The sequence below is a fragment of the Xenopus laevis genome, chromosome 6S, assembly GCF_017654675.1.
Source record: "Xenopus laevis strain J_2021 chromosome 6S, Xenopus_laevis_v10.1, whole genome shotgun sequence".
Classification (NCBI taxonomy): Eukaryota; Metazoa; Chordata; class Amphibia; order Anura; family Pipidae; genus Xenopus; species Xenopus laevis.
Window position 1 is genome coordinate 41,815,005 of NC_054382.1, and position 288,358 is coordinate 42,103,362.

General features: G+C 38.1%; 2 protein-coding genes across 2 annotated transcripts; one reads left to right on the top strand and one right to left on the bottom strand.

Annotated features, from left to right (window-relative positions):
• The first annotated feature begins 5,925 nt into the window (after nucleotides 1-5,925).
• Nucleotides 5,926-53,127, top strand: tgfbr2.S (transforming growth factor beta receptor 2 S homeolog). Its single transcript, XM_018269297.2, has 12 exons — nucleotides 5,926-6,345; nucleotides 32,518-32,641; nucleotides 34,197-34,393; nucleotides 36,914-36,964; nucleotides 38,958-39,117; nucleotides 39,712-39,896; nucleotides 40,664-40,820; nucleotides 43,367-43,557; nucleotides 46,560-47,374; nucleotides 47,797-47,938; nucleotides 48,722-48,849; nucleotides 50,596-53,127. The coding sequence occupies exons 1-12, from the start codon at nucleotides 6,231-6,233 to the stop codon at nucleotides 50,758-50,760; spliced, it is 2,430 nt and encodes an 809-aa protein (XP_018124786.1). The 5' UTR covers nucleotides 5,926-6,230; the 3' UTR covers nucleotides 50,761-53,127.
• A 13,423-nt stretch (nucleotides 53,128-66,550) lies between these two features.
• Nucleotides 66,551-206,888, bottom strand: gadl1.S (glutamate decarboxylase like 1 S homeolog). Its single transcript, XM_018269298.2, has 15 exons — nucleotides 206,642-206,888; nucleotides 181,210-181,382; nucleotides 176,727-176,853; nucleotides 163,559-163,649; nucleotides 160,183-160,289; nucleotides 158,270-158,385; nucleotides 156,592-156,671; nucleotides 152,013-152,067; nucleotides 147,002-147,118; nucleotides 145,721-145,785; nucleotides 145,549-145,630; nucleotides 109,218-109,417; nucleotides 103,445-103,496; nucleotides 100,875-100,964; nucleotides 66,551-67,034 (listed from the first exon to the last, which is right to left on the bottom strand). The coding sequence occupies exons 1-15, from the start codon at nucleotides 206,679-206,681 to the stop codon at nucleotides 66,861-66,863; spliced, it is 1,569 nt and encodes a 522-aa protein (XP_018124787.2). The 5' UTR covers nucleotides 206,682-206,888; the 3' UTR covers nucleotides 66,551-66,860.
• Nucleotides 206,889-288,358: the final 81,470 nt, after the last annotated feature.

The window sequence follows — 288,358 nt, forward strand, 5'->3', positions numbered from 1 at the left end:
CTAGTCAGCAGAAGGTTACTGACTATGATGAGTCACTATGTAGTGCCTCATAAATATATAGGAAAATGCTGCCCATCAGATGACTCGGCACAGAGGTTTTATTTAGTAATACTCTCCTATGGCAGGGCTGATTTTAAAATCCCATTAAAGGGGTTATTTACATTTGAGTTACATTTTATGGTGCAGGGAGTGATATTTTGAGGCAATTGGCAATTGTTTTTTTTTTATTATTTGTTTTTTTTTAGCTTTTTATTCTGCAGCTCTTAGGGCCGTAACACACAGGCTTTTTCCCCTGCATGTATTTAAACGCAGCTTTGTGCACAAATAAACCCATTCGTTCATTGATTCCATTATATTCTGCCTGGTTGTACTTCAGAGTTGTGTTTTACTCCATTTGCTTTTCAGCACATTTGTTTAAACGCAGCATGTTGCATTCTATTGCCCTTGCCACATGTTCAGCTATGGAACAGAGGTTTGTGTTTGGGGTGGAAAAAAAAGCACTTAGTAGCATAAAAGTAGAGAATTCCTATCATACTTACCGTAATTCTCTTTTCCTGGCCACTCTTCATATCAGGATTACAACTGGGAGCTCCTCTCATCCCCGCCCATACACTAGAATGTCCCTCCCTCCCAAAAATGTTAATACCACCTCTGGAGCCCACCTACCTCGTCAAATACCAAGCAACTGGCCTGATTGGGGTGGGGAATGCTGATATGGAGAGTGGCCAGGAAAAGAGAATTACAGTAAGTATGATAGGAATTCTCTACTTTCCTGGCCACTCCATATCAGCATTATAACTGGATATACCAAGCCATAAAATTCTCTCAGGGTGGGAAAAAACACCAGTAACACCAACGTGCTTCAAAAATAATTTACTGACAAGAAAAAGCAAGATGGGCTCCTGTTGCAAAAGCTTGGTTACTTGAAGAGGGAAGGTCCATCCGGTAATGTTTAATGAAGATTCAAACCAAAGCCCATGAGGCTACTTCACAGATCTGAGATGCCGGGACATCTGCCAAACCTGCCCAGGAAGAAGAGACTGTCCTCGGAAACTAGCTTGCCCTGTGCCTGGTAGGCTTTGGGGTTGCACAGGGTAATCCATCTGCTAATAGTTGAGAAGGCAGCCGCTTGCCCTTTTCTGCTTTCCGCTGGGAAAACAAACAGTCTGCCGGTTTTCTGAAGGAACTTGACACACCCAAGTAATGCTTTAGACAGTGCACCCAAGTAATGCTTTAGACACTGCACCAGATCATCCTTCTCTAAATCCTTTTGCTCTCGCATGTCCTCCAGAAAAATGGGAAGAGTTAGCTCTTTTCTTAAGTGAAAAGTTGAGACTACTTTCGGAAGGAAGGATCAGACTGGTTTTAAGACCAGTCTGTCATGAAGGAAAGAAATATGGTCCTGACTGCAGGAGAGGGCCTGCAGCTCCCCTACCCTGCACAATGAGGCTTTAGCCAGTATGAATAAGGTCTTGAGGGTAAGTAACCAGAAGGAAACTGACTCCCGGGGTTTAAATGTTGTCATGGATAAGGACCCCAGGACTAACGGAAGACTCCAGACAGGAGGTGTTTTAATCCCAGGAGGCCACATTTTGAGAGTCGCTTTAAAAAACCTCTGAACTGTTGGATCCGAAGACCAGGATGTTCCTGACATAGTTGAAATGGCAGAGGCATGAGCTTTTAAAGTCCTGTGCTGTAAACCCTTTTGAAGGGCAGATTGGAGGAAGCCTAGAATTTGCTGAAGAGCGATCACCTCCCCAGAAAAGCTATTTTGGGTGCACTAAAGCTGGAATCTTTCCTAGACCCTGTAATAGGTGGATGATGCGGAGGATTTTCTTGCCTTCAATAGGGTTTCAATAAAATCCTGTGTGAGGTCTAAACTTTCCAGTCTTTTGCACTCAACCTCCAGGCCTGAAGTGACAGAGCTGCTGAATTTGGGTAAAATATGGGACCCTGGTTCAAAAGATCCCTCCTCCCTCACTAACAGCTTCTGAATGTAACGGGTACCATGGCCTGTGTGGCCAGTTGGGTGCTATCACTTTCAACTCGATTCTGTCCTGGATGACCTTTTGAAGAGTTCTCAGGATGAGAGGAAATGGTGGAAAGGCATAGGCGAGCCTGAAGGGCTAATTCTGAAGCAGAATATCTGCCTCTTGGGCAAAATCTCCTTGAGAAAAAGACTGGAAGTTTTGCATTGAGATGGGACGCCATGAAATCGACTTCCGGAAGACCCCATTTCTCTACCAGAGCGTGGAAGACTTAATGACCACTCGTGACTTGACATGCAGTTGCGACTTAGAAAATCAGCTTCTAGATTGTTCTTCCCCAGAAGATGCTCTGCCGTCAGTAAGACCAGGTTGATCTCTGCCCATCACAGAATGGGCTGGACTTACTGAATTAGGGACTTGCTCCTGGTTACCCTTGTCTCTTGACATAGGCTACTGCTGTGGTGTTGTCTATCAGGAGTTTCAGATCCCTGGCTGGGGCCTGTCATGGAACGTGAAGCTAGGTTGATGATTGTCGCAATCTTCTGAGGAGGTAGAGATACCAAGTTTTCCCAGGTGTTCAACCAGGCTCCTAGATAAATCAGGGACTGGGATGGAGATAACTGACTCTGTATTCATCAGCCACCTGTGGAGATTATGAAGTCTAGAACTAGATCTCAATGTTTGAGCTGAGTTTCCCTGTCCCTTGCAGATAGAAGGATGTCCTCCGGATAATGCCAGATGGAAAATCCCTCTAGCCTGAGTGCCGCGACTATGGTGACTTAAATGTTTGAAAATACCCTAGTAGCGGTGGCTAGACTGAAAGGAAGGAATCGAAATTGAAAATGTCTTCCCCCAATGGCGAAGCGAAGGAAGCACTGATGTGAGGCTGCCACCGGGACATGTAAGTAGGCATCCCTTAAGTCGATGGAGAGAAGCCAATATCCTGGAGGGACTGTGGCAATAATTGAGAAGATGGACTCCATTTTGAACTGCTGTATGCTCAAGTAAAAAGCCTTTTCCTATTCGGCTTGTGGAACTGGGATGATTACGTTCTCTTCCACTAGCCAATGCAAATGGAAGAGACTTTCTAAGGACTTTCTCTTTCCCCCTTGCTGGGGTATGAAGAAATGACGAAATGATCTTCTGTTGGTATGGAGACAAATTCCAGAAGGTATCCCCTTCTTAAGAAATCTAGTACCCACTGATCCGAGATGGTGGGAAGCCATACCTCGTGAAAATTCGCCAACCTGGCTCCTACCTTCCCTATGGATAGATAGTCAGGAGGGTTTTTTGATGGACTGGGATGTCTTAGACCTGTCCCCTCTGAAGACTGCTTGTCCGTTTTCCAAGAAAAGGGCTTTAAACTCTCAGTCCCTGACCTGATCCAGATCTTCCTGAGCCATGAAAAATGGAGGATCTAAAATGAGAAGGCCTGTTGATAATTTTATTGCTATGACCACGTTATATGGAAGGCAAAACATCGAGATAAGGCTATTTCAATGGAATGAGGTTTATTGAGTTTAACAAAGAATTTTTAATGGTTTTGCCTTGGGAAAATGATTATGTTACACCGAAGTGTCCCACAAGCATTTTGCCAAAGACACTTCCCTTTTCACAAGCTTTTATAGATTAAAATGGGAGTACACATACATACGTTATATGACTTGAACCCTCCCAAAATGTTGGAAGAGGACTGAATGTTCTTAGCTACAGATATTGCCCTGAAAATAGTTTCCCGCTTACAACTGTCCCTCAGCCTTGCAGTTCTTTATCTGTTAAAAGCAGACACAGGGAGGGAACTCAGTAAATGAAGAAAGCACTTCTGTACAAAAGGGCCTCATCTACTATCTGCTGACACTCTGAATTCTGTCAGTAACTTACAAAGTGAACTCTCATCACTGGGTGTCATTAATAAGAGAAATAATAAATGGGGGAACATCACCCATCCCTTCACCTTTCCTGCCTTGGGCATTTGGTTATTGCTGAGTCAGAATGTTAGGGGCATTTGTTATTAGACTTTATTATTCTTACACTCTGACACATAACCATTTGTCCGTCATTGGAATAGGCTGTTCTCATATAAATGTGGTCATATAAAAAATATATTATCAGGCCTCTGCCTTTTCTTTTCTTCTTTTCCCCCCAGAGGCTTTAACAATAACATTATCCAATCTGGATCCAAAAAGGCACAAGCCTTCAAAGGGTAAGGTGTATAGGAAAAATCTGCTGCCCATGATTTGAGCCAGAGAGCTCGCTGAGCTGCCACCGATAGAGCCATGGATCTGGCCGCCAGTCTGGTAAGATCCACTGCTCCTTCTGAGATGAAACCAGTGGGCAGTTTCAGTTCCGCCAGACTAGAAGAAATTTCCTTCCTATCTACCCCTTCCAACAAGGCTCTATCAATTCCCTCAATACAAAAGGACATGGCTTTTGCCACTGAGACCAGGGCTACTGCCAGCTTACAAGCCACGCCTGCCACTAAGAATCTTTTCCTGAGATCCGAATATGCTCGTTTGTCCATTGGAGTTCAGGTGACAGGTAATCCTCTTCCGAGGAATTTCCGGCTGTCCCCCAGGCCTTCCCAGACTGGGAAGTTAACCCCTGACATTCTTCCGCATTTTCAGGGACCAATGTAGGAAGAGTAGAAGCTGAACTGCAAAAATCTCTCCAGCAGGATCTGCAAAAGTTTTTGCCTTCAAGCGGATGGCTAAAGCAACCCATGCATTTTGAGGGGCCTGAATTGGGAGCTTTTACTCTGCATTTCCTTAAAGATGCATCTTCAGGCAAGCTTTGGGGAAAAAGAGAAAATAGAAAAAAGCCTCTGATGAGAAAAGGAGAGAGAGACAAAAATGAAAAAACAGAAAAGTAAAGAAGGAGGGACCTACCTAGCTTGGAGGTCATAGGCACCTAAGGTTGAGGAATCCATAGAGAAGCATGTAGGAAGAGCCTTAAAGAATAGAGAAGGAAAGTGGTGATACAAGAGTCCTGTGCTGAGACAGGAACCATGTGCACAAAACCCTTTCCCCTAGACTGTAGGTAAGAGAAAAAAGGCTTGAACCCTGGGGAACGGAAGCATAGAGGACTAGTAACACAAATGCCACTGTTAAAAAACCTACAAAACCACACTTGCCCCCCCCCATGCACGTGTACTTTATAATAAATTACATTATCCTGCTATATATATATATATATATATATATATATATATATATATATATATAAATATATATATTGTTTTGTTCTTTTTTTTTTTAAAACTTATGGGCATAGATGCTACTTCTCAGGCAATCTTTTGTAGTCTGTTGGCTTGTAACTTATTAAATCCCCCTCCATTTTGTTAAAGGCACAGAGGGGAGGCAGGCTTTGGTACCTTGCTAAGTATTCCACGTCTCTTCAGTGAATAACAATATATAATACACAAAAGCCAAGAATATCTTGTAAATGATATCCTTATAAACGGTGAGTTCTGTTGTCATCAGTTATAAACGGTGAGTTCTGATGTCATTTCTGTCACATGACTCACTGAAACTTGTGTATTATAATAAATAAAGTACCCCTAGTTGCAAAATATGAGGATATTAGAAGTTACCTCGGAGTTCCATGACCTGTATAAAAACACTAGGCCGAATTATATGATCATGAAACTCCTCGGTAACTTATAATATCCTTATATTTTACAAGAGGGGGGATACTTTATTCACTATAGTATGTATATAACGGTTTGTTCCATTAGTGTACAAACTGCTTTATGAGGGTAAAGTTATCCTGTGACATAGCACAGTATAGTAGGCACATGGACTGTGGAGTTGACCTAAATATATGTGAGAATGTCTTATTCGTTGAAAACTATCGGCACAAAGACAGGAAAAGAAGCAACTACTGCCCCTTTTTACAACAGGATATTAGCAGCAGCAGCAGACGGAGGCGCAGGAAGAAGTACACTGACTGCTCAGGGCTGTAATGTGAGAGTACAGAGTGGGCTGGATTGTACCATGATTGACAGTGACTGGGTGAGGGCCCCGCACAGCTGTTTGCGAAGTTGAAGATTTCCTGTTTCCTCTGGAGTTGCTAAAGGGAAGGCACGGAGTTTGTGGGCAGCGAACGGTGCCTGTTGGAATGTGCCGAGTTTTATTCGCCGCTTTATAGCAGCCCGAGACCAGGGGAGGGGGAGGCTGCTCTCTGAAAACTTTCTTTGGCTGGATTAATTGAATCCTATGTGCTGAATCTACAGCGAGACTGTTTATGGGACCTGGATGTTATAACAGCGCTATGGGTCTGGGCGGCTGCTTGTGGCTCCTCATAGGGTTTTGGAGTTTGACAGGCAGCTCGGTTTCAATCAACTTTCCTATAGACCAGGGTGAGTTTGTACATCCTCAATATATTTCCCCCTCAGTTATCAGTAGTTTGTACGTCCTGATTCTATGTCCCCCTACTCACGGGTCTGGCTTGGTTCCCCCAGTTATTAGTCCTATAGACCCGGTTGAGTTTGTATGTCCTTTATATATTTCTCTCTAGTTATCAGTACAGACCTGTCTGAGTTTACACTGTGGCCCTCTTTATATTTTGTATTAATTAATATTTGCATATGATTTGTTTGTATATACCCTGCTTTCATATAGAACTGTGGACTCATTTTTAAATACTTGCTAGTAATAATAATAAGTTCTGTTTTTTCTACCTAGATATCAGTACAATATATTTTATGCTAAATACAGTTATAACTTGGTTTTGAAGTTGGGTTATCATTGTGTGTCTGTCTTTCTAGCACTGTGTGAATAAATGATGACGCTGAAGTGGATTTTATTTTGGTTAAAACAAAATCACTGGCAGATACAAAACATGCCCAATCTCAGTTTACTTTATAACAGAAATGCTAATGAAATGCCCCTAATAAATCTATTAATCTGAGGATATGAAAGTAAAATAAGTGCATTTAACAGGAGTGGTACCTATACGGTAGGGCTACTTGGTTAGCAAGGTCAATGTGATGGGGGTGCCTGTGTTTGCACCAAGAGGCACTGTGTTGGCCTGAGTGCAGACACATGGGTGGATTCCAATGCAGGAACGTGTGACTGTACTTTCTCTTGCCAAAATCCGCTCCATGTGTCTGAGGCCAGGCCAAAGCAGTGCCTCTAGGTGCAGACATAACAACCAGTGGAAGCCATGCGTGGCAGTAGCTTTAGGGCCCATACACACGGACATGGACTACAGGAATTAATGTAGCCACCTGCTAATGGCGCTTACATGCATTTGAACCAATCAGGAACCATGGGCTGTGTTTGTTCCTGTGGTCCCCAGTTGTGGAACGCATGAAAGATTAACTAAAGGGGGGGAGGGGTATAGGAACAACCACCAGTGTGTAAGGGTCCTAAGTCAGGTTTATTGGTGCTTTAAGTATCTTAATGATCATATTTTCAAAGGACTGTCCTTGTCCAGGCATAGTGATTTGTTTAGAAAAAGCACCCATTAGTAACGTGTCTTGACTGATTGCAAACTGGCACTTGAATGTTTTCTATAATTGAATGCCACAAAAATAGAAAAAAAGCAATGTAGTGATTTTTTTCCCTTGAATCTTTGTTTAAGATTTTATTAAGATGATGTCTTTTTCATCTGATACGTGTGGAAGAGCCCTGGGACAGCTGCCAGTGAGAATTAAAGCCTCTTTGATTAATAACTGTGAATGGTACAGCACGTTCCCTTGTGTGTGTGTGTGTATAAAATGGTGCTACGTAGGGTCTACTCATGCTGTTATGAGCAGTTCTCAAAGCTTGTTTTGTTGGCTCATGTGCAGAAACCGTTGTGGCTGCCAATAGATGTTTAACTCACTTTTGTAAGGATGGCAGCAACTCCCTGCTGAAAATGCCTCAGCGAGAGGGGGATGTAAAATGCTTACCTGGTGTCAAAGTAAACCTGGGCCTTGCCTTGTTATTTAGACCTCAGGGAAAACAGCATTGCAGACAGATAATTACCCATTTAGATGTCTTATAAGGATCTGGAGGAATCTGGCAAATGTTTAGAGAAACGTGGGTATGATATTTTGCATGACTTGACACCATGCACAATACATTTTTAGCCATGGCATGGCTGCTTTCCCCAGGTGTCTGTGCAGCAATCTGTCAAAATACTGAAGCATTTTATCAAGGGATTTGGCAGCTCAACCTCAGTCATTTAAACTGCAAAATGCAATGAAAGCAAAATATATGTTTTCACTTGCTTTTCAATTGATGTTATTATAGGGGTTGTTCACCTTTAAGTTAACTTTTAGCATGTTATGGAATGGCCAATTCTAAGGAAATTTTTTTTATATGAATTGCTTTATTCCAGCTTTCAAATAGGGGTCACTGGCCCATCTAAAAAACAAATGGTCTGTAAGGCTCAATTGTTACTGCTACTTTTTATTTCTCACCTTACTATTCAGGCCCTCTCCTATTCATATGTGGCTCCTAGCAACCAGATTGTTGCTGAAATTGCAAACTGAATAAAAAGCTAAATAACTAAAAACCACACATACAAAACGTCTCAGAATAGCACTCTCTTCATTGTGCTGAAAGTTAATATAAAGGTGAACAACTCCTTTAAAATCATATTTTTGCTTAAATATGAGTATACTCATACTATACGAGTATAGTATGAGTATTCTTTGTACTTTACAGTGACTATTTCTGTTTCCACTTTGGTATTAGACAGTGGCTCTGCCTTGCTTTATGGCAGACATTCAGTTGTATGCCAAGGACCAGAACCAAACAAATACAAGACACAAGGCAGGTTTAAGCCTTGTTTAGATTCTGAAGCTTGAAGCCCCTTCACATAAGTTTGGCATGTTTGAAATGTAGGTGAGAGTGCATATTCATGGGTTAAATGTAAGAGTTATAGCTACCATTGTGGCCAGAAGGTGGATACAGATAGCCACTGCATGACCACCAGGAGTCATGCACCGGCATACACCCAGGGGGTTATTTACTAATGTCCGAGTTTTTCTGGTTGGAGTTTTAAAGGGGAAAACAATTTTTTGTATAGAGAAAAATCCTTGAATTTTTGGAGATTTATTAAACACAGAGGTTGCTAAAAGTCTGAAAAAAATACTTCATCTCAAACCTGCCAAGGTCATGTAGAAGTCAATGACAGATTTACAATTGGAACATATCATGATCTGCACTGCGCTGTGATTGTTTGTCCTTGTTAAACTTGAACTCTAGCACTGAACATTGGGCACATAAAGTATATATGTGTGTGCACAGCTTTAATGTATTTTGACACATCACTCCAGAAAATGTTATTTTAATCATTAGAAGTAGGCTTAGCAACTTGATTTGGGTGCATTATGCCAAAGACAGGGGCTTCATGGATCAGCATGAATTTCCTCTAGTTGTGATTACTGACCTGCACTGGAGATGTGCTGGCCTGAGTATAATGTATGCTGCACTTTATGTAATAGATTCTCCACAGAGCTTAATACAGGTATGGGACCTGTTATCCTGAATGCTTGGGGCCTGGGGTTTTCTAGATAATGGATCTTTCTTTAATTTAGATCTTCATATCTTAAGTCTAAGAAAATCATGTAAACATTAAATAAACCCAAAGGCTGGTTTTGCTTCCAGTAAGGATTAATTATATCTTAGATCAAGTAGAAGGTACTGTTTTATAATTACAGAGAAAAAGGAAATCATTTTTTAAAAAAACTGGATTATTTGGATAAAGTGGAGTCTCTGGGAGACTGCCTTTCCATAATTTGGAGCTTTCTGGACAATGGATCTAGATAACCGATCCCACACCAGTAGTAAATGAATCATGTTCTGACGTCCTTGTGCTTCTACATAACAGTGGTGTGCTCAGTAAAGGTCAAAACTGGGAACCTCCTCAAAATCCAATAGAAATAAGATAGGCACAATTCCATAGATTTGTTTGTTGTGCCTAACAGCGCTTTCTGCTCTGCTAGACCTCGGCTGTACCAGCATAGAAATGAGTTTAATGTATAACAACCAGAATAGTTTTTTCAGTATTTGGTGATGAGTGGTTGGCATTTGAGAGTAGTGTTTGCATTAGCCAAAATCTGCTTGGTGCAGTTCTAGTGAAGATAAAGTTCTGCATACACAGCATCACTCTCACATTTTTACTTAGTTGGAAACATGGCAGGAGAGCACCAAGCCAACATTCGCACGATAACTTATACTAGGGTTGCCACCGCTTTGACCCGAACAGTTCGGTTTTTGGAAGGCCTGTTCAGGTGTCAACTTTCTGTTTGGTTTTCAGTCATATGAAACCCAAAGAATAATATGGCCAATACACGAAAAACATTTAAATACTAAGATACTCAACCCAACATGGCTTAGTTACTATCAAGTGCAGTAAATTTCTTATTATTACAGAAATAGCAAATCAATCAAAAATAAGATTTTAATTCTAAATTAGCATTGCTGCATTTCAGAGCTTTCTGGATAATTGATTTCTGTATAATAGATACATACCTGTAATTAAAGGATTGGGCTTACTCATCAAGCAGAATAGAGATAGCAGAATAGAGATAGGGTTGCCACCTATGTGGTTTTGAACTGTGCATCAACACTTTAAAAGATTGACAGTGTCATCTAAGTGATGCAATAGCCTCACCCTGGTGTCATAACTCCACCAACATCATTGTGCCCATGTCATCATGCCTGTTCCTACTTCACTGCCCCATCCCCAATGCTATCTGCCCCCCCCTGTCCGGGTTTAGCCATCAGCAAAGGTGGCAACCCTAATGTATTCATAGCCAGTCAAACATTGTTAGAACACGGCAGGTATTTGGTGAATGTTAAAGTTCCCGGTGGAGCCCTGGTTGGAGGAGAAATTGCCTATTCTCATAAAGTTATACAAATACTCTGAATGCTCACTTTCTTACAGTGACAACTCTCTGCATCTAACACTGGTATGGCAATCATACTGTAATAATGATCATGCTGTTATCATTTCTGAACGGGTCACTGCCTGTCCTAGGTGTAAGCATCTCGAAACTAAAACACATAAAAAAAATCATCCGGCTGCAGCTTGTATAGTGCATTTAAACAAGTAAAAATTCAGCAAAAATCCGTAGTATAACTATTCTTCCGTCTGTGAACATCATAAGTGGTGAACGTGGAAGCTAAAAAGGCAGATGTATGTATGTAGTATATATACCCCAGCAGTCCAAGAAAAGCATACAGTATTTTCTCTCTTCCTGCTTATCCTCTGCAATGGAATATTTACTTTGTGACAAAGAAGTGAAGAATGCCAGAGATTTTCTTCCCCCACCCTTTGAGAACAGCCCAGTCTAGCGTGCATACTTATGTTAAATGCTCTGCAGACATTTTATACCAAAAGATCGATGAATTTTTGCAGTATTTTTTTCATAACCTGTATGTAGACTTTATGCATTATTATGTTTTCTTCATTACAGTACCTGCTAAAAATGCAGTTGTACTGGTATTTTGCTCTCAAACTTTATTATTTTTAGGTTGAAAAGTAAAATGAACCTTTATAGTTCACAAGTTATAAAGCACCTGTTAAATATTCACTCACAAGCAGTTGCATAGTGATGTCATCTATGTCACTTGAAACAAATCTATTATACAAAAATAGAGTATCCATGTAGTAAAATATGTTGTCACCTTTGTTGTATGACTTGATAAATGACTTGATGTGGGCCTTGTGCCTTTACAATATATGGATTTGGAACTCTTTGGTAACTTCTAATAGTCTTTTTCGCTGTGGTCTCCTATACACCTACCTGTCCATCATCTCACTCTAATACCAAGGTTGTTAATATGACATTGGTCCTCCTATTGCTGCTATAGCGTAGAGGCTTTCTACTAGATTTTGGAATACTGTGCATCCATTCAGCATCAAGAGCCTTAGTGAGGTTGGGCACTGATGTTGGGAAGCAGGCCTATCTTGGAGTTAGGTATTCACTTGAGGGCATTATAGTGATGGAAAAAGGAGAGAAGTAGCCTTTCCCAAACTGTTGTCACAAAAAAGCCCTGAATTGTAAAGAATGCCATTGTACTCTTTAACCTTGCTATCAGTGGAACCCCACCAAACAACTGTTGGCAGTATGCATTCCGGCAGGTTACCTTTTTTTTACAATTTCCTAATACATCACATTAATTTTACAGCTATACAATTCTACTCAATTATAAACAATGTTTTCATGTTTTACAGTGGCCTGAACCTGAAAACTGGACACGTAGCAAGCCTAGCACTGTGCATGCCTGTCTTTCCAATGTTATATGCCTCTTTGTACTTAGATAAACTTTTCATTTACATAGCTGTATATACTTACATTTTCATATAGCTTATAGCATTTACATTTTCACATATACATTTCCACAGCTTTTGATTTGAGGAGTCACTAGACTTTTTTTTCTCTAATATATCCCCTTAAGACATTTATTTTCATTGTACTGTCGTTTCAGATCTCCTACAAGTATGCCTCACTCTGTCAGAAGTTGAAGTTACAAACCATTTTGCTATTTTGCTGCTGTGTATGGCTGAAATAGTTTCTTTAAACAAAAAATGAATGAAACTTTTAAAAAAACAGATCACTTGTTGTGGCATTATACTCTTCCCTCATGCATGAATATAAGGGAAGGATTGTTTGCTTTTAGTCTTCCATTGTCTCTGAACAGCTGATGTTCTGTGTTTTGAATCATGTTTTCTTAACTACTAAACTACCCATTTGAAAACTGTTTAATTGTACACTGGATAAGTTTTATTGTGTTTCCTTTAACTGCTTCAGTGTAGACCTCCTTTTAAATTCAACACAAGTGCAAAGTGATAAAATGGATGCAAGATTAAAGGGCACTTGTTGGGCAAAAATATTATCCCCAACTAAAGGTACAGGCTTATAGAGTTCACACTCTGGTTTGGGGGTAACAATAGTTTTTTTTAAAAAAATTGCCCCCAACCAGCGTTAGGACACTTGCACTGGGAGGGAGTTCCAGGTGCAAGCAGCCATGTCTACTACTACTAGTGGGCTGTGGTGTGAATATTACGGTTGTGGCTAGACCTGAAACTGAAATTCAATAACTCCTTCGTAAAAAAAACAAAGTGATAGCTACCTCAAAATATTTCCATTTAACACATATAACATTTAACATTGTGGTAGATATTGATATATTTATCATATGCCGATCTGCACATGCCGAACCTTCCTCTAACTGGGTGCTGGCATTTGTCTGTGTTAGAAAATTTGGGTAACAGCTGCCCCTGTAGGTTCCCAAATTGAAATGTTTTCCTCCTTCCACAGTACAGCACCAATATCAAATACAGGAACCCACTTCATGCGAAACCATTTTAGAAATGTGTAAGTGTAATGACAGGCGTGTGCCATTAGCATTCCTCGGTTCATCTTGCAGCAACTGCATACAACTGTCGCCAGCAAAAATCCACTCCTCCACAATAATCTCACTTCTGCTTAATGCAACTGCATTCTCACAGCTTTTCACTTTATCAGTTCTTCACTCAGCAAAATAGAGTGCATGCTAAACTGCTGCTGTGTATTTTACTCAATCATCAGACTATTTCAGAATAAGCCTACTTGCTAATTCCACTAACTAAATGTCATGTATTCTGTTCAAAGCCATTTGCTATTACTACCCTTTCCTATTTCTTCACCCTATATATTTTTATGCAAATGTCTTCAAGGATCCTTCTCCCCTTTTTAGTAAAGGCTGGCACTTTTTGTAATTAAAATGCCAAAAATCATTTGGTACAGGTATGGGATTCGTTATCCAGAAAGCTCCGCCTTATGGGAAGGCCATCTGCCATAGATTCCATTTTAATTAAATAATTACATTTTTAAAAAATATTTACTTAACTCTGTAATAATTAAACAGTACCATATACTTGATCCCAACTAAGATGTAATAAATCCTTACTCGATGCAAAACTGGGTTTGATTAATGTTTAAATGATATTTTACCCGATTTAAGGTATAGAGATGCAAATTATAAAAAGATCCCTTAACCAGAAAGTTCCAGGTCCCAAGCATTGTTGATAATAGGTTCCATACCTGTAAACCAGAAAAAGTTTTCTGGGGCTGGAAAACAGGCAGGGGTGGATGACGTCAGAGGCGGGGGCAAGACTGGTGACATTAGGGGCGGGACTGATGAAGTGCCGATCAACTATTGAATGATCACCATGTCATTATTTTCAAATTTCCTTATTTGGAAATCTGGACAGGTAGCAACCCTATGTGTAATGCCCTTTTAGATCAAAGAGTAACCCATAAATGCAAATTTTACACAATCGGATGTTTGGTTGATAAGTCCTAATTGACATCTGAGATCTGATTAAATGTTTGCCAAGAATTGAAGTGCTCTTTGCTATAGTACACTGACAGCAGAGAAAGGAAGGCAACAAGCGTGACATGCATAGCCTCAGGTCACATTATCCTTCACACAAAGCTGCAATTTATGTGCATTAACTCTTAAGGGCAAATTTATTATGTTGTGTAAAACTAAATTTGCTGAAAAAAAGGTTAAAAAGCTGTGTAAAAATAAATGGCTAGGGTGTGTAATTTTACACCATGCCAACGGCAGATTTGACTTCGTTATTTTAGATTGCTTCTGGCAGAAGTCACATAAGAAAAAACACGTAAAAATTGTACACTGTTTTTTAGACGGCAAATCATGGCTATATGTGGTGTATTATCCTGCCTTTTTTTCCACATACATGTATATGGTCATGGAACTCACGGTCATGGAACTCCTTGGTGATGTTTTATATCCTTATATTTTATAATAGGGTGTACATTATTCACTAAATAAATGCAGTAGATTTCTTACCTACTTTTCAGAATTCTCCCTTGCCCCATTCACAGATTCACCCTTAGAAGAGTAAACGTAAAAGTAAAGGTGACCATTTAGTGGATGACCCTTTAAGGTCTCTGACTGACAGTTGGGCGTTCCACAGATGGCCAAATGCTATTGCTTGGTCTGTTTGGGCTGACAGTTCCTGTAATTTCTTTATCTGCCTATGAAAAGGGGCATTAACAGGTTAAAGGTCATACATGTCAAGTTTAAGGTTTGAACATGCCTGCTAATGGTCTGGGTGTTGCTAAGAGCATAATAGACTGGAAATATATTTGACTGAATATTTTCAGCTGGTGTGTTATTGTTTTGGGAGAACAGTCAAATGCTGGAATGCCTAAGTCTTGACTGCAGCGGCCTTTGCTAGTAAAACATGGTTTTAGTGTTAATAAATAGCACCCAATGCATTTAATCATTAGAAACAGAACATCATTTTAGAGCCGACATAAAACCATTTGTATTGATTTAATTATATAAGGGCACAAATGTTCCCTTCTGCTGCACGTATAGCTTTTTCCTACTTTCCTCCTTTATTTTCTGGGTTAATATTTGCAACTTAACCTGTGTTCCAATTGTAAAGTTCCATGGGGCCCTGTGCAGGATTTTTCTAAACTGCATTGAGCAGCACCCATGGTTTTGTTTGATCAGATAAACATGGAATTGTGGCCACTACCACTATATGTGTGCACTCGAGGCTCACAGGGCACGCTGGCTTCTGAATTTACATCTCTGGTGTGGTTGGGCCAAAGCATGATTATTCTAAGCACTTCTGTGAGACTCCACACATCTTGTAGTCATATAGTTTAAAGTTGCACTGACCGATCTGTACATGTAAGGTGCCCTTTACTTCCATATATGGTTGCCACCTTCTCTGTAAAAATATACAGGCCTTCCTATATTTCTTTTCCAAAGAGAACCTCTGGCGAGAGACTTGCAATCACTGTTTTAAAGGAATTGTTTGGTATAAAAAATAAAAACTTGGTAAATATATAGGCTGTGCAAAATAAAAAAAAATTCTAATATAATTAGTTAACCAAAAATGTAATGTATAAAGATTGGATGGCTAACAAAATAGCCAGAACACTACTTCCTGCTTTGTAGCTCTCTTGGTTTCCACTGATTGGTTACCAGGCATTAACTAATCAGAGATTTGAGGGGGGGGGCACATGGGTTATAACTTTTGCTTCTGAATCTGACCTGCATGTTAAGCATCAATTGTAAACTCACTGAACAGTTATGCCCCATGTGGCCCCCCCTTCAAGTCACTGACGAGCAAGTCTGCTGAAAAGCAGGAAGTAGTGTTCTGTTCTATTCTGTTACACATCCAATCACTCCAGACTTTAAAGACTACATTTTTGGCTAACTATATTAGAAACATTTTTTATTTTGCACAGCCTGTTACCCAGTTTTTATTTTTACACTGAACTGTTCCTTTAAATCGTTTTACCATTGACAGGTTATAAGCTTAGCAATTTCTATTAACTATATGAGACAGTTGCTGACAGTGTGTTTCCTGTGGATAACCAAAGCATTATGTGTGTCATTGCTGCAAAGCAGAAGCCAGATACAGCTTTCTGCCCTGTGTTTGTGAATCTGGTTTCCCTTTCCTGTCTCTGTCACTGTCATAATATAATACCATCCTCCACTCAGAATCATGGTCAGACCGTGAGAAAGATCACTAAAAGGAACTTTACTGGAGACATTTATAGTATAGTAGGATATTGCTGATTTCCAGAAAGAAAAGATATATATATATACACATACACACACACACACACACACACACATGCACGTATATTATATATTTTTTTCTCATAGTTATTTGAAGTGCTGAAACTCAGAATTAGTTTTTCTATAATTGCATTGTTTTATTTCAGTAAAAAATTAATGGGGGACAGTTAAGCATACCGCTCAACATTTTGCAAACAAAAAGAGGGACAAAAAAATGTTGGGGGTCATTTAAAAACACTGGCCAAATTTGCACCTGGGCAGTAACCCATGGCAACCAATCAGATAATACCTCTCAACAGTCCCTCTTTGACAGCTCAACCTGCAGTCCCTCATTTATACTGGAAAGTCCCATTTCTCTCTGCACTGAACAACCAGAAAAAGAAACAAAGATAGATAAGATACATTTGTAACAATTCAAATGTAGAAAAGCAAATAAGTAATTGTAACAATATAAGGTAACAGGTCCCTTGGGAAAAGTTAGACTCATATCTTAAAGGGCAATTCACCTTCACCTTCATTGTCCCTCTTTTTATTTCCAAAATGTTGGGAGGTATGTCAGATGATTGATTTAATTGTTCAATCTCTAGCTGGATGAAAAAAAGCTAATCTGGTTGCAATGGGTTACTGCACAGGTTCAAATTTGCCCAGTGTTTATAAATGAGCCTCTTGGTGCGCTGATAAAAAATGAGTCATTTGCTCCATTAGCTCTTCAAAGTAGGCTTTTATTTAACATATACCACATAATGACTTGTAATAAGCAATATTGTCTTGCCTTTATAACACTTACATGATTGGATATAATATTGTGTGAGGTGTACAGCTATAAACGTATTGCTGAATGCATCCATAATAACCATTTGAGGGCAAAGTGTAAACAGAGCAGGCAGGATTGTGTTCTTGAATCATTTGGAGTTACAAGCTCTAAAGGATCTTTTACTGTGCTTTATTGCTTTTAAGAAACCATGTACCTTGATGCAAACTCAATCAACTTCATTGCACCAAGCTAAAATGGAAAATACTGTGTTCAGCTAGACTACTATTTCACTAGCGTCCATCTACAGTAACTTTCATAACTTCATTCTTTCTGACTATTTAGATTTATTTGATCTGTATTAAGGAAGGAGAAGGATTAGCAAAACCACTAAATTTACAGTATGTTTAGATACCCCTCAATGAATTCAAATGCTATTTTAAGAAACAAATTTACCAGCCAGAAGAAAAAAAGTAATTTAGGTCTGAGTTACCTGAAGGGGACAACGAACCGACTGCTACTGGAACCTTTGGATTTCGTCTGACCAACAATGCCTAGTATTCCGGATCCGGGGAACTTGCACAAAGAAACACCAACGAGTGGATCAGAATAACAAGTTCCGTTTATTGAAGGTCAAACATAGGCTTATATAGGTTATAAGTAAAGACGTCCCAATATAGTGACGTATCAGCATAGTTATTAGCATAGTATATGTCTGTAATAGGTATAGCATTCAGGATGGAGAAGATAGAAAAGAGACAAATATGTGCATGTGCGTTAGCTAAGATATTTTGTCTGAGGCAAGCTGATAATATTGTTTTTAGTACATGATGATACTTATGCAAGGTTGTCTAAGAAGAGACAGTACAGGGTCGTACAGAAAAACAAGTACAGAGGCCTACAAGGGTCGGCACGTAGGCATGTTAACCCTTCATTACCATGTTATCTTTTTCAGGACTACTTAGAGAAACCTGGGAAAGGTAAGAAAGTTGCAGCAGGGCTCTGCACTACTTTTTTCTGTGGACTGGTACAATTTTTATCCTAAAAGGAGCATTGTCTCAGGGAAAAACAAATACCTGTTGGAGGCATGCAGGGGGGTGTAATGTGTTGAGTCCCCTCAGTAGAGCCCTGCAGTGCCAGGTTACCCAGAAGTACTTGCTGACTACCCAAAAATCCCAGAAACGATGTTCTGGCTGTAATGGGTGGTCTTCAGTTACCCTGTGGAGGTTGTCGGGAGCTTTAAAAATTTAAAAAGCAAAAAGACATGAGCTCCCCAGCAATCTTGCAGATTTTTGATTTCATTTCAAGTTCCAGAGTCCGTCCCACCCCATAATACTGATGTCACTTCTGGTTTGCAGAGAAGTTCAGCAGTGTGCGGGGAGTTTGGGAAGGCACTTTTTTTGGGCAGGTAGGGAAAAACAATACGAGTGTCTGGGTCAGATCACAGATACGTGGGTCATGTGTGGATCTCAAAAAACTTGTGCAGAATGTGCAGTAAATATCCCTCAATGAATTCACCTTTCCTTATCTTTTAAAAGACACGTCCTGCTGTTTTTATATAGTCATGAAACTCCTTGCCAACTTTTATTATTGCAGAGATGTCCGCTACCCCCAGGTTATTAGGGTCATAATGATCCAGCCCTAGATTTTTTTATAAATTCCAATCCCTCTTTATTCTAAATGATATCATACAATAAGGTATTGAAAATGGTCTAATTGGATCCTAATCATACTAATAACATTATGTTAGTTTATATTTCTGTTACTATTTTATCTACCATTAAGGGTATGTTTTCCCATAATTCATATGACTTTTACTAGAACATTTCTCTGTTGAATATTATAAGAGTTGCCTCTCCATCTCGCTCTCACTGTAAATTAGAGACAAAAGCATGTTAGAACTAGAGCTAAATTATTTTGCTGCACTTTCATTATGATGTAATCTGTCATGCTGATGGGTGTTTTTTTCCCCTAAACCTCAACATTAATCAACTCATGTTCATGTTCAGTTAATTACAGTTTATTTACTTATATTCATGCAATGTTTACATACACTTCATAGAAACAATTTAAAACCACCATCAAATGATCGTAGGCTGCAGTAATGAAGTTGTATGCATCATACTTGTCAGCTTTTTAAAATGGAAGCCCAGGATGTTTAAAGCCATGCCTGTTATATGCCCATGAAAAACCCAGCTACACCCTTGATCGTCCCTAAACTTCTCTCTCTTCTAGTTTAAAGGGGTTTTTAACCTTTAAATTAAATTTTAGTGTGATGTAGAGAGTGAAAATCTGAGATAATTTGCAATTGGCTTTAATTGTTTTATTATTTTTGGTTTATTTAGTTAGTTTTTTTATTTGGCCCCTATCCAGCAATTTCAGCATTCTAGTTGCAACAGTTGGTCCAAATTGCCCTAGCAACCAAGCATTTATTTGAATAAAAGACCACAATATGAATAGGAAGGGAACACACTTACTGTAGGAGAGCACTCACCCAACAAACGAGCCACGGACCGATCAAACAGGCTGTGCTAACAACGTGGACATGCCTCCGGATAGAGCGTTGCAATTTGTATCCGTTTTTCAATAATTTGATAAATTTCAAAGCTTCCGACTATGACTAGTGCTCCGTGGATTTGAGACTTTATTGACACAATATGAATAGGAGAGGGCCTGAATAGAAAGCTGAGTAATAAAAAGTGAAGGCCAATTGAAAAGTTGCTTAGAATTAGCCTTTCTATAACATACTAAAAGTTAACTTAAAGGGCACCTGTTGCTAAAATATATAATCCCCAACCAAAAGTGTGGGCTAATAGAACCCACACTTTAGTTGGGGAAAACAGTAGGTCTTGTTTTTAAAAAAAATGCCCCCCACCAGTGCAAGGCCATCAACACCGGGAGGGAGCCATGTTGGGATACACACATGTTCATAATGAGCAACGCCACAACTTGGTCATTATGCACATGCGTGTGACAGATCAGATGTATGCCGTGAGATCTGACTGACTTGGCCCTTCGCACACTGTGCTCCCTCCCATTGTGAGTGTCATATCGCTGGCAGGGGGCAATTTTTTAAAATAAAAAACTACTGTTACCCCCACCTGGAGTGTGGACTCTATAAGTCCGTACCTTTGTTGGGGATAATATATTTTGGCAACAGGTGCCCTTTTAAGGCGAACCACCCCTGCAAATTCTATAACATATACTTTACTTAAAAGATGTGTCCCAAATATATTCTGAATTAAAGGCAAGCTGGAGTTACTACATTCATAGCTGATAGAATTTCAGAATTAGTTTAGAGGTTTGTGCTTGATTCTGTTAGATTTTAACATCTTTAATTAAAAAATGTTTATATAACATTTTTTAATAGCTTATAAATCACCCCCCCCCCTTCCCCAAACTGTAGCAGCAGTGCTTGACAATTCATAATGCCTTCGGTGGCTATCATGTGAAATTAAGAACAGTATAACAAAGTATAAACAAAGCAGGCAGAATTTTATACTTGAGGTGCTCAGTTGAGCAGCACCTCCCATCATGCTTTAAAGGAATTGTATAGTATAAAAATATAAACTGGGTATATGGATAGGCTGTGCAAAATAAAACATGTTTTCAATATAGTTAATTAATTATAGTTAATATATTAATTAGACAAATATATAATTTGTAAAGGCTGGAGTGACTGGATATTTAACATAATCGCCAGAACACTACTTCCTGCTTTGCTGCTCTCTTGGTTCCACTCACTGGTTACCCTGGTGACCACGCAGTAACAAATCAGGGACTTGAGGGAATGCCACATGGGCCATAACTGTTTCATTTTGAATCTGAGCTGAATTTAAAGGATCAATTGCAAACTCACTGAACAGTTATGTCCCATGTGGCCCCCTTCAAATCGCTGACTGACTCAGAGTTATAGCGCTGAAAAGCAGGAAGTAGTGTTCTGTTCTGTTATAAAAGACATCCAGTCACTTCAGCCTTTATAGATTAATTTTTTTGGCTAACTAACTGTATTAGAAAAATTTTTATTTTGCACAGCCTGTCTATTTAATTTACCCAGTTTATATTTTTACACTGAACTGTTCTTTTAACAGTGCTATGCTCCCTTTAAAACACTTCTTGGCTAACAAAGTAAGTGTAGGTACTGCTTCATTTATAATATAAATGATACGTTTTATATGCTTACTGCAGATAACCTTCATATGATAACCTCTGTGTTGCCTTCTGAAACACTGCTGTTTCAGCTTATATCACTGTTATGAGCTGTATCTTCATCTCAGCGTTCACCATATTGGAATTCTCCCCCAAGCATTTTTTGCATTGGGTTAATGGTGCACTGTTTATTGAGTCCTTTGTGCATCTTTAAAGAAGGCCAAGCGAGCCTTCATCTGGAACAAATGTGCATGGTCCTAGATGAGGGTGGTTGCTGATTTGTCTTTCATTTCCTTTCTTGGGGTTTACATGCCTCCCTAATGCCTTGTTAGCTTTTCAGGGAATGCTTCCATGGCACCTTCTGCTCAAGGGAACACTTGTGTGTCTCCCTCTACTCAAGTTTGTGCAACTCTAAGAGCTACATTTTAGGAGGGCAACACATTTGTAGATATCATTAGATACTAGTTAACAGGACATATATTTTTTCAAGGTCATAAGAATGTTTCAATAAATGTTTATGAAAATTGCAAAATACTTTTTCTCCAAGAATCTTTGTGGAGGCCCAGTGGGAGTATAGATCCCTTGGGGAAAAAACAGGAATCTTGTAAAAGCAATTAAATGATTAATTCTATGTTGCAACTTGTTTTAGTAACCTGTAAAATTTAGAGTGTTTATGTAGTTTAAAACGGCTCTTTTTATGGTGCTGTATGTTTTAGTGCCATGTAAAATAGCCTTAATGTGCCACATAAAGCAGCGATTATTTGTAAGAGAACAGTGTGTTTAGGTACAGTTTTGAAGCTCTTTATATCAGAGTTATACTGTACTAGGACCATTAATACATTCTTGGAGAGCATGCAACTAATAAAAATGTCTTTTGGTTTGCTTGTTTCATAAAATGTAGTTGTCAAAAACTCAAATATTTGAATTTGTAGTTCATATACTGTAACTGGGTCAAATATAATTTTCTAATCAGTGCAATAGTTAGTCATTGCTGTTTGGTTGTTGTAATGTTATGCAAATATGTATTTAAAAGACAAGAAAATGGCTTATTATCTGTCAGGTGGTAATGTGTTAAGCACCCCCCCCCCCCGGGTCAATAATTCTTTAAAGAAAAAAATGCATTGGCCAAGGGATTTCTCTGTAGAAAGATGTTTGGCAATTTCAGTGACAGGCAGATAGCAGATAAGTCTTTACTTACCCCTCTGTGCAGATTCTGTCCAGCGGAGTTCACAGGAGCCATCTTCAGCCTCTTCGGTAATCTTTGGGTCTTCTCCTGGCACTTCAGCAATTTACTTGAGTATCGGCACATGCGCAGTTGTCTCAAAAAAATTGCTCTAACCACGCATGCACCACGCGGCACTTACTTCCTGAAGATTACTGAAGAGAAGAAGATGGTGCCCGTGAACTCCGCTGGACAGAATCTGCACCAAGGAGTAAGTAAAGACTTAGGGGCATTTGCCCGGGGTAGCAGCTAGGCTGGGGGAAGGAGGGAGGGGGGTCTATGTAGGGTAGGGGAGTGGGGTTTTTTTAACTTTAGGGTTTGCTTCTCCTTTAAAGGCATACTGTCATGAGAAAACATGTTTTTTTTCAAAAGTCATCAGTTAGTAGTGCTGCAGACTTCTGCACTGCAATCAGTTTTTTGAAATGGCAAACTGATTTTTTATATTTCAATTTTGAAATCTGACAGGTATCCCCAGTCATGTGACTTGTGCTCTGATAAACTTCAGTCACTCTTTACTGCTGCACTGTAAGTTGGAGTGATACCACCCCCTCCCTCCCCCCACATCAGCCCATCAGTAGAACAATGGGAAGATAACAACTTCCTGGTAGATAATAGAACAGCACCCGGTAGTAAAAATCCATGTCCCACTGCAACTCCTTCAGTTACACTGAGAAGGAGAAACAATAGCCGCAGCACTGGCTCTTTCTGAAAGCACATGACCAGGCAAAATGGTTCTCAGTTGCATAGTCGCCATATCATTTAAATGGACTTCAACTAAGGTTTAACATTTATGCATAGTAGAACAAAAAAAAGGGAAATAGAATATAACAAACAGTCAGTACAGCATTTCCCCTACATACAATGGGGAAAAAAGTAGTAATATAGTAAAAGGAGGTGGACAAATATGACATTTCAGTTCTACATTTTACTTAAGGGAATTTCTTAATTTATTTAAATCATCCAGTACATACATTTGAATATGATACATTTCCATTACAGTACTTTAAAGTTTACCTGCGGCTGTTTACTAGCTTTCAATTTTGCTTATTTGCTGGTATTGAAATGAATTGAGAAAATTACATGCACTTTTCTGCACTTCAAGTGAAACAATTATCTTTCTCAACTTCAAGGGTGTGACATAACCTGAAGCTTCGTTTCTCTGTAGTTCATAATTTTTTGTATTAATTATATTTTAAATAAATATAAAAGCCTCTTATTAAAGTAATGTGTGTCAAGCTGATTGCCTGTACACGCAATTATTTAGGGAAATTAGCTATGGTAGTCAGGTTTAGCATAGGATCAGGAGCATAAAGATAGGGACACTGGGTCTTCAGGCAAGAACACAGGTTTATTTTGTCAAACTCTTCCCAACACAGGGTAATAGGAACACAGTTCATTAGCATATCAACAGCACACAATCACAACTTTTCCCCTCTCTGGAGTTCTCACCATACACGGTGGCTTCCAAACTCTGGAATTCTCACTAAGCCTGCTGACTCTCCCCTCCAGGGACACAAATTCATGCTATCTTACCTGCTTTCCTCTTCTCCTCTCAACAAAATGCCACTACCTGTACAACACACACATGAAATGTGCACTCCTCTCCCTTGTTGTAAGCTCTTCAGGGCCAAGACCTCATTACAACTGTGAATTGAAATTCCTAGCATGTATGCGTTTATTCTTGTGGAGAGCACTCTGTACACTTGTGGAGCAATATAAATACAGTGCATTCTCAAAAGAAGTTTTACTTTATAAGCTGAACCTAATTCCCATACTTTGAAGGTCTATGTTTGCAGAATCTAAAACATAATTTTGTATATATTTTGAATGCAAGTGTGTACTTCTGCAAGAGAACAGGAGTGTGGCTAGTAGGCACTTAAATTTACATTTTATGGAATGCTTAGGGGAAGGCAAGGACCAAGAACTCATAGTAACTGCTCACACTTCTCCTAAATTACATTGTGGAACACAGATTCAGTGAGCATCCATAGAACATGTGGCGTCTGTACTGTGCCCTCCTTCCTCCTCCTTGTTAGTGAATAGGAAACTGAACCACATAGACTGTAGTCTTGGAAAGAATATTTTAGGAAAATGCAAAAGAAGGAAATTTCATGTGATTAAACCGGATTACCGCAAGTAATATTTGCAACGTTATGGTACAGGCAAGGCATTTTCATTATCTTTGCTAGAGCAGATTTAATGCAGGTGACAAATCTTACAGAATGTCACTGCACTAAAGCTAGCCATAGACGCAAAGATCAGATCGTACGAATCCTCGATTTCGGACCCTGTGTGGAGAGTGCCGGCATTTTGGTCTGGTGAAGATCGGTCGTTTGGCCGATTGGACAGGGTAAAAGATTTCTGTAAGCCGCTGATGATATCTCTGCATGTATTGCCGATTGTACGATTTTCAGTTGGAGACTGTCACTAGCTTTGGTCGGACATAACTTTCATACGATTGCTGTCAGGGGCAGAACATCGGCTGATCCGTTTTGTACTTTATTTGATCGGAATGGTTAGTGGCAGTTCGGGAGATGGGAAAGTCCGATCGAACGATGATTCATACGATCTGATCTTTGGGTCTATGGCCAGCTTAAGTCAAGTCTTTTTCAAGTTAATATTGCCATGGCTTGGGATATGGAGTTTATTAATTATTAGCAACATCATGGTAACTCAGCAAGGTGACTTAAATGGCATGTAGTGTGTTTATCACCAAACATTAAACTGTGCCAAGATATTGTACTGTATACAGTATGGGAGCTATCATCTGGAAAAAAACATTATACAGAAAGCTTCAAAATACTGCAGTGCCTTTTCCTACATTTTAAACCAACAGTTATTCATTTTTGACTAATGGGGCCACATTAACAAATCAAAACAAGTGCTTGAACCCTAAGGGATATAAAATTGTGCCCCTTCAGACCCATTCCATATCTGCCAAGACTGGGAAAAATGAAAAGAGACAAAAAGATCTGCTGCACGCAGCACAATGACAATTTTTGACCAACCCTATTTTATGACCAGGCCCCCTAATTACCTTGTCCATTTTACAAAATTTGGCAGGTTATGGGAAGTCTGAACACAATTATGGGAGTTTTAGGGCCATGTTTTATGTGTATTAACAGTTTTGCTAATAAAGATGAAATGGCCCTTTAAGCTTTGAGTCATAGCTCCCCCAAAGAGACTTGCTTATCTTAAATAGTTACACTTGTATCTTTGCTTATCTTAAATTGTTAAAAATGTATCTAAGTGCCAAAAAGCCTCTAATTTAATTAAGTTTCAGAACCTTTGTATCTTTTTCTGGCGTCAGTGCAGGAGATCAAAGAGAAACTCTGGACTTTTTAATAAAAACCCAGGACTTCACGGCAGGCATCTTCTGGCTCTTCGGTAATCTTTGGAATAAGAGCGGCACTTCGGCAATTTCCGTGACTTTCTCCGCATGCGCAGTTGTCGTGAAATAGAAAATTGCTCCAACTGCGCATGTGCCGATACGGCACTTAAGTTGATTACCGAAGAGAAGAAGATGGCTGCCGTGAACTCCGCTGGACAGAATCTGCAATGAGGGGTAAGTAAAGAGTTAGGGGCATTTGCCCGGGGTAGCAGCTAGACCGTAGGTGGGTCTATGTAGGGTAGGGGGGTAGGGTTTTTCTTTTTACTTTACAGTTGAATTCTCCTTTAAGCACCAATAAAAGAATATATACATAAGCACAAATGTATTAAGACGCTGCTAAGAGAATATGCAACCTAGGGTTACATCTGTTTACTTTCAAGTGACATCATTTTTAGTTCTTTATACCTAATGTCCTAAATATGGCTTAAAGGACAAGGAAAGGCAAAAAAATAAAATCCCATTTTTACTTTCTTTAATGAAAAAGAACCCTATCTCCAATATACTTTAATTAAAAAATGTGTACAGTTTTTATAAGAAACCTGACTGTATGCAGTGAAATTCTCCCTTCATTTACTGCTGTGGATAGGAATTGTCAGACGGTCCCTAACTGCTGAGCAGGGAAACAATCATAATTATGAACAGCAGGGGGAGCAGCTTTGTTTATGACGATCCCTAAGCAGCCCAGACCACACTGAGCATGTGCAGTTAGTCTTAGTCTTGCAAAAATGTTTAACAAAGTTACAAGATGACAGCCCCCTGTGGCCAACTTTGAAAGCATAAATCATTTGTTTGACTAGGCTTGTGGTGCAGTAAGTTCATGTTTATGTTTAGTATACAAAATACAGCATTTCTAGCCTTATTCTATTTTAGACTTTCCTTGTCCTTTAAGCTAAGTAAGTAATGTTGGGTAACTAAGCTGCATACATTTTCATGTTTTGTTTTTGTTTTTTTTATTTTTTATTTTGAAATGTTTTTTAGAAGACTTAAAGGGGACATTTAATGAAAAGATTTAAATTTTAGCTCCATCTTCCCCATCATATCAATTATTTCTGATATACTCTAATTGAAGATAGTGTACCCTTTTTATATTTAAACCGTTTTTTAAAGCATTTACCTTACATTGAGGTTTTCTGCGAACAGGAGCACCAGGTTGGATTTGGGTATCAGTTATTATAATCACTGGGATGCCTAGGATTTTGGCTAATAATTATCATAACTTTTAAAAAAGACTTATTTATTGGAGGTCCATATAAATCAGCAGTTGTCTGTGTTTCAAATGACGGGTGGGAGTTTTCTCAGCCCAAACTGTCTATATTTAGAGCAGTATAATGCACTGGTACTTTTGAAAAAAAAATTATTACAGTATACTGGAAAAAGGCTTATTTTAAAATGTAAATCTGGATATAATTGTTCATAATTTCATGATATGTCTATAAATGATGCAAATTACAGAAAGACCCCAAGGTCCCAGTCGTATTGAAAATGTCTATATCTTCTTGTATAGCGTAGTAAGAAAACCTGTTGCAAAATCAGAAAGTAGGTGGTTTATAGTACAATCTTTAGGAGAAAAGAAATTGCTTTTGGCTGATTACTTACTCCAGGGGTCTCCAACCACCGTGCCGTGGACATACCTGAACTGGGCCGCCGAGTCCCCATTTGACGTTGTTTTTCATTTCATGTAGGCTTGAGAACACAGACCATTGAAACCCCAAATTTTGACTCCAGCTTTAATTTCAAACGTAAACATCCTCTTAGTGTATGTGGATTCCATCCATAGATTGCAACTATTGAGGGATTTATTATAGATGAGAGAATATCAGTGGCTTTCCCTGTAAAGTAGATCAGTTGCACCACAATGTCTATTAGATGCTGGCATATGGAGAGTTAATAGCTTGGCCGTCTTGATATGTACTGCATTGCTTTGTCTTGGAGCTGATATACTGTCAGGCACAGATCTGTGTGGTTCCAGTGCTGGTATTTCTATGATACCACCTGTACCATCACATACAGTATGGGGCCCATTTACTAAGGGTCGAAGTGAATTTTCTAATTCAAAAACTTAAATAATTTCGAAGTTATTTTTGTGGATACTTCGACCATCGAATTGGCCAAAATTAGATTCAAATTGAAAATACTTAACAAATTTGACCATTCGAAAATCGAAGTACTGTCTCTTTAAAAAACTTCGAATTTGACACTTCGCCACCGTAAAACTGCCGAATTGCTATTCAGCCTATGGGGGACCTCCTATAACCTTTCTGAGTGTTTGGCTAAGTTTTGAGTAGTCAAAGTATTTTTTTGTAAAATCCTTCGAACCGATTTAATCAATCGATCAAGCGATTTTTACTTCAATCAAAAACGCCCGTTTTCGATCGAAAAAATACTTTAATTATTGTATATAAAAAAGTATAAAATTCGATCGTCTAATTTAGAAGTTTTTTAACTTTGATATTCGACCCCTAGTAAATGTGCCCCTATGTGTAAATAAAATGATACTACAGACTGAAGGTGCAAGGTACAAGGCTTGGGGGCAGATTTATCAAGGGTCGAATTTCGACCATCGAATTGAAATACTTCGAATTCGAACTTTTTTCATCGAATTTGGGTATTCTGCGGTCGAAGTAAAATCGTTCGATCGCACGATTAAATCCTTCGAATCGACCGATTTTATTGTACGATCAAACGATTTTATCGTACGATCAAACGATTTTACTGTTACTCTTTTTTTAAAGAGACAGTGCTTTGATTATCGAATGGTCGAATATTCAAACCATTTTACATCGAATCAAAGTAAATTCAAAGTCGTAGTATCCTATTCGATGGTCGAAGTATCCAAAAAATTACTTTGGATTTCAAATTTTTTTACTTGAAAATCCCCTCGAATTCACTTCGACCCTTGATAAATCTGCCCCTTGGTGTCTCCTAACAACATTAAAAAACTATTTGTGGTAGAAGTATTCAAAGTGATTTATTGTGACATATGTATTGTGACCCGCGAGATGGCTGCCGTAAACTCCAATGCCTGAATCTGCTCTGAGGGGTAAGTAGAAAGTTAGGGACATTTCTCCGGGGAGGCAGTTAGGCTGGGGGAGGAGGGAGAGGGGGTCTATACGATACAGTTCATTTTTAAAGGATTCATCTCTGTAGTCAAAATGCTAGATGAATCTGTTTGTTCCAAAAAAAATGAGTACTTCTCTCAGTGTGTAGGCGAGTTTCAACAACTTGGAAAGATTCTTTGGAATGTGATGGACCAAGCCCTAAGACACTTCACTTCAACAGTATTTAATTCATCGGGCTGACATACAGAGCTGCTCCCAGTACAGCATGGCCTATACAAAGAATACCTTGTGTTTTAGTTGGAAACTTTTTTTGTGGTTCCTTCGTATGAGTGCAGATAGACTAAATATATTATATTTACTGTCCCGCTCTCTTCTGTTAATGTTTTGTTTTGACCAAATGCTATTTGGTGGAAAAAACTGATGTTATGGGGTTGTAGCGCTTTCCAAAGCATACCTCTGTAATAGACAGTTCTTCTCTATTTCCCAGTAGATAAAAGCTAACAACAAAAAGCAAAATTTTCAGTCTGCTTATTGACCAAATTGATTTTCAGATCTGTACCAACCCCTGACAACAAGTCATATTCCTGTATTTTCCATGCATGGGAAACATCATGATGTTGATGGATGATGATTTTAGCGAATAATCGAAATAATAAGAAAATAATGGCAGCTTTTAAACATTTTCAGATGTTCAGAAATGATATGTAAATGCAATTTCATTTGAAAGAGATGCTGTTTTCTCCCTTTATGCACTGCTAGTTGCTAGTAAATCTTGAAACAATGTAAAAGTCGGCTCTCCTCAGCCAAGAGTCACATGTTTGTTAATCAGCTGGCTTCTGCTTCATTGTTCCAATAGTCAGAACCACCAGTGCAGAGTATAGCAAGACAAACAGACAGATACTGTTAAAAACATTTACAAATACAGGTATGGAACTTTTTATCCAGAATGCTCAGGACCTGGGTTTTCCTGAATAAGGATTACTTATATCTTAGTTGGGATCGAGTACAAGGTACTGTTTTATTATTACAGAGAAGAAGGAAATCGTTTTTAAAAATCTGGATTATTTGTTTATAATGGAGCCTATGGGTGACTGCTTTTCTGTAATTCAGAGCTGTCTGTATAAGGGGTTTCTGGATAACAGATCCCATACCTGTACCTTTAATATCACTGAAAACGTGTTATGAATGTATATAGGAAAGTCGCTTACATTTACATTTAATTAGTCAAAAAAATGTTTTCGATTTGGAACAGAGGGGCGAAGTGAAAATTCGAATTTAAAAAATTTGAATTTCGATTTCATATTTGTGTACTTCGACTAGGGAATAGTCCAAATTCGATTCAAATTTGAAAAAAACTAAAAAAAATTGAATTTCGAAATTTATCATGCGAATATGTGACTTTGACCATTCACCATCTAAAACCTGCCGAATTGCTGTTTTAGCCTATGGGGGACCTCCTAGACTTTGGAGTCAATTGGTGAAATCAATGTTTTTTGGGGAAAAACTTAGAATCAAATTCGATTGAATGCGCTATTTCTTCTATTCGCACGATTCAAATTAGAAAAAGGGACCCTTTCAATTGAAAAACTGACCTATTCAGCCAAAAAAAACTTTGATTCATTTCGGTTGGTCTTTTTGAATTTCGAAGTTTTTCAAATTCGAAAGTCGACCCTTGATAAATCTGCACCTTAAAGTGTAAATCAAATAAAAACTCAGAACTTAAATTGTCCTTACTATCCAGAAACATAATGTATGTATAATACCCCAAAGAGTCTGGACTCCTTGCTGTCTTCACTGTCACCCTATTGGATTGCAGATGAGTGTCCTATCCATGTTTCTGAGAAGCATAACTAATTTAAGGTGTGCTCCAATACAACAGTATATTTTCTGTGATTTGCTTAGCTATATAGAATGTTTAAAGTTGGTATGGAAAGTGTTAAAACCAAGTGTATTACTTTTCTGACAAATGTATATGTGAGTGAGTTATAGCTATTTCCATATCTTGCCGATGCTCTTATCTGCAGGAGTAGAACACTTTGGGGGGGCTTTAATTACAGTCGCAAAGAGAAAAGCAATTTGCACCAATTAGAATAAAAATCCACATCTTGCAATGTAATATCGTTCCTTAAACTGTTATTGAATCGCGAATTTTAATTGTGCACTCTTAAGAAGTGCTTGAAGGTGTCGTAATCATTTGGAACAGTAAGAAGTTTTATTACATTTACTGTGCATTGGCGCAAACTATAAAATTCAAAAACGGTTTTTCCACTGTCGGATGTGGTCTCTAAACAGTTTCCGGGTTCGCAAAAGCTATATTCAATTCGCAGAAAGCAAAATTTGTTCGCACAAAAGCATAACTTTTCGCATTGCAAATAGATTTTTCGTTACCGACGTTTATTACATTCCCCCGTTTGTAAAACAATTTAAAGGGGGATGTATAAGATGTAGAGCTGTTATACAGCCTCCACACCACTGATCCAAAAAACATGCATTATATGTAGCATTTTAGTTCAAATGTTCAAATTTAGCACAAATCTAACAGGTTCTATTGTGCGCATAAACATTCAGCAATCATGAATGCAGCCTAATAAGTTATCAAATTATTTAATGGATACAAGCAAAAATGTATATTAGAACTGGGGCAATGCTCTTGTGTTTACAGGAAATTATACCATGCTTATTTTTCTATAAATTATAAATGTATAGGATTAGTTTAAGCAGCTCGAGGAGCTTAATGTATTTTGGTTTTTATTATTTAATGTCACACAACATAAAATCTGATGCACTGAAATTATAGAACCAAGGTAATAGTGTTAGATTCTATGTATGTATTATATGTATATCTGTTATCCGGAAACCCGGTATCCAGAAAGTTCCAAATTATGAAAAGGGTGTCTCCCATAGACTTCATTTTTATCCAAATAATCAAAAGTTTTAATGATTTCCCTTTTCTCTGTTATAACAAAACAATTTCTAGTACTTGATCCAAACTATGATATACTTCACCCTTATTGAAATCAGAACCAGCCCATTGGGTTTAATTAATGTTTTCATGATTTTCTAGTAGATTTAAGGTGTTAAGATCCAGATTACAGAAAGACCCATTATCATGAAAGCCCCAGATCCTAAGCATTCTACATAATAGGTCCCATGCATGCATTACATTTGTATACCTTACCTAGAGTTTTATAAGTTTGGACATTTGGACCTACATAATCTCCAAAAGTAACACTGTAATAAAATTTTTTACGTTTTAAATGATAGTGCAGCTAAATTTACTAGGTCCCACCACAAGATCAATAGATAGAAGATGCAGTAATCAGCTGTGAAAATCTCATTAATACTGCAGTTCTTTGGTGATGAGACTCTACACTCAAACAAATAATTTTTCTTTGTTTACAGATTCTTTTCGTTTGTGCAAGTTTTGTGATAAGATGCCGACGAACTGCAGTGATAGAGGCCGATGCAGGATCAACTGTGATGTGACCACTTTTTGTGATCCAGAAGATGCTTGTGTAGCAATATGGTAAATAGAAAAAATAAATTATAAATTTATTAAAGTCCAAATGCCAAAAACTCAAAAAATTCGAGTTTGTTTTACTATAAAATCAGAATTTAAGTGAAAAAAAAAAAACTTACATTTTTTTGGATTTATTATACCCCGAGGATGGAATAAGTCAGAATCTGAAAATCTGGCATCTCAGACCTGCCGAGGTTGTATATAAGTCAATGGGAAAAGTCCCAAAGATATCCTGATGTGCGCTGGGTTTCACGCAATAATCTGAAGATTTTGTGGTTTTCTGGCAAAATATGAAATAATATTGCGTTTTGGGCAGAAAAAAACAAAAATTCATACATTTCAAATTTTCGTACGATTCTCTTGATTTCAAGTTTTTACCCACACTGGAATTTTTTGGGAAAATGCATTGATATATAAGGGGAAATAACCAGTGCGGATCACGTGTGTTCGTGCATTAGCACTAGAATTTAGTTTTTTTCCGCAACCTGCCCGAAAAAGGGAGGTTGTGACAGGAAGATTAGAGCAGGGAGCTGGTCTGGGCCCAGTCTGACCATGCTTCCCATACAAACGCATAACATTTTGTTACCTTTTGGAATATTACTGGACAATTGCTTGCTTCCAGTAAGGGAGAGGGTGACGTCACATGGGTAGGGAATAGGTGGATTGGGGATGGAAAAGTGCAGTTCAGGGAAGGGTCTAGGACAGGGGTCCCCAAACTTTTTTACCCTTGAGGCACAATTAAATTTAAAAAAAAAGATGTAGAGCAACAAAAACATCCACAAAGTTCCTGGGGTGCCAAATATGGGCTGTGATTGGCTATTGTGGACTGGCCTACAGGAGGCTCTGTTTGGCTGTAAACATAGTTTTTATGCAACTAAAACTTGCCTCCAAGCCAGAAATTCAAATGTAAGCACTTGCTTTGGGGCCACTGGGAGCAACATCCAAGGGATTGGTGAGCAACATGTCTGTATGTGGTGATAGAAGATGGCTTAAATGACTGGTTTGGGTATCAACGCATTTCAGTGAGGGTTGGGATGCACAGGGGATTTATCATCAAGTTCAATGTCTGTAAATTTGTAATACCGACTCTGACCATAGCTAGTGATATTATTAGGATCCAATTAACCTGCCTGTGTTTTTGGAGTTTGGGGGTACAGAAGGAAGCACACATAAGCATGGTGAGAACATATAAACTACTTTCAAACAGATCCCTGGCAAAACTAGAAGTAAAACCTAGGATGCCAGTAATGAAAGGCAGCAGTTATTTGGGCATTCGGGCTCCTCTTCATTACTCTTGGACTGTCCTGAACTACTTAGTTGTCTCTGTCATTTCAGTAAATATAATACCCAATTACATTGTTTTTACATTTTAAGGCATTTCATGAAATAGACCAAACAGCAGTCTTTGTAATTATTGATTTAAAGAAATATGGCAACGGGTAAGTAGGTAGAATCCTTTTCACACTGTAACTTCACAAGCTTAGGGTACAGCATTGACTTACATTCACCACTAATATTTCTTAAGTCAGAAAACAAAGTAATAATCTTGCTTTGTGTGTAGGAGGATGAAAAACCAGAATGCAACTATAGAAACTATGTGCCACAGCCTTACAAAGGATCTCTTTGGCCACAAGCTGGAAATCCATAGCGGGAAGAAATGTGTTATGCAGAGAAAAAAGTCTCCTGGGGAAACTCTGTACATTTGTGCATGTTTGGAAGAGGAGTGCAATGAAGAATTATTCTTCAAAGATGACAAAGGTATGCAAAGTATCTGCATTATATCTGTTTAAACCCAGCATTTTTGTGCCCTTACATAAAGCTAATGCACATCCATTTGACAAGTGGACATGGTAGTTGTCGTTTAAAGGAGAGGTAACCCCAAATATTGCATAATAAAAGTAAATGTAAATCTGATCAGCTTTCTCATATACATTGTAATATTTAAAGTGATACTGATACAAAAAAAATGTATTTTCAAAATATTAATCTACATTAAAAGTTATCTATAGGTCACGTTGATCGTTTTTCATTGATCGGTCTCCTTATAACTTGGATTTTCACTCTACTGGCAACTTGCAACAGAAGCATAAGGGAAAAAAGGGTTGTTTTTGGACAACTAATAAGCGTATCATCATCATCATTTATTTATATAGCGCTGTCAAGATACGCAGTGCTTAAGCGTATCCGATTATGTATTTTCCTTGCTTTAAACCTATGCAAGAATTAGTTATTGAATGTACTGTCGTTGAGGGTTAACCTATCTCAATAAAGTATAGCGTTACTTACTAATAAAAACATAAAAGATTTCTGCTATTCTGGAGCACACAACTTCCTTAGGCTGCCATAGAATGTTCCAGGACCTTGTACAGTTGTGGCTGTCCCCACTGATTTCTTGAGCTATTCCAATTAGTCCGATATATAGGACCTGTGTTTTTATACAGGTCGTGGAACTCCGAGGTAACTTCTAATATCCTCATGTTTTACAACTGGGGGTACTTTATTTATTATAATACACAAGTTTCAGTGAGTCATGTGACAGAAATGACATCAGAACTCACCTTTTATAAGGATATAATTTACAAGATATTCATAGCTTTTGTGTATTATAGATGGATATTATTTATATGAATAACAAGGATATGAACTCTTTTTCAATATTTCAAAGTTCAGAACGCATACTGTGTCCCCAAAAATATACAATCAGCAAAGCTTCACAAATACAAGTCCTAGCACTGCCTTCTTTTGCTTGCCCTGCCCCTGGTACTGAATTGAACACGTCATCCATAGATTTGATGCTAAGAATGCCAGGAATGAACCCTGCATATCAGATTTTCCTGACTTGTTTATTCCTCATCTGCATGTTAAAGTCCATCAATAATATCCTCCTTTCCTCTGAGTCTGAAATTCTCTTTCATTGGACACTTGACAAACTGTTTATTACCTAGGCTGTTTTGCAGACTATATCAAAGATTTGCAGCAGCAGTCTTAAACTGTAGTTTAGTTAAGCGGCGTATGTTGCTCTGAGCCTTGTATCACTTCTTTCAGTTGTTTACTGACTGTAATGCTGTCTGCCCGCTAATAGGAAATGTGAGACTAATATCAAATGTCACCAAAGATGCTACGGTAACACATTCAACTCATTAGTATACGTTTTGAACGTGCTGACATTTAATTTCCCTGCATTTATGGTTTGTTGAACGTCTGAGAAGATCGTCACATGAAACATTTACTGCTTGGTGAAATAGATATCCTGCCCTGTGCTATGCTTGAATTGCTTTGGGGAACTCTTAAATCAGTACAAGTACGCATCATTTCACTCTCAGCATGTACCTCCTCAAATAATTTTTATACAGACTTGGCCTTCATAAAATAGAAATAACAGTAACTGTCCCCTTTGAGGCTTAGTTTAAAAATAAGTCATATGCCAAACTCCCTCTCCAAGGTAAACTCATACGCTAGTGGCTGACGGACTGTTACCGGTGGAAAATTCTATCTCCAAAAGTGCCAATGGTACTTTTTTTTTTCTTTGCAAAGCTGCCTTAATAATAGAACAGGTATATGACCTGTTATCCAGAATGCTCGGGACCTGGGGGTTTTCGGATAACGGATCTTTCTGTAATTTAGCTCTTTATACCTTAAGTCTACTAGAAACATTAAATAAACTCAATAGGCTGGTTCTGTTTCCAATAAGGATTAATCATATCTTAGTTTGGATCAAGAACAGTGTACTGTTTTATTATTAAAGAGAAAAAGGAAATCATTTTAAACATTTGGATTATTTGGATAAAATGGAGTCTATGGGAGACAGCCTTTCAGAAATTCTGAGCTTTCTGGATAATGGGTTTCCAGATAAAGGATCCCATACCTGTATTAGCATTATTTTAAAATAATATTACAATTTTACATGAATAAAGAAACTAGAAAATATAAAGATCCTACCTGGCCCTGTTTACTTTTGGGCTGTAGAATTGCATTAAGTTGCACCCAGGGGCGTTCAGCAAATATACTGTATTTTTAACACTTACCCTACATGTAGAATAAAACTGGTGTTGGGCATGAAGTCAAGGTGCATTCAAATGAAGCATACCTTGAAACGTAATTGGTCTTGTCTGTGTACCCTTATGTTTAAACTATTCAGTGTTTGATACATTTTTGTCTTAATTCCTGCACAAATTCAAGATTTAAGATGAAAACATCTGTTTAACGATCAGACTTTACTTGTTGTATGCAGTCATATGTGTGCAATTCCTACACTAATACCCCTGTATCTCTTTCTAGATACAAATATGAATGATACTGACCAAAGAGCTCTACCCAGATCACCAAATGGTAAGTCATTAAAGGAACATTATGCTCAACAATTATGGATTTTAAAAATTTGGTTATGGGATTTATTATCAGGAAACCACAAAGATAAACAACCTCTTAAACTACATATTAATATTTGACTGATTTGCTTTTTTAAGGGTACACACACAAGAGAAGGTATAGCCTGTTACACCTAGGGCATTATTTACTAAAATTCGAAAATGTCATTATTTTAGTAAAACCACTTTGACAAAACTCCCATCCACGCTTTTAATAAATAAATAAACCCGTAAAAATCTGGTGCGGGAAAAAAATGGAATCACAAGATTTTATTGGATTTGACGCCCGAAAACTCCGACTTTTACGGATTATCACCCAAAAACCACGATTTTTTTCGGATTCTCGTGCTAAACGCAGTGCAGAGCATGATATCTTCCAATTGTTAAAAGGGTCATCTGTCATTGGGGCAAATTCACTAACCTGCGGAGTTGCGGTAGCGCAGCCTTTGCCGCATTTTGCCTGGCGACTTTTCACCAGGCCGCGTCTAATTCAAAAAAATCCGAAGTTGCGCTCAGGAGGCGAAAGGTAGTGAAGATGCGCTAGCGTTAATTTGTTAGGGTAAGCAAAGTTGCGCTAGCGAAGGCTAATTTGCATACGGCGTCAAATTTAAATTTGAATGGACGTGTATGCTGCAGCACATACAGAACACTGCACAAGCCCAGGGAAACTTGTGCCCACAGTATATGTAAGGTGCCATATGTTAACAAATTTTGGGGGGAAGGTGGGCACCCTAAAAAAATTGTTCGCTCTTTTTCAGCCTATCACCCAAAAAACGGCAATTTCCACATTTTGACTTAGAAAATTTTCAACTAAACTCTGGCGAAGGAGGTAACGTTCACAAAAAAAAATCTTAGTAAATTTCCGTAGTTTCGCCCCCTTCGCCAGAGTGCAACTTCACCTTCGTTAGGGTGCGAAGTTGCACTAGGCTATCCACCTCGCTGGCTAATTTTCGCCAGGGTCACTGATAGTAAATTTGGGAAGTGGCAAAATGACGTCACACTGGCGAATTTTCGCCATCGTTAGCCACTTCGCATTTTAGTCAATTTGCCCCATTGAATTCTACATGACCTCAGCAGTTTTGAGACGGAGTACTTTTTAATTCAGACTTTTAGCAGCCTCTGTGTTTAATAAATCACTAAAAAATGTTGTTTTTTTTCCCCACGAAAAATTGTGTTTTTCCCTTTAAAATTCATACCAGAAAAAATCTGACTTTAGTAAATAACCTTACTTAATAGCCTTATGGTATATGCCAGGGGTGTCCAAACTTTTTGAGGGCCAGATTTGGTGAGGTGAAAATGTGTGGGGGCCGACCATTTAGCCCAAAATTCTTTGAACCATTAACACCATTTAACTCATTTAAACAAGGAATCTCGTAGTCGTAGCAGTAATATTTGGGCACATTATTGAAATGACCTGCCACTTGGTCTATACTGCTGCCTGTGTGCTGAAGGTGTTAGTAATAGACACGTACTGGATTGTAGTGAAGCGCCTCTCTTACATACGTCTTTAGGGCTGAAGGTGCAATAGAAGTAGTGATGTGTCAGTACAGTAAACTAAAGAAGTATGGGAGAGCGGTGCGTCACTATGTCCCAGTACGTGTCTATTGCTAACACCTTTACTGCTACGACAATGCGATACCTGATGACACTGTGCTGGGGGGACACATTATTATTCATTTCATGATGGAGGCTAAGGGCCAGTGTAAATTTGATAAAGGGCCGCAATTGGCCCTCGGACCGCATTTTGGACATGCCTGGTATATACAATGAATATATAAAGTCAAGATGCACTCAAATGTAGTGTACATTTAAAGCTAAATCTGTTTGTAAGTGCTCTTATCTCTGTACCCTCATATTTAAACTTTTCAAATGTTTTCTAATTTTTTTTATTTATTCCATTCTTTCATTTTTCATTTTTTAATTAATTAATTCAGCTCAACTCTGCTTTTTTGTAGATGGCAAATATCCAGTTAAAAGTGGAGTCTATAAAAATGCACCTGTTTTATGCAAGTCATGTGAAATGAGAACAACAGCATGCGAAAAAGAAGGCTGGTGCAACAGCTCATGCGAAACTACCAAAAAGTGTGAATATGGAGATGTTTGTGTAGCTATATGGTATGAAAATTGTTCTTGATTCAATGTCATACAAAAGAGAATTTTTTACTATTACATTTTCTAAATCCCTGAATTAAAAACTGGAATAATTAATGTGTTGTTACACCCTGCAAATTTTTAAAAAACGCCAGCAGTTTTTCTGTAAATGACTTTTTTTTGAATGCAAGAAATTGTTACTGACAGTAATGTTGAGTATGTAGTTTCATCTTAACGATCGTTGGCCAGAAGTGATGTGCGGGCCGACCCGAAACCCACGGGACCCGTGGGTCGGGCGGGTTCGGACCGACTCCTGCACAAAATCTCTGTGTTGCTGCGGCTCGAGCGACCTAGTACTGCCGGCTTCATTGCTGTTGCCATCATTATTGGATTTGTACAAATATGACACTTTTTTACCAGTTGAGGCCAAATTGTAGGCTATGGTTCTGTGTGTTGTATCTTGTTGCATAACAGAAAGTGCATAAATCTGATTAGAATGCAAGCTCCTTTAGGTCAGTGACTGAGTTAATTTCACAATAGAGTTGCAAGGATTTTAGGTTACTTGCTAAACAAAATGGATTAATATGTTGCTAATTTGGGCATTTCCTTTCTCCTCAGGAGAAATAACAACAACATCTTTACAGAAGAATCATTATGCCATAACCCATCCCAGACACTGCACGGGCATACTCTGGATGATCATGGCTCTTCAAACTGTATTATGAAATCAAAGGAGACGAATGGCGAAGCATTGTTCATGTGCTCTTGTAATGCCAATGAATGCAATAGTAAATTCTTCAGAGGTAACTAGCTCTGTATGCGTTGTTGAGTTTGACCATAAATTAGACACTTATCATATCTGAGTAAAATAGTTTTCAGTTTTTCCCATAGGTTTTAAAAAATGCATTATTTTTGGCCATAGCTTATTATAGGTTGTACTTATAGGTTGTACCATCTGAGATCTGGTAAAAAAAAAAAAAGTCATAGAAAAATGTTTCACAAGTTTATAGTAAATATTTTAGGGAATATAATAATATTTTGTATTTGGGATTATTTTTATTTGAGTGTTTTTATATCTATAAGTCTATATATATATATAGCAACAGACAGCAAAAATCCGCAAAGACCAACAAAGGCACTCAGACAAAAAATTAAAATACATGTTATTTATTAAACTGGACCAGAGTATAAATCTTGTTGTACATTGTTGTGCTCAGGGTACAACTCAATATTGTGCACAATTGTTTTCCCTCACAGTAAGCTGGTTCCTGGTCAAAATCCTGTAGAAATGAATTAAGAGCACACTGTAAAATAATAAGTACAATATGTAACATATAGTTTTGCAAGACCCTTAATAACATAGAATGGAATGGCACTCTAGGATGTGTAGAGTTAGTGGAAGATAGCAAGATGAACTAGTAACCTGTAATCGGCAACATGAGGCTACAATTGTTGAAACTGGAAACATTCTGACTGTACTGTAGTTCTAGATTGCATTCCCCTACAGCTTTGTAGTGTTTTCAAAAACAATTATGTTGCATTTCTCTAATAATAAACCTGTATCCTACAGGCCCGAATACTAAAACGCCTACCAAATGGAAACTAAATGCAGTGTGCATGTTTTGTGACGTGTTAGAGACAACGTGTGAAAAGAAAGACAACTGTACCAGTGTCTGCATAAAGAACTCCATTTGTGCTAATAAAGGAGAAATATGCGTAGCTATATGGTATGTCTCCTTATCCTTTACTAGAAATGTAGGTCATCTCTGGGAACATGTACTGAGCATGTATTTGGTGCCTAGGACATATTCTTTTAACCATGTATTGTATATCTATACTCTAACACAGTGTTCCCCAACCAGTAGCTCGTGAGCAACATGTTGCTCTCCAACCCCTTGGATGTTGCTCTCCAACCCCTTGGATGTTGCTCTCAGTGTCCTCAAAGCAGGTGCTTATTTTTGAATTCCTGGCTTGAAAGCAAGTTTTCGTTTCATAAAAACAAGGTGCACTGCCAAACAAAGCCTTAATGTAGGTTGATAATTCACATATAAGATACCAAATGGCCAATCACAGCACTTATTTGGCAGCCCGAGAACACTTTTCATGTATGTGTTGCTCCCCAACTCCTTTTACTTCTGAATGTTGCTCACGGGTTCGAAAGGTTGGGGATCCCTGCTCTAACATGTCACCATCACATTCCAGCCTAATTCTAATTCAGAACTGCAATCTATTCTTAATTTTAATTGACTAGCCCAACTAGTTAAAGGTGGCTACTATTTTTGTTCCTTAAGGTTCCTAATGGGGCTGTCCAGTAACCTGATTCAGCAGATGTGACAGACCCAGAAGTTTGAATTTTTAAAGAGTTAATGGGTTATGTTCCTGCAGTTCTCTCTTTTAAAGGGATTCTGTCATGATTTTTATGGTGTAGTTTTTATTTTTAAACCACACTCGTTACATTACAAATAATTAAATTTACTATATAACATTTTATTCATGAACCAGTAAATCTATTTTTCTTACTTGCAATATTGGTGTATAGGCATAATCATCTCATGTCAATGTGATCCTGTGCTTCCAGAAAAGAACACTAAGGGAGTTATTTATCAAAGTCCGATTTTATCTCATGTTTTATTCTGAATGAACCCGTTTTTTTTTATTTTTCATTCCACGAATTGTAGGTTATTTATCAATATTTCTAATTAAATCGCATGTATCATACAATTTTTTCCGATTTGCCGTCCGTTAAGTCTGAGTTTTTCTGTGTTATTTGTATGATTTATTCGTATATTTTTTCACAAAAAAAAATCTTAATTTTAGTGCAAAACATGAAAAATTCATAATATTCGCTGGACATTCCTTTCCATAATTCCTGTTTTTTTTAACCAAGAAGTTTGGTTTTGGAGGCTGCCCAAACCAAGTTTTTAAAAATGGACAAAAGGTGTAGTGTGTAAAGAAAGGCTTATTTGGTTTTGGAAAAATTTTGATTTCAAGTCCCCCCAAAGACTCGGCACATCAAACCTAGCGTAGTTTTTATTTTAAGTCCTAATTGAAAATGATAAATTCTGATCTCTTTACAGAATATACTATCTTTTCAGAGTGAACCGACGAATTCCATGATTTTTTTCGTGAAACACCAAAAAAAATATGAATTTTTAGTGAAAAAAATCCGAACACATCGGAAGGCTTTTGTTCTCAATATATCTTAAGTAAATTACCCCCTTAATAATGGAACTTTCACATTAAGAGGCACATTTATCAAGGGTCAAATTTCAAATTCATGTGAGTTTTTTTTAACTCCCATAAATTCGAAATTCGACTAGTCAAAATTTACCAATAAAATCAAATTTTTTTAACTCAAACAAATTTAAACAACCTGAAAACGCGAATCAAATTCGATTCAAATTATAAAAACTCTATTCGATTTTAAAAAACTCGATTCAAGTTTTTTTCTCCAAAAAACTTGAATGTCAGGAAGGCTGCAAACAGCACCAAATTGATCTCTGGACCTCTCTCATTGACTTATACAGTAATTCGGCAGGTTTTAGATGGCGAATAGTCGAGTTTTTAAAGGTCCAGAGTATGATAAATCTCGAAATTCTAATTCAAATTAAAACTCGACTCGGGTTCGGATAATTCGAAATTCGAATTTGAGAACTTTGACCCAAAAAAAATGTTGAATTCGAATTTTCACTTCGACCCTTAATAAATCTGCCCCTAAGTATTGTTTCTCCTACTCATTGTAACTGGGTGAGTTGCAGTGGTGTTTGGATTATTACTATTGCTATTTGAGGTCTGTTCTCATATTCACCTCTAGTTGGGGCTTGTGAGCATTTTTAGCAGTGCAGGTGTCAGGCAGCTGTTATCTATGTTCTGTTGAGAGAGAGGGGTGATATTACTCCAACTTGCAGTGCCGCAGTAAAGAGTGACTCACAAGGCATGGCTGAGGGCATCTGGGAAACTAAGGGCATATCTAGCCCCATGTCATATTTTAAAATTAAATATTAAAACATCTGTTTTTTTGAAAAATGGATTTCAGTGCAGGATTCTGATGGCAGCAGCACTATTAATTGAAGCATTTTCCCTTTACATTTTTTTGGAAAATGTGGTTCATAGTGCAAAACTCTCATCATAAAGTAGATATATTTATTATTGTCTGTATTCACACACTACAAAAAGTACTTAATGACACTACTAATTATGTTTGACTCTGATATCTTAATAGACAATAATATTAATATGGTGTATGGTATTTTTAATCTTTTGTATTTTAAAGGAGGAATATTGGTGGCAACATCACTGAGGAAACAATATGTCATGACCCAAAAAATGAACTGTATGGCTATTACCTGGATGACTATCTTTCCAAAGAATGTATCATGAAAGAGAAAAAGACAAGTGAGGGAATAATGTTCATGTGTTCATGCGATGAAGATATGTGTAATGAGAGGTATATTTTTTCTAAAGGTAACTTATTTCTCAAGTATTTTTACATTATGTCCTATTGGTGTTTCTGTTCCACTCATATCTGACCACTACATTATTATTTTTACGCAAACCTTACTTAATGCAAAGATTCATGTGGGTAATAGCCTAATGATTTGTAAGGTTGTGATCACATTACTATAGTGTATTGCCAGTATTTAATATTGGTTTACAGTAAGCTGATGCTAGAGAATAATAGAAAGGACCAGCCCATGACTAATCTCTTTGTTAAAAAGACAGTCGGTGTGAGTTCGTTTTCATGCCAGTTTGTTTCAATCCACATATTTACATCATCATCTTATTAAGGTGGCCATACACATAAATATATAGGCAGTGATTTTGCCCAATTTCATCTATAATTAACAACAGTTGGTACATATGGGTGTCCCACAACAAAACCAGACTCCAATGAGCCTACCAGGAATGCCAGTGTAGTTTGCTATTTCATCTGACTGGCTTGTGGTACTGGCAGTACCTTCCTCACACTTCCATTGAGATTGACTCATTTGAACCATCAGCTGCACAAGTGCTGTTTGGAAGGTTATGGGTATAACCATATATTCTGATAACTAACTATTAAAGTAGAAGGAAAGTTTAGAACAAAGTAAGCTTAATCAGAAAGGTCTATATAAATACACCAGTAAACCCTCAAAATAATGCTGCTCTGAGTCCTCTGTAAAAGAAACTCTGCCTTTATTTCCTTCTATTGGGCATTTCCTTCTACACATTTCCTTCTACACATATTTCCTTCTATACATGGGCATTCTGTATCAGACTTCCTGTTTTTAGCATAAACCTCCAGGGCTGGGCGTTGAGCATGCTCAGTTTGCTCCTCTCCCCCTCCCTTTTCCCCATCCCTCCTCCCCTCCCTGCTGTAATTTGAGCCCAGAGCTATGAGTGAGCTGGGAGAGACTCAGACAGGAAGTGATGTCACACCAAGTGAACATGGCAGCTTCTATCCTAAACAAACAGAGAGCTTCTAGAGCTGTTTGATCAAGTATGGTTGCATTATTGTGGCTAATCTATTGGCAATAAACTGCTTCAGAACTTTCCTTCTCCTTTAAATCCATTTCCCAGGTAGCATTTATCTCAAATCCATTCACATATTAGGAAGGAACACAACCATATGGACAATGGCACTTTACTTAATAACCAATCTTGTCTAATGATAGTGGTCTTTAAAACACAACCAATAATGCCCATTTTATAGTACAGGTATGGGATCCATTATCCAGAAACCCAGTATCCAGAAAGCTCTGAATTACAGAAAGGCTGTCTCCCATAGGCTCCATTTTATCCAAATAATCCAAATTTTTAAAAATGATTTCCTTTTTCTCTGTAATAATAAAACAGCACCTTGTACTTGATCCCAGCTAAGATATAATTAATCCTTATTGGAAGCAAAACCAGCCTATTGGGTTCATTTAATGTTTACATGATTTTCTAGGATCCGGAAAACCTCAGGTTCCGAGCATTCTGGATAAATGGTCCCACTAAAAGACTGTATGTCAACTGCTTTAGGTTTTATCACCCTTTTTTCAATTTCCTGTTGGTTTGATTGGATTTCTCACGGTTTTGCTGATCCTGCTCAACAAAAGCTTATGCATTGCAATTCAGAACAAATGTTCCAGGTTTATTTATTGACCAGATTATTAACAGTACTTGCTCGGCAAGATAGCTAGCTTCTGGGAGATCTACTCATCATTTTCACATGAGCTGGGAGGGGTACTTATTAAAATTCCCATCTGTCTTCCCGCATGTATTGGGAGAGGAAAATCCCCTATTTTGGCATTGCAGTAACAACAGTAAAAAGATGATATGTGTTTTTGGCAATACGGGAATGTTTTTTTTCCCTCTGGAACATACATTTTTTATATAGAAACTGGGTGGGCCCATTTGAGTTTTTACAGAAACTGTTTTTAATACAATACATAATACAATTTTAAACACTCCTATTTCTTTCGTATCTCTGGGTTAGATTATCACTGACTGTTTGATCTGTAATTGGACAGTCAGATTAACTGGTATGAAAGGAGTAACTTTTCATATTTTTGACCAGAGTCCTGTTGCATTATAGAGTCAGGTTTAGCAGACCCTTTGACTGCTGAGGGGCTATGGAGTGCAGTGGGGCTTTTCAGGTTTTCAACAGGAAACCTTATTATGGGCAATTGTGTACATTGTTTTTACAACTGATATGTATTTCTGCAGCAGCTGTAAGCTCTTGCGAGTAGGGAAAGTAGGGCCCTCTAATAATATTGTAAACCCCATGTTTGTTATATTATTGTTATATTTTTGTTTGTTGGATTCCTTTTATTCTAATGCAAAGCACTATGTATATTATTGGGGCTATATTAATAAATAATGATGAGGATGATGATTATGGTGAAGGGCAGATGTGACAATTTCAGTAAATAAGCCTCAGACTGAATGGTTTTCAGACTTTTTTATGTACAAGCTCCTTCCCCCTTGTGACCTGACATTTGGGGGCATATTTTTTCCATGATTCAATTTTTTTGCACCAAACTCACACATACAAGTTATATTTTCGAAAACTCAAATGTATGCGGGTTAATAAACAAAAACACTCAAAAAATCTAAAAGATGGCGAGGTCATGTATAAGTCAATGGGAGTTGTCCTAGGCAAAGCTCACGTTTTTGTTGAACGTTTTTATCTGAAAACTCGATCAGTACGAGTTTTCGATGGATTCAAGTTTTGGGACATGAACTCGATCATTAGAGGTTTTTTCCCCATCGTTTTTCATTCAAATTTTTGACATTCGGATTTTTCCATAAATACCCAAACGTTCGAAATTCGACAAATCCCAAACCTAATCCTAGTTTGCATATCCTTATAATTCAGGAATCACTGGTTTAAAATAAGGAAAGGTTGTTTTTACAATACCCGTAGTATAATGAACTGTATATGCACATCAGCTGTATCTTTAATTGTAATTAATATTTTTGCCTGTTTATATCTGATGTAGAGAAAGACATTATATTAGATGCAGACCCATCAAAAGACATACTTCTGAAAGTTCTTCTGATCACTCTCCTTCCACTGGTCTGGATTACCATTGCAGTCATTGTCACCTTCTACTGCTACCGTGTTCAGAGAACAAAAAAGCTGAAAAAGAAATGGGACAAAAATCCAAAGTGCATGCGCCATCCTGATATGGACTGCAGCGATGCCTGCGCAATTATGATAGACGATGATCGCTCCGACATCAGCTCAACCTGTGCCAACAATCTAAACCACAATACTGAGCTTCTTCCGATTGAATTAGACACTTTGGTGGGGAAAGGTCGATTTGCTGAAGTGTACAAGGCCAAGCTAAAACAAAATACATCAGAACAGTATGAAACAGTAGCTGTCAAAATTTTTCATTTTGAAGAGTATGCATCTTGGAAGATGGAAAAAGATATTTTTTCTGACATAAATCTGAAACATGAGAATGTACTGCAGTTCCTGACAGCAGAAGAGAGGAAAACTGACATTGGCAAACAGTTTTGGCTCATCACTGCTTTCCATGCTAAAGGCAATCTGCAAGAATATTTAACCAAGCATATCATCAGCTGGGAAGACCTCTTGAAACTTGGAGGCTCTTTGGCCCGCGGTGTTGCTCACTTGCATAGTGATCACACTCCATGTGGCAGACCGAAGACGCCAATTGTTCACCGCGACGTAAAGAGTTCCAACATCTTGGTCAAAAACGACGTGACATGTTGCTTGTGTGACTTTGGCCTGTCTCTTTGGCTTGAACCGTCACTTTCAGTAGATGACCTTGCAAACAGTGGACAGGTTAGTCTAGAATTCTGTTTGACGTGCACATGATTAGCGCTGCTGCAGTACATAGTAGCTATCATCATATTTGTTTTCTTATGCAGAAATGCCAATAGTTATTACTGGCGTTATAAATTACTTACACATTGGGCAGCCCTTTATTATTTAGATGTATTTATTATAGTTTCAGGATGTTTGGCAGCATTCTTTGTGAGAGTCATCTATCAAATGATGCATAGTATTTATCACAGCCCTGCATACAATTAAATTACACTTAGCTTTCTTTATATTTTATGGAAGTGTTGTGTGTTTATTTAGATAAGTATAGTTCTCTTTAATATATGTAATTGCAGAATATTGATGTCAGCTTGAAACTGTCATAAATATTTTATTAATATAAGGACATTTTTTGATTCCATTTTCATTTCTGATTTTCACAGGTCGGGACTGCAAGATATATGGCTCCAGAGGTTCTAGAGTCTAGAATTAATCTGGACAACATAGAATCATTTAAGCAAACTGATGTTTATTCAATGGCGCTTGTCCTTTGGGAGATCACATCCCGATGTAATGCCAATGGAGGTAATAACATTTTCTCTAATAGTATCAGGCCCATAACGTTGGTATCTGCTGAAATGGTGTCAACAGACATGGAGAATAATGTTCATTATTGGAGTACCCAGACTTCCCCCTTTATACACCCTAGCCTAGCCAGCCAGAAGTTGCAATTACACAGTTACTGGATGTTCACCCACACACATTAAGGGGGTTGTTTATCAAAATCCAATTTTTTTCAGATTTTTTAAGTAAAAAAAAGTTCAACCAAACTAGAATACACGATTTTCATCATTGAAAAAAACTCGATAAAATTAGTTTGGGGAAAAAAACTCAAAAATTCCAAAATCTTTTTCAGGTTTTATGCCCGAAACTAAATTTTTTGTTGAAATCTCTGATTTTTGGCTGAAACTCAGCACCATGATATCTTCAAATTTGAGATGGGACCTTTGCCTTTGAATTCTGCAGGCCCCTGCCAGCTTCTGACTTTAAGCAGCCTCAGGGTATAATAAATCACAAAAAATTTTCACAAAAAAAAGATTTTATAAGTTAAAAGAACTTGAATTATTCCAGTTTTTTGCATTTGGACTTTAGTAAATAACCCCCTAAGTTGCAAAGTGTTTTTCTGGAATCAGGTTGGTTTTGTACATATGTTAGCAGGTATTTATCTAATCTAAAAATATCATACTAATGGTGAAGAAAACACTAGGAGCCATATTTTTCAAAGTGTAAAATTATATAAAACTAGATTCCAAAAAAATTATATAAAACTCTAAAAATAAGTTGACTTAATTGTTTATATCTCTGCAGACGTAAAAGACTACGAACCTCCATTTGGCTCAAAAGTGCGGGAGCACCCGTGTATTGAAAGCATGAAGGACAATGTATTGAGAGATAGAGGGAGACCTGAAATCTCCAACAGCTGGCTTAGCCATCAGGTAGAGCACACTTTTCCATGTTGTATCTTTTACCTGTTTGCTGTTCTTTTAGCCAAAACTGTGATGTTCATATCACCTAAGACCTGTTTCCACTAGCAGAAAAGTATGAATTCTAAGCAGTTCAGCTGCCAATCCAAATCTTGGCAATTTAATTAATTAATAAGTTTCTTTTTCTATGATTTGCAGTGACATTAGTTGAACTGCGATTTGTCTTTGCTCATTGGCCCAGTTCCAAGTGAATTTGCCTGTTGCATCAACTGGACCTGGTTGTACAGATAACACTTATAGTTATACAAAATATCAATCATGCACAAAACAGTAGAATTTTACTAGTAAAGGGACATGGTTAGATTTCACATGTATGTTGGTTTGGATTGCATTGTGACTAACCTGCACTGCAGTTTATCCTTTACCCCAGTTACAAGTGAATTGTTGTTTGTGTGACAGGAACCCCTTGTCATGTACATGAAGCTACTAGTTGTAGAAGGTGCGCAAAACAGGGAGGCAGGTATAATTATAGTAGCATGGTAAGGGCGTTAAGGTATTTTGAGAATGCTGTTGAATAATGTAGTGATATTTGGCTTTACATTGAAGATATGTACAGGTACCCAGAAACCCTTTATGCAGAAAGCTCCGAAAAAGGAAAGCCGTCCCCCATAGACTCCATTTTATCCAAATAATTCAAGTTTGTAAAAATTATTTTCTTTTTCTCTGTAATAATAAAACTGTAGCTTGTACTTGATCCCAACTAAGATATAATTAATCCTTATTGGAGGCAAAACAAGCCTGTCGGGTTTATTTGATATTTTAATATTTTTTTAGTAGACTTAAGTATGATGGTATGAAGATCCAAATTACGAAAAGAATGTTATAGAATGACTAATTTTAAACTCTCTCACAACACGGACAGCAATTAAGGACACGTATCATTCAGGATCCAGTTAAATATATTCACTGAGCCATTCTTCTGAGGAAGTGCCTGGAAATGGTGCATGAAATGTGTCCGTAGCTTGTCTAGTACACTGTGCCAACAGGATCCTGAATGATACGTGTCCTTAATTGATGTCCGTGTTGTGAGAGAGTTAAGGATTCCATAGCCAGGATGTGGGACTAGAGGTCACGTGAATAGTCTGGACGAATTGGGGAGCTCCACTCTCGCAATAGGAACGTTTGGAGATAACGACTTATTCTAAGCAAATTTTCAATTCACCTTCTTTTTTTGTTTTTCAAATTATTTACCTTCTTCTTCTTCTGACTCTTTCCAGCTTTCAAACGGGGAGGGGGGGGGTCTAGGAAAACAAATTCTCTTTAAGGCTACAAATCTCTTGTTGTTGCAATTTTTTATTACTTCTCTTTTATATTCAGACCTCCCCCATTAATATTCCAGTCTCTTATTCAAATCAATGCATGGTTGCTAGGGTAACAGATTATCTGCACAACACGTTCTACCTGGCCCTTTGATTGGTAGAAGGCGGCCTCATTGAATAGAACACTACAGGTGTTCTACTAACTACTACACTAATTTACATTGGAATATAATAAAATTACATTTTCACCGAACCCATACAATATGTGTACCTCCATACTGAAGCACAAGTCCTATGCATGCATTCAGATGGCTGGTGCGTTGAATGATTGGTGAGACTTTTATGTCCCATGTTGAATCGGAACACCTTATTAAGATTTATTTTAAATGATCAACCGTAAGGCTCATTTCATTATGTTTCAATGGTTTTCATATTCCAGGGAATCCAGCTTGTATGTGAGACCATAACAGAATGCTGGGACCAAGACCCAGAAGCCCGTCTCACGGCTCAGTGTGTAGATGAAAGGTTTAAGGAAATGCAGAACCTCGACAGTCTTTCGGAGAGAAGCTGTTCCGAAGAGAAGATACCAGAGGACTGTTCATAGAATGCAACCAAATAGCAGCACCGACTTCAGCATCTGTCCAGTAAAAACTCTTCCACAGGGGATTGGCCTTCCTCCTCACGAGGAACCATGTTTCTATCACTGCTGTGTGATATGTGTCACTGCAAAGACCAAAGCTATGTCTGTTTGTAAATGAGAGCAGTATGTGATCAAACAAGCTGGCTTTACCACAGGATCATCTGGTATGAGCACCTCAGGATTTTCCCTTTTTTTTTTTTTTGATAACAGCCATAATTGTTTGCACTTTATTTTTTTATGTATAAAACTAAGGCTAGATGGCAGACTTCCCATAAGCCAAAATCATATTCAGAAGTAGGTTAAATACCTAGGATATTAAAGCTACTAATAAGCTAGGGTGCCAGAACTAAACGGACTCATTGTAAGGATGCATTGTATGTGTGCACTGACCAATCAGGAAATACAGTGTAGAGGGTGATCAGAGTTTATCTCCATGTAGACAATGCCAAAGAGAAAACTATACCCATTGGTTATTAGCGAGAACGTAGGACTGACTATTAATAATGTTTCAATGGTTCAGTGTATTTGTTCTGCTCAGATATTCTTCTACATTCAGAGTATATATGTGTGTCTATGTATGTATATCTTCCTGTGGGCAGCACTCCGCTTGCAAGCTTTCCCTTGGGTGCACGGTAAATGAACTAGACATTTCCAAAAAAAGACCAGCAACACCGAGTCATTTTGTGAAAAAGCTGAAAGTGTATTCAAATAAGCATAAAAATAGCCGGCTATTTTCATGCTAATTTGAATACACTTTCAGCTTTTTCACAAGATGACTCGGTGTTGCTGGTCTTTTTTGGAAATATATATCTATATATATCATAAATAACATAAAGGCCATCATATATGTTTATCAGATTATTAATTACAGTGATGTAAGCATACAGTGTGGAGTTATATGTTGCCCTGGTGGAAACATATCCAACCTGTTAAATTATACACAAACTTACACACGCATAGTATAAATAGTTCTAATTGTAAAGGACATAGGAAGCAAACGAAAATAGCATGCATATCTACACATCTAGACATGGAATGGCACAATTATGAATCTGGCAAAAAGCTCTTTTGTTGCAGCATATGGGTTTGTGTATTAAATTTATATGACACAATTAGCAGTTTGGGCATGAAGAGAATGTACAAAACTCAACAATAAGAAGAGAACACAACAGGTGAATGCTTGCCATATGTATGTGTATTCCCATTGGTGTGCAGAGGGAAAATATCCATCCATATTTCATTATACATAAAGGAGAGTACTGCAAGGGAAAGGAGAATTAAAGCCACTGTGTACTAACACAATTCTTCCCATTAAAATGAATGTGGGTTGTGTTGTGCTGCGTTGTGTTGTGTGATATCAGAGAAGGTTTGCTATGTCTGTAGCTGTCAGATTTCTTGCACAACTCACACTTCATCCTTTTACTCCCCACTAGATAAATGCTCTCTTTTAGAACATGCCTTTCCAACTGAACAAATGGGAAGTTATAAGTAGAAATATGGCATATGGAAGTCTAAAAAATAACAATAGGGAATGAAAACGACAATTTTTATTAGAGTGAGTGGTTTTGTTTCTCAACGCCCTTTTAAATACTCTTCTGCCCAATCATTTCATTGCATGTTAGGAATGATTGCTGCAGAGGTCTACAGTATAGCTACAGTAAGTGCCCAACACGTCACAGGCAAATACATGTATCAGTTTAGTTAAGCACATACATGGAATCCATAAAGAGATGTCGCAACTCTGTCAATTATTCAATGAATGCAAGCCTATCAGTTTGTCTGGGGCAGCCATTGGGCTACTCTTCTGCAGAGCAATACCTACTGTTCAAAATGTGTGGATGCACAATAAACACTAATTAGCAGGTACTCTGCTCCTTGCCTTAGATTCACATATTCTGCATCTGAACTGGTTCAAAGTGAGTCTCCTGAAGTGTCCGTCCTGTCCCAGTGAAAGCTGGAATAGACTGCAAGAACCTAGGGAGGAGAACATTTGCCTCAATCTTCCCTTTCATCATTATAGTGGATTGAGGGAAACAAGTGGCTGATTGGTTGCTATGGTTACTTACTGACGCCCATGTTAAATAAATGCTTAACATTGTGCATTCTTTAAAATTCTTCCCCTTCAGAACCATAAATATGCCCAAATCCCACAGGGGCTGTTTTGGATGTTGCCCCAGACATACCAATAGGCATGTACCATATGAGGGCAGGGACAATATCCTTTCAGTAGGATTTTCTTGTATAAGATTTTAATCATTACTGCTCTATATCAATATTCCATTCAATATTCCCATGAGATGAAAACATATAAAGCATGTACTAAAAACTCAACTTCTCATTTGATATATTACTGCCTCCTTGGTCCTACATTAGCTTTTCACTTCATAGTCCAATATTTCTTCATTGTGTGAGTGGAGCAAGTGAGAGTGTATGGAGAGGAGCCTCGGGAGAGCCCAACGCTCCAAGCTAAACATACTGCAGCTATATTTTTATATTTTGATAATTTTTTTAATATTCAGGTGAATACGGAACTAAGAACATATTTTATACTCATAAAACTAACAAAGTATTTGTATGCTATAAGTATATATTATATAAAATCTATTTTATTTCAGTTATTAGAGGGGGGATGTGGGTTCAGGATCAGAGGGATTTCTCAGAAGGGGGATCCTACTATCATTTGCTGCAAACTCTTTATTCTATGCAACTCCAAAGGGGTTCTATAAAAACCAACCAAAATAGTAGAACTGAAAGCGTCGGAGGGTATTTATAAGAATAAAAGATTATTAGACTTTCAAACAATACATCGTCCAGGCTTTAATGTTAGAATGTCCCACCATTTTTGGCAGATTGACTTCCTGTTATGTGTTAGCGGTAAATAAGATGGGCCCAGCTTGGGAATATGTTGTTGCCTTGTGGAAACAAGAGGAGACACAGATCTCAAAGTAAATTGTCCCACAATAAACAGGAGAAGAGGCCAAAATACACCCAGTGTTGGCACCGCTCTCCCATTGTGTTTACACTATGTCCCTGGGCATTCGTCTTGCAATCAGAGCAGTGTCTGTTATTGTTACAGAATAAAATCTGAGGCTTTGTCTGCCAAAAGGCACTGAGAGGTTGGGAATGACACACGTTTATCTGTCCAGGTCCTGTAAGGAAACAAACTACTTGCACCTCTGTATAGAAATCAGTGAATCATTTAGCTGCATTGTGTAAGACTAAAGGTGGCCATAGACGCAAAGATCCTATTGTACGAATCGAGGATTCGTACAATTTTCGGACCGTGTGTAGAGAGTCCCGACATTTTTTGTCCAGGGGAGATCGGTTGTTTGGTCGATCAGACAGGTTTGATTTTGTCCCGACCGTCCCGCCAGAGCCCATTGCACTCTCATCGTAATCTGATAATTCGGTCATAGGGCCAAACGTTCAGATTACCCCGGATATAGCCATGCCCGTTGGTGGCATATTGGGGAAAGATAAGCTTGTTTGGCAATGTCGCCAAACGAGCGGATCTTTGCGTCTATGGCCACCTTAAGCATTTGCCTGTGCACGTTAGTTAAGTAGCCCTGTGTATAATGTGTGAGTAACACATTATTGCCTCATAGATGGTCAGGTGCCCCCTGGGAAATAATTAGACATAGAAATGTTAACGATACACAGATTGGACTGGCACTTAAGAACACACAGCTGGTGATTATTGCCTATTCCTTATTGTACCTCTGCCGGGGGTACGGTATTCAATAGAAGTTTAAAGTTTACAGGGTATAAGGAATGGCCAGGAGGCAGCTTAACTGTTCAAAGTGTTTATTGTAGGCACAAAATGTTTCAAACATTTCGGTTCTTTGTCAAGTGTGACAAAGACAAAGACCCGAAAGGTTTGAAACATGTTGTGCCTACAATAAACACTTTGAGCAGTTAAGCTTCCTTCTGGCCATTCCTTATACCCTGTAAACTTTAAACTTCTAGGCATAGAAATGTTACTTAGGTTCACACACGTCAGTTTCTTGGAAGAACATTTATATGATTAAATAGTTAGATTACAAGCTCCACGTTCTGGTTTTGGGATTTTGCATGTAACCTTAAAGGAGAAGGAAAGACTTTGTGCACTTGGGGGTGACAAATGTTAGGTACCCCGAAGTGATTGTATTGACTTACCTGAAACCCCGGGCCGGTGCTCCTATCAGTAGAAAACTGCACTGGATGAAGATCGCTCCGTGGTGCTCACTGGTATAACCCCAAGCCAGTGCAGTTTACTGCTGATAGGAGCACCGGCCCGGGGTTTCAGGTAAGTCAATACAATCACTTGTGGGTGCCTAATATTTGGCACCCCCAAGTGCACAAAGCCTTTCCTTCTCCTTAAAGGAGTAACAAAATAGTCATGTAATATAAGTAATTATAATTAAGAATTGTACATTATTTCTGAAATAATCAAATAAGTCTTGACTGTCCCCCTCGCAGCAATCTGCCTCTATTCATGCAGCTTTGTGTCGGAGTCAGTTGTTTTTGAAAGACAGTTGGCTTTAATACATTGTCTAAGCCAAGGGAGCACACCGTAATGTAATGGATCAAACTGTCAATCAGAATCTGGCTGTGCACAAAGAGAAATTGCCAAGAGTGTGATGGGGATGAGCAACATGACTATCTTTAAATTTTTAATTGATTATATTTCGTTTTTATTTCCACGAAATGAAGCTCACGGTGAGGCACTGACTTCTTTATACCTTAGATACTAGTGGTAATGTTGCTGGCATGCAAAATATTTCCAATGACAGGCCAGTGTTGCCTGTGCCCTGCTCTGGCCAATCCTCTAGTAACCTTAATTTAAGAAGACAGGAGCCACCCCTGTTAGTAAGGCTTTAATGTGCTAACTTTAATTCCCATCAGCCATATGAATATGTGAGTCCCTCATCCATGATGAGTGTGTGAGATTTTCATTTTGTCACATAACATTCTATGGAATTCTATTGCAATTGAAGCACTTTCCAGTCTGTCATTTCAGTTGTCAAAAATCGGTTGTATTTCCCATGGGACTGGTGGAGGTTCTGGAAAGGTGCAATGTGTGAGAGTGAGTGTGTGTAACTCACTCCGATGTTTTATTATTTCCTCTGTGTCTCCATTTGTTGCCTTTATAATGATTCAGCTCTTCCATTTGTAACTGTGTTAAAGGAACAGTAACACCAAAAAATTGTTTTAAATTAATTAAAATATAATGTACTGTTGCACTGCTCTGGTAAAAGTTGTGTTTGCTTTAGAAAGACTGCTATAATGTATATAGAAAAGCTGCTGTGTAGCCATGGAAGCAACCATTTAGGCTGAAAAAGGAGGCGTAGAATACACAGCAGGTAACAGATAACCTCTGTAGTATACAATGGGATTCTTCAGAACTTAACTGTTATCTACTGTTTATCCTGTGTTTGAATGGCTGCCCCCATGGCTACACAGCAGCTTGTTTATATAAACTATAGTTGTGTTTCTGAAGCAAACACCCCAGTTGTACCAGTGCAGGGAAACAGTACATTATATTTTAATTACTTTAAAGCACTTTCATGTTTTTAGTGTTTGCATTTAGTGATGGGCGAATTTATTCGCCAGGCGCAAATTCGCGGCGAATTTGCGCAATTCGCCGCCAGCGAATAAATTCGCGAAACGCCCGCGAAAATTCGCATAAAAAATTCGCCGGCGTCAAAAAAGATTTCCCGAAAAACGGACGCCGGCGTCAAAAATGGGCGCCGGCATCGGAAAAACGGGCGCCGGCGTCAAAAACGAGACGCCGGCGCAGTTTCGCGAATTTTTCGCTGTTTCGAATTTTCCGGCGAAGCGAAACTGCGCAAATTCGCCCATCACTATTTGCATTTCTTAAAGGTGTAAGTGGGCTGTGCAGTCTATGCAAGTCACATGACAATCAGGGGTTTCCCCTAACTGAAAAGCTTTATTTGGGTTCAAATGAATTTTCCTCATTTGCACTAAGATCTTTTGCCAAAACGTTACTCTGAGCTGCTATAGATCAGATGCAACAAATGTCATTGAGGGGCCTTTTGTGCTTGTACAGGGCCCATCTGCTACCTGCAAGGTGTTTACACAACTATGTAACAGGGCTGTACTCTGAGTTTGGGTTACTGTACCTACAGGTCATTGCTCTTATCCTGCAAAGCACAAATACGTTTTACACTGATTTACCGACCAGCACAAGGGAAGCCTCCTGGACAATAAAATGTACATGCAAAAAAGACTTTAAATGTGAATTTCAAATATATATACACACAAATATTATTTTATGCATTTGTATTTGTAACTATTCAGTTGTATATACCTGTATATATATGTACATAGAATAAATAACACAGTAACCTTCATGAATTAAAGGCTCCTTTTTTATTTTTTTTGTTTTTGTTTACTGTTATGCCCTGACAATTTGCCACTTTATATAAGTGAAAATGATTCAGTGATGTTTACAAAGAATTTATAATTGCATCTGAAAGCAGCGCCTTTGTGCCCTTTACTGTTCTGTGCACTGCTCTGCCTGACTAATGAAAAATGGAGCAGGAGTCAGCACCCCTGCAGTGAAGGTGCCACTAGAGAGATGCTACTTTTTTTCCAATAGTTCCTTTGCATTTACAAAAAACTTTAAAATAATTTCACACTTGTTTTCAATGAATTGACAGGAACTGAATTGTGCTGACTTTACCTCTGAACAGTTATTCTGGAGTTATAGCAGACCTAGTTGTGCACTTGCACTATGGAGACTTCAGGAGTCATTTAGGGGGTTATTTACTAAGCTCCGAATACCCAAATTCCCCAAAATCCAAAAAAAGTGTGATTTTTTTTTTATAAAATCGGACTTTTAAAAAAATCACGAATTTTTCGGAATTTATTAAACTCTGAGGGCTAAAAAGCCAGAATATAAAACCACGTCATCTCAAACCTGTCGAGGTTGCATAAAAGTCAATGGGAACAGTCCCATTGATTTTTGGTTGTGTCGGGTGTTTCGGGCAATTTCACAATGTTTTCGGAGCTTTTGAGAGAAAAAACCTCGAAAAATTCGGAGTTTTCAGTGAAAAAAACGTGAATCTGAGCTTTTCCCACAAAGGTAATTTTCGGGAAAGTGTAATAATAAATAAGCGTGGAAAACCCGAGCGGGTTAGATCGGAGTTTGTAGCAGCCGATATTGAGATAAATTCTGACCTTGATAAATAACCCCTTTAGAGTGATGTGAATTTTATAAAAATTTAATGAATTCAATTTTATCCACAATTCAAATGATATGTTATTTTTGAAACAATTACAACGTCTAAAATTCGATCGAATAGTCCCGACCCGAAACTCGATTAGAGTTTTCCTCAAAAAAAACCTTGACTTTTGCCTCAACAATTTATTTTGACGCGCAGCAATTTTTATTTCCGTTGGAGTCTATGGGTGTCATTTTCTCAGCGAAACTTGCCAAAATGTTGGCTCAACTCTACGATGAACATTTTCAAATAGTTCAAGGGACCTCTGCCATTTACTTCCACATGTACTTGGCTGGTTTTAGGTGGCGAATATTCAAATTAGACCTGTTTCCATGGTTGAGGTGTGATACATTTCAAATTCGAGTTGGTGCTTTTAAGTTTGAATTTGCACATTAGAACATTTTCTAAATTTGAATTCCAATTTACCATTCAGACCTTAATAAATCTGCCCCTTACTGTACCATTATTGCAGTTGCAGTATCCCCCACAGTCAGCTGCAGCATCGGACTGGGGCACTAGGGGTCCACCATGCAACATACCCCCCAGCAAAGACGCACGTGGTACTCTTCTAAACCTTAAGGGGGGTGGTTATTGAAGAAGTGGACCTGAGCCAGCTGAGCCCATGGGAGCCAGAGAAGAAGCAGGAATAGAGACTGCTGGAATTGCTTTCAGAAATGCAGATGGAAACTGCTAATGGCACGTCGGATTTAGTCACCTGCAAAGGTTTATGGGCTCTGGTTATAACTAAACACACATTGCTCAGCATTGTTTACAGTCTAGGGTCCCAATTACATTCACACATGCCAGGGTAAACTTACCTAGAGCCAATTAACCTGCCTGTTTATTTTTGGAATGTGGGAGGAAACCGGAGTACCCATGGGAAACATGGGAAGAGCATACCAATTCCTTGCAGTGTAATATGATATTTCTATTTAACTGCTGGAACAGGCAGTTGATTGCTGCCATTTAGACTGTGAGCATGTTGATGCTCTTATTTGCTGTTCAGTATACTCACTGGAACATCCCATTGCTCTTAGTGACTACAAGCTTGCACAAAGGTCAGCACATAATGACCAAAAATAGTTCTTTTATAACTCAGCCAAATGCTTAGAAAGTGCTTATCTGGTTGGTTGCATTAAAACAAAACAGGCTTGCTACTTTTCTCATTAGTCATCACTTTGCAGTGACTGGCAGCAATGCTGACTAGAGAGGACAACAGTGAGTCACTGGGCCAAATGCTTTAGTCCTTCTCAGTGCCTTGTTATACTTTAACCACAAACATTATTTTATTAAATCACTCTCGGGGAATCTTAGGAAGTGTTGAGGGAAGGAAGCCCGAGATTACTCCTATGCCCTTGTTCCAATGAGTCCTGTTCTACACCTGCTCCAGGCTGATCTTCAGAAGGGGTTCTTTCTGCCTTAAGATCTATGTTACAACTTTAAGAACAAGAAATCTAGCATCCTTTTTAGTTCCCTTTGGTCTAGATATTTACACATTTTTCTATAGCCCTAAAAAGAATGTATCACTTCATCTGGGGGTTCCAAAGAGATTTTTGGCAGAAGATCCTAAAGCAAAGTAGTTCCAGGGAATCAACTTCACCTTCGCAAAGTTGCTAATGATTTTTATTCTTATATTGTATTTTTTGTTTTGATTTCTAGAAGAATTTCCATTTTATCTGGGTCGGTTGGATTGTTTACACATTGTGCTGCTTTGTAATTGACTTGGTTATGAAAATTAACAAATTAAAAAAGAGAGATCCAACTTGGATAGTGACTTGGTTCTATAAATAAGACAGGGTTTCCTGACTCACACCTGATTAAAATTCTATTGATTAAAAACCCCAACTGCAACGTCCCCTTCAAATGAACTATGGGTCCCAAAGGTTCACATACTTTTACTTATGCTTATGACTCCTTCACACACTTTCAAGCACTATCTGATGTAGATCAAGGCCTTGTGGTTTCTGCAACGTTTTTGCAATATCATCATGGCATACTGATTATTATTCTTCCAGATTTCAGCTCCTCAAACCAACCTGCTTTTTGTGGTAGAAGATTTATTAAATAATTGCCAAATGTTTCTGTAGTTGGGGGTATTGAAGCTATGAAACACCTAAAATGTATAAGGTTTATTTAAATTAACTCCTGTGTCTTTTCTTTAGGTTTTTCAGCAACAGCTGTACAATAAATCACTAATAGGATCGACAAAGCCCATCTGTCTGATCAGATACACTAACATGGTTAATTAAAATATCCTCTTGAAATGTGAGGTGATTCAGATCACATATGAGTTCAGTATGGGCCCATAAGTGGGCAAATAGTCGTAGAGCTAGAGAAGGAACCATCAAAGTCTAGGGGCAGATTTATAAAGGTTTGAATTGGAAATTTGGATTTTCGAATCCGAGATTTATCATACTTGGACCCTGGGAACAATTCAAATTAGACTATTCACCACCTAAAACCTGCCGAGTTCCTGTAGAAGTCAATGGCAGAGGTCCAGTGACCTATTTGAAGATGTTAATAGCCTTCCTGACATGCAAGTTTTTTTGGAGGAAAAACTCGATTCGAGTTTAGTCTAATTCGATTTGAGTATTTGGGTCTGTAATATTCGTTCGACATTAGATATTCTAGGTTTTTCTAAAATAAGATACTAGCCGAATTTCAAGGTCTTTCGAATTTAAAAAATACTTTTAACATTCGACCTTTGATAAATCTGCCCGTAAAACTTTGTCTCAATTCCCCAACATCATTTGGCTGTGACTGTGGCCACCATGGTCTCAGTTACGTGAAATATGAAAGAAAATGTTTCCTAAGCAAAAAAGCTCTCCCTGCTTCATCTGATGGACAACATTTAAACAGAACGAGAATGGGTACTTGTTGGTGAAGCCTCTTTAAGTACAGAGATGGCTCATTAGCAAGGACACACCTATAAGAGCATTCGTTTCCATTACATTGGCCATCTGCAATGTGATATCTTCATTTTTGATTATATTTGACTCTTATTCTATTATATATATATGAGCATATTTAAGACCATATTTTACAGCCTATAATTGCTAAAAATAGAACTTCGATACCATTCTCACCATGAAAAAGTTCCTTACAATGGTTAACCAGATACTTTAGAAATAAATAGGCACAATTATTTTGAGTTTATATCAATGATTTTTTTCAGAAAATGTTGCAATTTTACCAGATGTATGCTCTTTTATATGGGAGGATCAACAAACGAGAATCTTTGTATGATGCTAATATTGAATCCCATTATCAATTGAAGGCAAATTGTTACGTTAAAGAGGTTCCTGAAAATTTCAACAACTTCTAATGACCTGTTTTCTGTTTTATTTAGGAGCAAATTTATCAAGGGTCAAAGTGAAAATTCGAATTAAAAAGATACAAATTTCAAGCTATTTTTTGTGTAATTCGACTAGGAAATAGTCCAAATTCGATTTGAATTTAAAAAAAAAATCGAAAATTGGAATATTGAAATCTAGACCATCTCAGACCATTCGCCATCTAAACCCTGCTGAATTGCTGTTTTAGGGGAGCTCTTAGAAACTATTTGGAGTCAATTGGTGGACATTTTTTAGAAAAAAAACTTTGAATCGAATTTGATCCAATATGATGTTACTTCGATTCGTCTGATTTGAATTCGAAATTCTATTCACCTGATTTTTTAAATAAATTTTGGTTGGTCTTTTTTTTATTCAAAGTTTTTTTTTATTTGAAATTCGACCCTTGATAAATCTGCCCCTTAATGTATTATTTTACATGATTTAACCATTTTTATTAAGCAATAGCTAGGAAGTTACACATTGTCCTATTCTTTTTAATTTGCCTTATTTAAATATGGGGGCAAACAAAAAACTATTGCTCTGCAAGGCTGCAATTTTATTGTTACTTTCTTTTGCTTATTTTACAATTCAGGTTCTCCTCTGTTTATATTCCAGTTTTTCTTTCAACCCACTGCCTTGTTGCTAGGGTAAAATGGACCCTACCAACGTGAAAGTGTAAATCTTAAAAAAATAAAATAAATCAAGACCAAAGACTGATCCTAACTTGTTTAAGAATATAACTGTCTACCTCAATCTACTAGAAGATAATAAAACTTGTGCTCAGAATAATTAAAACAAAGAGAGGTTCTGCTCACTCTTTTAAAGGAAAACTATACCCCCAAAATGAATACTTAAGCAACAGATAGTTTATATCAAATTGAATGACATATTAAAGAATCTTACCAAACTGGAATATATATTTACATAAATATTGCCCTTTTACATCTCTTGCCTTGAACCACCATTTCGTGACTCTATCTGTGCTGCCTCAGAGATCACCTGACCAGAAATACTACAACACTAACTGTAACAGGAAGAAGTGAGGAAGCAAAAGGCAGAACTCTGTCTGTTAATTGGCTAATGTGACCTTACATGTGGTTTGTATGTGTGCACAGTGAATCTTACGATCTCAGGGGGCGGCCCTTATGTTTTTAAAATGGCAATTTTCTATTTATGATTACCCAATGGCACATACTACTAAAAAAGTATATTATTATGATAATGGTTCATTTACATGAAGCAGGGTTTTACACATGAGCTGTTTTACTCAGTATCTTTTAATAGAGACCTACATTGTTTGGGGGGTATAGTTTTCCTTTAATATAAATAAAAATATTTTCCTTATAAAAAGCACAGTTTGTACCTGTACTAACACCCTCTCTTCCCCCATGGAATCATAGTTCTCAATAAAGGAGCCAGAGCACCCCCTCCATTTAACCCACCTGCTGCCTGTGTCTCAAGTTTACAGGAAGGATTATATGCTTTCCCCTCTTCCCACTATTTCTATAAAGAATCACATATGTGGGATCCAGTGCTAGTGCTTTCAATTTCACTGTTCTCCACTAAGTAGATGTTTTTTTTTATTGAAAACAACATGCAGATAGTCTGTGCAACAGAAGCACTATTTATTGGGCTCATGTGGGACACATGAGTATATTGCCCAATTTAATAATGAATCTATTATTTTAATGCTAATTAAGGAGATCAAAGAAAACAAATTGCTGAGTGCAGTTAAACTGAATATGATTATTTGTCAAAAGGAATAGAAGGATTAAAGAGAAAGAAAATGCTAATACTACTTATATCATGTTTCTATTTTCAACCAATGTTTCTCTTGGCTTCGGGGACAGCTGGTTTACATCTTAGCGTTGCCCCAGGTACATCTGACTTGTGTTAATACTTTTCAATTGTCAATTGTGCAGAAACTTGTTGAGGAAGCTTATGTTGCCCTTTAGCAAGCAGCAATAACCTGCAGTTACAATAAGAAAGAATTATATCTGCACACAGTCCCTATGAGAGCAAGGCTTGGGTTGGGCAGGCTCAAAGAGGACATAGAGCTGGTACTTCCCCATAGTTGTTGGACTACAACTCACAGAATTGTGCCGTATATTACTAAAGGTAAAAACATGATGAAAGCTGTAGTTCTGACATTTAAAGCAGCACTGCACAATAAATATTTTACACGTTCTCCAGGGCAAGGGGTTCCTCTGATGCAAGAGAGTCCTTGAGCGTGAATCCGATCTACTCCATTTACACACGACTCTCTTGTTATGATCCTCACTGAAGACATTAAAGGGGGAATATAATTAAAAATTGCAAGCATTATTTAAAATGGCGTTCTTGCGAATGTTTAGGGCTGCTTGCAATGTAAAATCATTTGCTGGTGTATATATTCATTTGCTCATTATTGCTACACAATAACACCTGCTCGGTAGTTTCGTTAAATATTTTGTCACAAAAAAAAAGCACTTTGTGATTGTGAAATTTTTATTACATCCACTGGGCATGTTCCCAAAAGCCATTTGTACGGAACATTGTGAAGAAGTTGTTGAGGTCTGTAATCAGTCGAAAAGGATGCAAACATGGTCGCTAACGATCATAAAGATGCTTGCAAATGTTTTTAGTGTTAACGAAACATACTATATTTTCCCATAAATGCTTATTTTGAGCCCACATTTTGAGCTTCACATTAGTACCTAAATATAGAGCTGCCGTATTGCTTCATGATTTAAGCATTAAAGGGGACAATTGTGATCAGTTTGTTCTACCTACAGTACATGTTGCTGGACTATTCTAGCACTCTTCAACATATTATCAAGAGTTAAAGCAATAACTGCAGTCCAGCAACGTCACAGATGGATTCTTAAACAGTACTGCACAATAAAGCTTTGTCAAAGTCTTCCAGAGCAAGTGCCAAAAGTATCCTCCAATTAAATTTCTGCCTGTCCTATTTACATTCAACTTCCAATTCTTAAATTCCTATAATTGTCTCTATACATATGTTTAATTAGGAATGCCTACTTTTGAGCAGTGTCGGACTGGGACACCAGGGGCCCACCCAAAAACCTTTGACCAGGGGCCCACTCTTAGTACTGTTATTCTTCCTCTCCTCACTCAACCTCTATTCTCCTAGTCTCTTTTCTTTACATACTATAACCTATTATTCCACCTATTTAACCTCTTTGTTCTCATAGAAATAGGGAATGGCTATGAAATAGGCTAAATGTTTAGCAGCATGAGGGCCCACTGACACCTGGGCCCACCGGGACTTTTCCTGGTATCGTGGTGGGCCAGTCCGACACTGCTTTTGAGACCTAGAGACAGTAGTAGGGATGGTTTATCATCCCTTTAATACACCTTTCGTTCAAACGTCTCACATATAAAATAGTGGATACTTACACTACATAACAATTTGAATAAATAGTATTTATAATAAATTAACAGCAGTAAATATTTCAACTCAAGTTGTTTAGTATTCTCAGGGAGCCGGGGTTTAGTCTGAAATCATCAAGTGCCACTGCAAAAGAAAATTCTCCCTGTTTCAGTTATAATATTTTAAATGTAGTAATGCACCAAATCCACTATTTTATGATTCGGGCGAATCCAGAATCCTTATGAATCAGAATCAGGACCCAAATCAGGACAAGATGTGATGAAAAGTCATGTGTCATGTTTTAGTTAATGTTTGAAGGAAGAAAAAAAACTCACATGCCCATACTGCGGCCACTCTTCCATTGTGTCCAATCTCAGTGGTGTGTTGGTTCCCTCATACTGGTCTCCAGTCCAGTAGACATCACATGTAGGGGGTTTGGTAGGTGAGAAAACCATTCTTCACACATGAGATAAAAATCACTGTTCAGCTTTATTGGAATAATAAAACAACAAACAGGCATCTATTACAGATGTACTCCTACCCTATGACATGTTAGATCACCTGACGCGTTTCATGCCTCCTTCTGGCACTTCATCAGAGGTGAGGTCACAGGATATCCTGTGCCTTATATACCTGTGTTCATTAAAAAAAATCTCAAATATAAAATAAACAAACAACATATATCTTGTTTGTTACAAGTCATATTAGTCACAGCTGATATTCTCATTGTATAATGTTACAAAAAAGATGCATTGATATTCACACTTTTTTAACAATAAGGCCTTTCACTTGTACATCATCCAATATACATATATACACATTATGGCTGAAAAAAGCATGTTACCTCCCAGTCATTATTGAGACCATGTGGATGCCTAGTCCTCAAGGTGAATATCCAAAATATTTCCCTTTGATCAAATATTTTCTTAATGTCGCCTCCACGTGGTCCCAATTTGACATGTTCTATGCCCTGGAATTTAATGTGGGAGAAATCACCCCCATGTCTGCACATAATGTGCTTACCTATAGCGGAAGTACGCTTGTTCGAGGGATTTATTTCTTCTATTTTGTTCAAGTCTAAGGGTATTAAGTGCTCTCTTACTCTCTCTTTTAGTGACCTGTATGTTCTGCCCACATATTGGACACCACAACTACAGGTCGCTAGATAAGGTTTAAACAGCCTATTTGTTTCAGTGTTTAAAAAAGTTCATATAAATAGCGGGGTCATAAATTCAGTTCATGGTATATAGGGATAAACAAAGCTTAAAGGAACAGTTCAGTATAGAAATAAAAACTGGGTAAATAGGCTGTGCAAAATTAAAAATGTTTCAGGTTGTGACTGAGAATTAAATTAGGCCCTGGCATTTCAGGTACACAGAGGCCCACTCAGCCCACATAGAGGCCCAAACAGCCCCACCAGCCCACTAAACTGACTTTCAATATAGCAGCCCCTCTGGCATTTGCCAGAACCCACAGATTGCCAGTCCGGGCCTGTTTCTAATATAGTTAGTTAGCCAAAAATGTAAGTGATTGGATGTCTAACATAATAGCCAGAACACAACTTCCTGCTTTTCAGCTCTCTAACTCTGAGTTAGTCAGAAACTTGAAGGGGGGCCACATGGGACATAACTGTTCAATGAGTTTGCAATTGATCTTCAGCATTCAGCTCAGATTCAAAAGCAACAGTTATGACCCATGTGGCCCACCCTCAAGTCTCTGATTGGTTACTGCTTGGTCACCAAGTCAGTGGAAACCAATAGAGCTGAAAAGCAGGAAGTAGTGTTCTGTTCTGTTAGACCTCCAGTCACTCCAGCCGTTATACATTACAATTTTGGCTAACTAACTATATTTGAAACATTTTTTATTTTGCTCAGCCTATTTATTTACCAGATATATGCATGGTATTGACTGGTGGAGAACCGAATCTTTGGTTTGACAACCCATTTAATTGCCAAATATATGTCTTACATATAGCCATCTGCTGTCATTGAGTTTATGAGAAAAAGACATTAAAAATCTTGAAAAATCAACTTGCTTTAACTAAGTAATTTAGGGCTAATTAGATTTGTGATTCAGCTGTAACATTCCAAAGTTTAAGTGCAAGCAGCACAGTATGGTGCTCCACCAAAGCTACAAGTCTCTGCCAAGACGCTCAATCTCATCCAATACGAAGTCCATGTCTTCCCGGCTCACTTGGGGGCTGATATTGATGTGGCGGAAGAAGTTAACCTTATCGCGGTGTGGTTGATAGCCCACCATCATGCTCCCCTTCTTCATCATTCTTTCCTTGATTGTAGGAGCCACCTGTAGATGGGTATAAACACAAACATCTCATAAAAAATTGTGCAAAATATCCAAGAGGCAATATCTGCGGTCATCTTAATAAGTGTAATAACAATGGATGAATGTGGATCTTCCAATAAGGATCATATATATCTATCTGCCCCTTCTATGTGCATGTGATCATCATTGGAGGATAAATGTCTATATACAGTATAAGCATTTTACAGTGACTGATAACTTGCAGATAGGAAGTATTCTCACTGAGATTTAGTATGGGGTGAACCCCAAGAGCTGGGTAATGCATAATAGGGAGGTTTGAGGGCTGTCTTGTTTAATAAGAAGAGATTAAAGGGATGAGCAGCAAGTCAGTGGTATTTGTAAAGATAAATGGTATGCAACACAGGCCAATGATAAACAAAATTAAGATGCTAATCAGCTGAATTCAAAAGACAAAATGATTGCCTTCAACCCATGTAAAAATATGCAGTATATACAATAGTCTGTTTTTCCAGTCAGTATGACAGCTCCTACCAAGGTAGGCTTATTAAAGGGCCCAGGGAGGCCTGAAACGTTGCCCTTTTTTTTGTATGTACATGGGCTAAATAAAACACAAGACTCTTTTTTTCACACATTCTATCACAGTGTGCTACTGGATTTTTTTCCTGTGTATCAATAGACCCAAAACAGCCGAGGGATTTCCAGTACTAGCACCTGGCACAGGTGAATCTCAAGGGGGTTGAACTCTCCATATTGCCTGCACAGTATGGCAACTTCTATTCATATTAGTAATCACAAGTATGCTTATAAATAATGTGCACAGTGAAGGGCTGGTTATTAATCAAAATCCGATTTTCTGAAAATATTTCGACCAATTCCGCACTGACTTTTTCCTCCTATTTATCAATCATTTTCATGCATTTTTCTTGTGCGGAAAAAGTCACGATAATATCGGAAGAAAATCGAAAACTACAATTTATTCGGAAACTAAGTGCATCTCAGAAAATCTTTCAATAGTTAAGAGGACATCTGCCATTTACTTTTACATGTTCTTGGCAGGTCTGAGTTGGAGTATTTATTTCATCTGACTTTTAACACCATCAAACTTTAATAAACCTCTAAAAAAAAATCAATTTTTTTTTCTCCAAAAAAATAGTTTTCCCCTTTAAAAGTCCAACTAGGAAAATTCGAAACTTAATAAATAACCCCCCTAAGTCTCTTTCATATTTTTCAGAGAATGTATGTAGAAAAAAGTGCATGTTAAATGCTGCTTATAAATAAGGCATACTTCCCTTAAGGAAGCAAAGTGCTAAAGTGAGGAAACACAAAGCCGCTTTACACAACAAACATTACAAACCCTTCAGACATACAGCTTGATTGTTATTCTGCTTGCCACAATAATCAATGAGAAGGTGTGCTTTTGTTCAGACAGTCACATGGGATCAAATAAATATAAAATAGAAACAAAGAAAAGGAAGATGCCCGCAGAACTTGTCTGTGTGGGTTGATGTGTTGACAGAGGCCCCTGCCGGCTATTGATAATTATAAGTTGAAGAGAAATGCCTTGCTAAAATATCAAAGAGAGTGGAACTAGAGGAGGCATGCCTAAGGTTCTGCTGCATACTGTACTTGCTGGAATCCTCTCCTCCGGTTATAGAAAATAGTCCACAAACTGGAATGATGTAAAAATGACTTCCCTGTTTACCTTTGCAATGCTACAGTATATGTTATCTGTTCATGATACTGAATATGAGGCTAGAAGAAGGCATAGATAAAGAGAATATTGTATTTACATGACAGGGTGGATTACAGAGTAAACATTCACATGGACTTTTGCTTAAAATAAACACAATCTCAGGAGGTTCCATTTCTAAGCAAACAGGATTTCTGCCGATCACTCCTAATCCTATAAACCTAATCTAGTACACATGAAATAACCTAAATACAGGGGGGGGAACGGAGCAAGGGATATTTGTGTATGTTCGTGATGAAGAGAGCTCTCTGGATTGCTCTGCCACGGGACACACTGAGATATGAGAACATTGTTATTTCCCAGGCTACAGAGTTGAGAAAAATCCCATTACAATTTCCAAATAATTCACAAATGTATTCTTATAATATTGCGTCTGGCCTAAAAAAAGAGAATCATTTCCAGCTGTTCAGAAACAACCAGTTCTTGGAAATACAGCTAAGTGGGGAGAATCCAAAGGGCAAAGGGGAATTACAACACTGGGGTGGGAGAAGTATATTTTTTAGGCATGTCATGATGAGGCCAAGCATTAACTTTCTGGCCAGGGAGCGGTGTGCCACAAAGCTACATATTATTAGTAAACATATCATCAAGTCCTATAGTTACTCTGCTTAAGAAAAGAACTGAACATGGTTATAGGGCGCTGTACCTGTAACCTTCTGGCCTCGGGTGCTTTTTCTAGACCACCCCGCCACTATTTATTATTTATTTTAAAAAAATATATATATGTGGGGTCCAGGCGCACATGCCCCAGACCATTAGCTTATGGGAAGGTCATCATAGACTCTCGTTTATGATTAAATGCCCCTTTTGGCACGAAATGTGCCAGCCTTTTTTTTTAGATGAATTTTAAATAAAACAAACCTTTTTTATCTGCACCACTTTGATCATGTCAGTCCAGTTTGTGCCAGCCTATCATCTGTGAAGTAAAAGTTTCTGCACCCCACCACCATGTTTGATATTTTCTCAAACACTCCCTGCACCACTCTGGCTAGGCGAGTACATCTGAAGATTTTGCTTTACTGCGCTCTACATCAAAAAGCTTCAGGACAGCGTGATTTCTATGGAAGAGGTGTAATTTGCCTTACTGTTTGAGCCCCCCATCCCAAGTGTTTTCACATTTCATTCTCCTTTAAAGGTTCGTGGAATCTCAGAGGCTAAGGAAAATACTTCGTTATTTATCAAAATCCAAATTTTTCTCACGTTTTAAATAAAAAAAAGTCTGACCAAATTAGAATCCATGATCTACCCTTATTTATCATTTAAAAAACTGGATTAGGATAAAATGCGACTTTTTCGGATTGTCACATGAAAGCCTTGATTTTCGGATTGTCGTGTGAAAAATCTGAATTTTTCGTCCACTAAAAATTTAGATTTTATAGTAAAAAAAAACTCTTCTTTTTCGAGTTTTCAGCATTCAGGCTTTAATAAATAACCCCCTTAAAGTTAACTTTATACAAATAAAAAATACTGTAAAGAATATGTTATGTTAAAAAGTATAATCAAGATAAGTATTTTATTTTCTTAATTTATCTGCATCTATAATGTATAAATTGCACTGAATTAATCCAATGAATGGGATATACAAAGCCCTCCCTATAACCATTTCACTGTATAAGCAGCTGAAATCCACTCCCCCCCCTCATTGATATTTCCTCTCTATCATCAGCCGTCTCTATGATCAGAATGTAAGTTTCATAATAGCAAAGTCCCGATCCATATTACACATACAAGAACATTTCCCAATGTCTTATCCAAACAAAACTGTACTGCCAGACGTAGAGTAAGAAAGGATACATGGATAAAAGAAACAAAGATTGACCAAGTTAAGGTGGCCATACCCGGGCCGATAAAAGCTGCCAACAGACCGAGTCGGCAGCTTATTGGCCCGTGTATGGGGCCCTCCGATGGGCTTCCCCAATCGATACCTGGCCGAAAGATGTCGATCGGACAGGAATAAAATTCCCATTGGATCGCGGCCACATCTGTTCGTTGATGCGGTCCCGCGATCCGACCGCCGTTAGCCATCATTAGGGTCAGATCGTTGAGCCCTAGGGCCCACAATCGGATCAGCCTGATATTGTCCACCTCAAGGTGGGCATATCGGGGAGAGATCCGCTCTTTTGGCGACATTGACAAACGAGCAGATCTCTCCGTGTATGGCCACCTTTATGCATAAATAGAAGTGATCTGAAAAGATCTGTCACCAGTTCATTCAGTGGCAGCTGAAATATTATTCTTCGTATTTCAATGCAACAGGGGACAAAAAGTTCTCTCAAAGGCACACTAAACCCAGCCATCCACAACATCCCCTAATTCTCCTGACACAAAATGTAATTATAGATGCAAGAGAATCCACCACTAAGAATGCTGACTATTTATGAGTCATCTTGCTGGTATATTATATAAGGTGATTGTTATTTCTTCATTACACTGCATTGTAATCAGACATGGGGATAAAGGACAGACTTGTTCACTGCTGGGAAAACTGTGCTTAAGGGTTAGTTCACACGAGGAGATTCGGGGAGATTTTGTCGCTTGGCGACTAATCGCCTCTTCTTCTGGGCGACAATCTCCCAGAATTGCTTCCTCTAGAGTCCTGCAGTAGGTCGGGTACACACGGGTTACTCGCCAAAACCTGCAGTACCCTGCAGCTTGCGGGTAGAAGTTCCGGGTGCGGGTATAGGCGAGGTTCTGCGGGTCAGGCCGAGGGTCTTCTCAATAGAGATTTTTACTCTTTTGTTCTGATCACGTCTACTTCCGATGATGTCACTTCCGGTTTACAATGACAACACTTCCTGATTCTTGATGGTCAGCAGGTCGTGGGTCCGGGTTGCAGATGAGGTACTTGCAGGTCGGGTCCAAGTGGGTAAGAATGTGGGTTGCGGGTCCGGGTTGCAGATTGCAGGTACAGGTCGGGTTACGGGTTCCAAAAAATGCATTTTCCGAAGTCGCCCGAAGTTTCCTCGTGAGGCAACATCGGGCGACTTCTGAAAACGCAGCACCACGCGTGCTTTAGCACGGATGGGAAGACTTGCGGAGGCAGTTTGGGGAGATTGTCACCCAGAAGAAGAGGCGATTAGTCGCAAGGCGACAAAATCTCCCCGAATCTCCTCGTGTGAACTAACTCTAAAGCTTCCAATTCCACTGCTTAAACAAAGAACATGGAAGCAGATTTACACAGATCTTGCGGTATTCTCAATGGAGGATTATTTTGCATTTAATGTAGGGATGCACAGAATCCAGTATTTGGTTTGGGATTCGGCCAGTACTCTGCCTTTTTCAGCAGGATTCAGATTTGGCAGAATCCTTCTGCACGGCCGAACATAATCCGAATCCTAATTTGCATATGCAAATTAGGGGCTGGGATGGAAACCTTGTGACTTTTTGTCACAAAACAAGGAAGTTAAAATGTTTTCCCCTTCCCACCCCTAATTTGCATGTGTATATGCACATTAGGGTTCGGTATTCAGTAATCTTTCAAAAATGAATCAGGGTGTTTTGGCCAAATCCAAAGTAGTGAATTCGGTGCATCCTTAATTTAATGCAGCCATGGGCCCTGGAGTGCTGGAGAATGTTTTAATGTGTAATATCACTTTAAGCATACAACCCTGATGTGGCTGGATTACCATTCCCAGCCTGCTTTAAACCTGATATGTTAAAGTACGCTGGGATTTGTAGTCAAGCAACAACAATTAAAGTGTGGTAAAGCAGAGCAGTGCATTACAGTAAAGTTAAGTGCCCCTTTAAAAAATAATTTGAGCAAAGTATTGCTGAGCAACAGTGAGCTAGATCCCCTTATATCTAGAATGATATAGAAAATCAACCCCAGTCAATAATTTTATCTGGAGACAGAGGTCTGCTCTTTGTGGAAATATATGATAGAACAAAAGAGTGTTTGTGAGTGCAGCTCCCATGTGTGTATACATTGCTATTAATAAATACAGGGACATATATAGGCTGCCTACTTTGCTAAAGAGGGGGCATGGGAAGGTTTATGTCCCTTATGGCAGGATTCGATGTGCTTTTTACAGTTCCATTAATCCATGATGGATATAACATTGCTCTTTGCCGAATGAGCACTATTGCTCACACTCAGATTTGCACATGAAACAAGGCCAGAGAAAGGTAAGACTAAGCTCTCACTCAGCAGGGATTTATGACTAAACATTGTTTTGCATTTTAATCATCATCACATTGAAACACATTTACTATGTCCTCTTGTGATTCCTTCCTGCTCACATTCCCAGCACAACACATCCCTCACCCCTCCTCAGTTTGACTCTTAAAGGAACGGTAATGATTAAAAATCACATTAAATCTAAAAGCTCCAATCAATCTCAAGTCGTGAATAATGTATGTGATTGTTATTACTGGAGAGCACCTGCAACCTGTCTTAATTGCAAGTTGAGGTGACGTTTTTCATAGCTGTTGTGGTTGAGACTGGCATATTATCTGGGCAACTGGGCAGTTCCCAAAATGCCTTGCATAGTCTGTTATTAACAGCCCTGAGATGAAGAAGAATAGGAATCTTGGCTTCTAGAGAGCTGATTTTTGTTACTATTGTTTCTGTAATCAGGCAAGCAAGAAAGGGAATATGAAAGCACAGACAGATACGACTTTTAATACCAATGACAATTATAACTAACTTTAAAATAATTCAAAATGAATATATATTATATTATTTTAAGGCTAATGTATACTAAAATTAAAATGTATTTCATTATACAAACGAAAAACAATTTCATTTTCAATTCTTTGGGTGACATCCAGGTTAAAGGACTAGTTCGGCAGTGGATAAAAGCAAAGTTCCAATATCATGTTAGCCAGTCAAACTGTTAAAGTTTAATCTGTTTTAGTTAAACAGTAACAGATGTTACATAAAGGTGAAAAATGATATCTATTATAAGTTTTCACAACATTACAGCTTTCTTTTATTATGCAGAACTATAGGCAATAATGATATGTATCGATTTAGTCTTGGTGAATGAATATATATAGTGAATAAAGTACCCCCTCTTGTAAAATATAAGGATATTATAAGTTACCAAAGAGTTTCATGACCATATAAAAACACGAGGCCGAAGGCCGAGTGTTTTTATACAGGTCATGGAACTCCGAGGTAACTTCTAATATCCTCATATTTTGCAACTGGGGGTACTTTATTTATTATAATACACAACTTTCAGTGAGTCATGTGACAGAAATGACATCAGAACTCACCGTTTATAACTGATGACATCAGAACTCACCGTTTTTAAGGATATAATTTACAGGATATTCATGGCTTTTGTGTATTATATATATATAATACACAAAAGCCATGAATATCCTGTAAATAATATCCTTATGTCTGATGTCATCAGTTATAAATGGTGAGTTCTGATGTCATTTCTGTCACATGACTCTCTGAAACATGTGTATTATAATAAATAAAGTACCCCCAGCTGCAAAATATGAGGATATTAGAAGTTACCTCGGAGTTCCATGACCTGTATAAAAACACTTGGCCTTCGGCCTTGTGTTTTTATGTGATCATGAAACTCCTTGGTAACTTATAATATCCTTATAATTTACAAGAGGGGGTACTTTATTCACTATATAAATTACCCCATCACTGTAAATCGATATTAATCAATTTATAGTGATGGGTGATTTTATTCAGCAGGCATGAATTCGCAACTCCACCTATGAATTGTTTGCAAAACTGCTGCAAAAATTTGCTGCAGAAACATTCACGTAAAAATGATTGCACATAAACAAAATTTTGACACCCATTGACTTTAATGTATTTGGACAAAAAAGTTGCATGTGTTAAAATTGTTGCACGCATAAAAATTGTCACAACTCAAAATTATTTTTAACGCCCATTGACTTGTGTTTCGCTAGTTTTTCGCCAGATTCGTAACAGATTCACTCATCACTACTAATGTACAAACTTATTTACCAGCTTATTGCTGATATTCCTCATACTCAGGCCTAAACAAAGTTGTTTTGGTGCTAAAAACAAAAATGCCAGATAAAAAAAAAGGCTTTAAATGACTAACTGTATCTTAAATGGCATTGGAAGTATTACTAACAGCAAACCTATAACTGCAAGGCTTTACATGCCCTTTAAGCTGTTCAACAAGTTTTATGTTATAAAAAATACATTTTAATATTTTACATCTGTAAATGGGCACTAACCATAAATGTGGTGACTTGTTATTGACATATTCTAGCCATGGGGTAGAGAGGACAAAACATTGAGCAGAAACTAAAGAGAATTCCAAGGCCCCAGCCCTCTGATAGCAGCATGTTAAAAGCCTGTGGCTGTGGAATGTAAAACGGGCAAAGGTCAGTGACATGTTCAAAGGCAGCTATTACTTCAAACTTTGAACATTTGCTGAAAAAAACACTTTAATGGCTTATTGTTTACTTTACTCCAAGTATAAATGGTACCATGTGAAATATAGGAAAATAACATGCCCTTAAGTGCTATTTTCACAGGCAGGTTAATTGGTTCCTGATGAAACTGACCCCAGTGTGTTGGTTTAATATGATAGGGACCTTAGATGGCAAGCTTCACTGTGGGAGACACTGATATGAATGATGAACAGTTTCTGTAAAGCACAGCATGTTTTTGCAATAGGAATAAAATGAATGACGAAGGCTCCTGTGCGGAGCTGAAACGTTGGACCACCAATAAAATCTCCACCTTATTTGCATTATTGATCTGCTGTGAATTATTGCCTTGGAGTGCTGTCAATCCCTGCAGTCTTCTACATATCCTATGGACTAGCACCCAGGCTTTCTATGAACTTATGTTTGTGCACTCCATTCTGCCGATTTCTGTGTATATATATATATATATATATATATATATATATATATATATATATATATATATAATCCTAAAAAAATGGTGCACACCGGGATTTGTTACTTAATGGTTTAATAAATCCATAATTTTATTTAATACATTTAAAAAGCGACCAGCGTTTCGGGCTCCATCTAAGACCTTTATCAAGACCGAAGCGTTGGCCTCTTTTTAAATGTGTTAAATAAAAAGATGGATTTTTTAAACCTTTAGGGTAGGACTACACGTCTGACTTCGATGCGTTTCTGTCGGATCCGACTCTGGGCGACATAACGCACGCGGCAAGTTGGATGCGACAGGAACAAGGTAAGTAATATAAAGTCGGATGGTGTCGCAACGGTGATCTGACGCAACACGACTGTTGGATGCAGATGCAGCTTGCAGCAATTGCATCTGACAGTCGTGTCGGATCACCATTGCAACACCATCTGACTTTATATTACTTACCTTGTTCCTGTCGCATCCAACTTGACACGTGCGTTTGTCGCCCAACATCGGATCCGAAGGAAACACATCAAAGTCGGCCGTGTAGTCCTACCCTTAAGTAACAAATCGCGGTGGGCACCATTTTTTGAGGAGTTCATACCACAGCATCGTTTGCACCTGGGTGTCTTTCCTTTCTAACCTGTCAGTATAGTGACAGGAAATGTTAAGCAACTGCTTACAACTGGCACATTGTTGTTTTGTCTACCTCTGTCCTCTGGAGAACAAGGGCGGACAAATTGGCCCTCTCTGCCTGTCACCGCTATGAGCACATGAACACTAATGAGCATTATGGCACCGAGGTGCTCCTGTCAGTGCACCATTATAAAGGGCGATGAAAGGCAGAGAAGGGTCTTTAATCTGACATTGTTTTGCCTGTGGGCCATAGCTGATAGCCTGCCTGTGTGCTAAGAGCTGTGGCACAAGTGGCATTTTCATTGCTGCCTCATACTGCTGCTGCTACTACTACTACTACTACTACAACTATTACTACTACTACTACTACTACTACTACTACTACTACTACCCAACTCACTTCCCAGTCACATGGCACAGTACCAATATAGTACCAATAATGGGTTTTGGAGGAACCACAGCATTTTCTGTTTGAGAGATTATGAAGTGATCAGGACCAAGTAGCTGTATTACAAAATCTACCATATCTCTAGGCATACGCAGAGCACCAGCTCATATACATAGGCAGGGGCTTGAAGTTAAACGTAACGTTGAATTTCAATTAGTAGGTGGGCTTTTTAAATTTAAAAATATAGTTCAATGCTGAACCTCCCCAAATTTCAGCATATTTTTTTCTGTGAATCTGCAAGCAATAATGCCTTGGCTAAACAGTTTATTCAACATGTGTTAAGATGTAATGTAAAAATGACATTTGTTATATTTTGTTATAAAATTATTTGCAGATTTAGGTCACTTGCAGGTTTTTTTTTTGTCTTATGTTAATTTGAAACAAATGCCCCCACTTGCTGTCTATCAGCTGGGACAATGGAAATAGACAGATTTGCAAATTAGACATGTCTAGTCCGTTGGCTGGAAATACTCTGCATAAAGTCTGCACATGATTTTTGTGTGGCTACAGCTCTTTTTAAAGGAGGTACCGCACCACATGTTTTAATGCATAAGCTGATTGTACGATCTTGCTACTGTTTGCAGGGAAATGTCACAGTCATACACAGAGTATAAGGAGTGCCCTTACAGACGGGGGCACTATAAATTCAGTAAAAACCCCTAATCAGCCCTTGTTTATATATGTTTATATTTTTATGTCATTTAGAATGTTTAATGAACATTTGTCCATGTTTTTGGTTCAGTTGGTTTACACTTTACACATATATTCTGCATGGTAGCAGACAACTTATTGAAGTTCTAGGACAGATGCCCTCTATTTATAAAATATATTGTATTTTATGGATGGACTGAACAAACCATGGAATGGCACCCTTTAAAGTTTGTAGAATCAGGATGGTTTGCTGAAATCTTGGTTTATTTGTTGGAAGGAGGTGGTGTCTACCTCTTCTTGCTATGGGTGATGGATCTGCACACACAAGGTGCTGCACACAGGTTACCTGCATTAAATAACAGTGTGTTGGGATTATTCTTAATTGAGAATGGTTCAGGATTTTAGTGGATAACAACTGTGTAACTCTAGGCAGTATCACTAAAACAAATAAAATACTCTTGTTTAAAAAAAGAACATTAACCCATGGATTAAATACATTTACACTTTTATATAGATTCATAGTAAATGCAGTGCACTATTGGACCCAAGTACATAAAAGAGACAGACTAATAAAATCCTTTCCGTAATACTGCATAAGAAGTCTCTCACACCATTATAGACATTACATGATCTCAGGAACTGAAAGAATTATAATTATTTACATTAATTAGAAGGAATTCCTTATATAAACTGGGTGCCCGAGAAACAGCTTTCTATGTGCAGCAAAAGAGAAACTTTTAAATGCCACTGTACTTAAAGGGGAATATTGCAAAAATGAAAAAGAAATATAAGCTTTAGCATACTGAAATAAGAAACTTTCTAAATACAGTTAATTAACAATTCTGTACCGTTCCTGAAATAATCAAGTTCATCTTCACTATTCCCATCTCTTCATTCAGGAGTTGGGTGTCAGATGAATGATTCAATGTATCTATAGGGGGGGGGGGCTTCTTTTGCCTAGAAGATGTATTAGAGCTCACTCTATTAAAATGACCAGAAATCCTGTCTCTCTACATGCAGAATTTGTGCAAAAGGCAATTATTTTTTTAGATTTTGTTTGTACTGGAATCAGTTATTCGAGTGAGCTCTAATTCATCTGCTAGGAAAGGAACCCCCCTATATATTGGATCTAACTGACAATGACTATCTGACACCCTACTGCTGCATGAAGACAGAATTAAGAGAAACATATGCTGAGAGAGGGATAGTGAACATAAACTAGATTATTTCAGAAACTATGTAGAATATTTAATTGATTATATTTACATATTTTCTTATTTCAGTAAGATGAAGCTTATAGTCAATTTTCATTATCACAATAGTTCCCCTTTAAACTATTTCATGGCCTTCAAAAATCCTAATCTTCATTTCACTGAAAAAATATAAAAACAATCCCTCCATGCCACTGACAAGTGAAATCACCCCTCCCGAATAGAAATATTATTATCTGGTTTATTATAGTGTTATAGTGTTATATTTTTGCCTGATAAGGTAATTTACTTTTTAATGGTTTTTAGATCCATTCCTGTTTTCTTAGCATGTATTGTAATAACATGTCGACTGAACGCATTTTGGTATTGCCAAACCACAAAAAGAATGTGTGAAAGCCAATAACTGTTTTCTTCATAGTATTCTGCAATTGGATAAAAATGAAAAACAACAATTACATTTACTTTCCAGACAAGAAGGCCATGTAATGCCTGAACAGAGCAGTTGTTAAACCCAGTAATTAAAAAGTCAAGCTAAATGGTTATTTAAAGAGACAATTTTCGAATATTTAATTTTTAAAGATGATTGGAAAAAGAACAATATTTGAAAGAAGACCAACTTTCAGCATATGACATTTGCAGTTCTATCCAGTCTGGATTCAGAAATTGACATACAGTAGTACAGAAGCCTGAAATCATGTGGTAAATGACCTGTAAGACAGAGATGGTGATGGTGCATTACTTCTACTGATAGACCTGTCAGCTACTGCATGAGAGCTTAACTAAGGGGTTTAAGATCTTAACTATGATACTTGTTTTGTGTCAACACTCCTAAACAATTGTACTGCACTTTTCATTGGCCCGTTACAAAGCTAACAGCTGATACAAAATGCTTCCACCAGTCTGTAAACAATACACACCTGTTCTATGTTGGTGGTTCCCAAACTGTGGAGCTGCCCCCCCCCAAAGAAGCTTTGAGAAGTGGCAAGGGGCCTCAGTCTAAAGGCCATTTAGGGTAACATTTGGAAAATGCCTACATGCTCTCCTTGATAATCCTGAACTCCCATCTTGAAGGTCAGTAAGTGCAGGTTTAAGGTGAACACTTATTTCCTCAGTATTTAAGGCACTATGACTGATGGACTCAGTCTTTTCCAGTACCTATAACCTTACTAGGGGTCCTGCCCAAAGCTTGGAACTCCAACTACTAATCTTTCTAAATTATTGCAGGTCCGGGCCAAGCCGGGGTGTCCCTAGGCAACCCGACCACACTACCCCCCCCCCACATTCACTCGCATGCCTCTTAACAGAGGGACAAATGGCAGAGGAGAAGCAAGGGGAGAGCAGGGGTGAGCAACAGAGGGAGGGAGGGAGGGCAGAGTGACAGAGGGGAGAGGAGACCGGTAGAGAGAGACAAGGAGTGGCCAGAAATTTTAACAGGTAACTGCCCATCGCCTACACATCGTTGTGCCTCTTCTGCCTACCAGCCCTGGATTATTGCATTGATTACATGATTGATCTGTAAACATATTAAGCTTTGCAAAATCAATAGCCAAGCTAAGTATTTATAGCCACTTTTAATATAACCATGTAAACTCAAACACCACTAGATTATAGGAAAAAGGGACCCTGTAGTTGGCCTAGAGGTTAAATAATCAGCCGTTGATGTACGTTCTCATGTCAAAGACCCTGGTTTGATTCCCTGTGGCAACTCCTTGTGACCTTGGAGAAATCACTTAATCTCCTGGTGCCACAGAGTGTCTATAATGGTTGCGTGGAGCCTGTATGCTATTTCTTGTGCACCGATTTAATAGCATATAACATGCAAACAGGGGACATGGAAGAAGAATACCCTCAATATGACACCTATGTGATGCAATTTGCACACAAGTCATAAAAGTGACCGCATTTTGAGGTTGGGTTTATGCATACCAGCAGTCACAAGATTCTGCTGCACTGTGTGTATAAAATATACGGCAATTACAACTAATTTCTGCCAAGTGTTAGTAAATGTGGCAAACAGACAGAATAAGCAATGCATGAGTTTGTGTATTGTATTAAAGAGTTAAAGTTCTCTGGCACAGTTGAAAGCACAGAAGTTATCAGCAGCATTTACGTATGTTGCTGGAAAGAAATCCACATATGCAAAAGTGATTTTGGACTGCATTCTGCATTATTTCAGCTGTGTACCTTGTGTATCCTCATCTGAACTCATATATTAATACTATTAACTGTTTTGTTGCATTGCAGAGACTTTTGTACAAGTCAAACAGCAAAAAACTGAAATCTATGTATAATTATCTTTAGGGTATTTCCTCCCACCCCCTGCCACATCCATATACATAGCAGCCTTTAAAGAAACTCAAAAACGAAGGGATATGATTGCTGTCATAAATATATGTACAGTGTATATAGAAATGCAAGTCTTCTAACAATTAACTAAAACCATAATATGAATTGTCATAGGACAAAAGGATTTCCGCCTTAACTTTTAACCAGAAAGTTTCAAATTGACCCTTTTCTTTTGTTGTGATTATTACTAGTAGTAGTAAACTTAAATGTAGTTTTAATCTTTACCTCCTGAGTTGTGTGCTTGAAACGTCTCCACTTTCTTTTGTTTGCAAGGTCTCGCAGTCTTTGGCAGAAGGCTTTGTGGAGATTCTTGCTTTAGGGAAATTTTAGGTATTAAAGGGGAAGTTCAACTTCAAGTTAGCTTTTACAGAATGATTTCTATGGCGATTTTCATTTATCCAAGTCATTATATACATTATGATGTAAAGTAGATATTCTTAAAAATGTGAAAGAGCAGTATGCAATTTTTGAGCTGAGAAGTTAGCCCTCCTATGTTTGGGTAATGAGCAGTTGTTGGAAAGCATAGGTCACACCTTGATGCTATTTTGATGGAGGCACAGTCTGGCTATCCACAAGTTTTCAGAGCTCCTTCTAGATGTTGTATTCCCTGTCCTCGGACCCAGCATTGGTTGTCACCGATTCTGCCAGATTGTATAAAGTTCTTATAACCCCCAGTTTATGTTCCAGAGAGTGGTGGTAATCAGTCAATTCTGATCAATATGAATGGGTTTACTGTATACTTCAATATTCAGGTTTCTCCCCTCGTTTATAGAATGACCTATATTTAGAAAGTTTTATTTGTCCTTCATATTTTCCTTAGTATAGTGTTTAAATTATTTGCCTGCCTCTTGTAATTTGCAACTTAAAATAGTATGTGGTTGTTGAGGGTCACTGTTCCCCAGCAACCAATTAAACACTGTTTTGTGTGGTTACAAGTGTATTGTTATTGTTACTTTTCATGACTTATATTTCTATTCAGGCCCTCTGATATTGCTCTTCCAGACTGTCATTCCAACCACAGCTGGGGAAAATTACACCCTAGCATCCAGCAACTGCTATTAATAGAATTTTAATGTATTTATTGAAGATTTTACATCTATACGTTCTGCTTCACTTCCCCCTTCCTAAGATTTTACATCTTTAAATCATGTTCTACAGCTTGTGTCCAGGGTAATAGTCTGTACTATCTGAAGCATCTATTCAGAATGGCTCTGAGACTAAGGGGCTGATTCACTAAGGGTCGAATATCGAGGGTTAATTAACCCTCGATATTCGACTGGGAATTGAAATCCTTCCCCATAGGCTAACATTGACTTCGGTAGCTTTTAGATGGCGAACTAGGGGGTCAAAGTTTTTTTTATAGAGACAGTACTTCGACTATCGAATGGTCGAATAGTCGAGCGATTTTTACTTCGAATCCTTCGATTCGAAGTCGTAGTCGAAGGTCGAAGTAGCCCATTCAATGGTCGAAGTAGCCAAAACAAAACTTTGAAATTTGAAGTTTTTTACCTTCGAATCCTTCACTCGAAGTTAGTGAATCGGCCCCTAAAACTGACTATTACATAGGCCAACATTGGCTGCTGACGCTGCCATCCCTGACTGGAACCACAATCAATGCGTCCATAGTCAATATTTAATTGGTGAAGTTAGATATTGATCAGGATTCGGACTGCTTAAATGTCTGGTAAGGTGCTAAATGAATCCGGCTATGGATATTGTGCATAACTTGAATAAGATTGAATATATCAGCAAAGACAGTAGGAAATAAGAAAAGGCACAATATTGAAATTGAAAGGATAAAATGATCATCTTTCATTAGATCTAACACAGTCCTACCATTAATGAGTACAGCAACATTAGGAAGAACATTGTAAGTAAGCTTATGGTGATGAATAGTGAGTAGTAATGACTAATGCACAACATATAAAGTAACTACTGCCACTTTGCAGTTTTGCATTTGGACTGCACTCCTTACACAAGCCAACAATCACAATCTCTTTTGGTTAGGGTTTCCACCTGTTTTTGTGGCTAAACTCAAACAAAGGGGAAAGGACCAATAGCATCAGTGGTGTGGCAGTGATTCTGGGGGAGGGCATAATGATGTCAGGGGCAGACACAACAATGTTGAGTGGGGTTATGATACCAGGTTTATTTCCTCACTTTAATGCAATTGGCTGGAATTATGTTCAGTTCTAGCAAGGTTTTAAACCAGACAGAATGTTTTGAAACAAACAGTCTTTTAAAAAACTGGGATGTTCCATTAAAAACTGGACAGGTTGCAATATTCTGCCCGGTTCTTTTATTTCAAAGTATTTTATTATTGGTCAAACCTATTGACCAAATTATTGTTTGAGTTTACAAGACTGAAAATCGAACAGACAGTTGAGACCCGGACAGGCCTAAGAAAAACTGAACTGCTTGGGTCAAAATCGAACAGGTGGCAACCCTACTTTTAGTTAAAATTTAACATGAAAATAATCACTTCTTCACAAATGAAAAATGTTAATCATTTGAAATATTTTCTTCAATCTTCATGCTTAGTTGGGGACATTAAGTTAAAATGGATATAAAAGTTACATACTTTATATTCCAGATAGTATTATTTTTGGCAGAATTACCCCACCTCAGTGTCGGGAAATGAGGGTTTTCCTGCCAACAGGATGCAGTTACTGCGTTCAAAATATGTTTCCTTTGTAGGAAATGCATTTCTAGCTTGGATCATATTTCACACTGGACACTTGGCTGGAGCATGCTCTAAGGATATCCAGAGCATGGCCAAAAAAAGAGTTGCCTTTGTTTTAACTCTAGAAGTTAAAGTTTAGCTCTGCAAAGCTCATACAGTATAGTTTGCAGATTCACTTTATTTCTCCAGAGTTGCAGAAACACCAATTCACAATCGATTTTATCACCTGATCTTCTACTCGTCTGAAAGGTCGTTAGAATTTTCTGGGCTTATCAGCAGTTAGTGGAGAAGCCACCTACACTCTGTATCATGGATAGAAGAGAAATGGAGAGCCTTTCAATGTCGTCAAGTCAATGGTAGTTTATTGAAGCACTACATGTTTTAGACCACATGGGTCCACAGGGAGGAAGGACCCCTGTGGTCCAAAACATGTAGTGCTTCAATAAACTACCATTAATGACATTGAAAGGCTCTCCAGTTCTCTTTTATCAATTCCTGAGTTAGTATTAGTATATTGTAGGAAATATCTTAATCCAATGATACATAATCAAAATAAGGAATAAATCAATCACACTTCAATGGCATGGATTCTGCTCACAATTTAAATTTCCAACCAAACAGTATGTTCATCTATGCTTGTGTGTCACATAAAAAATGGATGCATCTAATCAACCTCTGATCAACCAAGATCAAGACAAGACCAACCAGCAGACAGATTTGGTGCATGTTTTCTGGTCAACAGTTTGTCTTGAAATGCAATTGCCATTCCACCAGACCGCACGCTAAATTATGATAGTTACATATAGTTATTGTAAATAGTTAAGTTGGGTAGAAAAATGCTCAAAGTCCATCAAGTGCAAATTTTAATGGCACACTTTTCAAAAATGCTTGAAGGTGTCGTAATCTTTGGGAGCAAATATAAGGACTTTTTCAGTAAAAACTTTTTTTTAGATTCACTGCACAATGGTGCAAACTATAACATTTGCAAAACCTTCTTCCACTGTCGGAAGAGGTAACGAAACAGTTTCTGGGTTCGCAAAAACTGTATTAAATTCCCACAAGGGAAAACTTGTTCACTCAAAGGCATAACTTTTTGCAATGTGAATATTTTTGCAATTACTGACAAAGGTGGTTAGCTGTTACAGATCTAACTATCCTAATGTCTGGGCAACAAAATTAACTTGGTATCTACATGATATTTAGTGTTATTATAACTCCACCATGCGAGGTTTAGATTTTTTTTGGTTGTGTGTTGCTTTTGTTAGCTTATACAGTAGATCTAGTTACTAAACTTTATTTATGGGTCAAGGGACTCATTACACTAATATAAGTCATTTATTATTTTTATGTTTTCACAATTTTATTATGCCTTTGTGTTGTAAACAGCATGATGTATGCATGCAGTTAAATAGCTTAATCACACTCAATTTGCGCTGTGATAAGTAAATCTTGCTTGTTTTTGGAAAACTCAATAAAAATGTTGAAAAGACAAAGGTGGTTAAAGTTCCTTTCCGGATGGCATCCCTTTGACTATAAATGTTGAAAGTACACAAAATAGAAGACTGTCAAATGGTTAATGATTATATCTACTATATTCCAACAACCTTTGGCTCAAGGAAGACTTGTTCAATCTCAGTCTAATCTATTTGTGACCTTGGGAAAGATTCTGTAGACTTACTATGTGCTGCTGGCATTGAATGTCACACTTGCAAAGTTTCCAGCAAACTATTGTACGATGCTGATAGAATTTAAAGAGGTCCATTATAAAATAGCATCAATGGACATAGAAATCATATTTGTCCCAGCAGAGGTCATAATATCCAGTGCATTTTAGGTGTTAAAGGAGAACAAAAGCTACGGAGGCATTTTATGGCCAATAGATTAGCTGCAATAGTGCAAGCTAGAATGCTATATTTATTCTGCAGAATGTTTTACCATACCTGAGTAATAAGCTCTAGAAGCTCTCTGTTTGTTTAGAATAGGAGCTGCAGTATTAATGTGGTGTGACATCACTTCTTGCCTGAGTCTCTCCCTGCTCTGGGCTCAGATTACAGTAGAGAAGGGAGGGGTGGGGGGAGAGAAGCAAACTGAGCATGCTCTTGCCCAGGGCAATGAGGTTTAAGCTGAAGGCAGGAAGTCTGATACAGAAGCCCATGTGTACACAATAGAAGGAAAGATATGCAGTGTTTCTTTTGACAGGGGACTCAGAGCAACATTACTTTGGGGGTTTACTGGTATATTTAGATGGACCTTTCTGATAAGGCTTACTTAGTTTTAACCTTTCCTTCTCCTTTAAAAATAGGAGAAACAGTCAATGATATGAGGCATTTTGGTATCCAATTTACATTTAAACATAAATCATTTTCTAATATCAGTACTGGACTTGTGCAATTTTCCACCAAAATATGTCTCCACCTTTATTATGTAATCAACATATCAGTGGTTTTGTTGCAGATGGTTGCTGAGGATATTGGCAACCGTAAGCTGTGGTTAGTCCGTTATAGCAACAGATGGAAAGCATTAGTAGCATTTTGAAGCCAATTGCTTTAGAAGGAACTCTCGTGTTTCACAATGATCTTCCATGGAACCAGATTATGAACTCTGGTAGTAACATTATGTTTCCAGGCAGTTGGCTCACTTAGTTTATGAGATTAAACTAAAAGACAGAATTTACAAGGGGCTGTGGATGAGGTTACTACTGAAATATGCGACTTTTCTGGAAACATATATAAAACACAATCCATTTTGCTAGCAAGTGAAGCGGTGGAAAGCCTAAAGGCAAGAATTCCTTTGGGCATAAGAAATGTGTCGCATGCACATATGAAAACAATAATCTCCACCTCATTGTGACGTGTTTATTCACAGTGGAGAATGAGTCAGTTTTAGTAACACCATGGGTTACAAAGTTAGATTACCTTATGCAACTTGATCCCATGTAACGAGGCCCAGGAAGTTAAATGTCAGGATCCAAAATAAATGCATTAGTGTTGTTCTAATCTAAATAGTAAAATAATTACAATAAAACAGTTGTAAAAGGTACGTGCAATATTGTGTAATATCTGCATAACATTTAGAAGAAAGTACTTGCTGTGATTTCCTAACAAGTGTTTTTATTCTTATTCTATCATCAGGGCCTCTAGAAGCCATTCTGCTAGATTTCAGCTCCATCTAGTGAAGACATAGGAAAACTACATGTATATTGTCTGCCATGTTTATGGTATGAATTGGATTTTATTTTTTGTAATATTGAAGTAACCATTTATCCTACCATGTGTGTAATTCCATGCTATTATTATGTCTTCTATCACCTAAACTGTGCTGTGGGTTACCCCATGAATACACCACTGCCTGTATTTAGTATTGCTAAGACGGGAGGCAAATAGGCATCTTTCCTTCAACCCCCTACACATTCCTAACTGACTGGCAGACTCCAATATTAAATGCTTAAATATTTAATAATAACCAGCTAAATGAGAAGTATTAACCTAATAGCCACAAATTGGCTTTTCTTAAAAGTAAGCGGCAATCCTATCCTAACCATTCCACGGGAGGGATCTCTAAGTGGGTGAAGGGGTTGGCACTGGAAGTGGAATTATTTGGGTGATTCTGCCGTGGATTGCAACCTATTATCAGGGCATACTGAGTATGCAAGACAGTAATTTTGTCATGACTAATTGGCCAACTCTTTCATGAAGGGTTTGGGATGTGGCGAAATCCCAAAATAATGCATTCGGTGCATCTCTCGCATTCAGGAAATACAAATGTCTGTTGGGCTTGTTACACTGCCTGTTACCATGTAAAACATACCATATACAAAGAGCCTTTGTGACTATAAAACCGCCAGTAAAATTTTATGTACACATGTATTAATGCAACACATGTTTTAATGCAACTCCTTACTAAAATGCGGGTTTCTAAACAACTTAAGTAAACTTTCAAGTTCATTGAAATGTAAAATAGCTGGCATAACTCTGGCTTATCTAATTGTATAAATAGCACACCCAGCGTAATATACAGAATTACTCTAGAGGGACACACACTACAGATGTTGCGTTTAATTTTATGGCAAATGTTGCAATTTACATCCTTATAAATAGATGTTATAACAGTTGAAGTCGCAGACCTTAGGGAAACCACACTACGACTCAGCAATGAGTGTCCTGACCCAGCGATATGTGCAATTGACTTTAATTGCCTATATTGTATGGTCATATCCTAACCCCTGACACCTTAGCTTGAGTACATTTTAGCTCCAAGCCGCAATTTATTATTGAGCTTAAAACCCTTCACTAGGACTAGCACAAATAAAAAATACATAAGAACTCCGTTATCTGCAGAAATATAGCACTGTATTTCTAAACTGAGAAATCTAATCTAACCTACCAGGATGGTGTACCTAAGGCTAAGCCATTTAACTTGAAAACAACACATTATTTTCCAAGGGAAATGCAGTACAAAGTTCACGAGAGAATCATAACTGCTAGACAAAAAAGATAGTTGCCATTTAGTTTTCACTCAGCCAGACAAAATGAGACTTCTTCAGTGTTACTCTTGGTTTCAAATGTAAAAAAAAAAAAAGATAAAAGCAATAGAACGGGAGTCCGAGGAAGGAAGCATCAAGCTGTTTTATTAGGAGTATCATGCATTATAATGTTAGAAGACATTTTTATTGTTGTTCTTCCCATCTCTGTCAGACCCTGCAGTTTTTCACTATATACTTATTTATATATACTTCAGTTGCTCACATAGTAAGACTGAAGATAAGGAGGTCAGGAGTATTCGTTACTTTTCTGTATCTGCGTATTCCAAGGGAGATTATCTACATTTTCTTATATGAAAAATAGTTAGTTGATGTACACTGCACTAAGTATATGTTTCTTTATCAGATATAGGCAGGTTTGTAACTTCCACCATCCCAAAGAAAACGTACACGCATCTCAGTAAAGTCAACCCAGTGCACAAATGAACCACTATAAGTCTATCTTGAATAGAGATGTCGCGAACTGTTCGCCGGCGAACTTGTTCGCGCGAACATCGGGTGTTCGCGCTCGCCGGAAGTTCGCGAACGTCGCGCGACGTTCGCCATTTTGGGTTCGCCATTGTTGGCGCTTTTTTTTGCCCTCTCACCCCAGACCAGCAGGTACATGGCAGCCAATCAGGAAGCTCTCCCCTGGACCACTCCCCTTCCCTATAAAAACCGAAGCCCTGCAGCGTTTTTTCACTCTGCCTGTGTGTGCTGAAGAGATAGTGTAGGGAGAGAGCTGCTGCCTGTTAGTGATTTCAGGGACAGTTGAAAGTTTGCTGGCTAGTAATCGTTTTGATACTGCTCTGTTATTGGAGGGACAGAAGTCTGCAGGGGTTTGAGGGACATTTTAGCTTAGGTAGCTTTGCTGGCTAGTAATCTACCTTCTACTGCAGTGCTCTGTATGTAGCTGCAGTGGGCAGCTGTCCTGCTTCTGATCTCATCTGCTGACTGCTGCAATAACAGTAGTCCTTGTAAGGACTGCTTTTATTTATTTTTTTGTTGTTTTACTACTACTACTACTACTACTATAAGAGCCCAGTGCTATTAGTCTAGCAGTGTTGGGGAGTGGGACTGGTGTGCTAATCTGCTGCTCCTAGTAGTTCAGCAGCACCAACTTTAATTTTTTTTTTTTAATATTCATTTTTTTTTTATTTTACTTTTTTTTATTTTACTACCGCTGTAGTAGTGTATAAGTTGACCTTTTAGGCATTATTTGCCCTGTAGGCATTATTTGCACAGTGTTTTCTTCAACCCGCCATCTAGCTGTGTGACCTTGTTCACATTCTGTCTAAATATCCATAATATTACCGTCTCCAGAAAAAACACCGGAGTGACTTTTTTCAAGCAGCCATAATATATTTTACGTAATCCGTATCCACCGCTGTAGTAGTGTATACGTTGACCTTGTAGGCATTATTTGCACAGTGTTTTCTTCAACCCGCCATCTAGCTGTGTGACCTTGTTCACATTCTGTCTAAATATCCATAATATTACCGTCTCCAGAAAAAACACCGGAGTGACTTTTTTCAAGCAGCCATAATACATTTTACGTAATCCGTATCCACCGCTGTAGTAGTGTATACGTTGACCTTGTAGGCATTATTTGCACAGTGTTTTCTTCAACCCGCCATCTAGCTGTGTGACCTTGTTCACATTCTGTCTAAATATCCATAATATTACCGTCTCCAGAAAAACACCGGAGTGACTTTTTTCAAGCAGCCATAATATATTTTACGTAATCCGTATCCACCGCTGTAGTAGTGTATACGTTGACCTTGTAGGCATTATTTGCACAGTGTTTTCTTCAACCCGCCATCTAGCTGTGTGACCTTGTTCACATTCTGTCTAAATATCCATAATATTACCGTCTCCAGAAAAAACACCGGAGTGACTTTTTTCAAGCAGCCATAATATATTTTACGTAATCCGTATCCACCGCTGTAGTAGTGTATACGTTGACCTTGTAGGCATTATTTGCACACTGTTTTCTTCAACCCGCCATCTAGCTGTGTGACCTTGTTCACATTCTGTCTAAATATCCATAATATTACCGTCTCCAGAAAAAACACCAGAGTGACTTTTTTCAAGCAGCCATAATATATTTTACGTAATCCGTATCCACCGCTGTAGTAGTGTATACGTTGACCTTGTAGGCATTATTTGCACACTGTTTTCTTCAACCTGCCATCTAGCTGTGTGACCTTGTTCACATTCTGTCTAAATATCCATAATATTACCGTCTCCAGAAAAAACACCGGAGTGACTTTTTTCAAGCAGCCATAATATATTTTACGTAATCCGTATCCACCGCTGTAGTAGTGTATACGTTGACCTTGTAGGCATTATTTGCACACTGTTTTCTTCAACCCGCCATCTAGCTGTGTGTATTATCGTTTCCAGAAAAACCAACTGAGTTTTTGTTGTTGTTGTTGTTTTTTAAAAAATAATGCCAGGCAAAGGCAGGCCGCCACGCAGAGGCCGTGCTAGGGGCCGTGCTGCTATGCAATCCTGTGGCCCTAGCAAATTGCCCAGTTTTAAAAAGCCAATGACCCTGAACTCCCAAAATGCTGAAGAGGTAGTTGACTGGCTTACACAGCACACCCCATCCTCTACCGTTTCTAACTTTACCACAACATCCTCCTCATCCTCCACTGCTATGGCCACCCCACGTAACACTTCCTCCACCACCGGTGCCCCTTCTTCACTGGGGTCAGAGGAGTTATTTTCCCATGAGTTTCTTGAACTGAGTAATGCGCAACCATTATTGCCAGAAGAAGATGAAGGAGATGAGGACCTTACACCAGATTTAATTCTGGCAGAGAACACGACAGAGATGGACATAATGAGTGATGAGGAGGAGGTCCCCGCTGCTGCTTCCTTCTGTGATGTGTCAGAAGAAATTGATGCATCTGAGGAGAATGATGATGAGGAGATTGATGTTTTGTGGGTGCCTAGTAGAAGAGAGCAAGAGGAGGGTAGTTCAGATGGAGAGACGGAGAGTCAGAGAGGCAGTAGGAGAATAAGACTTAGAAGAAGCAGGGAGGACAGCCCGCAGGGATCAGTAGGGCAACAACATGTATCGGCACCTGTGTTCAGCCGGCCAACGCACCCGCCATTGCCGCCAATGCCGCCAACTTCTACTGTTACCGCCAGATCGCACACTTCCAAAAAGTCAGCAGTGTGGGATTTTTTTAATGTGTGTGCCTCTGACAAAAGCATTGTAATTTGCAATGAGTGCAGTCAGAAACTGAGCCTTGGTAAGCCCAACAGCCACATAGGTACAACTTCTATGCGAAGGCACATGAGCGGCAAGCACAAAGCACTTTGGGAGCAACACCTCAAAGGCAACAGGCAAACTAAAAGCCACACTCCTTCTGGTCCAGCATCTTACTGCTCTACCTCTGCTCTCCTTGACCCGTCTGAACCACCCTCCACTCCGCCTTCCACCTTGACCACCTGTTCCCATTCCCAGTCATCTGCCACCAGCCAAGTTTCTGTGAAGGCCATGTTTGAGCGTAAGAAGCCAATGTCTGACTGTCACCCCCTTGCCCGGCGTCTGACAGCTGGCTTGTCTGCACTCTTAGCCCGCCAGCTTTTACCATACCAGCTGGTGGACTCTGAGGCCTTCCGCAAATTTGTAGCAATTGGGACACCGCAGTGGAAGGTACCCAGCCGCAATTTTTTTTCTAAAAAGGGAATACCACACCTGTACCAACATGTGCAGAGCCAAGTTACCGCATCTCTGTCACTTAGTGTTGGGCCAAAGGTCCATATGACTACTGACGCATGGTCCTCCAAGCATGGTCAGGGCAGGTATGTCACCTACACTGCCCACTGGGTGAACTTGGTAATGGCTGGGAAGCAGGGAATGGGTAGCTCAACAACAACAGTGGAGTTGGTGTCACCGCCACGGATTGCACGCGGTTCTGCCACCACCTCTACTCCTCCATCGCTCTCTACCTCGTCTTCTTCTTCTTCTTACTCTGCTGCTGGGTCCTCCTTCTCCTCCTCCACACCTGTGCACCCCCAGCTCCCCCTAGGCTATTCGACGTGCCAGGTACGCCGTTGTCACGCTGTCTTGGGGATGACGTGCCTGGAAAGCAAAAACCATACCGGATCTGTACTCCTGTCATCTCTGCAGTCACAGGCCGATCGGTGGCTGACCCCACACCAACTGCAGATCGGAAAAGTGGTGTGTGACAATGGAAGCAATCTGTTGGCAGCGTTGAGACTAGGCAATTTAACACATGTGCCCTGCATGGCACATGTGTTAAATTTAATAGTCCAACGTTTTGTCTCCAAGTACCCAGGATTCCAGGACGTTCTCACCCAGTCCAGAAAGGTGTCGGCCCATTTCAGACGTTCCTACACAGCCATGGCACGCCTTGCTGACATTCAGCAGCGCTACAACATGCCAGTCAGGCGTTTGATTTCTGACAGCCAGACTCGCTGGAATTCAACGCTCCTTATGTTGGAACGTCTGCTGCAACAACAAAGGGCCGTCAACGAGTACCTTTTTGAACTGGGTGGTAGGACTGGATCTGCACAGCTGGGGATTTTTTTCCCCCGTTACTGGGTGCTTATGCGCGATGCCTGCAGGCTCATGCGACCTTTTGAAGAGGTGACAAATATGGTCAGTCGCACCGAAGGCACCATCAGCGACCTAATACCCTTCGCTTTATTCCTGGAGCGTGCCGTGCGACGAGTGACAGATGAGGCTGTAGACCAGCGTGACGAGGAGCTGGAAGCGCACGATTTCTGGTCGGAATCACCAGAACGAACCCAGGCACCTGCTGCAACGCAGGGAGAGGTGCCAGAAGTGGAGTCAGAGGAGGAAGGTGGCTTTGTGGAGGAGGAGGAGGAGGACCAACAGGAGCAGGCTTCCCAGGGGGCTAGTGGTGACCTTTTGGGGACCCCTGGTCTTGTACGTGGCTGGGGGGAGGAGACCGTGGATGATGCAGTCCTTGATAATGAGGAAGCGGAGATGGATAGCTCTGCATCCAACCTTGTGAGAATGGGGTCTTTCATGCTGTCATGCCTGTTGAAGGACCCCCGTATCAAGAGGCTTAAGGAGAAGGACCTGTACTGGGTCGCAACGCTACTAGACCCTCGGTACAAGCATAAAGTGTCAGAAATGTTACCAACATACCACAAGTCCGAAAAGATGCGGCATTTACAAACCAGCCTGCAAAACATGTTGTACAATGCTTTTAAGGGTGATGTCACTTCAGGAACTCATCAACATTCCAGGGGCAGAGGTGCCAGTAATCCTGCCACGAGCACACCTGCAAGGACAAAGCCCTTTGGCCAGTCTGTAACGTCAGACATGCAAATGTTTTTCTGTCCAAGGCAGCGCCACAACCCTTCTGGATCCACCCTCAAAGAACGCCTCGACCGGCAGGTAGCGGACTACCTGGCATTAACTGCAGATATCGACACTCTGAGGAGCGATGAACCCCTGGACTACTGGGTGCGCAGGCTTGATCTGTGGCCAGAGCTGTCACAATTTGCCATGAACCTCTTGTCTTGCCCAGCCTCAAGTGTGCTCTCAGAAAGGACCTTCAGTGCAGCAGGAGGGATTGTAACTGAGAAGAGAACTCGCCTAGGTCACAAAAGTGTCGATTACCTGACCTTTATTAAAATGAATGAGGGGTGGATCTCGGAGGGTTACTGCACGCCGGAAGACTTGTTCTGACTTCTATGCAGCTGTCCTTCTCTTCAAGCCTCATGACTCCACACACAGCTGTCCTTTAGCGTCCTCCTCCTCCCTCCGCCACCGTTACAAACTAGGGTGCAAACCCTACTGGTTTAATTTTTTCTGGCCTCTGTGCTTCAGTGGCTGCAACCAAAAAAACTGGGCAAACAATGTCTACAAGGTCAACGTATGGCAAAAAATGACTATTTTCAGCATTTATATGGCATATTTTTTCTGGCAACTGTGCTTCAGTGGCTGCGTCCAAAAAAATGCATATTTTCTGCATTTATATGGCATAATTTTTCTGGCCTCTGTGCTTCAGTGGCTGCAACCAAAAAAATGCATATTTTCAGCATTTATATGGCATAATTTTTCTGGCCTCTGTGCTTCAGTGGCTGCAACCAAAAAAATTTATATTTTCAGCATTTATATGGCATAATTTTTCTGGCCTCTGTGCTTCAGTGGCTGCAACCAAAAAAATGCATATTTTCAGCATTTATATGGCATAATTTTTCTGGCCTCTGTGCTTCAGTGGCTGCAACCAAAAAAATGCATATTTTCAGCATTTATATGGCATAATTTTTCTGGCAACTGTGCTTCAGTGGCTGCGACCAAAAAAATGACTATTTTCAGCATTTATATGGCATATTTTTTCTGGCCTCTGTGCTTCAGTGGCTGCGGCCAAAAAAACTGGGCAAACAATGCCTACAAGGTCAACGACGTTGACCTTGTAGGCATTGTTTGCCCAGTTTTTTTGGCCGCAGCCACTGAAGCACAGAGGCCAGAAAAAATATGCCATATAAATGCTGAAAATAGTCATTTTTTGCCATATACGTTGAGTCAACGTATGGCAAAAAATCACTATTTTCAGCATTTATATGGCATATTTTTTCTGGCCTCTGTGCTTCAGTGGCTGCGGCCAAAAAAACTGGGCAAACAATGCCTACAAGGTCAACGACGTTGACCTTGTAGGCATTGTTTGCCCAGTTTTTTTGGCCGCAGCCACTGAAGCACAGAGGCCAGAAAAAATATGCCATATAAATGCTGAAAATAGTCATTTTTTGCCATACGTTGACTCAACGTATATGGCAAAAAATGACTATTTTCAGCATTTATATGGCATATTTTTTCTGGCAACTGTGCTTCAGTGGCTGCGACCAAAAAAACTGGGCAAACAATGCCTACAAGGTCAACGTATGGCAAAAAATTACTATTTTCAGCATTTATATGGCATATTTTTTCTGGCAACTGTGCTTCAGTGGCTGCAACCAAAAAAACTGGGCAAACAATGTCTACAAGGTCAACGTATGGCGAAAAATGACTATTTTCAGCATTTATATGGCATATTTTTCTGGCAACTGTGCTTCAGTGGCTGCGTCCAAAAAAACTGGGCAAACAATGCCTACAAGGTCAACGTATGGCAGTTGTTTAAAGAGAACAGTAGATTACTAGCCAGCAAAGCTACCTAAGCTAAAATGTCCCTCAAATCCCTGCAGACTTCTGTCCCTCCAATACAGAGCAGTATCAAGCAGATTACTAGCCAGCAAACTTACTATCATCTGTCCCTGAAATCACTAACAGCTCTCCCCCTACACTATCTCTTCCAAGCACACACAGGCAGATTTTTCAGATACATTTTTGCCCTTGATCCCCCTCTGGCATGCCACTGTCCAGGTCGTTGCACCCTTTAAACAACTTTAAAATCATTTTTCTGGCCAGAAATTTTTTTTTTAGATGTTAAAGTTCGCCTTCCCATTTGAAGTCTATGGGGTTCGCGAACCGTTCGCGAACCGCTCGCGTTTTTGCGCAAGTTCGCGAATATGTTCGCGAACTTTTTTTCCGACGTTCGCTACATCCCTAATCTTGAAGTTCATAAATTCAATTGACCAATGACCTATGATATGGGCTGTGCCAGATGTGGGTTCACATGTGTATCAACAGGTTATTTAGTCAGCACTTGTACCTTCCATTTTGCTTCAATCTGGTGCAAGTCCCACAGTTTCCACCTCCAACTTGTTTACTGAAAACAGCACCATTAGCAAATTTCTTTAAAACGCCTTTATTGGAACATGGGCTCTGACCCAAACAAAGACCGATGGCGGTCTGAAACATTGCTGAGTGTTTGGGTCAGAGCCCATGATACAATACAAACCTGTACATGATACAATAAAGGCGTTTTAAAGAAATTCGCTAATGGTGCTGTCAATGACAATAGAGTTTTCGGTTCACATGTGTATTCCATGTGCTTTAAAGAGAGTTTTGGGGCCAAAGTGCTATTTTTTTGACAATTTTCCTTGCTACTCCAGCACAGCTTCATCAAGCAGCAAATATATTTTGAGTCCAAATTTGCATTTCTGCAGATCCTATACATGGTGCATCACTTCTGCTGTATAGTATTAAAATGGTATTTTGTTGGCACAAATCTATGGTGGCTATTGACTCACCTTGGATATACTTCCACATGTAGGGTGGTAGCTCCAGTTCACCAGCATCAATATGTGCACTTGCTTACAGTTGGCCAGAGGCAACTACACAGACGTGCAACGAGCATGTTTGCAAGCAAGACAAGGGCTAACTTTTAATCTTGTACCTACACAGGCAATTCACTTGCACTTAAGTATTTGCACTTTTACACTGTTCCAGTGCCATGGAAACCACAATGCTGGAAATGACACAATTTGCACCCACGGTGATGCAACTTACTTGAAGCCAATTTACCAGCGTGGAAACAGATTAGTAGCTCACTTGCTGTAGTTCTAAAAAAATAATGCAGCATTGTTTAATTGTCTAATTTCTCACCTTGCCCTTTCAAATTATATTGTAAAAAAAAGCCTGTTTATTCCATACAAATTAATTGAGTTTAAGCAAAGTGTTTTGTTTTTAAACACACCATTTTGAAATGAAAATGAAAGTTGTGTAATTGTCACAGTGTGTATCAAATGCATCAATAAAGCCTTTTGTATTTCATTATTTAGAAAAGGTAACCTACATGCACAAATTATAATGTACTTCTGAATACAGACAAAATTGCCCAATTCAATAAATGGAGTAAATGTAAGCATGTTGAAAGCAGGTGCTTGCACACAAGTCAAGAAAGACAGTAGTGGGCCATAAATACATTTTTCCACTAATGTTTTACAGGCATGCTAAAAAAACTTTCACTAATACCTCTTAGCCTTAGCCAGACAAATCTCAAGGCACTTTGGGCATTGATTGAATAAGGTAGCCCAATGTGTGTTTTGTATTTTGGTTGTGTTAGCTTTAGTGGGAAAACAAAATCCTTAAAAATAATCATTTTTTAAGATGAATATGGGTTTCTAGCTCCAGCTTAAACAAAAAAAAAATCCAACCTTGAAATTCTGTTTTTATATTATAAAAGGCCTTTCTCCTGGCTGATTTTTCAGTCTTTATGGGTTTTTCTGTTCAAAATACATTTGTGAAAAAAGAGTCCTAATTACAATGCCTATTCAGTGTTAGAAAATATCAGAGATGTACTTTTATCCCTTGAATTTGTGCCCCCTTCTAGCCAAAATGCATACTTTTTTTAACTGATTGTTGTAGAACCTTTTATCTACAATAACATGGCAATACTGTAACAATCAAGGGTAATAAGTGATTTTTATGATATAAGCCATTCAAAACATTTATCTATATCCAAAAATAGGGGTTATAAGGTTCCTGGAAGAATGTTGCTACAACAATACAATCACCATAAAAGCACCTCCCCATGTATTGCTTCGGTGCAATGTTCTGTCCAATTACCTGCACATTTGGTAATTTAAATATATGTTTGTTTTAAACTTTGCAGTTAGGGGTCTGCACACTAGACATTTGTTTCCTTGTGTTCTTGTGCCTTTCAATGTATTTGTCAGCCTGCTTCTCATTACACTGTAAGGAAAATGTGCTGCCAATGGTGTACCAGACAAATTATTGTATAAAAAATACTGTAATTAGCGGTTTCTGCAATTAAAGGTGTTTTGATCACATTACTATCAACAGTGGGACACCAGATTGACATAATGTACAGGTAGAGATACAGCTAGATTGCTAGTTTGAGTTTAGGAGGAAGAAAGCGCTGCACTTTTCAAGTAAAACATGATTATTCTGTAAATGTAAATGTAAGTATATTGATCTTTTGCAGCATGTCTGTGACAAATGATGCCACATAGTGGTGTGGTTTCATTAAGTAGAGCTTTAAATGAACTAAGGTTTGGTTTTTAGATTTTTATTTGGTGTTTATTTTTCTACCAACAATACACCCAGTTAACCTTGCTTCTGCCTAATAATGGGTGGTGCACTGACCTTAACTACATTTCTACATTTTGCCAATTTAATTGAGCTTTCAGAACTGATATCCCTGGTGCCTACACCCCTGAACACATTCTGCTGCCCCAACTGCCAATGCATCACCTCATGGCATCAGCTACTTGTGGTACCATTCCTTTTTGTCTTGTCATTGTACGTTTAAAATAAACTCGAGTGCTTATTAATCATACTGTGGCAAAGCACAACATGCAAACAAAACAGGTTCAGAGCAATATGTTTTTACCCACAATATGCACCTATCTATCTCCCCTCAGAATGAAGTGCAAAGAGTAGCCCTGTTTCTGCCTGTGCTATTAAAGCATACAGAAGGAGCAGCATATACAGTATTGTAGGCCATATGTGTTCCTCCCCTTTCCTTGGGCATAATTCAGGAGGTTTAAAGGATATGCTCCACGGGGTACCTGGGTGCCTTTGGGGCCTTATACATAATGCCTGTTTAGGGAAGAAGGATTTCTTTCACCTGTGAATACTGGCTGCAGGTGGGTTGTGTGCCCTGTGCCACTAGCCAGGGATTCAATGGATGCAGAACAAATTTGTAGAGTATGGGGTGAAATGTTGCTCTTTATTGCTTCAGAACTTGCTTTGTACCCATAGTAGTAAACAAGCCCTTCAGCCTTGTTTCCAGTGTTGTCTTTGTTTGACATGCAATTTGACATGCTAGAAAAAAGTATTGGGGTCTGAGTTTTTAATCTTGAGACTAGTATATTCTATAGCTTGTTTTCTGTTACAAAGCATTACACAGGGCCACCGATTCTGGCTGCAAAGGAAGTATATGTAGTATAAGCAGTATAAGGAGATGAAATCTCAATGAAAGCAACAAACCCAATTGTAACTTTCTGAAAAACAAAGATAAATACATTTTACCAGTAATAAGATGTTAATGGAACTCAGTGAATTTCTGCATATGAATCTTCACCAAATATTTCAGGTTTGCCAAAGGTTTAAAGAATAATAGGAAAGAAAAACTTTGGGCTGTACCAACATTTCCAATTCCACTGTTTATTAGGACCAAAACAGGTTACAAGTAATTTCTGACAGAAGCTAAACTTCATTAAATCAGTGAAGAACATTTACGAGGCTATATCTCTGCAATAGACCCTCCCTAACTCCCTTTGTGAATACAGCCAAATGGGCTGGTCCCTCCCCAGTGCATTAAAGGAGACATTTTTTGTAAAAAATAAGAATGTACCAGTGTGTTATACTAATTAAAATATAGAAGAATTGTGCTTAAACAAGTAGTGTTTCAGGCTGATTTATTGAATATTTCTGCAAAAACACTAATAATCCCTCCCTCCTCTTCCACTCCCTGCTCCCTGAATTCCCAGGCTGTGCAGGGTGGCTCTCAGCTCACTGCACTGTAGGAAAGGAACCAATCAGCAGCTACCAGGACTTTATAGGGAACTGAAGCCTGACTGTGCTTGTGTGACTGCAGGGCTGTGATTGTCTTTCCCCCTCCTACTGTGCAGGGACCATTAGGACACACCCACCCCTCATTTGAAACAGACAGGGACCAGAGAACATCTATAGGGAGCTCCAATAATGGGGCTATTTTTAAAGATATTATTCATTTTTAGCACCATGTAAAAGCAACACCATATATTACTTATAATTGCTTACAAAATTAGTTTTATTTTATTTATCCTATATATATCCTTTAAGATCTTTTGGAGCGGTAAGAGCTCCGTTAGTGTTCTGTTAATGAAAAATTATAATATTCTGTTGTAGAACTTAATTTCTCCTCTGCAATATGTTACAGTATATACACTCTGCTGTTGTTACTGTGTGGTGTGAAGCACTGCAGATTAGCTGAAGTTTATAGGTAAGCCCTGCAGAGCACAAGGTACAGTACATCCACAGATAGCTGCTGTGTGACAAATCTGCCTAGAACCCTGTTACCTGATTATGAGTTTCTCATTACAATGCAAGATCTTAGGGACCGACTCACGATATACAGTACACATAAAATATAAATGGCACAATATAAGACTGATTAGTAATTAATACAGATTATTACTACATGGCAGCACAGAAACCAGTGCATCTATCATCAGAATTTAATAATCAGCCCTTTAGCATCATCTAATTTTCTCTATGTAAATTTGTGATGACCCCTAAGCTTAGCTTCTCAGCAGCTGCTCAGAGCCCACTGAGCATCACAGACACTTTCCGAGATGGTGACTCCCTGTGACGTGTTTGAAGTCCTGGATCATTGCTGCTATTGAGAAGCTGAAACTTTAGGCTGGTGCAATACGCTCAGTATTTAAAATATGGATTTTTTAGCCATATTCATTTTTATGATTTAGTTATCCTTTAAAAGAAAATAATATTAATAGATTTTGAATTAAAATGTTTACTATCCTAAGATTTTATAACACAAACATAGTACAGAATGCTTTACAGATTTTATCATCATTCATATCTGTTCCTACCCTACTGGTTTCTAACATACATGCAAACACACACAGGTAGGACATACAGACACATGGTCATTTTTTTCCTATCCCCCTTACAGTTCATATGAGCAGAATAAAGTATTATGGGCTATTCCATTTAAAATTAGAACATGTGACTCATTTGTTTAAAGGTGTTTTAGATTTCTTTTTCTGTTTGCATGCATGTATCATTACTACCACACGAGGGAGCCTGAAACCAAACGAGTCACAAAAACAGCTGAAGGTTTTAAGTTCATAGCAAAAAGGTTGCGTTTCAATATTTCAATATGAAATTGTTTCAGAAAATAAACTGCACTTACTTTGCTAAAATTCTGCCAGTAGTCTGGTCCCTTTTCCATGTTCCTGAAGGATGGTGGAATGTACCAAAAACAGGTATTTGCATATTCTGGCTGTTTAAGTAAGAAAGAGAAATTTTATGTCAAGATATTTTAATGTAAAAGATGTAATTTTATATTTTTCTCACTGAATATTTACTGGATATACAAATACTGAGGGATAAACTAATATTGCAACTTTGTATAGCTATAGAACAAGGTGGTTGTAATGATTACTGCAAGGGGCCTCCAGCAGCTACTTCTTAACCACAATCCTTGACATGCTGTGGCTGTTAGGGGTACTCCAAGTGCTTTTATACATATCCTAGTAGTAGAGGACATGTACACTTCAATAAGTTACATGGTATCACTATTTTTACTGATGACATCACTAAGCAGGGCCAAGGTATAGGCAGAAGAGGCAAGTGTCTAGGATGCAATGGGGGGTGGCCTACCCCATGTCCTGTGCAGTATCCATCTGACACCCTTTCACTGCCCACTCACTTTGCCCCCTTCTCCTCAGTTGTGCCCACAGGTGGGGGTGGGGGGTGGGTGGAGACAAAGTTACATTCAGGTTGCCTAGGGCATCAGACTGGCTTGGCCTGCCAGTCACTAAGGACCATTTAGAATAGGGTTGCCACCTTTTGGTCTAACTCCAGGCATAGGGCATGGCTGTGGCGTAATGGGGCGGGGTCATGATGCGGCAGGTATGACGTGGCAATCACAATTGCCTAATCGCCGCTTCAGTCATAGGGAATCCTGCCTGATTTGGAAAACCGGGCAGGCAGTTTTGACCCGGACAGCCCTTCAAAAAACCTGGCAGTCAAAACCCGAATTGAGAAGGATATATTTTGCATGTCATTCATGCTTTTTGTCCCTGACCAGTGCCTGCCATAGACTTTTCCAATTTGTTTTGAAGGGAAAGCAATGACAAGTTAGAAGGGCAGACAGTTTTTCCTAAGAGCACAGCATCAGCCAAGTTGCCTAGAGGTATGAAATATTTAAAAATAAATTCAAAGACCCGGGAAAGTGTACAGTTCTTTAATTCAGTTTACAGCATTCTCTATTTGAAAAATATACATTTTAGGATTTCATTTAATGCAGAGACCTTGCTCTTTCTTTAAATAAATTATAAATGTATTTAGGCCAAAGGCAAAAGTGTGAGCGATGATAACAGTGCTACTGTGTTTCAGTTCCACTATTATGCTGATGCTTGCAGTGTTTTGCAATCCTCCTTGCCTTTACATATTTGTTTTCAACCTTACTATAAGAAATGTTATAATCTGAGAACACATTTTACATTTTTAATCTCCTGCTAAAAGCAGGCATTATGTTAACAGGCAATAGTAGTCCGGCATCACTGTTGCACTCATCTTAGATACCAATCTGAGTAAAACAAACTGATTCATTTGGTGAAACCTTTGGTTTTTTTTTACAGCTAAACTGTTTGTTGTGACAAAATGTTAAATGATTTGCTGCCGAATATTAGGTTCTCCTTTGACGTAAAAGAACCCGCAGAACAAGGTGAAAAGGGAAAATATTTTTACCATGTTATAACCCCTGGAAGTGTTTTGCAAAATGCAGGCAAAACATGTTTCAGTCTTTTTATCATGAAATGTTTCTCTAGAGATAAAGGTCAAAAGCAAAAATTTATATCATTCAAACTGTGGTATTGGGCTGCTGCATTGGCTGTGCCTCATACAGTTCTGTCCCAGGTACTGCCAATCTGCCATACATGAGGTCCTGGGAGCGGGTCCAATATATATTGTGCATTAAGGAATTCTGCACGCTTCTACATGCTACTTGTACTGAAGCCTAGTTAGTTAGCAGCCTCATTAAACTCATTTTAATGCATACTTTATATTTGTGAATCAAATGACACTCAGAAATTATGCAAATGTGTAATTTTCTTCTACGGCTGTTATTAAACATGAACTTCAAATACTTGTGTGTGATAACAATCTTGTCCATGTCTTTTTTACATTTGTATGTATATGATTCCATTTAATTTTACACACAGTCAATTAATGGAGTACTGGTAAATGCCTTTGATGGTAGTGAACCTCATTTCAAGTCAGTTCTCCTTTTATCTTTGTCTCCATGTCCCAAGGATAGTATGAATTATAGATATTTGTAAAGTGAAACCATATAGAAATCAATTTCAGTCAAGTATGATACCGCTATTGTATCCAGGGAGATATTAGAGATCACTGCTAATCCAAATTTGTTCTCATATTATCATACCTGGTTATTAAATACAACTTTTATGACATTTTAAACATTTTCACTTAAGGAAATGTCAATATATTTAAAAAAAAGGCTAATAAGTATAGTGATTTCTATAATATCAAATATATCAAACATACCACTAATGTGTGGGAAAAAAACTTAATGGCATTACTGAATACTGGATATGCACTGGATCATTCCATTGGTGCAGATAAACATAATTGAAAATAAAATAAGGAAAATGAATCTTCCATGATTATGTTAACCCAGCTGAGATTCGCCTGACCTCAACATTCTGAATCACAATTGCCATTCCAATTACCTACCTCCCAGAGAAGTTCAAACCCATCTCGTTTCTTAATTTCGCCTGCTAGATATCTGTGAAACAAAAGCAAACTGGCATTACCGATAACACCAATATATTTCACGGTATTATTTTATTATCTGTATAACCGCAAATGACTGTTGATCCTTCAAGGACTTTCCTACTATTTTACTTATAATAGTGATACTGAAAATTTGTGCTGGATTTTACACATTTCTGTAGTGGAGACATTACCATTTGGATACTATGGACATCAGCCACTTTCCTATAGCGGGTAAAAGACGATTACAAGGCAGGTACAAAAGGGTAAAGTTCAAGCAGGGACTATAAAATGTATTACAGCTGTAAATTATAATATACCTTTTAAAAAATAAAGGATTTAGAGGCACTGAAGTCTACCGAAGCAGCTGAAGATGGCGCCCGTGAACTCCGATGCCTGCATCTACACCGAGGGGTAAGTAAAACATTAGGGGCATTTGCCTGGGGTAACACTAAGGTTTCGGGAAGGAGGGAGGGGAGTCTATGTAGGGTAGGGGAGTAGGTTTTTTTTAAGTTTAGGGTTCAATTCTCCTTTAAGCAGGAGTCAAGCTGGAGGCAACCTACCAGTATATGAACATTATTGACACAAGGCTGTGGTTTGGGTCTTCTACACTGGTTGAAATAGAATTTCATCCACTTTAAGGCGATGTATAGTTATTGATTCTGCCAGGCATAGCAGAATTTTGTTATAGAGTTTCTAGCCTCTGATTTCATTTGCCAGTGTCTCAGCTTACTCCTGTCTGGCTCATAGGGGACTTCTGGTAATTTTCCCCTTAAACAAGTCACATCAGGCACCACTGCAGTGTGAAGAGTATTTGCAGACTCCGCCTCCTGTCCTACTCCTGCAGGAACACAACAGATTCTGGAATGAACCCAAAAGTGCAGGTAGATGAATAGGCATGCACATGCCCACTGATATTTGCTTCAACAGCAGCTCTTTTTTTGCACAGTCTAAAAAGTGGATCAGGATGCATTCTCACTGCATGTTGTACCTGTATAACTATGCATGTGACAAATAACGAATCGTATCTATCTTATCTTATATGTGCAGTAGAGGCATCACCAACTGACTAGCTAATTGGAGGAGAAGCCAATGACTGAGGGCAGAATGTTGAGAACTTGTGCTGCTGCTTGTGTGTCAAGGAGAAGAGACGGAGAACAGGAATGCAGGATTTGAGACTGATTTTTTAGAAAAGGTTTCCTTACTCTTTACAATAATGAACTGGCATTCACAGCAGAGGCAAGCAAAAAACAAACAATCTGCAAGATATTTTTTCATTATTTTCTATGAAATGCTGATCTAAGGACATATATGCATATGTAAAAGAGCTGCATTTGCCGTGTTATTAAAACCAAAAAAAAAAATGTAACCATGGCAGCAGTTACTGGCCCTCACCATATTACTACTTTTCAAAAATATAAAATCTTATCCAGCACATGAAAATGTAATTTATAGAACTGAAACACATTATGAACGAGTCAGGGGAAATAAACCACTAAGTCAATGAGGGGCTCTGGCAGTAGAAGTGTCCTTAAGTTAAAAGGTCAGCAGTCTCTGAAAATCATATTTACTGTACTTACAGAAATGCAGACACAATAACACAGTGGCCTTGATGCATTTCTCAATGTCATTTATTAGGGTGATGCAAACAGCTAAAAAGCTCAAAGGTAGGATGGAGGGGGGCAACTAGAGTGTCACCATCAAAGATACCATCACCACAAAGAAGAATAATGTTGCACTTTAGCCAGCAATAGAATCTTACAACTCTAAATGTGCTTACTAATAATACTTAAAAAAAGAAGCAACAGCCTATTGAAGCTATAGTAAAGGAATGACACAGATAAGAAAAAAATGTAATGCTAGTAAACCAAGGGGAAAAATCTTAACGTCTGTACATATAACAAATGAAGGTTTAGTCACAAAAAGAAAATTGCAGAATTAAATGCGATCCACAGAGGTGCATGCATGCATATTAGCTTCCTGCACTTGTTAACAATCCATTGAGCATCCAGCTCTGATTAATTGTGCACAAAGTGTAAAAATAATCTAATAATACTTATTTTCTTAAAAGGCACATCTAGTAGAGATGCATCGGATCCAGAATAAGGTCAAATTCCATTATTGAATTTATAAACTTTTTCAATAATTGTGTTTTTTGTGTTGTAATATTTGATACTAATGCAAAAATTGTTCGCAATTAATTTGCAATGATTATAAATTTTCACAAAGTGAAAAATGTTGCACCTCACGCATAAGTAAGATTTCACTGCTCAGTGTATGTAATAAAATTTCTTAATGAAAAAGTTGTTACGTTTGGTACAAAAATTTATGCCACTTTCAAGCAGGTGCTAAAGATTCTTGATGGACAATAAAGATTCGCAATGCAATAAAAGCCTAATGAAGACTATTACATTGCAAAATTTTTATTACATTTCCCCCACAGGGACATATTTACTAAAACTTGTAACACTCTTTTTTTTTATTGCAGCAAATTCAACCTAACTCCCAACCACAATCTGTCTTAAAGGAGAAGGAAAGCTAGAATTAAGTAAGCTTTATCAGAAAGGTCTATATACTGTAAATACACCAGTATACCCTCAAAGTAATGCTGCTCTGAGTCCTCTGTCAAAAGAAACACCACATTTCTTTTCTTCTATTGTGTACACATGGGCTTCTGTATCAGACTTCCTGTTTTCAGCTTAAACCTCCAGGGCTAGGGCTTGAGCATGCTCAGTTTGCTCCTCTCTCCCTCTCCCCACCCTCCTACCCTCCCTGCTGTAATCTGAGCCCAGAGCTATGAGTGAGCAGGAAAACTCAGGCCGGATATGATGTCACACCAAGTGAATATGGCAGTTCCTATCCTATTCTAGAGCTGTTTATTCAGGTATGGTAAAGCATTCTACAGAATAAATAGTGTTATAGCTTGCACTATTGTGGCTAATCTATTGGCAATAAACTGCATCAGTACCTTTCCTTCTTTCATTTACGAAAAAATTTATAGCAACAATTGTATGTGTGGTAAAAGTTGTGACAAAACTGAGCAACCATTTGAATTGTGTGGCTTTTCTGAGTTGTCACCCCAAAAACTCCCAAAAATCTGGATTATTGAATGAAAACTAAGAATTATTCAGATTTTTAAAATCCATTGTCAAACAGCCAGTTTCTATTAAGATTAATGAAGGCAAAAAACATATTCAAATTGTTAAAGGGACCCCATTGACTTTTACATGACTTCCACAGTTTTTAACTGGAGTATTTTCAAATTTGGATTTTTAGCAGCTTCAGAGCATAATATATCTTGAAGTTGAGTTGCTTTTTTTTCCCTCTAAAAAATTAAATTTTTTCCCCTTTCAATCTCAACCAAAAATTTGAGGCTTCAGCTTTACCTTGACCTTTGATGAATCTGCCCCTTAGTGTTTTTAAATTCAGACTTTTAGCAGCTTGGAGGCATAAATCTAAATCACTTAAATTTTCACTAAAGGAATTCACTAGAAAAAATTGAGTTTTAATAAATAACCCCGTAATATAGAAATATCTATGGTGTTTGTTATTTCTGGCACCAAACAACAAAATGAAACCAGTTTCACTAAAGCACTTCCTGTCACTTTCTGGTACAGCCGAGCAGAGGAGAAGATGCTAAAATGAATTATCAGTCCACAGAGACGCCCTCTGATGATGAGCTGCTTCAAGGAGGTAGGGATTTGCTTTTTCAAAGGAAGATAAGGGCCTCAAATTACCCTGTTCATAAAGGGAAATCGGGGAGCGGGTGAAATAAATAATTTTTGGTGAGTTTTTTCCTTAGCAGAATAAGGAGAATGTATATTAATCATTTATTTCAATTAAGGCAACAAAATTTTGTTTTAAAAACCTTAGATACAGCCCAGACTGATGTCTATAGAATCTCTAGATGTGGTAGCTGTAATATTGCAATTGCAATTCTTGGACATTTTTCATATATATTATTTTGATACATCTCAAAAAAAAAAAAACCCCACAAACTCAAATATATTTTTCTTGTATCACACATTTTTATATATGTTCCCCTATGTGTTGTATGTATGTAAAGTGCTGTTAAGGAGCCGCAGCACTGTCCAGTGCATAAAAGTACAATATATATCAAAGTATATATGGGGGAGACAATTCACATAATTAATACATACAGAATCAAAGAGCTTAAGTGCTATGTGGTGAGAGACATAGTGGGAAGGAGGTCCCTGTCCCGTAGAGCTTACAGTCTAAGTGGATGGGAGGCTAACATACAGGTACAAAATGGAAATGAAAAAGTGCACAAAGTAAGGCATAGTCAGTAGGGACAGGACTAGGCCTAGGAATTTGCGCCGTTTCGCTTCGCCGAAAAATTCGCGAAACGGCGAAAAATTCACGAAACGGCGCCAGCGTCTCGTTTTTGGCGCCCATTTTTTAGAAAAAAAAAAAATTTGACACCGCCGAATTTTTTCCACTAATTTTCGCGGGTGTTTCGCGAATTTATTCGCTGGCGGCGAATCACGCAAATTCGCTGCGAATTCGCGCCTGGCGAATAAATTCGCTCATCACTACTTACGGGGGAATTCAGGGATGGAATTCCAGAGCAGCAAGATAGAAGGGTTTGAGACGAGAGATGGCAGTGGATGTAGATGGTGTGAAGAGAAGGTAGCTCTGAGAAGAGCGGAGAAGACGACCAGGAACGTATATTGAGACAAGAGAAGAAATGTAGTGAGGTGCAGAGGAGTGAAGGGCTTTGAAAGTGAAACCCAGGACAGAGCATACTGGCAAAGGGTGCATGACAGGGGCGGGACAAAGCTGCCGGGCAGGGGATTAGTAATGGGTTAGTGACTAAGTTGGAGGTGGAGTTTTAAAAGGATGTATAGCACTAACTGCTAAGGAGGGCATCCATTTTGGAAGAGAAAAAGGAGTCCCATCCTCCCTCTCTTGTATTAACCCTGTGTGCTAGTTGTCACAATTGTGGCCTGGGTTAGTGGGGCACAGGATAAATTGATGTGGAATGGTGAGTATTGGGCTGACTTACCAAGAGGTGATTAGAGGGAATAGCCCGTTGTCACAGCTGGGCAGCGGGTCCCTGGCAATGGGGAGAGTTAATTAAGCTGGAGTTCTTTTACCAAGTCCCAAGTTGGTTAATGGAACTTGGTTGGTGGTGTTCCTCTCTAAGAGCAGTGGTCTCTGGGAGGGTATGTTGTATTGGTGGTAGCATGCAATCCTGCCTACCCATCATGCTAGAAGGCACAAGCGGCTGGTGGCATGTACGACTGCATGCACCTAATTGGGTCCATTGCCAGGGGCCTTGCAGAGGATTAAAAAGTTAATGGTACATCACTGTTCATATTTGTATGTTTATTGATATATGCGTTATCTATTGTTGAATTATCTTTTGTGCAATAAAGCTGTGGACAAAAAGACTCCAACAAATAAAATGTATGGTGAGTGAGTTGGTTATTCTTAGGCCAGTTTGGGGAAAAGCGGCAGGTATTTGTCTCTGCCCATGTCATGTAACTTTCTGGACAAAATCAGGTGATTTTAAATAGGGAGTGTCTGAATGAGAGACTAGAAGATGAAAAGGAGATGGCCTGAAGAAAGATCCAACTGGAGATATTGTTTACTCAGTCTGAGGAAGGCAAGAGATTATCTAGTGATATGTCCCTATAAAAACTGGAACGTGTCAGAATCTCTTTTATAGAATACCTGCTTCATAAATCATCGGTGAAGAAAAACGTATTACCTTGTTAGTGCAAGAGCACGGTTTATCCTCTCCTCCAGTCCTTTGGTCCCCAATGCTTTCCACATCATCCAGAACTTGAAAGCATCTGCACGGCGACTGCACTGAATAGATTTGTCCCCTGTATCATATTGCACATCATAGAATTTATCTTGCTGGAAGAGATAGGTGGCTTCTGCAGAGTGACAGCGTTTAAGCAGGCCCTGCAAAATATATGAGAACAGATACCTGTGCATTAATGTTCCATCAGCTAGTTACCTTGGAATCTGGGCATACAAACTGAACCTCACATGTCTTCTTGAAAGTGATTTATTATATATGATATTTTATTACAGTTGTGCATTTCATCTATTTATTTTATAAACAGAACCCATATTTTTGCATATATACAGTATAAATACATAAATGTGTATAACAATATGTATATATTCTTCTAAATGCAAATTACTTCTCTGCAGAGCACGTGTGCAAAGTTAATTTTTGTACTTTTATTTCACCATTTATCTTATGATTTGTTGGATGCTAACTTCTAGTACTACCAAAACAAAAGCTTATGAAAAACTGTAGGTCTTATTTATGGCCACAAGTGCAGTACAGTCTGGATGATGTGATTCTTGGGACAGAAATGTGGTGCCCCTATGGACTGCGGACTTTGGGGCCCACCGGGGCTACCACCTTCAGGGGTTCCCCCATCCCAGTATCAAGCTCCTCCAAGCATCAAACCTGACACCAGCTACCCTTACCCCTCACACTGTGTACATTGACCACCCATAATTCCAAAAGAGTGGGTCAGACTGGTGTTTCTACAAAGTATGCTGCACTGTGATATATTTGACTATTAAAGCTTGCTTCTTCTCACTGTGTGATATGCTGAAAATGTCTGCTGGCTTTTTAAAACCAAAGTTATCGCTACAAAAGCTGTGATACTGTACCATTTTCTGCACATTTTTGGAACTCTGTATTGTCTTGCCATAAAACCTAACTGCATTTCAACAGTACATTAAATACTGTCTCAAGAAAACAATTCAATCTTTTCTAAATGCTAGAGGAACTGAATTTTGCTGCATTTCAGCAAAACAGAGTTAAATTTTCTTGATAACATACTCCCAATTCTGTTTTTTTGCATTTACAAGCAAAATGCAAAGGTCATTTGTACAACTAGAATGCTTAAACGGATCTGCTCCTTTCATATTTCTTGGACAATGATAATAGAAGGGATCTATTGCATGCCATTTGTATATATATATTTTATCAATATATTTTATCTCATAAATGTTTTTTATCTTATTAAATGTATTTCTATAAGTTAGATTCCCAATTAAGAATCTATCTGTATTTAATTATTACATGTTATGGGTGCTTCATGCTACCTGTACGTAAAGCATCATCAATAATCATCACTGGTGGTTTTTGGAGAGGTTTTGAAGGTTTAGAGGGAAAGAAAAGCCTAACAGGTCCAGGCAATACTTTCTTGAGGACGGGTGAAGCTTGAGAGTAACATTGTAGTCTGGAATACAGTCTGCATGCAATGGTTTCCTACTCTACTCCAAAAACATAGAGTACATGTAGGTTAATTGACCCTAGTGTGTGTGAGAGTTTGTGTGTGTGTGAGAATGCACTAATATAAATGTTATAGGGAATGTCAACTCAAAAATATTTTTTGCATTATTTGTTAATGCATTACTACTGAAAGCAGTGTTTGTCCCTTTATATTCTCTGCCCTGATGGCTCAGACTGTTGATACAAGGTAAGACAAGGCACCTTATTAACAGACCTGTCATTGCTAACTCAAACTTTTGCAACATTGTTTAAAAAGTGACAACTGTTTTCTTTTATTAGGGAAATTTTTATTTAGGGGTTGACTTGCCCTTTAAGAGTATGAATATAATTTATTACAGAAATCCCAGAGTGCTTCAAACGCAAAACGCCACTGAGAAAAAGAAAGAAAATGAAAAAGTAAAGAACAATAAAAGTATATACTTCAGATTTCTTATACACACTTATGGCACACATTATGTTTTCTCCTCCCACATGTGGAGTAACAGAAATAAACAAAATCTACCAGTGACAGACCATAGGCTTTATTGTTTAAAAATTATCACGGTCGGCACCCAACACCAGAACAGATGCCAAGCACCCTGGTCTCGGCTCGTACTTTACCAGTTAAGTGACTGCCTTTGGCCTCGGGAGGAGCCCTTGTTCTGGCAGGCAATGGGGCACAACTGTTTACAAGGATGCTGGAAGATAGGAAGCCACCAGGAACAGGCAGGCCGGGCCAGTACAAGCAGTTAGAATAGTCAGACAGGCCAGAATCAGGATTAGATCGTAGAATAGTCAAAGAACAGACAAGGTCAGGATTGGAGAGAACAACGTAGTTTCAGGCAGGCAATTGGGATTGGATTGTCTCCTACGGTAGTCCACCCTGGCATCAGACTTGACCAGACTTTTCACCAACACTGGATGAGGACTTAATTGTTGGTGGACCTGTATGGCTGGTTTTAACACAGAAAAATGAAACAGGTTAGATAACAAAATTATCTCAGGTAATTCAAGGCGGACAGAGGTTGGGTTCACGATTTCCACAATAGGGTATGGACCTATAACTTTGGGCCCCTGCTTAAGAGCTGGAATTTTAAGCTTAATATTCCCTGTGGATAACCAAACCAAGTCCCCAACCTGAAATTTGGGTACTTCCCTATGGGACTTATCTACTGCTCTTTTTTGAGCGGATGTAACTGCCGATAGGGAACTACGTACCCCAGAACAAGACTTTGAGCAATGCTCAACAGAAGGAAGTTTCTCTAAGGAAGTAACTGCTACCATTAAAGAGGAAGCTAGACATGAATCTTGGCACTTGGAACCCCACTGAATAACCTCCCCAGTTACCCAATCAATGTGGGGGTTGTGTACCTGTAGCCATGGTGACCCCAGAATTAACGGAGACGAGGAACCATCGAGAACGTGAAAAGCTAATTTTCACAATGCATATTGTTCACACACATAGATAATGCCTTGGATTTTTGGGTTACCAAACCTGACCCCAGTGGGCTTTTATCAATAGCAGAAATCCTCATAGGAGGTGTGAGGGGAATAAGGGGAATATTATACCTTTCTGCAAAGGCATCTAAAAAATGTCCCCGAGCCCCAGAATCCACCAAGGCCGAAACTGTAACTGAACCCCCAGGCCAGGATAAAACTACAGGTACTAAGTTTTTTGAGGCGAATTGTGGAGAGGAAATCTCTCTACCCAAATGGAGCTTCCCTTCTCCACATAGGTTTTGAGAATTTCTAGGCCTCTTGGGACAATTTTTAAGGAAATGCCCCTTATCCCCACAATACATGCATAGACCCAGGGATTGCCTACGGGCCCTTTCCTCTGGAGACAAGCGTGTAGCCCCCAATTGCATGGGTTCTCCCTGAGGGTTAGGAAAGGAGGGAGTTCATGACTCGTCATTACATGTAGTAGGGAAATCAGTATCCCCCTCAGCTCGTCTTTCCCTTTGCCTCCTATCAATTTGGATGGCTAACCTCATGAGGTCATCCAAAGTGGATGAAGGAGGGTAATTAACCAGGCTATTTTTGTCACAGCTAGAAAGACCCACCCGGAATTGACTACGAAGAGCTTTGGCTCTTTCTTTAGAAACGACGCTGATCACTACAAGTTTACAAAGTAATTAGTAAAAAAAAAAAAAGATTGTGACGTTACCCCAATTACTTTTTTAAGTGGACAGTCAAGAGTAAAATAGTATGGCAGTATGGGGGAAAGCGCTATTGACACACAGAGAGGGTCAGCAGTGCATACTGCCTATATACAGATATGATACACAAACTTTGCACCTATTGTTTCATTGTCCCCACAGTGCTCTGCTCTATATCTGTGTTGTAAACAGCTATGACTTGTAGTGCAGACACAGCTGATTAATACAAAGCATTTATAGAGGAGCTCAGCCAACTGTATAAAAACTGCTGCAAATGTGCACATACTCCGTTAATGGTCTCTGACTAGCAATCAAACCCCATATTTTTTTCAAGCAGTTCCTGGTAAAATGTTCAAAATATAGAGCAGAAGAGAGTCATAAAAACACTGAATGGCACCTTGACTGAAAACAACAAAATTACAAAGTCTGTACTAATAATGCAGAAGAAAGACTAAATAAAAATAATGAAAAATAATGAAATCACATGTCACTTTTATTCCCATATTCACAGACTGATATAGGAAGAAAATTACTTTTTCGGCAATTATTATGACTTGATGTTCTGTACAAAGGAGACAAATCAATGTCTAGCCTCTGAGGGTGTCTGTGACAGAGACTTTGACTCAACAATTATCTGGTTAGCTTTTGTAATAGCTTTCACTGTATTGGAATATCAGTGAAAAGGGTTCTATTGCCAAGGCAAGACAACCCCACAATAAAAATGGCCTCATAGAAAATGTAATTCTAAGCACATGTATTAAAATATTTCAGGGCTTGTAAAGTTATTTGGAAAAATATTTGCTAATGAATGCAGCATTTGCTTAACACCTGCTAAATTACTTTAAAGCAATGTTGCAAAAGTATTAGTTCCCCAGCAAAGACAGAGGACATTCCCTTTAATGAAGTGAAAAAAAACACTATTTAGAGAAATAAAAAAAACAAGTTTTGTGTATGAACCTCATTTCTCAACTAGATATGTCTCTTCCATTAATTATTATTATATGTTTAAAATACATATTGGCACACAGAGCAAACAAATCACAACACCAGGCAATACACAAAACCTGCATTATATTCAGTGTATGACCCTTAAATCTTCATTACAAAAATCTGTATTTTGTGGGTCTACTATGACTATGATGTATATAGTTTTATGGCTTAGCAAGACCTTGTGAGTTCTAGATATCATGAATGCCTTTCTTGTCTGTACTCGTAGCTATTTCTTATAATGTATGTTATTGAAATGCTGACAACAAAATAATATTGCAGTTGACTTTTTTTGATGAGCAGCAAGTTGCTCCGTAAGTCTGGTGGTGCCCATTGTGAGTATATGACATTCTACCGTGTAGTCTTCTCACTTCTAGATTTTTAGACTGAATAGTGTTTTCTTTTGAAAATAACTACATATCTTCATCATGTGTTCCTTGCCCTGAAGATTATCCAGTAATGTGTCTGCATTCAACTTAACCCCAATTATTAGAGCATAGATTCAAAATGTCACTGACTTTTTGTAGACTAATTATTATGCCTAAAAGTCCAAGCAGAACAAAGAAGGAGAAGTGAGAAGCTCATCATAATGAGTTCCTGAAGGTGATCAAATTGTTCCTGTTCCGCCCATACAAGTTTTCTATACTTATTTTCTGCTTTCTCATAAAAATGGTTTAAAATAAATGCTATATACAGAACACTTGCTCAGCACAAGCCTTATATGCATACTGTAGGAGAAGTAAATATTTACCATAGATAAAATACCATACATATAATAATTATATAACTATTAAAGCCACTGTTAACAGAACAGCAATATAAATAAGTTATGACTAAAGAGGAGAAAAAGTCAGCTTCAGGAAATTTGCCTTGACAAGGGGACTCCTCAATTGACCTTTCGCCTTGAGCCATCCCATCAGTGAGTATAAAGCTGCCTCTACCTATAGAGAAGTACTAGCAGTAGATGCATCTCCTACCATGAGAGATTGTTTCCTTCAGTCTTGGAATTTACAATGACAGCAGGTGCCATTTTGTGGTCACTGTTATTAAAGGGGAACTATAGCCAAAATTACAATTTAATATAAGCTTCATCATACTGAAATAAGTCACTTTCTAAATATAATTAATTAAAAATTCTGTATTGGTTCTAAAATAAGTCTTTACTATGTTTATCTCAGCACCTGTCTCTCTTCATGCATTCTTAAAGCAAGAGTTGGGAGTCTGATTTTGAATGCCTTTCCCAGTAGATGTATTAGAGCTCACATAAATAACTGATTCCAGCACAAACAAAATAATGGATTATGGCACATATCCTGCAAGTAGAGAGACAGCATTTCTGGTGATTTGAAAAGAGTGAGCTGTAATGCATTATCTAGGCAAATGGAACAGTAAAAAGCATAGTGCTTGAACTATTTAATTTAATAAGTTACCAGAATCAAATATATGCAGCCTAGAGCCTGGATTATTTTTGTTTTAATAACCATGTTTACCTGCTTAGTAAGAGCTTGTAACACATGAGAACTGAGTGGCATACTGTACACTTCAGGAAGGGTGATATTCCCCAAAATGTTGTCTTAATGTATGGAATAATGAACCATCCACATAAGGACATTAGAAGTCCAGGAGAAAGAGTCCCATGACCATATAAAGGGACACAGTCACAGGCTGAGTGCTTTCCTATATTACATAGAACTCAGAAGTAACTTCTAATATGCTGTTCATTATTTTATAATACATACGTTTCAATGAGTGACATTAATGACATCAGTAAGCACTAATTAAAACTGATTTTATAATTTCTAGGGATATTATTTACAGGATATTCATGGCTCGTGTATTATGTCCACTCAGCACATAGATCAGGTGGCACTCCGGATAAGATAAGAGACGTTTATTGCAACACCTAAGTTATCCGGAAACGCGTTAGTTGTTGCAGATTCTCTACCTATCCGGAGTGCCGCCTGATCTATGTGCTGAGTGGATATATACAGTGGGGACTCTGGTGGCTGAGCACTCGGAGACTTGTGGAGCGTAGGGACACATGTAGGGGTGAGTCTGGAGCGGTCATATTCTATTGATTTCTTGTGTATTATACGTTAATAAATACCAGCAATAATAATATCACATTACTAATGTTGACTGTGGACTCGTGTTACTTATACAGAGATTGTAAGAGAACCAAAATCTACACATTTGTACAGTACATACATAATAATAATTGCAATCTTTACATTATATGAAAAGATATTCCATTTTCTGTCTTTATTAGCACAGTAAGACTGATTAAAGTACATAAAAATATAAACGATATCTTATCCTCTGCGTTGCTGTCAGGATTAGCTCATTTTCTTCATATTTTATATTCAGCACTACCAATTTATTCATGGCACCTAAGGGAAATGCATTTCACTGCACCAAAGGTCACAAAATAGCTTGATGTCTTGGAAAACCCATTTAGAAAACATTTGTGTCCAATCATTGGTCTAATCCAAAGTAACACACATTTTTAGAGACTGTTAGGACTGTAGACCCCTTTCTGGAGTGCAGGTGATAAGGGAGGTTATTTTCATTGTGTGGTGCTTATCTAACCATAGACTAGTCAGTACAGATGATATTAATGTGAAATGAATCTAACTTGGCCCATAGCCCGCTGAGATAGAAATTGCTGTCAGTATCTCTGTCACAGCAGAACACACAAGCACCCCTTTCATTTTCTTATGTGTTTATAGAATGCCTTTTGCATTGGCCAATAAAACATCAAATGGTAAACAATATTCTTCCTGATATACTCTCATGGAAAAATCTAGTGTCATATGATTAACATATATTATAAAAACTGTATATTGTAGAAAGGACTGTCATTACACCATTACACTGAAAATTATTTTATATAAAATAAGAATTATGATTAAATTAGAATTTGATATTTTATCCTTTCATCTTTCAGTTTCCCAGTATGTATATAGTCGCTATTATTCTAAACAGCAATAACTGAGTTTGCTAAAATTATGAACAAAAATAATAAAATAAGGTTCCTAATAGCTAGTAACCCAAAATCTACATGTTGTGGATAAAAGGCTCTAAGTGCCACAGAGAGCAGATTAAATATGTTCTGTAGCACTTTCAACTGGATTAGCAATCCCTGTTCATTTTGTTGCCCCTAGCAAACTAGCAGGCCCTTAGCTATGATTGCCCAGGGGACCCAAGACATCAGACACATGGGAACAGTGGGTCTGCTGCTGCCTGTACTTCCTGTGACTCCCATGATTTTGTCAAAATACAAAGTAAGGAGGGCACACTTATATAAAAAGTTATTTTTTCATACTCTATATTAGAGACATTTAAAGGACAATTAAAGTATAAAATAGAATAAGGCTAGAAATGCTGTATTTTGTATACTAAACATAAACATGAACTAACTGCACCACAAAGCCTAATCTAACAAATGATTTATGCTTTCAGCGGGGGCTCCCCCTGCTTTTCATAAGTATCATTGTTTCCCTGCTCAGCAGTTAGGGACCGTCTGACAATTCCTATCCACAGCAGTAAATGAAGGGAAAATTTCACTGCATACAGTCAGGTTTCTTATAAAAACGGTACACATTTTTTAATTAAAGTATATTGGAGATTGGTTTCTTTTTCATTTTCATTTCAAAGTAAAATTGGGATTGTATTTTTTGCCTTTCCTTGTCCTTAAGTATATTATTGGGGGTGCAGAGGAACATGCTGCTTTCCGTAGGTCAACGAAGGCCAAAACGAAATACACATTTTAAAATAGCCCAAATGCAAACCTTAGTAAACTTAGCACAACAGGCTTTAATATGATTAAAACATATATAAAGCAATATACTTATATTACAAACAATAATATGTACATACCGCCAGTATTCACAGTGCAATTTAGCATGTTAAAGCAGACATGGTAACAGGTATACTATGAGGCACATTTATCAACGGTCGAATTTCGAAATTAATGTGAGTTTTTATAAACTCACCTAAACTTGCATAAATTTGAATTTCGACCAATCAAAATTTATTAATAAAATCCCATTTTTAAAACTCGGATGAATTGAATCGACCCAAAAACTAAAATCGAATTTGAATCGAATTAGATTTGAATTAAAAAAAACTCGAATGTCAGGAAGGCTGCAAACAACTCCAAATTGATCCCTCGACTTCTCCCATTGACTTAAACACCAATTCGGCAGGTTTTAGGTGGCGAATAGTCTAAATTGATTTCTTAAGTATGATAAATCTCAAAAATCTAATTCGATTTTTTTTTATAAACTCAAATCAAATTTGAATAACTCGCTAGTTGAATTTGAGAGTTTTGACCATACAAAAAAAATTGAAATCTGAATTTTCAATTCGACCCTTGATAAATTTGTCCCTATGTGTCCCACTCTCTCCTATCCCACCATCCCTTTCTAATCGCACACCCTATCTATACTAACTTATCCATGATGCTTGCTCACCTTATCCCTTGTCTAGTTTAAACACTCCTGCAGCCTCTTAGCCATTTTTCCCTTAGCTCAGGCCCTCTTCAATTGAGGTGCAATCTGTCACAGCTACTAATATTATACCCCTAGGAATAATGAGCCCAGTTAAAGAGTTCCCATGTTGTTCAGAGCTATGGTTTCAGAAAACCCTTAAATCTCTAAACCTACAGGATTCACCCTGTGTTCCATCTTCATTAGTTTGTGAATTATACACTTTAAAATCACAACAGATAAACAAGCATATTTGAATTTTGGATACAATGAGTGACTAGCATCTCCAGTGTGGCACGTAAAACTAGAAATGAGCAAACCAATTGATTTGCTTTTGTTTTGTCGTCAAGTGGAAACTAAAGAAATGTATTTCCTTTTGCAAGGGAACTCTCTGAGGGGTAACACAAATCAAACTCAATATTAAAAAATGTCTCATTCCACTAACTGATTCAAATGTTGAGCTGAATATTTGTTTTAATTTCCATATATATGAAATGAATCACCAGCTTGGAAACACTGAATTTTATAGGAAAGATTAATCATTTTACTCATCAGACACTGGTGTCTGGCTATGCTGTAACTGTAGTATAAAATAATTATGTAATACATTGTTTAAAGTGCCCTACTTTATCTACATCCTACCTTTAATCACATTAGCCCTTACAGGACAAGGAAAACACAAAAAACTGGGGAGTGCCAATATTTTAGGCATCCACCCCAGTGAATTCAAAAGCTAAGTTTTCCCCAGGAAGGTTGCACCTTTTAGGAAACATATTTAAAATAGCAAAAACCTTTGTTACATAGTTAGATCTGGTTGAAAAAAGAACAAAGTCCATCAAGTTCAACCCATCCAATTGAAACCCAGCATCCATACATACAGTACACACACTGACCCCTCCATTCACTCTCATAAACTATATATACTCATACACTAACTATATGTTTTAGTATGACAATAACCTTGGATATTATGCTTGTCCAAGAAAGAGAGTTTATGCTATTTTTTATGCAACACAGAACTTTATTGGCTTTATTTGCTTTAGTGGCCTAGAATTAGACAACTTGTTACCCACAAAAACAAATAGGTCCTTCTCAGTTAAGGAAACGCACAACTCCAATTTAATGTATAACTTGCATTTATATTATTTTTGCCAAAGTGCATAACCTTGCATTTATCAACATTAAACCTCATTTTCCAGTTTGCTGCCCAGTTTTCCAACTTAGACAAATCACTCTGCAAAGTGGCAGCATCCTGCATGGAACCTATAGTTCTGCACAATTTAGTATCATCAGCAAAAATAGAAACAGTACTTTCAATGGCCACCTCCAGGTCATTAATAAACAAGTTGAAAAGCAAAGGACCAAGTATGAAGCCCAGCGGTACTCCACTAACAAGACTGGTCCAGTTCGATCTATGCTACACTGCCACCCACCTCTTCTGTCACTCTTCAGATTACGCTCATATATGCGCAGTATGGTCAAACATTCTGCACTAGGGACTCCTCAGAACGGTATGTAAAATAGCAGCACCCCTAGTGAGTTTGGCTTTCCTAGCCTTTTAAGCATCTAATTGTATTTTCCTTGTAAGTGTTTTGGTAGGTTTAGATGTGCTACAGGAATAGTGAGTTGTAGTGATGAGAAAAGCTTCCCCATTTCACTTCACTGAATGTGTCAAATGTCTGATGAATTTAAATGGCAAATAAATTGAAAAACATGAAAGTCTATGGGCAGCTTATTTTGTTGCAGACACTTTTTAAGCAAAATATATTAGAGTCTATGGGCGACTTTTTTTCTCACTCCAACGGCATTGAATTCAACAGTGTTTTTTTCTCACTTGTGGGCGTTTTCAAATTTTTTCAAACTCCAAATGAATTGAAGTAAATGGCCATTTTTTATTGCATTTTTCTCAGTGAATTTTTTTTTCATGCCAAATTTTTGTTGCAGTTTTCGAAAAAAAAAACAAAGTGTGGAATTTCACTGCAAATCAATGCGTGGTGAAAAAATTGATTCATCAGTAGTGAGTTGCTAGGAAACACTGTTTTCCCTTCAATTTGGAAATGTAGATTTGATAATGTCAGCTTCCATGTTGAATCTACTTCGTAGAATCATTTTGGTTTGATTCCAGATATGGGTTTAGTTTGTCTTATCTGGCTGAGTCTAGCAATACAAATGTCTAATACCAGGAGAAATGTAACGTACAGTATAATTAACTTTGCTGCACCATCTATTGCACTTATTATGCATACCTTATTAAGAATTCCAGACTTCATTTATGCAATAATATGGATTTCCCCACTATTCTATTGTTCCACATTCTATTTAATATGACACTGAATTTACACTGCTACTATTTGGGGCTCTGGTGTCATTGTTCTTTTACGTAAGTCCCAATGACAGGATCATTTGTCTTCTGCAGAATATTAATTATGATTAACAGTTACAGTCACATTTCATTTTCATAATAGCAATCCAAGCAAGAATCATTGCAGATGATAATAGCAGTTTAGCTTTTGGGAATTACATCTAGAAGCTGTTCAGTGAAGTGTGCTTCTTTATATTGTGTTTTACACCCTGCAGTGTGGGCTCAGTACTTGCTGTTCACTAAAAGGAAACAGATATGTGTGTGTGGCTGAGCTCTCATTTTCAGAGTAACAAGGTAATGCCCATATAAAATTTGATCTCAATATAACTCATTCATCTGCCTTTCGAATCTAGGCCATTTTTGTTTTTTATCTGACAGCTACAGCGACGCTGTAGAAAGGTGTCACCCTTGTTTATTCAATAGTTCCTGAGCTCATTGCTGTTTTGATATTTGGCTTTTGACAATGTTTTTTTAGCATGAGTTTCAGTGAAGCACATCTATTTGCCAAGTCAAGAGAAATTACAGTAGCATTCCAGGTCCTAATTTTATAGGTCAAAATTAGCAATAATGCAAGTAAAATCTAACCTATTCCTCTAAACAGAGGAAAAAACTAAAAACTTAAGTTTTAGCGGCTTATTTATCAAAAGTCATATTTATAAAAAAATATTTATCTGAATAAACTACCAAATAATAAATTACCAAGCTCAAATGTATGCTTATTTGTATAAAAACTACCAGCTTTCAAAAACTGAAAAAAACTTGAGCTGTAAAAACTGCTTACATTCTATCTAGGACAACTCCCATTGGATTCTACAAGAACTCACCATCTTCTTATTTGTTGAATTTTTACACTCGAGTTTATGGCTTTAATTAATCTATAACATTTGAGTTAAAAAACTCAAATCTGTATTCAGTATACAGTTTTAGTGCAAAAAAAAAAAAACCCTTGATTTGCAGTTAAACATTTGAACATTCTGAAATCTGCCTCTTAGAGGCCCATTTGTCAAAGGTTGAATTTCGAATTCATGTGAATTTTTTTTTACTCAAATAAATTCGAATATACTTGAAATTCGATTGGGAGGTTGTTTAAGAAAAAATGTGAAAGTCTAAAACGCAAACAATTATTACTGACTCAAAAACTCAAATCAAATTTGAATCAAATTCGACTAAACTCTAATTGAGTTTTTTCTCCGAAAAAAACTCGAATGTCAGAAAGGCTATCAACATCTTTAAATGGGTCACTGGACCTCTCCCATTGACTTATACATGAACTCGGCAGGTTTTAGGTTGCAAATAGTCAAATTATACACAATTTAAATTTGAAAATTTGAATTCGAATTTACTATTCAACTTTTAATAAATCTGCCCCTTAGTGTCACTTAATTGCAACCAAAAATGTGTTTGATGCAATGTAAACTAAATAATTCCATTCGTCCATACATTAGTGTGGCATGTGAATGGTCATTCCTTTGTTTACAGCAGTCCATTCTCCTGTGCTGGCAGATTCCCATAAATCCTATCTGGTTGGTCACCCATGAATCAACAGGGGTCCTAGTCTTACTGGGTGGAGGTAGGGCATGGATGGAGTGGGGGCAGGGCATGGGTGTTGAAGGTGGTGGGGCACAACCCAGAGATGTACAAGTACTCTTGCTCTCTTCTACCTTGAGACAGGATTTTAAACTTTTGTTTAAATTTTGTGACCCTAACTGACCATTTACAATGCAACATACAGTATTTACATGTACACACATTTATTAAAGATACTTGTGCCCACACTCTTTCACAATCTGCACTTCTGCATAGTTGCAGAGTTCCAATGCGCCCACCAAGTTTGCTGTGGTTAATAATGCACAAACTTTACTCCTCACCATTTTGTCTCTTTCTTTTATTGCAGATAACAGATTTCAACTGTGTACTGACATGCATAGCACTTACTGTATGCCTTGTAAAGCACTGCATGGATTTGTGGTGCTTTATAAATATATACACATATTGATGCTAAAGTATGCTGAAATTGTTGGTAATTTTCAGGGTTTCTCGTATCAGGTTGCATTGATAACAGTCTACAACAGACATCATCAAGATTTTGACAGCCTGTGCCCCAGATGTGATGCAAGCCTCATTCTGAAAATAAAGGTAATCACACTTGAATTATGGGGAAAATACATTGCATTGCAGTGGTGCATCCAAAAATTATGCTATGTATACCACACCATGTACCATTTAGGGATGTAGCGAACGTCGGAAAAAAAGTTCGCGAACATATTCGCGAACTTGCGTCAAAAATGCGAACGGTTCGCGAACGTCGCGAACCCCATAGACTTCAATGGGAAGGCGAATTTTAAAAGCTAGAAAAGACATTTCTGGCCAGAAAAATGATTTTAAAGTTGTTTAAAGGGTGCAACGACCTGGACAGTGCCATGCCAGAGGGGGATCAAGGGCAAAAATGTTTCTAAAAAATCCATTGTTGACACAGCGCTGCGTTTTGTGCTGTAAAGGGCAGAAATCACACTACATTTCTAAACCTGTGTAATAAAATGCTTTAAAACGTCCGGCGTCTACATGCCAATCAAGTCGTGTAAAAGTTACAGCCTGTTCACACGCAAAGACGAAACGCGGTGCTTACTGCAACGCAAAAAGACGCAAAGAGCTTTAATGAATGATACCGTCAAGTGAGCAAATAATAGTTTTTAATTACTAGTTGCTTGTCACCTCCAGGATGTTCGTCCTGTTGGTGGCAATATTTCTGTAGTGGTGTGTTTAGCAGTCACCGTGCTTGTGCGCACGTGCACGGTCAGGCAGAGGTAATTCAATGTACAGTGAAGCGAACCAAAAAACACTGATTCTGCAGTGTGGGCCCAGTTTTGGTCTACTTTATTGATCACCTGCGGTGACCATAAAAGATGCGATTTTGCCACTGTTGCAGAACCCTGAAAAATTAGGCATGTGTACTTTCCTGAAAAATTATGTTTTTTTTGTCGCAGCCACTGAACCAGAAGTCCAGAAACAATATGCCATATAAATGCTGAAAATATTAATTTTTTTTTGTGGCAGCCACTGCAGCACAGAGGCCAGAAAAAATATGCCATATAAATGCAAACAATATTAATTTTTTTTTTGTCGCAGCCACTGCAGCACAGAGGCCAGGAAAAATATGCCATATAAATGCTAACAATATAAATTTTTTTGGTCGCAGCCACTGAAGCACAGAGGCCAGGAAAAATATGCCATATAAATGCTGAAAATATTCTGTTTTTTTGGTCGCAGCCACTGAAGCACAGAGGCCAGGAAAAATATGCCATATAAATGCTGAAAATATTCTGTTTTTTTTAGTCGCAGCCACTGAAGCACAGAGGCCAGAAAAAATATGCCATATAAATGCTGAAAATATTCATTTTTTTGTCACAGCCACTGAAGCACAGAGGCCAGAAAAAATATGCCATATAAATGCTGAAAATATTCATTTATTTTTGTCGCAGCCACTGAAGCACAGAGGCCAGAAAAAATATGCCATATAAATGCTGAAAATATTCAATTTTTTTGGTCGCAGCCGCTGAAGCACAGAGGCCAGGAAAAATATGCCATATAAATGCTGAAAATATTCTGTTTTTTTTAGTCGCAGCCACTGAAGCACAGAGGCCAGAAAAAATATGCCATATAAATGCTGAAAATATTCAATTTTTTTGGTCGCAGCCACTGAAGCACAGAGGCCAGGAAAAATATGCCATATAAATGCTGAAAATATTCTGTTTTTTTTAGTCGCAGCCACTGAAGCACAGAGGCCAGAAAAAATATGCCATATAAATGCTGAAAATATTCAATTTTTTTGGTCGCAGCCACTGAAGCACAGAGGCCAGGAAAAATATGCCATATAAATGCTGAAAATATTCTGTTTTTTTTGGTCGCAGCCACTGAAGCACAGAGGCCAGAAAAAATATGCCATATAAATGCTGAAAATATTCTGTTTTTTTTGGTCGCAGCCACTGAAGCACAGAGGCCAGAAAAAATATGCCATATAAATGCTGAAAATATTCAGTTTTTTTTGGTCGCAGCCACTGAAGCACAGAGGCCAGAAAAACTCAGGATTTACCTGGATTCAAATTAAACCAGTAGGGTTTGCACCCTAGTTTGTAACGGTGGTGGAGGGAGGAGGACGCTAAAGGACAGCTGTATGTGGAGTCATGAGGCGTGCAGAGAAGGACAGCTGCATGGGGAGTCAGAATCAGAAACTCAGAACAAGTCTTCCGGCGTGCAGTAACCCTCCGAGATCAACCCCTCATTCATTTTAATAAAGGTCAGGTAATCCACACTTTTGTGACCTAGGCGAGTTCTCTTCTCAGTTACAATCCCTCCTGCTGCACTGAAGGTCCTTTCTGAGAGGACACTTGAGGCGGGGCAAGACAAGAGGTTCATGGCAAATTGTGACAGCTCTGGCCACAGATCAAGCCTGCGCACCCAGTAGTCCAGGGGTTCATCGCTCCTCAGAGTGTCGATATCTGCAGTTAATGCCAGGTAGTCCGCTACCTGCCGGTCGAGGCGTTCTTTGAGGGTGGATCCCGAAGGGTTCTGCCGCTGCCTTGGGCTGAAAAACATTTGCATGTCTGACGTTACAGAGTGGCCAAAGTGCTTTGTCCTTGCAGGTGCGCTCGTGGCAGGATTACTGGCACCTCTGCCCCTGGAATGTTGATGAGTTCCTGAAGTGACATCACCCTTAAAAGCATTGTACAACATGTTTTGCAGGCTGGTTTGTAAATGCAGCATCCTTTCAGACTTGTGGTATGTTGGTAACATTTCTGCCACTTTATGCTTGTACCGAGGGTCTAGTAGAGTCGCGACCCAGTACAGGTCCTTCTCCTTAAGCCTCTTGATACGGGGGTCCTTCAACAGGCATGACAGCATGAAAGACCCCATTCTCACAAGGTTGGATGCAGAGGTATCCATCTCCGCTTCCTCGTTATCAAGGACTGCATCATCCACGGTCTCCTCCCCCCAGCCACGTACAAGACCAGGGGTCCCCAAAAGGTCACCACCAGCCCCCTGGGAAGCCTGCTCCTGTTGGTCCTCCTCCTCCACAAAGCCACCTTCCTCCTCTGACTCCACTTCTGACACCTCTCCCTGCGTTGCAGCAGGTGCCTGGGTTCGTTCTGGTGATTCCGACCAGAAATCGTGCGCTTCCTGCTCCTCGTCACGCTGGTCTACAGCCTCATCTGTCACTCGTCGCACGGCACGCTCCAGGAAGAAAGCAAAGGGTATTAGGTCGCTGATGGTGCCTTCGGTGCGACTGACCATATTTGTAACCTCTTCAAAAGGGCGCATGAGCCTGCAGGCATCGCGCATAAGCACCCAGTAACGGGGGAAAAAATCCCCAGCTCTGCAGATCCAGTCCTACCACCCAGTTCAAACAGGTATTCGTTGACGGCTCTTTGTTGTTGCAGCAGACGTTCCAACATGAGGAGAGTTGAATTCCAGCGAGTCTGGCTGTCGCAAATCAAACGCATGACTGGCATGTTGTACCGCTGCTGAATGTCAGCAAGGCGTGCCATGGCTGTATAGGAACGTCTGAAATGGTCCGACACCTTCCTGGACTGCCTGAGAACGTCCTGGAATCCTGGGTACTTTGAGACAAAACGTTGTACTATTAAATTCAGAACATGTGCCATGCAGGGCACATGTGTTAAATTGCCCAGTCTCAGTGCTGCCAACAGATTGCTTCCATTGTCACACACCACTTTTCCGATCTTCAGTTGGTGTTGGGTCAGCCACCGATCGGCCTGTGACTGCAGAGATGACAGGAGTACAGATCCGGTATGGTTTTTGCTTTCCAGGCACGTCATCCCCAAGACAGCATGACAACGGCGTACCTGGCACGTCGAATAGCCTAGGGGGAGCTGGGGGTGCACAGGTGTGGAGGAGGAGGAGGACCCAGCAGCAGAGGACGAAGAAGAGGAAGAAGACGAGGTAGAGAGCGAAGGAGGAGTAGAGGTGGTGGCAGAACCGCGTGCAATCCGTGGCGGTGACACCAACTCCACTGTCGTTGTTGAGCCACACATTTCCTGCTTCCCAGCCATGACCCAAGTTCACCCAGTGGGCAGTGTAGGTGACATACCTGCCCTGACCATGCTTGGAGGACCATGCGTCAGTAGTCATATGGACCTTTGGCCCAATACTAAGTGACAGAGATGCGGTGACTTGGCTCTGCACATGGTGGTACAGGTGTGGTATTCCCTTTTTTGAAAAAAATTGCGGCTGGGTACCTTCCACTGCGGTGTCCCAATTGCTACAAATTTGCGGAAGGCCTCAGAGTCCACCAGCTGGTATGGTAAAAGCTGGCGGGCTAAGAGTGCAGACAAGCCAGCTGTCAGACGCCGGGCAAGGGGGTGACTCGCAGACATTGGCTTCTTACGCTCAAACATGGCCCTCACAGAAACTTGGCTGGGGGCAGATGACTGGGAATGGGAACTGGTGGTCAAGGTGGAAGGCGGAGTGGAGGGTGGTTCAGACGGGTCAAGGACAGCAGAGGTAGAGCAGTAAGATGCTGGACCAGAAGGAGGGTGGCTTTTAGTTTGCCTGTTGCCTTTGAGGTGTTGCTCCCAAAGTGCTTTGTGCTTGCCGTTCATGTGCCTTCGCATAGAAGTTGTATCTATGTGGCTGTTGGGCTTCCCAAGACTCAGTTTCTGACTGCACTCATTGCAAATTACAACGCTTTTGTCAGAGGCACACACATTAAAAAAATCCCACACTGCTGACCTTTTTGAGGCTGGCAATCTGGGGGTAAAAGTAGAAGTCGGCGGCGTTGGCGGCAATGGCGGGTGCGTTGGCCGGCTGACCACAGGTGCCGATACATGTTGTTGCCCTACTGTTCCCTGCGAGCTGTCCTCCCTGCTTCTTCTAAGTCTTATTCTCCTCCTGCCTCTCTGACTCTCCGTCTCTCCATCTGAACTATCCTCCTCTTGCTCTCTTCTACTGGGCACCCACAAAACATCAATCTCCTCATCATCATTCTCCTCAGATGCATCAATTTCTTCTAACAGCTCACAGAAGGAAGCAGCAGCGGGGACCTCCTCGTCATCACTCATTATGTCCATCTCTGTTGTGTTCTCTGCCAGAATTAAATCTGGTGTAACGTCCTCATCTCCTTCATCTTCTTCTGCCAATAATGGTTGCGCATCACTCAGTTCAAGAAACTCATGTGAAAATAACTCCTCTGACTCCAGTGAAGAAGGGGCGCCGGTGGTGGAGGAAGTGTTACGTGGGGTGCCCATAGCAGTGGAGGATGAGGATGTTGTGGTAAAGTTAGAAATGGTAGAGGATGGGGTGTGCTGTGTAAGCCAGTCAACTACCTCTTCAGCATTTTGGGAGTTCAGGGTCATTGCCTTTTTAAAACTGGGCAATTTCCTAGGGCCACAGGATAGCATAGCAGCACGGCCCCTAGTGCCTCTGCGTGGCGGCCTGCCTTTGCCTGGCATTATTTTTAAAACAAAAACAACAACAACTCAGGTGGTGTTTCTGGAGACGGTATTATTATTGATATTTAGACAGAATGTGAACAAGCTCACAGAGCTAGATGGCAGTGGTTTGAAAATGAAGAACACACTGGGCAAATAATGCCTACAAGGTCAACGTATACACTACAGCAGTGGTGGATACGGAATATATTATTGCTGCTTGAAAAACGTCACTCAGGTGGTGTTTCTGGAGACGGTATTATTATTGATATTTAGACAGAATGTGAACAAGCTCACACAGCTAAGTGGCAGTGGTTTGAAAATGAAGAACACACTGGGCAAATAATGCCTACAAGGTCAACGTATACACTACAGCAGTGGTGGATACGGAATATATTATTGCTGCCTGAAAAACGTCACTCGGGTGGTGTTTCTGGAGACGGTATTATTATTGATATTTAGACAGAATGTGAACAAGCTCACAGAGCTAGATGGCAGTGGTTTGAAAATGAAGAACACACTGGGCAAATAATGCCTACAAGGTCAACGTATACACTACAGCAGTGGTGGATACGGAATATATTATTGCTGCTTGAAAAACGTCACTCAGGTGGTGTTTCTGGAGACGGTATTATTATTGATATTTAGACAGAATGTGAACAAGCTCACACAGCTAAGTGGCAGTGGTTTGAAAATGAAGAACACACTGGGCAAATAATGCCTACAAGGTCAACGTATACACTACAGCAGTGGTGGATACGGAATATATTATTGCTGCTTGAAAAACGTCACTCAGGTGGTGTTTCTGGAGACGGTATTATTATTGATATTTAGACAGAATGTGAACAAGCTCACACAGCTAAGTGGCAGTGGTTTGAAAATGAAGAACACACTGGGCAAATAATGCCTACAAGGTCAACGTATACACTACAGCAGTGGTGGATACGGAATATATTATTGCTGCTTGAAAAACGTCACTCAGGTGGTGTTTCTGGAGACGGTATTATTATTGATATTTAGACAGAATGTGAACAAGCTCACACAGCTAGATGGCCACTGGGCAAATAATGCCTGCAAGTGCACTACTATTGGTGCACTACTATGAAGAACAGCAAACAGCACTGGACACCTTAAAGAACAGTAAGATAAGTAAAATAAAAAAAAAATTATATGTATATTAATAAAAAAAAATATTCTCGGGTTGGTGCTGCTGAACTACTAGGAGCAGCACAGTAGCACACCAGTCCCACTCCCCAACACTGCTAGACTAATAGCACTTGGCTGTTAAAGTAGCAAAGTAAAACAACAAAAAAGAAAATAAAAGCAGTCCTTACAAGGACTATTGGGTTATTACAGCAGTCAGCAGATGAGATCAGAAGAGATCAGTGCCCACAGCAGGCAGCTACATACAGAGCACTGCAGTAGAAGGTAGATTACTAGCCAGCAAAGCTACCCTAAAATGTCCCTCAAATCCCTGCAGACTTCTGTCCCTTCAATACAGAGCAGTATCAAGTAGATTACTAGCCATCAAACTTACTATCAACTGTCCCTCAAATCAGTGAAATCACTAGCAGCTCTCTCCCTACACTAGCTCTTCCAAGCACACACAGGCAGAATGAAAAAACGCTGCAGGGCTTCAGTTTATATATGGAAGGGGAGTGGTCCAGGAGGTGTGGGGGTGGTCCAGGAGGGAGAGCTTCCTGATTGGCTGCCATGTATCTGCTGGTCTGGGGTGAGAGGTCAAAAAAAAGCGCCAGGTAAGGCGAACCCAAAATGGCGAACGTCGCGCGACGTTCGCTAACTTGCGGCGGACGCGAACAGCCGATGTTCGCGCGAACAAGTTCGCCGGCGAACAGTCCGCGACATCCCTAGTACCATTGTGTTAAATGACATTTCAAGCCTTTAGGGCAGTGATCCCCAACCAGTAGCTCGTGAGCAACATGCTGCTCTCCAACCCATTGGATGTTGCTCTCAATGTCCTCAAAGCAGGGGTTATTTTTGAATTCCAGGCTTGGAGGTGAGTTTAAATTACATAAAAACTAAGTATAGTGCAAAGTAGCACCTCCTGTAAACTGTCAGTCCACATAGGGGCTGCCAAATAGCCAATCACAACACTTATTTGGCACCCCAAGGGATTTTTCATGCTTGTGTTGCTCCCCAAATCTTTTTACATTTAAAAAAGTCCACGGGTAAAAAAGGTCGGGGACCCCTGCTTTAGGAAGTTAATCCCCAGATAAGAATTTGGGGCCAGAGGATGTAGCAATGTAGCATGGTGGGAGAGTTTAGAAGAAGTGCTGAGGTGATTCTGTCCCATTTCACCAAAAATAATTTACAAAAAATTGAGAAACACAGTCAATGGATTCTGTGTTGAAAAATCACTATGTAAAAAAGTTGCTGCAAAAGAGTCATTGTGAAAAATACCAATTGGCTTTAATGTGTCCTGCAAATTTACTCAGTTCTGCAAATCTTTCCATGGTTTTGTGACATTTTCGGTGAGATTCGCTCATCTCTAACTGAACTGCTTTCTGATGTGGAGGTATCCTTTATTCTTCTAATGCTTTTGACAGAGAATATAGGTTTTGCTATTTAGCAGTTGAGTGCAATTCTATGTAAACCATTAGGTTTGGTTATGAAATTGCTAACCTTTCTTTTTAAAAGAAAAATGTTCAGCCAATGGTGTACTATTGGCTGAACATTGTGTGCCCCTTAAGCACTTTTTTGGGGGCAAGAAAATGATCCAATGATCCTTGTACTTGAGACACAGAGTACTAGAATAGCTCCATCTGGGTATGTTTACCTTGTCGCATACAAATGTTGCATTGTATATGAATGAGATAAGACAGGGTCAACATCTATAAGGGCACCTCTTTGACTTGACTTAGATTTGTGAGTTGGTGAGTATGAAAGAGTATCTCTGTCAGTCCCACTCTTATATACTGTACCCACAAACATTGAGAGATTCATAGTATAACTACAGAACTGCAGCGTGGACAAAATACATTTTAATGTAGAGCAGTTTAGACTTGGCATCTCAAGGGAATTTAGCAAACTACAGCTGCTGAATCACAAGAAGACCTAAAACTGCATCTGTCATTATCTTTTGACAGACACAGAAGACAATACAAGTTATAGTTCAAGGTCAACAGTTAACTGGCATAGGCCAAATAAGTTTGACACCATGTGACAAAAGTTCATTAGTTCTGCTGTAGCAACATGGAAACAAGCTTGCCAGTTCTCTGTATTTAAGCATTATATACAGGATTTATGGTTATCAATAAATGCTATTTTTTAGTAGTATTTGCTTTGAGTTATGAGAACAAATCTTTCATTATTATTTATTGTATTATTTTAGGAATACATTTAGCTTCGGATTATGAGTTCTCTCCCTGTCTTGTTTGAGGTTTTATAACAATTGTTTTCATAATCTTTTCTCTGCTACACAACTAAAACATATTTTATTAGATAAAAGTGATGCAAATGCACCTATTGATGCTGGGGGAATCATGGTGCTACCAACATCTTTAAGGGAGAGATATCTGTATGGTTCCCCCAGCAATAATAGGTGCATTTGGCAAGCATTAGGCCCAGGTCAACTGCAGCATGTGACCTCTAGCACTCCCTAACTATCTGAATGATATGCAAAAAAAGGGTTGAATAGGGGATGAGTAGGGGATGAGAGTGGGTTGTATACGGGGGCCTCCTTTTGTTCACCCAGCAATGCTCAACGCTGGCAGTGCTATTTTCATGGGGTGAACAACTGTATCTGGGTAGCTTTTTGGAGTGTAGAAACCTGCAACCCCCAGTATCACTCCTCGTGGATACAGCATTGGTGAACACAAGCACCAGTATATTCATAAGATTAATTAAGATCTATGCTCTGTTTTAGAGTGCCGATACCTGCACCAATTGGTCAATTGGTTAATTCGAATATCAAAGTCGAAGGATTTAGCACAGATAGTTCGATCGAACGATCGAAGGATAATTCCTTCGATCGAACGTTTAAATCCTTCGAATCGAACGATTCAAAGGATTTAAATCCCACGATCGAAGGAATATCCTTCGATCAAAAAAAGTTAGCCAAGCCTATGGGGATCTTCCCCATAGGCTAACATTGACTTCGGTAGCTTTTAGATGGCAAACTAGGGGGTCAAAGTTTTTTTTAAAGAGACAGTACTTCGACTATCGAATGGTCGAATACTCGAACGATTTTTAGTTCGAATCCTTCGATTCGAAGTCGTAGTCGAAGGTCGAAGTAGCCCATTCGATGGTCGAAGTTTTTTTACTTCGAATCCTTCACTCGAAGTTAGTGAATCGGCCCCAAAGTGTTGACAGGGTGTAAAGTGTATAAACGATGACAGATTGCACCAGTTGTTTACAATTTGCACCATGCACTACTCTTAGTAAATGACCCCTTAGTATAAGTGCGAAAATTCACCAGTGACTGCTTCGCAGCAAGCGCAAGACTTCACCAGGCAAAAATTTGCTAATTTCCTAAAATTGTGTCCAGGTCACAGAACGCTGGTGAATTTTCGCTAGCGTTGCTTCGGCAATCAAAGCAAAGATGTGCTAGAGCTCAATTATGCCTAGAGCAACTTCGTTAGAGGTCTAGCTGAGGCTAATTTGCATATGGTTGGAAATTATAAAGTTGAATGGACGTATATCTTGCAGCAAATACATTACATTACACAAGTCCAGGGAACCTTAATAATGAAAACAGAGTTGTTATAATGCCCTACACATGAGCCCACTGTATAGTTTATGTTCCATATGTTAGAAAATGTATGGGGGAACACGTTTTTTTGAAACTTTTTCCACTAAAAATATGATGTAAGCAACAGAAGATTGAGGAAGATTTATGCACTCCAATGCACTTCGCCTGGTCTGAGCTGGCGAAGGCAAGTCTGGCGAAAGAGGTAACGTTCAGTAAAATCTGCATCTTAGTGAAAACCATTCACAGATTGAAAATTCGCCTGGCGATAGTGTGCGAATGACCGATAGTGTTTGTCTCTTTCGCTAGGTAGAAAGCAGTAACGCTGGCGAATCTGAAGAAAAGTATAGAAAATATGGCATTTCTAGGCAAGTTCATTTCTAGGTGTTAGTTCTCCTTTAACAATTGTTGGTGCTGTTGCAGTTATTCTAATGTTTAAAGATTATTCAAAGCTATGTCCTGCTGATGTAGATTTTTTTGCCTTTATTCTAATAATGGCAGATTAACCTAACATTTGAAGGGCAGGCATGAAAAGTCAGCATATACTGTATCTAAGTAAACTATACAAAGTTCTTACGAACTCAACTTTGCAATTTATCTTTGGGAAATTGGAGCGATTACTGAAGCACATCACTGTTTCACTTCAAATAGATTGTGTGAAACAAGCTTGACTACGTTTAAAAGGTTTGTAAATGTATTGGCGAGGTCAATAGAGCGGATTATGTGTTTGGATTTCAAAAGGGTTTCACACTGTTCAGTTTGAAAATAATTGCTGCAATGATTTACATTGTGAGCAAACAACATTTTATTGCACTCATGTTTCTTCAGCTAACCAGTGCTCAATAAGCATGCACATTAAATGGCAAATAGTGTCAACTTTGAGGAAATTCAAGACAGAGAACATATAATATGCACACACAAACATATATATAAGCTATTATACTTTTTCTATCATTTGCAATGTAATTTATTGGCATGTGACAATGCACAAAGTGCAAATAAATGTAACAAATGGCCTTGTTTTTGTGCTTTGTACATGGAACTACTTATTGTTTCCCTCGATGCCCACATTTTTGTGTTTCTAGAATGAGGCAGGATGAGCTGTGCCTCCCTTCCAATATAATGGTGTTTGCTTTCAGCAGCATAGCCTCTATAAGGACCAACAGGTGGACAGCACATGGGCATCCCCTGGAACACTGACTTGCTTGCACATCATTCAGATTTTACTTCGAATCCCAGGGGCAAAAATGCTCTTTGGGTATGTTCAAAAGGGTGCAATAGGTCGTTAGGATTCACAACCAAGATCTTTGATGCACTGTATTTCTTTTAAGCCTATAGCAACCGAAATTTTAGAAAAAATGTTTTAGAAACTTTTTCTAAACTGTGCGCATAACAAATTACTCTCTAAACATTTATAGATATAACATGTTTTCATGTTATAGGCTTTCTTTTTCTGTTTGCACTGCTGAGACTAAATCTACCTGATGTAAGTTGTTCATCCCATAATGCAGTGATCCCCAACCAGTAGCTCATGAGCAACATGTTGCTCTCCAACCCCTTGTATGTTGCTCTCAGTGGTCCCAAAGCAGGTGCTTATTTTTGAATTCCAGGCTTGGAGGCATAAAAACCAGGTGTACTGCCAAACAGAGCGTCCTATAGGCTGCCAGTTCACATAGGGGCTACCAATAGCCAATCCCAGCCATTTTTTGGCACTTCCCATGAACATTTTTGATGCGTGTGTTGCTGCCCAACTATTTTTACATCTGAATGTTGCTCACGGGTGAAAAAGGTTGGGGACCCCTGGTAATGGTTTGAGTGGTCCAGCAGAATTGTAGGTCAAAATACTCAGCATATGCAGAGTCGGACTGGGCAAATGGTACATTGGCTAAAAAACCTGGTAGACTCCACCAACAGGCCCAATCTCAGTGGTGCACTGCAAGTGTGGGCAGGGGCCTTAGAGGTCATAGCCCCAGTAGGCCCGGGCATCCTAATCCAATTCTGCAGATATGCAATGGCACTAGAAGAGGCTTCTGACCAAAGAAAGTCAAAGCTTCAGGGAAGTTTAAGAATATCTATACTGTGATTAGGCAGCCTTACCTGCAGACATGTTTGTATAGAGTTTGCCTTTCTGAAAGAAGATATAAGTAAAGAATGACATAGTGTAGCTGATATTGTTAGAATAGATTTTGTGTTCTCAAAGAAAGAACACCCAAGCGGATCATTTTAGTGACAGTTTGTGATGGATTCTTTAATTGAATGTGGTTCCTGGCTGCTTTATTTTTGACTGGGATGTTCACACATTGACCCAGATAAAACACAAGAGATCAGAAGAGTTTAGTATGTGATCAAAGCCTAATTAGTCTTGTTGCTGTGATTAAGGCATGCTGTACAAAAGATCACCACTGCTGTGATCCATAAAAATAATTTTCTAATTTCGTTATAAAACAAGGAAAGAGCTTATTATCTTTTATTATAAACATAAATAAGAACTGCAACAGCATCAGGGAAAGAAACAGCAAGTAATCTCAAAGGTAAAAGTGTCCCTCATAATGCACTGATTATTCATTGAAAAGTCTTTTCATCAGTGGGTCCCAAACATATGGTATTTAGTACATTTACGACTTCATTATTTTGGAAATGCATAAATACTGCATAAATACTGCATGTAGTCTTTGTACTGCTTGTGTATGTGTGTACACAAATTCAAATCGAATTTGGACTATTCCCTAGTCGAAGTACACAAAAAATTGCTCGGAAATCGTTTTTTTTTTTCATTCTAAATTTCACCTCCACCTTTGATAAATCTGCTGTTACAGCTTACGCTGGTGGCCAGAACCTCTAGCCTTGCACCTCTTGTTTAATTCCTGGTGGCATCCAAGTAGCTGAGGGCTCCTCCCGAGGCCAAGGCGGTCACACTACAGGTGAAGCACGAGCCGAGACCAGGGTGCTTGGCATTTGTTCTAGTGTTGGGTGCCGACCGTGACATTATAACGGGCCATGGACGAAGAAGGTCAAGCTGTTGCTGATGCGCTACTCACCACTTTGTTACAGTGCCTAGAAGAACATGAGCTGAGGCAAGATTACCTAATGCAAGGTTTTCACAATTTGAAGACTCGTAGACTGGATGCTTCTGTTCAGTCTCCAGCTCCAGTAGTCACCCCCTCCTATGGCCGTTCCTGTGGGTTCTTCTGCCATGATGGGTAACATGCCTAAAACCCATGAACCTAAGATTGTGTTCCCCGATAAGTTCAATGGGGACAGATCGAAATTCTTTGTGTTCCAAGAGGCATGCAAATTATACCTCAGCTTTTCCCCCCACTCTTTCGCTACTGGCGAAGAAAAAGTGAGGTTCGTAATGACCCTGCTACAGGGTGATCCCCAAATTTGGGCTCTGAGGTTACCTCCCACTGACCCTGCCCGTTTTTCCTTAGAAACTTTCTTTAAGTCTATGCAATTCTCGATGAGATTGTGCTTCCTCTGCCGATTCCGCGATTTGTAAGCCAGGGAAAGCGGGATGCGGAGGTGTACTGCACTGAGTTCTGCAGATGGGCAGTAGAAACTGGGTGGAACAACATGGCTCTTCGTAGCCAGTTCCGGATAGGGCTCTCAGACTCTGTCAAGGACAGCCTAGTAAATTACCCGCTACTATCTACTAACCTGGATGACCTCATGTCTCTAGCCATCCAAGTAGATAGAAGACAGAGGGAGAGAAGGGATGAGAGGGGAAATTCTTTTCATTCAGGGGTTACCAATGTAAAGTCTTTCCTTCCCAATATGGTTACTAATGTCAAACCTCCTAATCCCTCTGTGCCTTTGCCTCAGGAAGAAACTATGCAACTAGGCATATCCCATCTAACTCCTGAGGAAAAGGCCCGCAGGCGAAATTTGGGTCTTTGCATTTACTGCGAGGAAAAGGGTAATTTTCTAAATCTATGTCCTAAGAGGCCGGGAAACTTCCAAGCCTAAATGGAGAAGGGGAGCTCCATTTGGGTGCAGAAGTTTCGTCTCCCCATTCTTCCTCTAGGATTATGATACTGGTTAAATTAACATGGCCTACGGGCTCTGTCAAGGTCTCCGCTTTTATCGATTCTGGGGCGGAGGGGAGTTTTCTGGATGCTGCCTTCGCAGTAAGGTTTAATGTTCCTTTAACCTTTCTTAGCCCTCCTATGAGAATTTTAGCGGTGGACAAAAAGCCTTTAGTTTCGGGCCTGGTAACCAAGAAAACTGTAGTTCTATCCATGTGTTCCAACAACTCACACTTTGAGGAACTAGCCTTTTTCATTATTGAGGGTGCTTCTTCCCCTCTAATTTTAGGGCTACCTTGGCTTCAGGCACATAACCCACATGTAGATTGGGTAACAGGGGAGATTCTCCAATGGGTTGTTAAATGTAAGGGTTCTTGCCTTCCTCCGGTGGTGGCAGTCTCGTCCCTTGAGGGGTTACCTGCAGCTTATGCGAGCTTTTCTGATGTGCTCTCTAAGAAGGCCGCAGAGGTCTTACCCCCACATAGGCAGTATGCCTGTCCAATTGATCTTATTCCCGGGTCTACTCCCCCTAGTGGTCAAACTTACCCTCTCTCCTTGCCTGAAGCCAACGCAATGAAAGAATATATCCAGGAAAACCTAGAAAGAGGTTTTATCAGACCCTCTAGTTCCCGTGCTGGGGCAGGTTTCTTTTTGTTGGGAAAAAAGATGGTAGTCTTCGTCCCTGTATAGACTACAGAGGTCTAAACAAGATCACCATAAAAAAACGTTACCCCCTTCCTGATTTCTGAACTTTTTGATCAGGTTAAAAATGCCAAAATTTATTCCAAGCTTGATCGTAGAGGTGCTTATAACCTCATCCGTATCAGGGAAGGGGATGAGTGGAAAGTGGCTTTTAACACCAGGGACGGCCACTACGAATACCTGGTAATGCCATTCGGTCTTTGTAACGCCCCCTCAGTGTTCCAAGAGTTTGTCAATGACATCTTCCAGGACCTGCTGGAGTTATTTGTAGTGGTCTATCTAGATGATATTCTGATCTTTTATTCTAATCTGTGTGATCACCGTAGACACGTTCACAAAGTGTTACTCAGGCTAAGGAAAAACAACCTTTATGCTAAACTTGAAAAATGCATTTTTGAGGTTTCGTCTGTCCAATTTTTGGGATTTAATATTTCTGGTAAGGGTCTGGAAATGGATCCTGGGAAGGTTAAAGCGGTACTAGACTGGGCCCACCTCTTTCTTTACGGGCAACCCAAAGGTTCTTAAGGTTCGCTAACTACTACTGCTAATTTATTAAAAACTTCTCTCTAATTGTAGCCCCTATCACAGATTTAACAAAGAAGGGTGCAGATCTGAGTATGTGGCCTCCCGATGCGATCCAAGCCTTTGAAACCCTTAAAAAAGAATTTGTGTTTGCCCCCATTCTTCGTCATCCTGACACCTCGCTTCCATTCATTGTGGAGGTCGATGCCTCTGAAGTTGGGGCTGGGGCAGTCCTTTCTCAAAGGCACCCAACAACCAACAAAGTACATCCCTGTGCTTTTTTCTCTAAAAAATGTTCGCCTGCTGAGGCTAATTATGACATTGGGCATAGAGAATTGTTGGCTGTTAAATGGGCCTTTGATGAATGGCGTCATCTGTTGGAAAGGGCTAAGCATGTGATAACGACCACAAAAATTTGCTATATATTGAATCTGCTAGACGACTGGATCCTAGACAGGCTAGATGGGCTTTGTTTTTCACCCAATTTAATTTTTCTCTTACTTTCAGGCCTGGTACTAAAAATACAAAGTCGGATGCACTCTCTAGAAGTTTTGATTCCAATCCATCTGAAACTAGTGGGTGCATTCCCATAATTCCCAGTGAGTTAATTGTGGCTGCTCTGGGATCTGACCTTGCCACACTCTTATCCTCTGTTCAGTCAACTGCTCCTGTAGAAACTCCCTCGGGTAGATTATTTTGTTCCAGAAGATTTGAACAGGTTTTGGGTGAAGCCCATAATTCCAAAATGGCGTGACATCCTGGCATCGCTAAAGCGGTGTCCCTTTTGCCTCGAAATGTTTGGTGGCCTTCCTTTAAGCAGGACGTCCGAAATTTTTTTATTTCTTGTCCTATTTGTCAGAGGTCGAAATCCTCTAAAAAATTGTCACAGGGGTTGTTAAGGCCACTCCCTATTCCATGGATTTTATTGTCGATCTTCCTTCCTCTCAAAAGTAAAACTGTGATTTGGGTGGTGGTGGATAGGTTTAGCAAAATGAGCCACTTCATTTCCCTCCCACACCTCCCTTCTGCCAAAACCTAACATTTTTAGGTTGCATTGGTTTCCGGTCAATATTGTTTCTAACAGAGGGGTACAATTTGTTTCAAAGTTTTGGCGAGCATTCTGCTCTTTGGTTGGTATTGAATTATCATTTTCTACCGCATATCACCCTCAAACAAATGGTCAAACTGAAAGGGTTAATCAATCCCTTGAGCAATTTCTAAGGTGTTACGTGTCTGACAACCAGTCCTCATGGGCTGAACTTTTACCCTGGGCAGAGTTTGCTTACAATAATGCGACTCATTCTTCTACTGGTGAATCCCCATTCTTAATTGTTAACGGTTTACCTCCCAAAGCATTTTCTTTTTCTGGTTCTTTCTCCCCTGTACCCTCTGTCAACTCTTCTGTCAAACAATTTGCAAAAAATCGGTCTGTGGTGCATGACTCTCTTTCTGCAGCTACAACTGCTCAGAAAAAAGCAGCTGATAGGTCTCGTAGAGAGGCACCCAAATATCAGGTAGGAGACCCTGTATGGTTGTCTACTAAGAACATTAAGTCCCCTCTCTCAAGTTGGGGCCCAGGTTCATTGGTCCATATCCCATCCGTGAAATAATTAATCCCTCTTCTGTTCGTCTCAAGCTGCCTGATAATTTAAAAATTTCTAATTCTTTTCATGTGTCTCTTCTAAAGCCAGCTTCACAGGTCCGTCAATTGTCCGTTCCTCCCCCAGTGTTGGTTGAAGGTCAGTCTGAATTTGAAGTCCAAGAGCTCCTCGATGCTCGCCTCATGCGAGGTAAGCTCCAGTACTTGGTTAAATGGAAGGGCTATGGCCCTGAGGAGAACCCTTGGGTTTCAGTTAGTGACATCAGGGCTGACCATCTCAGGAAACTATTCCATCAGAAGAGACCTGGTGGTCCAGTGACCCCCCCTAGAGGGGGGACGGTAATGTTACAGCTTACCCTGGTGGTCTAGTGGGGGGACGGCAGGGACGCCCGCCCCGCGTCCATCTTCATCCGGCGCCTGGTGATTAGAGGCGTGCGCGCACACAAGGGTGCGAAATTCAAATATTTAAAGGGGTATTGTATAGTTTTTCACTGCCCTTTATAGTTTTGTTCCTGGTGCCTTTAGCTTTTGCTATTCTGATTCCGAACTTAATTCTGACCCCTGCCTGTTCCTGAAGATTCTGACCTCTGTTTCCTGATAAATTGCTTGAACTTCGACCATCTCTTCTGCTGTATCCTTCTGATTGATCTCCCGGTTTTGACCCTTGCCTGCCTGACCTCACTTTGAATGCTGCCTGCCCAGACCCAGCCTGATTTGTTTACGCTCACTTTCTGCCTGCTTCTACCCGGCCAGTTCCGACTACGATTCTGTCTACACCTTGTACCACGACCTTCTGCCCAAAGACTTTGCTAACAGACATAAACATTTATATATACTCTAGAGGGCAGATGTCATGGTCGGCACCCAACACCAGAACAAATGCCAAGCACCCTGGTCTCGGCTCGTGCTTCACCTGTAGTGTGACCGCTTTTGGCCTCGGGAGGAGCCCTCTGCTTATCCAGAACCTCTAGCCTTGCACCTGTCGTATAAGTCCTGGTGGCATCCAAGTAGCTGAGGGCTCCTCCCGAGGTCAAAAGCGGTCACACTACAGGTGAAGCACGAGCCGAGACCAGGGTGCTTGGCATTTGTTCTGGTTTTGGGTGCCGACCATGACATCTGCCCTCTAGAGTATATATAAATGTTTATGTCTCGCTCTAACACTTTTTAAAGCTGGTATATATGACATGCATTAACTAATGAGAATTTGTAAATTACATAAAATATGTTTTGTTCATTACAACAAATCTCGCTGATAAATAAACAGTGACTGTCCCAGAGGACTCTGAAGGACAATGACTGACTGAAAGGCTGAACAGCTACATGGCATATGAAAATTATTCATGCTCTGCATTGCAATGTACTAGACAATCAAGGCATCATTTTATTTTAAAATGCATGTCAGAGGAGGATGTTATTGTCTACCTGCACTAAACAATTAAATCAGCATAACAATAACATGACAGTTTGTGATACAATAAAAAAAATGAACAGTTGAAAATGTCCTGAACTGACGTGTTTTAAATGTAGATTTTTTGATTTCTTCATAAAAAATAAAAAAAAGCTTTCATTATATGCCAGATTATATTAACGACTAGATTTTTGCATAAAATCAATAAGTGCTACCGGAAATAGTGGCAACGTCATAGCACATTAAAGGTCAATTGGTGGCCATACATGTAGAGATCTGCTCGTTTTTCAGTGTCAGCAAACGAGCAGATCTCTCCCTGAAATGCCCACATTGAGGTGGGCAATATTGGGATGATCCGATTGTTCTGACTCTGTCTGTCTGCAGCATCAAATATAAATGGGGCAAGCTGCAAAGTGCAAATGCTTTTGTACTTTTTCAACTTGCCCCATTTTTATGAAACAAGTCCTTTTGGTTTGTATTTTTATTGTGTCCTTGCTTCCTATAATAATTGATTTATGCATTACCTGGCTTTCTATTTTTCTTTTAGATGTGAACTTCAGTTGATCAGAATGAGCTGTGCTATATTTGGAATCAGAGAGTCTTAAATGTTTACACTTTTCAAAGCATTCAAGCATTTGCATAACAAATTTGAATATTCGCCTAGGTTTGGTGTGGTGTAGTGCACTTAGTCAGTTTAAATGATGATCCAAATCAAATGAGACTTGTATTCACTTAAAATATAAACTGTATCAGTAATTTGGTTTTCAATTGTTGCCGTTTAAATGAGCTACTAAAACGTAATTGTAATCTGTTTGTCTTGTTTATGAAGCACATTACATGACTAACATTTGGTATACTGTACACACTAATATATCACTAGCTTATAAGTATTGTACAGTTTCAGACAGAGTGTGACGTCATTGTCGGACGCTTATATTACCTGGAATATTGGGATTTGGGGTTTTCTATATAAGGATCTTTCCATAATTTTGAGCAATTACTAAAAAACATTTAAAATATGAAAGGAAACCAATAGGTTTTTTTGTATGGTATTTGCCTAAGAATCTATGTAAATTGGTATTCCCATATTACAAAGCTTTCTAGATTTCTAGAGCTTTCTAGATTAGAATTTTAGCATAATGGTTTCTATAGGTGGCCATACATGGAGAGATCCGCTCGTTTGGCGATGTCGCCAAACGAGCGGATCTCTCCCCGATATGCCCACCTTGAGGTCCCTAGGGCCCAATGATCGGATCCTAACGATGCCTAACGGGTGGTCGGATCGCGGGACCGCATAAACGAATAGATGCGGCCGTGATCCGACGGGCTTCACCGATCGAGATCCGACCGATCGAGATCCGACCGATCTCGATCGGTGAAGCCCATCGGGGGGCCCCATACACGGGCCAATAAACTGCTGTCACGGTCTGTCGGCAGCTTTTATCGGCCCGTGTATGGCCACTTATGCCTATATATCTTGTCCGTGTATTGTTTGTTCCACTAGGCCAGATTCAATTAAGTGAGAAAAAAGGTTTAGCATGTGAAAAGTCATGGACAAGATTCAATTTGAGATTTATTTCTTTTCAGAAAAATCAATCTCGCTGTTTATCATGTGTAAACTGTATTGAAGTCTATGAGAAAAAAATTGCAACTGAATTAGGGAAAAGTTTTTCTCCTCGAATTTAATCTTTTCACGTGATAAACCATGAGATAAATTGTTCTCACTGAATTGAAACTGAAGGGCAATTGCGCATGTAGAGATATTGAAGCTACTGATTCGATGGGGCACATTTACTATGGGTTAAATATCGAGAGTTAATTAACCCTCGATATTCGACCATCAAAGTTAAATCCTTCGACTTCGAATATTGAAGTCGAAGGATTTACCGCAATTCGTTTGATCGAACGATCGAAGGAAAAATCGTTCGATCGAATGATTAAATCCTTTGAATCCAGCGAATAGAAGGATTTTAATCCATCTATCGAACAATTTTTCTTCGATCAGAAATTGCTAGGAAAGCCTATGGGGACCTTCCCCATAGGCTAACATTGGTGCTCGGTAGGTTTTAGGTGGCGAAGTAGGTGGTCGAAGTTTTTTTAAAAGAGAGAGTACTTTGACTATCAAATGGTCGAACAGTCGAACGATTTTTAGTTCGAATCGTTCGAATCGAAGTCGTAGTTGAAGGTCGAAGCAGCCAATTCGATGGTCGAAGTTGCCAAAAAACACTTCGAAAATTCAAAGTATTTTTCATTCTAATCCTTCACTCGAGCTAAGTAAATGTGCCCTGATGTAATCCACACACTGGGGTGCCCATTTACTAACAACATTTTGTCGTTTTCCTATATTTCTTAAAGCTCTGATAATCAAAAACTTGAGAAATATAGGAAAACCACAAAATGTGTGAGTGAACTGAATTGGATAATGGGAGAAGTTGGGGGGACTGGGGGAAAGAGATACACAACTGTGTAAATCTTGCCTTATAAAATACTCTTATTGAAAATCTTTCAAGTCTTATATTGAAAATTAAACACATTATGTTTTCTGTGATTGGGGATGGTCGATGAAAGTGTGTAGACCAGACCCAGTCTTAAATATGCAAAGTTTTTATTTACAATTGTGACACCATGTTAGCTTTGCTGTGTATGTATTGACCCATGGTGCAAATAAAAACATTTAAAAAAAATTGCAAAACCACAAACTTCTACTGCAAAACATGTAAAGTCAATGGGAACTGCACTCATCTTATTAGACTACTTTTAAACTAATTCAGACTTTTAGAGGTCAGATTTAGAAGTCTAAAAAACTAAAATTTTTCGAGGTTTTCGAGGTATTCATATTTTTTAGAGCATCCTACAACACATATTTATTCGCAAATAGTTGTATTGTACTGCCCATGCTTTTTTCCTGAACACAAAAATATTGCACTACTATGCCCATATTTAAGTTTTATGTGCATTCGCATTGTGCATACATTTTTGCAAATGGCTCGCAAATGAGATGGGTGTTTGCATGAGTGTGCCCACTGTGCAAGGTTGTTGTGCGCGAAAATAGCATAGACAGTAACTTTAATTTGCAATTTGCAAAACTGTTTTGCAAATGTTTTCTCCACCACCAAAGTGCCAGGCAGAGTGTGTGCATAAATATTCGCAAGTTGTGATTTTTGCCATATTTAAAAAGCTGTTATGGACATTTAGGGGGTTATTTACTAAACTCTGAATGCAAAAAATCATGAAAAATTTGTGATTTCTTTTTTTTATAAAATCTGACTTTTAAGAAATCACGAATTTTATGGAAATTTATTAAACCCAGAGGAAAAGTCAGAATCAGAAAACCTGGCATCTCAGACCTGGCGAGGTTGCATATAAGTCAATGGGAGACATCCCAATGATTTTTTGATGTGCGCTTTCGGGTGAAAATCGGATAAAAAGGAGCAGAAAAAAATGGTGAAAATCTGATTTTTTTTCCCCACAAATCAAATTTTCTGGAAAATGTAATAATTAAGCGTAAAAAAAAACCGAGTGGGTTTGATCAGAGTTTGTAGCAGAAAATATTGAGATAAATTCTGACTTTGAGAAATAACCCCCTTACAGTGCGAAAAAAATGCATATCTGTTTGCACATTAAATACACCACTCTTATGCAGCTTTATAAATATAACCATGCGCAGGGCAAATATATTCACTGTGTGAACCAATCTGCCCTGCGCAAAGTTTATAAATGAGCCCTAGTGAATTTATTTGTGTTTTCAGAAATTTCTAAAACCACTAAAATGAGAATGTTGATAAATAAGCGTCTAGGTATCAAATCATATGAAAGGCACCCAATCAACTTTTGTGCCAATCGCTAGTCCATTTCAACCTCCTGACAAATGCTTGCAGGTGAGATTCCAGGTGTTTGCCATAGCAAGCAAAGGGGCAATTCAGTGCGTTTTGGCATCACCTTTGTCATTAAAGCTGCAAGAATTAGCCCATGTGCCATTGCCTTTTGAAGGCTTATATAGATTGTGCTGAGGCTGTGAGCTGCTAGCAGCTGCATTTACAATCTCTTAAAATGCCTCAAAAAATGCCATCTTAATAAGACACATTGGTTTTAATTTTTTTTTAGGGGATGTTAGCGTTGATCTGGAATGTTATAATTACTAGTAATGACATTGCTGAATATTAACTGAATTCCATGGTTTACAATGACAAACTGAATTTAGTATGCTATATACAACTTAATTTAATATTTTATAAATGTTATGTTTGAGCTTCATTCAGGCACATTATTATTTGCTGCGTGGAGCCCTAATTTAATCAACTGTGATAAGAAAGCTGAATTCATTTAAAACCCACGCTATTATACTGCAAAACTCTTGAAACTATAAAATAAATATGTAATGACTTACAGAATTGTCTTTCACAAGCAGTGCACAGCACTGGATTCCAGCCATTAACATTTTGTGTGGATTCCATGCCACTGAATTGGCCCTAGTCAAAAGTAGAGAGATTTGCTAACATGAGACTATGACAGTGAAAAACTATAAGCGGTTACAGATATAAGTAGAATATTCCAGCTACCTGTGGACACCGTGCAAACATTTTCTGTACTTCCGAGATATTAAAGCAGAACCACCCCAAGATGCCTAAAGAGACAGAAAACATAATGGAACATACAAGCTGAGACATACATTGTCCTGTTCATGAGGACAGACTGTAGGATCAAAGGAAATCTTCCAATAAACAGCACATTCCTATACCCATTTTTGTGCCAGCCAGAATTCAATAGCAAAATAACAAAATATACTTGCAAATGCAAGGTGTACTTTCATTAAGTGGCCAATCCTGTTGTCTGAAGCAGCCAGACTGAACAAGTAATCCAATGTGTGGACCCGCAGAAGGGCAAACTTTGGGGAACCTGTTCCTTTCATATACAAAACTAAATATAGAGTAACAGGAACTAGACTTATTAGGTCTCTAATGTTTCTTTGTTGTTTTAGCTAAAGAAGACTTCTAAGAAACCCTTGCATTTTAAGAACAGACTAGCTAGAGCTTCCCTGTTTTGTAACAAGTGTGCACTATTATAATACTATTTTTTTTATACAATATACTATCCAGGGTTTGCTCAACAATAGACAAAAGAAGCTATAATTCAAGGCCTGTAAAAATAGGCCCGTCAGATCTTATATTATCATTAACATTCACCCTCACATGTAAATTAGTGAGGTCTGTCAATGTGAATGCACAATGTCCCACTTCCAAATTGTAAAAAATGTAACTATGGGTGAATTTTCTTTCCATGACTATTATTTTCTTATGAGCTACTAATAGGTTGAATACCTGTTCTAGTGTAATCTCCCAAACCCTTATTATATACAACACAAACATTATAGAATATTGTGTACTGGCTTTTTATATATACTATATTATTCACACAATGAGCAAAACACCCAGTGATCACTTCCTCAATAAATTATATAATTATTCCCCAATATATAGACTAGGCTAATAATATAACCACAAAATCTCCAATAGTGCCATGGTTTTCTGTTTGTCTGTACTCCAGATCAATGCATGGAGAATTTATAAGGGACAGTGAGTGCCCTTTCAGCAAAAACCCAAGTTGTTAATCAAAGCTAGGTATGGTTTTGAAATATTCCCACTATATGATTTCTTCTCATCACACAATGATTAGGGGCACAGAGAAGCTTAAAAAGAACAGAAAGGAAGGTTTATGTATATTTTTTTCTATTAAAATGCCTTTTGGAAGCATGTGCTGGACTCAAGCTACTGGGCTGTTATTGGGCAATGGTCACTTCCAGACTACAGTTACAATGATTAATATTCATCTAGAATACTTACATCCACATGAAACCAAAGTTTATGTTTTTCACAGATGTTGGCAATATCATCCAGAGGATCAAATGCTCCCAGTACAGTGGTGCCAGATGTGGCACTAACAAGAAATGGAACACCCCCCTATAACAGAAATGGGTAGAGAAACAGTAGCTCAGTGTCAATAGAATTACTGTACATGGTGAATTTGTTTGGAACAGGTTCATTTAGCAGATGATAAGACTTAGTTCTACCATAATGGGAGGCATCATAGTTTGATAAATGTATGTCTTAATTAATTAAAGTTATAAGGTTAATTAAAGTTATAATGAAGTTATAATGAATTCTCCATATTCTATTACTGGTGATATGACATGCAAATGATTAATTACAGGAGGGACGATGTATAACTACCCTAGTTGAGCACAGTTACTGTAGACTGATCAACAACAATGTCAACAACAAAAACAAATGGCATAGCAGAGAGATGATTCTATAATATTAGCCAAGAGAAGGCAATACAGACAAATCTATAACTACTTTAAATAATGGCCTGAACCATAATTAAAGAAAACATTTACATTATATATATGACAAAAGGCTCCCTAATGAGCTCATTGTGTGATAGCAATCTCATACAGGCAGATGGATTTCACTTCAAATACTTTGAGTGGTGCATACTTACAATCTATTTTTATAGTTATGATAATATGAAATGCAGATAGAATTTACTTGTACCAGATAAAGCAAATCCGTGGCTATCCGGTTCAATAGCCATACACCCACAATATTGATCATCACTACTTAAGTATATTCTTTTTATCTAGCTAGTCCCCTGCATCTTGAAATTAGACTCCCTGTTTTAGGTAAATGTTGTAAAATAAATCTGAATGCTAGATGACAGCCATTTATTTTTAATACTGTTATCATGTGTTTCTTAAATTACAAAAGACACATTGAGGCTGTCACTCTACAACTACTGCTGTAGAATGTACTGGAGTCAAACATAGGGTAAAAAAAGTTAACAAAGAAAATATGCATGTGAATATAATTTTCTTTGTGCAAACAATTTTTCTTTTGCAGATAATTAAAATAAGCTTTGAGATCTCAAACTGTTTAACAATTCATACCACAAACTGTGCATTGTATAGTTTGTGCCAATGTGCATTGTAGGGCATGCTTTACTACTGCAAGGTGCAGTGCAAAATAAATGCTAATCTACATCTATTCAAATATTACTTGCGTCAATTCATGTTCGTCTTTACTTGCACCTCGGACCTACAGTGAATTCCAGTTTTGAATTACTTGCAAGGTGTAAAGTACGGTGTACATGGAGGCAATATTTAATACAGTAAAACCTACATTTTCCATATTCCAATGTCAAGTTTTCTTGCACTTTATGATGAATTTCAATGGGTGCTTTACCCTGATTTACATAACTTTTTCTGCATTTTACACCAAAAATGGCTGGTTTTCCTTTGTGAATTTTATTATTAGCAAAAAAAAGGTTTTAAAAAAAAAACAAAACAGATGCATGTCGTGCCATGGCTCTGTCTATAAAAAGTCCAGTTAATCTGCCCCTCATAGAGCCATGCACAAATCACTTATTGCTTTAGGTTGCACATGCTCACCCTCCCATAGTGTAACATTAATGTTGCAATGCTTAACCCCTTTCATTAACACAGTAGATATCGTGTTTCAAAGTAAAACAAACTCCTGTTCTTATATCCTTTGAGTGCTTGATGAATAAATTGCTGTAACACATTTTCCTGATTTTACATTTTCCTGAAATTTACAATATTTTTTTCTGGTCCCCTGAAAAATGTAAAATGGGGGGTCTTCTGTATAACTGAATTGTTAGCAAAGATTAATCTATGAGGCAGACTACCTTATAAAACATTCCCCATTTTCCCTGATTTCTGATGAAAACAAGGTAAATGCAATTATGGGTAGTGAGTATCATTACTTATTTATTTCTTGAGCTTGAGCAACAGGTTGGGCTACCAGTAATGATGCATACATCTTAATTACATCAAGACTTATCACCAGCATTGTTCTTGCCAGAAATAATTATGTGAGTACTCCCAAAAACCCATACCACCAAAGAAGTAATAAACTCACATTAAGGGGGTTATTTACTAAGCTCCGAATACCCGAAATTCCCCGAAATCCGAAAAATTGGTGATTTTTTTTAATAAAATCAGACTTTTAAAAAAAATCACGAACTTTTCGGAATTTATTAAACCCCGAGGGCTAAAAAGCCCGAATATAAAAACATGGCATCTGGCATCTCAAACCTGTCGAGGTTGAATAAAAGTCAATGGGAACAGTCCCATTGATTTGGGTTGTGTCGGGGGTTTCGGGCAATTTCACAATGTTTTTGGAGCTTTCGGGCGAAAACTCAGAAAAATTCGGAGATTTCGGGGAAAATTCACTAAAAAAATGTGAAAATCTGAGCTTTTCCCGCAAAGCAAATTTTCAGGAAAATGTAATAATAAATAAGCGTTAAAACCCCGAGCGGAGTTTGTAGCAGCCGATATTGAGATAAATTTGGACCTTGATAAATAACCCCCTAAATTCCTACCTCATCATTTAAAATAATAGCAAAATAAATGTATTTTTTAAAGATATACTTTAGGTTTTTATAAGCATAACAAAGCATCTTTGACTTATTCTTAGTACAATCCACTGATGAGTATTGATATTATTCTTCTATGTATTCAAAGGCAAGTATGAATTTGCACATAACAAAAGCACATTTATCAGTGATGTCTATTCAAGCAGCACCCAGCAATGTTAAAAAAGCATGTACTGCTTCCAATAAAAAAATCTGCAACTGTGAAGCCTTGTGGTTTACTTGGATGGAATTTATAGATGCAGACAATAATACAATATACTTTTAGGAATCACAAAAAAACAGGTATGAAAAAATGAGCAGATTTGAGTACTTGAGTACTGAGTTTTTTATTTCTCCACTTATCTTATCACATGCCTTATTATAACTCTGACTACCTAGAACTGTATTTTAATATCTATTCTCTGTTCGGTTTCATTTGCTCCCTGTCTGGAATGTGAATACTGAGGAATTTAAAACTAATTTACTGAAATCATTCTGTTGACAAGGCAGTTACATAGATTAACCAAAGTGTATGCAAAATAAGGGACTAACAGCAATACACAAGAGATCTGCCTCCTTTTAATCCTGGGACAAAAAGGGATGTGTTAAAAACAAATCTTAGAGTAGCAAAAATGCTCCATGCTGGCCCAAAACATTCTGCATTTATACAGTGATTGTCATGGATAAAGACTTTACGGGGCCGATTCACTAACTTCGAGTGAAGGATTTGAATTTCAAAGTTTTTTTGGGCCGACTTCGACCATTGAATGGGCTACTTCGACCTTCGACTACGACTTCGAATCGAAGGATTCGAAGTAAAAATCATTCGACTATTCGACCATTCGATAGTCGAAGTACTGTCTCTTTAAAATAAACTTCGACCCCCAAGTTCGCCATCTAAAAGCTACCGAAGTCAATGTTAGCCTATGGGGAAGGTCCCCATAGGCTTGCCTAACTTTTTTTGATCGAAGGATATTCCTTCGATCGTTGGATTTAAATCCTTCAAATCGTTCGATTCGAAGGATTTTATCGTTCGATCGAAGGAATTATCCTTCGATCGTTCGATCGAACAATCTGCGCTAAATCCTTCGACTTCGATATTCGAAGTCGAAGGATTTTAATTCCTAGTCGAATATCGAGGGTTAATTAACCCTCGATATTCGACCCTTAGTGAATCAGCCCCTAACTGATAGTGAATATAATGTATTCTCTTACCATCAGTTAAACAAATTATGCATTTCTCTAATTTCTCTAATCGCATGAAGTCAGGGTTCTAGAAAATACGTATCAATGTTTTATTTCCACTAGAATCCAATGACCAGTAAATAAAGCTTTTGTGTTATGCAAGCAAAGAAAGTTTTACTTCTGTTTCTTCTCACTTCCATTATCATTACATTCATGAGAAATTGCATTATGAAAATCTATTATGAAAATCAAGACACAATAACTTGGTTATTGATTTGAATATTGTAGGACAACAAAAATCTGTTTTAGTAGTACCTTAGTCCTGCTGCACAGGCTAATTCAAACACATATATATATATATCATTTATTTATTTATTTATAAAAGGCGTTTCCTTCTTGTAAGAATAGACTACATTATGTTGCACTTGCTATAGTCTACTATATAGGTTATAAAGTGATATTGTGACTTTCCCCATTTTAATTTTTGTACTTTGGGGTGTTTGTTTATAAAAAGTTTTTAATATTTGGTTTTTAATATAGGTTTAAAGTTTCCTATTTTGGTTTATATAGTGCAGTGTCTATACTGTATATTATTGTATTTATGAAAGGAGAACTAAACTCCACCATCTCTATTGTTGTAAGGGTCTTCAGAGTTTATCACAAGAGTTTCCTCTTGCAGGAAACTACTGGCAGAAACAGAAAAAAGGAACTGGTGCATACTAGCATCATGGTATGTGTCTAGTTATTATCCAGTTGTGAATGATACTACATTCTACTTATTGCCTTCTTTCCACCCATTAAACCTCAACTTCTCTTTTTATGCATGTTTTAAGGGAAATTTGACTTCGAATTTATTCTTGTAGTTTAAAAGAAGAATCAAGTAACTTGGGAAAATACAGATAAAAATAGAATGTGATGTCTATATGTGCATTTGTGTGTTAGATATGAACCTTACGCTTACTAACATACAACTCATGATCGTATTTAGCCCCCCTCAACATCAGCTTTATATATAACTTCCAATATGTTTTGACACTGCAGAATAAACAGCACTTAATAGCATTTAGCTTTGGGGAAAGAAAATTTAATGTAGGAAGTCAAAAGGCCATTGGAAACATGCCAGCAAAGAATTTTAGTTAAAGCCACTGTCTTGACAGCCAGTGGATAAAGATTATGTTAAGTAATTAATTTGAAAACCCTTGAATATTTTCAATTTGTTTCAGGCTACTCACTCACCTCTTTCTTTGCTCGCTGTATTTGGTTCTCCAATTCCTCTGGTATCATCTTACCTCTAGATGACAAACATGTCATAGATATAACAACTCATTTAAGCAAAGATCAAGAAGCGAAAAAAGTAACATTGTCAGAATTTATTTTCTTTTCATTTATTTTTCTATTTGTTACTGCATTTGTATTATAGCGTCAACTGCATTTTTCTGGTTTATGAATTAAAACTATAATTCTCAGTTATAGAAATATAAAGCATTCTCTGGGTAATACTGAATTTGTTAGCTATTATCTCTTCCATCAGGTTAAACCACCAAACATTATTAAATTCAGGAAGCAAATATTTTATTTGTTTTTTTTTATATTGTGTACAATAAAGAAGCAATGATTTTTTTGTATATTGCCAAGTAAAAAAGGAGAGGTAGACCCTTTCAAAAAATGAAAAAAAAAAATAGAAATCCAACTAAATTTCCAAATTGGCACACAAAGATGCAAATATTTGACAGCTGACAGATTGATACATTTTTGGATTTAGTAGACTTTAAAGTGACTGTCACTAGTAATGTTTAGAGTTATTTTCAAAAATATCGGCACCCTTGCGCTTTTTCAAATACTTCACAAATTGCTCAAATTTGCTCTACTGTAAAATAAGATTGAAACTGCCAAAACAAGTTTCCATAATCCCTTGTTTCATTATTAAGATTGCAGAATTTTGCTGTTCTGTTGACTAGCATAATGTAACATATCTGAAAACACGACATTGACAACATTTTTGACACCCTTAAATTAATATTTATTAGCAATGAATTGGTGCTGGACTTATTGCTGGCCAATTCAGAACAGGCCACCATTGTGTCTTTACCCATTTCTGTATGCTTATTTTGAAGTGTTTTTCGGGTCATTGTTTTGCTGGAAGGCCCATGATCTGTGCCAAAAACCCAGCTTTCTGACACTAGTTTCATTAATTTGCTCCAATAGTTGAATCTTTTGATTTCATTGTGCCATACATAGATTGAAGACACCCAGTTCCAGGTGTATGAAAACATATCAGCGAACCTCCTCTGTTTTTGACTGTAGGGATGGTGTTCATTTCTTTGAAACATCATTTATTTTTTTTACTGAAAGCAAAAAGATGTTTTCCATAGTATATTTTCCCAGAAGGATTTTGCCACTTTCAGGTGTGTTCAGCTAGATTTTCTTATGTTTCTCTGCCATCAGTATTTCATTTGGTGAATTATTTGAATAATTGACTACAACATTTAGTAATATAATATTCCTTCTAACACTAGCAGAATCATATATTGAAAACTAATATCAGAGAAAATGTTTTGCTCAAAACCAACCAGACCTCTCTGCCTTCTTATTCTTGTCTATAAACTGTCATTATATGGAAAAGATTGTTTCCACAAAATTCATGATGTCTGAATGTGACCTGAAGACGTTTATAGCAAAGAATACAAATAAACAGATCCTAGCTATTGTATTTACATACACTTATGCAACTGTTTACTGAAGACCATTTCCAATAAAAATGCAGCTTTGCAATCAGAATAGGAAATGTAGAATATAGATTATGTAGTATTCTCTAGAATATGTAGATGCTTTTTTTTTTTTTTTTTTAAATTAAGTTAAATATAGGAAAAAACAAATGATTGATCTTCTTGAGTCAATTTAACTTTACACAACATGGAAACAGGAGTATCAGGGGTAAGGCGCCATTTTGGGGGCTGCTGGGCAGGTACCTGTTAAAGGGTCTTCTGCCTACCCCTAGTCTGTGCTTGCTGACCTCTGCTGTTCTGCTCTCTCCTCCACATTCCTCCACTGTGTCACCGCGCTCCACCAGCATGATTTCATGGGGGGAGAGAGGTGGCTGACTGGCTTGGTTGCCTAGGGAGCCCGATCAGCTTAGTCCAGCCCTGAGGAGTATTCCTGCACTTCTTAAAACTGCAGTTCTGTATTTTACAATTGTCCAAGAAAAACTTGTTGGATAACTTTTTCCAGGTCACCAAAACTGAATTTGTGTGAATTTACCATATAAACACACATATAAAAATTGAAAATAGTGTATTTTACATTCTCAGAGCATTATATCATTAAATATGGCTCAATATATTGTAGAAGAGAGCCAATGTACCCACGTTGTTTGACTAAAACATTACTAATACGTTATATTTCTCTGGAGAATTAAAAAAGGCTACACTATGCAATTAATGATCTTTACAACTTGAAAAGGTCTATGTTATAGAGTAGGTGGTAAATACAGAGCTTTTTTTGCACAGTGCATCATCTAGCACTCTGTGGGATCAGTAGAGACAGGGGCTGGGAATGCATACATGCCTCTGGATAGAGTGCTGCTGAACATACACAATAGTGTTCATTGTGTCAATAATCTAGAAATTGCAAGGATCTGTGCCATCATTTTCCCATGGCTGGAAAGTGTGCACCCTTTCCTGACATTGGTGATGGTGAATTGTAGAGTTTCTTGTTGTACAGCCAGTATTAGGTAACAGCAATACAGCAATATGCTAAATTTTAATCAAGGACAATTCTTAGTTTATGTTTTCACTCTCCTTCTGCAAAATTTCACACGGAATTTATATAATTTAATATTTGTCTAAAAACAGAAAAATTTTAACAGCTGGGTTCAGTATTCTTAAACAGCATTGTGGTTGTTTTCTGTACTTAAAGAAACAGTAACACCAAAAAATAAATGTCTTTCAAAATAATGTTCTGTTGCTTAGCATTGGTATAACTAGTGTGTTTGCTTCAGAAACACTACTATAGTTTATATAAACAAGCTGCTGTGTAGCCATGAAGGCAGCCAATCAATCATATAATAGTAGATATTAGTGGGTTATGCCCTTTATGCATAATTAAATAATTATTTCTTCAATTTCAAATAATATGAGTGTATTATATGCCAGCAGCATTCAGTGCCAAAAGAATGGACGGCACTCCATTCGAGGAGGAAACAAGTTTTATTGCAGGCTCATGCAGGGACCAAAAGGCCCTACACATTTCGGGATACAATCCCTTAATCATAGGCATCTTATGTATTATATGCCAGCAGCACCTTTATGTTATAGCACTGTATGCAAACTACTAGACTTCTGTTAAGGAATAAGTATTCCATGTGTGTGTCAGCTGTGGCACATGACATTTCCCACCATAATGAAAAAGTGCCCTTCGTAAAAAAAATCGTCTGAAGAAGGAAATGAGCACTGGGCTCAGACTGCTGTGGTAACACAAGCAAAAGTGGTTCCTACTTATTGTTTGTCTGAGTTCAGATCCCGTCCTTTTATCAACGACAGTCAAATTTTTAACTCTAGTGAATGAAAATCTACTGCAGACAAAGGATTTACAAGAAATTCAATTTCTAATGTGTCTATCGACATATTACTATAATGGTACCTTACACTGGAAATTAATCGGCATTCATATGCATATGCATATTACAAAGTAACATCACTGCAGTTCTTGCTAGTACAGGTATCAAATCTATTATCCAAAACGTTTGGGACCTGGGTTTATCTAGAAACGGTATTTTTCTGTAATTTGGATTACCATACCTTAATTCTACTAAAAACATTTAAACATGATATAAACCCAATATTAATCCCATAATAAACCCAATATTTTGCCACCAATATACAGTAAATTCATGCAGCCTAGTTAGGATCAATTACAAGGTACTATTGTATTACTTCAGAGAAACAGGAAATAATCTAAAAAAGATTTGAATTCTTGCTGTATGAACTTTATGGGAAATGGCCTTTACATACTCTGGAACTTCCTGAATAATGGGTTTCCAGATAATGGATCCTATACCTGTATAGGTATGGGGTCTATTATCCAGAATGCTTGGGATCTGGGGTTTTCCTTATAAGGGGTCTTTATCGATCTTCATACTTTTTCTCTGAAAAAAATATTTAAACATTGGGGCCCTTTTTATCAAAAGCCAATTTTTTTATCATTATTTTAATTAAAAAAGTACGACCAAACTAGAATCCATGATTGTACTTTATTTATTATTAAAAAAAGAGCACAAAATAATTGGACCAGGTAAAAACATGAAAAAAATCGAGGCAAAAATCCAGATATTCCGATATTTTATCCGATTTTAATTTGGATCAAGTACAAGGAACTATTTTATTACTACAGAGAAAAAGAAAAATATTTTTAAAATTGGGAATGATTTGATTAAAATGGTGTCTAGGTGATATGGCCTTATTATATATTATATTATTCTATCTATTAACTGTAATCATGATTTTGACTGATCTGGTTGCCAGTGCATCTCTACTTTTTTCAAAACAAATCATTCATCTTTGACAATACAGCATTATGGAATATAAGATACACTGCAAGTGATTGAATTGTACTGCAAGCAGTTATTTTGTCTGACAAGCACAAAAAAGGACATTGTGAATCTTGTTTTATTTTCAGCTACTTCTGAAAAATAAGATACCTCCCATAGGGAGAGCGGTTTCAGTTATAATAAGATGTTAAGAAAATGGTAAATGGCAAAGGTAAAAAAATACATTTTATATGCTTCAGAAATGCGTCTGAAGGGCGCTAATTCACTTACCGATCATCAGTCTTCACAAAATATACATTTTCGGTGCCCATGCCGAGGAAAGCAGCTGCCTTCTTCATGGAGTAATGACACTGTTGAAAACACAATAATGACAGTGTATGGAGAAGTGTCATGAACAGGAGCTAAAACAATTTTCATCCTACCAAAACAGTGTGTGGCAACAGCTTTGACAAAGCCCTAATGTAAGAAGCTGAAAGCTGATATTATGTGATATTATATATTTACTTGCTTTATTGTGTTGGTATTCATTTTTGAACTATAAATAAACACACAATTTTATATGGAATTGAATGGAAATAGTTGAAAGTATTTTAGGGAAAAATATTTAAAAAATATTTAAGTATATTTTGTAATGCTTAACTTTTCACATAGCATTATACATTACATTGGATGTAGGGGAGACAAATAGATAATGTAAACAGTGTAAAAGTAAAACAATTTTAGTGGGTGACACCACTGAGTGGGTGTTTGGGGGGAGTGGGCATTCTTTATGCTAAAAAAGTCAATTGGAAAGTCAATTAATTTACTTGCAGCATTTACTATGAGGTTAAGGGATACTGTCATGGGAAAAAACATTTTTTTCAGAATGAATCGGTTAATAGTGCTGCTCCAGCAGAATTCTGCGCTTAAATCCATTTCTCAAAAGAGCAAACAGATTTTTTTATATTCAATTTTGAAATCTGACATGGGGCTAGACATATTGTCAATTTCCCAGCTGGCCCAAGTCATGTGACTTGTGCTCTGATAAACTTCAGTCACTCTTTACTGCTGTACTGCAAGTTGGAGTGATATAACTCCCTCCCTTTTCTCCCCCAGCAGCCAAACAAAAGAACAAGTAACCAGATAGCAGCTCCGTAACACAAGATAACAGCTGCCTGGTAGATCTAAGAACAACACGCAATAGTAAAAACCCATGTCCCACTGAGACACATTCAGTTACATTGAGAAGAAAAAACCGCAGCCTGCCAGAAAGCATTTCTCTCCTAAAATGCAGGCACAAGTCACATGACATGGGGCAGCTGGGAAATTGACAAAATGTCTAGCCCCATGTCAGATTTCAAAATTGAATATAAAAAAATCTGTTTGCTCTTTTGAGAAAAGGATTTCAGTGCAGAATTCTGATGGAGTAGCACTATTAACTGATGCGTTTTTTAAAAAAAAAAAAACATGTTTTCCGATGACGGGATCCCTTTAGAATATACTTTTTGAACACTGGTGGGGTGGAATCAAATTTGACTCAATTAAAAAAAGAGGTGGTAAGATTGGAATTGGAATGATATAGATGTTGCTTGTAGGTACACTTTGGTTACTAGAGTGGTATGTCACGAGGAAATACTGCCAGCCAAGACTCTTGATAGCTGTAGAACAAAGATATTTATGTAACTCCAAAAGCAGCTAAGAAACATATAATGATCAATGGGCTACCCATGAGGCTCTTATTCATATACAGTTTTATAAATATTGCTAAAACTGGTCAAACTCTAGACATTTTGGTGGCCTGAAAAATAATGTACTGCGAGGCCCAATAAGCCACTGATCACTACACAAAAATCCCAAAGGTAGAACCTCTAAGCTTATTTTTGTCTTTTAATATAGTTCATAAAATAACAACGGGAAAATGCAATATACTTCACTTTAAATTTTGCCAGTAGATCACAACAAAAAATACCTCTTCTGATGTAAACATGACAAGCCGTGGAGCACTTGAAAGGCCTTTTTGTTTTATGTCTGGGCAATACTTATACCTGGCTAGGTTTACAGCATACATATTCGAAAGTGAACCACCTGTAAGAGACAAATGCAGTTCTGGAATCTTTGGTAAAACTATAAGAAATGATTCATTATGGAAAAAATAAGCTTATCAAAAGCTGCATTGTGTTGCCTGATATTCACAGTATTGTAGCAGGATAATAATGCAGGCTATTCTCTTATAATTATATTAATGAAAACATTATCTCATTTAACCATTTTGTCTTATTTATCTAAAACAGCCATTAGTAACTTTTAACAATTCATATGTACATGGTTTATGACTTTACCTGCAAAATATATATATATATATATATATATATATATATATATATATATATATATATATGTTTTGATATACAGGTGAGTCTACTGTTATATTAAAGGACAGGGCAGTGGGTACATACAAGTAAATAAAGTCGGACAGTTTTGGATTAAACTGGTTGACAACTAAAATGATCTAACAAGTTGGCACATCTATCCAGTAGATGAGTTGTAATCACAATAAAATGAACCTGCTATTGTGCCTGATTTAGACATGTGGGGTATATTTATCAAACACTGAAGTTAGAGATCTCCAAAGTCCTCTAGAGTGAAATGCTGCCACTCTCCATTCATTTCTATGGCATTTTGAAAGGCATATTTATCCCCCATTGATAAATACTCTTTTAAAAATGTCATAGAATGAATGGAGAGTGGCAGAATTTCACTCTAGGGCACTGTGGAGACCTCTAACCTCACTCTTTGATAAATATACCCCTTGGGGAGAATAACTTACAAGGGGTCTTTTTGTTAGACTGGGGAAACAAGAGCTCATGCACAGATCATTCTTTACCAGGGTCTGGTTGCAATTTGCACCACACTTCCGATGCAACAAGTTGCAGAGAGCAACCGTGGCTAGCAATGCCCTTACTTCTTACCATAGGTGGTAGAAGGTTTTTAGTAGCCTTAGGGGTATATTTATCAAAGAGTGAAGTTAGAGGTCGCCACTGTCGTCTAGAGTGAAATTCCACTCTCCATTCATTTCTATGGGATTTTTAAAAGAGTATTTATCAATGGGTGAATGTGAAAGTTCATCCTTTGATAAATACACCTTTCAAAATCCCATAGAAATTAATAGAGAGTGGCGGAATTTCACTCCAGAAGACTCTGGCGACCTCTAATATGATAAATATACCCCTATAGGTATAATGATCAAAATTACAGCAAAACCGCTTATCCAGAAAACCCTAACCTAAGGTAATACACATTCAATATTATGGTTTCCATACCTGTATTATGGAACACAGGGTAACGATTTGGTGTTTCCTCCACATTTGTTGGCACATTGAAAACAAAGTCAAAACTCCAGTACCACTCCTCTGCCTCCAATTTTGTTCAGTGAAAAATGTGTGAATGGTGATTGTCTGTGGTAGACTAACAGCCAAGGATTGCCCAGTGTGTCATTGGCCTAAAAGCTGACACTTGCATAACATGAAATGCACCTCCAATAATAGCAAAAAAGATTTCCAGATCCAGTCCCAAGAATTTTGTATGACTTATTTTTAATTCTATAAAAGTTTGATTACTAGATAAAAATGAGAATCCTCACTTAGATAGCAGTGAAGTATAGAAAAATATGTGCAGGGTTTCACAAACTAGTATTCTAATCTAATATTTAACTTGCATTAGTACCACCCATTCTGTTTCTGGCCTTTTAAGTCATATAACTACTTTATCAACGCACAAGTCTTCTACAAAGTAGAACAGCACAACCAAGGGGAAAAAACAGTGATAATAGAACATCTGAACTAGTACTATTAAAACACTGAGTAAAATGGATTTCCAACTTACCAGGACTAAATATACCATCACCTTCTTTCCAGCCTAGAAATTCAATCATTTTCATCAGAATGGCTTCCTCAGTTAGTATAAATGCAGTCGATACTTCATAAGTATATCTATAAAATGTAAAATTCACTCACATAAACGGAAACTTCATGCATGCATAGGCACACAATACATTGATTTTATACTGTACTTTGAATTTATACTATATATTTGAATGGTGCCAGGAGAAAATATTTCAGTGACTTTCTTTTGAATTACAGATATGGGATCCATTATCCAGAAACCTATTATCCAGAAAGCTCAAAATTACTGAAAGCCCATCTCCCATTGACTCCATTATAATAAAATAATCCAAATTTTCTCTTAAATAATACAACAGCACCTCGTATTTGAGCCAAACTAACATATAATTAATCCTTATTGCAAGCAAAACCAGCCTACTGGGTTTATTTAAAGTTTTTCCTAGAAGACTTAAGGTATGAAGATCCGAATTAGGGAAAGGTCCATTATCTGGAAAACGCCAGGTCCTAAATATTCTGAATAATAGGTCCCATACCTGTACATGTTTCCTGGAAATATTTATATAGATAATGTGGTTCTTACAGATTTGGAAGACTTTTTTGTTGCATTGGGCAACCACAAAAAAAAAACACTGTTTACAAGAAGAATAAGTTAGAAGAGCCACAGACTTGATTCAATAGAGGCTGTCTCATCCATATATACTTTTATATTGATTGAGGGTGGTAGGGGAATGGATTTTAAGCTTAAAGGAACAGTAACGCCCATGATTAAAAGTGTTTTAAAGTAATAAAAATATAATGTACTGTTGGCATGCCTTGGTAAGACCAGTGTGTTTGCTTCAGGAAGACTAATACGGTTTATATAAACAAACTTTTTTGTTGCCATGGGGCAGTCATTCAGTTTGAGAAAAGGAGAAAAGGTACAGGTTACATAGTAGATAACAGAAAAGTTCTGTAGAATACAATGGGATTCCATTGTCTTATCTGTTATCTGCCTGTGCCTTTTTTTGCCTTTTCAGTTTGAATGGCTGCCCCCATGGCTACACAGCAGCTTGTTTATATAAAAATTATAGTAGTCTTTCTAAAACAAACACACTAGTGTTACCAGTGCAGGGCAACAGTACCTTTTCATTATATTTTCATTACTCAAGTTTTTTTTTTAATATAAAATCCAAATTCTTAGTGGAAAAAAACCTCGAATTTTTCGAGATTTATTATACCCCAAGGCTACAAAAAGTCTGTATCTACAAATCCACCATCGCAGACCTGCCAAAGTTGTTTGTAAGTCTATGGGGGAGTGCTCTATCTATTTGGAGTTTTTCTCCGATTAAATCAAGCTTTTTTAATAATAAATAAGGTCAAATCCTGGATTCTAGTTTGGTCTAACATTTATTATTTTTATTAAGTGTGCAAGAGAGTAAATTACCTGTTTTTTATTTTCAAATTTAATTAAGCAAACACAAATGCTAAATTATGTTTCAGCATGTGTGTCTGCCTGAAAATGCTGCTAGCAGCCTTACAAAATTGGTCCTCTGTACTACAGGTATGGGGCCTGTTATCCAGAATGCTCGGGACCTGGGGCTTTCCGCATAACAGATCTTTCCATAATTTGGATCTTCATAACATAAGTCTTCTAGAAAATAAATTTAACATTGAATAAGCCAATAGGTTGGTTTTGCTTCCAATGAGGATTAAACATATCTTAGTTTAGATCAAATACAAGGTACTGTTTTTTTAATATTACTAAGAAAAGGGAAATAATTTTAAAATATTGGATTGTTTGGATAAAAGGGAGTGTATGGAAGATGGCCATTCTGTTTCTGGAATAACGGATCCCATTCCTGGGGGGGGGGGGGTTAAAACAATGAATCAGCAGGTTACATTGACATCACCCTTCTTTCTTCCTAATCTTATATGTTAGGGTGTGAACAAAAACAGGATTGGATTCTGGATAATTGCAATGAACCAGCCCACAACAGACAGCAGGGTAACAAAATCATAAACTTATGGTAACCCATAACCCCACTATAGGGGGTGGGGTTAAATTCCTGCAAGAAATGAGATATTTAAAATGATCCCTGGGATTGCCATGAGCAGAATTATTCAGTTTTAAAGCAAATATTGGATAGCACTGCTCTAAACATAGGGCTGAATCAAGTTTTTACTGAGTTCGGCTACCATGTATCTCTGTGTATAAATCTGGAGTAACTGTAAGCTGCTGCTTAAAAATGCTATTGGAAAATCGATTATCAAGGCTTTTTACGAGTGTTTTAATAGAGCAACTTCTGCCAGAACTTGCTTGCTCGCTTGAAATTTTCCCCATTAACTTAAATGGATTATGCAAGGTCTGAAGTGGCGTCGAAAAAGAGCATCAGGTCCGGCATTAGGACAGCGCACAAACCTGGATGTTTATTTTACACAGCTTTTTACCCCATTTTTTTCTGCAAGATTCATATTATGCAGCATAATAAATAGGCCCCTAACTGTGATGCAACACTTTTTGCAGTTACATTTTTAAATCTGTGAACGTTTGATTTGAGATCTATATTAATAGATCTAACAGCTGTCAACATACAGTACATGACATTTGGCTATGACAATATATAGACACCCGCAGTAGAATGATTAAAAAGTTTGTTATATTGCGACAAATCAGACATAGGAGAGATTTTACAGGAGTTATGTATTAATTATAATTGAATATGGATACTGCTGATTAAAGTAGACCTGTCACCCTATGAAATAATTTCAGATCCTGTTCTTTCATATTAACCGAGCAAAATAAAACTTTAATTGATCTCAGCAAATGAAAACCCCTTTGGAATCTACGATCACAGCCATCGGACATTTTCTCTAAGCTTTCATGAAGGCAACTTTGCATCATTCCTAAATCTTATGTATGCACCAGGAAGGAGCAGCTAAAGCATATGCCCAAACACAGGCTATTGGGAATGGAAAGAATGGAAGGGAAGTGCATATTGTGAAGCTATTTTTATGCTAATTGTATAGAGGTGTGAAAGGTGATGTATGTTTGGCAGCCAAGATACTTAAACAGCATGTACTGATGGTTAATAAATACATGTCTTGAGATTCATGTTTAATCTAAAAAGGGATTTTATGCCTGGATGACAGGTTCCCTTTAATAGGGTTGGTCTTTAGATCACTTATTCAGCTCAAAACGGGAATTTTCTGAAAGCTTGTTGTATCTTCAAAGTTAGTACATGACCACACCAGTTTTGTTATGTTTCCCATCAAAAGTTTTACCCCCCCAAACTTTTTTAAATGGCAACGCTTAAACTGTTTTCATATGACAGATTTCTATTTTTCTCACTTACAGGTACAGTTCTGTCAGTACTTACACACTTGGGTTCAGTGCCTCAGTTATAAAACGAGCAGCTAAAGAGTAATGATCCATGCCAGCATACAATTGATTGAAGAACCTTGGGTGACCTAGAAAATAAAGTCATTTATGAGCTGGCAGGGATTACAAAAAGATGTGCTCATTTTAAAATGCTTTGTTTGACTCATAATCTTAGTTGCCTTTCAACAAATGTCAAGTGTCTTGAATGTATCTAGTTCTTATTTGTCATTAATACAAATACATGTCTGCAATAGAGACAAGACAGTAATTTAATTTTGCACAGATTACAATATTATTGCTTGTCTTGTGAAAGTTATACTATCACTTTCGAACGGGAAACTATTTTTTTCCTGTGTTTTTTTGACAATTCCACCTTACCCTCACCTCTTTGTTGCCTGTAGCTGGAAATCTCTTATAACAGATAAGCTATGTGGCCCATGCTCTGAAGGAGGTAATGGAATGGAATTTGAGACTGTCATGTCATATTCAGGCCATTGTGAGATAGAATTGTGAGAAGAATTAGTAAAGTGTTATGTTTTGCATATATGGAAGTGCATGGAACTGCATGTGTCACGACCGGCACCCAATACCAGAACAAGTGCCAAGTACCCTGGTCTCGGCTCGGCTTCACCAGTAATGTGACCACCTCTGGGCTTCGGTAGGAGCCCTCAGCTTACTTGGGTGCCATCTGGACTTAACTAGGGGTACAAGGCAAGATGTTCTGGCTGGCAAAGGGGCACGACCGGATAGCAAGAGTCTTTGGGCAGAAGGTCAAGGTACAAGGCGTCTGGTAGAAACGGAAACAGGACAGACCGGGTCAGGTCAGGCAGATAACAGAATCGGCAGGCAAGGGTCAAAACCAGGTAATCAGACAGACTGGATCAGACAGACGGAGTTAAAAAGGAGTGATAAAATTACCATTTGGTTTACATGGAATATACTGGAAGGTCCTATCAGAAGGGAATGTATCAAGTGCAATGACTGAAGCCCTAGGAGGATGGAGAGCAAATTGTTTTTAGCAGTTAATTCTACTATCTCCCCATGGTGCTCATGTAGCAGTTTTAACAGGTTTGCAAAGTTATACCTGGAATATCATATGATCTACATACTTATGGTAAAACAGTGCTAACATGGGTGTTCTATTCAGTTACATTATTTTCATTCAAAACAGAAGATGGCAGGCACTCACAGATCCCACAGACAGGCTTGTAAAAGAACTGAGAGCTTTACTTTAGGCCTATGAGCCTATGATTAAGTGCCTACAGGCACAAAACATGTAAGGCTATGTTTTCATTTACTTTGTGGTCTAAAATAAAGTTCTCAGTTTTTTAACAAGCCTGTCTGTGAGATCTGTTAGTGTCTGCCATTATCTGTTTTGCTTGGTTACCTCCACCTTGAGCTGTAGGTCTGGGCATGTGCACCCAGACCCCACGTACTACTGGTCAGACAAAACACCTATTGGCCTTACACTGGGATGTTTTCTTTTTAAATACATTATTTTCATTGACAGAATAAAACATTGAAGGGGGGGTCTTAAATTGTCCCTTAAATATCCGTTAAATATTAATCCAAATGTCATAAAATTAATCTAACTTTCTTTCCTAGAGACTATCCCAAATAAAGGAGATGCACCATACCATTGAGTAGGTAAATAGCTGAAACTGTATCTCTGAACATTGCCGTCTCTATATAATAGAGGTAAGTGATCTAATAATTGGAACCAACATATTCATCAGTATACTTATTAAAATGTGAGATATAGCTCACCACAGAAAAACTCACCCACCTTCTATTCATTCCTATGATTTTTATATACAAAGCAGGCACTAGTACCATGTGGAAGATGGGACTTAGTCTGTAAGTTTGTGCTCACCTTGTTTGGACACTTCAATTCCTGATCCCCATAATGGGAAACCTCTCAGGGAGTGTAAAATGAGTCCAATCCACTTTAAAACCAAGTGCTGCTCTTTCTAGTCTGCCTTCCTTACACAATGAAGTTTACTATTACGAGTGCTACATATGGCATTAAATACCTCATTCTCAACTTCTCCAAGGGATTGATTTCATTAAATCACTCTCTTTTATTGGGATCTTCCAAGATGTGCAGCAGCATCCACCACTGGGGAAGAGCCATGAGCTCCCTCCCACTATATTACCTATACACATAACATTCCAACTGGGAAAACATCCCTCCCAGGGGCATAGGTTACAGCACCTGCAATTTCCTTAAATAGTATGGATTTAGTCTGTGTTTCCATAGTCTTGATAATCATGGAAATGAACAGAACACTTCTTGATTACTTAGACAACAGATAATATTGCTACAGAATAAAGTCTAGTCGCATATGTTTTATTCAACTTGGTTCCATTTTTCAGTTGGGTTATTTTGTATTAAAATCTTTATAGGTATTTTTGGTCACCTAATATTTATAACAAGCACATACATTTTTAGCTTTAGATAATGACAGCAAATATATCCATAAAACACATATGCAATGTATATTTTGTTTATAGGAGTTCTGTAGAACAGAACTGTCATGATTCTCAGTTCAGATTCTAATAAGCCATTAATGCACCACTGAATAAGAGCATCCCAGTACTTAGGTTGCCCTTTGGGTATTGTATCTCTGATACACCAACAGGCCTGTCTAACACTAGTGAAGCAGCACAATGCCAATCACTCTCTTTTTAAATTACACCTTTGCCCTCAATGTGTTTTTAGAGTGTTTCTCTGACAAGCAGCACTATAAATCACAATAAAAGAAATGACAGTTTGAGAGCAGAGAGATGGATTACTATCTGGCAAACTCCGATGAACACTATATATAAAAAATTGTGGTGGTTTTCTTTAGTATTTAATTTGAAATAACTGAATAATTATAGTACAATGCTTTTGCTTTCAGTGAGCTACTGTCAAAAGTGTTTAGAGACCCCTCACACTTAGCAGCACATTTACTCAGGTCCAAATTTTCAGAAATCTTCGCTATACTTCACGCAACTACATCAGATGACTACGCGCATTCATCAAAATGCGAAAATCAGTCCTGGCAATTAAATGCTGCCGTATTTTAACTAGGAAATTCATCACAGCAAAAAAATTCACATACTTATTAGTTATATTAGCCGGACCGATACCCATGGGTCGTGTGGGTTCGGGCCGACCTCGCACACCCCCATTTGCGGGTGGCGGGCGAATCCGGGTTGAGCTCTCCCCATCTGCCACCTTATTCTTCCGACTTCCGGCTCCTTTTTTATAGATGTGCACCTGCTTGCCATCATCGGCAGGGCGGGTCGATGGAAGTCGGGTCAGGTTTCACCCAACCAGCACATCACTAATACTTATGGTTACATCATTTTAAATATAGATGGTATATACAGGTCATATGTATGCATTTATTAGTGATGGTGAAATTGCTGGAATTGGCCACTTATTAATAAAAATGCCCAAGGAAGCAAAATAAAGACTAAAGAGGTCCTCTATTATCCTAGACATGAGCCCATCCTAAAACAAATGTGGCATGAGCTTCAAATGGTCAAGTGTAAATAATATATAGCTACAACAGTTACAACTTGTAAAACATAGACCTACATTAAAATAGGAAAAAACTCTAGCGTTTTATCTTTTTTAAACAAAACATTCTCAACAGTAATACAAATCTCACCACTTACCAACCTCATAAGCAATCTGGCATCTTCAGAAATTCCTTTCTCTAGAGCATACACACCTGCTAGTAAGCCCTACACCTGGTGATTAAAAACAGTATAGCAGTCACTGAGCCACTCTTGTTAGGCTCAGATGAAGTAATTATGGGTTTGGAGACCTTAGGTATAGTAAGGACAGACAAGAAAAACTTATAATACAGACAGCAATGATGCTGAAATGTGACTTTATATCACACAGTGGCTGCAGAGAATGCTTGGACAATGCCACAGGTAAGTTACATTAAATAGCTTGAAGAAGGGGTTGAATGGCTTTTTAGTAAGGGAGGGAATACAGGGTTATGGAAGATAGCTCATAGTACAAGTTGATCCAGGGACTAGTCCGATTGCCATTTTGGAGTCAGGAAGGAATTTTTCCACCTCTGAGGCAAATTGGAGAGGGTTCAAATTGGGTTTTTTGCCTTCCTCTGGATTGTCACATCATAGCTCCACCCCGGACATGGCACGCCCCCTTGAGTCACTGGGAGAGCCATGGCAGAAAATGGAAAGGAATAATGGAAACCTTACGCAAATTCTGAAATTAATGAATGAGTGGATAGCATGTCAGCATGAAGTGTATGAAGGAAGTAGCACCAATGAATAAGGATAAAAAAGGGAGAGAAAAACAAATTTGCTTGAGGAAGCCATTGGCTAAAGGTGGCCATACATGGAGAGATCGGCAAACGAGCGGATCTCCCTCCGATATGCCCACCTTGAGGTGGGCAATATCGGGCTGATCCGATCATGGGCCCTAGGGCCCAACGATCGGATCCTAACGATGCCTAACGGGCAGTCAGATCGCGGGACCACGGGATTTTTTTGTCCCATCCAATCAAGATCTGGCCTACTTTCGGCCAGATCTCGATCGGTGAAACCCGTCGGGGAGCCCCATACACGGGCCAATAAGCTGCCGACACAGTCTGTCAGCAGCTTTTATCGGCCCGTGTATGTCCACCTTAAGATGTGTAGCTTTCTTTAACAAGTAATGATTTTGTTATTTGAAACACATTACTATCAGCCAGTATGTGATTACATTTTTTTAAAAAACATATGAATGTTTTATAAACCTATGCAACAAGGAAGGTGAAAAAATTGTCAATAGTATATCATAACCTACATGACTTAACCAAACAATGAAGAAATCCTTTAGGAAATAAAGTTTTCTGTAGAACAATCCTAGCTGATATACTTCTGAAATGATGTGACTGTTCCTAATCAAGTAATGATAGCAATAAGTGATTAAAGAAGGCGCTACAGGCTCTTTCTGCCTTCTTAGAAGAGGGTCTACATAACTGTAGATCTATAAGAGTCATTTTAGGTTGTATTTGTAGTTTTAGTTGCATTGATGTCTGCCTCCTCACTGGCCCACATCCTGATACCAGTTCAGTGTATCCTGCACACAAAATCACATTATCTTATGGTCCAAGTGTGTCTTCACCTGTGACTCTTGTAAAAACTAGTTCCATCTTTGTCTTCCTGGCAGAACTACCTGTGTTTATTGACATATTTCTTAAATTTGCTAAAATTGCTACAGGATACTGTAGTGAGATAATTTTATATTAAGAAAAAAAAATGTTGTTTCTTTTTTTTTTTAGTATTTGAACCATTAGGTTTCTCCTCAAGTCTATATAACTGCAATGGTTCTGATTAGTCCAAGAAATTTAAACTGATAATATCAATATTTAGTCCATGCCTGTTTTTGTGCACATGTGTAATACATACAAGTATTGAATATTATAAAGAAACTATAAGTATATGTAATGATAATGATAATGTCAGTCAAAACCTTTATGAAACCCTTACATTAAAATGAGAACATTCAGAAGTACAGTATATGTGATTATGGTATTTCAGTCATACAGCATGCAATAAATGGGAAAAGCAGACTCACTGGAACAGTCAAGTGACAATGGCTAGTATTTTGTTAATAAATCAAGAATTTTGTAAGTTAAGAAACAATAAGATTGAGCTACAACTGATTAAAATAAATTATTACAGAGCCAGGCAGCTAGATCAAAATAATAGAGTTATACTGATCTAATGATATGTCTGGGAAGGATTGTTTTCAATAGGGATGCGGCGAATCCACTATTTTGGATTCAATCAAACCCCCAAATCATTCGAGAAAGATTCAGCCGAATACCGAACCAAATCCGAATCCTAATTTACATATGCAAATTATGGGTGGGAAGGGGAACACATTTTTACTTCCTAGTTTTGTGACAAAAAGTCATGCGCTTTCCCTCCCCGCCCCTACTTTGAATATACAAATTAGGATTCAGATTCGGTTCAACCGGGCAGAAGGATTCGAATCGACCGAATCCAAATCCTGCTGAAAAAAGAATACAGAATAAATGTAAGCACTTAAAAATTCAAAGTTTCTGCAGTTATCAATTACTGTTAACTAACCATCACTCAGCAAAGGAGTGTGAGTCAGTTTTTGATGTACAATTAGCTCTCATACATCATTGATCTTTTCTCCCTTTGCTTGGATAATGAACTTAACCAACTCCCTATAAAACACCTCTGGCACAAAAAAGCCTGCATGTAAAAAGGCAGATTGCTGAGAGGGGGATAGTAAAATAATAACTTTATTATTACAGAAATAGTATATCTTATTGGAGGCTGATTTAAACTATGTGGGAAGTGTTTAATAAACCTTAACAATAGTCACTTCTTGGTAAAACTTTAGACACTTTAGAATTTCAGAAGAAATCATTACTCTATTAAATACAGTATAAAGAAAGAGAAGATAAAATGTGCTGACCACTATCTCTCAATAGGTAAGAATGGTACACATTCTGACACATTCACATGTAGGGATGTGAAAAATAGCCACTCTTAGTGAATATTGGCAGACAAATCCTCAGTGTGTTAGACACCTAAATGGGTCCTAGTGGGGACTTCTGTCAATGCTCTGCCTTAAACTAAGCCCCTGTTGTTCTCACAGTATACTGTAGATAGCACTATGCTATAGTATAAAGGTGTAGGTAACCATGTGCTCTGGGTCCATTGCTTTAACCCTTACCAAGCAGGCAGGAAGGGAATGGGTAGTGGAACCTAGAACCTAGTAAAGTGGATATCTATAATCTTTAATAGATAACTCTAGGAGTGATAGATAGGTTATTTAGTTGAGCAGCTCAAGGTTTCGATGAGGAGAGAGGGATTAAGATCCCTGGTACTAATAACCCAGAAGTAGGGATTCCCCTGGGTTCCACTTAGGGCACAGGTTGAAAGCTGGGTGTACCTTCTCAATTGCTGTTTAACTACTGCTAAAATGTTCCCTTACCTGCAGGGATCCAGCTGTTCTCTGATGCTGTGAGTATATGCTATCCTTTATGCTATATGTCCTATGTACTCATGGATTTGTGGATTATCCTGTAAATAAACTAAGTTATTTGCTTAAGCATAAAGAACCACTGGTGCCCAATTCTTGTGCTTAAGCACTTGGTTACAGTTGCACTACACCCTGCCTCCACACCGTTGCGAGGGCTTACTCCTGAGAAAAAGGTCTCATCCGTGGCACATATATATATGAAAGTAAGCTGAGCTCATAGTAGAGACGGTGTTATTTTATTTTTAGCGCTACACACACATCATTGAGAAATGTCAATTCATTAACAAAATTCCTTTCTGATTCATCTTTATTTACAGTAGATCAAAATTATTCTGCATTCCCTAGTTTGGTCTAGAATTACTGCCATTATTTAAACTATTTAAAAAGCTTCTTATCTGCACAAGTTAAAGCATAAATTGCATAATTGTTTTCATGGTACTTCCTTTTAAATAACTTCATAAATTGTATGGGTCCTTAGTTCTTATTATTTGTATATTTCATCAGCTTTATCAATGGTCACAAATTGTTCTGACCAGAAAAATACATGCATGGGAATCATGTCTGCGTCTTACAATCGCAGCAAAAAAAGTTCAGATTTACTCAGATTTACTGTTGTCATTGGAGTCTATTAAATTATTTAAAAAAATTAGCACAATTTTATAATACTAATTCTCAAATGACTTGCAAATGCATGAATAACAGCAATTACCACGATTATTTGTGGCTTTACACGGCTGTGGTTGTGATTAATTGATTTTGATTTTTTACTTAAATATTCAGATAGTCACAGAAAATTGTGATTTTAATTACAATAGTCATGATTATTATTAAGATTAGTCACAATTATGAAAAGGTTTTATATTTTTCATGATTTTGATATATGCACTCTTGGAATTCACTAGGCATTTTATAGGCACTTGTGTTACAGCTTATATGTAACAATTTAAAGAGATGATGCACGTGTTTATGTAGATGATCACTTAACTATTTTATTTTGTGTTTTGTGGGTACCGTTATTCTCCATCACAGATCTGCAAGGTATTTAGAAACTGTAAAACTATGCCAGGCTGTATATTCATCCTGTTAAATTCCTCACATTGCTGTGAAGATTTTTTGATGTTTTTTTTATTTTTTTTTGGTGGGGCTATTTTTTTATGTATGCTTTTGTAAGATACTGAAGTGCCAATGTAAATGGAGCACTTATCCCATATAATTATGCTCAATCTGTGATTAAGATGAATAACCTATTATTATCATGACCTATTACTATTTATTTTGTTTTTAAAACCTGCACAAAAAAAACCCCATAAACGTTGTTTCTTACAGTTGGACGTATAATTTGTCCTTAGTTCTTTACTCATTAAAATGAACATATAACGAATATGAACTGAAGCAATGAACATTAACTGCAAACTTTTGGTGACCACAAAACTTATTTCAACTAAGCAAGCACCAGTCTCATGAAATATTACAATATTGACACTCCTGAAGACTTTAGATCCTATAAATGTATAAATAAGGCTATAAGCGAAGGCACAGGCTAGCACAATAGTACAGAGCTAGACCAAATTAATAATTTAATCACCCATCAGCCTTAATTTCAACAACTAAACTGCAATACTGCATGTAATCACAGTGAATATACAGTATTAACCTGTGATGTAGATCAATACCAATTAGATTCACATGAGCATCCAAAGAGGCAATCCAAAAGACTTCAATATTGCTGAAACACTTTCCCATCTGTTACTGTAGTAACATTTCTTAATACATTTCTTATCATATTTGCTCCAGAGAATTCTAATGAGAAATGTCATTGCAGCCTGCAGGTCTGGGATGAGCCACTGATGGAAAATATAAACATAATGGTACACTAATCATATATGACAATATTACAAAAATGTAAAAATAACTTTGGGGGGACGACATTCTACAGTTGCATACTTTCTCCTAATCTGTTCTATCTAAATGAAAATTTTCAGCACAAAAACAAATGTATACACACTAAATAACTTATCACCACAAAAGAAATTCTGTGAACACAAAAAAGTATGTAGCCACAAAATTAAATAAATACCTAATTAATTAACTAGTGACAGGTATGTATGTTGCCATCTTGCTAGAGCACCGATCCCCAACCAGTGGCTCGCGAGCAATGTTGCTCACCAACCCTGTTGCTTCCAGTGTCCTAAAAGCAGGTGCTTATTTTTGAATTGGCTTGGAGGCAAGCTTTGGTTGCATAAAACCCAGGTGTATTGATTTCTTGAATTTAATCTACCTGCTCTGCAAAACTGGATCAGTAGCCCATTCTTAAAGGGATGCTAATGAACAATTATTCTTCCTCCATCTCAGAAATTCTCCCCAGATTACTTTGACTTTTCCTCACCAAGAAAGATATCATTCCAGCAAACTTTTAGCTGGAACTTAGCTCAGTGCCCACTCTGTATTTCATGCTGGTCTCCTTACTATTAGTAATACTTTCCTCGGGTCCTCAGCTGGTTTGCTGTCAAGATCGATATGAATATAAACTGAAAGAAATCCTCAGCTACAGAGAGAGCAAAACATTTTCAATATTGCATTAGCATGAAAAATGTCCCTCCTGAGGAGAATTCCTGGGAGAATATGAGAATGTTTAAACTTCCACATTTATCCATGCATTTCTCCAAAGGTTTCCAGAAAAAGGAACATGCTGCATTTGGTGACCCATTTTATTTCACTTTCATATGTAGCTATGTCTTGAAACCTTGACCTCCTGGCATCATAAGGATACCTTACTTCTGTTGACCTGTGCTTCTGGCGTGTCCTTCGTATTCTCCATGTTTGACCATGTCTAAACCTTGTTATTGATTCTCTGACCTTGCCTCTCTACTCTGCGAGTTCATTACCCATCTTCCAACTTCCGATTAAACACTGCCAACATCTATAATTGTAACTGAGATTCTTTGGTACAGTATATTTAATAGTGCAAAAGTTTTCCACCAGTATTGGCACATTGGGGGCCCATTTACTTAGTTCGAGTGGAGGAATAGAATAAAAAAAACTTTGAATTTCGAATGTTTTTTTTGGCTACTTCGACCATCGAATTGGCTACTTCGACCTTCGACTACAACTTCGACTTCGAATCGAACGATTCGAAATAAAAATCGTTCGAATATTCTATAGTCGAAGTACTGTCTCTTTAAAAAAAAAACTTCGACCCCCTACTTCGCCACCTAAAACCTACCGAAGCTCAATGTTAGCCTATGGGGAAGGTAGGCTTTCTAAGTTTTTTTTGGTCGTAGAAAAATCGTTCGATCAATTTATTAAAATCCTTCGAATTGTTCTATTCGAAGGATTTAATTGTTTGATTTTTCATTCGATCGTTCGATCAAACTATTTGCGGTAAATCCTTCGACTTCGATATTCAAAGTCGAAGGATTTACATTCGGCAGTCGAATATCGAGGGATAATTAACCCTCGATATTCGACCATATGTAAATCTGCCCCTAAATGAACTGCCCCTAAAATAACTGCACAATATTTCTTGACATTCACTGGATCTGCCACCTAAGAAACATAGTGAAGGGGCCCATGAAGATTGGGGCCCACTGGTTTTTTTCCTGATGTCCTGCCGGCCCAGTACAACACTGAGCACTGTCATCATGCCATGATGGCAATATACCGATGCTATGAAGTCTGATTTCTAACCATGATGTAATTAAGAAGCAACATAATGTTTCTGGACCAGATTGCTCTTGCTTTGGCTTTTTGGTTCTTGCTTTTTTGACATGTTAATGAATATGATTGTCTGCTGTCTACCCTGAATTGTGTTTGATTTCTGCATTTGTATGCTACCTGATCATTTTAGTGCCTTTCTGTCTAGAAAATTGCTTTAGCTCCTTAGTACTCTGCTTCATCCTCAGTCAACTGTTCTTGCACCTGATGGCTTCTCAGTCTATAGTCTACTCCTGGCCCTACTAAATGAAGCACATAGGGGCAAATTCACTAAGATGCGAAGTTGCGCCAGGCGCAACTTCGCCGCACTTTGCCGCACTTCGCCAGGCGTAGTTTCGCCAGCGCTCCGCAAATTCACTAAAATCCGAAGTTGCGCTCAGGGGTAGCATAAGGTTGCGAAGTTGCGCTAGCGTTGTTTCGCTATGTAAAGCGAAGTTACGCTAGCGAAGGCTAATTTGCATACGGCGCGAAATTCAAATTTCAATGGAGGAATACGTATCAGCACTACAAATGGCTAGAAAACCTTCAAATCATCAAATAAAAATTTTATTTTGCCCTACACATGTGCCCACTGTCTAGGTAAGTTGCCATGAGTCAGAAAATGTAGGGGGGGAAGGAGGGGAGCCCCTAAAAAATTTTCGATCTTTTTCAGCCTATCACCCATAACGTAGAAAACACGCCAGCGTTTTTTGGGACTTAGAAAAAATTTTGACTTTTTTTGAAACAATCCCTATCTACTCTATTGCGCTTCGCCAGGTCTGAGGTGGCGAAGGAAGTCTAGCGTAAAAGGTAGCGTTCAGTACACTGTGCAAGTTAGTGAATTTGCGTAGTTACGTCGCTAGCGAAAATTTGCCAGGCGTAAGGGTGCGAAGTAACACTAGCGAAACTACGCCAGCGTTCGTTAGTGAATTTGCGCAGTAACGAAAATGACAAACGCTAGCGAACTAACGCTAGCGTTCGGCGCTTCGGCGCTTAGTGAATTTGCCCCATAGTGTTTCACGCTCTTTGGTAAATAAGGTCGAAATCACCACTAATTATAATTACTTTGTTGTTTAAATTGTTTAGTGTGCCATTTTATATCATTGCTGCTAATATATGATTTAATTTAAGGGGCAGATGTATTAAGGGTCGAATATCGAGGGTTAATTAACCCTCGATATTCGACTGGCGAATTAAAATCCTTTGACTTCGAATATCGAAGTCAAAGAATTTTGCGCAATTTGTTCGATCGAACGATTAACTCCTTCAAATCGAACGATTCGAAGGATTTTAATCCATCGATCGAAGGATTATCCTTCGATCAGAAAAAACTTGGAAAGCCTATGGGGACCTTCCCCATAGGCTAACATGGACTTCGCTAGCTTTTAGGTGGCGAACTAGGGGGTTGAAGTTTTTTCTTAAAGAGACAGTACTTCGAATATCGAATGGTCGAATAGTCGAACGATTTTTAGTTCGAATCTTTCGATTCAAAGTCGAAGTCGTAGTCGAAGGTCGAAGAAGCCCATTCGATGATCGAAGTAGCCACTCTTCTATTCCTTCACTCGAACTTAGAGACAGCACTTTGAAATTCGAATGGTCGAATATTCAAAGTTTTTCCGATTCTAATCGAAGTCGAATTTGGCCTATTCAGTGGTCGAAGTACCCAAAAATTACTTCGAAATTCGAAGTTTTTGAATTCGAACATTCACTTCGACCCTTAGTAAATGTGCCCCTAACACTCAATCCTTATCTTAAAGTGGAGATGGGGTGGGGGTGCACGTCTGGTTCTAGCTTTATAGCAATATGAGACCAGTTCTGCTAAAGTACAACCTTTTTACTCTATTTTAACCTGCCTAAAATCAGTTGATCCAGAGGAAGGCAAAACACCCCATTTGAAGCCTCTCCAATTTGCCTCAGAGAAGGTAAAAATTCCTTCCTGACTCCAAGATGGCAATCGGACTATATTATGAATATTATTTGAATATTGTAAATATTATTTGGTAAGTTTTAGAAATTAGGGGCCCTAAAGCAGTAAAATGGGGGCATCAGTCTGAAGAGTATTTATTGCCTTTGAGTATCGTTTTGATAAAATACTGTAACCTTATCTTCCCAATGCTTGCCTTGGTTTCCTGGTGCTCTGGTTTGCTATCTCATTCTAAAGAGCATTCAAGCAAGTCAAATGGTTCCTATTAAAAGTGACCATAGTGTGACTGAATGTGATGGGGGATTCAATTGAGCTGATGTGAACAGTCCCAGTATACAGCATGCAGAACAATACAATGTCAGTATTTGAAAGCTAAATATCTCAAAAGCTGTTCACCTCCTCTGCTGTCTTAGATGTGTGTGTGTTCAACAGCATTTCCTTAAATTCATAAAGGCAGACAATGAGCAAAAATTGCTTATATATAAATAAAATATATAAAGGCTTTGTTCTTACTTGTTTTTACACTGTATTTTATGACATTCTGGCAAAGCTGAATGAGTTTCTCATGGGGCTCTCCATTATCTTTAATATTTAGATCCAGTAGTTTCTTTAGTTGCTCTGGCTCTTGCCATTCACACACCTAAAATAATAATAAGAGATAGCAATATATAAACAAATACAAGATATTTATCTGCATCTACATTGACACTCAAAAAGTGCATATTTCAGAATTTTTTTAGTACTGTACTTTCCAATTCATTCTTATTTAAGTGGGGCAGTTTGGATTAGGGATGCACCGAATCCAGGATTTGATTCGGGATTTGGCCAGGATTCGGCCTTTTTCAGCAGGATTCGGCCGAATCCTGCTGCCAGGCCGAACCGAATCCGAATCCTAATTTGCATATGCAAATTAGGGATGGGGAGGCAAATCACGTGACTTTTTGTCACAAAACAAGGAAGTAAACAAAATGTCCCCTTCCCATGCCTAATTTGCATATGCAAATTAGGATTCGGATTCAGTTCGGTATTCAGCTGAATCTCTCATGAAGTATTCGGGGGTTCTGCCGAATCCAATATAGTGGATTCGGTGCATCCCTAGTTTGGATTCATGGACCTGAAAATTGTAAGGAAGCATTTGAATGTATAATTAGGCATGGCTGGTGCAAATCTTGGGCAGAAGGAAATACTGACCAGTAGTGATGAGCGAATACACATTGAAGTCAATAGGGATAAAATAAAACTTTTTTTTCTCATTCCAAATGCATTGGAGTGAGATAAGTCAGTCAATGGGTGTTTTTTCTTGTGGAAACTTTTTTGTCTCTCTTCTTGTCTAAATGCATTATAGTCAATGAATGTTTTTTTCTTGTAGTGATTTTTTTGACTCAAAGACATTTTTTTTGTTGTGCCAATTCTTTGCCGCAGTTTCGAGAAAAAAATTGTAGATGGCGAAATGAAGAATTTCGCCGTGAATCCATGTCTAGCGAAAAAATTCTCATCACTACTGACCAGTTTTCCAGTTAAAAATTGATTTTCTTTCTCTACATATAATTATTATTTTGGTTCTGTATGTGACCAGCTAGAGATAACTTTTTTTCTTAAAGGAATTGTTCAGTATGAAAATAAAAACTGGGTAAATAGGCTGTGCAAACTAACATGTGGTTTCAATATAGTAATATAATAATACAGTATAATAATAACAGTTAGTTAACCAAAAATGTAAAGGCTAGAGTGAGTGGATGTCTAACATAATAGCCAGAACACTACTTCCTGCTTTGCAGCTCTCTTGGTTTCCACTTGTTACCAGGCAGTAACCAATCAGTGACTTGAGGTCACTTTCCCAAAAATTTTGTTTGCGGGAACAAATCCGATTTTTACGATATTTTCGGATCTTTCATCTGATTTTCAAGATTTTTTCAGATTTATCACCCGAAAACTCAGAAAACTTTGGGGTATTGCCAAAAACCCAGCCCACATCAAAAAATCATTGGGACTTCTCCCATTTTCAGATTCAGGCTTTTCCATCCTTGGGGTTTAATAAATTCTGAAAAATTTTGCTTTTTTTAAAGTCCAATTTTATAAAAAAAAATCTTTTGTGATTTTTGCATTCGGAGTTTAGTAAATAACCCTCTTAGTCATACTCTGAACATTGAATACTGCATACAGGATACTTAAAAAAGAAGAAGTCAATGGGAGGCGAGTAGACGGAGCTACCAGGTGTGACAATCAAAGTAAAGACTCCAATGGAACACATTCGAATCCATTAAACACTAAGATCCATTAGACACAACTCCCAAGGCTGAATGTTACATAAATTAACTTAAAGGGATACTGTCATGGGAAAAAAAAATGTTTTCTAAATGAATCCGTTAATAGAGCTGCTCCAGCAGAATTATGCACTGAAATCCATTTCTCAAAAGAGCAAACAGATTTTTTTATATTCAATTTTGAAATATGACATGGGGCTAGACATTTTGTCAATTTCCCAGCTGCCCCAAGTCATGTGACTTGTACTCTGATAAACTTCAATCACTCTTTACTGCTGTACTGCAAGTTGGAGTGATATCACCCCCCTCCCTTTCTCCCACCAGCAGCCAAACAAAAGAACAATGGGAAGGTAACCAGATAACAGCTCCCTAACACAAGATAACAGCTGCCTGGCAGATCTGAGAACAACACTGAATAGGAAAAACCCATGTCCCACTGAGACACATTCAGTTACATTGAGAAGGAAAAACAGCAGCCTGCCAGAAAGTATTCCTCTCCGAACGTGCAGGCACAAGTCACATGACCAGGGGCAGCTGGGAAATTGACAAAATGTCTCGCCCCATGTCAGATTTCAAAATTGAATATAAAAAAATCTGTTTGCTCTTTTGAGAAATTGATTTCAGTGCAGAAGTCTGCTGGTGTAACACTATTAACTGATGCGTTTTGAAAAAAAAATGTTTTCTGATGACAGGATCCCTTTAAAGAGTACATAATACAAAATGAATATATCAAAAAGGGAAAGAAAATTAGAATTTTTATGCCTTGGTGAGTGAGGTATACAGGACAAAAACATTTTGACTCAAGGAACTTCCTAGTAGCAGGCAAAAGCTTACAGAGACTGATAAAGAATGCAGTGTGTTTTCTGTTGTAATCCTGAAGTACTAAAATGTTCAACAATTCCATAGTGATACAGAACAAGCATCTATACCTTGCCTTTACAGTGTGGTTTCCCAACATATACTTTTTGGGAGCTGGCTAGTGAGCCGATACATTAAAAATATGATTCACTGCCTCTGATTTAACCAGCAACAAATATATATCTATTCCTAAAGCGAGGAAATATTACCATGTATCTTCTTTTGCTGTTCTACCATGGAGGAATTACAGGCTTTTGTAAACCAGTGAATTATCCTGTAATATACTCAAATAAATCTCTGTATCATCTTGTAGGATAAAACCTTAAAAATATCTAGACCATGGGAGGAATATAAAATGGGCAAAACATATCTTTGTTCTAGTGAAGATAGAATAATTTGTCTACAGCATCACTAAATTTGCTTTAATAATACTATTTCATCTGGAAAATGATTCCTTAGATGGGTCATTTAATTCAACAGTCCTACTACTGATCCTTGATAACATATTTTAGATACAAATTTGAAGTGTACTGTATATCTCAATTGCCATAACACTGAACTACTGTATAAATATGCTGGAAAATGCTGACAAGTGTTGGAAAATGTAAAACATTTCACTCTTAGCCATTAAATCAGATATATGTAATATCAGAATTAGCTACAAGCTCCATTTCAATGGCTGCATTGATCTTGGGATTCAGGAAAGGGCAATCCATGGCAGTATATAACTGGAGTAATAATACTAGGTCCGTACTTGTGATGATTAGAGATATTTTCTGAAAGACTGAATTGTGTTCATGTGGATTTGACAGCATAATCTATGACAGGAGATCAGTGCGAGGCTTCACAAACTAACGATGTTAGAACCACTAAATTGTCCACTTTAGTATATCTCCAAATCAAAGGTTTCCATGTGTTTGGCCCCATATCCATCTACTTATCTGTGTATTAACCATAGTGTATTCCCCATAGTGTGATATGTGTCTTATTAACATAAGGAATCTATTAGTGTCTCCTTTTTTTACAGGCTATGTAACACCTAGGCACCACCCCAAATGTAAGGTGATTATAATACAGGAATACAATTCACAGGAAAGCTTTGAGAAGAAATAGGGAATGAATTGTGGATATGTTAAAGAATCACTTCTTAAAATAAAGTCTCAACAAATGAAAAGTTCTGTAGCAGCAACCCAATGCAAAGTGCTTTTTAAAGGTAAGTATGCCTTATAAAATTCAAACTGTAAGTATCTTGTCTTAAGATTCCCTAAAGAGTATGAGGACAGTGAGGGCTAGGGGTATAAAGTAGGGATGTACCAATTCCAGGATTCAGTTTAGGATTCAGCCAATTTACCTGGCCAAACCAAAGTGCCTGGCCAAACCAAATCTGACACCTTAAAATCTTTCACAAAGGATTCTGGGTTCGGCCGAATCCTAAAACAGTGGATTCTTTGTATCCCTAGTATATAGTTTCTTCAATAGGGTTCCTAATGCATTTTCTGACGATGCAGTTGATCCTCATTTTGCCCCCCCCCCCAAAGAGGGAGAAATAACAAACAAAGTCAAGCTGACCTTTAGAAAAAGCTAAATGACTGTCTATTTCATTTGTGCTGGGGAAGTTCATACAGGATGCTCTGCCGATCAAAAACAGTATGTCAAAGGTGCCTGGTTTAGGGCTTTTAATAATGTAACTCTTGCTATGCTATATATATATATTTTCCTTTGCATTGTTGAACATTCATAAAAATTGCAAATGGATGCATGTAGCAATTAGAAATTTTGCCCTTTAACATATGGATTTTGTTATTTTTATAGTTTTTAATATTGATATATATATGATATGCTTATACATTAACTAATATATTAAAAGTGTTTACCTTCTGATTAATATCAGATGCCTTGTAAACAAGTTCATCCATTAGAATCCTATATACATCTTCTACAAACTTTTCTCCCGAACTGCTATCTATTATTGGTCCATTCAATACAACATCATCAACAAGCACTGCATTCCTTTTCATACTCCTTTTTTTCTGTTTGGTTGAATCAGCTGCAAAGAAAAAAAAACACATTTTAATCAAAGACCTAAATGTGCATTATTCATTATTCCTTTAAAAGTAGCTGAGATATCTCACAGATTTACAATAGCGTGCAAAGCTGTGCTGAATATATTCTAAATATCACATATCAGATCACTATAAGTCACAGAGGCTCAGCTTTGATGTTTTATATACCTTCATATTGTAAATAACATTTCTGAAAATGCATTTTCAAAAGAATTGAATAGGTTATAACACTATAAATAAGCAAAATAAGTCACCTACAGTACATATACTTAAACAGTCACCTACAGTACATATACTTAAAATAGGTTTAACTCCATATATACAGAAAAAAGATGTGATATAAGAGAGGAGAAATACTGAGTGACATTTTTACCCCAAGCATTACACTCCAAGTACCCAGGTAAATCAATACTGTGCAGGTGGATCAGGTGTAATCAGTCACACATTTCATATTGGTGCTCAGTTTTAAAGCAATAATAAAGTTTGCCTTTAAATATGGCAGGATAAGTTTTGTTATAGTTGCTGAAAAATTAAAGCCAATTTTCAAAAAGCTTCCAATGTTGTCTACTATGCTAAAGGCCTTTAAAGAGGATATAAAAACACTGCTGCTCAATGTTGTTAAAATATACTTTACTATTAACAAGATTTGATTTAGCATATACTGTGTGTCCCATTGCTTTGTATGTGAGTCCAGTTAATTGTTTGAGCCAGCGGGTGGCCTTTAGTACCTCAAATGGCATTTTTTTCCATTTAGCATTAATCAATGACATATACTACTAGAAAAGTATATTATTAGGAAATTGATTTATTTAGATTACATTTTTGTAATATATATATATTTTTTTAAAGACCTGCAATGTTCAGGGATATAGTTTCCATTTAAATGGAATTTTGCCCCCAAACTGCCTACTGGAAACAGGGGAATTTATTTAAAAAGAGATAATAAGCTCTCTTTAAATGATCCCCATCCTCCCTATAAATGAAGCCTTTTTAAGGACAGCTTGTTCTATTGCCTTCTCTTGCTCTTCCAGAATTCCAGTAGAACCAGGATTTTGGGCAGAACAGTTAGAAAGTAAAAGTGGCTTCAATTACGGTCTTTGCCCTGTTAAGTGTAACAAATAAAAAGCTGTATATATTTCTTACCACTGTAGGGAAGACATTTTTCAGCACAGTCTTAATTATAGATTTTGCGTTGTATAAAGGTCACACTGCCTCTTTAAATCAACATTATAACGAATTCATCTTTGACATTTTCAGCTTTCTTTTTTTTTATTTACAACTTTTGCATTTTTGGAACATGGACAGAAATATATTGTGCTGCTTTAATGCAGTTTGCTTCGGTGACACAATGACGACTTTATGATGTGATGGAAATGCATAAGAATAATATCACCGCTGGGAATGAATTAACCCGATTAAGCAATATTGGTATAAAGGAAAGAAGTCTATGTGACAGATGCAATTTTTTTCAAGAAAGCTTAGTAAATATATCACAGCACCAAAGCTGTGAAACATCCATCTCTCTAAAGCGGCTCATATCACACATCATTAACCCTTTCATCACCTGTGTAACCAGATCATGTTCTTCTGACAGAGAACATTAAAAGCATTTATCGCATGGTGGACGCAGGCTTCAGTGCAACTGAATGAAAAATGTTAGTAATTTTAAAGATCTTCATATTTCTAGCAAACCAATTCACTGTAAATTACAGTTGTAGAGCACCACTGAACAATGGCACATTACCATATAATTAGTATTTAACAACCTGAAGAGAATTGTTCAGTTGTACAATCAAATATTAGGCATGTTGAGAGCAGATCCATACACTTGATCCGCAAAGCTCAGTTATGCAAGTCAGGATTAGGTGTGTTGATACATTATCAAAAAGAAATAGGCCAAACCTTGGATTAAAGATAATGAACAACAAGGTGAATTCAGACATTTAATTCCATTATGCTACAAAGGGCATTGTCTAAGAAGATAACAATAGAGAACTTTGTGTTTTATGATAAGGACTCGCACCTTTTAACCTCTTTGCTTCAGCATTATTTAATTACTGCTGTTATCTAAATGTACAGTCAATTTTACTATAATGCACATCGAGAACAAGATATATATATATATATATATATATAAAGTAGCATAGCACTGCACTCAACGGGAGTACTTGTGAAAAAAAATCTAAATTGACTGAAAAAAATCTGAAATTTTAAACACAAACTGTGGTCTTTCTCAAGGATAACAAACCAGACTGTGCACCATCTTCATCGCTTTGGTAATCTTCGGTAAGTAAGCTCCGTGCCAGCGCATGCGCAGTTGGAGCAGTCTTCCACTTCGTGAGAATTGCACATGCGCCAAAAATGATGAAAATTACCTAAGTACCAGAAGAAGACCCAAAGATTACCGAGGTGCCGAAAGATGTCGCCCGTGAGCTCCACTGCGCTGGCTCTGCAACGAGGGGTAATTACAGGCTTAGGGGCATTTACAGGTGTTAACACCTGTGTGTGGGGGGGGAGCAGGGAGGGGGGGGCTATGGAGAGTAGGGGTTTTATTAGTTGGGGGGTTGAATTCTCCTTTAAAGGGGTTGATTCTAAGCAACTTTCAACTACTCTTTTTTTTTAAATTATTTGCTTTCTTCTTTTGACTCTTTCCAGCTTTGAAATGGGGGGCGCACTGACCCCATCGATGAAAAAATTGTACTGTGAGGCGACAATTTTTTTGTTATTGTTACTTTTTATTACTTATCTTTCTATTCAAGTCCTCACCTATTCATATACCAGACTTTCGGTCAAACCACACCCTGGTTGCTAAGTTAATTTGGACCCTAGCAACCAGATGCTGAAATTCCAAACTGCAAAGCTGTTGAACAAAAAGTGAAATAATTCAGAATAGTGTTTCAGAAGAACACTCTCTACATCATACTAAAAGTTAACTCAAAGTTGGACAACATAGTAAACATAACATAGTAAAGCTGTGCTCTTATTAGTAAATATTAAAATGTTATAAGTGACCTTAATATGTTTATCCAGGGATTCATTGTGAATGCAAGTACAAGTACACCCAGGCTAGCGATAATATAAGGATTCCCTTTCCATTGAGTGGACTTGTGATCTATTCATCAGAGCAGGATGGACAGGTGTTTTGGTACTTCCCAAAAGTACTTGCAAAAGCAAAAAGCATGTACCGGTATGGGACCTGTTATCCAGAATGCTCAGGATGTGGGGTTTTTCAAATAATGGATCATTTCCTAATTTGCATCTTCATACCTTAAAGGGGTTGTTCACCTTCAAACAACTAGTTGTTTTCAGATAGATAATCAGAAATAACAACTTTTGCCATATACTTTCTATTTTCTATGTGTCATCGTTTTTCTAATATTGAAGTGTAAAGTGTCATTTTTCACCTTCTGAAGCAGCTCTAGGAAGGGGTGGGGTCGCAGACCCTGTAAACTGTTCTAAATGGATACATTTCTTATTTTTGTTTCTGCTGAGCAGAATCCCTGAGTTTCATTACAGGCAGTTTTTAGAATTGATACAATAGTTGCTAATACTCCAGAGATACTGCTGAGTTTAGTATCAACTAAATGTTGCAAAATTGTAACAGTTTACAGTCTGCACCTGAATTACTGAGCTGCCAGACCCAAACACCAGAGACACGAACATTCAACTTTAAACTTAGATTTTGGAAAATGAATAATGGAAAGTAATTGAAAAAAGTCTTTATTTCTGGGGATCTAAAAACAACTGAATTGAAAAAAGTGTTTGGAAGGTGAGCAACCCCTTTAATGTTTTAATGTAATGTTTTACAAGGATTTATTATATCTTAATTTGACCATCTGCAAGGTACTGTTTTATCTTTACAGAGAAAATTGAAATCATACAGTAGATTACAGTAGAGTCTATGCAAATCGAAGCAAAATAGTGCATATACAGATAGCAAGGCACTTTATCTTTGTGACCAAAAAAACCTAACACGACACATAACTAGATAAAGAACTATATAAATGATTTGTTCAATAAAAACCTATTGATTAAGATATTGTACTGTTTTATCTTTCATTTACAGTCATAAATGAAAGCTTATATGTATTGCTATTCCCTATCCTTTTGTCATCACCTAACAGCTGTAGATATTTCTGTTTAGAGAGATAAAAAAAAAATCCATCATGCATTTTACTGGATAAGAATCAGTGCTGTATTATATTTGACCTTATTTTTGTATACCTGTCATTCATCTCTACAAGTTTTCCTTGTGAAATGATTATTTTTCATTGCCTGCGGTACTGTCAAATATCCAACAAGTACTATATCTTTCATCCATATTCCCTTGAAGTTCCAGAGCTAATCACATGACCATGAAAAAAAAAATTGTCGCTCGTCAAAATGTCAAATGCACGCACATGGTCACAATGGTTGCGCGTACAAAAATTGACGCTCGTTTCAAAACTGTCCCCCGTCACTAATGAAAGCCATTTTAGGTATTTAAAAATCATAGCTGTCAATCATATTTCCCACCTGAATGCCTGAGGAACAGCAATCACTTTCACTTTCAATTGTGCATTTACTAGATAGTTACATAGTTAGTTACATAGTTAAATTGGGTTGAAAAAAGACAAAGTCCATCAAGTTCAAACCCTCTAAAAGAAAACCCAGCATCCATAAAATGGATCCAGATGTAACTGACCTCTTCACATTCCCCCTCCATCCTCGCAATCTAATTGTGTAGCCAGTGCATGGGCATTAGGTGCCTCATTCTGGTGCAAGATTTTCCATGATGCAAATCTTAATAACAGGATCTACAAAATGGCATCTGCCTGCTTGCTGTGTGAATTCAAGAATGAAGAAAACAAGATTTAAATAATTTATATAGTGTAATTAAAGTCTATTTTGCCTGAGTAACACAATAAAAAATAATCTGTCATTATCCCTTAAGGTGGCCATAGATGCAAAGAGCGGATCTTTCCCCGATATACCATTAACTAGCATGGCTATATCGGGGGTAATCTGATCCGATTACGATGCGCAATGGGCTCCGGCGAGATTGGTCGGGTCAAAATCAAACCTTATTGATCGACCAAACGACCGATCTCCGCCGGACGAAAGCTGTCGGCACACTCCACACACAATCCGAAAATCGTACGAATCCTCGTTTTGTACGATAGGATCTGTGTGTCTATGGCCAGCTTTAGGGTGACAGGTCCCTTTTAATGTAATGTTATGGGACAATATGTGACATATGAGACAAATTGTGGGTAGAGGTCCCTCTTATGTGTTTAAAAGAGAAGTAAACAATCTGGGATTTGCTTACTGATCATCTAAGGATCCATGTTCTTAATTTGCTGCCTAATATTCTTAAGACATTGGTGAAGCAGACTGGTAGATATAATATGTCAGGGGTTCAGTTCTAGAATCTTTGACACAATATGTAGACCAACATCAGTCAGTGATATTAAATCATGCCTAAAGCACACCAATGATGTGTTGATCAGATGGCAGCAAATACATACCATCCTATGTTGCATAGACATTCTGAGCCTCTACACATCTACACAGCACCAGAAAAGGGTGAGTTACTGAATACTACATAGCCAAACCCAAAGGTTTTAGTTTTTTTTTAGATTGCTTACTTTGGTACAGTACAGTAATTATTTCAGACTTTTTAAAGGATTTCTACTGGCAGAAGCAGGTGCAACTGAAGCACCATGTTTTAAAATATATTTCTCAATGAAAGAAAACTGTTTTTTTTTTCTGCACATATTCATGTATTTTATATATGTGGATGATACCCTAATGATTTGGACTGATCCCAAGCACCTTTTAAACCAGATGTTACCATCTGAATTTACATATGATTGTTTATGTTCCAAAATTTTTTTTTTCTATGTGAAAATAGCAATACAGAATGGGAAGGTGCTTACGGGTTTCCTGGGAAGCCAGTAGACTGAAACAATTAACTTGTTAGCAACTTCCAAAACAAAAGTCATATGGGTTGCAGCAGTATTGAAGGAAGGTGCCGCACACAGAATTATAATCTCAGGACCATTTACCCAGGATTGGCAGGTTATGAATGTTAAAATGTTATCTTGTGTCAAAAAGTTAATGTTTTTATTAAATATGCAAGGACAAGGAAAGTCTCTCAATGATGTTATGTCATCCAACAGGCATACCTTTAGTGTGTTGTGCAGCCCTATACAATCTCTTGTATGTGTAGGCATTCAGCTGTTTCAATCCAGTAGTTTAGAAAAAAATGCAACTAAAGAAAAAAAATACACGGGGCAGATTTATCAAGGGGCGAATTTCGAAGTAGAAAAAACTTCGAAATTCGACCATCAAACAAAATCCTCTGACATTCGAATTCGAAGTCGGAGGATTTTATACATCGTACGATCGTATTCCGATTGTAGTACGATCGTATGATCGTACTCCGATCGTACTTCGAATCGAACGGTTCGAATGATTTTATCGTACGATTCCCAAAAAATCCTTCCACTTAAAAAAACTTAGCCAAACACACAGGAGGTCCCCCATAGTCTAAACAGCAATTCGGCAGGTTTAAGTTGGCGAAGTTTTGAAGTCGAAGTTGTTTTAAAGAGACAGTACTTCGATTATCGAATGGTCGAATAGTTTAACGATTTTTACTTCGAATCGAAGTCGAAGTAAATTCGAAGTTCCACATTAAAGGAAAACTATACCTCAAAAATGCATACTTAAGCAACAGATAGTTTATATCAAATGAAGTGGCATATGAAAGAATCTTACCAAACTGGAATATATATTTAAGTAAAAACTGCCCTTTTACATCTCTTGTCTTGAACCCCCATTTTGTGTTGGTCTCTGTGCTGCCTCAGAGATCACCTGACCACAAATACTGCAACTATAACTGTAACAGGAAGAAGTGTGTAAGCAAAATACAGAACTCTGTCTGTTAATTGGCTCATGCGACCTAACAAGTATGGTTTATTTGGTGTGTTTGTGCGCACAGTGAATCGTACGATCCTATGGGGTGGCCCTTATTTTTTAAAATGGCAATTTTCTATTTAAGATTACCCAATGGCACATACTACTAAAAAAGTATATTATTATGAAAATGGTTTATTAAAATGAAGCAGGGTTTTACATATGAGCTGTTTTATGTCAATATTTTTTTATAAAGACCTACATTGTTTGGGGGGTATAGTTTTCCTTTAACAAGCCCTGTACCCACTTACCATAGGTGAGTCATGTTATGGTCAGACATTATGAACTGTTTGACTGAAGGTGAAGGAAAGTATAAGATAAACTGTTTACAAAACTTTTTGATAATTTCTTTGATAGACATTGGAGTGGGGGCAATGAGGTGATAAATACAGATACCTGTTATCCAGAATGCTCAAGAAAGCCAATTGGATGACTAGCGAAGTGTCTTCAAAAAAATACAGCAAGTCCAGTTGATTTGACTTATAATTTTAGATATACCATGACCTTCCATAATTTGGATCTCTATAACTTAAATCTAGGAGGAAATCATGTAAATATTAAATAAATACAATAAGCTGTTTTTTTATAGCAACACCAATAATTCTAATTAAAAATCTCTTCTAAAGGGAGAAGCAGGGGAAAACTCCACTGACAAACAATTAATTAAAACAACTTAAGGTAAACCCAAAATAAACTAATTTATTAGCCAATTAGTTGATACTTTTTACTTTTATTAAAAACTACTACTGACTAATTATTAGGCTCCATTGCAAAATCATTGGGCTCCCTAAACTTACACATTTTACATAACTTATGCAAAAATGTTTGGAACATGGGTAGCACAGTGTGAAAGGGCAGGTAAATACATAGGGTTTAAACTGTAGCCAAACTATACTGCCCCCAATGAACTGACTGTTATATGTTTATATGTTTTATTATTACAAAGAAAAATGAAATCATTTTTAAAAATTTGGATTATTTGATTGAAATGCAAACTGGGTGTATAAAATAAACTGTTTACAAAACTTTTTGATAATTTCTTTGATGAACATTGGAGTAGGACAATAAGGTATTTAATACAGGTATGACACCTGTTATCCAGAATGCTCAAGAACTGGGATTTTCCGTATAACGGATCTGTATAACTTAAGTCTACTATAATATCATGTAAATATTAAACTAATCCAAGAAGCTAGTTTTGATTCCAACTGTTTTATTACTACAGAGAAAAGGGATTTAATTTTTAAAAATTTTGATTATTTGTATAAAATGGAGCCTATGGGAGACAGCCTTTGTGCAATTTGGAGCTTTCTAGATAATGGGTTTCCATAGTAAACCATGCCCCTATGCCTCCTACTTGTTACTTGTAAGGAGTTGCAAGCCAGTAACCATCATGAAATCATAATGCATTTAAGCTTTAATACTGTATATGTATTGCACAAATACAAAGATAAAACAAAACATGTAAGTGAAGTAGCCTTTAAAATATTTTAGAAAAACTACTAATGTATGGACTTGTAGATTAATCTTTTCCCTGTCACACACTGGAACCCCCTTTAATACTTGGTGCCATTTACATGTCATACAAAACTACATTTTCTTGATACTGTTACTTATAAGGATATTGATTTTCCTAAAAATCCTTCAGACCAAATTGGAGTTTTCATGCTATCGCTAAGCTCTTTAAGTACTGATAAGTGAATGACATGAGAGAAGATTGTCTAATTTAGTTCATGTAAAGCTGCTTTTACATTCTCTGTGTAATGAAATTAACGGTTAATGCTAAGGTCAGAATCCCTGTTTTAGCTAATAGGAGTGTTAGGTAAATAATTGTTTCTATGCTTTCGTACTGTCTCCATTAATTTGCTCTATTTAATCCAACCCTCAGCATCACCTCACCTCATCACCTGTCAATTAATTAATATAAATATTCTAAATAAAGTTATAGATATTTAGAACTGTTTATGGGAAAAGAAGTACAAGTCATTAATGGCAATAAATAAGTATTTAGCAACTCATCTGATAGCTGTAAAATGGGCTGGGTGTTTCCTAGTTTGTCCAGTTCACAATATATATATATATATATATATATATATATATATATATATATATATATATATATATATATATATATATATATATATATAGGAGCGCTAGGTCAGTGCACCCAGAACACAAAATGAATGCCTAGGTGCTGGGACTTTTACATAACTGATAACAAGGCAACAAATGATAAGTGTAATTCATTCAACGTTTCGGCTCAGCTATATATATATATATATATATATATATATATATATATATAAAAAATAGAAAGGTCACTTTCAAAAATGGATCTGAAATTTAATAACTGTCATACAATATCAAATTTACATTTATAAATGCAACTGTTGCTATCAATTGTGCAATGCCAGTCATGCAAAAAAAGGGCTGATTAGCAATGCGTAATAAGTCGTTGAAGAGCTAACAGATTTAACAAATTATTATCTGTGCTGGAACGATTAGTAAAAGAGTAAAAAATTATCTGAATCCTCAGTTTTTGTTATTTCTGGAGCTAAACACTGAAACTGAAGCTAGGCCATGCTTGTATTTTGCAAGGGCAATAATTAGATTACGGGTGCACAGATAATCCCACTGCATAATAGACTCCTGTTTACAAAACATCACAAAAGGTGAATGGAGAGAGTTGTATACTGGCAGGTCTGTCATCACAAATTTTGGGGCCCTGTACAAGTTATTTATATGGGGCCTCCTCTGAACACAAGCATGCAGAAACAACCATGCCGCTAGTGTGTTCTACACAAATGATCAACTGTCAGGTAGGTTTTGCTAAGACAAAAGGTTTTAACTTATTGGATGTATTTAGAATAGATTTTTGTAATAGAAAATCTTGTTGCCAACGTTTAGGGGCCAAATGATGTTGCTGTGTGGCCCAATAACCAGTCATTCCACGACTAGGAAGTTCATGTAGGAGACACCCATATAATTCAGTAAACAGCTCCATATATAAACATCTGATGTTACTTTAAAATAAGTCGTTTATATAAACAGTTGCATTAATTAATGTGTTAATAAACAGTCAGTTCATTGGGGGGCAGCAGAGTTTGGCTACAGTTCATACCCTATATATTTGTCTGCTTTTATCGCACTGTGCTACCCATGTTCCAAACGTTTTTGCATAAGTTTTGTAAAATTTTTAATTTAGGGAGCCCAATGATTAGTGATAGGCGAATTTGCGCCGTTTTCCTGCGAAATTCGCGAAACGGCAAAAAATTAACGAAACGGCGCCCGTTTTTGACGCCGGCGCCCGTTTTTTTGATGCCAACGCCCGGTTTTGACGCCGGCGTCCGTTTTGGCGAAAACATTTTTTGACACCGGCGAATTCTCGCGGGCGTTTCGCTAATTTATTCGCTGGCAGCGAATCACGCAAATTCGCCACAAATTCGCGCCTGGCGAATAAATTAGTTTTTTGCAATGCTGCTGGAGCCCCTTCCAAAGCATGTGTATATTGTAAATATAAAAACCAGAAGCCAGCTTGGGCAAAGAAGGAAAAATAATAATACGAAAAAAAACAGGTGAAGGCAATTTGTTTTAAAGGGATTCACATTCATCGAATATTTTATAGCAGAAAATATATTTCATTCAACTCATTTGAGAGATTATTTACCAATCTATAACGTAGCTAAAGGTTAAAAACAATAAGACATTAAAGCAAACATGACTGTACAACAGGTGTTAGCTCCAGTACAGTACAGTAAGGTTGGGTTATATTGAACATTACATTAATATTAAACTCCAAGACCTGAATAAAGATACCAGATCTAAATGCAGCTCTGTAATTTAGAGGACCATTTTAAGACTTAACCATCATGAACACAGTGTCACACTGATCCCTCTAGGGCCCATCAGGGAAACTGAAATCTAAGGCCTGCACTCACAATCAATGGATGTTAAACATATTAGTGTAAAATAGCTCAAAGGTAGAAATAGAAAAGAAATGGTCCAGTAACTCCTACAGTGGAGGCCACTAGGAAAAAATATAATTGCAATTAACACTGGCTAGAAATGACTGCTTTTTTGAGGCTTTTTAATATTTAATGAGCTCAACACAGAGTAATATTCCAACTGATTTTGTTTATTTGGCTGTAGTGCCTCCAGTTCACTGTCTTTATCATTACTTTCAGCAGCATGGAAAGTTATTATGTGCTGTGGAAAGCTATTATATACTGTGGCTCACAGAGGAAGCCTGGATTTGTAGTTCAAGAGCAGCAGTTAGCTCAAATCTTGAGAACAGTTTTCTCGTTTTTACTTAATTTGCTTTAAAAAGACAAGCTTTCAAAATCTCTCTCTCTCTCTCTCTGATGTTTTTTCCTACAATGTAGCCATTTCTTGTATTGCTACATATGTTTGGTGGTGGTATCGATGCCGTGTCTGGTTGTACTTTTTTACATTAATGTCCTGATATGTGAGTTAGTAGTGGAGGTGATGCGGTAAACTAATCATTCCTTTTGACTATATACCCGCTAATTTATTGTGAAGGGAATGAGTAACTGTGGCGGTGGGGCAAGCATGCGTTTGTGTGCGGACTCTGCCTCTGTGCCACGACATCTCTCCCAAACGGACAGGAACAGCGCTCACATGTGTTGCTATGCGGTGCTGGGTTACCGGAGCCTTGGAACTTGTATACAGTTTGCTAGGCTATGCATTCTGCTCCGCCCCACCCAAACTCCAGCTCATCCGGTTGGCTGAGACTCACCTCTACAGGACCCTGGACGGGATCAAGCCCCACCCCCCTGATACCAGCAGACTGCAATGGGATTAATATGCGTTAAGGACCTAGTCCTAGAAGAATGTTGCAGGTTTGATAAGGTCTGGCAATTCTTATGTATATGCGGCAACAATAACTTGACACCTAACCATAATGCTTTTTATTTTTATTTTTGTTTAGCTCTGTCACCTGACTAGAGAGTCATGGTTGCCTAGCAACAAGTTTTGGCGCCATTTTCTTCTTTAAAGTGTCTCACTGTGTACTGTTCTAATCACATTCCCTGATGAAAGTTCCAGTGTGGAACTGAAACGTTGGAACCAATAAACCTACATTTTGTTTGATTTTGTTTGCTGAAACCTTTGCCTCAAAACTTCTTTGGAGTGCTGTCAACTCACCTCAGTATATATTTATATTCAGACTGGCACCAGGTTCTATTTTTGGCTAGTGGTGTGCGCTCTGCCTGCATGTTTTATTTATATATATATATATATATATATATATATATATATATATATATATATTAATTATCGGGTATAATATACAAAAGTATCATTATAACTTGTCATGGCAATTATTCTGCCTGCGGTGAAGACATTTTTCTCCTGCCAAGAATAATTTCTTTGCTCTCAGTGACAGAACACATTGTTACAATATGTTAATGTTACTAGAATCATTTCGCAGAAGATCACAGATTTTTCAAGGAGTCACTGCCTCTGATACCTGCTAAAAACGTTTAACGTGCACTTCTGTCAAATACATTTTGTAGCATTCAGTTGCAATAGCAGGTCAAGCTTAAAAAGAACTCTGTTATATTAGAATGTTATTGAGAAAGCTGATGGAATGAAAGCTAGAAGTAACAAGTGCAAAATGTATCTCTGTTATCCACAGAAAACGGCTAAATCAGGTAAATATAATGGACAAGGCCTATATCACACAAGTCTGGAAAAAACAGTTCCTTACTGCATAAATATAAAAGTTGTACTGTCACCTTCAAACATTTGATATGAAAATGCCAAGCTTTTGGTATGGGTAAAGAACTGATGTTTTTGAGGTTATAATACCATCAAACAGAACAATATAGCAAATGCAAATAACTTCAGCAATACAGCTACAATCCTACCAGTACAATAAGCCTATAAAGCCAATAAAGCTGAAAGCATGGCCATACAAGTCGTATGAAAAAAGAGATTTATCAAATAAGGGATAAAGTCACCATTTAGACACCGTAGATGGCAATAAACACATTAATAAAATAATTTTTTTTTTAAAGTATAATAAACACAGCTTTTACAATCCATGCCTATTTCTAAACTTAATTAGAAGGAATCCTGGGAAGGTAACCAGGTTTTTCTCCTAGAGTTTCCACTGTCATGAAATACCCTGTAGGCTAAAGTATTAAAATTAAGTCAGAGAAGTTGCTGATCAGGTCAAAATGCACTACAAGCACTTTATATAATAATGAAGAGAGGATCTCCTTAGTCTAAAGCTGTTCATGTGGATCCAAAAACTGCTTTGTAAGTTAATATATGATCAGTAACTGCAATGGTTAAGCTATAAATATTTTGAATGAGCTTCCGCCTACAAAGTATTGCATGGAAATGTTTCCTTTTTTTGGATTCTTTCTGCTTTGCATGCAAGTAATGAGAGGTCCTTCTCACTCTAGAATGCTAGTCATGCAAATCTTATCTCATTTCCATTACTGGCTTAAATATTAATTGAGTACATGAATAAAATCAGTCAGCAAGCATTTTGTCATGTTCCATTTAGTAGAGTGCAACAGCAGTTTGTCAAGTTAAAGAATGACATGGTGTTCAATAAAAACAAACACAAATAGAAAAGTTTATTTCAGTTTGAGGAAATGGTAGATGACAAAGACATTTTTTAGGGTACATGCAAGTTCTAGAAGGCAAAAGCCTGAAATAAAATGACAGATTCAAGTATCTGTTATTGTTTTGGGAGATCATGATGAAAGAGCAAAACAGTGGAAAGCATATTGAAGGGGATACTACTGAGAAGTATGTCTATATGTATTCCTGGGAAAGTTGACAATGAGAAAGGGAAGTTTATTTATAACAAACAAGGGAAAGTTGTGCTCACCACTATTTTTTAAAACCATTAGGCGGGGGTGCAATGAGGGTGTAACCACAAAATACATATAGTCAAATACTAGAGGTCCTCTGCACTCAACCCATTATCAATATATTTAAGACAGAGACATTTTGTGCAAACTGCTACTGAAAAATGCCTTACCCTTTAAACAACATAGGGATTGTTTGTCCATATATTGCAATATATTTAAGCTGGCCAACTACGTCAAAGTCATCCCATATCTGGCCAGTCCTACGCTCAATTTTCATCTGATTCATTAAGAATTCTATTGCTTCATTATACATTTTACAAAGTGTTGTTTATTCCCTGTGTTGTTTAAAGGGTAAGGCATTTTTCAGTAGCAGTATGCACAAAATGTCTACGTCTTAAATATATTGATAATGGTTTGAATGCAGAGGACCTCTTGTATTTGACTAAAGGGGAGTTTATACTGCTTAGCAACAGTTGTGCTGACAAATGTCAGGTGAAATTGTTAGCAAGCAAAGTGATGCTCTATAGAAGGGTTAGGATCTAATAACTGTCATAAAGATGTTTTGGTGAGTGATACATCACAACTACCTGGAAAAGACTGATCAGCATAAGATAAGAAAATGTTAATAAGAGAAGGAAAGAGGCCAGATGTGACAGTGACAATATTTTACTATTTGTATACGCTAATTATTAACATTGTAATAACGATGTACATGTTGTGCCGTACATGTAATCTCTTAATGCTTTTATGTATGTTTTTTTTATTTTGTACATTTTTTAAAATCTATAATAAAAATGAAAATGAAAAAAATAAATATTTATTGTGGAAAAAAAACGTAATTGGTCTACATAGGGTTTAAAACTCGAATTGATGAGATTATCGAACAAAACCCCGTGTCAAACAGCCCAAAACTATCAAGATTTGTTAAAGAGACTATCTGCCATTGACTTTTACATGACCTCTTCAGGTTTTAGCTGGAGTATTTTCAGATTTTTAGCAGCTTCGGAAAATAATATTGTAAATCTTGAAACATTCATTTTTTTTTCCTCTAAAAAAATCAGTTTTTTCCCCTTAAAATCTTGACCATGAAAATGTCTTTAAAAATATGACATTGCAAAAACAACATCCTTTCTCTAAACACTTCCAGCAAAGGCTCAATTGAGAGACAGTGTCACAATGTCACAATGCTCTACTATTCATAAGCTGCAGTTTGTGAAAATAATTTGGACCCACCCCCATTCTACCCATTAAAGAGGGAATACATAGAGGATACTGACACATGCAGCAGATATTTGTTTTTTGGGATAAGCAACAGACAAAACAAGAAGTCATTGTTGACCATTACAAAAGAGAAGAGAGCAGTGAGAAATATTATGACAAACGAGTTAATCCTCAGTGGTACTGGGAGAAACCGGGTGCCTGGTACTTATTAGAAAAGTGCCTCCATCTAGTGGGATCCAGGAATGCACCTACGGGTGGCCCCACTACGAAAACAAAAATAATTCACAAACAGTAGTTTGTTAACTAAATAAATGTTTATCTAAAAACAAATGACCAATTTATACAAGCAGCCCTCCTAACAGGTGACAGTATGGGCCTAATGAACTAACAAGGGGCCAGCGCAATCTAACTCTCTAACTAAAGAATGGCAAAGTCCTTTGATGTAATTTCAAACAAATACAGTCTCTGAAATCTTTGAGCATGCCTTTAATAGAAATGATGACTAGTGATGGGCGAATCTGTGGCATTTTGCTTCGCTGAAAAATTCGCTAAATGGTGAAAAATTCACAGAACAGCGTCAGCAGCTCTTTTTTGGCGCCGGCGTCCATTTTTTGGGATGCCGGTGCACATTATCTTTTGGATGGCAAATTTTCGCAGCGGTTTGCAAATTTATTTGCCAGCGGCGAATCGTGGGAATTCTCTGCGAATTCGCACTTGCCCATCACTAATGATGACAACACTCACTTCAGAGTCTCTTAGCATACTTTACAAGAAATCTTCAGGCGAGTCAAACAGTTATGGACATGCAGCCCCTTTGGATATTTAGATGGGAATCCCCTGCACTTGCTGGTTTCTCCAATCTGGACTCCTCTAACATTCTCTGTCTTTTCAGGCACAGTATCTGCCTTTCCTGTGCCAGCCTGATCCATATGACAGCTTTTGGTGGGGCTATCCAGCTCTCAGGGCCCACCGGCAGCGAGCTGAAGTCTCATTACAAAATGGTTCTCTCTGCCAGGCTGTCACATCACTAATATATAAGGAAGGAATGCAAGAGGAGGCAATGTTGATGAAAGCACTTTTTAAGTAAAGGACTGTCATTACCATGCCTGGTGCAGGGGCAAAAGGGACTTCTGTATGGGTTCTAAAGTGTGCAATTTTTTTTACAAGTGTTTACACCGCTGCTCATAGTAAATAAGTCCTCTCGTTTAATAACTATCGCTTACCCTGGTGGTCCAGTGGTGTGCCCTCTGGCATCCGGGGGCGTCCGCTGTGCCTTCGGCGGGGATGCCCGCCACATGCGTCCTTCCAATACTGTGTCCGGTATCCCTATGACGCACACCAACGAACTTCCTGGTTTATGCGCCGGCGTGATGACGTCACCGCGCAAAGGCGCAAGATTTAATCTATTTAAAGGAGCCTTTCATAGAAAATGACTGCCCGTTGTTAGGTTCTATTTGTAAAGTTCCTAGGTGCCTGATTCTATTTGTTATTACTGGTTTTGACCTTTGCCTGCCTGATTTCTCCGACCTCTCCAACCCGACCTTGACTGTCCACTAACTATTCTACATTCTCCTATCCTGATTCCGGCCTGTATGACGATCCTCTGCTTGTGCCGATTAGCCGAGGGCTCCTCCCGAGGTGAAAGGCGGCGGTTATAGGCAGAAGTGAGAACCATGACTAGGGAGCTTAGCTTGGGTTCTGGATATAGGGTGCCGAACGTGACAATTACTCTCACTTACATTTCACTTTAACATTATTTCATTCTGCTTTGAGACTTTGAGACTTTACAGTGAGGCTAAAGGTAAAGGGCAGAATTGCCACAATATTAACCAGCTACTAATTACACATGTTTACCATTTACCAGAAGTGTAAACCTGTTCATATTAATCCAGGATACTACAGAACTGTAAGAATAAAGTTACCACACTGGGCTTTGTACAGAGCAGGTGTTAATATATCAGATAATAAAAAGATGAAGGGGACAGTCACATGCCCCATGCTAAAGAAATTGCAGTGGTAGAATTAGAAAATGACAATAATCCTTATTAAAAAACAATTTCTGCTGAACTGTACTTAGTATAAAAGAATTCACAGAATGCCCAAAACCACCAGCCACCAAACCGCCACGGGATATTGTTATCTGTTTCCATTATTATCAGAGCAAGGAAGCTCCTTACTAAGACAAGAACACTTATACCGCAACCATAAAATCCAGATATTCACGAATCTTTCTCCAATTACACTCGCAAAAAGGAGAGACCTTCAACCTATTACTCAGAATCTACGGGAACATGATATTCCATATAGATGGGGATATCCATTTAAATTGGTAGTCAACCGGCTTGGACATACATTCATTCTGCAGAATCCCTCCAACGGTTGCAGATGCCCCATTTGAGTAGTCTACTCCGTCCTTGCATCAACAATGGAACACCGTGAAGGGCCCTTCACATTCAATGTCACCCAGGCTTGCATTACTCTGTCATTTGTGTATTTTACACATTTCGGGGTGCTACCAGGGCCTGTCTGCTGACCCCCAAACCGTGGAGTATCTGGATAGGCTCCACATAGGCCCAGGTTAGTTTTACCTGAGCCCTTATTACTATCCCTTGGGATATATTAACTTTATCTGTTTTTTCTTTTGGGTACAAGTTTATTAATCCCCACCCGTAAAGGGCAAGAAGCCACAAAAACTACTCTTTTTTCGTGAGTCTGATCTCAATGTACCCAATAGTTCCTGCTGTGTTTTTGTTTTTTTTTATTTTTTCTCTCACTAACTTAGTTAATATCTGTGGAAAGCTTGATGTTATTAGATCACTCTGCTTCATGTACATTATGACCTTGTATCTACTAGGTATTACTGAATGCTTTGTTAATACTGTATTAGTTATAACTCTCATGTCTCCACGAAAGGAAACAAACTGCAGGTCTGATCAACTCATGATATTTTTGATGTTTTCAATGCCGCAGGTAAAGCCTCTCTTTATATTTTAACTAATGGCGAAGATAGTATCAATTAATGTGAAAGGCCTCAATAGCACAACCAAAAGATATTTAGCACTGAAAGAGATTAAGACTTTAAAGGCAGATATTGCATTCATTCAGGAGATGCATTTTATAAATAATGGTACTTGTAGGCTGTACTCCAAGTATTACCCAACAGCTTTCTATGCCTCAGGTCCTGCTAAAAAAGCAGGGGTGGCCATACTTATCCATAAAGATTGTCTATTAACAGTTGATCAGACTTTCAGTGATTCTAAAGGCCATTACTTATTGTTAGAAGGTAAATATGCAAATGTTTCAGTGGTCTTATTTAATATGTACTCGCCTAACAGACATCAGATTTGTTTTCTGAAAAAAATGATTGCCAAAATTGCACAATCTGAATCTTCATATGGTGTAATAGGGGGGATTTATTGTGGTACACTCTCAAACAGCAGATCGCTCTCATCCTTCCCCAGATAATCAAGCCCATTTAATCTCGCGCAGTTATAGACAGCTAATACGGCAGGCACATATGTTTGATGCCTGGCGCATTAACCATCCCAATGACAAACAATACACTTTCTATTCTCCAGTATATAAGGTACATTCGCGTATTGATAATTTTCTAATTTCACAATCTGTTCTGCATTTACAATATTCTACAGAAATCTACCCAATTACTTGATCGGACCACGCGCCTATAGCCCTTACCCTGGACATGCTTAAACCTCCACCTAGAGAACTTCATTGGCGGTTAAATGAGACCATATTACATAACTTAGAGGCCTTCAAACAAATTGAGACCAACCTTAAAGAATATTTTCAAATTAATGAAAGGTCAGTTCAGAATTTGTCTACCCTATGGGAAGCCCATAAGGCTACAGTCAGGGGCCATTTCATAGCTCTATCTGCTAATAAGCGGCGGGCACGGGCGGAGACATACTTTTCCTTGCACAGAAAGCTCAGGGATCTGGAAACACAGTATAATCCTAGTGGTTCTGATTCAATACTCGACCAAATAGTGAATCTCAGAAAATAATTAGCACACCTTAAGCAGGATGAAGTTTCCAAAGCTATACTTTGGACAAAGCAGGCTTTCTATGAAAAGGGTGATAGGCAACACACTCTTTTAGCAAGAAATCTGAAAGATCAACAAATATCCTATCAAATTAACGCAATCCAAAACAAAGCCGGGCAACTCACTTATGACCCTAATCAAATTCCAAATTCTATCATAAACTTATATAATTTATCTCAGCTTACTCCATCGAAAAGCAGTGCATCTAGTGACCCTATAAGTGCCTTTCTGAAAGACACTTTTGAGGTGCTACCGGAGGAGCTGGCACATACTTTAAAAAATATGCCTAGTGGCAAAACTCCAGGGCTGCCTTACAAGTACTATAAATTCTTTTCACATATTCTCTCCTCTTATTTACTGAAGCCTTTTAATCAGTTTTTACAAGGAACCCCAATACCTAAGACAATTCAGGCTTCATATCTCTCTCTCATCCCCAAGGAATGGAAGAATCATACTCTTATGTACAAACTACAGGCCCATAGCACTTCTGAATTGGGACCTTAAACTCTTCTCAAAAATCTTAGCCAACAGATTAGCCCCACTATTGCCCAAATTAATACATCAAGACCAGGTCGGATTTATACTAGGCCGCCAGGCAGGTGACAAAACTAGGCGGGCCATTAACATTTCATAGATTAAATTGGACATATTTATTTTCCCTACTTACCCACCTGAACCTGAAGGGTCCATATTTAACAGCTCTACAAAATCTTTATAGTCAACCCTCAACTTACTTAAAGCTACCTGGACAAACTAATAAGACTATCCCAATAACAAATTGTATGAGGAAGGGCTGTCTTCTTTCACCCCTCTTACAGGTATATGCACTTAGTATAGAGCCTTTAGCAGCAGCTATCAGATTGAACCCTAATATTTCTGGTGTCCCAATTAGCTCAATGCAATTCAAAATTGCCCTTTTTGCGGATGAAGTCATCCTAACACTAATTAGGCCGAATATTTCATTACCTAACTTGCATGCCCTGTTAAATGACTTTAGCTCTCTCTGGCTATAAATTGAACTTATCAAAATCAGAATCTCTATCTCTCAATGTCCCCCTAGCAGATCTCCAGGTGCTAAAGGCTAACTTCAATTATAGGTGGAAGGAGGATTCAATTACGTATTTGGGCACGCAAATTATAGATAAATATGAATCCTTATACTGTATGTAACTAATTTTAACCCCCTTATTAGTCTAACTAAAAAGTTGTTCGCAAAATGGTCACAATTTCCGATATCATGGTTTGGCAGGATTGTTGCAATTAAGATGAGTATTCTGCCTAAGTATGTCTACCTGTTTGAAACCTTGCCAGTCACAGTGCCACCAAAAATACTGAAAGATATTCAAAGTTTGTTTCATAACTTTAACTGGGGTCAAAAAAGTCATCAAATAGCCAGGTTGGTTCTGATCACATCAACTAACCATGGAGGCTTAGGAGTTCCCCATTTGCAAGGATATTATGAAGCGACACAATTAAGGCAACTGTTGGCATGGTCGAACCAATCTCCCCCCACATATGGGCATTGATTGAAAGCTTGACTTCTCCAGATATCTCGCATATGGTCCAGTAATGCTAAAAACATCACTAGAAAGGGCTTGCTCCGAACTACCCAACTAACCCTGAAAATATGGGACAAATTAAAACATAAACGGGGCCTGATCTCACAATATCCCTTAATCATAAACTACTTTCAAAATCCCAACTTCCCCTCGGGTACAAATGCTTCGTTCTGCAAATGGTGGGGACCGACAGGCTTGTTTACGATTGGTGAATTAATTAATAAGCTCTCCAAAGCCCCTCTAACACTACAGGAGCTAAGAGATCTGGCACCACATTCCACTCTATACCAGTTTGAATACTTTCAGATTCGCCACTTTTTATTCCCATACCTAGTCACTGCAAAATTAAATGTTAGTACAGCCTTCGAAATTCTAGCTAGACAGGAACTCCCACAAAAAGGACTTATTTCTCTGATAGGTTACATAAGCGATTCCCTGACCATTCACCACTTTGCTGGAGAAATTGTGGGGAACTATTCAACCAATGTGGCTAGAAGTCAAGAAAGTATTAGATCAGGTTCTAATATCCCAAGTCCCTCTAGAAATTTCTACCTTTTTCATGGGCAGACCATTTAAAGGTGTACCAAACGCAGGCCAAAAATTGGCTAATCATATTCTGATAGCTGCACGGATAGCAGTAGCGGCCAAGTGGAAGACCCTCAATTGTCCAAGCATCCAGGAAATAATTAATAGAGTGAATGCCAACAGAGTCTTCAAAGCAAATAAAGCCTATTTACAAAACACCGCCCTCCAACATCTAAATACTTGGTCTATCTGGGAATTAAGAGGTTTTACTTCATATAACATTCCCCTAACTGAGGAAAAGTCCTCGCAATGTCAAGTTACTGTATGCCTCAGACGGGAGCTTCAATTAGCTAAGCTTTACATTAAGTCAATCTGACAACACGGTGGAAGTTTTTTCTATTTATTTCTTTGGTCCGAAAGTAGCTACCGGACAATATTTATATGCAATTATACTATGTAAAAAGCAAGCGGAAATTATTAGAATTATGTGGAGCCTGTCGTATTCATACCTATCCTATTTACAGACAATATGGGAGTTTCCTATTTTCTTTCCTTCTGCTTTATGATTGATCTTTTTCTTTTATTTTTTTTCCTTCTGAATTTCTTTTTTTATATATTTAATTATTTCCGATATGTATGTTTGTATCTTTGAAATACCTTTCAATAAAAATGTTACAAAAAAAAAGAATACATAGAAGATACATTGTATTGCAAAGGAGTTAATTTACTATGACCCTGTGTGCAAGTGCTAGGGAACTAAGGGGTGCAAAATTTTGTATCTTAGTTTTCATTTAAAAATAACTTTTGTTCTGCACCTAGTACTGCCAGGGCTCTTCCAAACGAAAGGATCTTTCCCCGATATGCCATTAACAAACATGGCTATATTGGGGGTAATCTGATTGTTCGGCCGTATGGCCGAACGATTAGATTACGATGTGCCGTGGCCTCCGGCGGGATCGGTCGGGTCAAAATCATTATTGGGAAAAAGACCGGTTTCAGGGTTAAGCAAGGAGGGCATCATAAACAGAAAATGTTTGGAGGAGAAAAATAAATTCCAGATTCTTTCTTACACTATAATAACATAGCATTGGTAACTGGGGGTCACTGATGCTAGAAATTAGAAGGCATTATAAATAGCGATTTTTTTTTACCATGTATGGTTTTGCAGAGAATTTCAGAGTTTTGCTGCCAGCGATTGCAGAGCATCGACAAAAATTTGCCTTGTGGTAAGTTTCACGTGCAACAAAAAAATGTTGCGGTAGACAGAATGTTTGCGTGGTAGACAAAATGTTTGTGCGGTAGACAAAAAAGTTGCAATGGACAAAAAAGTCGCTGCGATAAAAATGTTGTCCATAGACTTTAATATGTTTTGCATATTTTACGCCATTTCATGAATTTTCTCATAGTTGTGTGAATTTTTTGGCAAAGCAAAATGGGACAGATTCGCTCATCGCTAGTTAGAAATCAACAAATAAGGATTTGACAAAAGACATTTACAGGAGGTCCTTGGAGCTGCTGCCATACCAGGGACCTTCCAATATTTTACATCCATGGCTTTTCCCTGGAATGTGATATCCATGGAATCATTATCTTTGAGGATAAGAGGATGCCAAACTTGGACAAAAGTCTCCTAGAAACATTGTCAACCACATATTCAGGGAAGTACAGTATTTGACATTTTTTCATACAAATGTTTTGATTTCAGTTTTTTGTATTGATTACCCTATACATGCCAGTTAATCAGTAGCAGTAGGATAAACTGACTGGTACTTTTTGCCAAACAATGTGGCAAGCTCAGGTCGAGAGGTGAATAATGAGATGTTAAGTGTATGAATACGTTCAAGTCATTGTCATGACTATTGGCCTTCATACTGTACTGATCACTGATCTCTGTAAACCCCAGACGTATCAGATTTTTAGGGCTCTCAGCTCTATTTATAGTGAGGACACTGTATGCTGGCAGCATTTAGGTTGGCACAGCTGCTGGCACATTCAAGGGAAACTCCAGGGTATTATATTTTACTACCCCTGCGTCACTTGGTCGATAGCAGACAGATTCTGATAAAATCCAGCCAAAATGGGCTCTTGCCAACACTCAGAAAACGTCTGTGAAAGGTCAAAGTGGGTAGGGCAACATCAGAGACATAAAATAAAGAGGGCAGAGTCTTGAGGTACTGTATTTAATACAGAGGATTAGATGGTGAAATGCCTCAGTAGTGTCAGGCACAAAACCTATAACTCAAGCAGCAAGATTAGGCCTAAACATTCTATACATTCCCTCACATTTTAAACAAAGGTAACAATATTAAGGCCTATAGACAAAAGAATTGTAGCATTTTGCAAAAAAACTGAATTAATATCTTGTAAGATTAAATGGAATCATATCTTCAAAGGCCAGATTTATTTCCATATTATTCCTAAAATACATGCTACATAGCAGGACTGATTCACACAGGTAAAGGTATGGGATCTGTTATCCGGAAACCATTATTCAGAAAGCTCCAAATAATGGGAAGGCCATCTCCTGTTGACTCCATTTTATCCAAATAAAAAATGATTTATTTTTTCTCTGTAAAAATAAAACGATACATTGTATTTGATCCAAGATATAATTAATCCATACTGGAGATGAAACAAGCCTATTTGGTTTATTTAATGTTTAAATAATTTTTTTTGTAGACGTAGGGGGTTATTTACTAAGCTCTGAATACCTGAAATTCCCCGAAATCCGAAAAATGAGTGATTTTTTGTGTTATAATAGGCTTTAAAAAAAAATCAAATTTTTCGAGATTTATTAAACCACGAGGGCTAAAAAGCCCGAATATAAAACCACGGCATCTCAAACCTGTCGAGGTTGCATAAAAGTCAATGGGAACTGTCCCATTGATTTTTGGTTGTGTCGGGGGTGTCGAGGAAAATTCATGAAAAAATCGTGAAATTCTGAGCTTTTCCCTCAAAGGTAATTTTTGGGAAAATATAATAATAAATAAGAGTGGAAAACCCGAGCGGGTTAGTTCGAAGTTTGTAGCAGCCGATACTGAGATAAATACGGACCTTGATAAATAACCCCCTTAAGGTATACAGATCTAAAATTATGGAAGAGCCATTATCTGGAAAAACCCCAGGTCCCGAGCATTCTGGATAACAGATCCCATACTCATACTATCCTATTTCAGTAGCACTCAGCATGTGAGGGGTACAGTGCAGGCATGAGCAATATATTAAGTACTGTATCATAAATCATTACCATACAGAATGTACTGGAGTAAAAGATGTGTTACATTTGCAAAGGACAATTCACAGTAAAATCTATTTAATGAGATATGATGGGTGTTATTTAGTGATATGCAACCCAGTCCCCTTGATCCTGAACCCCTCCATTCTTGACAACAGACAGCAAAAAAGTGACGCTATAACATATAATATAATTTGCTCTCCTGCCCTAATTCTAATTAGCATAGAAGCGAGAATCTTGGAAGATTTATTTAAAAGGTAAATAAGAGAACTTGTTACTCTCTGCTGGATGTTATTAAAAAGAAATTAATCTGTGAGCTGAGGAAAGGATTAGCTAAACTATAGAAAAGCAAAAATTCCATAGACGGCAGAATTAACAACATCACATACAGAGACAAATGGCTGTATATGTTTAGTTCTGAATACAATTACTATTCAGAAACATAAGGAGGAATTTAAAATTTCGACATGATATACTGTAAGTACCATTTGACAAGGCACCCAAAAATGATTTCTAATAAAATGTCATGTCATCAAAACCTTCTGTGCCTAACTAAACAATTTGGCTGCTGGGTTCTACTTACAGAAGAAACTTTGGAGAGTATTTGTATGTGCGGTGACGAGGCAGGATCACTGGCAATTAACAAGTGCTGCAGCATTACAGTATGCAAATAATGTACAAACATTAGGCAATCCAGCATAGTGTGAAATACTTTTAATGCCCTCTGAAAAATGCAACTTCTAATAGAATATGTTCCCAATGTAGTTAAAAGCCAATGCGTATACAGTGCAGCAGGGTGCCTAATGAACTGATATAGAGAAATGCAGTCTGTTACCCTCCATCTGTCCGGCAGTGTGTGTGCTCTGGCAGCTCATTTATGCTTCTGGCTGCTGAAGGTGACTGCTGCTTGCTTCTTTAGTTTTAATAGATCCCCACAGCAATTCCTGGGCTCCTGTAAAATCAGTGCAAGTGATCAATGCACAAAGTAAGGCATGTACAGGTGTCTGCTTTCAGGATACTTCCTCCACCCTTGCTCTGCAGCTTCAGCTGCTACCTTAGTGCTGCTCTCCAATAGCAAAGCAGGGCATATATTAATACAGATCCCAGATGGCACTTATCCAGCCTGTACAGAATGGGAGTGTAGAAAGGCTTTAGACCAGATGGCCAGGAGGGAGGGGCGCCATTTAAAGCTGTAATACACAGAACTGACCCACGCTGACCAAAATCTCATGCTGGCATTTTTTTTGCACAGATCTGTGATGCTTTAGTTCTTTAAGCAATCTGATCTTGCTTCAGATAAAAGGCAAACAAATAAAATCCAATTTTTACTTTCTTCTCCAATATACTTTAATTAAAAAATGTGTACAGTTTTTATAAGAAACCTGACCGTATGCAGTGAAATTCTCCCTTCATTTACTTGCTCTGACTGCTGCAGACTGCAAACATCAGACTGTCCCTAACCAGGCCCGGGCCTAGGGCAGCTGGATTTAAGGGGGCAGCATGCTGCCCAACCACACCCACATTGGTTCAAAAACACTGGGTACAATAATTTTTTTAATTTCCTGTGCGACAATCCCCATTGCTCCAGTCCAGATGATGAAAATTTGCACAAGTAAGGGGGAGGGGACAGGGGTGATGAACAACAGTGGGCCTAAGGGCGCCCACTATGTAAATCCAGCCCTGTCCCTAACTGCTCTGCAGTCATGGCAGCAAATAATGGAATCAATTAGCCAATGCATTTTTTTCGCGCACAAACCTGCATTTTAAACCTGCTTCAAATGCATAAAAAATGCAGGAAGAAGCATCCATGTGTTATGAGCTATTGTTTCAATTTAAAATATATATTTTTTAATTTATTAAGCTAAACAGGAAAATGGGAAAACTAAAGAGACCCCATAGTTGGGACATGAGAGATAGATAATTGGATTATGGGAGCCCAGATATTATGCATTATGCATATCCCTATGCATAATGGACTCCAGCGGACAAATCAGTCCTCATAAATAGTAAAGGTTGGGGGTTATAGACAGGTATGGGATCCGTTATCTGGAAACCCATTATCCATAAAGTATGTATAAATATTTCTTATCTGCTTTTTTCTAATTTTGACCCTTTGCATTGTGACTGTGGTAGACAGTTGTCAGACTGATGAGATTTGAAGTTATGTTTTTTTCATGAGAAGAACATCTTTGATGGAGATTCAATTGAAAGACTTATGATGCTGCTGGACAGACTGAACATTTTATTTATAACTGTGCACTCTTATGTCAAGCCAACTCATATGCCTGTCTTTCTTTCTAATTGAACTTATCCTTTCAGATGACCTCTAAAAATTCTAGTGTTACAGGGTCAAGTTGGCTGAATTAGAATGCTCAACTGATAACTGTCACTCATCCTATATTTGCTTTAGTTTCTTTGGTTGCTGGTATAGTTCTGGTATAGTCTAATAAAGTCAAGGATTCTGAGAATAAAAAAGTGGTATAAAAAGAGGAGCAATTTCTTATGTTGTTCTATTTATTAAGATGTGGATTTGGATTCACACAATACATTTCTTACATTAAAGTCAACAGAAAAGTAAACAGTGGTGTAAGTATGGAAAGATTGTCTCCTATATAATCAAATAATCCAAATAATTTCCTTTTTCTCTGTAATAATAAAACAGTACCTTGTACTTGATCCAAACAAAGATATAATTAATCCTCATTGGAGGCAAAACCAGCCTATTGGGCTTATTTAATGTTAAAATGATTTTCTAGTAGACTTAAGGAATGAAGATGCAAATTACGGAAAGCTCCATTATCAGAAAAAAAATCCAGGTTCTGAGCATTCTGGATAATAGGTCCCATACCTACGAGTTATTTAAAGTATAACTAAGGAAAATTATATTTGATAAGGATGTGCTGCACCATCAAAGCTATTGTGGAAGTTTGTAATCCATGTATTTTGGCTTCTTCATATTGTTAATTTGTCCCTATTTACACAATTAAAAATGAGACTGTAAAAGGGAAATTAAACCCAGCCTTATTAGTTTAGTGGAATAAAAGACTGTTACTGGTAATTGTTTGTTAATACGGTTTTATTGAGATTGAGCAAACGTGTTGCAAGACAAGCTTTTGAGAGATGAGTTCTCTTGCTCAGGCCAGCTGCAGCAGTTCTGTAAACAACACACCAACATGAGTACAGTAATGTGTTCTCACACCTACTAATGGGACTTAGAGAGAAGAAAGGGGAAAAAGCAATAAAACTTAATTTAGATGGCATTCAGCAAACATCTCAGTAGGTCTAATAAAAAACAGAGATTATTAAAGCAAAGAAGGAGAGTGAGATTAACCCTTTAAGTGCCACAGAACGTAGAATCTACGTTCTGTGGATCAAAGGACCAAAGTGCCACAGATCGTAGATTCTACGTTCTGCAGCACTTCCGGGTTTGCGAGCGGAGGAGCGGCTGTTAGAGCCGCTCGCTCCGCTCCTTCACGATCCCCTGCCCCTAGACAACGAGCAGAGCAGGGGATCGTGTGGCCCCTGGGGCGCGATCGCCCAGGGGCCCCAAAGCAGCAGCAGGGACGCGTTTCCTATGCGTCCTGCTGCTGCCTGCGCTGCACTTCCGCCCAGCTCCGCCCCCACATGGCTGATGACCGTTGGAGCTGCAGATCTGCTGCGTGGAGCCCTCTCTCATCGATCTGAGGCATCTACCCCAGGTAAGTGTAACATTTACACACACAAAAACACACAAACACACCAACACACACTTATTACAGTAATATACACTTACATTCACACTTACACACACTCACACATAGATTTTTGGGGATTGGGGGGGTCACACACACTCACAGCACCCATGTACACTTGCACACGCGCACACGCGCAAATAACATGCAATTTACCCATTGTGCACACGCATATGTACATATATGGCTTTGTGGCTTTTTTTTTTTTTTTCTTATCGCATCGTCTCTTTTTGGGCTAAAAAAAATGTTTTATTGCCGTTCCGAATAGCGTATTCGCTAACCGTACTGTGCAATAGCATTTGTATGTTATTTTGGTGGTTATATTGCAATTTTGGGTATTTTGGTGCATTTTTAGCCATTTTATTGAATTTTTAGCCATTTTATTGCATTTTCAGCTCTGCATTTGTGTTGTTCACTTGTTTCTGTCCGTATAATCGATTTGGCCCAGCTAAAATATTCAAACGGTAATTCTGGTGGCCGATTACACTAGTGTGAAAAAAAAAGCATTGATTTTTGTGGTTTTATTAGTTTTTGGTGATTTATTTGCATTTCACACTGTTCTGTGTTATTTTGTTTTGCCTATGTAAATTTTATCTACTATATATCCATTTGTGGGTCTCTGTGCGCCACATAGTTTGGTATATCTATGCATATTGGGCATCAAAGTGTTCAGTAGACCCCTGTCGTTCATATTTAGGATGTTTTATGCTGATACGTTACGAAATGTGGGGCACATAATGGGGTAAAATTCAAGCTTTGTGACGATTTTCAGAAATTTGATAAAAACCGTTATGTTCAGCATTGCTTTGCAGTTTGGCAGTTTGCAGTAGAAACACTTATTTACCCATTTTGGATTCGTCAGAATGTGTACTTTCTGAAAATATATGGTTTTCTGGGGTCTCTGTACTGTTAGGGGGGTCTAATGTCGCATATTACACACACCAGGTGCTTATATTGCAGCAGCCAGCGCGTCAGCTGTGAAAATGTCTATACATATTGTCATTTGGGGGTCTCTGTGCGCCACATACTTTGGTATATCTATGCATATTGGGCATCAAAGTGTTCAGTAGACCCCTGGCGCTCATATTTAGGATGTTTTATGCTGATAAGCTACGAAATGTGGGGCATATAATGGGGTAAAATTCAAGCTTTGTGACGATTTTCAGAAATTTGATAAAAACCGTTATGTTCAGCATTGCTTTGCAGTTTGGCAGTTTGCAGTAGAAACACTTATTTACCCATATTGGATTCGTAAAAATGTGTACTTTCTGAAAATATGTGGTTTTCTGGGGTCTCTGTGCTGTTAGGTGGTCTAATGTCGCATAATACACACACCGGGTGGTTATATTGCAGCAGCCAGCGCGTCAGCCGTGAAAATGTCTATACATATTGTCATTTGGGGGTCTCTGTGCGCCACATAGTTTGGTATATCTATGCATATTGGGCATCAAAGTGTTCAGTAGACCCCATGCGCTCATATTTAGGATGTTTTATGCTGATAAGTTACGAAATGTGGGGCATATAATGGGGTAAATTCAAGCTTTGTGACGATGTTCAGAAATTTGATAAAAACCGTTACGTTCAGCATTGCTTTGCAGTTTGACAGTTTGCAGTAGGAACACATATTTACCCATATTGGATTCGTCAAAATGTGTACTTTCTGAAAATATATGGTTTTCTGAGGTCTCTGTACTGTTAGGGGGGTCTAATGTCGCATATTACACACACCTGGTGCTTGTATTGCAGCAGCCAGCGCGCATCAGCCGTGAAAATGTATACACTATTGTCATTTGTGGGTCTCTGTGCGCCACATAGTTTGGTATATCTATGCATATTGGGCATCAAAGTGTTTAGTAGACCCCTGGCGTTCATATTCAGGATGTTTTATGCTGATAAGTTACGAAATGTGGGGCATATAATGGGGTAAAATTCAAGCTTTGTGACGATTTTCAGAAATTTGATAAAAACCGTTACGTTCAGCATTGCTTTGCAGTTTGACAGTTTGCAGTAGGAACACATATTTACCCATATTGGATTCGTCAGAATGTGTACTTTCTGAAAATATATGGTTTTCTGGGGTCTCTGTACTGTTAGGTGGTCTAATGTCGCATAATACACACACACCGGGTGGTTATATTGCTGCAGCCAGCGTGTCAGCCGTGAAAATGTCTATACATATTGTCATTTGGGGGTCTCTGTGCGCCACATAGTTTGGTATATCTATGCATTTTGGGCATCAAAGTGTTCAGTAGACCCCTGGCGCTCATATTTAGGATGTTTTATGCTGATAAGTTACGAAATGTGGGGCATATAATGGGATAAAATTCAAGCTTTGTGACGATTTTCAGAAATTTGATAAAAACTGTTACGTTCAGCATTGCTTTGCAGTTTGACAGTTTGCAGTAGGAACACATATTTACCCATATTCGATTCGTCAGAATGTATACTTTCTGAAAATATATGGTTTTCTGGGGTCTCTGTACTGTTAGGGGGGTCTAATGTCGCATATTACACACACCGGGTGCTTATATTGCAGCAGCCAGCGTGCGTCAGCCGTGAAAATGTATATACACTATTGTCATTTGGGGGTCTCTGTGCACCACATAGTTTGGTATATCTATGCATATTGGGCATCAAAGTGTTTAGTAGACCCCTGGCGTTCATATTCAGGATGATTTATGCTGATAAGTTACGAAATGTGGGGCATATAATGGGGTAAAATTCAAGCTTTGTGACGATTTTCAGAAATTTGATAAAAACCGTTACGTTCAGCATTGCTTTTCAGTTTGACAGTTTTCAGTAGGAACACATATTTACCCATATTGGATTCGTCAGAATGTGTACTTTCCGAAAATATATGGTTTTCTGGGGTCTCTGTACTGTTAGGGGGGTCTAATGTCGCATATTACACACACCGGGTGCTTATATTGCAGCAGCCAGCGCGCGTCAGCCGTGAAAATGTATACACTATTGTCATTTGGGGGTCTCTGTGCGCCACATAGTTTGGTATATCTATGCATATTGGGCATCAAAGTGTTTAGTAGACCCCTGGCGTTCATATTCAGGATGTTTTAGGCTGATAAGTTACGAAATGTGGGGCATATAATGGGGTAAAATTCAAGCTTTGTGACGATTTTCAGAAATTTGATAAAAACCGTTATGTTCAGCATTGCTTTGCAGTTTGGCAGTTTGCAGTAGAAACGCTTATTTACCCATATTGGATTCGTCAGAATGTGTACTTTCTGAAAATATATGGTTTTCTGGGGTCTCTGTACTGTTAGGTGGTCTAATGTCGCATAATACACACACCGGGTGGTTATATTGCAGCAGCCAGCGCGTCAGCCGTGAAAATGTCTATACATATTGTCATTTGGGGGTCTCTGTGCCCCACATAGTTTGGTATATCTATGCACATTGGGCATCAAACTGTTTAGTAGACCCCTATGTTTATATTTAGGATGCTTTATGCTGGTAATGATACATGGACAATACGATGCTGGAAAGTTGAAGCTTTGAGGCAATTTTCAGAATATTTTACCAAAACCGCCAAATTTGGCAAAGCCTTGCGACTCAGTAGTTTGGGGCAGAAAGGCATGGGTACCCATTTTAGATTCTGTATAATGTGTACTTTCCAAAAATATATGGGTTTGGGGGGTAAACATATATTTCTGTGTTTTTACCCCACAAAAATGCAGTCAATGTGTTGATTTTTCATTAGCTGAAGTTACCCACAGGACTATTTGTATGCGCTAACTTCATTTTGGGGCCTCTAACTGCCATATACTTTGGTAAACCTATGCACAGTGGGCACCAAACTGTTTGGAGGACCCCTGGCAATCATATTTAGGGTGTTTTTTTTTGGTGCGTAACGATACATGGGTGATATGGTGCTGAGAAGTTGAAGCTTTGAGGCAATTTTCAGATATTTCACCAAAACCGACAATTGTGGGAAAGCCTTGCGACTCAGTAGTTTGGAGCAGAAAGGCATGGGTATCCATTTTAGATTCTGTAGAATGTGTACTTTCCAAAAATATATGGGTTTGGGGGGTAAACATATATTTCTGTGTTTTTACCCCACAAAAATGCAGTCAATGTGTTGATTTTTCATTAGATGAAGTTACCCACAGGACTATTTGTATGCGCTAACTTCATTTTGAGGCCTCTAACTGCCAGATACTTTGGTAAACTTATGAACAATGGCCACCAAACTGTTTGGAGGAACCCTGGCAATCATATTTAGGGTGTTTTTTCTTGGTGCGTAACGATACATGGGTGATATGGTGCTGAGAAGTTGAAGCTTTGAGGCAATTTTCAGATATTTCACCAAAACCGACAATTGTGGGAAAGCCTTGCGACTCAGTAGTTTGGAACAGAAAGGCATGGGTACCCATTTTAGATTCTGTAGAATGTGTACTTTCCAAAAATATATGGGTTTTGGGGGGTAAACATATATTTCTGTGTTTTTACCCCACAAAAATGCAGTCAATGTGTTGATTTTTCATTAGATGAAGTTACCCACAGGACTATTTGTATGCGCTAACTTCATTTTGAGGCCTCTAAATGCCAGATACTTTGGTAAACCTATGAACAATGGCCACCAAACTGTTTGGAGGAACCCTGGCAATCATATTTAGGGTGCTTTTTCTTGGTGCGTAACGATACATGGGTGATATGGGGCTGAGAAGTTGAAGCTTTGAGGCAATTTTCAGATATTTCACCAAAACCGACAATTGTGGGAAAGCCTTGCGACTCAGTAGTTTGGAGCAGAAAGGCATGGGTACCCATTTTAGATCCGGTAGAATGTGTACTTTCCAAAAATATATGGGTTTTGGGGGGTAAACATATATTTCTGTGTTTTTACCCCACAAAAATGCAGTCAATGTGTTGATTTTTCATTAGCTGAAGTTACCCACTGGACTTTTTGTATGCACTAACTTCATTTTGGGGCCTCTAACTGCCATATACTTTGGTAAACCTATGCACAGTGGGCACCAAACTGTTTGGAGGACCCCTGGCAATCATATTTAGGGTGTTTTTTTTTGGTGCGTAACGATACATGGGTGATATGGTGCTGAGAAGTTGAAGCTTTGAGGCAATTTTCAGATATTTCACCAAAACCGACAATTGTGGGAAAGCCTTGCGACTCAGTAGTTTGGAGCAGAAAGGCATGGGTATCCATTTTAGATTCTGTAGAATGTGTACTTTCCAAAAATATATGGGTTTGGGGGGTAAACATATATTTCTGTGTTTTTACCCCACAAAAATGCAGTCAATGTGTTGATTTTTCATTAGATGAAGTTACCCACAGGACTATTTGTATGCGCTAACTTCATTTTGAGGCCTCTAACTGCCAGATACTTTGGTAAACCTATGAACAATGGCCACCAAACTGTTTGGAGGAACCCTGGCAATCATATTTAGGGTGTTTTTTCTTGGTGCGTAACGATACATGGGTGATATGGTGCTGAGAAGTTGAAGCTTTGAGGCAATTTTCAGATATTTCACCAAAACCGACAATTGTGGGAAAGCCTTGCGACTCAGTAGTTTGGAGCAGAAAGGCATGGGTACCCATTTTAGATTCGGTAGAATGTGTACTTTCCAAAAATATATGGGTTTTGGGGGGTAAACATATATTTCTGTGTTTTTACCCCACAAAAATGCAGTCAATGTGTTGATTTTTCATTAGCTGAAGTTACCCACGGGACTGTTTGTATACGCTAACTTCATTTTGGGGCCTCTAAATGCCAGATACTTTGGTAAACTTATGAACAATGGCCACCAAAATGTTCAGAGGAACCCTGGCAATCATATTTAGGGTGCTTTTTCTTAGTACGTAATGATACATGGGTGATATGGTGCTGGGAAGTTGAAGCTTTGAGGCAATTTTCAGATATTTCACCAAAACCGACAATTTTGGGAAAGCCTTGCGACTCAGTAGTTTGGAGCAGAAAGGCATGGGTACCCATTTTAGATTCTGTAGAATGTGTTCTTTCCAAAAATATATGGGTTTGGGGGGTAAACATATATTTCTGTGTTTTTACCCCACAAAAATGCAGTCAATGTGTTGATTTTTCATTAGCTGAAGTTACTCACGGGACTGTTTGTATGCACTAACTTCATTTTGAGGCCTCTAACTGCCTGATACTTTGGTAAACCTATGAACAATGGCTACCAAACTGTTTGGAGGAACCCTGGCAATCATATTTAGGGTGTTTTTTCTTGGTGCGTAACGATACATGGGTGATATGGTGCTGAGAAGTTGAAGCTTTGAGGCAATTTTCAGATATTTCACCAAAACCGACAATTGTGGGAAGGCCTTGCGACTCAGTAGTTTGGAGCAGAAAGGCATGGGTACCCATTTTAGATTCGGTGGAATGTGTACTTTCCAAAAATATATGGGTTTTGGGGGGTAAACATATATTTCTGTGTTTTTACCCCACAAAAATGCAGTCAATGTGTTGATTTTTCATTAGCTGAAGTTACTCACGGGACTGTTTGTATGCGCTAACTTCATTTTGGGGCCTCTAAATGCCAGATACTTTGGTAAACTTATGAATAATGGCCACCAAAATGTTCAGAGGAACCCTGGCAATCATATTTAGGGTGCTTTTTCTTAGTACGTAATGATACATGGGTGATATGGTGCTGGGAAGTTGAAGCTTTGAGGCAATTTTCAGATATTTCACCAAAACCGACAATTTTGGGAAAGCCTTGCGACTCAGTAGTTTGGAGCAGAAAGGCATGGGTACCCATTTTAGATTCTGTAGAATGTGTTCTTTCCAAAAATATATGGGTTTGGGGGGTAAACATATATTTCTGTGTTTTTACCCCACAAAAAATGCAGTCAATGTTTTGATTTCTCAGTAGCTGAAGTAAAGTCCTGAACAATTTGGATGCGCTAACTTCATATTTGTGTCTCTAAATGCCAGATACTTTGGTAAACCTATGCATAATGGGTATCAAACTGTTCAGTGGACCCCTGGCAATCATATTTCAGGTGCTTTTTCTTGGTACGTAATATAGTTTGGGATATGCGGAGCAGCAAAATAAAACCTTTGAAATGATTTTTCAAAATTTTGAATTTTATTTTGAAAAACCGCTATGTTCAGACAAGCTTTTCTGTTTGGTAGTTGGGAGTAGAGAGACATAGTTACCCATTTTGTAATCGGCAGAATGTGTACTTTTCAAAAATGTATGGTTTTCTGGGGTAAACCTACGGTTTCAGGATTTTTTGCCTTGGAATCTAAAGCATGCCGTTTTCTGCCTTAGTGCTTTCAAAATTCAGTAATATACTGCCGGGAGTTTTTGCTGTACAGAAATCCTAAATCTCCCTAAAACTATACATATCTGGTATTGGCACGTTCGAGAGACATAAGGCTTTCCAAATACGTTGGATTTTCATCTGTAAAATGAAATATTTTTCTGGTATAAATTGATATACGATGAAAAATGGTAATTTTTCATTTTTTTTGTTATTTAGCACTATAAATTTTTTTGCACAGGTGGAAATACATGAAAGCTCAGTTTCTACCGAAAAAAACAATGTATAATTTTCCTAGGTAAACTATAGGTTTCCCCTCAGAAAATGCCCCTAAAGTGAGAGAGCACAAAATGCTTAAAAACGGCTGGCATTTCGCGTAACCAAAATGTGAAATTCTGCTGGCACTTAAAGGGTTAAGTACCTTAAACTACACCAACATGAAAAGGAAATGTAGGTTCATAATGTGTGAGCAGTATTCTAAATCCTAGCAGTAACAACTGTGAGACATTCATTTTAATGAATAGTGTGAAAAAGGTCCATAAAAATAAAGTGGTCAAATTTTAGGTTGTTTATGTTGTACACTCTCTATTGTTTTACTACTTTGTTTTCAAAATGAGTTGTAAAGTGTAATAGAAATACTGTATGTCTGCACTATAACAAGTCAGCTATCCATGGCACAGCTGACCAACCCGGGAATGTTGTATTGCCAGTAACACTATATATAAACAACTCTTTTTGCACATTAGGCTCATTTACTTGGCAGGTGCAATGTGCAAAAAAACAAACACAAAGCCCAGTACTTTTGTGCATTTTGTATTTTGTGCCTCCTTTTTACTCACCAATTGTTGCTCCTAATTCTGTAAACAAAAAGAATATCCAGCAGACAGGAGAATAATTTTATGTGTATGCAGTTCTTATTATTTTGCAGTAAACTTCTGAATGATCAATCTGCATACCCAAGGGGTTCATGAACACTAGCGGATGCTTACATTTGTATCTAGGGTATTATCAATTCACCCCCTTTAAAGGACAAGGAAAGGCAAAAAAATAAAATCCCATTTTTACTTTCTTTAATGAAAAAGAAACCTATCTCCAATATACTTTAATTAAAAAATGTGCACCATTTCTATAAGAAACCTGACTGTATGCAGTGAAATTCTCCCTTCATTTACTGCTGTGGATAGGAAATGTCAGACGGTCCCTAACTGCTGAGCAGGGAAACAATCATACTTATGAACAGCAGGGGGAGCCCCCGCCTCCCGCCTTATTTACCAGCCATGCAGAATTCAAGCAGCTTTGTTTTTGACGATCCCTAAGCAGCCCAGACCACACTGAGCATGTGCCTTAGTCTTGCAAAAATGTTTAACAAAGTGACAAGATGACAGCCCCCTGTGGCCAATTTTGAAAGCATAAATCATTTGTTTGATTAGGCGTGGTGCAGTAAGTTCATGTTTATGTTTAGTATACAAAATACAGCATTTCTAGCCTTATTCTATTTTAGACTTTCCTTGTCCTTTAAACTGCTATCAACCTTTTGCCAATAGAAAGCATGTAGTGGTCTGAATGCTTTATGGATCAGGAATAGGATAGGGCCTGAATATACAGTATATGTATACAAAATTGTTTATTATGATACTATTCTCGCTTTAAAAGCTAGTCTATTTTGCTGCTGCTCTGGGTCCAGAACCTTGTTATGGTTTCCAGGTTGCACAAAGATGGAATAAAAATGCCTCAAAAACACAAAACGTAATAAAAGGAATGCTATCTGCTAATGCTCCTGCAATATATGATAACTGCTCAGCCTGAAGAGAACTTTCCTGTAATATATTTGCAAGGCATTTCAATTGGTAATGAACCAGCATTATAAAGGGGTTTCTGAGGCTTGGGCTTCTTTGTATGCATTGAATGATTCAGAGATCATTGCATAAATCAGTGGGTGTATACAAATAGGTGAAGGGTGGGAGAAGATAACTGTAGCATGCAAGAAGCCTAGTAGGTGTATAAATATGGGTGGAATATATTGTTATGAGAAAAGAAAGAGTGAAAGGGGTGAAAGTGGAACATGCGAAATATGTTCTTTCTGACAATTAACATTTGTCACAAATGTGTGGACGTAACCTGTAAAGCTGAAGGTGATTATCACATATGACACTTGTAAATTTCAAGGTGCTCTAAATCATGTGCTGAAATCTCTGCTGCTGAGAATGAGGCGAATTCCTTCTAGCAGTACAATCACATGGAAATACAGTTATTTAAAGGGAAATCACTTTTTTGTTTTGCTAGTGGCTTATTATAGTCATCCTTGATCATCCTCAATTGCATTACATTTACTAATCTCTCTTGCCAATCATACTGTTGTTCAAGTTTTTAAAACTCTTTATGAATTATCTATTTACGTGAAATACATGAATTTTTAAATAAATATTCCGATTTTTGCATGGGTGAATATTTATTATTTTAAGGTTATTTATTGTTAGGTGAAGCCGTTGATTATTAGGGGCTTAATAAACTCATCTCATATTTTCCACTGTGCATGTGTAGCAGATGAAATGTTAGTAAGGAAAAGTATAGGAAAAGTAAACAATTCAGGGTCAGGGTCCCACCTAAATGTAAACTGTACAATTTCCTGTTGGGGTGTCTCAAAGTAAATCTACAATACTTAACATTCTAAAGAACATGAGACTCCACAGGTGAAAATTGGCAGCCGAGGAGACCTGGGCAAAAACTGCCTTGCTGTACTGTAAGTCCTGCTGGCAAATTTTTAATTCTTTAAACCCATAATATCATGTATTGTAAAGTGGTCTAGTACACTAGCTATATATATTTTGTATACCTTAATACACTGCTAGGTTGTTTTTATAGGTTAGGGTTTTTTTAAACTTGATTACCGATATTCACAATAATTATTACCTTTCAATACATACTGTTGGTTTTTCTGCATTTTCACCTGGGGACGTAGCGTCTTGTTCTTTAGTATGTTGAATATTATAGGAAAAGTATTTTAGCCTTAAGCGCATTATTATACAAAGCTGAAGCCGTAATATAATTTGTTGCATCTCTATGTATTTAAAAAACTCCATACATGCTTAATAACTTGCCTATGAACACATTCTAACTTGTAAGAATGGTTTGAGAGTTATTTTCCTAAACATTTAGGGGCCCATTCATTAAGTTCGAGTGAAGGAATAGAAGAAAAATTTTTTCGAATTTCGAAGTGTTTTTTGGCTACTTCGACCATCGAATGGGCTACTTCGACCTTCGACTACGACTTCGACTTTGAACTAAAAATCGTTTGACTATTTGACCATTCGATAGTCAAAGTACTATCTCTTTAAGAAAAAACTTTGACCCCTTAGTTCGCCACCTAAAAGCTACCGAACTCAATGTAAGCCTATAGGGAAGGTCCCCATAGGCTTGGCTAACTTTTTTTGGTCGAAGGATAATCCTTCGATCCTTGGATTAAAATCCTTCGAATCGTTCGATTCAAAGGATTTAATCATTCGATCTAACGATTATTCCTTCGAACAAAGTATTTGTGAAAAATCCTTCGACTTCGATATTCGAAGTCGAAGGATTTTCATTCCCCTGTCGAATATCGAGAGTTAATTGATGAATATGCCCCCTATTGTACAAGGAATTCAAACAATCAACATTTTATGAGTTAGGTTCACAGATTTAAACAATGGGCCAGACTAGAATGAACTGAGGACATTGGGGGCTTAAAAGAGTGACATTGACTCTGAAGCACTAAGCTGGGGCATTGCTACAGGCATTCCTCATGTTGCCACTACTACAGTGCCATGATTGTGTGTTGTATTGTTAGATCTTTCTCCAAAGAAGACAAGGACAAACTGTAGTATGAAAGACCATTGTACAATGTTCCATGTAGGAATTCAGGTATAACAAGGGTACAAGAGTAAAATTAGGAAACTGGTTAAAATATTGTTGTTTGAGAAAGTTATGATGGAGCATTGCAGAAAATTACTACAGGGATCCATGGTCCTATAGTTAGAACCCTGATGGTAACCTTTAGCAACCAGTCTTTGATTTGCAGTTAAATATTAAAATACATAGGGGGCAGATTTATCAAGGGTCGAATTGAAAATTTGAATTGGAAATTGGATTGTAGATATTTACCATACTCTGGCCCTTTAAGAACTAGAATTTCCCAGTTTGCCACCTAAAACCTGCTGAATTGCTGTTTAAGTCAATGGGAGAGGTCCAGGGATCAATTTGGAGTTGTTTGCAGCCTTCCTGAATGAGTTTTTTAAATTCAAATCAAATTCGAGTTCTCGGGTCGATTTAATCCATCCACGTTTTAAAAATTCTATTTTTTTTAATAAATTTTGATTGGTCGAATTTCGAATTTATGGGAGTTTAGGGGAATTTTTAAAAACTCGCATAAATTCGAAATTGGACCTTTGATAAATGTGCCTCTAGGTGTTAGTACCACGAATTGGACAAAATATGAAAGCTCACGTGCCATGTCAAGGCCGCTCATTGTACATCCTACACTATATTAGCATTCTATTTGTAGTGCATTTAAAATTAAATCCCCCAGCAAACAATGTGACTGAGTAGTAAGACTATAGTGCACTTACCCTTACCCTTATCTATTAAAATTCTGAGTTTGTAGGTCATTTAAAGTCCCCCACTACAAACTTAGAATGCTAATAGATAGTGTATGATAAGGGTAAGTGCACTATGGTCTTACTACTCAGTTACACTGTTTGCTAGGGGACTTGATTTTAAACTACAAATGTGGCATGCAAGCTTACATATTTTGGCTAAAGTGTGGTACTAACACCTAATTTTTTTTAAAAGGCAAACTGTGCTCTGGCAGTCTTTCTCCTTTTTATGTACAAATATTGGCTTTTTATAGTTAATAGCAGCTGGTCAACTCTATAATACGTATTAGTGGGTTAACACATAACTTTTACCAATGCAGGGCAACAGTTCATTATATTTTAATTACTTTAAAATGTTTTTATTATTTGGTGTGACAGCCGCCTGTCATTTTGTTTACAAAAAGTTAAATAAACTTTTACATATTTCTACTTCGGTTCTATGCAGAATGTTTGATATGGTTGTACCATATCTACACTGAAGTATGGCGGTGGTACCATCATGCCATAGAGCTGCTTTTCATAAGCAGAAATTACCATGGTGTAATATCCAGGGATATGAATAAGTAAATCTATTTCAGATTTGCAAAAAAACCTAATGCTTGGGGAAAAGTTAATCTTTCTTCAAACACAGCCAAAGAAGCATTGGAGTAATTCAAAAGCAAAAAAGGTGATTATCCTACATTGGCTCAGTTAAAGCCCTAATCTTAATTCAAGTGAGAATTAATGGTAATATCTGAAAATGGCAGTGTTATTTGGACAAAGCTGCCTTGAAGAACTGGGGGCAAAACTGCTACATACTTAAAATATTCAAAGCTGTTTTTGCTGGAAAGGATTGCAAATATTAAACTGTTTTACACTGTGCAGTCCTTATCGAATCAGAATATTTTAGTGTTTAAGACTTTTTCAGTGCAAACAAATGTCACATTAAAATAAATAATCATTTTGAGTTACAATGCTTTCAACTTATAGTACCAAAAAAATGCCTTGTGAGGTTTAGTTCTTTTAATCGTACATTTTCTGTAAAATCTCTGAAATTGTGTAGAGACATTCCTAAACTCTCAACATCCGCCAGTAATCAGTTTTAAAGGCTATTTATCCATTTTTTAATTACCGCACAACAAATGAAAAATAGTTCTCGTCAGCAAAACAATGAAGGCAAATTAGCTGCATGGGTCCCATCTGAATATCAGAAACTGTTGAAGAGCAATTGTAATTTGTGATCTTTAAATCTCCATTGCAGAAATATATATGCCAGTTGGTAAATCAGTAAAGCATAATTTATTCCATGGCAATGTGCAGTTATGAGCCTCTCTGCCAGAATCCATGCATATATTTATCTCTCTCAATCTCTCTCATCACTGGAAAGGTGAAGCAACTTGTTTTGCATTTAATGAATATTTATATTTATGCCCTTTCAAAACCAACTTCAAGTTTTGTGATGGTGAAAATCTAGAATGAGGTTAAGCATTTTGCACATGCTGATGAGTATATAAGAGGTTGGGGCAAATAGATGAAGATTGCATTGTTGTCCTTAAATCAGAATCTTTTTGATGGGGTTTATATATATTTCTATATAAAATGGGATGTTTTAAAAATGCAGCATTTTCAAAATAGCATGTACCACTCTGAGCAATTTGTTTAGTCCCTGGTATGGCAGCGTAGCTGGTGCCTAGAAGGTGACAGATGCTTTTTGTTGTTGTTTGGAATAGCAATGTGTTGTTTTCCAAACTGAGACAACATAATATCATTATGTGGAAAACAGCCCTAGTAAAATAATGACCATCTGGTTTAATATATCTTGTAAGAAAAAAAAGTGGGTTGAGGAGTTCATTTGTGGGCTCAAATTCAGAAAAATACATTTTAGGGCAAAATTAAGGCAAAGGGATAAATGTAATAACAGTTGCAGAGTTTGCTCATCTCTAGTAACCCATAGCAACCAAGCAACAGGAAGTAATTATTGGTTAGTGGTCTGTTGTTTATTTCACACTACTGATAAATTACCACAGATTAGAAGACCTTTTCTCTGTCGTCTCTGGGGGACACAGGGAATGAATCGGGTTAAGCTCCACCCTCCAGGAGGCAGGACACTTATTATTAAAGGGATTCTGTCATGATTTTTAATGATGTAGTTTTTTATTTCTAAATTACACTGTTTACATTGCAAATAATTCACTCTGCAATATAAAATTTCATTCATGAGCCAACAAGTGTATTTTTTTAGTTGTAATATTGGTGCGTAGGCAGCCATTTTGGGTAATTTTGCCTGGTCATGTGCTTTTAGAAAGAGCCAGCACTTTAGGATGGAACTGCCTTATGGCAGGCTGTTGATTCTCCTACTCAATGTAACTGAATGTGTCTTAGGGTAAGGCCAGACGAGGAGATTCAGGGAGATTTTGTCGCCTGGCGACTTATCGCCACGTCTTTTGCGCGACTATCTCCCCGAACTGCCTGAATTTTACTATTGAGTGCTGTTCTTAGATCTACCAGGCAGCTGTTATCTTGTGTTATGGAGCTGCTATCTGGTCACCTTCCCATTGTTCTGCTGATGGGCTGCTGGGGGGGGGCGGAAAGGAAGGGGTGATATCACTCCAATTTGCAGTACAGCAGTAAAAAGTGACTGAAGTTCATCAGAGCAGAAGTCACATTACTGAGGGCACCTGGGAAACTGACAATATGTCTAGCCCCATGTCAGAAAAAATGTCTTTTCCCCATGACAATACAGTATGTAGGGAACAGGGCTCCCTGTATCCTCAAGATTAGCCTTCTTCATTGGATAGCCACCGGGGTCAGACAAACAGCCCTACCAGGCCAAACAGACCAACCAGCCAATTCCTGCAATCCGGTAGGCCGGGCGGCAAAAATCGTGAGTAAAAACCTGCCATATCCACTGGGTCCCCGAGGTTGCTCTCCCCTTCACTCCCCCCCCCCTACTCAGTAGTGCAGTAATGTGTCTCCTCAATCGTAAGTTCCCATGATCATTAAATCTGTTTCTCTGTAGTCGATAGGGGGATTCAGGGCTTTCCACCCTTATGATGAGTTTGACTATGTTGAACACGATTGGGAATACTCCCTTGGTTACCTATTCTGCCTATTTTAGTGTTATTGATCTGGTTACAGCACTTTCTTTGGTACAACCTGAAGGGACGAGTACTGTGTGGAGGGGTTACGCTGGAGTGGCACACCCCCTTACTTAATTTATATTAAGGGGCCCATTTACTTAGCTCGAGTGAAGGAATAGAATAAAAAAAACTTTGAATTTTTTTTGGCTACTTAAACCATTGAATGGGCTACTTCGACCTTCGACTATAACTTCGTCTATTCGACCATTCAATAGTCGAAGTACTGTCTCTTTAAAAAAAAACTTTGACCCCCTAGTTCGCCACCTAAAACCTACTGAAGACAATGTTAGGTCCCCATAGGCTTTGGAACAATTTTTTGGTCGTAGAAAAATCGTTCAATCGATGGATTAAAATCCTTCAAATCGAATGATTCGAAGGATTTAATCGTTCGATCAAACGATTTTTCATTCGATCAAACTATTTGCACTAAATCCTTCGACTTCGATATTCGAAGCCGAAGGATTTCAATTCGGCAGTCGAATATCGAGGGTTAATTAACCCTCGATATTCGACCATAAGTAAATTTGCCCCTAAGTGTCCTGCCTCCTGGATGGTGGAGCTTAACCACATTCATTCCCTGTGTCCCCCTATCGACTACAGAGAAACAGATTTAACGGTGAGTACAAATATCCTGTTTTCTCTGTTGTGAGTACAAAAATCTTATATAGATAATGAACCCACTTCTTGGGTAGAAATGCAATATTATCTAAATGTGTAACTTGTCTTTTTATTACTTAGATTGTCACAGATGAGCTTTCTCTATAGGTGTGGAATCTATGATTTGAAATTCTTGGGATCAAGACTGTGTTGCCCACAGAGCATATATAGTCTTTTTATTATTTATTTAACTAATAAGAGCTCATTTACAGTATAAGTATAATGTACAAAGTACATTTTATGGGCACAAGTTGCCATGTTATTTATCCAAAATGCAGTGTTTCCCCCTCAATTCTAGTTTAATTGTGGCCGTGAGGTGGTGATGGGCCTCATGCAAATGCACTGCATTACACACACAATCTCATTTGCACTTTGACACAGCTCAGATGCAATTGTACTGAAAATCTTCAGTGTTCAGATGTTGTCGAGTCTGGCATAGGCATCAAAATGCAAGTTCACATAGTTATTTGACACAGGTCACAACTATGCAGAAGTGCAAGTAGTGGCATCAGATGTAAGTGCCTTTAATAAATGTATATTGTGGCTACAGCTGTGGTACCAAGTATAATGTGGTTGTCGGATCCATTAGTACAAATTGTTTATTTACTAGGATGAGGCCATATCATTGCAATTAAAATTTGAAAGAAAAAATATATATACGTATTTGTCAAAACCCGTGAGTGCAGAACATCCTTTAGTTAATATTTATTTTTCTTGCCCCTTTAAGAACCTTGTTTAGTGTATAATGTCTTAAATATATTGATAATGGGTTGTATATATATAAATAAAACAAAGTCAATGTATAAATGTATACAATATTTTATATTATTGGGGGGTTATTTACTAAAATCCGAACATTTCTCCCTATTTTATTAAAACCACTTCGACCAAACTCCCATACACATTTTTACCCTATTTATCAATAAATGAATAAATTCTGGTGCGGGAAAAGACTAACCCTAAAATAATCAAAATTCCGAATTGTACAATTTTTTCAGATTTGATGCCTGAAAACTCATTTTTTTCAGATTATCACCCAAAAACCCCAAATGGTGTGTTAAGTTAGATACAAAACATGGTCAATTTAAAACAGCACACACACAAAGTTTCCAATATTATACAATATAACAGTATAGATGTAAACAATATATCCCGTTGCCACTGGCACTTATCTGTCCATGTAATCCAAATTGTTCACGTTATTGTGTGTAAATAAATCTGTAAAATATAAATATTAAAATCTCCACAAAGTGCCCCGCTACAGCTTGCTCAATCTTTTTGGTTTTAATGGCCGATTTATGTTCTCTTATCCTCTCCCTCACTTGGCGAGTAGTTTGTCCTACATACATAAACCCACATGGGCATGTGTGAACTTTTTCACCCAGCAGCAGTAGCAGCAAATGCACTAGAATTTTGCTTTATGGTTTGTTTTGCCTATATAAGAGGCATTCATTTAATTTAAAAATAAATAAATATATATATTTCCGAAAAAAAACAGCAACACTGAGTTAACTTGTGAAAGGCTGCATTAAAGTTAGCATGAAAATAGCCAACGTGACGTTTCGTTCCACACAGGGACCTTTCTCACTCCCAATGTGTTTTTAATAACTACCTGCAAAAACAACATAAATATCCTGGAAACCTAAAATATGTAAAAAAAAAAATCACAATAATCAGCATATAAATTAAAAAAAAGGATTAATTATGGTTAACAAAATAGCTTTGTCTTATAAAAAAGTGTATATAAAACTTCTAGGTCATCTTCTCCATCCTACTTACTGATATCATGAAACATTTGTTTTCAATTAACCTTTACAACTGCACCTTGATAAATAACTGTAGCAAATTATCTGTAAGGTTTTGAATTAAAGCAAAGATATAGTTAAAACCGCTCTGGGGTAAGTATCTCAAAAGAGTTTATATTACTTTCAGAGATCCGACTCAAATTAACCGCTACAAATCCAGCTTAGAAAACCTTTCTACGATGTCCTGGGAAATTATTTGGGATAACCAACACTCCCTCCATACTGACTGCTCAGTGAAACAAAATGACTATAACCGTAAAATAGGCTAATGAATGCTGTTCTGGCCAATTTTAGTGTATATAAATTACTGCTGATGTACAACTATTTTTCAAAGAGAGGAAGCAAGCGCTATGTAATTGGGCATGTCTTTTCAAGTCTTCATCTAAAATTAAGTAAAAAAAAATGTAAAAAGTGTTAAGACTTTTTTACTCGGTGTATGTTTAAACCTTGTGAATATACAAATACCTTAAGTGAATGATAAAGTGAATAAAAGAAGGCTTGGCTGACAGATTTCACTGGTAGATACCAGAGGGTGATTGGAGTTATACCATACTGATGCCTTTATTAGTTGGTAGTTAGCAGTGACCTATAGTACATCTTTTGGTCAAGTGCTCATGCTGGCAACCCTCATCTTGGAATCAAATGCTATTTATACCTTGGAATCTTTTGCACTGCTTTTAAAGTATGGAATGTGATTGTACTCTTGAAGGCATTGTTTTATTATTTTGACAAGTGAAAGTGAATTGCAGGAATTTCTGTAGGTCCTATTATACTGTATACTACCAATTGTTGTAAGTGCACAACTCTGGCTGATACTTGCAGCAGCTGTGGGATAGCATATTTTATTAGGTTAAAGGTGTGGTTCACCTTTAAGTTGCCTTTAAGGGGCAAATTCACTAACCTGCTGAAATTCGCCAGTGCTGGCTTAGCTCACATCGCAACACTTCGCCAGGCGTAGATTCGCCAGGACAACGCTAATTCACTAAAATCCGAAGTTGCTTCCAGGGTGCCGAACTCTGGCGAAGTTGCGCTAGCATTACTGCGCCAATAGAAGTGAAGTTGTACTAGCGTTGGCTAATTTGCATACGGCGGGAAGTTAAAGTTGAATGGACGTATTTGTTGCAGCAAATACATTACACTACACAAGCCCAGGAAACTGTAATAAAATAAAATAGAGCTGTTATATTGCTCTACACATGTGCCCAGTGTATAGTTTATGTGCCATATGTTAGGAAATGTATGCGGGAGCTCGGGTACCCAAAAAAATTTTTTACGGACTTTTGCAGCCTATCACCCTGAAAAAGGAAAAGACGCCAGCGTTTTTTGGGACTTAGAAGAAGCCCTATACATTCCATTGCACTTTGCCTGTTCTGAGCTGGCGAAGGAAAGTCTGGCAGAACAGGTAATGTTGAGTAAAAGGCGCATCTTTGTGAATTTGCGAAGTAACAATCTTTCGCAAGAGTGAAACTTCGCCTGGCGTAAGAGTGCGAAGTAGCTTCGCTAGCGAAGTTACGCCTGCGGCTGTTAGTAAATCTACGAAGTCCCGAAATGACGTCACGCTGGCGAATTTTCGATAACGTTAGTCACTTCGCCCTTGAATCTGTGAATCTCTCCTTAGTTTGTTATAGAATGGCCAGTTCTAAGCAACTTTTCAATTGGTCTTCATTACTTATGATTATTTATTATTTTTTAGTTTTTTAATTTTCTTCTTCCGACTCCTTCCAGTTTTCAAATGTCACTGAACCATCTATAAAAACAAATGCTCTGTAAGACTACAAATTTATCGTTATTGCTTTTTATTTTACTATTCAAGCTCTCCCCTATTCGGATCCCAGTCTCTTATACAAATCAATGCATGGTTGCAAAGGTAATTTGGATACTAAAATTGCACTGCTGAAAAAAAAGCTAAAAAAAAAGCTAAATAACCAAAGCTAAATAACTCAAAAACTACAAATAATAAATAAATTAAAACCAATTGAAAATTGTCTCTGTATATCACTCTATTCATCATACTAAAAGTTAACTCAAAGATGTACTGTACAACCCCTTATTCTTAGAAAACTGGAACCTAGTCCCCTGCATTGAAATACTATTACCAATCTTAGAATTAGGTTCAGGGTCCTCAGCTAGAATTGCTTTATATACAAGCTTAGCAGAAAGTTGTAGCTCTGTCATGAAACATATAAGGGGTCATTAGGAGAGCTAAGGGTCTGTGTGTTTTAAGATGGCTAGAACAAGAAACATCTAATGACGTTATAGGCAAGCTTTGCAATAAAGCTATTATCTGGTCATTTATAACTCAATATCAAATACAGGTTGTACTGCATTGTGGGAAAAATGCATGGTAATTGACCTTGTAATTGCACTTCACTATACTTGTAGATGTAAATTAGCCCTTATAATTGTTGGCAATTGGCTGTTCTGTGGCAAGCACAAAATAGGAATTTCGGGCTGTTAAAGTTACCAGGAGTTGAAGTCTGAGGCAAGTTTCTCAACTTGCCTTATGGCAGCAGAGTTCGTGCAAGTACCTCCAGAAAATAGCAAGTTCCACTCTTTTGCTGTAATGTGACTCTGTGCCAATCTGTCATGTATCGATTGGTCCATGAATAAATTGCCTGTAGTGCATATTTATATAAGAAGCAACAGTGCTACAATGGTTTTCACTGGTTTTCACTCTGCATTAATTACTGAATGTCAAATACATTACTGCCTCAAAATCCTGAATCACTCTCTGTCAGAGTTCCTCAATGCTCTGTTATAGGCCCTCTGCTGTACATGCTCTATACAACTTCACTAGTAAAATGTATTCAGTCGTTTGGACTTCAGTATCACCTTTATGCTGATGACACCCAACTCTACTTGTCTTCTCCTGATATTTCTAATTCTGTCCTTTCCCAAGTTACAGACTGTCTCTCTGCTGTCTCCTCCTGGATGTCACAGCACCACCTGAAACTGAACCTTTCAAAAACAGAACTCATTATATTTCCTCCAAGATCTTCCCTTGTCCCTCAGATATCACTCACAGTAAACAACACCACCTTTCATTCCACCACACAGGCACACTGCCTAGGAGTTATCCTAGACTAGCATCTGTCTTTTTCACCACACATTCAAACACTTGCAAAATATTGTCGTATTCAACTGCACAACATTGCCCGAATATGAGCATATCTCAGTTCAGAATCAACTAAAACACTGATTCAGTTGCTCATCATCTCCCGCCTTGATTACTGCAACCTACTCCTTTCAGGTATTCCAACAAGTCACCTTTCACAACTCCAATCTGTTCTAAATGCTGCTGCTAGACTCATTCATCTATCTCACCGCTCAACATCAGCTGCTCCCATATGTATGGCTCCCAATCTCCTCAAGAATCAAATTCAAATTACTAACACATTCAAGGCCCTTAATAATGAAGCCCCTTCCTATATTTCATCTCTGATCTCCAACTACTCTCCTTCACGAAACCTTCACTCTGCTTCTGATCTTCGCCTCGCTTCTCCTCTTATCACTTCTGCCCATTCTCGTCTACAAGACTTCTCTTGGGCTTCTGCTTTTCTCTGGAATTCTCTGCCTCGAGCTGTCAGACTTTCTCCTTCTTTCCAAACTTTCAAACGCTCCTTAAAGACCCACCTGTTTAAATAAGCTTATTCAATGTACCTTAATTAATCAATCATTGCTGTATCATAAATCACAAAACTGTTTCTAAAGTCCTAATGTCTCAATTGTACCCTAACCTTTAGTTTGTAAAATCAAATTTTTAGGGCCCTCTAATCCTATTGTACTCTGTAACCCTTGTTTGTTATCCACCATTTATTCCCTGTTTGTTATAACTTAGGTAAAGCACTGAGTATCTTGTCGGCGCCATATAAATAAATGATGATGATTGCTGTACCATTGGTCCGTACTATGTATAGAACAATAGTTTGACAGCTGCGGGGGCTCTAAGCGAAATGCGACTCCCTTTGCCAATGTTCAATGCTGTTCTCAAAGCTGAAGGTACGGCTCCCACACCAATGTTTTTCTGCCTTTTGCATACCTCTGGATCCCCAGTGCTTTGGAACAAATGTGGATGTGGTATGCTGCCCCTAAAATCCTGCCGCCTTAGGCCCTGGCTTTTGTGGCCTTTCCACAAATCCAGGCCTGGCCATAGGGATAGTGTGGGTTGCAAGGTTGACACTAATTTCAATATTTAGAACAGCATAATGGGGGAATTAATATGCTTGAGGGCAGATTTACTAAGGAGCGAAGTGGCCAATCTGCTAGCGTGAGCAGCCGCAGAAGCATCGCCAATATACTAATAGATGCAGGCCCCAATTTGCTAGCAAAACAGACTGTTGATATCGGTCATTCACATTCTATTGCCAGCCGACTTTTTGATCTGGCGAATGGAAGTTACTCTGCAAATTCACTAAAATGCTGATTTTACCGACCGTTTCCTCTTTCACAAGAGTTGCCTTTGCCACCTCAAACTAGGTGAAGTGCTATAAAGCAGCTAGATCTTCCTCAATCTTACTTACATTATATCCTGTGAGCCGAAAATGCATCAAAGTTCAAAAAAAGCTGGCAATTTTTCCTTTTTTAAGGGGGATTGGCTGCAAAAGTCCTAACTTACTTTTTTGGGTAACCAGTTTTCTCCACTCATTTTATAACATATGAAACATTCATTTTACAGTGGGCTCATGTGTAGGGCATTATATTAACTCTCTTGTCTTTATTAGGGTTCCTTGGACATGTGTAATATAAACCGGTAACTTAAACCATTTGCGGCAACAATTATAATAAAGGCATCCATATAACTTTAAATTTCCCGCTCTATGCAAATTTACCTAAGCGCAAGATCACTAGCGAAGTTTCACTAGGCACAGATGAACGCGCATCTTAGATATGAAATGCTCACACTGCCAAAGTAACGCTAACGAAAAGTAGCCAGCGTCCTACACCTGGGACAAAACTTTGCATTACAGTGAATTTGCGTATTCATAGTGCTTTTGCGCCTGGTGAAGTGTTGCGATGGGATTGAAGCTGACGCTGGTGAAAATTCGCCCATTTGTGAATCTGCCCCATAGTTCCATAGCACCCTTGGCATTCCTCTAGGTGAAAAAAAACAACATATTTACTTTACTAGAGTTTATGTGAAAGAAGAGACATAATACAGCCTACTACAGCAAATTTCACACTTTATTCTTTATGGGTCAGTGCTATTTCATTAAAGGTGTAGTATTTTTGAAGGAGGTGTTCTGATGAGCTATTATAGTCTCTTTGTTTCCTATAAAATAATTTTAGAAAGTGAATCGGGTAGAATTTAAAACTGAGTTTTTCGCAAACGATAACAATACTAAAATACACACAATTAAGCCTAGTGCATTTAAAATCCTCTACTGAAACCGTAACCCTCTGAAGACTCCTTTAAGCTTAATAAATGTTACAAGCCATTTTTTAAAAGGTATTTTCTACAATGTGAACTGACAGTATAAATCTGAAAGCTCTGTCATAAAACTGTATTGATAGCATACTAAAGTTTAATGCTTGCCACTGATAAATAATTTATAAGTTTGTAAGCTGCATCATGCCTCGACAGCACATACATGGCTTAAACTAGTTCAGATAAACATCAGTCTGAGTTTGAAAATAAAAATAGGAAATATAAGTATAATCTCTTCGTCTGCTTTTCATTTTATTCAGTGGATCATGAGTAAAGAACCTTAATCCAAACTTTCCTTTTCTCTTTTGAATTGATCAAAGACGGTCTCTGTAATGTGTATGATATACAGTATTCAAAACAGCAAAGCCATTATATATCAAAGTAAAGTTCACCATAGATAAATTCCTTCAATCTCAATTAATTCCTATGGGATTTTTAGAGGCTTATTTATTAATGTGTGTATTAAAGTTATAGCTCACCATTTCGTAAATATCCCTCAAATATTCCCATAGGAATGAATCGATAGTGAAGGAGTTTTTCTGTTGTGAGCATTAACTTCAAACTTTGATAAATCTGCCCCAGAGAGGAGTAAATAAATATAATGCAATGAAGTCAGCGGCCATTTCTCTACATGATTTATTTTTTGCGCAAATTGCATTGGCATTTTTTAGTACTTTTTTTTGTACAAATGCATTGGAGTCTATGAACATTTTGTGAACCCAGAAAGACCTTTTTCAACATATAAGCAAAACGCATGGAAGGAGCAATTTTATTTTAAAAAATTGAGATTAGAGATAATAAAAGTCGTAAAGAGCAAAACAATTAGCACAAATAAGATTGAAAAGTCTAATTTCACAATTTAATATTCTTCCTTAAACTGTTATTACATTGTGAATTTTAATTGCGAATTGCCGACTTTTAAGAAGTGCTTGAAGGTGTCATAATCTTTTGCAGCAAACATAACTTTTTCAGTAAGAAGTTTTATTACATTCACTGCGCACTGGCGCTAACTATAAAATTCGCAAACCTTCTTCCACTGTCGGAAGTGGTCGCTAAACAGTTTTTCGCACAAAGGCAAATTTGTTTGTGCAAAGGCATAACTTTTCGCATTGTGAATATTTTTTCAGTTACTGACTTTTATTACATGCCCCAATTAAAGAAATAAAGAAAAGTGTGAAAAATTATGGAGAGTCCGACAGGATGAAGTATGCTAATGTAGGGACCTATAGGATCTGCTATGATCCTATAGCTTTAAATCCCTACCCTTCCTTATTTCCTAGTTACTAGACAAAAGTCAATGGGGCTCATTTATAAACAGTGTGCAAATTTGCTCCTGGGCAGTAACCCATGACAACCAATCAGATGATTGCTTTCAGTGCTCAACCTTCAGCAGGCTGAAAAAAGCTAATCACTGATTGGTTGTTATGGGTTACTGCCCAGTTGCAAATTTGCCCACTGTTTATAAATGAGCCCCAATGTATCTAGTTTAAGTATTTCACTATCAGTCATTGGCCAAAAGGTGTATGACCACTTACTGTCACACTTCCATATAGTGTTGGAAAGGAGTGGCCTCTTCCTCTTTGGCTGCTGGTGTCCTTACCCACTGGTAAGGGTACACCAAGGCCCAGTAAAGCCACTGCCCTAAAGGGACCTGTACCTTTAGAGATAAGTCGGGAACCAGGAAATCCCGTGAATGAGGTTAGCAAGAACAGGTTGTACTTTTTAATAGACTCTCTAGGAGAGTAAGATAGACAGATTATATAGAAAGAGCAGTTGTGTGCTCCATCAAGGATAATAGCAGGGAGTAGCTTCCCACAAGGCTTCCTTGTATGCCTTTAGTGAAGGGACCACAGCCGATAGGGTGTTAGGCTAGACTTCTTCTCCCTAACCACTCCACTGGATGGGAATCCGGACCACTTAAAGGTGTATTGCCTGAGGGAATTGATGTACGCTTGACTATTTGACTTATGGGAGTGACATATGTGATTGCTGTATCATCCTCCTCTATCTACCCTCCTCTGTGACTTGTTACACCTACCTCATATGTGAGTAAACCTGTGGTCAATATTGTTGCTTTTGTATAATAAATGAATCTGTTTTTTCATCTAAAGAACCTCCTGGCGTCCAATTCCTCTTTTTTTGCTTACAATAGCCTGTGTGGTGTAGTTCTACTACCCCTTAAAGGAAGCTTCCACTTGGCGAAGGCCCTGACCCTGTTGTATAAGTCGCAGTGTAACACATGCTCATACCAATAGCTGGACACTTTAACTCCTTGTAGTCTGGATAGCCCAGATTAGCATTACATTTTGGCGCCCAAAGAGGGGCCCACTTCTTTAATATCAGGCTGTGCTATTACAATTTTTTCATGACAGGCTGCCGGACCCGATAGGCAAAAGGCCGCCTGCATGCATTTTTCATGATTTATTTGGATTTTCACTAATTTTTCATAAAATCCCTATTAGGCCGTGGGTTCGGGCTTGGAAGTTTTCCCGAATTCACGATATTCTTGCCTACGCCATCCAAAGTCATCGGAGATTGAGACATCACTGGCACCATTTACAAGCAGCGTGAGATCTCACTGACGCCATTTTGCCAGCTCAAGACCTTTGGCACACTTCCAGCAAGGCGATGCCCGGACGTGACGTGTCTGCGGCCATTTTGGATCACAAGCTGGACAGAGAAGGATGGATGCTGCTGCTGCTCCTTCACTTCATTCCAATCCCAGCCTTGATTACCGCCACAACGTTTCACCAGCACCGACCACCTCACCTCAGGAGGGAGAGAAGTGCTCAGCTACCCCCGCGGGGAGCTCATTTAAAAAATAATTCCGACCAGACCTGCAACTCATCACCGCCCAAGATGGCCCATTGTGAGTGTGATTGGTGGCCGGATCCGGAGGTCCTAGAAGGGAAACCTCCATTTACACTGCGCGACCTGCCATATACTGACACAGGATCCATGTACTTATGGAGGGGAGTCTTTGGGGAGAAGGCATCTGAGGGAAAATCATAAAAGCCATTCCCTATTGTGGCTGCTGTGGCCTGGAACTACCAGAAGGGCTGCACTCTTTTAAAGCTAAATGCCATGGGTGTTTTCAGTCCTGTTGGGCAAGTCCCCACCGGATGGTAGAGGAACCTCATGCTTCCAAACCCACTGAAGTCCCCAGCGAGACCCCTGAGAATTCAGTAACTACATCTATGCCTGTAAAGTCAGATATTCCACCCGCATGGAGAGGGTGCACTGTTGCTGATTTTCTAGATGCAAACCCATTTGCTAGTAGGTTGCCAGTGTCAAACGCTGGCAACTTTTGCTAGTGTTACTTTGGCTATGCGTGCATTTCATTTCAAAGATGTGCTAGCGTTCATTTGTGCCTAGCAAAAATTCGCTGGTGATCTTGCGCTTAGGTCAATTTGCTTATGGCAGATAATTTAAAGTTGCATGGAGGTCTTTATTATAAATGTTGGTGCAAATGCTTGAAGTTACCACTTTTTCTTATACATGTCCAGGGAACCTTAATGAAGACAAGAGAGTTTAATATAATGCCCTACCCATGAGCCCACTGTAAAATGAATGTTCCATATGTTATGAAATGTCTGGAGAATACTGGTTACCCAAAAAAAGTTTATCAGCCAAAAAAAAGTTCAAGTCAGGACTTTACAGGCAATTCTGCTTCAAAAAAAGAAAAAAGTGGCAGGTGTTTTTGGAACTTTAATGCATTTTCAGGATACAGGATATGATGTAAGTGACAGAAGATTTAAGAAGATCTAGCTTCTTTTAAGCACTTCGCCTGGTCTGAGGTGGCGGTCAACTTTGGCGAAAGAGGTACTGTTCAATAAAATCCACACTTTAGTGAATTTGCGGAGTAACGATCGTCTGCCATAACGAAAAGTCGCCTGGCTTTAGAGTGCGAATGGATGCTAGCGATGGTCCCATTTGCTAGCAAATTGGCACTTGATTCGGCGATGTCCCTGCAGGTGGCAACGCCGGCAAAAGTCGCTAGCGTTAGCCACTTCGCCCTTTAGTGAATCTGCCCCTAAAAGTCTTCAGGGGGAATGTAATATGTTTTGCTAGTGCAAAAAAACATTCGCAAAGACGCCTGCAAACGTTAGTGACCATGTTTGCATTTTCAACTGATAAAATACCTCAATGACTTCCTTGCAACGTTTGTGACCAAATTGCATTTACGAACGTTCGCAGTGTATTTAATACAATTTTGCAATCACTAAACCATTTTTTGTGACAAAATATTTAATGAGACTGCAGAGCAGGTGTTAAATGTTCACAATGCGCAATTAAGATTCACAATGCAATAAAAGCCTAAGGAAGAATATTACATTGCAAATTTTTATTTGGTCTTAGCGGAGAACAAGAGAACAACAATTTGCACAAATAAGAATAAAAATTTGCATTTCTCAATGTAATATTCTTCATTGAACTGTTATTGCACTGCAAAGCTAAATTGTACATTGCAAACGTTTTAACAAGTGCTTGAAGGTGTGGTTATCTTTTGGAGCAAACAACTTTTTCAGTAAGAAGTTTTATTACACACCAATCTTTCTTCCACTATTGGAAGAGGTCTCTAAACAGTTTCCGGGTTCACAAAAGCTATATTAAATTTGCTCAATTTAGGAAAAAATTTTTGCGCAAAGGAATACATTTTTACATTGTGAATAGTTTTTCCCTAAACCAGGGTTGGACTGGGGGCCCGGGGTCCACCGGGGCTGCTGCCTCACTGCCTCCTGTCCTGCAAATCTCCCCCCCAGACGCTTCGCGTCAGAGCAAGCACAGTTTGGTCATGCCAAAAAGCTGTGCTGACGCGCATGCGCCAGTGGGCACACGATCGACAGCGCGGTTGCCAGACAGAAGGCCCTGAGGCAGTAGCCCTCAGGGTCTGGAGGGGGGCCCTGAGGCAGAAGCCCCAGGAAGAAATCCAGGTGGCGGATCTGGGCCGGCGGGGCCCACTAGTTCCGGGGGCCCACCGGGTTTTTTCCCGGTGTCCCGCCTGCCCAGTCCGACCCTGCCCTTACCGGCCGATTTCCCCATTAGCCTTTAATAGATAACAATATATCTTATCAGAGATTATACCTACTTCCTCATTTTCTGCATACTCTGTGGTTACAGCTGTGCAAACAGCAATGTGAATGTGGGGGGTTAGCCAGTCAGCAATATCATGCCAGGTCTTGGTCCTTGTAAGATGTATTATTGACCTTTGTATATTACTTTTGTATTACCTCCATCCTCACCAGCCTTAGGTTGTCTTTATAGGGGACACTTATGACGTACCCATCATAAGTGTCTCCAACTTGCTAGAGAATAATGATGATAATGAGGATGATTAAAGTTGCTAGCACAGAGAAAGATCTTTTGTTACCATAGTACAGCCACAGTAGGAGGGAATATTTCTATAAACATAAACATTTTAAAAATGAATTGTCTTGGTACAACCAAAATACACCAAAAGAACCTGGGCAGAATACATCTGTGAAGGTTCCCATTCATCCAGGTCATGGCATATCAGTTAAATCAACTGGACATGATGCATTTTATTTTTTTGCTGTTGAAGATGTTTTGCTGGTCATCCAACTGGCTTTCTTAATTCAGAATGGCTTGTACAAAAATGTAAAGATTGCAATGGGTATAAAGCTGGGATGCTCTGTTGTGAACACAGTACCACTACTTAAATTCTCTGCACCTTATTTTTCTTTTCGTAGGTTTTCAATTAGTTCAGTCTTAATATCTTGTGTTTCCAGGTGCCCTACTACCTGTTTCCAACTCTGCATTTAACTAATCGTGTGCATTCATTCGCACTATGAATGAAGATACTGCTGGAGCAGCAAGATATCCATTTTGAATTAATTGACTATGGAGTCTACTGTGGCTTCTAGTGCCAGATATGCTTCATACTTTTAGAGATCACTCTTCTGATGTTGGTGGTTGAAGAGACTGTTCTTCTGGTGAAGTGCCTGAGATCAATATTACTGTGTCACAGCTGCCATCTTGGCCATGCATCTTTACAAATGCATCAATTTTATAAGCCCCGTTTTGGCTGCACTTTTCTTTCACAGAGAGAATTTCCTATTTCTAGTTTGAAATTGGAAAAAGTAAAGCTTTTCCTCTGGGACTGTCTTACACAATTAAAGTTGTCAAAATATTGTGACTGTGCATATGCTAACAAATGCGTATTACTTATTGCAAAATTAAAATACATTGGTTACTATAGTTTTTAATTTTATTTTTCCATTAACATGTGTTTGTGAGCCCTTCACAAGATCCAGAAGACAAATGATTATGTAATAGGCACAACGTTTGCTCCAGGTCTAATCACCTATAGCAACCAATCAGCATGTAGCATTTGCTCATCACCTGTTTAAAAGCAAACATCTTATTGGTTCCCATTTAATTACTGCACTTGTAATTAGTAGTGCCTTTTATTACATATGCAGGAAAGACAGCATTTACAAAAAAAAGATTAGGGGGCACATTTACCTAGGGTCGAATATCGAGGGTTAATTAACCCTCGATATTCGTCCATCTAAGTAAAATCCTTTGACTTCGAAAATCGAAATTGAAGGATTTTGCGCTATTCCTACGATCGAAGGAATAATCGAATGATTAAATCGTTCGAATCGAACGATTCGAAGGATTTTAATCCATCGATCTAAGGATATTCCTTCGATCAGGAAATTGTTAGGAAGCCTATGGGAACCTTCCCCATAGGCTAACATTGGCCTCTGTAGGTTTTAGGTGGCGAACTAGGGGGTCGAAAAATTTTTTAAAGAGACAGTACTTCGACTATCGAATGGTGGAATAGTCGAATGATTTTTAGTTCGAATGGTTCGATTCGAAGTTGAAGGTCGTAGTCGAGGGTCGAAGTAGCCCATTCGATGGTCGAAGTAGCCATATTCGACCATTCGAAATTCAAACAATTTTTCCTCTATTCCTTCACTCGAACTAAGTATATGGGCCCCTAGGCATCTGACATCGTGGAGCAAGCAAGCAGCAATGTATAACCGGTAGTCCAGGGATCTATAATAAGCCTGAGCTAGCTAAGTAATACCTTCATTATAGAAATTAGTATTAGTATGTGCAGACTGTGACCATGGTACATGTAGCAGATAGTACTCTGCTACTAAGCAAATGCCATTCTATTGGTGTCCAATAAACAGATGGGGAGACCCAAGGGCCAGTTAGGGAGAGAGTGCTTATTTGCATTCTTATATATTATTGAAATTAAAGAGAGACAACTATAGACATTATTTGCAATGTAAATAAGTAGGGTTTATCCCAACACCAAATATTTTCAGCATATGGTCACATCTTCTCTGGCATTATGTGAAAAAACTGCATTTTTGTGAGTTGCACCCGAATTTGCACTTTCCACAGTGTACTTGCCTTTGTAAATGAGCCCTTATGTTAAAATGCGTATAGAACACTTTCATTCCCAGGTGTTAGTGGCCCTTTTACGGTCACTGAACACTGTCTAATGTTTCACCTTCAGATATCCTGTAGCTCTTTTTGTTGCCTGCAACACTAGTAAAGAAAAACATTTCCTAGCACACAAATTTCCATTATTTTATTTTGCCCTAAAGTCTGTTAGGCATAGAACATTGTGTAAGATAGTACTAAAAGTTAACTCAATGGTGTACCACCCCTTTAATTGAAAAAAGTCTTCCATGTTGCCATTTTTTTGTTACCTCAATTTGGTTCCATGTTCAGTCCATACATTTTGGAAATCAGGCTTTATATTAAAGGCAATGAATAATAATGATGTCTGTTTTTTTTTTCCTGGAAAAACAAATTTTAGCTCAGCTTCATGAATACATTTGCTACTGGTGAAACTGCAGATTTTGCCACAAAACTGTATAGGCAAAATAAAATATGTTTTACTGTATATTATTACAAATAGAGACATTAGAAGAAGCTTGGCTAACTACATAAACTATACATTTAGGGCAGATTTATCAGGCGTCAAATTTCAAGTTTATTTTAGTGTAATTCGACTAGGGAATAATCCAAATTCGATTTGAATCGAAAAAAAAAAATCTAAATTCAAATTTTGAAATTTATCATGTACTGTCCCAAATTTGCAGATCAATTCTATTCACCCGTTTTTAAAAAATTAGATCTTTATAATAAGTTTTGATCGGTTGTTTTTTCAAATTTAGAGAGTTTATGGGAGTCTTCCGGGTCTTCGGTAAACTGAGTGGAAGACCGGCGAATCGGCGCATGCACAGTTGGAGCAATTTGCCGGGTTGCGACGGAAAAAGTCACTAAGACCCGGAAGATGGCTGTGTGAAACTACGCCGAGGGGTAAGTATAAGTTAGGGGCATTTCCCCAGGGGGCAGCTATGCTGGGGGGGAGAGGGGGGGTCTACGTGGGGTGGGTGGTAGGGTTTTTTTACACATTCTCCTTTCACAAAATCTTGTTTGTGCACCAGAATTGGGGACCTGATGTCCATCCCCATGCACTGGCTACACAATTAAATGGTAAAGAGAGAGGGGGGATGTGGGGAGTTCAGGGACATCTAGTAAGTGCTGAATGGAAAGTGAAAGTAATTGTCTGCTCCACGTCTATGCCTAAGGCATAGAGGAGGGGCAGGCAATATTTGATCGACAGCTGAGATTTTTAAATGAGTTTACAACAGCAATGAATGCTTTAATAAAAAGAGACAGGTCCCCTTTAATGAACTTGAATCTGTGCTTCAGGAAAAAAGCACCAATGTTCTCTCAAAATAGTTAATGTCCATGATAAAGTTTATAAAAGGAAAAATGGTCCAACCCCGTAATAGTTTATCCTTTTTATTGAAGTCACCATTTCTGTTATTTTTTCAACAATTGTATATAAATTCAAGACTTGAGATGTCAAGTTAGTGAAAAAGAAGCCAATGAGCAGCAAATGCATTTCCAGCAACAAAGCCGCAACTTTGAAATCTCATGAATTATAAATACACCATCACTGTTGTAATGGCTGAGTGATCTGCTATTATTAAACAATCCAAAACAATGTCTCATGGGGAAGCTGCCACATTGTGTTTAACAATCAAGGGTACCAATTACTTCCTATTGAGTATAAATTAGTTGTTTGATGTAACTAAATTACACTAGTTATTTGATATAATCACAGTAATAAGATAGTCAGCTCTAAAGCATGTTCTTTCTCAACTCTTGAAAAAGACATGGAAGGAGAACAATGTTTGACTCAATCTTGCACAGTTTATTAGGTCACATTCAATACTTCCACTTTAAAGGATCAGTGACCCCAAAAAACTTTAAAATTAAACATTTACATAGATTTAGTGGGCACAAGCCCATACCTTATTGCACACGCATGTGTTCAACAATATTTTATCTATTGTTTGTACACAGTTAATTCACTTTAAAACCAATTTGGGGCTTTTATATACTGTAGCTAGGCCCAGATCTGTGGATTTTTTCAAATGTCAGAGGATTTTTATAACATGCCTTAGACAGTCATTATTTAGTGGGCTGGTAAGAAATGTTTGGGCCTCTTTTGCAGAAATGTCAGGGCCTATTTTGATTCTCAGTTCATGCCTGACTTTTGCTACAGGCCCTGGACTCAAATTGGGAGATCTTTTGGCACAGCTTGTGGTAAATGGTGACATAAGTGTTTGGAGGCAATAAGAAGGTATCCCTACAATGAATACAATTAAGCAACACAGTGCCTTTGGGTGGTCTGGACATTGGGCTCTGTGTTGAGGCCACAGCTTAGAGGAGAATGAACCACCAGCCATCTTAAACTGATACCGTCCCTATACAGAGGCTCTCCTGCACGGCATAGTTGCTTACTATGAAAGGTCCTGGGCAACAGTGTTGGCAACTTAATTCAGAAAACAAGCCCCCCCCCCAGGGTTGGCAGTCACTGTCTTCAGCCAAGTCAGTTCTGGTTCTTGGCTCCTAGACATACATCACCAACTAAAGCCAGTCTGGTCCTGACTTTCACTGTGAATGCTCTAGGACAATGATCTCTGTTCTGAAATCATAAACAGAACTGGAAGCAGCCAAACATGGGGATCACTAAGCCCAGAGTCCTGTGCTTTTTTGTTTTCGGCTGCCAACCCTGCTGTCTAGTAGTGATGGGTGAATTTGCGTCGTTTCGCATTGCAGAAAAATTTGCGAAATTCGCGAAACGGTGAAAAATTTGCAAAATGGCGAAAAACTTGCAAAACGGTTTTTGGACGCCGGTGAATTTTCTGTGAGTGCATATTAGCCAATTTTTTTGGACACCGGCGAATTTTCATGAATTTATTCGCGGGTGGCGAATCACGCAAATTCACTGCAAATTCGCACCTGGCGAATAAATTTGACCATCACTACTGTCTAACTCTGCAGATTTATCTCTCCTGAAAGGTTCCTGCCCAGGAACCATTCCGGGAAGGCAACTATGAGGTTTAAATATAAGCGAGGGGCCTATCTGGGAGGTGATTACACAAAAGCTTACATAAATATTAATTGTTAGTGATTTAGTATAAGTCTGAGTTCAGACACATATCTAGAATACATTTAAACTAAGTTGCAACTTGCTTGTCAGAAAGTATATTGACATGACATCGGGAAATGCATTTGCCCATGCAGGTACAGTATGAAAATATGCATTCAAAGTAATTGAGATGTATATATATATATATATATATATATATATATATATATATATATATATATATATATATATATATATTGTATTCAGCATTCAGAACCACCACAGCAAAAAAATTACATTTTTAGAATGGAAAAATAAATGTGAGGCTTTAAACAAGGCTGCATGAGTATAATATACGCCTTCTTAGATTTGACAGTCTGCCCGGCAGCTGAAGAAAGTGTTTAACAAGAAATCACCAAGAAGACAAGCTTAATACACAGTTCCTGGGAAGATGCTGCAACTGTAAAATGATTGGTCCTGAATGGCAAGCCTGTATAAAGCAGTAATTAGTCTAGCTATGTCTACAACTACAGAGAGGAAGAGGAAGAGAGAAGAAAATACTAGTTTCATTCCTGCTGAATCTTATCAAAGTTGCATGAATGCTGAACCTCTAATTCGAGGGATACAATTTCCCCCATATTTCAGTAAGGATGATCATTATTTTAGCTGCCGTCTACCATCTAAGTTAAGCAGCACATGCAATTTTTGCAGCAACAAAAGATTTCCTGTGGGAGCTTAAATAAGTATAATTCAAGGCAAAAAATAAGACTTTACTCTCTTGATAAATGAGCTCCCTGTTCATGGTTTATTTCTTATATAATACCCTTTCATTATTACAAAAAACCTAAACACCTGAATACTCACTTTCAAAAAGCAATTCATATTAAGCTCACAAAGGAATATTTTAAATGGCTAGTCATATTTTAAACTATTCTTGTAATCGCTGTGTCAGGGAATTATATTTAATGAAAGAGTTACACAGGAGGTTACATTTGCAGCATTAAATAGTCATTCTATTGATAATTCTGCAAGCCTGTCTGTCATTTTCTCCCCCTTCAGATGGTATGTGCCAACAAATTCAGCCAATCCTTGGTGGCACAAAAGTTTCAGGTTACCCATGTGTCTTAAGGAAGGGACAGTACATTTCGGTATAATCAGTAAAACGCTTACTAGTTAAAGACAGAAAAAATTATTTTGCGTCATTGGATTTACAATTCTTATAAGCAGCAGATTATATTAAGGTAATTAACATCATTTTAGTTCTAGATCAGACCTATTGGACCTTTCAGGACAACCAATTAATATATCCAATAGCTCCAAATGCCTTCTGCAGCGGCATAACCATTGGTTTTCAGATTTCACAGCAGAATCTTTTTAGAAATACCCTAAGAAATTTAAGGGCACATACTGAAAGTTAATATCAGTAAGGACTCAAACAAATGCTTTAGCTCCTGGGCCAAAGATTATTCTGTTTTTATTTCCTCCTTCCTTATTGTTTTGTTTGTTGTTTGAACGTAACTTTCAACATCACTGAGTGAGTGCAAACATGTTGGACATTTCAGGTATAGGACCGGTTATACAGAATGCTCAGGACCTGAGGTTTCCCAGAAAGGGGTCTTTCCATAATTTGGGTCCCCATACTTTAAGGGGCCCATTTACTAACAACCAAATTTAGTTTTTTTCCACAAATATCGAAAGATTTGTAATTTTCCTATATTTATAAAAAGCTCTAAATACTTAATATTTATCAAGTGTAAAAACCACAAAGACCTCTAAGGTAAGACATTGCCAAGTAAAAATTGTTGAGATGCTATAGACGTCAATAGGAGCTGCACTGATCTGATTGGACCGCTTAAAATTAATTCGGACTTTTAGAGGTTTTCGGATTTTTCGTTTTTGCAAGGAATTTTTAGTTTTCTAGGTATCAGTATTTTTCAGCTCATCGTTGAGCGCTTTTTTTGTTTGTACTTTTTATATTTAGATCTTTTAATAAATTCAGTGGTTTTAGAGTATATATTTATATATACAGTATATATACATATATATATATATATATATATATATATATATATATATATATATATACACATATAAAAGAGGGTTTTACACTGATTAGCGTTTGTATCTCACTTCTTGTGATGGTTCCCTGGATGCTCCGTCTCTGGCACCCTATATAGATCCAATGTATTGTGAAATGTGGGAATCAATCACAACAGCTGTTGTGATTGATTCCCACATTTCACAATACATTGGATATATATATATATATATATATATATATATATATATATATATATATACACACATATATATTGCGAGCTTCTGGTAGCGAAACCCAAGGCCACTGCACAGATTTCAGCACAGAAATGACACAGCCTTACACTTTTTAACTGCAGCTTTGCTGCCTTTTATTTGGGCACAAACAAAAATCTTCAGCCCACTGGCTTCACATAAGGGATAACATTCACTTAACATAAGCATGAACAGTCCCAATTCACACCCTCACTGGTGTTCACATTACTCATGCTTTTAGCCCTGACTGGCTTCCAGCAGACACAAATCCCAGAGTCCTCTCTGGGGCACACTCGAGACACTCTTGTCTCCTAGGAGGGATTTCTCTTTTCAGCTCCAGTCCTTTGGAACTCTCTCCAACACTTTGACACAGGGGGAAATTATTCTCTTGTTCCCAGCTGCACACAGGCGCCTTACCTCCACTCAAGGAGGTTTCTACGGGGAAGCTCTGATATGTTGCTCCACACCTCCTTTTAACTTTATTAGCTAATTACCTACTAGCTTAGGCAGCGGCAAACCCTTACTGGAGCAAGAAATGGAAGCAGAACCTGCTCTCTTCCATCCACTCCAGGGACCCATAATCCAGCTTTGACTAAGCCGGTTCATAATTTAAACAGCTTTACTAGCTGCAGCAATACACTTTTCCCTGGAGTTTACATTTCACCAGCCTAATGCTGGTGAAATACACACAATATTGAGACCTTCTGACACACATATCTTACAATACAGTATATATATTGACTTATTTTATTATTCAGTATTTTAGACGCAAGCTCAAAGAAATTGGACCTGTTTCATGAAAATTCCACCAAAAAAGCAATAAAGTAATATAGAAACATAAATTCTAGAAATAGTTCAATTTGTTCAGTCTTTTAAATTGAAAGACAGAAGTTGTCCTTCTTATACACAGAACACATATCTTTTCTTCTCTGAAAAGAAGTAAATAGCAACAAACTCTAAACAAAGAAATGCCTGGCAGGAGATCGTAAGCAAAGTGAAATCTGCACGCTACATAAAGTGAATCAATAGTTTGCCTTTGCATTTCCCCCAGTTACACTTAACACTCATCACTTCCTATCTCAACAAACCAGAAGGTCTGTAATTACTGTGGAAACCAGTGCTGGAAAATGAATATAGTACAGGTAATTGTCAATGCTCCTTTAGTTTCACTGTGTCTCTAGAGTGAGATTTATTGTTGGCCATTAATGTAATGAACCTAATAACATCATATATTCTGCTACCTTCCTTGATAGGTTAGTGAACAATGACATAATTAGGGCAAGGCATGGAGAAGGGACATCATTTCCAAATTGATTGTGGCAGACACAATGTTTATGTGAATAATGAAATGGTCTAAGGACAGAGTGCCAAATAGAGGTAATTCTAGAAATGATACATTTTCCATTTTCAAAGATATATTGAATTGTGCGAGGGACACAGAAAACTTTTTGTTAAGCTATTCTATTAAAAACCACTTAGCAGACTTGTAGCTTGAGACTGGCCTTTATTACACCTCATAGTAAAATCAGAATGCTAGTTACATTTCTATATTGAATTACCTTAAATACGGTTTTAATTCGTTAAATCCAGTTTGATGGCAGGTAATCCTGTTCTACTTCACTTCTTCTTCTGCTATAAATAATTGTCCCCTTTTCAGGTTTTCATTACAGAATGTCATTAATAAATAAATGAAACAAGGATAACATGTTGGGACCTATAGGGTAAATATCCTCCAGGGCATCCTGGCCTCTCTGCTGCCTGAGGCAGCTTGCTGTTGCTGCCACCCTTCTCCACCCATGCGCTCACTTTTTTTGCACTGGAGGGGATCCATGAAGATGGTGGAGGAGTCCAGGGGGCCATGACGCTAGCACAGATAATTGCACTCTGTGCGCTAGAAAAGTTCTGCTCTTAAAGTTACTAGGATCTGCATTTTTGCCACCCCTGGTTACTAGTATCTCAACATGCCTCATTGGCGCAGCGCCCCTAATAGCCTCAATAGCATTCTGTCTCTACTAGTTATGTGGCCTTCCTCTGCTAACCCAGTTGGATGTCTCTAAGGAAGTGTGAAGTCACAAAATGCGTCAGTCCTCAAAAGCATTTTTTATCGGATGTATTAGTTAAAAAAAAATTAATGCCTTAAACTGAGATATTGATTTGAGTGATCCTTCATGTATAGGCAAAGGGTGATTTTTTTAGTTTGGGTAGGCTAAGTCTTATGTTACATCAACAGTTTCTACACCAGTAATTTTCACTGGTGGTGAAACAGTTGGTTCAGCCCCATATTATAAACATTGGCAAAAGTTGTAATTCACCTGTCATGCACATGATGGATTTCTGTCTAAAAATGCACTACAATCTGAAATTTGTCTCATACATGGGCTGACTTAAAGGGGAAGAAAACCTAGTCGTTCACAGACGACATCTTCTTCCACGCGATCTTCTTCCTGCTTTGAATGGCGCATGTGCAGTAGGATCATTTCGCCGGTACGATCTACTGCGCATGCGCGTGACTTTTGGCGCATGCGCAGTAGATCCGTACCGGCGAAATAATCCTACTGCGCATGCACCAAAACACCGTTCACAGCAGGAAGAAGATCGCGTGGAAGAAGATGTCGTCTGTGAACTCCCTGGACTGGACCTGCGCAGAAGGGTAAGTAACAAGTTAGGGGCATTTGCCCAGCGGGACGGGTAGGCCAGGGAGGAGATGGGAGGGTGGGCAACAAAGGGGAGGGGGGGTGGGGGGGGTTTGCGCCGACTATGTTTCCTTCCCCTTTAAGAGCTACTAACTGATGGGCCCATGGGCGGCATTGTTAAGTCATTTTTCACTTGATAAGTAAGGTTTATTTTGATTGACTAACATCATAAAATAGAATTTTTGTTTAGGTTGACAAGTCGCCTTTAACATGTAATTATTTCTTCAACATCACCTAGTATTCTCCAAACCTGCACATACTGGGGCAAATTCACTAAGGCGTGAAGCGCCGAACGCTAGCGTTAATTCGCTAGCGTTTGGCATTTTCGCTACTGCGCAAATTCACTAACGAACGCTGCGTAGTTTCGCTAGTGTTACTTCGCAACCTTACGCCAGGCAAATCTTCGCTAGCGACGAAACTACGCAAATTCACTAACTTATATATATATATATATATATATATATGTATTGTGAGCTTCCGGTAGTGAAACCCGAGACGACTGCACAGATTTCAGAACAAAAATGGAAACCAACCACCTTTAAATGGCCGCTTTGCTGGCTTTTATTTTTAAAACAACACAAGCAAATCTTCAGGCCACTGGCTTCACATGGGGGAATCACATAAGCTTCACATAAACAGTCCTGCTTCACACCCTTACTGGTGTTCTCTTTACTCACGTTTTGTTTAGCCCTTACTCTCTTTTAGCAGACAAAAATCCCAGAACACACTTGAGACACTCTTGTCTCCTGGGAGGATTTCTCTCACCCTCTCCAGTCCTTTGGAGCTCTCTCCAACTCAGGGGAATCATACAGTTTCCCAGATGCTCACCGGGACTCCTTGTTCCCTCCACTCACATGTGTTCACATGTGGTCCATCATACTCCTCCACTCAAGGAGGTCTCTAGCTAGCTCTGAGTTGTTCCCATGCCCCCCATGCCCCCTTAGGCTTATAGTCTTTTCCTTCACCTTACTTTGTTTTATTGAGAAGTGATTGATTCTTGGGCTTGAAGTCCTTCTGTTTTCTATAGTGGTAGGTATGCAGATTCTCTGGAAAACAGAGGGACTTCAGCCAGAATCCACCACTTCACAATGGAACAAGGTGGGTGTTGCATTAACCTTTAAGCATAAGGGAGGTGGGAAACCAGTCTCAAGTAGGCTTTCATTCCCTCCTTTCAATTTGCAAAATCAAGTATGTTTGCATTAAAAAATAGGTGTATTTTATTTCTGGAAGTTCAAAGATGTTTATTCATCTTTTCTACATAACCCCAACTGAATGAGCTTGTGTCAGAAAGAAGGTGTCATGATACAGGCCCTGTAGAGTTAATAAAACAGGCCAAGGTATCATGAGAAGTATTTCTGCCAGTACCTAACTCAGACACATAACAGGCCTCTCTTCACTAATGTCTGGAGTCAGCCATTTGTAACATGGTCCCACCCTTTGATGCCCTTCTCCAAGCTCTGGCTGATAAGAGCCATTCCATGTGGAGGGGGAAAAGCCCAAGGAGGGAGAACTTAAAATTCACAGCAAGGCCCCCACACAGGTGAAGTGAAAGTCACAGATAACAAATCCTAAAACATATTTATCCTCACAGAACCCATACCGGTTGTATCAACAGTAAAAAAAACTGGTGATGGGTCCAAGGTAATTTCAGCTTTCAGATGAGTCCAAACATGACTAGGGTTAGTACTCTGTATATCAAATGTGAATATCTGGGCTGGGGCAGGTCACACAGTATTGACATTTAGTATCTTTGGAATCCATGAGAGAATTATTAACCAATGAATATAATATCATCTCTTTCCTATGTTCCTATAAGGAGTTATGGTCATTGTATTCTTGGCCCAGTTTCTACTCACAGGAGGTCATAAAAACTCAACCTATGTCCTGCTAGGCCACACCTGTTGCATTCCTGAGGGAGGGGTAGTGGGCAGTTACCTGATGCCCTAAATCACTGATAAATAGTCAGCTCTTCTGACTAAGAATTGGATTTACTTAGGAGGACCAATTGCTGTTGGACCAGGAATTCTATATCTCTGGTAAAAGTATAGGTTTCTATGTTTTTACCTTTTTATTTTACAACTGTTTGTAATTGTATTATTGAATGTATGTCTCCTTTTGTAAACATCTTTATGTTAATTGCACTGTTTTACCTTTTATAATATTAAAAATACAACTTAATAAAATTGTCTTTGATGCTCTAAAGGAACCTAGCCTGAAAGAGTGTAACTGTGAGCCTTAACCCTCTGCATGCTGAATGGAAACAATAGTCTGTGTGTATGCTGATTAACCCTTGGTGTGCTGGAGTACTGGTTGGATCAGTAGGAACCCTGACTATAGTGAGAGAGTGTTGGATGCATTGGTGTAGTGTGAGTTATAACCTGTTAGAGAGAACTGGGGAATAGTCACATTAGGTTTCTATTGCCTGTGAATGATAGATGGTGGCAGTGAATGAGTTTTGTGGGTGATGGTTGGTATTTGGGGTGCTGTTATGTTAGTCTAACCTGAGTAAAAAGGTGTGTGAGAGACTGCGTTAGTGACCCCTGATAGCCACACGTGCGGCTGGGAGTACTGTATCCGTGACAGAAGAGTACATCTTAGCTTTGTGTAATTCTTTTGCAGGGACTTATTCATGTGGAGATAGAGTTAAAAACCAATGCATATTATTAAAAGTCTTGAACAAAAGGATAGACAATGGTCTCGCTACTAATACATGAATGTTTAGTCTGTGTCTTTGTTTGTATTCTAGGAATAATGGGATCAAACAAATGTGCCCACATGTAATTATCCATCAAATTAAAGCTAAACGAATAGATAAGACACATGATTCCTGATTTTAGAAGCTTCTGCAGAGATTTTCAGAAACATTTATCTGACCCTATACCTATAATCAGTGTAAGACAAGGATACTTTTCTTGCGCTGAATGTTTTGAGGTCAATGGGTTTTTTTTATGAGCTAAATGCATTGGTGTCAATGGGTATTTTTTCCCATGAAATTCAATAAATTTTGCTTATTATTCAAATGAAATCATGCTGCCATAACAACTCTTTTATTTTATCTGACCAATCATGGGTGTATCCCAGGGTCCCCAATGAACCAGTAAGTGTGCATTATTATTATTTAAGTTTTCCCAGAAGTTAATCTGATATCATATCAGTTGGGAAACTGATCTTCCATTTTTTTAAACAGTGGATCTAATTATTTTTAAACTATTGGTGTGACATTTTCATTATCTCACTGGGGACTTTTAATATATTCTATTCTTTTTCTTGTATTAGGCAATTGAGCTTCTATTTCTATGCACCACCTTAGGAAATGAAGCATTTAATAGGTAAGGCAAGAAGTCTGCATACAAAATCTGTTTACAAGAGAAACATCTCTCATGCATAATAATGTATGCTTATTTGTTAGACCATGTTTGGAGAGTGAGGCATGGAAATGCTACAGAAAATGGTTGATAAGAAACCCTATATATTGTGAAAATGTTTCCCTAAAGACACCCACTTAAGTCAAGGCCTTATCACACACACTCAAGTATATCTTCCAAGGTTTCTATGAAGAAAAAAATAAACTGAAAAGCGGACAGATACAAAATAAAAAAAGGTTGAATGAAAGCATTTTTAACAATCACTCTCATTCCTTTTCCTTCCTGTCTGTATAATTAGATTGTATACTGCACCAAAGAATGGAATGTGTCACAGATTGAGCAGGTGATCTGAACTGTGATTCATTCTTTCAATATGCTAAGCATGTAGCATCTTAATAAGTCCCATTAATACAGAATATTTCACCGTATGTATTTCAGATAATATACTAGTTCTAAAAATGAGAATTTCTTATGGCTCGGTAGAGATATGAAAACACCTGAGCCATGTCGGAAAAATTACAGAATAAAACGTCACACCAGATTGTTGCAGGGTAATTAAAATGAAACACTCAAAATACTTATAGCTCAAAATGCTTTGTTACAGTGGCTCTCGGTGCAAGCCATTATTGTGAGTTTCTGCAAAACATATGATAACACTTTCACTAATAAATGTCTAGCCAGCTAATTGGCTTTTCTATAATAAAAAAAAAACAGCCGTTGCCTAGAATGCAATACTGACAACTCAAGGGAACAGCAGAAACTCAGAATAATAGAAGAATAATAGCTCCTGAAAGCAACTGTATCCATTATCCAAATAAAGATGTGAACAGGGATTATTTATTTCTTCAGAGGCTTTGCATGACCACACAAATTAACTTGGCCTCCGCTTATTGATTTAGCATTGCTCATTGATGAAAACATTAGTCAATGGCTATTTAATGTATTATAGCACATTTCTACCGTATTTGTCCCGGGAATTCTATTATTTGGTGGAAAATAATTTTTTTGTTATTTTTTTTTTTTTTCTTCTTTGCCTTTGTACAATTTTTAAAATGAAAGAGTAAATGCATTAAATAGTAGTGAGAAAGAGTAGATATTGTGTCAGTGTGGGAGTAATTTGGCAATTGGCAGGGATTCCAAGTATAGGTATAGTAAATAATTTCAGACGAAACAGCAATAGCACATAAGGCTTGTGGAGCCAGTTGCCTTGCAATAGCCATAATGTATCATTGAAACTGAAAAAATACATTTGTTTTTCATATGAAGTTTAGAAACTGTATGAGTAGCATGCCATTAAAGTAGCTGACTGAGGTGGCCTATGCTTGTCCCAATAAATCCCTGTCAAATATCCAGTCAGAACAGCCATACTGTGTGCAGGTTGCACATTGCCCTTTTATTATTAAATTGAATAGTGAGGATTGTACACTTTCTGTGTCAGGCACACAGCAGGGCTTACACCTTGTCAAAGATTAGGTAGGGGGCACCGTGGAGGTTGCAGGAGGAAGGTGAGTCTTTTAGGCAAGAGCTGGCTGAACCCACGGGACACAGACAGGAAAATGCAGGAACAAGGTGACAAGGGTGATGAGTCAGACTGGAAAAGGTGCAGAGCGGAACAGGATGGAGAGGGTGAAGATCAGGACTACACTAGGCGGGGCAAAGAGGGCGATGAGTCAGGACAGGAACAGACTGAAGAGGAACATGATGGAGCAGGAGTGGAACAGGAACAGACTGGATGGGACAGGATGGTGCGAGAGGAGATCAGAAGCAGACTGAAAGGATGGAAAAGGACAGTGCGGGCGTAGATCAGGAACAGAGTGAAAGGATAATACAGTATGGTGTGGGCATAGAACAGATCAAACTGGGGAGTGAAGGGGTCTAGGGATGTCACTCATACAGGCTTGGAATGGCAATCGGTAGATGTTGTAAAATGCTGTTATAAGATGGCATAGACACTCATAGTTTACTGGGGGTAGGGGGGTTGTGTGAAATGCCGTAGCTTGTTTTATATTTTGGTCCAGACCTGCACCCATATAATACAGAGGGAAGCTAGAGACAGAGGATGGGATAGTTCACGATAGCATTGAAAGAATATGCATTTCTGTAATCTAGCAAACCCTGTAATGAGACCCAATGACACAGTTTAGGGAAGTAGGGCATGACATGGTTTGGAGGGAAGTCCGACCTCTTCCTCAATTTTAAAATGGCTGGTGATTGGTCAATTTATAATCACCTCGGTGGTTACTAAAGGAAGGGTTAAGCAAATAGGACATAATTTGGCTAGTGGCTAAATTTGCCTTTGACTAGTACAAATGCTTGTTATACAGTTTTGTAACAAGTTACTAATGTTATACATGTTCACTAATGTTAAAGTAAAAGTAACACCAAAAAATTTAAGTTTTTTTAAAGTAATAAAAATCTAATGTACAGTTTTTGTGTAGCCATGGGGGCAGCCATTCAAAGCTGAAAAAGTAGAAAAGGCACAGGATGCACAACAGATAACGGATAAGATCTGTAGCATACAACAGGATTCTTCAGAGCTTATCTGTAATCTACTGTGTATCCTGTGCTTGAATGGTTGCCCCCATAGCTTGTTTCTAAAGCAAACACTAGTGTGGGGCAACAGTACATTATATTATCATTCCTGTAAAACATGTTCTTTTTTTGGTGTTACTGTTCCTTTAAGTGTTATGGTTAATAAATATATCTCTTATGGACATGGGAGTTTACAAGTTTACATCATTGCAGTTGATGAGCCCATAGTTTGGCACTTCTTAGCATTTCAAGGCTGATGCTGTGGGTGGCTAAACAATTTATTACAAATGAAAATCATTTCTGCATGCAAAGCTGATGTACGTTTTGATTAACATACACTACAATCTAAACTTGCAAATCATAGAAAAACTTCATTTAGCTGCACTAGAAGTTTTCCTAGAATAAATGTTATTCAGTAGAACTATAAACTATTCTCTCCCCAGGTTTTGGGTTTATTTTATTATCATTCATTGTGAAAAAAACCATCAGCATACAATTTGCAAACCAGATAAGTCTGAAAATGTAGCACATATTATAATAATTTTTTTTAGATTCAGTGGGCATGCTGAGCTACTCCTGCAATAGAACATTATATCAATCCAGTCTTATTGGCCTAGTGTACCAGATACATATACATAAAAGAAACTCATCAGAAGTATTATTGCAAGTCTTTGGATCTCAGCAGTGCCTTTGGAAACCTGCATAGACAAAAAAAATCTATTGTCATAGCTGTATTATTTGTTTCACACAGATCTATCTATAATTGACTCTGGGTATTGTTTTCAGCACTAGATTTGGTTTCTGAGTAGAATGAAATATTGTTTTGCTATCCTTTGTATTTTTAGCTGTATATTAAAAAACTGTAACAAAAAAAAAATCATAGCTGCAGGTTATCAGTGGAATATGTAGCAAATATAACTCAGGTAAGAAGATTTATATGTGTCCTGGGGTTGAAAATACTAAAAATGTGGTTACTGAACTGCAGCATTTAAAAAAAAAAAAAAGGGCAGGCAACAGGAGTCTTATGGCATTGCATTGCAATAATACAGCTTATGTAACAGGTGGATGGGTTTGGTTCTGCCTTAACCTTCCTTGGGTTACTATATACTGGTCCCAGAATTCGGGCAAAGGGTCCAACTCCCAGTACAATATAATTAAACTCTTTTAGGGAAATGTAATTAAAGTCGGTAATGGAAAAACTATTCGCAATGCGAAAAGTTATGCCTTTGCACGAACAAATTTTGCTTTGCGCGAATTATATCATTATATATATATATATTATATTATATAGCTTTTGAGAACCCGGAAACTGTTTAGTGACCACTTCCGACAGTGGAAGACCGTTGGTGAATTTTATAGTTTGCGCCAATGTGCAATAAATGTACTAAAACTTACTGAAAAAGTCGTTATGTTTGCTCCAAAATATTACGACACCTTCAAGCACTTCTTAAGAGTGGACAATAAAAATTCCCAATGCAATAACAATTAAAGGAACAATATTACATTGGGACATGTGGATTTTTTTCTTATTGGTGCAAATTGTTTTTCTCTTTGCGACTCTAATTACATTCCCCCCTTTATCTTCAGATGGGGCCCCCCACTTATGGTATGGAGGAAGTGATTACCACTCAGGTATAAGCACACAGCAATCACTCTTGATCAAAAATAACTTTGGGCGCCAGTGGTTCTTTAAAAAAGCCAAACAATTTATTGAACTAAAGATACACTTCTTACTGGTCATTTACTTCACATATTCAAGGTGCATGCTCAGATTATATACCCCACGAACAAGTGGTGGCAGCAGGTCATTTACACAAATGCATTACTCACGGATACTCTTGATCCTTTGTTATTCAGCTTTCTCAATTGAGTTGCCTTGCCTACCTTTGTTGCACAAACCCTATTAAAGGTGAATTACAGAGCTGGTCACATGTTCCAAGGATTTCTCTATCCCTGAGCCTGACACTTACTGTAAGTCACTAAACTGGGGGCCTTGTCACCATAGGGTACTAACCCTTCACTAAACTCCTCGTTGGAGGATTAGATGCTCACTAACTTTCATGCACCTATCTGTCACTCCTATAGTGACCTATTACAGTTTCTGAATCAATCAATAAGGTCTGTATGCGCTTCCTACATTGAATAATGTCCCACCAGCAGAATCCTTCCCTCCAGAGTAATTCACTTGTAACTTAGAGTGTCGGTAAAGAAATCTCAGCGTAAGCGATATAGAGGACAGGTGTGTGCTGAGAAAAAATTGGTAAGCTGTAATCCGTTCTCCTCTTAGGCACACTGAAACCCCCTTCCTGCTTCACCTCAAATGATGATATAAAAGAAGAGAGAAAAAACACAAATGTGCGCTTCTATATATAATAATGTCTTCATAGTGTACACAGCTAGCACGTCACTATCTACAGCAATTCTACCCCATCCAGCCTCGTGGTAGTATCGTTGCAATTTTGTTGTCCGACTGATTTCCCAGTCCATAGCGCCAGCCTCCTCAGCACTAGTTCCAGCTGCAGAAGAGGGAGTGAGAGCAAGACCCAGTAAGAAGTGAAAGGGAAGGTGCCAGGACAGTGGAACAGGAGGAAGCCAACGGTGTTATACAAGCAAAACCCTATTGCGAGTAACTAGAGTGCAGAGAAGAACATATAAGTGCACATTTGTGTTTTTTCTCTCTTCTTTTATATCGTCGTTTGAGGTGAAGAAGGAAGGGGGTTTCTGTGTGCCTAAGAGGAGAACGGATTACAGCTTACAAATTTTTTTCTCAGCACGCTCCTGTCCTCTATGTCACTTACGCTGAGATTTCTTTACGGACACTCTAAGTTACAAGTGAATTACTCTGGAGGGAAGGATTCTGCTGGTGGGACATTATTCAATGTAGGAAGCCCATACAGACCTTATTGATTGATTTGCATTTTTGGGGTGGAATTCCCTTTGTATTTGCGCATCCGCTGTTTATATTTGCGCAAGGTGTAAACCAAAAATTCTATATTACAGTTTCTGACCTGACACTTGCTTGCTCCTATACTGAGGCCTACCTCCACCTCAGGCCTTTCCAGCCACACACCACCTCCTCCAATGAGTGGGTGCACCAGAAAGTGTCAGAACACATGGGAACATCCCTTTTTATAACCTCTGGGAACTACTCCCCCTACCTTGTGGAAAAAAGAACCCAGCCTAGCTGGATAACTAAATCCCTAGGGTATAGAAAGACCTTACCCTTTTATAAAATAGTGACATCTCCAGCAGAATACTTTCACATAGGAAAAAGGAAATAGCTTCTCTTCAAGAAGTGAGGACCCAGTCTAGCTGACTAAGTTATGTTCAGGGGACCAAAGGACCTAAGGGTTAGGAAAACCTTTACCCTCCTATATTTGGTAATGTGCAAAATTTTGTGCAGTGTCATAAAATGTCATATATGAATGAATAAAGGACAGACAAGGAGCCACTTTTAAGAAAAACCCTCTTGCTGTCACAGATAATTATAGTAGGTGAATATTGCAACATTGCTTTTTATATATATTTTATGTCTGCTGTCTAAATGCTGGACAAAAAAGGGGTGCTTGAACCAAAAAAAAAATCCATTGGTGTGGGAAATCATCATGTAAATGTGCTTATAGAATTGTTTAATGTATTAAAGCCTCTGGTGATGTCTTTATAACCCACTATGGGCACCACACTGGCCATCGGGGGATAGAACCATGTCACAAGTGAATGAAAACATAAAAAGAAGAAGTAGAAAGACTTAACTAATGCCAAAGAGGTTGCTGGTTCAAAGATCTACACTGCCTCTTCTGTGAGGCTACTCTGAAGGATTCCTAGAATTTAAAGTTATTAACACTTTTTGACTGTGAAGATAACTACCTGACTGCTTTGAGCAGTGACATTAAATTATTTTCTTTTGGCGTTTGGCTCATGCTTTTCCCTACAGTGCCTGGAAAAACATGAGCATTGTGACAAATTTAATGTACGGTTCTTCTATTGTTAAAAGACAGGTACCTTCCAAATGAGTAAAAATTATTTTTCCCTGAAGTAAATCAGAACTTGATTTGTTATTGAACCCTATGTTTTTTCTAAATACTTAGGTTTAGCTAAAGCATTTAATACAGTACCACACAGATGGTTGCTGACTAAATAATAGTGATGGATAAATCTGTGCAGTTTTGCTTCGCCGAAAAATTTGCAAATTTACAGCTAAATTCACAAAATGGCGAAAAGTCAATAGGCGTCAAAATCATTTTGATGCACGTCAATTTTGACACAATCGCCAATTTTTATATGTGCAACTATTTGGTCCAAATGCATTAAAGTCAATGGGTGTCTGAATAATTTTGGTATGCAACAATAATTCTGCGTGCAGCAATTTTTTTTATTGATGCGGAGGATTTTTCGCTGGCATATTAATTATGTTGCGGCAAAACACAGAAATTCGCCGCAAATTAGTGTCTGGTTAATTTATTCGCCCCCCATCACTACTAAATAACATTCTATTTGTACTTGGATAGAGAACCAGCTTACAGATAGGTTACAAAGCGTAGCGATGAAGGGAATATTTAAGGGATTATGAACATCTGCAAATGCAGTTATGTTGTGCGATTTCCCTGCATCGAGTTGCGCATAACATCACTCACAGTAAAGGTACCTGCATCAAAATGTGCTCTTTGCACTTCTATAGAGTTGCAGTCGGCAAAGATCAGTCCTTCCTGTCTTCCGTAATGAATTGAGCGCTGCTATACCTATTGATGCAGGGGAACCTTGGAGCTACCACCACCTCTGGACCAGGCAGTAGCTCCAGGGTTGCCTCAGTGGCCTGCATCAATCGTTGCAGTTTAATTATGATAAATAGTGTAGGGGAATAAATTTGGCTGGTGCAAATTCACTTCAAATTTCCGCATTTCTGGGCTGGTCAATAAATTCATGAAATGCCCATGAAAATTCACCCACGTAAATTTTTTTTGGACGCACGTCGGAAAAGTCGATTGTGTCAAAACCATTGCGCAACACTATTCGCATGCCCATTGACTTTAACGCCGGCGGCAGAATTGACGCAATCGTAAATTTCCAAGTTTTTCAAATTTTTTGATGAAGCAAAACGGGTGAAAATCACCCATCACTAATGATAAAAGAACAAGTTGCAAATGCAAAAGTCACTTGCACACTGAACACCAAAAAAACATCAGTGAACTGTGAAATGATATGCAGCATAACTGCTCCCCATTTTTCCATGAAGCACAATTGCAATTGTGTTAATTCACAATTTGCAGTAGGAGCAGCACAACTGTGTCATTAACAATATACCTTTGCGTCCACAATAATGCTGGAAATAAACACTACATTTTAGGGAAAAAACATGGCAATTGCACTTGAAATTGCAATTTGCTCGCTGCTCTTGCAAAAGTACATCTGCCCTTTTATGTTTGAACTAATGTTATTAGTGGAGTACTAAAGGGGTCTGCCCCTGGCTCTTTACATTTTATATGTTCATAAATGACCTTGAAATTGCCATTGTAAGAACTATCTCTGTGTGTGCTGATGATGTTTAATTGTGCAAAACAGTCGTTTCCATACAGAATATTTTCATTTTGCACAGTGATCGAAAGAAAGTGGGAGACTGGGCAGCCAACTGGCAAATGAAATGCAAAATGATGAATGCAAAGTTATGTACTTGGGCAAAAAAGAACATTACTGCCTAGTTCATCTTAAATGAGTGTTATTGTGTGCACAGCTGGAAAAAGTGCAGAGGCAGGAACTAAATTGGTAAAAGATATAACCTAATGTTATGAAGGTCTGTGGAACCCAGGGAAATCTCTACATCCCTAAGTCTATGCACTTAGGACCTACTTCTGGGCAATTAGTACACGGGATCTTAATCCCTTTGACTCTTTTCATAAGAGCATTCAGCTGCACAACTATATAACCTGTCTATCACTCCTAGAGTGATCTATGACAGAGTATCCACTTTACTAGGACCGAAGCAACTAGCTTCCACTACCCATTCCCTTCCTGACTGCTTGGTAAGGGCTAAAGCAATGGACCAAAGCACATGGTTACCTAGACCTTTATACTATAGCACAGTGACATCTACAGTACACTGTGAGAACAACAAGGGCTTAGCTAAAGGCAGAGCATTGACACAAGTACCCATTAGGACCCATTTAGGCGTCTAACACACTGAGGATTTGCCTACCAGTATTAACTAGGGGTGGCTATTTAAGACATCCCTACATGTATATACTGTATATGTTACAATAAATGTGAATAAATTAGGTGACATATAAGATCAAGAAAATAAAATTAGTCATAAATCAGGATTTCATCAGAGGTAGCAGCAAGAACAAAAAATGCCTGTGGTCCCACGATATACAGGGAGTTCTTGAGTTACATACACCCGACTTACATACAGGGGCTATTACGTCCATTTGCACTTCCACGCATGCGTGTTGCAACCAGGATTTCGTGCATGTGCGCCGCACCCGGGTTTTCGCACATCCACACCGTGACTAGCCGGTACCACGACCGGCCAGGTTGCCTAGGGCAGCTGCCTGGCGTGCGAGGCTCTGCTTAATTCTCTAGAATTTGCAGAGGAATTTTAGTTGACACAAGTTTTAAACTAAATTTAGCATTTATGTTACATTGCCATGTTAAAATTCACTCAGTCTCTGCCTAGATCTGTAAAGATGCTGTGAAATGGTAATCATTATTTTGCTCAACGTCTTTTTTTTTTGGGAATTTAAAGTCTCTGCAATTTTAACAGTTTAGAGTTATCTCAGTTTACTAATTGCTGACAAATTATAGTGGATGGAGCAAAGATATGTTTTGAAATCACAAAAATGGACAAGATTTGATTTGTGATTAAATTCAATTTAGAAAAATGTATGTTTCTGTTTATCACGAGAAAACTTTATTGAGGTCTATGGGAAAAACAGAATTTGGAGAAAAGTTTTATCTCCTTGATCTGAATCTTGTCCATAAATTTTCACATGATAAATCATGAGATAACTTTTTCTCACTGAATTGAATCTGGTCCAATATTTGTTTTTTTGGGCACATCTGTTTTTAATCACTTGAGGAGGGCAGGATAGAGGGGATTAGAAATCTAAATGCTAAATAAGTACTGGAGGGTGCCATTAATTAGGCACCCCCTATGATTTTATTCACTTACCTGATACCCTGGACTGGTGCACTTGTTAGCAGAAAACTGTCCTGGCCCAGGGTTCTTCTCAGCGAGCACTGCAGAGCGTTCCTTTTCCTGCTTCTTCTGTCTTTTCTTCTTTATGGTGCATACATTGGCCCCTGAGTAGCCAGAAAAGACAAAACAGAAGTAGAGGTTCAATCATGCTCGCTGAGAATAACCCAGGTTTGGGGATAAGCAAATACAATCACTGGGAGATTCCTAACTTTTGGCTTCCCCCAGTGATTTACCTTTCCATCTCCTTTAATGAATGCAGTATATTAACCTATTAGTTGCCCTCTGAAAGTGCCAACACCAATATTCACACATTTTCACATTGATGGACTTCAAACTGTATTTAATAATCAGCCTTTTTTGGAAAAACCTCACCTCTCCATTTGGTCTTGATGGGTGAAAAATAAATATACTACTGATGAAGAAAAACATAATGGTATTGCATTTAACTGCCAAATGTCTTTTTTAACAAGTATTGATTACTTAAAAATAAGGAACATTGCAGCAAAATTATTAATACTGTAGTTAAAAATCTACATGTGTGGTTAAGTACCGTTGTTAAACTTTATTGTTTGACAAAGATGCCCTGGTGATTAATTGCCAACCCTCGTGCACATGACATGGGCAGCATCAAGTTTCTGACCCTTCCTCCCACCGTCATCACCCCTTGAATTAAAAAAAACTAGTTGAAACATCTTTATGGCTTGATAAGTAAGCAGCCAATTTTATTAACCACAAGTTAACGGTCATATAACTATACGTTTTGCAAACGTAACATAAAATAATATGCCAACTGGCTCTCCCCCCCACTAGCAACAGAAGGTTGAGGCTAGACCCCTTTCTTTATCTCCTTCCCTTTAAACAGAGGCTGATAGCTGCAATTTCTAGCCTCAAACCTTAACCACTTCCGCCATTAGCTGCGACTTTTAATTCAAAATACTCCTTGCTACCATTACTTTCACTAAGGAATGGAGGGTGGGGGCTGCAAAGGTAAAATGACAACTGTCTCCTCCTGTTTTGGGCATTTCCCAAAATTCCTTGCCAATTAACATCTTACAGCTCCCTTCGTAGCCACTGTCATGACCCCATCTCCTTCACATCCTTACAACCTCCTGGGCACCCTTAACTATCAACTCCCCCTGGGTTCCCCTAGAGTTACCAGGTCTTGGACCTCTCTCTCTCTCTCAGCACTCTTGTCATTATATGCCATTCCCAAAGTTCTTTCCACTTCCCACCCCTAATTATTCTGCCCACAAGACTTTTTACAATTGATAAAATACTCACGCTTGTATTCTAAACCCCACACTAATACATTTTTCTGGTAGACAGAAATTTGCTATCTCTATACAGTAGATACTAGTACTATTTTATCTTTTAGCTGTAAATACGAATTACTTTTAAAAGATCTACAACATCTATTCAGTTGTAATGTGGATGTTTCACATTTATAACTGTCTGCAATTTTATTCAGCACATCTACAACCACATTTCTTTATCCTAATAAATAAGCAAGGTAACATATTTATATTCTCTGATGAGCACATTATACCAAATAGCAAATGAAAGATGAGGTTAGTGATTTAAAACCAAACCTGGCAGGGCTCTTAAAGGAAAACTATACCCCCCAAACAATGTAGGTCTCTATTAAAAGACACTGAGTAAAACAGCTCATGTGTAAAACCCTGCTTCATCTAAATAAACCATTATCATAATAATATACTTTATTAGTAGTATGTGCCATTGGGTAATCATAAATAGAAAATTGCCATTTTAAAAAATAAGGGCCGCCCCCTGAGATCGTAAGATTCACTTTGCATACATACAAACCACATGTAAGGTCACATGAGCCAATTAACAGACAGAGTTCTGCCTTTTGCTTCCTCACTTCTTCCTGTTACAGTTAGTGTTGTAGTATTTCTGGTCAGGTGATCTCTGAGGCAGCACAGATAGAGTCACGAAATGGTGGTTCAAGGCAAGAGATGTAAAAGGGCAATATTTATGTAAATATATATTCCAGTTTGGTAAGATTCTTTAATATGTCATTCAATTTGATATAAACCATCTGTTGCTTAAGTATTCATTTTGGGGGTATAGTTTTCCTTTAATTTCATCTCTGGGCTTGGTTGTGTCCCTATATTATGTTAACATGGAGCTGCTTATGGCAAGTTTAATGTAATAAATAGGTCAGAAAAATGTAATATATACTGAATCCAGTGTAAAGATAAAACACCACAATACTTGTATATCTACTAAAAGGAACACAAGTTATAATGTTTTCTATGACAGTAGATAAATGACTGTATGGAATTCATTTTCTAATGTTCCACATACCAGGGGGATATAGTTTTTGCAAATATTCCAATGGGTATTAAGGTTATCTTTATTCTAAAAGAAAAATTGTGTACTGTATTTCAAAACTGGGAGAGAGGCATATCATTATTATTAGTAGTATTACATTTATATGCACCAAATATTTTCAAGCATATTTAGCCTAGTTCCAGTTTCTGGAACACAGACATCTTGCTTACCCTGCTGACAGAATAGAGCTGTAACAAAGGCTGTTAGCCGAGTCTATGCTTTGATATAAAGGCTGCTGCATCAAATGCAAATGGTAGGCATGCCAACACCCTGCATAGTGGATAGGAACACATTTCACAGAACTCAGCCGACAAGGTTAGTTTGTTCCTCTCTGACAGTTGCTCTTTTCTTTTGAACTATTCAGATTAGATTGGCTACAATGCTATGGGAAAGAAAATTCTGAGGTTTCCTTTATTTAAAAACATTCATCTCTGAGCTATGTGACTATAGCAGGTTTATTCTGTTGACTATAAATATACTGATTTTCATCTGGAAAAGTTCCAAGAATTCCAAATAATAAATTCCATACCTGTATTGTTTGACACTGTTCATGGGGAACACTTTTGTGAGGCCTGAAAGAGAACAGCAATATATGGATTTCTGGTGCATGATATGTTCTATAGAGGTTTGGCTGGCAGATGAAAAGGTTAATTTCCCCTCATAGACAGGTAAAGAAGTATAAGAAGGAATCTGCTCAAACACCTTGAAGCTCTTCCTTGTGTATGAGAAGGAGGGACATGGCTCTTCTCTGGATATGAGAGGAAGTGACTATGCTCCTCAAGTGACGAGCTGTATTCGTGACCTAAAAGTGGAGCAGTGGATTAACACTACTGAAGTCAAGACAGACAATCTTACAGTATGGGGGGGGGTGATTTATCAATATTTCAATTTTTTTCAACTGATTGTACTTTTGTTTGTACTATAAGTCATAAATTCGAATTATGCTCTGAGAAAAGCATACTGTATGTTCAATATTTATTAACCCCAAAGAATTCTTTTTTTTTTTTTTTTTAACCCCAAAGAATTCTTAAAGCTCTAATTCTCTCAAATTCTGATAAATAAGCCCATCTGTGCTGAGTTGAAGTTTGTGAATATTGTGTTTTATTTTTTCCTGTACATTTTGTAAAGCCTTTGTGAGGCATTTAAAAGTCTGCTTCCAGGGGCTATCCTGGCTATTTTGCCACCTGAGGCGGCTTTCCTTCTGCCCCCCCCTCACCACGGCACTTACCTTTTCAGCGCCGGAGGGAGGGGGGTCCACGTCACTAGTGCAGAGAGCCAAATTTCCAGGAAATTTGGCTCGCAAAGTTACCAGGAGCGATGTTTTTGCTCACCTCATTGGCGGATCACCCCTGTAAATATAATATTTTATTATATTTGCTAACAATACAATTTATTTCGATTTTTCAGTATTTCTTTAAAACTCCAAAAAAATTAGGTTTATTAAGGGACAGAGGAAAGGAAAAAGTTTTGGTGATATCAGCTCTGATGTTGCAGTTATGGAAACATTTCTCAAAAGAAAACTTTCTTTAGGATTATACTGAGTGTTCCCCCTCCCATTTTATTTAAAACCACTAGGAGATCAGAAACATGTGCTAAATTCAGTTAACCCATCCCTCAGTTCTCACTCAGTTCATCTTCAGCAATTCCCTCTAGTAATAGATAAAAAATGACAGTATATTCTCTTTATAAATTAGAATGGTTTATCTATTACCTCTCCATTCTCATCTTTGGTGCTACTGTACCTGTATATACATATATGTGTCTGTGTGTCTGTATATAGAAACAAACATTTATTTGAAAGTTCCCCACATCAATGCGTTTTTGGTTCTCTATAGGGAATTCCTTTTTTATCTGGTTAACCCACTCAGTGGTCCTAAATACTATATAAACTGGAAGTGCAAAAAATTGTCTCTAAGGCTTAAAGGCCTATTTATCCAAATTTGGATTTGTGTAATTGCATAAACTCACAATTTAAAAAATATTGTTACCTTATTCATTGAAAGATCTAAATAGAAAAAAAAGCAATTGACTAAAACCATGAAAAAAAAATTCATATTTCATTCATCCATTTTAAGGGGTCAACAAGCTAAAAAACTTTGAATTGAATAAATAGCTTAAAGGGATAATGTCATCAGAAAACATGTTTTTTTCAAAACACATCAGTTAGTAGGGCTGCTCCAGCAGAATTCTGCACTGAAATCCATTTCTCAAAAGAGCAAACAGATTTTTTTATATTCAATTTTGAAATCTGACATGTGGCTAGACATTTTGTCAATTTCCCAGCTGCCCCTGGTCATGTGACTTGTGCCTGCACTTTAGGAGAGAAATGCTTTCTGGCAGGCTGCTGTTTTTCCTTCTCAATGTAACTGAATGTGTCTCAGTGAGACATGGGTTTTTACTATTGAGGGTTGTTCTTAGATCTACCAGGGAGCTGTCACCTTGTGTTAGGGAGCTGCTATCTGGTTACCTTCCCATTGTTCTGTTGTTTGGCTGCTGGGGGTGAAAAGGAAGGGGGGTGATATCACTCCAACTTGCAGTACAGCAGTAAAGAGTGATTGAAGTTTATCTGAGCACAAGTCACATGACTTGGGACAGCTGGGAAATTGACAATATGTCTAGCCCCATGTCAGTTTTCAAAATTGAATATAAAAAAATCTGTTTGCTCTTTTGAGAAATGGATTTCAGTGCAGAATTCTGCTGGAGCAGCACTATTAACTGATTCATTTTGGAAAAAATTTTCCCATGACAGTATCCCTTTAATTTTTCTGATCTACCATTGACTTCTAAATGAACTTATAAGCTTTAACATGCCAAAGTTTTACATTAGGTTGTTTTGGTTTTTTTCACGTAATAAAACAAATTGTTTTTCAAACCATTAATCAGGATTTTTAGTGCAAAACAAATCTCAAATACAGAAAAAATATACAAACGTTGATAAGTAACCCCCTTAAGTACTGAGCTCGAACCGCCAACAAAGTAATTTAACGTTTTTTCAAAGAGAGATTATAATTATTATTAGTCTCATTTGAATACTTGCTATAGGTAAAGTCAATAGTTCAATGCTCTATGTAATGTGTTCTAATTTATTTTGCCATATATCTCAGTGGGGCTGCACAGTTGCAGTGTTGATATGGCCAGGCTACTTATTTCAGCAACTGCTAATAAAAAGCATTTTAAATGTGCTGCTATGATTAATTTAATGCAGTGAATTCTGAAAAAGTAATGGCAGGAAGGAAGGAGAATGTTTGTCCATTTTTTCTGTTTATATTTGAAATTCTACCCCTCATGTAAAAGTGCAAGTGCATTTTCCTAATCTGTATAAGAAAGCTAATTGTAACTCTTTTGGGGCAAACGTCGAGACTTCCAATAAAAAAATTGTCTAGGACAGTACGAGAAACCATTTGGGATAACTAGCTGTCAATTTGTGTGTATATTGCACAGAATATTCTGAATTACACTTATTTGTCAATAATTTGTCTACTGCCAAAAAAGCTCAACGATCCTCACAACCCTTTGTAAAAGGTCTCTAAACCTGAGCTGTCCCTCCAAGGCATGTTAAAGCCCATAGTTTGCCCAAGGCCTCCACTTGCTTCATATTACACCATCATCATTTTTCTAATAATATACTTTTTAAAAGTCACATCACATCATTTCAGATTTGTAACCTGTCAGTATTTAGCATATATATGACTTTTATATATCCATAATAAGTGTGTTTTAATATTGCTATAGAGCAATTTAATCTATAGGTTTAAATAGGAGTAAAGAGAATCTAAACTCAGAAATGGATTGACATAATGTAAATAGCTTTAGAGGTTTCTGAAACCACAAATAATTTCCACAAGTGTTAGTCATTTATGAAAAGATCTGAACTAAAAAAGCACAAACTGTGAAAAGTTGAAGAAAAGTTGAAGAAAAGCGTCAGAAAAGTTGCATGAAGACTTTTTTGAATTGGCAGCATTTTGACAGGTTTTAGCTGAAGTATATTGGATTTAGAATTGTCGCAGTTTTGTTGCATAATAAATCGTGGAAAAGTCTGTCATTTTTCTGCAACTTTATCGACAAAAAGCCAGACCCAAAATAGTTGTGGTTTGGTAAATCGGCCCATTAAGGTTCTTATCTGAGCAGTTTTGCCAATTATATATTATATTCATTGTATTAATTGTTTGTCGCAGTTCAGTTGTGGGGAAGAAATATGGTGCACACTTCACACGTGTGACAAACACCGGAAATGGCACCAGCGAACATCAGAAATGACAACATGCTTAAAAAATGTTCAGCACAATTTTGCCTGATTTGCTACAAGTGCATGTGCTCAATTTGGCGAATCAGACACAAGCGAGTTACCACAAAAGAATTGTGCCAAGTGCATCTTCCCTTGTGAAATTGCACCTTGCTCACAGCATTTGCACGCATACATGTGCCCTTTAGAATGCTGCTCTCTATACAGTACACTTTTTTCAGCAAACCAAATAGAACTTATGCTTGAAAAGTCTGTTAAAAATGCATATTTCATATACACTGTCTTGTTATAGTACATGCTAATGAGCTGTGTGTACGGAAGGTCCTCCCACTACCCTTGGTTGTGACTGTTTTGGCTTACAAATAAGCAGACGTGCATTACGCAGGATTACCTGTGCACTCAATGTTATTATCTATCTCACTTGGACCAAAACATGGAGTAGCTTTGTTTTCCTTGTTTGCCAATATAATACAAGAAATAACAAAAATCACAGAATAAAAGCAGCAGGCAAAAAGTATGTTCAGCACAAGCTCCATCCACATTAAAAGTAACACATTAGAAGTTAACTTAAAAGTGAGCCAATCATTTAATACTATGCATTTGTATGTATATTGTTATCTCTTTAAAGTGTAATGTGAAATTTGTATCTGGAAGGTATAATGTTCATACACTGATTGAGCGATAACTTGCTCATAGGTCAATGCATATGACAAAGATGCCGATTTCATGTGAAGTTTATCCATATCAATAGGAAAAGTGTTAAATGAACTAAATCAGATAAAACACTGAGTCATAAGTATATCCGCAAAAGAGTTGTGTAATGCAGGGAACTGTATTTAGGTTTTTGAGGGGTTCAAAACAAATTCCATACTGGCAGTAAATATTCTGAAAGAAATCAAAAGAAACTTGTTGCCCAGTAAGTGTTGCACAAAATATTGTCTAGAAGTAGTAATCACAGATACACATTTAACACAATCTGTTATCAAGCATATGGGCAGATTTATGATGCTATGTTTTTTGAGCCATAAATATAACATGTGGGTTAATTTTTAGAATTATTTTCTGTGTTATGGTTTTTTTTTACTGAATCATTCAGCCCCCATTAACTTTCATTAATTTTAATGCTGTGCTTGTTATTATTTGTTATCATTTCCTGGGGCTTAACAATCCAGCGGGGTGTTAAATTAATTACAATTTTCCAACAGTCAAGGAAGCAACTCAGGAAAACTACTGAAGTGTAGGGAATCCCAAGGGAATCCTTGGTTTGATGTTTAATACATCAGCCCCTTAGGCTGTATACATTTATTCTGTTTTTTATGTTTTATCTAGTAAGCATATTCTGCAGCACTTTGTGTATATACAGTACGGTGCAGTACATATGGTTAGTGAACATCAAGTGAAAACTCTTAAAAGACTAACGTAATGCAATAAAAGTAATTAATGGAAAACTATGTTCGATTTGAGCAATTATTTCTTTGCATGAATTAAATACAGCTTCTGCAAACCCAAAAAAGTATTTGTTAACATTCGGGTCAACATCACTAGTTCAAAGTGCTCTCTGCTCATGTAGAAGTCAATGGCAGATGTCTCGTTGATATCCTGATCTACACTGGGTTTTGTTCAATAATCTGTACATTTTGTGGTTTTGGGCGTCAAATCCAAAATATTCACAGTTTTCAGCAACAAATTCAAAAAATTAGTAGGATTTGTATTTTTTCATGATTTTATCATATATTTTTTTCCAAAATTTCAGAAAAGTTTATTGATAAATAGGGGGGAAAAGTCCATTCAAATTTGGTCGTGGTTTTCAGAAAACATTTATGATTTTGATATATGGTGAAGTTACTAAGCAACTTCCAGGCAGTTTCACTGAGTAGAATTGTGGAATATGTTTTATATATAAATGAGATAAATATGTTTTCTAGTGCAAAGTGACTTTTATACATAAATATAAGTAAATAACCACAAACTCTCCTTGCATGCACTCATCTTATGTGAAAATTAAATTTCAATAGATTGCTGCAATGTTTGCTTTACATCTTGCTAACACTTGCAATTTATTGGAAAATATTCACAAAGAATAGTTGGAGACAGAATAAATATGCTTTGTCTGAATCTCTCATTTCTTTCTGTTGGAATTGCTATAACATTTCAACACTTTGTCAAGTATCGTAATAATTGTGTCACGTCGACAGTGGAAATTGGTTTTCTAGGTTATGCAAAGCCAACTGCATATAGCAACACTCTCTGATTTTAAAAACGTTAAGGTCTTCACAGTTTGAACTACAGCTGTCTTTTTTTCAAATTACAGTAATAATGGTCATAACAAAAGGATATACAGACAAGCACTTCAAACATGCTAAGAAGATGTCATTGGAATGTCATGGTATTTGGTTGCATTTGGGTAATTATAGTGGATGTATACAATAGTATATAGTTATATGATTTAAAAATGACAGTAATATGAAGAAAGAAAAATAAAATGAAGAAAAACATTTCGAAGCCCTTTATATGCACATAAAGAAACTCTTAATAGCACTTGGATTAAAATGAGCTCCTGTGATTTACTGTATATCTGATGAAAGTCATTATCTAAATGTCAAACCATTAAAATGTCCACACACATAGTACGTTTTATTAATTTATAAGTGTGTTGTTTGTAGTAGATCCACAGCACTCCTGTTCTCTCAGACACTACAGTGGTGGTGCTGGCTATCCATTGACCTGGTTGAAAATTAAGCAGATGAGGAGCTTACCCTATTATATACCAAAAGTATCAACATTTTGGGGGGTTGTTGGGGGGGTACACCCTCCCTTTGTCAGGATACAAACTGCAATGCACACACATCATTTAAAGCCCCACCTCTCATACCTTCAGTTCCATAGTCTTTAATTGTCCAATTATTCCAAATTGTGATGAAACTATCCAGTGTAAATTAGGAGTCCACACTTGTACAGGTAAACATTGCTAATGTCCGATATATACATAAAAAATTCAACACAACTATTCAAAATCCCTATTGGTATAACTAACAATTAACGACTATGGAACTGTGGGTATGGGAGGTGGGGCTTTAAATTGTGTGTGTGCAATGCAGTTTGTATCCTGACGAAGGGAGGGTGTACCCCTCGAAACATCCATACTTTTTTGATTAAAAGAGCACATTTCATAATATACCAACTGTGTATCAAAAAGTGAAATATTGTAAAGATTCGGCACAGAAAAACTGAAACAAGTCAGTATTGCTAGTGCAGATATGGGACCTATTATCTGGATGTTAAGATCTAGGGATAATAAAACTTTAAACATGTTTTGGTTCATTTTATTCATTGCAAAATGTTACCTACAGAAAAAAAATCCCAGATGGTTTTCAAGAGATCATGATCATTTATATATACAACACTGGCAAGTTACACAACACCCAACACAACTAAGAGGGGTTTTTCAAAAATTTGCTAGCAATGCTCGATAACTAAGCATAGGATCCCATAGCTGAAAGCAAAACATGTATTCAATATCATGCTGCACATTTATATCTGAGACATGAGGTTGCAAACATTCAACAAAATACTGGCAACAGATAAATTAAGCACTGTGGAGGCATTATAGCAAGTGTAATAACCTGGGTTATCTTTATACATAAAGCCCCGGGTATCTTATGTGACTGAAAACTTTATAGTTTGAAAGAGGCAATACATTTTTTGGTCTTTTTTGATCATCATATCATCCCTAGACAGCTGTAAAGATATGACATTTTCTTTGAATTGGCCAATAAAATAAATAATAAGAAAGACTTGGATGTATTTATTTTTTTTAATATGTCTTTATTGAAATTTTTTATAACAAATAAAATAAACAAATACAAAGGAATTTGGAATTACGAAAATAAAAAAAATAAAAAAAAAGGACGGACAAATCCATCGTTAAAACATTTCAAACGTACAATACACAACAGTATTTTCCTCATACATATCATTGAAAGGGAAAAGAAAAACAATTAAGAATACCTTGTTCTTAATATCTGGTTTATGTGGTGGCTCCTGGGGGGCGTTCGTGATGGTTGTTCCTGGGAGCGTAGGAGATTTTGAATATACCGGTCTGTGTCTTGGACATTAGTATTATTGAGTAATAGTTCCGTATCATACCACGTAGTGTATCTAAATGCATATATCGTTAAATGTCTAGTATGAGTTGGGAGCGATTGAATGTAACTCATTCATGTCGAAAAAAAAATATCAGTAAATTGTTCTTTGTTTGTAGTGGATTCCACCCAATCCATGTGAAATATATGGTGTAGCTTTTGTTTGACCAGAGATAGGGGGGGTGCAGATGGGGAAAGCCAATGGTGCAATATGGTTTTCCGAGTTGCAGCCATTAACCTTTCTGCCAGCTGCCTTTCAGAGCGCGAAAACTTCAGGTGTGGAGGAGGTATCCCAAAAATTGCCCATGTTAGCGTAAAAACGTTTACCCATTGAGTCAGAGACTTCCAGTATATCTGAACTCCCCCCCATAATTGTTGAATGATAGGGCATAGCCAAAGACAGTGCACAAGGTCAGCCCGGGGTTGATGACATCTCAGACAATTATCCGAATTTAGAGTACCCATGTGATGCCGCCTAAGAGGAGTAAGATAAGAGCCATGCAATACCTGTAAAGCCATTTCTTGATATTTGCTAACAGAAATAGCTTGCATTGTTTTTGCATGATACTGAAGTATTTGGGAGGCCTCTGTTTGTGGGATCACAGAAGTCCATCTGAGTAAAGATCTGTCCTGTGCTTCAGTCGACAGAGCGGTCCTAATAAAGCGGTAAATCTGGGAAATAGTTCTGACTGTGTTACATCTGGGCCACAGTAGATTTACTGGGTTATCTTTATCTGTCGTGGAAAGACGCCTCAACACTTTCGTGGCAAAGTGGACAATTTGGTTCAGTAGCAGATAGTCATTCGCCAGGAATGGGAATTTCTGGAGAAGCTTGTCTTTGGGTAATACAGTGAAAGTGTCATTGACAATATCTTTAACAATTTTCAGATTTCGGTTATGCCATTCCACTAGAGTGTTATTATTTTTCCCCATCGGAAATGTTGGATTATCGAGCCAGGACAGATAAATGGAGTAACAAGGTGTCAATTTAAACCTGCGCCTCACTGAATTCCATGTTCTATAAGTGTCTATAAATAAGGGGTGTTCACGCATATCTTGTGGAATATCCCTTAATGGAGTGTGCAAAAGAAAGTTAAGGGAGAGACCTCCTGTCAGGAGCTGATCAAGCTCTGTTGAGGCATATGTGTTTCTATTATACATCCAGTCCCCAGCGAAACATAGTAATGCTGCCTCATTATATTCCCGAATATTTGGAAAGTTAACCCCACCCAAGGCTTTAGTCTGTTGCAATTTGAATAGACTCATCCTCGGACGTTTCTGTTTCCAGATAAAAGTCCGCAACATTTTAAGTAGCCTTTTGTAGTCGGATGGTTTTATGCTGTTAGGTAGCATTTGTAGTTGATAGAGTAATTTAGGAAATAAAATCATTTTGATTAGGTGAATTCTCCCCAAAAAGGTTAGGTTTAGTGAGTCCCATTTATTTAGATCTTGAATGTTGTCAATAGTATGTCTAATATTGAGTGAATAAAGCTCTGTATGTTTTTTCGCCAGTTTAATACCCAGATATGTTATGTAGGATTGTGCCCTCTTAAAAGGGAATTCGGTATTCCCAAGTGTTGTAGTCCCCGGGCCACCAAGTTCTAATGCTTCAGACTTATTGAGATTGATCCGAAAGCCTGCAAAAGTACTGAATATCCATATGGTATCTAGGATCGTAGCCAGTTCTGTGTGAGGGCGATGAATAAACAGCAAAATATCATCCGCAAAGGCTGTTATTTTATGTCTAATATGTCCAAGTGGTATGCCTGCAAATGTTTCATTTAAAAGAAGATGTTTTATAAGGGGGTCTAACGCAATGTTGAATAGTAGAGGCGAAAGAGGGCAACCCTGTCTAGTCCCTTGTTGAATGTCGAATGATTCTGAATTGTAGCCATTAACTGTTATAAAAGTCTGAGGAGCATCATACAAGGTTTTGAATAGGTTTTGAATAGGTTAAGCATATGAATTCCAAAATGTTGGAATTTTAAAAGCCTACGAATATGTGCATGGGAGATCCTATCAAAGGCCTTATCAGCATCTAAGTTTAGCAGTAATCCCTGTCTTCTTTTTTCTAGGTTACACTGATAGATTGTGGCGATAGCTTGTCTGATAGCCTGAACCGGATGCCTATCCCTAAGGAAGCCCATCTGATTAGAGGTAAGTATACGGGGAAGAATGTTTTGCAACCTAGTAGCCATAATTTTCATCATAATTTTGATCTTGATTTAATAACGATATTGGTCGATATGAAGATGGATCAGTTGGGTCCTTGCCTTCCTTATGTAGCAAAATAATTCTGGCATCAGCCGCTTTGTCCCATAATGGGGTACCTTGTAGTACACCATTGTATAGAGACGTAAGTAAAGGAGTCGTTTCTGGCAACAATAGTTTATAAAATTCCGCCCCCAATCCATCAGGACCTGGGGTTTTGCCGTTTTTAAGTTTTGCGACCGTCATTGAGACTTCTGCTTCAGTTATAGGTGCATCTAAGATTTCTCTATCCTGGATCGTAAGTTTGTTCAGATGGGCTTCCTGAAGAAATTTGAGACCGGGCTCAGGAGAATCAGGAACTCTTTGGTAAAGTGTTTTGAAATTTGCCGTCATCAATCTGGCAATGTCAGACGTATCACGTGCCCAGCGGGTGGGTGTTTTAAGTTTCAGAATAAAAGTAGACCCTTGTTGGCTCTTGACTATATTAGCTAATAATTTACCTGATCTGTTTCCCCAGCGATAGTATCTGTTTGCCGTATGGCTTAATTTATGTTGCATTTGCTCTGTCAATAAAGTGTTAAAAAGAGCCTTCGTTTCTGCGTATTTTTTTTTTGCAGTAAGTGAATTAGTAAGTTTGAAGGATTTATAAGCATGGGTGAGCTATTTGTACCTTTCATCAAACAATTTTTTCCTTTTAATTAGGTAGGCTCTTATGTGACCCTGTAGAACTGGCTTGGCAGCAGCCCATAGCAAATTTTTTTCCTCCCAGTGTACCAAATTATCATCGATATAATTAGCCCAGTGTTGTTTAATGTAGGTTCTAAAATCGTCGTTATGGTATAGATATGCTGGAAATCTCCAATTAGGAAAAAAAGGCTGTGGATTAAATAATTTCAATGTCATTCTCATAGGTGCATGATCTGAGATGTCTATGTTACCTATACTGGTGTCTTCTAGTGATGCGAGGAGGTGGACTGAGAGAAAAAAGTAATCAATTCTCGAATGAGAGTTATGGACTGCAGAATAAAAGGTGTAATCTCTAGTGTCAGGGTATAAATATCTGTAGACATCCTTTAATAAAAGATGGTTACAGAAAGTGTGGAGTGGTTTGATACGTCTCAATGTGTGAATGAGAGATGTACCTGATTTATCCATATACGGGTCATTCACTGTGTTCATGTCTCCACCAAGAATTACATTCGAAGCCCCCCAGGAGTCCAATCGCTGAAGCAATTCTGTAAAAAAAGATTGATTATCATTATTTGGAGCGTATACGTTTACAAGGGTATAGTTCGTCCCTTGAATATCCAAGTCCAAAATCAGGTATCTGCCCAATTTATCTTTATAAGTTTTTCCCCTCCTGCAATTTAAAGAAGCATTTATTACAATTGCTACCCCTCTGGACTTTGATGTATAGGAAGCAGCTGTTAATGAACCTATCCACCTGTCTTTCATGGAAATTGTATCTTGTCTACGCCAATGCGTTTCCTGAAGAAGTGCAATATGTACTTTCTCCCTTTTAAGATGATCAAGAACCTAACGTCTTTTAAGAGGTGTATTTAGGCCCCAACGTTCCATGAAATAATTTTTATACTTTCAAGGTTTTTATCAGAAGTATAATCCGTATTATCACTGCTAGCCGCCATTTTAAGTTATCCTATACCCTTCAAGAAGAAAACAAACAAATTGATTCCAACAGAATGCCCAGTCTGGCTGTCCCAGTGAGCAGACCAGGGTCCGGGACCTAGGAAGGATATGGGGAAACATGTTGTGTGTAGATAGATTTTAAATTCCAAATTCCAAAACATAACATAAAAAATACAATAACAAAAATATTTACATGACTCAGAGTTTAGCGACAGTGTAACTAGCTGTCACTGATAGAGCACACCCGCGGTCCCGCTATGTACTAGAATAATACAATTAAATTAGAGAAAGAGCACAAGGCAAGTAGTAGCTCATTCCACTCCATAGCCATAATTGAAGACATTCCTAACTGTGTTCCCTGTGAACCGTGGAGTAACATGTTAAACATAACTGATTAATTTGGATGTATTTATTTAAAATAAGAAAACACGGTAAATTACAGTTAACTGATTTCATTGTATGCAGTATAATACGAGTCTGATCAAGTGACTGATTTGATCAAAATACATAAATGTTAAGTATATCACCATTATATAACAAAAGCAATGGTTGACACTCTCAAATACTTTCTATTAAACTGATAATAATTGGTACGTTACAATAAATTCATATCTTCAGGTCTTTATGAGATCACTGATCTGCAAACTTATCGAGAAAGCTCATTACGGGAAGGCCATCTTCCATAGAATTCTTTTTAAACAAATTATATTAATTTTTAAAAATTCCTTTTTCTTTGTATTAATAAAGCAGTACCATGTACTTGATGGTAAATAAGCTGCATGAATCCATAACAAAGGCAAAACAATCATATTCGGTTTATTTAGGGCCTTATTTATCAAAATATTTTTTATTAAAAAAGTCCAACCAAACTAGAATCCATGATTTTACCTTATTTATTAATAAAAAAGTATGATCTAATCGGATCGGGGAAAAACTCGATAAAATTGATCAAAAATCCGAATCATATTTTTTTCAGATTCTTTTTCGAATTGCTTGATTTTTTTTGGACTTTTTCCAGAAAAGTCAGAATTTTTCTGATTTTTGCCCAAAAAATAGTTGCATTTTCTGGCTAAGTCCAGCGCAGACTACAAAAACTTCCAAATGGGAGAGGATCTTCTCCCATTGACTTTTTGCAGCATTCGGCTTCAATAAAGCCTGAATTTTTCGCGTTGTTTCAATTTGGACTTTAATAAATAACCCCTTTAATGTTTACATGATTTTTTTAAGGTGTTCTCAGTTTTGGCACTAAGGGGTATAATTTTGTGCTTCTTACCATTCCAGCAATTACACCTGTATCAGTGGTAAATACAGTAAGTCCAAATATGAGAGTTTATCTCTTGCTTTCATAGTAGGGGTACCACCTGCTCAGTTTGGACCTGAATAGTTGGCATTGCTATATTTCAGAGCTTTTTGGACAACTGGTTTCTGTATAAAAGATGCTATACTTTAAATTAAAGCATTGGGCTAACTTGTCAGGAAGAATATAGACAGATCTAGGGTTGCCATCTGACCAGTTTTGAACAAGACATTCCAGATTTTCAAAGGACTGTCCAGTTTAAAAACATTGAGAAAACTAGACAGAAATCTACTGCCTCTTGGCAATAACCCCAGCATCATAACTCCACCCTAAATCATTGTGCCTGTCCCTGCCATCATCATGCCCACCACCAACATAACTGCCCAACCCCACAATGCCAACAGCCACATCCCTTTTTTGGGTTTAGCCTCCAGAAAAGTTGGCAACCCTAATTATTAGGATTATATATTTATAGTGATGGGGAGCAAGGAGTCCAGTCATGATTAGATTTGCACATACCCTGTACAAGTGAGGACGGTCCAACAGAATAAGAAACACAGATTATTTTTTACTTTACTTGCATTCTTATTTTAATAAAATTCTGCATGCTCTATATTTTGTAAAAATATGGTCTAAATTTGTAGCTCCCTGTCTTGTTGCTGCCATCATTACTAAGAAATAATTTAGGCTTTCATTAACTGAAGCAGTGAAAATATGTTACTAAATGGCAGTATTCTCAAGCAATGAAAAATGTATATGTCATTTAGTGAGCACTGTATTTTACACTTATTGTTATTAACAAGTAAACTGATATAAATTACACCCTAATATAATCAATATACAGTTAAAAGAAATAGTGTATATAAAAGCACCTCATTTGGCACAAATGACTGTTCTTCAGAGACATCAATAATTGATGTTTTTATAATGTAATACGTCTTATTTTCACAGGGAACATTATTCCCCTTGCATCATAAATAACTGAAAGCTGACATTCAGGGGGAAAAAATGATGCTGCAAAATAAAGTTTTCATAAAGTTGTGAAAGTTTTGATGTCGGTATTGTATAAAGAAATCTGGATTGATGTGTCAGTCTTTTACATAATATGTACTTTTTTTTTAACCTATTCCGTTATTATACAGGACAAAGAATGGAAAATAAACAGAGTCAAGAGGATATCAGTTTGCTCAGGGGAGATTCTATAAAAGCAAGCACTATATTTCCAGACAGTGATTCACTAAGCCAAGGGCCACGGAACACTTCGATATACTGCCTTTATGTTTAGTAAGGTACTGCAGGATAATAGCACAGTTCTCTTTTGTGGGAGTAACAGGTGAAATGAAGACTGTGGAGGGTCAGAGAATTTCTAAAGTACATTTTAGGTAACAAAGTTAAACGTTTTTAGACTGGAGTTCTAATAAGGAACTTCTTTCAATCAAATATAATAGCGGGAATTATGTTTATATAGATCCATTTATTTTATATCAGTATAAACATTATACCAGCATTTAACTAAAATCTCGTATTTTATGACATTTGACTTTTTTCTTTTTAAATGAAAGATCCGCATTGTTCACACATTACACGCCATCTGAGCGATCATTGAAAGGCATGGTTTCTTCATACAGGCATGGGAACTATCTGAAAACCAGTTATTGCTTCAAACTGCAGCAATGTCATTTCCCATAGTGTCCTATTTAATCAAAGAATTATTTTTTATGACTGATTTGCTTATGGTATGGTATTTGCTTATGGTATGATAAGTAGATAAACTTGTACAGGTACTTGGTGTTAATTAGGCTAGTATTAAGCTATGTTGATTGAAGAAAAATACTCGTTTTGTTTTAAAATACTTTTTACAGGCCTTAGGAGTTTGCACAAGATGCCTATGGGCTCATTTGTTTGTATAGGTGCTAAACTGCACAGCAATTATCTTTGAAGACTCTAGTATAAGTAAGAAAATAAAAACAAAGACCTGATTGCTTACTGGCGTTATTTAGCAACTTTATCAGGCACTAATACCAAAACAGTTTACAATTTCACAGTGTATTTAAACTTCAAGAACTATTATGCAGGACACATCTTTACAGAAAATTGTAAAATTTTAATTATGTGTCAAATTAGCATTTTAATCTGGTTTGAGTGGCAGAATGTAGTAAAACATACTGGGGGTCATTTATTAACACCGGGCAAATTTGCCCATGGGCAGTAACCCATGGCAACCAATCAAATAGCTGCATTCATTTTTCTACTTGCAGGTGGCTTTAAAAAGCTAATCACTGATTGGTTGCCATAGGTAACTGCCCATGGGCAAATTTGCCCACTGTTGATCAATGAGCCCCAATATAAAAAATTAATAAATTATTAATTTGTTTGCACTTCTCTGTCTGGGGCAGCTATGTTTACCTGACCAGGAGTCAAGTTCAATTACAAGCTTGGATAGCAAAGCAATGCATAAAACTGATCCTATTAGGACTGAACTACAAGGCGTGCTTATGTCAGACTCGTCACCATGCGATGACACGCATGCGAGGAGTGAGATGTACAGAAGATAATGGAACTGAAATGTGAAATGGCAGGTACAAACTACATGTATCCAACTGTCGGATGAAAATTCAGCGTTTTCATCTGACAGTCGGATACACGTAGTTTGTACCTGCAACTTCACATTCAGTTCCATTATCTTCTGTACATCTCACTCCTCGCATTCATTCTCTTCTGCACATCCGATACGTCGCAACACAGTGGAGTTTAGCCTATAAGATAGCAGTAAAACCTGTTACTGACAGCACAGAGCAATTCCTCCTCATTGACTCACCTGTTGTGCATATCCTTTACTTTATATTTTTCCAACCAGCCTCTGGCTCTTCATGTAACACCTAAATATACTTTCTCTCCATCTGTACAGCTACACCATTGAACAATGCAACTGCAATAAAAACAAAGCAAAGTATATGTTTTCCCACTGGTCAATTACATTATTTCTGGCAGGAAAGCATTTTCAGAACAGATTTAGCTCCCATCACCCTAAAATGTTATAGGGCAACCCTTTTGAAATAAAAAATAACAAAAGTGGTATAAAGGTGATGCCTTTATTGGCTAACTAATATCATAGAATCATAGAAAGCTTTCAGAACATTTTTTTTTAAGCTGATTTACTGGCTAACACGGGACAGCAACTTTACCTAAAATGTCAGTAATCATTTAGGATCAGTTTGTGATTTAGTCCAGGTCTCTTTAGTCCAAGCTTCAGGTCTTTGTGTGAAATAACAGAAAGAAACCTCTCTTAATCAACATTATTACTTAATCAAGTTGATACCAAACAAATTCACGCATTACTACAAATTTTCTCACTATATGCATTATATTATGTTGGTTAGCACCCCCTCCCAAAAAACAACTCAAAATTAAGTTCTATTGATATCTGTTAAAGGCTCCTTTCCATTATAATTTTGCAGCCTGGATGTGTTCCTAACACTGCTTTTGTCTGAATAATCTGTTTTATTTATTCCATATCAAAATTTTTATCTTGCTATAATGCATTTGAGTTTGTGGCTATAAAGAATTTCAGACAACTAATGAATAAAAGCTATATGAAATGTCAGTAGATACGAATTTGTGTGGAATCTGTTACAGTTTTAAACTTATGAGGGTAATTTATTGGGCTCTTTATGATCAGTCAGAAACAATTTTGTCTTTAAAAGTTTATGGATACTAGGGAAAACAGTCTGACTTAACCATAAATTATCGAACACATTGGTTAGGATCCAACTGAAAGAATTTTTTTGTAAATCAAATGATATATCAGAAAATGTAAATGACTGCTTGCTTAGTTTAGACAGTTTGAATGCTTTGAACAATTATTTACTGCTGCTCTATAATTGTTGGCTATTGATTTCAGTGGAATTACTGTGGGGCTACTTATTTGGTATTCATAGATGCTTGGTGGTTTTATACTGTACTTTTCTTATTTATGCATCACTATCTATACAAATTTGGTTCACTAAAAAAGTTCTTCTTTGGTGTCCACGTATTTTTTATTGTTTATGTATTTATTTTTAAATGATGGGTGTACAGTGTTGAAAAAGGTTGTGTTGGGGAGGATGTACAATACCAACTTCAAAAAATGCTATTGTGTACCATCCACTCTTAAGCTTATAGACAACCACAGTGGCAGTTGGGTCATAAATCCAGATAAATGGATAATAATGGATTCATCATTGTCTTGTTCATATTTAAACCACACATTTGGCCAACGAGGCAGAGAAAACATGAAGGAAAAAAGCATGTAATGGGTCAAAAGAAATTAAAGAGAAAGAGGGGTATTTACTAAAGTCTGAATTTTTCTGGTCTGAGTCTGAGGGGAAAACACAATTTTTCCGTAGGAAAAAAAACGTTATTAAACCCTGAGGATGCTAAAAGTCCGAATTAAAAAAGTACTCCATCTCAATCCTGTCTAGGTCATATAGAGGTTAATGGCAAATGCCCTTTTTAAAAACTGTAAGATATCATGATCGGGAGTCAAAAAAAAGTACTATATGGATTTATTCACGATTTTAGCACCAGATTTTTCCAAGTTAATTTATTGATAAATAAGGTAAAAATGTGGATGGGAGATTGGTTGAAGTGATTTTACTAAAATAATGAGACATTTTTGGATTTTAGTAAATAACTAAAAAAATATGGAGCATGCTGTTGGAGCACCCGACTAGTAATAGGATAGTTTAGGTCACAAAGCTAATAGGAGGCATGTCCAATTAAGGTTGAGGTCTAGTTATGGGCCTCAATGGTTAAGCTAAGGTTTTGCTGCCCATTAATTGTCTTAAAACTACTCTCCTATAACTATTTGCCAACACCTGCAGAGTGGCAGCCAAAGGTCTTAAACTCAAATGGCTTAAACATTGAATTTTCCATCAAGAAATACATTATACAGTAAACTCATCCATCTACAGTAGCCTAGTCCCTACTTCTTGCCATTCCTAAACACAATTAATGGACTCAAAGCTTCCTGGTCCTGGTTTGATCTTTAGCATTAAATTTGAACATTATCTACATTTTGCTCACCGTTCATCACAGCTTTGAAGGATACACAGGCATTTAGACTTGGCATTCTCCTTCCAGTGGATATTGTTCAGTAAAAAATACTGTATATGGGTAACACACTAAAAATTAGAAACTATCGGCCCCTCTGGCACATCTGAAATGCTTTGAGGGTGCCATTTTTACAGCCACTGTATCTGTGTGGAAGAAAAAAAACATGCAAAAAAAAACCCCAACAGGTAATTTAATTGATCTGAAGGTATAATTGTGTTTCAGTTTCCTTTTTGTATTGTCCTAAAAATAACAGTATTGGTAGAATATACTGTACTTAAAGTAATGCAAAATAGATCCTTATGAACAGCTTTATGAAATGTGGTATTGTGAACTCCAACAAGTTATAATACAATGAGGCAAAGTTAGTAACGCTGGCTACGATTGGCCAGCGTTACAGCTTTGAGGCACTTTGCCAATTTACTAATGGGCGCAAGTATAACTTCGCTAGTGAAAGAGACATACGCTAGCGGTCATTCTCACTCTATTGCCAGGCGAATTTTCGCTCTGGCGAAAGGATGTTACTCGCAAATTCACTAAGATACTGAACTTTACCCCTTTCGCCGGACTTGCCTTTGCCAGATCAGACCAGGCGAAGTGCATTGGAGTGCATAGATCTTCCTCAATCTTCTGTTACTTACATCATATTTTGTGGAAAAAGTCCCACAAAATGCTGGCTTTTTTTCCTTTTTTCAGAGTGATAGCCTGCAAAAGTCCTTAAAAATGTTTTTGGGTATGCTGCAACATATACGTCCATGTAACTTTATCATTTCCCGCCATATTGCAAATTAGTGCCTCTTCGATTAGATTGCCGAAGTAACGCTAGCAAAAATTCGCCAGTATTCGGCACCCTGGTTGCAACTTTGCATTCTAGTGAATTTGTGTAGTCCTAGCGAATTTACGCCAGGCAAAGTGTTGCGATGGCTGTGAAGCCGTCGCTGGCAAATTTTCACCGGTTAGGGAATTTGCCCCACTGTATTTTTACTAGACAATGCTTATAGTTATGTCACTCAAAGAGTGAGGCAAAGAGTAAAATGAGTGAATTACACTAAAAAGATGTCAACAGAATAAAATAGAGTCTAATGAGCATATGATATAATCCATTCCCTGGACTTGTGTAATGTAATTTATTTGCTGCAACATATACGTCCATTCAACTTTGTAATTTCCTGCCGTATGCAAATAAGCCTGAGCGAAGACGTCTAACGAAGTTGCGCTAGGCATAATTGAACGCTATGGCATCTTCGATTTGATTACCAAAGTAATGCTAGAGAAAATTCGGCAGAGTTCGTTGCCCCTCGTTTAGTGCTTTTTGAGTGAATTTTCGCCTGGCGAAGTGTTGCGATGGCTTATGAAGCCATCACTGGCACATTTTCACTGCTTAATAAATTTACCCCAAGGTATAATCATGTTTGATACTGTAGAAAAGCCTTCCAAATGTGTTAAGGTTATAAAACGTAGTTTAAAAAAACTTGTGTGCTATCCAATAAATTATATACGCTATTCTTTAAAACAGAAGTCAACATTGATGTCACAAGGTTTCATTTACTGCTAGACATAAAGAAGCTTTGTACTTTATACTGTCAGTTCAATGCAATATGGAAAAAATGACTCTGTAGCTGAAAACCAGGCAAGTTTGCTACAAACATTTTCATACTTGAGCGTGTTTCTTCTTTATTTAGATAATTTGTGTCCAAAGATCTATAATCATTTGAGTAGGGTGAAATCAAACATATTTATCTATTAAGGTAATACACGGTGGGATACATAATTGCTCATGCCCCCTCCCTGTAAACCTCCAGTTAACTAGTTCAGGTGCAGAAGTAGATAGTGAATTAAAACACAACTTTTATTAGTCTCACTTAAAAGATCACGCTACAAAGACACATCATTGTGGATCCTCCTCAATGAAGCTGGACCATGTCCATAAAACAAACATATAGCTTAAAAACACATAGGTTGGAACAGTGGGGGAATGGTGCACTGATATCCAATCAGCCACTATCACTACAAATATCGTCAGTAATGGGGTATATCTAAGTAAGTGAATTCCCCTATTATTATCTGTACACATAAACAGATAATACGGCACCCAGTTTTAGTTCAGGTATTTAACATTTAGTTCAAAAAAAGCCTCAAAGAAATGGCACTCGCTCCTAACCTTAGAGCAATTGTATATTTGATTAGCCAAAAGACGTCTGTTCCAAACGCTGGTCAGAAGTCTAACCAGCCCTCCCAGACCACCCTTCCATTTGCCCAGAGTAATTCTGCCTAGCTACGTAGGGAGCAAATGGGGGCTGGTCCCCCACTGTCCACCTATGCCACCCAACGCGTTTCACCGGAAAACCGGCTTCTTCAGGGGCATAAGTGATGCCTTATGCCCCTGAAGAAGCCGGTTTTCCGGTGAAACGCGTTTCATTTGCTCCCTACGTAGCTAGGCAGAATTACTCTGGGCAAATGGAAGGGTGGTCTGGGAGGGCTGGTTAGACTTCTGACCAGCGTTTGGAACAGACGTCTTTTGGCTAATCAAATATACAATCGCTCTAAGGTTAGGAGCGAGTGCCATTTCTTTGAGGCTTTTTTTGAACTAAATGTTAAATACCTGAACTAAAACTGGGTGCCGTATTATCTGTTTATGTGTACAGATAATAATAGGGGAATTCACTTACTTAGATATACCCCATTACTGACGATATTTGTAGTGATAGTGGCTGATTGGATATCAGTGCACCATTCCCCCACTGTTCCAACCTATGTGTTTTTAAGCTATATGTTTGTTTTATGGACATGGTCCAGCTTCATTGAGGAGGATCCACAATGATGTGTCTTTGTAGCGTGATCTTTTAAGTGAGACTAATAAAAGTTGTGTTTTAATTCACTATCTACTTCTGCACCTGAACTAGTTAACTGGAGGTTTACAGGGAGGGGGCATGAGCAATTATGTATCCCACCGTGTATTACCTTAATAGATACATATGTTTGTTACAATTGTTATAATTTAACTTGCGGGTGCACTGCTACGTTGTTTCAATTTTGGCGCTCGGTCATTTTGTGTAGGGTGAAATCAAATAATTTTTTACAGGAATCAATAGAGCAGTGATCCCAGTAGCTCATGAGCAACATGTTGCTCCCCAACCCCTTGGATGTTGATCCCAGTGGCTTCAAAGAAGGAGCTTATTTTTGAATTCCAGGCTTGGAGGCAAGTTTTGGTTGTATAAAAAACAGATGTACTGCCAAACAGAGTCTCCTGTAGGCTACCAGCCCACATAGGGGCTACCAATAGTCAACCACAACCCTTATTTGGCACCACCCAGGAACATTTTTGATGCTTGTGTTGCTCCCCAACTCTTTTTAGTTGCTCATAGGTGGAAAAGGTTGGGGACCCCTGCAATAAAGTAATGAAAGAAAAGCAGGGGCATAATATGGAGCATTTAGAAGGCAAGCAACACAAGCAAGCAGTGCTTGGATAAGGCACAAAAATCAAGTTTAGTATAATATTATATTATTAATGTGAAGTAAACACTAAGCACATTTCGAAGAAATTGTAATAAACCTACTGTAAGTAGATATTGCTACAAATTGCCTTTTTTAATGAAATGAAAGGTAACGAATCAGGACCAGATTACATTTTCCTTAATCAGAAATAAGATGAAGGATCTGGCTCTGCATGCACAGAAATTCAGGAAAATTGTATGTTATCTGTGGTATGTTAGATGTATTTGCCTTTCCTTTGCACTGTGGTGCAGAATGTGCATTGATTCATAATAAATATTGTAACAGTAAACAGTTTAACAGTAAATGCTCAGCTTTCCAATATAAACAAACATGACTGGGCCATGCTATAACCTAAAGCAGAAAAACAACTCTGTTAACCCTTAAAAAGCAACAGAATTTAATTTGCACTCAGAAAATTTTGTGCTCTCTCATTTTAGGGACATTTCCTGGAATGGGGGGGTGGGGTTGTTTATCTAGGAAAACTATATATTGTTTTTTTACAGGTGAACCTGAGCTTCCTAAATCTGCCTTTTGAGTTTTTGCATATTTCCACTTCTGGAACAAGATTTAGAGCTCTAAATACAAAAATAAATAAAAATTGCTATTTTTCACAATATAGGGATTTACACCGAACAATATTTTATTTAATGCACACAAATTCAAAAGTCTGAAGTGTCTCGAACGTGCCAATAACTGATATGTATAGTTTTATGAAGATTTCTGACTTCTTTAGATCAAAAACTCCCAGCAGTAAATTACTGAATTTCAAAGCCCTGCAGTAGAATAAGGCATCCTTTAGATTCCAAAGCCAAAAAATCCTGGAACATTAGGTTTACCACAGAAAACCAAATATTTATGAAAAGTACACATTTTGCCAAAACCAAAATTAGCAACCATGTCTTTCTACTCCAAAGTACCAAACATCAAAGCTTTTCTGAATGCTGCAGTTTCTATAAAAATGTATGAAAATTCTGAAAAATCACCTCAAAACTTTCAATTTGCAAGTTTGGATCTCCCACACAGTATCAGGCACCAAGAAAAAACATCCTAAATATGAATGCCAGGGGTCCACTGAACAGTTTAATGCCCATTGTGCATAGGACCACCAACGTTTCTGGCATTTAGAAACCCCAAAATTAAGTTAGCGCAAACTACTTGTCCTGAAAGTCACTTCAGCTAGTGAATAAGCAATTTTCTGTGGGGTAAAAACACAAAAAAATATGTTGACCCCCCAAAACCATATATTTTTGGAAAGTACACATTCAGCTGAATCTAAAATGGGTAGCCATGTCTTTCTACTCCAAACTACTGAGTAGAAATGCTTTCCCAAAATTGGCAGTTTTTATGAAATACCTGAAAATTCATAAAAGCCTCAACTCTCTAGCATCTTCTCTCCCACATAGTATTAGGTACCAAGCAGACGCATCCGAAATATGAATGCCAGGGGTCGACAGAGCATTTTGATGCCCATTGTGCATTGGGTTACCAACGTTTCTGGCATTTAGAGACCCCAGAATGAAGTTAATGCATACAACTTGTCCCGGAAGTCACTTCAGCAACTGAATAATCATCACATTTACTGCATTTTTTGCAGGGTAAAAACATAAAAAATATGTTGACCCCAACAAAACTATATATTTTTGGAAAGTACACATTCAGCTGAATCTAAAATGGGTAACTATGTCTTTCTAACCCAAACTAATGAGTTGCAGTGCTTTGCCAAATTAGTTGGTTTTGATGAAATATCTGAAAATCACCTCAAAGCTTCTACTTTCTAGCATCATATTTCCCACATAGCATTAGGTATTAAATCAAAAACATCCTAAATAGGAATGCCAGGGGTCCACTAAATATTTTAGTCAAACTCCAGCCGCTTCTGGGTTAAGCATACTGGCCCCATGACGTCATCCCGCATTCAAATATTTAAAGGCGCAGACAACAGTTGTCAATGCCCAAAGTAAAGGTATTTTCATAAAGTTCCTGGATGCTTTTCTGAGTGTTTTCAAGTTGTTTCTGATCCTGCCTGTCCCTGGTTTTCATCCTGCCTGCTGCCTGTCCTGATTATTGCCCGTTTTGACTACTCTCTTGGTTTCTCACTGGTATTGCGATATTGACATGTGTTGACCGGCCTGTGACCTCTACTATTCTCTTGCCTTCCGAATCTTTACTGCCTGCTAAGATTGGTTTGACCCGACCTGTTCCTGACGTCGCTTCTTGTTCTCCGATCCGGTACTATGTGCAGTTCCCATGCTGGCGTAGAACTCTTCCCCCTGTTCTCTCGTATTATGAACTGACGGCATGCGAGTAGTGGAGGGCTCCTCCCAAAGTGAAAGGTGGCTGTTATAGGAGGAAGTCTGGGCCGTGCTCAGGACCCTGTTGTTAGTGCTGGCTTCTGGATTTTTGGATTCCAATCGTAACATAAAGCCATGGTAATCATAGCATTTTTTATGAAATTTCTGAAAATGGCCACAAAGCTTGCCCCATATTTTGTAACATATCAGCATAAAATATTAACACCAGTGATCTACTGAACAGATTGATGCCCAATATGTATAGATAAACCAAAATATGTAATGTACAGAGGCACCCAAATGAAAATAGTGCATATGAATTTTCACTGATGACACTCTGGCTGATGCAATATGAGCACCCAGCATGCGTATTATGTGTATTATTATGAGACCCCCTAACAGTATACATACCCTAGAAAACTAGTGATGGGCAAATTTGTCCCATTTCGCTTCACTAAAAAAAATTGCAAAAATCGAAAAAAATTCACAAAACTCAGAAAAATTTGCAAAATGCATCAAAGTCAATGGGCGTCAATTTTTACACAAGCAACAATTTTTACATGGGCGCAAAAATAATTTTGACCCGCAAAAATTTTTACATGAGCGACTTTTTTGTATCACTATAGAAAACCATATATATTC

What these genes read in the sequence shown, in the direction of transcription:
- gadl1.S (XM_018269298.2), bottom strand. Translation starts at nt 206,681, where the DNA reads ATGAGCTGCCAGAGCACACACACTGCCGGACAGATGGAGG. An exon ending in GGTTTGAACTTCTCTGGGAG is followed by an intron (nt 100,965 to 103,444) that starts GTAGGTAATTGG and finishes TTACTTAAACAG; the next exon opens with CCAGAATATGCAAATACCTG. An exon ending in ACTGGCAGAATTTTAGCAAA is followed by an intron (nt 67,035 to 100,874) that starts GTAAGTGCAGTT and finishes ACCCATCTACAG; the next exon opens with GTGGCTCCTACAATCAAGGA.
- tgfbr2.S (XM_018269297.2), top strand. Translation starts at nt 6,231, where the DNA reads ATGGGACCTGGATGTTATAACAGCGCTATGGGTCTGGGCGGCTGCTTG. An exon ending in GATGCTTGTGTAGCAATATG is followed by an intron (nt 32,642 to 34,196) that starts GTAAATAGAAAA and finishes CTTTGTGTGTAG; the next exon opens with GAGGATGAAAAACCAGAATG. An exon ending in ACAGCTGGCTTAGCCATCAG is followed by an intron (nt 48,850 to 50,595) that starts GTAGAGCACACT and finishes TTCATATTCCAG; the next exon opens with GGAATCCAGCTTGTATGTGA.